Consider the following 286,511-nt stretch of genomic DNA (forward strand, 5'->3'; position numbering starts at 1 on the left):
AAGGACTGGAGCTGTCTACGTGTCCTCGGGGGTTCCCATTCCAACACTGCTTGTATTTTTGTGGGGTCCATGGCTAGCCCCTTGCCCGACACCCGGAAGCCCAGGTAGTCCATTTCTTTTTTATGGAATTCACACTTGGACAGCTTAGCGTAAAATTTATTTTGATACTGGGTGTCCAAGACCTCCCGGACTAGTTTCACGTGTGAGGCTAGGTCCTTGGAATAGATAATGATGTCATCCAGGTACACCACCACCCCCTGGTACAAATACTTTCTCAGCACATCGTTGATAAAATTCATGAACACCCCCGGGGCCCCCTGGAGACCGAATGGCATCACTAAGTATTCGAACTGCCCCATGGGAGTGTTGAAGGCAGTTTTCCACTCATCCCCCTCCTTGATGCTCACTCTGAAGTAGGCATCTCGCAGGTCGAGCTTGGTAAATATCGACCCCTTTGAGACCTCACTCAGCAAGTCTTTGATCAGGGGGAGGGGGTAGGCGTTTGACATAGAAATCCCATTGATCCCGCGAAAATCGGTACAAAGCCTCAGACTCCCGTCCTTTTTCTTTCGGAAGAGGACAGGGGCAGCGTGGGGCGCCGTGGCTGGGCGGATGAAGCCCCTGCGCAGGTTTTTGTCCAGGAACTTCCGTAATTCCTCCTTTTCCACCCACCCCATGGAATAAAGTTTTGCCTTGGGTAGCGACTGGCCCGGGATGAGCTCTATGGCACAGTCGGTGCTCCGATGAGGCGGTAGCTCATCGGCCTCGATCTCGCTGAATGCCCCCTTCAGATCCCGGTACTCTCGTGGGATGGTCTTTATTTCCTCTATGGTCACACAAATCTTTTTGTTCTTAGGGGGTGGTCTGGGGCCCCACAATTCTCGCCACAGGTGGGAGGTGTACCGTCTGTCGATGAAGTCTATGGTGTGCTCCCCCCACTCTATTTTCGATTGGTGCCTGGCCAGCCAACCCACCCCCAACACAATGTCGAACGAGCAGGAGGGGGCGATCACAAATACTTCCAAGTCCCAGTGATCGTCTATGCCCATGGGGCCTCTTGTGTCTGCTCGGTACATGGCTCCTCCCTCATCCTAGTCCCGTCCATCTATTCGAACTCAAGGGGTCTAGGTAGTAGTTCTTTAGTGAGTTCGGAGTCGGGGTGGTTACATTTCAAAAGACATGGTTTACTTCAAGGAACACAAGCTGACATTATGTTCTTATGTCTGGGGCAGTGATGCTCTGTATTCTGGGTGCTTGGGGGGGCACAGTGAGAGGGCTTCTAACCCCACTTGTTACCTTCTGATGACACTTGGTTTTGTTTTGTTTTTAGGCTGCACCTTGGGTTGTTTTTTTTCCTAGACCCACTTGTGAACCTCCTGATGGCACTTGGTTTTTTTTTTTGTGGCCACTGTGTGACACAGAGTGTTGGACTGGATGGGTCACTGGCCTGACTCAACATGGCTTCTCTTCTGTTCTTATGTGACACAGAGTGTTGGACTGGATGGGCCACTGGCCTGATCCAACAGGGCTTCTTTTATGTTCTTATGTGACACAGAGTGTTGGACTGGATGGGCCATTGGCCTGATCCAACAGGGCTTCTCTTATGTTCTTATGTGACACAGAGTGTTGGACTGGATGGGCCACTGGCCTGATCCAACAGGGCTTCTCTTATGTTCTTATGTGACACAGAGTGTTGGACTGGATGGGCCACTGGCCTGATCCAACAGGGCTTCTCTTATGTTCTTATGTGACACAAAGTGTTGGACTGGAGGGTCCACTGGCCTGATCCAACAGGGCTTCTCTTATGTTCTTATGTGACACAGAGTGTTGGACTGGATGGGCCACTGGCCTGATCCAACAATGACTTCTCTTATGTTTTTATGTGACACAGAGTGTTGGACTGGATGGGCCTGTGGAGAAACGCCATCTGAGAGTGTTGGTGCTTCATCCAAAAAGGCAGGGATCAGTAAATCCATTCAGCCGGCTTTGTAGCCTTCCCCTCACTCCCCCCCTCCCTTCCTGAGCCAAACCAACAACGCTAGGGGGAAAGTCTCCTAGAGAGGCAGGAAGGGCTGTTGTTCTTGCCATGTGCTAGGCAGGAAGAGTTTTCTCAGTTTGCAGCAGGCGCTCGGGAAGGGAGGCTGCTTGCCTGTGGGCTCCTGCCTGGGAGGCTCCAGGCAGTAAGACAAAGTAAGTCATTCTCTTAGGCAGATCAAGTATAGACCAGGGACAATACGATGCGTTTAAAAACCACCTTTATTTTGTTATGCTGTTTGCTGAGCTGTGTTGTGCTGTACTAGGCTGTGTTAACTTTTTAAAGGCAACTGTTTTTGGTTTGTTTTCCTTTTCCTATCTTTTTCTCTTTTTAAATAAATATATTTTTACTGTTTAAATGCTGGCAATCAATCTCTGTACCACCTAGATCCCCAGACCGCTTTAGACCACGCTGTTTTAAGGAGGGGGCCCCGGGGAAGGGGGAAGGCATGCAGTTGGATAAGGTGCCAATCCTCCAGGGGTGCCCCAAAGAAGCGCTGAGGTCTCTGTGAAACCCAAGTGCAGGGTGGCAGAGGACCTTGAGGCCTAGCCTCATAGCAGGAGAGGGGGATTGGGAGTCCTGTTCCTCTCAATCTGAACCCCGGGACTGAGCAGGTGGTGGCAGCGAGCCCAAGGGGCAGGAGGAGACATAGCTCCCTCCAGGAGTTGGCGACTCCATAGGGAGCTGACGGGACCGGGTCTGAAGGCAGAATCGGGCCGGTTTCGCCACACTTGGCGGCAGCGGTGGGATGAGAACAAACAGAGAACTTGATTGGCCAGGCATTTTTGCTTTTTGATACGTGCAAGCACCCAGAGGAAGCAACAGCGGTTTTGTTTTATTTTCGGGTCAACTGGAGTAGGGAAAGTTTAGTTAGTTAGGATGGAGCGTGCTAAGAGGCTGGAAATCCTGGAGATGACAAAGCCACAGCTCCAGGAAGAGTGTGCAAAGCTCGAGCTGGAGTGTGACAACCTGACTGTAGTAGATATGCAAGACCTCCTGTTGGAGTATCATCAGCATGCAGGGGCACTTGCAAAAATGTTCCCCACCCAGTCAGAAGAACTCTTGCGGCTACGGTTGGAATTGGCAAGAATCCGTACCAAGGCGTACCAAGAGCGCAGACGGGAGGAACGAGAGAGAGAGGAACGACAAGCAGAGAGGGATGCGATCCGCAGACAGGAAGAAGCAGAGACCCGCCGGCAGGAGGAAAAAGAGAGAGCTGATATCCGCAGACGGGAGCAAGAGGAGCAACGTCGCCATGAGCTTGAGGTGCTACGTCTGGAAGCTGAACTAAGCAAAGAGATCCAAGTCACCCCCAAAGACTTTGCAGTGTACAAGGAGGGAGAAGACCCCTCCACATACCTTTCCAACTTTGAGAGGGCAGCCAAACAGTGGGGGATTGCAGAGGAGGACTATATGTCTTACCTCTGTAGCAACCTGACTGGAGAGCTTTCAGCCATCTATTACAGCATGCCTGTGGAAGATGGGGGGATAACTTTTGCGGCCTATAAAGCCACTGTATTTAAAAGGTTTAAACTGGGGCCAGACCACTTCCGAAAGCAGTTCAGGGGTTTGGCTCCACAAGAAGGTAAATCCTATTCTGAATGTGGGGTAATGAAGGAACAAACAGTTCCAGTGTTATTGGGCCGGGATTTGTTGGTGGGCCAGTACTCTATCAATGCTGTAACCCACAGCCAAACCCTCAGGGGAAGGTGGGGGGAGGAAGGCAACTTTAAGGAAGCCACCTCACCACCAACCAGGGAGGGGGAAATAACCCAGGTTACTGAGGACGAAGAGAGGGCAGTCACCCGGGAGGGGGAGGACCAGCCTGTCTCAAGTCCTGGAGTAGGGTGTTCCCAAGGGGAAGAGGGGTGTAGCTTTCCCCAAGTGCAGCAAGAGGCTGTGGATGTTCCTAGCGAGGAAGGGAACCTGTCTAGCGTAAAGGATGTGCAAGCTGAAGAGACCGAGGTGGAGAGTGGAGATTTCACAGGAGGTTCTGAGAGCAGCAAGGCTAATGTGGGCTCAGAGGAGCACATAGCTGAAGGCTTGGGGGGACGGGAGCGGTTCCAGAAGGGGGTCCGGAGCGGCCTTAGGTTGGAACCGGTTCACCAAGTAGCTGTGGATCAGGAAGTGGGATCGTCCAAGACGCTCTCAAAACAGGTCGTCTTGAAGCAGGGCAGACAGGAATCCTGGGAAGCTGTGGGACCTTCCAGGCAGGAAAGGGGTCAGTTTGGTAGTGCTGAAAAACCAACCGAGGGGACTGAGAACCCAAGCCAAACCCTCAGGGGAAGGTGGGGGGAGGAAGGCAACTTTAGGGAAGCCACCTCACCACTAACCAGGGAGGGGGAGGACCAGTCTGTCTCAAACCCTGCAGGAGGGTGTGCCCAATGGGAAGTGGGGTGCCAATTTCCACAAGGGCAGCAGCATGCTGTGGACCCTTCCAGGCAGGAAGGAGCTCAGTTGGCTGACACTGAAAAACCAACTGAGGGGGCGGAGAACCCAGATCAAACTTTGGCTGAGTGTTCTGGAAACAGTGGGACTAGGGGTGGCTTGAAGGAACAGGTGACAGGAAGTCTGGGGGAGCCAGAAATGTTCCTGTCTGAGGTTCAAAGTGACCCTAGGCTGGATCCACTGTGTGAGGTGGCAAGGGACCAGAAAGTGGAGTTCTCAGAAGCTGAGACAGGGGATAGGGTGATGGATTTCCTGCCCCTTCATACTGGTGAATGGAAAGTGGAATGGGAGGGACCCCATGTGATTGTGGATGACCTAGACGATGCTACCTGTGTGGGGGCTATGGAGAAAATGGGAAAGGCAGTTCAAGTGGTGCAGGTGAATGTACCACAGCCAGTCTCTGCGAGGTCCATGGTGTTGCATAGAGGTAGGAAGGAAGGAGACAAAAAGAAGCTGGGACAGCAATTGTTTGGAGCCCCAGAGGTGGTTTTCTGGGAGGACAGAGTGGACAGAGGGAATATTCCACCAATGAGGGATAAAGAAGAAGCAACTGTGTGGGAACTGGGCAGTTTCCAACCCCATATGTGGGGCCAGGGATTTCCTCCTTTGATGGACCACTCACCCCAGCAACAGCAGCAACGGAGGGAGAGCACCAAACTCCAGAGGTGGTCCTGGGAGACGGAGGAGTACATCTTAAAGACTGGACATTCCTGCTGCATGCAGCCATGCAACGTTTTGTCCAGAAAGGACATGGGCACCTAGGGTGCGGGACTTTGTGTATTATTGGAGAAATACCTGAATGTTTGTGTAATATTTTGGGTTAATGGGTTTCTCCTTGTTTGTTTGGATTCTGCTACGGGGTCACCTCTGTAGGAGGCAACCCCTCCGGCTCAGAATTTAAGGAGGGGGACGTGTGGAGAAACGCCATCTGAGAGTGTTGGTGCTTCATCCAAAAAGGCAGGGATCAGTAAATCCATTCAGCCGGCTTTGTAGCCTTCCCCTCACTCCCCCCCTCCCTTCCTGAGCCAAACCAACAACGCTAGGGGGAAAGTCTCCTAGAGAGGCAGGAAGGGCTGTTGTTCTTGCCATGTGCTAGGCAGGAAGAGTTTTCTCAGTTTGCAGCAGGCGCTCGGGAAGGGAGGCTGCTTGCCTGTGGGCTCCTGCCTGGGAGGCTCCAGGCAGTAAGACAAAGTAAGTCATTCTCTTAGGCAGATCAAGTATAGACCAGGGACAATACGATGCGTTTAAAAACCACCTTTATTTTGTTATGCTGTTTGCTGAGCTGTGTTGTGCTGTACTAGGCTGTGTTAACTTTTTAAAGGCAACTGTTTTTGGTTTGTTTTCCTTTTCCTATCTTTTTCTCTTTTTAAATAAATATATTTTTACTGTTTAAATGCTGGCAATCAATCTCTGTACCACCTAGATCCCCAGACCGCTTTAGACCACGCTGTTTTAAGGAGGGGGCCCCGGGGAAGGGGGAAGGCATGCAGTTGGATAAGGTGCCAATCCTCCAGGGGTGCCCCAAAGAAGCACTGAGGTCTCTGTGAAACCCAAGTGCAGGGTGGCAGAGGACCTTGAGGCCTAGCCTCATAGCAGGAGAGGGGGATTGGGAGTCCTGTTCCTCTCAATCTGAACCCCGGGACTGAGCAGGTGGTGGCAGCGAGCCCAAGGGGCAGGAGGAGACATAGCTCCCTCCAGGAGTTGGCGACTCCATAGGGAGCTGACGGGACCGGGTCTGAAGGCAGAATCGGGCCGGTTCCGTCACAGGGCCATTGGCTTGATTCAACATGGCTTCTCTTATGTGACACGGAGTGTTGGACTGAGGGGACCATTGGCTTGATCCAACATGGCTTCTCTTATGTTCTTATGTGGCACGGAGTGTTCGACTGGATGGGCCATTGGCTTGATCCAGCATGGCTTTTCTTATGTCCTTATGTGACACAGAGTGTTGGACTGGAGCGGCCATTGGCCTGATCCAACATGGCTTCTCTTATGTTCTTATGTTAAATCCTGAAAGCTGAGCACAGAACTGAGTGTTTGCTATCACACCAGAAACTGGAACACAACCTGCTTGGTTGCCAAATTTCTGTCTCATATATTTTTTCTTTAGTAAATAATGAATTATTCTTTTAGTCATTGCTCAAAATTTCCTGATCATAGGAGCTCTGAAATGGAAAGTAAGTATTTAAGGACAGCCAGAAAATGTGACTGGCCAAAGAGTTTTTTGTAGAAAAAGCCCAGCAGGAACTCGTTTGCATATTTGGCCACACCCCCTGACATCACAATTGTTTTTCACAGGGCTTTTTAGTAGAAAAAAACCAGCAGGAACTTATTTGCATAATAGGCCACACCCCTGGTGCCAAGCCTGCTGGAACTGCGTTCCTGCTCAAAAAAAGCCCTGTGACTGGCTAAAGGGCATTCAAAGAGCTTCCATGCCTACTATACATTGGAACCCAGATCCACCAAGTCTTAACCCAACACTCAGCTCTCTAACTTAACCGGCATTGTGAATGGGGGCAAGATGGGTTGGGTTCATTCATGAAGATCAGTCATGGCTCAGGGTGCAAGTCTCAAGCATTTACAAGAGGACTTTTGTAGAACTTTATACACAGTTGAAAAAAGACATGCCACACACTAACCTTTGACAAATTTAATAAAGCGCAACATACAAACCTCCACGAAGCACTGAAAACACAAAGCCTGGTTTACCAGAAACAAATAATAATCAATTTAATAAGCTATGACCCTCACTTAGCTTAGTTTTGTTTCATAAATAAATACTTAATCTAGGGTTGCCAACTGCTTGTGGGGGGAAATGAGAGATTGTGGGATGTATTTGAGGGCTTCAAATATCGCTAAAGCTCTTTCCACCATCTTGAGGATTTTAAACATTTCTCCTAGCTTAGGGTAAAATTTCTGTGTACATTCACACTTTCGAAAATAACTCTTTTGACAGGCTAAGCCATTACATGATTTTTCTTTGTGTGGATTTTTAGATGCTGTCAAAGATGGCCATGGCAAATGAATCTCTTCCCACACTCTGAGTTTTCAAAAGGTTTCTCCCCTGTGTGGGTTCTCTGATGAAGTTGAAGATCACAACTCTGACCAAATCTCTTCCCACACTGTGAGCATTTAAATGATTTTCCTCCTGTGTGGGTTTTCTGGTGCAACTGAAAATCGCCACTCTGACTGAATGTCTTTCCACACTGTGAACATTCAAAAGGTTTCTCCCGTGTGGGTTCTCTGATGTCGTTGAAGATGGCCACTCTGACTGAATCTCTTCCCACACGCTGAACTTTCAAAAGGCCTCCCATTTGTGGGTTCTCTGATGTTGTTGAAGAGTGCCACTCCAACGGAATCTCTTCCCACAGTGAACATTAAAAAGGTTTCTGCCCTGTGTGGGTTCTCCGATGTCGTTGAAGAGTGTCACTTCGACTGAATCTCTTTCCGCACTGTGAGCATTCGAATCATTTCTCCCCTGTGTGGATTCTCCGATGTCGTTGAAGAGTGCCACTCCGACTGAATCTCTTTCCACACTCTGAACATTCAAAAGGTTTCTCCCCTGTGTGGGTTCTATGATGCTGTTGAAGACTGCTACTGTCACTGAACCTCTTTCCACATTCTAAACATTTGAAAGGTTTCTCCCCTGTGTGGGTTCTTTGATGCCGATGAAGATGGCCACTCCGACTGAATCTCTTTCCACACTCTGAGCATTCGAATGGTTTCTCCCCTGTGTGGGTTCTCTGATGTTGTTGAAGAGCGCCACTCTGACTGAATCTCTTTCCACACTCTGAGCATTCAAAAGGTTTTTCCCCTGTGTGGGTTCTATGATGTTGTTGAAGATAGCCACTCTCACTGAACTTCTTTCCACATTCTGAACATTCAAAACGTTTCTCCCCTGTGTGTGTTCTATGATGCTTTTGAAGATAGCCACTCTCACTGAACCTCTTTCCACATTCTGAACATTCAAAAGGTTTCTCCCCCGTGTGGATTCTTTGATGCTGTTTAAGATTGCTACTGTGATTGAATCTCTTTCCACACTGTGAACATTCAAAAGGTTTCTCCCCTGTGTGGGTTCTCTGATGTCGTTGAAGATGGCCACTCCGATTGAATCTCTTCCCACACTCTGAGCATTCAAATGGTTTCTCCCTTATGTGGGTTCTATGATGCTGTTGAAGACTGCTACTATGACTGAACCTCTTTCCACATTCTGAACATTCATAAGGTTTCTTCCCTGTATGGGTTCTCTGATGCCGCTGAAGATGGCCACTCCAACTGAATCTCTTCCCACATTCCAAACATTCAAATGGTTTCTCCCCTCTGTGGGTTCTTTGGTGCATTTGAAGAGTTCCACTCTGACTGAATCTCTTCCCACACTCTGAGCATTCAAATAGTTTATCCCCTGTGTGGATTCCCTGATGGTTTTGAAATTTGCCCTTCAACCTGAACTTTTCCCTACATTCTGAGCATTCTAAAGGTTTCTCCCTTGTGGGGGTTCTTTGATGCTTTTGAATATCACCCCTCAACCTAAATCTCTTTCCACACTTTGAGCATTCAAAAGGTTTCTCCTCTGTGTGGGCTCTTTGATGCTGTTGAAGGGTGCCACTCTTACTGAATCTCTTCCCACACACTGAACATTCAAAAGTTTTCTCCCCTTCATGGGTTCTCTGATGTTTTTGAAGACTGCCACTCAACCTGAATTTCCCCCCACATTCTGAACATTCAAAAGGTCTCTTTCCTGTGTGGGTTCTTTGGTGCAGCAGAAGAGTGCCACTCCAACTAAATCTCTTTCCACACACTTTGCATTCAAACAGTTTCTCCCCTCTGTGTATTTTTTGGTGCACAAGCAGCTGTGATCTAGTTGTGAAGTACTTTCCACACTGAATGGAAGTACCTGCCTTCAGTATCCTCTGCTTCAGAAAACATACATAATGCTGTCTTCCATCTCTCTTCTCAGCAATATGGCTGCCTTTCTTTCTCTTAGGCCTGCCTCGATTCCTGATGTTTTTTTTCACGTCTTGAACTCCCACTGGCAACTGCTGGTCAAGTTCTTCAGTGTCCTCATTTCTCTGATCACCCTCTGCTGGAATAAAGAGAGAGCTCCCATTAACACCTTGGAGGGCAGGTGAGGTCCAAAGGAGTCTATATGACTGCAGAAGGAGAGGACTGATGGCCCTTTGGTGTCCTTCAGCATGCCTGATCTTAACCTTAGCACCTTTCCCCAGAATATCCAGTATTTAAGGATACCTCATCCCCTCAAGAGCCACAGCTGAGCTTTTACTCATATGGAGTTCCTGACCCCCCAAATCTCAGTCGCCAGAAGGCCTCCCTTCCGCCTTACCCAGCAGGCTGTATGATTGTACCAAGCCAAATGTTGCTCAAAAGCAGACCTCAGATTCAGCAGGAACTCACAGGAGCACAGCTCCTGAACCTTTCAGAGAGTTCCCCCTCTTCCTCCCCACCTACCTTGTGCATTGAATAGCAGGTGCAGCTGCATAACAATCCCTGGATGAGGAGTGTGCAGCCAGCCAGCCAGCCAGCCACCAGGGGCTTTGCCACTCCCCCAGCAGCTCTCATTAACCCCTGGAGAAGCCCGCACCACCCTTTCTCATGTGGTTTTGGGTGGTGGGTGGCTTGCTGGCCTTTTGACTGGGGGAAGGGGCAGCCTTGGAGAGCACCAGGCGAGTGAGGCCTGCTTCAACTGGCTGGATCTCTAGCCAACCCAAGCAGGTCTTGCTTGCCCAGGGCTCTCCTTTCTTGCGTCAGGTTGCTTTTGACTGGGGGGGGGGAAGCGTATGCTAATGAGTTATGCTAATGAGCTCCACCACCTATTTTTCTACAAAACGACCCCTGCTCAGAAGTGAATCAGAAATCTCTCATGGCTGTTCCTTGCCTGTTCCCTGGACATAACTGTGCAGGATACTCACTCTCAGCCAGCCCATTTGGAAAGGAAACCTGTCGTTGGGATCCCCTTGAGAAACTCTCCAGCCTTTCTTCAGATGTGTCTTTCTCCACAAAAGTCTCTCTCATCCCTTCTTCTTTTTTGTGGGGGGGGGCGGAGAGAAAGGAAGAGAGAGAGAGAGATCATTCTTATATCGAGGAAGGAAAGAAATTCAAGAGTAAAAATTCTTCTGGAAGGATGGAACCATGGTCAGGATCATAGCCCACAATCCCAACAAATATAAGGGGGACAGATCTGTGAGGCAAAGCACCCTAGTTCCCCTCAAGGGTTAACCTGATTTTTAAGTGGCCTGGTCTGACCTGCAGGTGTTCATGATTTGACTCTCCCTGCAGGTAACGTCCCTTATCTTTTTCAGGGCCAGACTCAGAACTGTGGTAATTGGTTAATTGTGAGACCCTGAGCAAACAGGTTTCATTCCTGGTAAGGACACTATGGATAATATTGGCAAACTAATCAATACTTTAACTTATTGTTCTATTAAAAAAAAGTCCAGGATGTCTGCCTTCTAGCCCTTGACATAGAGAAGGCTTTTGATACAGTGGAACCCAAATATCTATCAGTACTTCTGCAAGCCATGCACTTTGGAGATAAATTTCAGCACACTATAGCAGCTGTTTATAAATCACCGATGGCGCTGTTGTGTATCAATGGCTGTCATTCTTCTACTTTTCCTTTATCAAGAGGAACACAACAGGGTTATCCTCTGTTCCCCCTTTTGTTCGCATTAGTGATTGAGCCTTTAGCAAATCTATTATGGGAGGATGTTATCAACCCAGGTATCACAGTGGGTATTCATAAAGTGAAGGTCAGCCTTTTTGCGGATGACTTGGTTCTTTTTATTTCAAAACCTTCGTCTTCTTTACCTGCTGTTTTTACACAGTTATCTGCTTTTGGCAGGGTGGCAGGTTTACAAATCAACTCATCCAAATCTACCTTGCACCCAGGTAATTTGCTTCCTCCGACCACCTCTTTTATTAAACAGCATTATTGCTTTTGCTAGGTACAAAATAAATGGCGGTATTTAGGAATTAATGTCTTGACATATCTTATAAACCTAATAAAATATAATTATATGGAAATATCTAAGATCCTTACCAATCACTTTTCGCATTGGACTTCTAAATTCTTGACTCTTCTAGAAAGAGTTCATCTTGCCAAAAGGATTTCGCTGCCAAAAATTTTATTCTGTTTTCATGCCCTCCCTGTTGATTTACCCTTCTCTTCTGCACACACGACAAACCAAAATTAATGCTTTCATTTGGCAGAATAAGAAGCCACGTATCCGTTTTTCTACAATTAAACAGCCACGTACTGGAGGAAGTTTAGCAGTCCCAGATATCAGACTGTATTATGACTCAATCATCCTTACTAATATGGTAAGTCAGTACAGGTACTCTTTTAGGACAGAATGGAAATTAACAGAGGAGCAATGGCTTTCTCCTTATACCTTTCGTGAATCGATCTGGCAGGCTAGGAAGCGACGGTTTAGGATGTCTACTAATCCTTTCTTGAAGGCTGAGTTTCGAGTCTGGATTCGAAATCATGCCTACCTTTCTCCTCCTACGTCCCCTCTTATGGAGTTCACACACTTGCCCTCTTTCATGCCGGGTAACTCGCCCTGTGCTTTTCTACATTGGAGAGCTTCTAATTTGACGCGATTTGTAGATGAATTATGCACAGGGTTGTTAAAAACCTGGAGCTGATCTGCACTTAGCACATTCTACTTGTTTACCATGGTTTGAATACCTTCAACTTCAAGATTTTTTGACACAACATAATCCCCCCCCCTTTAAGAGCCCAACTTACTACATATGAACGTTTTCTTTACTCAGATGACGTTCCTTTTAAAAGAAGGATTGCTAAGCTGTACACCCTGCTTTCACATTCTAATTCTTCATCTTTGCCATCTTATTGTACAGCTTGGCAGAATGACTCGAACATCTCATTGTCAGAGGATCAATGGCAGGATATCTGGTGTTCACCGGCCTTGAAATCTAAATCACTAAATATTAATTTGCAGGAATTTAAGTTTTTGGCCAGGTTGGAACCTATCCGCATAACTGGTGGACTTCTCCAGCTGTAAAAACTTTTTGGCAAACAGTTCTGCAGCACATTCAGCAGATTATGGGTATTAAAGTGCCTTGCACAAGTTCTTCTACTGAATCTATGGGAAAATCTACAGCTAACAAAGCCTCAAAAGGAGCTGCTCTCGATTACGTCTACATCAGCTAAACATTCTATTGCTATTAAATGGAAGACACCTGATTCACCTTTGATTAAAACGTGGCTATTTAAGCTCTGGGAATATTTCTCGCTAGACAAAATAACAGACAATAGACTTGTTTCTGACACCTCTTTTTTTTTTTAATGTTTATTTTGCAACATATATGGAAATACAAAAATAAAGAATGAACCAAATTATCTACATCTGTTTTCCACTTATACAGTTTAAATTCATATCAGAAGAGGTTGATTGTGGTTAACTCCAGTCTTATTAACATCTCCAACTTAAATAAAATCAATAATATAACAAAATATTTTCATAGATACACCAGTTATATCATTTTTTTTCCAACCAATTGTAGAATTTCTCCCATTTTTCCAAAGCTTCATTTTTTGGCATCCCTCTGACCAAATTAGTTAAAACATCCAGTTCAGCGACCTGTAATATTTTTGAAACCAATTCGTCTTGCTGAGGGCAAGCCTTTTGTTTCCAAAATTTGGCGTAGATAGTTCTAGCCACCGTCAGGATATAAACTGCTATATATTCGTCTTCTCGTGGGATCTCGTTTCTGACAAAGGAGAGCAACATTAGATCCGCTTTAAGTTGTATATTTAACTTTAGTACCTCAGATAGCATTTTATGCACACCTACCCAATATCTTTTCGCTATTTTACATGACCACCACAAGTGGTAAAACGAACCATTCATTATACCACACTTCCAATACTTCGAAGAAATGGTCGGGTTAATTTTGTTCAGTTGGACCGGTGTAATGGAAGACACCTGATTCACCTTTGATTAAAACGTGGCTATTTAAGCTCTGGGAATATTTCTCGCTAGACAAAATAACAGACAATAGACTTGTTTCTGACACCTCTTGACCCCATTCTTTTTTTTCTCCGCAAGTGGGAACTTTTCCTTTCATGAAATATGGGCTCTCCAGTTCAATGTGGTTTGATATCATCTTTTTCTACTACCACTGCACTGATCTCCTCTGTTATTGTCAAGCATGTATATTTCTGTGTGCCGTGATAGTCCACAAGACATAGAGCAGAACACCACCTTAGCCTGCAACCCCCCCTTCTTTACAACCGAAGGGTGCATAAGAAATCCATCTGGTCCAAGGATGTTTAGCCTTACTAGTAATGCTGTAATGTGCCTCTCCCCCAGATTCATACAGCCACGTCTTATCTGCTCTCAGAGAAAGTGTGAGAAAGGGAGATGTTTGTATTAGCTTGCATTCCTTAGCAATAAAAGAGATACTATGTAGTAGCCTTTGAACCCGTGACTCAAATTGCATCTGTATGTTATCCTTTGAAGCTATCCTATAAAGTAACTATGTGAGTCTGTATACGTCATTATTTCCAAGAATTCTGTCCTTGGCAAAGCTATGGTGTTTCTACAATAAAGTAAATTTTGATTCAATAACAAAAGACTGATTACTGAGAAATATCGATGCTTGACACTTATTTCATTCCTATTCCCCTCTCTCCTTAACCCCCTTCCCCCCTTTTCTTTTTCAGTTGTGTTTGTTTGTTTTGTTTTGTGGGTGTGAGTTTTTTTTAATAAGGGCAATAGCACTATTTATGTGGTCACCAAAATTGATAATAATCATTTTGTTTGAGATTTTGGAAATGTACTCTGTACTTTACTCTTCCATTTGCCAATGTTTGGTATACAAAGAAAAATATGTATATTTTGGTGTTGATTCTTTAAATAAAGCTGTATTGTATTTTAAGAAAAATAAAAAAAATTGTGAGACCCTGTATCCTGTTGTGTGACCAGGAGGAAGGGGAATTGAGAGGGTGCTGACAGCCTCCAGATAATTCCATCACGGAGAACATAAGAACATGTTGGATCAGGCCAGTGGCCCCTCCAGTCCAACACTCTGTGTCACATAAGAACATAAGAGAAGCCATGTTGGATCAGGCCAATGACCCCTCCAGTCCAACACTTTGTGTCACATAACATAAGAGAAGCCATGTTGGATCAGGCCAATGGCCCATCCAGTCCAACACTCTGTGTCACATAACATAAGAGAAGCCATGTTGGATCAGGCCAATGGCCCATCCAGTCCAACACTCTGTGTCACATAACATAAGAGAAGCCATGTTGGATCAGGCCAATGGCCCATCCAGTCCAACACTCTGTGTCACATAACATAAGAGAAGCCATGTTGGATCAGGCCAATGGCCCATCCAGTCCAACACTCCGTGTCACATAAGAACATAAGAGAAGCCATGTTGGATCAGGCCAGTGGCCCCTCCAGTCCAACACTCTGTGTCACATAAAAACATAAGAGAAGCCATGTTGGATCAGGCCAGTGGCCCCTCCAGTCCAACACTCTGTGTCACATAAGAACATAAGAGAAGCCATGATGGATCAGGCCAGTGGCCCCTCCAGTCCAAAACTCTGTGTCACATAAGAACATCAGAGAAGCCATGTTGGATCAGGCCAATGGCCCCTCCAGTCCAACACTCTGTGTCACATAAGAACATAAGAGAAGCCCTGTTGGATCAGGCCAATGGCTCATCCAGTCCAACACTCCGTGTCACATAAGAACATAAGAGAAGCCATGTTGGATCAGGCCAGTGGCCCCTCCAGTCCAACACTCTGTGTCACATAAAAACATAAGAGAAGCCATGTTGGATCAGGCCAGTGGCCCCTCCAGTCCAACACTCTGTGTCACATAAAAACATAAGAGAAGCCATGTTGGATCAGGCCAGTGGCCCCTCCAGTCCAACACTCTGTGTCACATAAGAACATAAGAGAAGCCATGTTGGATCAGGCCAGTGGCCCCTCCAGTCCAACACTCTGTGTCACATAAAAACATAAGAGAAGCCATGTTGGATCAGGCCAGTGGCCCCTCCAGTCCAACACTCTGTGTCACATAAGAACATAAGAGAAGCCATGATGGATCAGGCCAGTGGCCCCTCCAGTCCAAAACTCTGTGTCACATAAGAACATCAGAGAAGCCATGTTGGATCAGGCCAATGGCCCCTCCAGTCCAACACTCTGTGTCACATAAGAACATAAGAGAAGCCCTGTTGGATCAGGCCAATGGCTCATCCAGTCCAACACTCTGTGTCACATAAGAACATAGGAGAAGCCATGATGGATCAGGCCAGTGGCCCCTCCAGTCCAATACTCTGTGTCACATAAGAACATAGGAGAAGTCCTGTTGGATCAGGCCAATGGTCCATCCAGTCCAACACTCTGTGTCACATAAGAACAGAAGAGAAGCCATGTTGGATCAGGCCAGTGGCCCCTCCAGTCCAACACTCTGTGTCACATAAGAACATAGGAGAAGCCCTATTGGATCAGGCCAATGGCACATCCAGTCCAACACTCTGTGTCACACAGTGGCCAATATATGTGTGACACACACACACATATATACTGTGGCTAACAGCCACTGATGGGCCTCAGCTCCACATTCCTATCCAATCCCCTCTTAAAGCTGGCTATGCCTGTAGCCGCCACCACCTCCTGTGGCAGTGAATTCCACATGTTAATCACCCTTTCGGTGAAGAAGTACTTCCTTTTATCCATTTTAACCTGACTGCTCAGCAATTTCATTGAATGCCCACGAGTTCTTGTATTGTGAGAAAGGAAGAAAAGTACTTCTTTCTCTACTTTCTCCATCCCATGCATAATCTTGTAAACCTCTATCATGTCACCCCGCAGTCAACATTTCTCCAAGCTAAAGAGACCCAAGCGTTTTAACCTTTCTTCATAGGGAAAGTGTTCCAAAGCTTTAATAAGAAGAACATAAGAGAAGCCATGTTGGATCAGGCCAATGGCCCATCCAGTCCAACACTCTGTATCACACAGTGGCCAAATTTTTTTTATTTATATATACATATATAGATATATATCATTCTAGTTGCCCTTTTCTGCACTTTTTCCAATGCTATAATATCCTTTTTGAGGTGCGGTGACCAGAATTGTACACAGTATTCCAAATTGGAGGACCCTTGATTGGATCATTTGGACGACCTGACTCTAGAGGGGCAGAAAGTATAAAACTGGTACAGACCAGAGAGAAACCATGCAAACTTTATGGTCACGCCGTGCTAGTGTGCTTTAATATTTTCTTGCTTCATCGTGATGAATAGTTTTATGTGGAGTAACTTAGGCTACAGCTGGAATATGTATGCTGCAACAAGAGGTACCATCTAATACCAGGTCTTTCATGTATAACAGGGGTGGCCAATGGTAGCTCTCCAGGTGCTTTTTTGCCTACAACTTCCATCAGCCGCAGCCAGCATGGCCAATGGCTGGGGCTGATGGGAGTTGTAGGCAAAAAACATCTGGAGAGCTACCGTTGGCCACCCCTGATGTATAAGATACAACAGTTTGCTTTTCACGGGTTTCTGTTGCTGAGCTGTAGAAACCGCACCGTTTAGTAATGTCATGTTTTCACATCCTTCATCAATCTTTCTATATTTTAGAAGGGTCTGTTTTACTTGTGTGAACCCACTGAACTGGGTGCTCTTCAAATACAAAGACTAGTGACCCAGGCTTGGGTTCTTGATAAGATCATCTCCAGATCACAGTTAAAGGGGATGTTTGTAATCCCATCTAGAGGGAAGGGTGTGTTGTATATGTTAGTAAAAGAGAAATCCAGATCTAGCCCCTTCCAGAGCCTTTCTGGCTGGGTCCAGACTGGCACTTTCAGCTCAGAGACAGCTCACAGATGGATCAAAAAACCAAATCAAAACATGCACATCTGCCTCCCATCATGCTCCCATACACACCCTATCCTTAGGCGTCTCAGCTGCGGTTCAAAAAGCTACCACTTCCGAAGTGATAGCAAATTTTAGTGCTGCACACCGTCTGCCTTCCCTATGTATGAATGAAGGAGAGTGCAAGTGAGGCAGATTGGTGGAGTGAACCCACCAATCTGCTTTTGGCGCTCACAGGTATTCTTTTTTTTTAATAAAACTGCCCAGAGTGCATGAGGAGCATCTGATAGCGATTCGGCGGGTCCATTTTGAGCTGGCTCAATTTGAGACACCTCCCAGGTGCCCAAAGCTGTCGGTCTGGACCCTCCTATTGAGTCCTTCTTTGTCATGGGCCAGCCTGAGCTCAGCACGAAGTCCTCAGGGGAGGAGGACTCCTCAGGAGAAGGGGAGTCATGCATGGCTGGCTCTGAGTCAGCAGAAGCAGGAAAGAGGGTGATGAGTTGCAGGCTAACCAAGACTCACCACCCCCAGCTGATCCAGAGTCACCACCCAGCCCTGATGCAGCAGGTGAAATTCAAGTGATTAAGAGCAGTCCAGCAGGTTCACCTCCACCCCTTGAGTATCTGAGACCTCAGAAGGGAGCTGCAAGCAAGGAGGCAAATTGCATGTCTCCTGGCCCGTCACCAGGAGCAGCTGGCTACTAACAAGGACCTGTCACAATACAAGAACTCGTGGGCATTCGATGAAATTGCTGAGCAGCCAGGTTAGAACGGATAAAAGGAAGTACTTCTTCACCCAAAGGGTGATTAACATGTGGAATTCACTGCCACAGGAGGTGGTGGCGGCCACAAGCATAGCCACCTTCAAGAGGGGTTTAGATAAAAATATGGAGCAGAGGTCCATCAGTGGCTATTAGCCACAGTGTGTGTATATATATAAAATTTTTTGCCACTGTGTGACGCAGAGTGTTGGACTGGATGGGCCGTTGGCCTGATCCAACATGGCTTCTCTTATGTTCTTATGATGGAACCTGGTTTTCAGGCCACTGTGTGGCACAGAGTGTTGGACTGGATGGGCCATTGGCCTGATCCAACATGGCTTCTCTTATGTTCTTATGTTAGGAAGGGCCTATAAAACCCAGTTCTGGAACCTACATGCTGTGGAAGCAACGAGTCATCTTGTTAGACTCTGTGACCACAATGCCTGACCCTGCTTTTTTTGAGCGATCTTAGACTAGCTTTGGATTTTAACTTCAGCTTTGTGACTCTCTGGCTTGTGAATGACCCTTGGACCTCCAGACTACACTCCCTGGTTCACCCCATCTGGCTTGTGGACTTCTGCGATGGAACTCTGGACTTTGTGTGAGCATCTAAATGCATCAAGCTTGACATCCAATGCCTGCTACACAACAGTCTCTCATCCTTACCTTTGCCTCTGGCCAGGATGCCTTCTCTGGCTCAGGTGATGGCCACAACACTGGCCTCAGTTGCCCCAAGGCAAGTACCTAGAGAGGCCTCAAAATGATGCATTGCTGTGCAATAGTTTGATTCATGTACCATTCCATGGGGAGCAATTCACACCTCTGGCACTTGTGGAAGATCCTCCTTACCCAGAAAGTTTACACTCCAATAGTTCTCCCGCATGACTTCCCTGTAGAGAGTTTTCTGGTCCGGATCCAGCAGGTCCCATTCTGCTACAGTGAAACAGATAGACACCTCCTCAAATGAAAAGGGGCACTGAAAGAAAAAGCAGATTCCCTTGTCAAAGATTATGCCAAGCATAGATTGCACACAGGAAGAGAGTATTCTGGGATGCAACAGGATGTATGTCTTGACATAGGTCAAGGGAGTGGTATTCAGAGCTTCTCTCAACTGCACGACTGTAGAAACTGCAGGAACAAAAGCCCCCCCTGAGAAAGGAGTGGGGAACCCAGGTTGTTTCCCTCTCATTTCACGTACCTGGACTGGAGGTAAAACAGCTGTTTCCACACCTCTGGAATGATTCAACCGCATCTCTCCACTGCCTGTTAGTAAGAGAAAGGAGGAAGGGTATTTGTTCTGACTTCCTCTTCCACTTGCTTGTTTGTTCCTCACTTCACACACTCCCTTACCAGGAGTTGGAAACCTTGCCCTGTGTACACTCCACACATTCTTTCACACTTTTTACTAAACTCTGGGAGAGGCAGAACAGATGTTCCCATGAGCCTCGGGGTGATAAAAGCTGCCAACCAATTTCAGGCTTCTGTGAGACCTGAAATGTGCCCTGTGAACTCTGGAGTTCCAAAGGCCGCAGCATCCCTGCTGGATCACACCAAACGGCCAGGAATCCCCTTCTCCTGCCAGCTGGGCCCTTCAGTCTGGGCTGGGGGTGGAAATGATGTCACATGAAACGCCACCATCATGTTCAGCCCCAAACCCAGACTTCGCTCGAGCACTTCAGGAGAATCTAGGGTAATATCAGGCCACCCCCAAATCTCCTGGGGTTTGAAGCCACAGTCTGTCATCCCTCCTGCAGCACCCAATTTCCCACAGTGGCCTCCCAGGTGCCCCAATAAGAACAGACACAGAAGCTGAATTTTCCCATGGTTATTCACCCCCTACAAACTGGTTTTTGGTGCTCAGTGCTGCCCCAGAAGGCAGAGGCTCCCTGAATTCCCCCGGATGAATAGCTCTGCCCAGGTTTGTCTCACTTTCCTTTTCTTTTTTGAGCCACCCTGAATTCCTCTTATGGAAGGAAGGTGAGAAATGAATGTTCTAATTAACGGGAGTAACTGCCCTCTCTCAGTTGTCCAATCCCCTTCAAGAATGCCGCTATAATGTATTCAGCACTATATAATGGTTTTAATAATCTCGAATTGTAATACGTTTTTAAACTGAAAATGTAAATTATGGTTTTATATATTTTATTTGTTTAATTGTCTAGATACTGTGAGCCGCCCTGAGTCCGCTTGCGGAGAGGGCGGGATATAAATCAAATGTAATAAAAAAATAAATAAAATAAAATAAATAAATAAATAAGAAGAATCAGTTAGTGGATATTCTGTGCTGTGTGTTAAGGGAAGAACTGAATTCTTTTCCTGGCCTGAACTCTCCACCCACCACATTCATGGGGTGCCCCAATTGTAAACAGGCAAAATGAGTTCTTACCACAAGAGAGGGGATCTTGGGCACCCTCCTGGGCCTGCGCCCTCTGCCCTTCCTCCAAGGAACTTCGTTCTGCCTCAGGGAATGGAGCTTCTCTCTCCATGGATGGTCCCCACATCTGAAAGAGCAGCGAGTGAGAAGGGGAAGAGATGGAACGGAAAAGAGACCAAGCAATGGATCCTGCCCCACTCCCAGACTGCACTCTTCTATTAGCAGACCCGGTGAGATACCTGGAGAGAGAGAAGAAATTCTCTAGCAGAGGGGGCTGCTGAAGGAGGCTGTTAAATCTCCCATTTGGATGGTTAACACTTGGGCAAATATCTCTCAGGGAAACTTTAGAATTAGCTCCAATATCCTTGCTTGACTTGGACACAGCTGGAGGAAACCCCCTCACCTGCTCTGCCTGCCTCTTCTCCTCGGCCTGACTCAGGAGGAAGCCTTCGGCCAAGGCCACGGCCTGGGAACTGGTCTCCGGCCCACATTCCCTGACCCAGCGCTGCATTTCCTGGGGCAGGAGGGCTAGGAACCTCTCCAGGATCACCAGGTCCACCATCTGCTTCTTGGCGTTCCTCTCTGGCTTCAGCCAGTGGCTGCAGAGTCGATGGAGCCGGCTGCAAACCTCTCGGGGCCCTTCAGCCTCATGGTGCTGGAACTGCCGGAAGTGTTGGCCATGCACCTCTGAGATCTCCATGACCTGAGAAGGTGTCTCTGGCACGGGGCTTTCCCAGCCTTCACCACCACCCCCAGCTTGGGTGGGAGGGGGGCCTTTGCTTGCTGTCTTGCCAGCTGCAGCTCCTTCTGGGTCCTGCTCTTCCATCTCCCTCGCCTTCTCTTGGGTCACCTCCGACTGGATAGCCACTTGACTATGAAGATAAAGAGAGACAATAACGTATCACGAGGAAAGCAAATGAGAATTGTCCTGGTAGATCAGAACAAAAGTGCTCCTTGTGGTTTGTAGGGTAACTGGGGAAAAGCGCACAGGAAAAAAGCTCTCAGAAAACTCCCCACGGTCATAGTTATATGCTCACAGGGAAAAATGCCCACACGGAAATAAGCCCACACAGAAAGAAACCCACATGGAAAAATACCATGCAAAGCACCATAGATATGTATATTAGTGGATAACCATTCACCGCCATTTATAAGAATGAACAAGTATTACCTATATTTCATGTTATTATTTTAGGATTAAAATATGCCATAGTCACATGCAACAATTCGCGTTGTGATTTTATCAAGTATAATTAAATAATAATTTTGCTAAGTTATTTGTATATTTGATGGACTGCAGAGGGACCTGGCTTGCCCATCGCCAGTGTGTGGGAGTAGGTAAGGCAAAGCATTTATTATCACTAATTCATACCAGAGACGAATTACTAGCAAAGAAGTCATACAACCCATTTTTCCCTGTATAAAATAGCAACCACTATAGGGCTGTTATTTTGGCATCTCGGCCAACAGTCTTTATAGGCATCTGGTACCAGGTTTCACACAACAGTACAAAAGTTAACAACTCGTAGTAATCCACCACTTGTTTTTGTAAAACAAGCTTTTGAGAGCAACTACATGAACACTGACAATATAAAACTTTCTGAAACTCACACTTTTGGAGCAAACTAATCGCAGTGCGAAGCACAAACCAGCATTTCTACTGCACATCGGTCTGAGTGTTTAACTTTGCACAACCTAACTTAACTTTCCATCTGAAAACAAACATAAACCAACAACAAAAACCTCTATCAGAGGTGTTGAATTCATTTATTATGAGAAGCAGATCAGACACATATATATATGATAGAGGAGAAGATATTGGATTTATAACCTGCCCTCCACTCTGAATCTCAGAGCGGCTCACAATCTCCTTTCCCTTCCTCCCCCACAACAGACACCATGTAAGGTGAGTGGGGCTGAGAGAGCTCTCCCAGCAGCTGCCCTTTCAAGGACATCCTCTGTTAGAGCTATGACTGACCCAAGGCCATCCCACCAGCTGCAAGTGGAGGAGTGGGGAATCAAACCCAGTTCTCCCAGATAAGAGTCTGCACACTTAACCACTACTAGCTTTCCAAGATCGATCGATCTATCTATCTATCTATCTATCTATCTATCTATCTATCTATCTATCTATCTATCTATCTATCTATCTATCTATCTATCTATCTATCTATCTACCCACCCACCCACTCACCCATTGATAGATATAGATGGATAAGATGGATAGATATAGATACAGGGCTTTTTTTGTAGCCAAACACCAGCAGGAACTCATTTGCATATTAGGCCACACCCCCTGATATCACCATCGTTTAGCATAGGGCTCTTAAGTTAAAAAAGCCTAGAAGGAGCTCATTTGCATATTAGGCCACACCCCCTGACACCTGGAAAAGATTCTTGAGCGTTCCTTGGACTGCAAGAAGATCCAATCAGTCAGTCCTAAGGGAAATCAACCCCGACTGTTCCCTGGAAGGTCAGATGCTGAAGCTGAAGTTCAAATCATCTGGCCACCAATGAGAAGGGAGCCCTCACTGGAGAAGACTCGATAGTCCCTTGGACTGCAAGAAGATCCAGTCAGTTAGTCCTGAGGGAAATCAACCCAGACTGTTCCCTGGAAGGTCAGATGCTGAAGCTGAAGCTCAAATCCTTTGGCCGCCCAATGAGAAGGGAGCACCCCCTGGAGAAGACCCTGATGCTGGGAAAGACAGAAGGCAAAAGAAGAAGGGAACAGCAAAAGAGGAGATGGCTGGACAGTGTTACTGATGTAACCAACATGAATCTGAGCAGACTTCGGAGGATGGTGGAAGAGAGGAGGGCCTGGCGTGACTTTGTCCAGGGGGTTGCAAAGAGTTGGACTCAGCTGTGCGACTGAACAACAACAACCTGACACCGAGCCAGCCAGAACTGCGTTTCTGTGGATTCCTGCTGCAAAAAAGCCCTGGATAGATAGATATGATATAAAGGTGATTTCAGGTGCTGAATGATAATGGCAGATGAATGACAGCAGCAGACTCCATTAGATCAGGTGTGAAATGCAGAGAGGTGGCAGTATTCGTGTTTACAAGCTGCTGCTACTGCTGGGGAAATCTGCTTAAGAACTGTTTTGCAGGGAGCCAAAGGTAGGGTTGCCAACCTCCAGGTGATTTCTGGAGGTCTGGGATTACAACTGATCTCCAGGTGACAGAGATCAGATCCCTTTGAGAAAGCGGCCTCTTTGGGAAGCAGACTGTGCCCACGGAAGTCTCTCTCCTCCCCAAACCCCTTTCAGGCTCCATGCCCCCAAAACTCGGAAGTCACGCCCCACTCACCAACTTCAGAGTTAACGTGCCAGAGTAAGGCTGTTTAATATGTGAAAGAATAAAGCCCAAAAGCTCAGAAATTCCTTCACGCAGCGATCAGCCAGGAACCTTAATTCTGAACTGTAACACAAAGGAAAACCAAACACGGACAGCAGCTCAAAGCCAACTGAATGTTTTTACAAAAGAGTTTTTAGATGCTTGAAACAAAACTTTGATGGTCTTCATTTAAGGGTGCCAAAGGAGGGGGGGGGGGAGAGAGAGAACTGACAGTGGAAAGGGAAGTTGGTTGTTGTTTTTTAATCTCCACAGGAAATGAGTCTCCTCAAGTGTGCGGGGGAGGTGGGGGGGGGAGAGGCAGTCAGTGGAAAAAAAGAAGTTCTTTTATCTCTCCCAGCAGGACCGAGAGAGACAGGATGCAAATACAGCGGGCACCCCAAGGAAAGAACTGCTTCCACATACCTGCTGAAAGAAAACTTCACTGGTCTCTTTGCTCTGCTCTGGTAAGACTCACCTGGAGTCTTGTGTTCAGTTTTGGGCACCACAATTAAGAAGGATCTAGACAAGATGGAAGGGGTCCAGAGGAGGGTAATGAAGATGGTGAGGGGTCTGGAGCCCTATGAGGAAAGGTTGAAGGAGCTGGGCATGTTTAGCCTGCAGAGGAGGCAGCTGAGAGGTGATAGGATCACCATCTTCAAGGGCTGTCCTATAGAGGATGGGGTGGAATTGTTTTCTGTGGCCCGGGAGGTAGGACCAGAACCAATGGGTTGAAATTAAATCAAAAGAGTTTCCGGCTCACAATTAGGAAGAACTTCCTACCGTTAGAGCGATTCCTCAGTGGAACAGCCTTCCTCCTCGGGAGGTGGTGGGCTCTCCTTCCTTGGAGGTTTTATAACAGAGGCTAGATGGCCATCTGACAGCAATGAAGATCCTGTGAATTTAGGGGGAGGTGTTTGTGAGTTTCCTGCCTTGTGCAGCGGGATGGACTAGAGGTCCCTTCCAACTCTATGATTCTATGACATGCAGGGCCTTGGGGCCTCCACTGCTCAAATGTGCTGGAGGGTGACCGGGGGCTTTGAAGCTGCACCTTCTCCAGCAGGTGCTGCCTCTTTTTCCTTCCCCCTCCCTTTGGGAGAGGAGACAACCAACGGAGAGAAGGGAAGCTGTTTTACCCGCAGGACTGAGAGGAAAGGAAAGGCCCCCTGTGCAAGCACCAGTCGTTTCAGACTCTGGGGCGACGTTGCTTTCACAATGTTTTCACAGCAGACTTTTTACGGGGTGGTTTGCCATTGCCTTCCCCAGTCCTCTACACTGAGAGGAAAAGGAAAGGTCCCCTGTGCAAGCACCAGTCGTTTTGGACTCTGGGGCGAAGTTGCTTTCACGACGTTTTCACGGCAGACTTTTTACTGGGTGGTTTGCCATTGCCTTCCCCAGTCTTTTACACTTCCCCCCCAGCAAGCTGGGGACTCATTTGACCGACCTCGGAAGGATGGAAGGCTGAGTCGACCTTGGGCCGGCTACCTGAACCAGCTTTCGCTGGATAGAACTCAGGTCGTGAGCAGAGAGTTCAGATCACAGTACTGCAGTACTGCTGCTTTAACACTCTGCAAATAGCCGCCTCCCCAGACATAAAATGTCCTTAAAGGGGGCAAGGGGCGGGGACAGACAAGGGAGGGAAGGAAATATCCTTTCCGTCTCCAGGCTGCCAATGCAGCAGCCCCCCCACCCCAAGAGTGTAATTACGTGTGCACACAAAAATCTATACCTGACTGTGGAACAAAGCTTTGTCTCTGCTGTGGGATGACCGAGACTGTGTTTTTGCTCCCTCTCAAGTGTGCACTGTCTCTTTCCCTCCCTCTTTTTCGGGGGGGGGGGGGGTTGGAGGAGACGAAGGAAAGGGAAGCTGTACCCCAGAGAAGTGTGTGTATGCACAAAAGCTTACCTGGAAGAAAACTTGGTTGGCTCTTCGATGCCCAGACTGGGACGATGGAGACTTTGCTCTCTCTCAAATGTGGGTTCTCTGCTTCTTTCTGTCCCCTTCCCTTCCTTCACAAAAGAGGAAGGACACAGTCAGCAGCAGTGGCACCCGAAACGGAAGCTAGAGAGAGGCAGTTGCTGGGGGGGAGGGAGGGGGAGAACTGGAGCTCGCACAGGGTGGGGGGTGGGTGTGGGCGTGTCTTCTTTTACTATCAGGTTCACTGAGCTCATCTCACCTCCCTGAAAGCTGGCAGTTCTGTGGCACAGTGTCTGATTGCCCTGGGAGGAAAGCAGATCATGCCTGTAGCCAATAAGGCCCTGCATAGGGAGGAAGAAACCGCCATCCACCCCAACTCCTGGGGAACAAACAAGCCACAGAGGTCTTGCAGCTGAGGAGACAGTGGACGGGGTGGCCTGGTGGTGTGGGCTGTGCGTCATTTAATCAGAAGGCTTTTCTTGAACCGGAATGCTGGCTGAGCCAGCTGGAACGCTAGTGAAGGCAGCTGGAACTGCGTTTCGGTGGGTCCCGGTTCGAAAAAGCCGTGACAATAACCGTCCTCAGGCACCTGGGTCGAGCCCCCACTCCTTGGATGGATGGTAGTGGATTGAGGAGCGGGATTGTCATGAGCCCTGACGAGGAGGAGCTGGAAGGGTTAACAGACCTGGAAGAGTTGCCAGCCAGTTCCTCAGCTGAACAAACAGCAGCTGGCCCATCAATCACTCTCTAGGCACCAGTGCCAGCTGTTGGCGATCAATCTCCTCCAAGCTCTCCTCCTTCCATCTCAAGAGTTTGAAGCAGGCTCCGGAAAGAACTTTCAGAGCGAAGACATGAGGCACGCCGATACTTCAGGTCTCTCAGCCCTGAGTTCTAGCAGAGTCACCGCCACCCAGGGAGCAGGCTGATTGAGACTCCCATATAGCTTCCACCCAAGACCTGGTAACCTTGTGGAAGCAACAAGTCTGTTCTCTGGCTTGCATTCACGCTCCTTCCTGATCCCTGATCCTGACCTGCTTGATTTCCTTGGCACCCTGACCTTTTGGCTTTTGGACATTGACTTCTGATCCCGGTTGTGATTCTGCATTGGTGACTTGGCTCCTGCTTGGCTTCCTGGACTTTGACCTTGGACTGGCTTTGGACTCCTGCCTGCCTGCACCCTGAGAACTTGACATATATATTTCCCCTCTTGAAGCTGGCTATGCTTGTAGCCGCCACCACCTCCTGTGGCAGTATATTTCCTCATATACTTTTTACTATTCTATGATATAAATTCAAGGTATTCATCTTCAGTACATACAAACAAGAAAAGCAAAAAGAGAGGGAAGGAAACCAAACACAAGATATAACTAACCAGTTAACTTTAGCAATTATAAAGATAAGAACTATTAGTTAATTTGACAATGTTGAGAATAAACATGAGCAGAAAAGATGAATATAATTTCTTCTGCTGGCTGTAGCCCCTCTTACCCCTCGCTCAGCTCCCAGAAGAAGAAGGCTATCATACCTTAGTGGGGGGGGGGGGGGGTCTTATATGCTTTCTCCCACTGCCTCACCCCCTGGGTGTTGATTGGTCCCCCCTTCCCTCCAATTCCACCCTAGTCCAATCAGAGGGCTCAGAGGGGGCCTGGGAAATGTAGGCCTTTTGCAAACTTTACACCAGGCCTCAGAGGCCTCCTGGAGGGCTGCAGGCCACATTGATTCTTTCCCCTTAGTCCTATTCTTGGTGCTGGGGGGGGGGGGGCTTCAAGTGAAAGGGGTGGGGGATCCTGTGAATTTAGGGGGAGGCGTTTGCGAGTTTCCTGCATTGTGCAGAGGGTTGAACTAGAGAACCCTGGAGGTCCCTTCCAACTCTATGATTCTGTGATTCTAGTGTCCTGGCTCTACTAGTGGACCTCCTGATGTCATCAGGAGGTCCATCAGTGGGCCAGGACACTAGAAGCTCTCCCCCTCCCCAAGCACCAAGAGTACAGAGCATCACTGTCCCAGACGGAGAGTTCCATCAATACTTTGTGGCTAATAGCCACTGATGGACCTCTGCTCCAGATGCTTATCCAATCCCCTCTTGAAGCTGGCTATGCTTGTAGCCGCCACCACCTCCTGTGGCAGTGAATCCCACGTGTTCATTACCCTTTGGGTGAAGAAGTGCTCCCTTTTATCTGTTCTACCCCGACTGCTCAGCAATTTCATCGAATGCCCACAAGTTCTTGTATTGTGAGAAAGGGAGAAAAGGACTTCTTTCTCTACCTTCTCTATCCCGTGCATAATCTTGTAAACCTCTATCACGTCACCAGGCCTCGGATTCAGCAGGAGCTCACAGGAGCACAGCTCCTGAACCTTTCTGAGAGTTCCCCCTCCTCCTCCCCACCTACCTTGTCCATTGAATAGAAGATGCAGCTGCATAACAATCCCTAGATGAGCTCCACCACCTATTTTTCTACAAAATGACCCCTGCACGTCACCCCCTCAGTTGACGTTTTACCAAGCTACGTCGAATGAGGGGTGACATGATAAAGGTTTACAACATAGAGGTTTACATGACGGAGGTTTACAATTTGTTTGTATTGAATTTGTATACATGTATATTTCCATATATTTGGTACTATTTATGCTTCAGGTTTATTTACATCAGTAGAAGAAGAAGATATTGGATTTATATCCCGCTTTCCACTCTGAAGGGTCTCAGAGCAGCTCACAATCTCCTTTCCCTTCCTCCCCCACAACAGACACCCTGTGAGGTAGATGAAGATATTGGATTTATATCCCGCCCTCCACTCCGAAGAGTCTCAGAGCGGCTCACAATCTTCTTTCCCTTCCTCCCCCACAACAGACACCCTGTGAGGTAGATGAAGATATTGGATTTATATCCCGCCCTCCACTCCGAAGAGTCTCAGAGCGGCTCACAATCTTCTTTCCCTTCCTCCCCCAAAACAGACACTCTGTGAGGTAGATGAAGATACTGGATTTATATCCCGCCCTCCACTCTGAAGAATCTCAGAGCGGCTCACAATCTCCTTTCCCTTCCTCCCCAACAACAGACACCCTGTGAGGTGGGTGGGGCTGAGAGAGCTCTGACAGAAGCACCCCTTTCAAGGACAACCTCTGCCAGAGCAATGGCTGACCCAAGGCCATTCCAGCAGGTGCAAGTGGAGGAGGGGGGAATCAAACCCGGTTCTCCCAGATAAGAGAGCTCTGGCTGACCCAAGGCCATTCCAGCAGCTGCAAGTGGAGGAGGGGGGAATCAAACCCGGTTCTCCCAGATAAGAGAGCTCTGGCTGGCCCAAGGCCATTCCAGCAGGTGCAAGTAGAGGAGTGGGGAATCTAACCTGGTTCTCCCAGATAAGAGTCAGCGCACTTAACCACTACACCAACCTGGTTCTGCAGTATTGGGCCAATGTATTCAGATTCCCTTAACCTTTTGGTTTTTAATTTAATTCCATCCCCAAATCTCCAGGAACTCCCCATCCCAGAGTTGCCTTGCCTTTAATACTTGGTCCAATTAACCACTTTTCCTAAAAGCACTCTCTTGGAGGGAAACTGCATCCTTCAGTCGATCCCTTAAGACTCCCACCTCTTGGATGCGGCTCACATAGCAGGAATCCTTCCTAATAAAAGGGCATTGCAAATTAATCTCTCTGCTGGCCTCCCTCATTTCTCAGAGCACCATTTATCAGCTCAGTTTAGCAGTCGTTTGGCTGCTACCGACCGTGGCAGGAAGCCCACACCAAAGGCAAGCAGGACATCTGAGCCGGAATAACCGATTTGGAGGAGCGTGCGGTCGGGTGGGTGGCTGGCTGGCTAAGGTCAGGTTTCTCCTCCCCTTCGCCTGACACGTTATGATCAGAGCTGCGGAGATGCACTCAGAACAATGGGAAGGGCTCGTCAAGGAGCCAGCCAAGAAGGAAACAGCGAGGGGGCTGGTCCTGCTGACTCACAAGGTGCTCAGTGAGGCTCCTGCTTTCTGGCGGGATTTCAAGGACAAAGGGCGGAACTGAGCTTCCAAGAGCACAGCATCTCCTCCGTCCGTGGTGTGTGAGCCGTGGGTCACAACCGGCTAGGGTTGCCAGGTCCAATTCAAGAAATACCTGGGGACTTTGGGAGTGGAGCCAGGAGCAAGGGTGTGACGAGCAGGCCTTGAATTCAGCAGGAGCTCACAGGAGCGCAGCTCCTGAACCTTTCTGAGGGTTCCCCCTCCTCCTCCCCACCTACCCTGTCCATCGAACAGCAGGTGCAGCTGCGTAACAATCCCTGGATGAGCTCCACCATCTATTTCTCCACAAAGTGAAAAGCATAATTGAACTCCAAAGGGAGTTCTGGCCATCACATTGAAAGGGACAGCACACCTTTTAAGAAGAAGAAGACATTGGATTTATATCCCGCCCTCCACTCCAAAGAGTCTCAGAGCGGCTCACAATCTCCTTTCCCTTCCTCCCCCACAACGGACACCCTGTGAGGTAGATGAAGATATTGGATTTATATCCCGTCCTCCACGCCGAAGAGTCTCAGAGCGGCTCACAATCTCCTTTCCCTTCCTCCCCCACAACGGACACCCTGTGAGGTAGATGAAGACATTGGATTTATATCCCGCCCTCCACTCCAAAGAGTCTCAGAGCGGCTCACAATCTCCTTTCCCTTCCTCCCCCACAACGGACACCCTGTGAGGTAGATGAAGATATTGGATTTATATCCCGTCCTCCACGCCGAAGAGTCTCAGAGCGGCTCACAATCTCCTTTCCCTTCCTCCCCCACAACGGACACCCTGTGAGGTAGATGAAGATATTGGATTTATATTCCGTCCTCCACGCCGAAGAGTCTCAGAGAGGCTCACAATCTCCTTTCCCTTCCTCCACCACAACAGACACCTTGTGAGGTAGATGAAGATATTAGATTTATATTCCGCCCTCCACTCCGAAGAGTCTCGAGTGGCTCACAATCTCCTTTCCCTTCCTCCCCCACAACAGACACCCTGTGAGGTAGATGAAGATGTTGGATTTATATCCCGCCCTCCACTCCGAAGAGTCTCAGAGCGGCTCACAATCTCCTTTCCCTTCCTCCCCCACAACGGACACCCTGTGAGGTAGATGAAGATATTGGATTTATATTCCACCCTCCACTCCGAAGAGTCTTAGAGCTGCTCACAATCTCCTTTATCTTCCTCCCCCACAACAGACACCCTGTGAGGTGGGTGGGGCTGAGAGGGCTCTCACAGCAGCTGCCCTTTCAAGGACAACCTCTGCCAGAGCTATGGCTGACCCAAGGCCATGCCAGCAGGTGCAAGTGAAGGAGTGGGGAATCAAACCCAGTTCTCCCAGATAAGAGTCTGCACACTTAACCATTGCACCAAATGGCTCTCCAGTGCCTTCCCTCCATTGGAAATAATGAAGGACAGGGGCACCTTCTTTTGGGGCTCATAGAATTGGACCCCCTGGTCCAATCTTTTGCAATAGTTTTGAGGAGAGGTACCAGATGCTATGCTGAAAATTTGGTGCCTTTGAGGATCTCCTGGTTTGGAGGCCTTCCCCCCGCTTCAGGGTTATCAGAAAAAGTGTGTGTGGGGGGGTAGGGAAATATCTGCAGGGCACTCCATTATTCCCTGTGGAGACTGCTTCCCATAGGGTATAATGGAAAATTGATCCATGGATATCTGGAGCTCTGTGGGAGCTGTTTTTTGAGGTAGAGACACCAAAATTTCAGCATACCATCTAGTGCCACTTTCCAAAGTATTCTCCAAGTTACAAAAGGATTGGGCCAAGGGGTCCAATTCTAGGAACCCCCAAAGAAGGTGCCCCTGTCCTCCATTATTTCCAATGGCGGGAAGGCATTTAAAAGGTGTGCGGTCCTTTGAAATGTGATGGCCAGAACTCCCTTTGGAGTTCAATGATGCGTATCAGAACCTTGCTCCTGGCTCCACCCCCCCAGTGTCTCCCTGCTCCACCCCCAAAATGTCCTGGCTCCACCCCCAAACTCTCCTGGCTCCGCCCCCCAAAGCCCCCCAGATATTTCTTGAACTGGACCTGGCCACCCTAAAAGTGCTCCCAGAATCGAATCTTCTGCTGCACCTGGCACGGCCGCTCTCCGAAACGAGCAAGCAACAAAGCAAAACCTTCGATTTAGGAAGAGAGCAAAAGCCCAATAAGCACCTTCAAGACGAACACAATTGGTGGCTTCTGCTCCTCCCCTGCCACAAACTCTGGGCTCGTCTTCTCGAAGGTGCCTCTTTTCTACTGCAAAAGAGAGATCCCATTTTGCTCGAGCATGGCGGGCTTTGGGCAGCAGAGGGCGCCATTGCCTCTGTGTCGGCTGGGAGGCTGGCTCGGTCCTCCGCCGCCCGCGTTCTCCCAGGGGCGCCTTCTGCTCCCCCCCCAGCCCACCCTCTGCATTTCCAGAGTTCCAGGATAGGAAGAAGAGAGTTCCGCTCCACGGATGTTTCCCTGCTTGCAGTTTGGGCCAGATGAGGATGAGGGAGGAAAGGATGCCTCAGCAAGGGTTCAGTGGTAGATTGTCCGCTTTGCACAGAAAAGGTCCTGGGTTCCACTCCTGGTAGCATCCCCAGGGGAAAGGGCCTGGGAAAGGTGTTCCTCTTGCAGCTGCCAATCGAAGCGCAAGATGCCGAGTGAGGCAGTCCCGTGGCCGGAGTTTGCAGGATTCGTTCCCTTCCCTGCACTTCTTTTTGAAATGGAGGCATTGTTTCCACCTAGGGTTGCCAATCTCCAGGTGGTGGCTGGATCATATTCTTAGGTCACAATCCATCTCAGACATCACATCCCCTGGAGAAAATGGACTCTTTGCAGGGTTGCCAGCCTCTAGGTGGGACCTGGAGATCTCCCGCTTTTGCAACTGATCTCCTGCTGGCAGAGATCAGCTTCCCTGGAGAAAATGGCTGCTTGGAAGGGTGGGCTCTGTGGCATTGCGCCATGCGGAGGCCCCTCCCCTTCCCAAACCCCGCCCTTTCCTGGATCCACCCCCAAAGTCTCCAGGCATTTTCCAAGACAGACCTGGCAACCCTAACTCTTTGGAGGGTGGACTCTATGCCAGGGGTGGCCAACGGTAGCTCTCCAGATGTTTTTTGCCTACAACTTCCATCAGTCCCAGCCAGCATGGCCAATGGCTGGGGCTGATGGGAGCTGTAGGCCAAAAAACATCTGGAGAGCTACCCCTGGCCACCTCTGCCAACCGGGTTTGATTCCCCACTCCTCCACTTGCAGCTACTGGAATGGCCTTGGGTCAGCCATAGCTCTGGCAGAGGTTGTCCTTGAAAAGGCAGCTTCTGGGAGAGCTCTCTCAGCCCCACCCACCTTACAGGGTGTCTGTTGTGGGGGAGGAAGATAAAGGAGATTGTGAGCCGCTCTGAGACTCTTGAGTGGAGGGCGGGATATAAATCCAATGTCTTTTTCTTCAATTAGTAATTTTAACAACACCACCTTGCTCCGTAGTGGATTGAAATTCTAGTGGAAGTGCTGGAGGGACTATGCGTGCCTCATGAGCTGCGGGATTTTAAAGCTGCAGAAATTGTCAGTTATGCTTGGAGGTTTCACAGATGGGCATGATGATGCAGTAACAAATGAAATAAAATGTCAAGAGGCGATTTATGGCTTGAAGTCAGGGCATGAAAGTATCCTGAGAATCAGTTCTCATGCAGTAGCAAGAGCATTATATGCTCAAAATCGTGGAGTACCTACAGTGGCGGAGATGATGGCGCCGGCAGATATGGCCGAATTTACTTCTTTGATTAGGAAAAAGACACTTTTCAAATTTATTGTTCCCTGGAAACCCCTTTTAGACTCCTTGTGTGAAATGGAAAAAAGTGAGCTGAAGATTTGTGGGTTTGAAGATTAAGAGGTAAAAATATAAGCTTACAGGGGCAGGAAATCTACATTTATTGTAAGCTTAGTGTAATGGTGCAACATGTAAAACAAAGCGGGAGTCAAGTGGCTCCTTTAAGACCAACAAAGTTTTATTCAGAATGTAAGCTTTTGTGTGCTAGAAGCACACTTCATCAAACAATAGATGGAATGGCAAGCTGTCCTAAATATGGAGAAAGTGGGCAGTGAATTAGTATGCAAAATCATGGAAATGTGGGGGTTTTTTTTTTAGCAGAATCACATAGGAGCCCTGTGGCAGAGTGGTAAAGCTGCAGTACTGCAGTCGGAGCCCTCTGCTCAAGACCTGAGTTTGATCCCAGCGAAAGCTGGTTCAGGTAGCCGGCCCAAGGTTGACTCAGCCTTCCATCCTTCCAGAGGTCGGTAAAATGAGTCCCAGCTTGCTGGGGGGAAAATGTAGATGTCTGGGGAAGGCCATGGCAAACTATCCTGTAAAAAGTCTGCACGTTGTGAAAGCAACGTCACCCCAAAGTTGAAAACAGCTGGTGCTTGCACAGGGGACTACCTTTTACCCTTTTAAAGAATCACAAGTTGGCGTCTGGTGATTGTTAGTGTGCGTTGACTGGTGCAACACGTAAGTATACATCTTTCTGTCACAGAAAAAAAATTGGTAGTTATTCCCTTCTCATCTCTTTATCGTTGCCTTTAACTGTGTTCTTTTGCCGGCTTCCTTTTTATGCTTTGTTTAAAATCCTTAATAAAACTGATTTTGAAAAGGAGAATAAAGTTATCATGGAAATATACAATGCTCATTCATGCCAGCAGGGTTCATAACTAGATAACTTTCCATCCAGTCATTATGTTGTGCGTTTATACATTTTATATTATAAATATTTAATACACTCCTGTGTTTTAAATGCTGTTTTAATGTTGATTAAATCCTGATGCTTAGCACCTTGGGGACAATATGTGGGTGGCGTGGCAGAACCGAAATGTATAAAATAAATAAATTTAAAAGTATGGCAAATCCTTGCATAATACACGATGTATATTTCAAATCCAGTTATAGAGACTTCCGTGCGTGGCCAGTGTTCTGCTTGTTTGTTTTGCAAATGTGGGCCCCGGGTGCATTTTTTCTACCCAGAAGGCTGAAATTAGAAAGTAAACTGATAATGGATAGGGTTGTAGTTGCAATTTATCTGCTATAACCCACCTTTCTGCTCCGGCTGATTCGGGGCCGGATCTAGGGGGGGTGGGATAGATGGGGGTGCTTGCCCTGGGCGCCGACAGAAGGGTTTTTTTTGCCAAATTGGGTATGGAGTCCATTGTATTATATGAGACCATAAGATAGAATGGCCCATAAGAGGCCGTCATTTTTTAATTTGCCCCCCCCCCCCCCCCCAACCAAACAAACAAACATGTAGATTTGGTCCTGGGCTGATTGCAATGAGAGAGGCAACCAGTTCCTCTGGAGGGCCAACAACAGGGCAGAGAGGCCGAGGCCTTCCTTTGAGAAGAACATCAGAAGAGCCCTGCTGGATCAGAGCAGTGAGGGTCCATCTAGTCCAGCCTCCTGTCTCACACAGTGGCCAACCAGTTCCTCTGGAGGTCCAGCAGCAGGGCAGAGAGGTTGAGGCCTTCCTTTGAGAAGAACATCAGAAGAGCCCTGCTGGATCAGAGCAGTGAGGGTCCATCTAGTCCAGCCTCCTGTCTCACACAGTGGCCAACCAGTTCCTCTGGAGGTCCAGCAGCAGGGCAGAGAGGTTGAGGCCTTCCTTTGAGAAGAACATCAGAAGAGCCCTGCTGGATCAGAGCAGTGAGGGTCCATCTAGTCCAGCCTCCTGCCTCACACAGTGGCCAACCAGTTCCTCTGGAGGGCCAACAACAGGGCAGAGAGTCCAAGGCCTTCCCCTGAGAAGAACCTCAGAAGAGCCCTGCTGGATCAGACCAGGGAGGGGACATTTAGTGCAGCCTCCTGTCTCATAGAGTGGCCAGCCCAGTTCCTCTGGAGGGCCAACAACAGGGCAGAGAGGCTGAGACCTTCCCCTGAGAAGAGCATCAGAAGAGCCCTGCTGCGTCAGACCAGGGGAGGTCCATCCAGTCCATCCTCCTGTCCCACACAGTGGCCAAGCAGTTCGTCTAGGGGACCAACAACAGGGACAGAGAGGCCGAAGCCTTCATAAGAACATCAGAAGAGCCCTGCTGGGTCAGACCAGTGAGGGTCCATCCAGTCCAGCATCCTGGCTCACACAGCGGCCAACCAGTTCCTCTGGAGAGCCAACATAGAGGCCGAGGCCTTCCCTTGATGTTGCAGGAAGGTTTGCATCAGTGCTTAGTTCTTGTGGTCCTTTCTTACATGCCTAGGGAAATGGTGAATGCCACTTTGAGGTTGGTAGCAATTTTTTCTCCAGGCCAGTTTGGCCAGTGAATTTAGGGGAAAGTATTTGTGAGTTTCCTGCATTGTGCAGGGGGCTGGACTAGATGACCCTGGGGACCCTTCCAACTCTGTGATTCTAGGATCATGAAGGGTTTTTGCTATCTTCTGGGCATGGAGCAGAGATCCAGGAGGACTGGGAGAAATGAACAATGGCCTGTCAAGACCAAAACGGCTGAATGAGCTGACCTGGGAAACATCAGTGTCAAAATGAAAGTTCTCAGAAATTCAAAATATTCAACCCTCCCCCCCCCCCCCAAATTTTTGCGCATTCTGTTCTTTTGGAGTTCTGATATCCAGATGTGACTGGGAGAGGTGTTCTTGCAACCTTCCAGCGTGGGTCTTGTTCAGAGGTTTTCCTGGCAGTCCTCTGAAGGCCTTCCTTGCCAAAGTCAGCGTTTCAGACCAAGTGTTTTCTCAAAACCCACGATTTGAACAACATTTCCCAGCCGGGGAGAACTTGCTTGTACAATGTGCCTTCTTTCTTTCCCAATGAGCCTCATTTCACCTGCGTTAAGTTGTGCGTCAAGATGTGCTTTCTCCTCTGCTCATCCCAGCTGGCGAAATGGGACCCAAAGCAGCAGACTTTTGCTTTCAAGAAGCCGTCAGAAGAAATCCCTGCTAATCCCGGAGGGGAAACAGAGGAAATAGAACGGTAATTGTGCTGCCAGAACCAGCGATTCACTCCAAAGGGCACAGCTTCCATTCCTTTGCAAGGAGACCTGAGCAAGAAATCCCCACCGGATCGTGTCCTGTGTTCATCCAGGGTGGGGGAGAGGGGCGGCAGACAACTTCGGTGTTTCCAACGGCCTCCCGGGCCAGTTCTCAGTCTGGGGACAAGGGAAACCAAAGAGAGCCAGTGTGGTGGAATAGGACCCAGGTTCAAATCCTCACTTCTACCATGGAAGCTCACTGGGCCTATCGCAAGCTCTCAGCCAGCCTACCTCACAGGGTTGTTGTTGTGAGAGAATAGGAGAGCCATGCACGGAGTCCTCTGGAGTCCCAACCTGGGAAGGGAGGGGAGGATATAAATAAATGCAAAACCAATGCCAGTCTTTCCACGAGGCAGTATGGTGTTATGGTTAAGTGTGCGGACTCTTATGTGGGAGAACCGGGTTTGATTCCCCCACACCTCCACTTGCAGCTGCTGGAATGGCCTCGGGTCAGCCATAGCTTCTTATCTGGGAGAACCGGGTTTGATTCCCCACACCTCCACTTGCAGCTGCTGGAATGGCCTTGGGTCAGCCATAGCTCTCTTATCTGGGAGAACCGGGTTTGATTCCCCACTCCTCCACTTGCAGCTGCTGGAATGGCCTTGGGTCAGCCATAGCTCTGGCAGAATTGTCCTCGAAAGGGCAGGTTCTGTCAGTGCTCTCTCAGCCCCACCCACCTCACAGAGTGTCTTGTTGTGGGGGAAGAAATACAGGAGATTGTAAGCCGCTCTGAGTCTCTGATTCAGAGAGAAGGGCAGGGTATAAATTTGCAGTCTTCTTCTTTTTCTTATCTGGGAGAACCGGGTTTGATTCGCCACTCAGCTGCTGGAATGGCCTTGGGTCAGCTATAGCTCTGGCAGAGGTTGTCCTTGAAAGGGCAGCTGCTGGGAGAGCCCTCTCAGCCCCACCCACCTCACGGGGTGTCTGTTGTGGGGGAGGAAGATATAGGAGACTGTAATCCTCTCTGAGACTCTGATTCAGGGAGAAGGGCGGGGTATAAATCTGCAGTCTTCTTTGTCTTCTTGCCCTGCTGGGCCTTCCCAGCAGCTGCACCTCCTCCCCATGGGAGAAGGGGGAAATTGCAGCTCCCATCTATTAGGCTATAAAATGGGGGATTCTAATTCTGGCCCATGTCTGCTGAGAGACCCGCATCCTTCCGGGCCCTCTTCTCCGTTCAGCAGGTGAGGGTCCCCTGGCCTTGGATGAGGTTGCCAGCTCTGGGCTGGGGAATACCTGGGCATTTGGGGTGGTGGAGCTTTGGGGGGGGGCGGGTTGGGGGCGGAGGGGCCCCAGCAAGGGGACAAGGCCAGAGACACCGCCCTCTGTTTCAGGCCTGCACTTCCAGGGGGGCCTGACTTCCTGGCGGGTGCTCAAACACAGATGCCCACAACCTTTCCTCCCCCACAACAGACACCCTGTGAGGCGGGTGGGGTTGAGAGAGCTCTCCAGAAGCTGCCCTTTCAAGGACAGAGTCTCAGAGCGGCCTACAATCTCCTTTCCCTTCCTCCCCCACAAGAGACACCCTGTGAGGTGGGTGGGGCTGAGAGGGCTCTCACGGCAGCTGCCCTTTCAAGGACAGAGTCTCAGAGCGGCCTACAATCTCCTTTCTTTTCCTCCCCCACAACAGACACCCTGTGAGGTGGGTGGGGCAGAGAGAGAGCTCTCCCAGAAGCTGCCCTTTCAAGGACAGAATCTCAGAGTGGTCACAATCTCCTTTCCCTTCCTCCCCCACAACAGACACCCTGTGAGGTGGGTGGGGCTGAGAGGACTTTCACAGCAGCTGCCCTTTCAAGGACAACTCCTGCAAGAGCTGTGGCTGACCCAAGGCCATTCCAGCAGCTGCAAGTGGAGGAGTGGGGAATCAAACCCAGGAGTCTCTTGGCCATCTGGAAATCAGTCCCAATGGCAGGAGAGCTCCAACTACCACCGGGAGGATGGCAAGCCAGCCTTGGAGACTGGCCAGAGAGCCATATGCGAGGCTATTCATGCACGCTCTTTGAAAGATCTGCTTTTCCATGGGGCGGGAAGGGTGCTCTGCCCATGCTCGGAGGAGATGCCGGTGACTTCCTCTTCCTCCAAAGTCGCGGCCTGGGCCGGGAGGGGCGGAAAAGCGGCCGAGCACTTCTTCTTCTTCCTCTTCGATCCAAGCGGGCAGCCGTGTTGGTCTGAAGCGGTTGAACAAAGCAGGAGTCAAGTCCCACCTTTAAGACCAACCAATTTTTATTTAGAACGTCAGCTTTCGTGGGCTCTTAAGCGCACTTCCTCTGACGAGGAATCCAGTACAGGGAGCAAAGCCATACATAGCTGGTAGGCAGTGGCCCAGAATGCAACATGGTACAGATTTAAGAACCAATGACAGTAAAGTAAAATTATCTGGTAGGCAGTGGTTGAGAATGTGAAATGGTACAATGACAGAATAGTAAAATTAACAAATTGAGCAAACCTTTGATCTAAATAAAAACGGGTTGGTCTTAAAGGTGAAACTTGACTCCTGCTTTGTTGTTCTTCTTCTCGGTCTTAAAGGTGACACTTGACTCCTGCTTTGTTCTTCTTCTTCTCGGTCTTAAAAGTGACTCTTGACTCCTGCTTTGTTGTTCTTCTTCTCGGTCTTAAAGGTGAAACTTGACTCCTGCTTTGTTGTTCTTCTCGGTCTTAAAGGTGAAACTTGACTCCTGCTTTGTTCTTCTTCTTCTCGGTCTTAAAAGTGACACTTGACTCCTGCTTTGTTCTTCTTCTTCTCGGTCTTAAAGGTGAAACTTGACTCCTGCTTTGTTGTTCTTCTTCTCGGTCTTAAAGGTGACACTTGACTCCTGCTTTGTTCTTCTTCTTCTCGGTCTTAAAAGTGACTCTTGACTCCTGCTTTGTTCTTCTTCTCGGTCTTAAAGGTGAAACTTGACTCCTGCTTTGTTGTTCTTCTTGGTCTTAAAGGTGACACTTGACTCCTGCTTTGTTCTTCTTCTTCTCGGTCTTAAAAGTGACTCTTGACTCCTGCTTTGTTCTTCTTCTCGGTCTTAAAGGTGAACTTGACTCCTGCTTTGTTGTTCTTCTCGGTCTTAAAGGTGACACTTGACTCCTGCTTTGTTCTTCTTCTTCTCGGTCTTAAAAGTGACTCTTGACTCCTGCTTTGTTCTTCTTCTCGGACTTAAAGGTGAAACTTGACTCCTGCTTTGTTGTTCTTCTCGGTCTTAAAGGTGAAACTTGACTCCTGCTTGTTGTTCTCGGTCTTAAAAGTGCCACTTGACTCCTGCTTTGTTCTTCTTCTCGGTCTTAAAGGTGAAACTTGACTCCTGCTTTGTTGTTCTTCTCGGTCTTAAAGGTGAAACTTGACTCCTGCTTTGTTGTTCTCGGTCTTAAAATTGACACTTGACTCCTGCTTTGTTCTTCTTCTCGGCCGGGGCGCTCCGAGCACATCTGGCGCACCCGCCCCGCCCCCTCCGGTCGGCAGCTGGAGCGCCGCCCCCTGCCCCGCCCACACTGCGCCCCCCTCGCCGCCATAGGCGGGCCGGGCGGGCCCCACGCCCCCTCTTTTGCATACCGTGACGCCAGAGGCGGCCCTGGGCCAATGGGCGCGCGGCTGCCGAGAGCGGGGCAGCGGAGGGTCTCCTGGGGGCCGGAGGGGCCGTCGAGGCGCCGCAGCGGGGCTTGGGCAGTGGCGGTGGAGGTGGAGGCGCCCCCCGGACGGACGAGCCGGAGAAGGGCCGGCGGCGGCAGCAGCAGGTGAGCCGGCGGGCGAGAGGGAAGCTGGCCGGAGGACGAGCCGCGGACGGCAGGCAGGCAAGGGAGGAGCGGGCGCCTGGCTGAGCGCGCCTTGGGCGCAGAGCGCAGCGGAGCTTGGCGAGGCCGGCCCGGGGACAGGCGGAGTCCGCCTCGCTGCTGCTGGGAAGTTTCGCGGCCGCCGCTCTTTGCCGCGCGGGAGCTGCTCAGCCGCCTCCCCCGGGCCGTCCAGGAACGCGGGGGACGGCCCGGGCTCCTCTTCCGCACCTCTCTCGCCGCCTTCCCTTCCCTTCCCGGCCTCTCGCTGCCGCGAGGCGGAAGGAGCTGCCGGCTGGGACGGACCTGCCCGTCGGAAGAGGGAGCCCCCCCTCCAGCTCTTGCCTTGTCCGGACGGCCCTTTCCTTCCTCCCCCCCTCGACTGGGGGGGGGGACCCCGCGCGGCTTCCTTTGTCGGCTCATCCTCACAACAGCCCTGCCAGGTAGGCCAGGCGGAGAGAGGGGAGGGGCTGGTGGTGGCGCCGCGGAGCTTCTGCGCCCCCCCCCCCCGTGGAGATTTGAACCCGGAGCCCCGGCTGACTCGCTCTAATCGCCGGCCGCGCTGTCTGCTTGGGAGGGGAGAGGGAGCCCTCTCCTTCAGGAAGGCATTGGGGGATGGAGCGGAAGGCATGCAGCCCCCCCTAACCCGCCTCCCCTCCCTGGCCGCTGGCTTTTGAGGCACTTTGCCCCTGACCATGGAGGTTCTCTTCTGATCCCCTCTGCCTGTGAGCTTCTGCTTACAGCAGCCTGCCCTGGCTTGGTTGGGGAAAGCCTGTAGGATCAGCAGCTAACTGGGTACCTCTGCCAAGAGCTCCCACCCCCACACACGATCCCCAAACCCAGTTAGCAGTTTCCTCTGTGTTAAGGCACACCAATGCTTCCATTTGCCGATGATACTAAATTGGGAGGGGTTGCAAACACAGTAGAAGACAGAAAAAGGATACCGTAAGGGTGGCCAACGGTAGCTCTCCAGATGTTTTTTGCCTACAACTCCCATCAGCCCCAGTGAGCATGGCCAATGGCTGGGGCTGATGGGAGTTGTAGGCAAAAAACATCTGGAGAGCTATCGTTGGCAATCCCTGGGGTACAGGTTGACCTTGACAGGCTGGAAAACTGGGCTAAAACCAATAAAATGAATTTTAACAGGGAGAAATGTAAAGTTCTGCATTTTGGTAGGAAAAATCCAATGCACGGTTATAGGATGGGGGAGACTTAACTTAGCAGTAGTATTTGCGAAAAGGATCTAGGGGTCTTAGTGGATCCATACGCTGAACATGAGTCAACTGTGTGACGCAGCGGCTAAAAAGGCAAATGCAATTTGGGCTGTATCTACAGAAGTAGTGTGTCCAGATCACATGATGTGATGGTATCGCTTTGCTCTGCTCTGGTAAGACCTCACCTGGAGTATTGTGTCCAGTTTTGGGCACCACAGTTTAAGAAGGATATAGACAAGCTGGAATGGGTCCAGAGGGAGGGCAACGAAGATGGTGAGAGGTCTGGAGATCAAGACCTATGAGGAAAGGTTGAAGGAGCTGGGCATGTTTAGCCTGCAGAGGAGGCGGCTGAGAGGTGATAGGATCACCATCTTCAGGTACTTGAAAGGCTGTCCTATAGAGGAAGGTGTGGAATTGTTTTCTGTGGCCCCGGAAGGTAGGACCAGAACCGACGGGTTGAAATTAAATCAAAAGAGTTTCCGGCTCAACATTAGGAAGAACTTCCTGACTGTTAGAGCGATTCCTCAGTGGAAGAGGCTTCCTCGGGAGCTGGTGGGGTCTTCCTTGGAGGTTTTTAAACAGAGGCTAGATGGCCATCTGACAGCAATGAAGGTCCTGTGAATTTAGGTGGAGGTGTTTGTGAGTTTCCTGCATTGTGCAGGGGTTGGATTAGATGACCCTGGAGGTCCCTTCCGACTCGAGGATTCTCTGTGTGGCTACTGCCTCCTTAGATGGCCTTGAAGGGGCTTTCTGAGGCTTCCGGCCGGTGGGCATGGCCTGGTGTTGTCTGGTTGAATGGCATTCCATATTGTTGCGGTTGGATTCAAGTAGGAGTGAGAAAGTTGGGCTGCTGATGAAGTGAATAAATCAGTAAGTTCTGTGGCCCTCTTTGTGTTCCCTCGCTAGGGGTAGCAGAAGGAGGTCCAGGGGTCAGCATTTGCCCCATGGAGCAGCATCTCCTGGACCAGCTGGCGCCCTCTCGACTTGCATTCCTCCCCCCACCCCGCCACCTTCCTTTTCGTCCCTGGCCTTTCTTCAGCTCGACTTGCATTCCCCCCCCCCCCGACCTTCTTTTTCGTCCCTGGCCTTCCTTCAGCCCTTCAGATGGGACTTAAGAGTTGGAAGGAACCCCTGGGGTCATCTAGTCCAACCCCTTGCACAATTTATTTATTTATTTATTTATTTATTTATTTATTTATTTATTTATTTAATGATTTTTTATCCCGCCCTTCCCAACAAGTGGCTCAGGGCGGCTCACAGCACAGAGTTCCACATAAGTACAATTTAAGCATAAAAACAGTTAAAATAATTAATACATTTAAAATGTTAAGACATTTAAACCATTTAAAACATTAAGGACAGCAACCTCTATTATAACTACACCTGGTTTCTTGTACCAGCTAGTCATAAGCCAGCCGGAAGAGGGTTGTCTTACAGGCCCTGTGGAACTGGGCAAGGTCCCGCAGGGCCCTCACCTCTTCTGGCAGCTGGTTCCACCAGGAGGGGGCCATAACAGAAAAGGCCCGGTCCCTGGTAGATTTTAAGCGGGCTTTTTTTGGCCCGGGGATAACTAGGAGATTTCGAGTTCCCGATCTCAGTACTCTCTGGGGAACATGTGGGGAACAATGCAGGGAACTCACAACCAGTGTTCCCTCTAAGCTGAGTTAGCGTGAGCTAGCTCCCAGATTTTTAGCCTCCAGCTCACACATTTTTGTCTTAGGAAGGATGACCCCCAGAGCACAATAATTTGTGCAGCAGCTCACAACTTGAATGCCAGGAGCTCACGAAGTAGAATTTTGGCTCACAAGACTCTGCAGCTTAGAGGGAATGTTACTGCCCCCCCCATATACACTCCAGTGACCCCTGCTTCATGCCCAGAAGGTGGCAAAATAAAAATACCGCCCCCCCCCCGACTACTGGCCCTTTGATCCCACTTCTTGACGGCAGGCTCTTTGATGGTTTCTAAGGCTGTGGGGGTGTTTTGCGTCGTCTCGCTTCTAATGCCGTTTTTATTATTGGGATGTGTACATTACTCTGAGCACCTTTTGAGATGGGAAAAGGACTTGATGAATTTTGAAACAAACGTCTTTCAGCAATTGAGTTCAGAACGTTAAATGAGCCTTTCTGGGTCAGAGCAGTGATCCACCAAGTCCGGCATCCTGTCTTACAGAGTGCCCACCCAGTTCCTCTGGAGGGTCAAGAACGGGGCACAGCGACCAAGGCTTTTCTCTGATGCTTGGAACATCAGAAGAGCCCTGCTGGATCACACCAGGGAAGATCCACCTAGTCCAGCATCATGCCGAACACACTGACCAATCTGTTCCTCTGGAGGTCCAACAACAGGGCACGGAGACCTTTCCGCGATGTCGCCTCCTGGCATAGGGATTCAGAGTCTGATTGCCGATGAGCTTGGATGTTCCTCTTTGTCCCCATGGCTAGTAGCCTCTGGGGGACCTGTCCTTGTGGATCTGTCTAATCGCCTTGAGAAGCTGTCTGTGCCTTTGGCTATTGCTGTATTCTTCGGCAGTGGGAGAACTTGCAGTATCCAAAGGTGGCATCTTAAGGGGCAAAAGATAAGAAAGGAGGATGAGAGTGAAGGCGAGAGAGAAATTGGTTACCATGAAACTCAGCATTAAGTACAGCTTTCTCTGTTCCCGATGCTGGATTTGAGCTCTCCGTTTCTCTATTCAGAGGCCTCCTCTAAATGCGTCGTCTTTTCCTGTGTGCTCTCTGGCTGTCCTCTGGTATTTTCTCCTTGGCTAAATTGTCAGCCTTCAAGCAGGGCCTGTTTTATTTTTAATTTTTTGTACAGAGCCTGCCAGTTTTGGGTGCTTGTATAATGTGTAATAAATCAGGCGAGAATTATGCTGAGGCAGATCTTTCCAGGAAGAAACCCCGGTGTGACTGACGGTGTTTAGGGACGATAGTAACTTGATTATTATCACCAGTCTTTTCACTCCCATAAACTAGATTGCACATTTATTATAAAGTTTGGCATTTCTTTTTTTGCAAGCACTGTCCATCTTGCAACAAGATGTTGTGTGAGGAAAAGGGACTTGAGTTCCTGGGTTTGTGAATCTGGGTGGACTTCACATATGCCGAAGGCATCGTCTCCCCTGTGTTTCTACTCTCTTGGGGGGAGTGAAAATTTGCTCTACCTGCATTTATAGAAATATCTGGAGTAGAGGTCCATCAGTGGCTGTTAGCCGCAAGGTGCAGAGTGGTAAAGCTGCAGTACTGCAGTCCTAAGCTCTGCTCACGACCTGAGTTCAATCCCGGTGGAAGCTGGGTTCAGGTAGCTTGCTCAAGGTTGACTCAGCCTTCCATCCTTCCGAGGTCGATAAAATGGGTACCCAGTTTGCTGGGGGGAAATTGTAGATGACTGGGGAAGGCGATTTGCAAACCACCGCGTAAAAAGTCTGCTGTGAAAACGTCACCCCAGAGTTGGAAATGACTGGTGCTTGCACAGGGAACTACTTTTACCTTTTATAATGGAGCTGTGTCTGGGATGATGTCTCTCTGGATTCTTGCTGTTTGGAGGGCAAGAGTGGGAGGGCTTTTGGAGTTCTGACCCCACTGGCGGACCTCCTGATGGCCCCTGGGTTTTGGCCATCAGGAGGTCCACCAATAGATCCAACATGGCTTCTCTTGTGTTCTCAACAGCAAAGATCCATAAGTGGCTATTAGCCACGAAGTATAGAGGGAACACTCTGTTTGGGGCAGTGATGCTCTGTATTCTTGGTGCTCTGGGGGGGGCAAGAGTGGGAGGGTTTCTGAAGTTCTAATCCTGCTGGTGGACCACCTGATGGCACCTAGGTTTTGGCCACTGTGTGACACAGAGTGTTGGACTGAATGGACCAGATCCAACATGGCTTCTCTTATGTTCATTTGGGATGCGTGTCTGTTCTGTGTGTGACTAACTTTCCCATGTCGAGAGTCCAATGTGCTTTGGATGCATTCATGAGCAGTTAAGTACCACATCAGCACACAAAGTTGCTTCATAGAGAATTGGCCCCTTGGTCCGTTGAAGTCATTACTGTTTGCTGGTTGTTTCCTACGAATCAGTCTGACCCCAGTTTAAGCAGGCAATTCCGGAGCCTTAAGGGCACTTAGCTTTCACCCCGCCTCCTTCAACCCCCTGAAGTTTTGCTCCACGGAGCAAAGGGGAGGACTGCAGTAAAACGTAGGAATCAGCAAAAATCAGTGTCCCCCCCCCCCCTCTACATTTATACGTCACCTTTTCTTGAGGTTCAAAACGGTAGAAGGAAATACTTATCAGTGGTATTCAGGGGTCGTTTTGTAGAAAAATAGGTGGCGGAAATAGCATAACTCACTAGCACATGCCACCCCAACCCCCAGCCAAAAGCAACCCGATGCAAGAAAGGAGAGCCCCGGGCAAGCGATGCCTGCTTGGGCTGGCTAGAGTTCCAGCCAGCACAAGCAGGCCTCACTCACCTGAGGCTCTCCTGGGCTGCCCCTCCCCCAGTCAAAAGGCCAGCAAGCCACCCGCTGCCCAAAACCACATCAGAAGTGGACAAAGGGTGGCGCGGGCTTCTCCAGGGGTTAATGAGGGCTGCTGGGGATGTGGCAAAGCCCCTGGTGGCTGGCTGGCTGGCTGCACACTCCTAATCCAGGGATTGTTATGCAGCTGCACCTACTATTCAATGCACAAGGTAGGTGGGGAGGAAGAGGGGGAGCTCTCTGAAAGGTTCAGGAGCTGTGCTCCTGTGAGCTCCTGCTGAATGTGAAGCCTGCTTCTGAGCAACATTTGACTTGCTAGACTAGATGGACCACTGGTCTGATACAGCAGGACTCTTCTGATGTTCTTAAGTACAGGTTTTTTTGGTTGAATACAAATACTTAGTTTTGTAATTTTTACAACTGCTATAGCAGGCCAGAGTCTTGTGGTGCAGAGTGTTAAAGCTACAATACTGCAGTCCTAAGCTCTGCTCACAACCTGTAGAGAGCCAGTTTGGTGTAGTGGTTAAGTGTGTGGACTCTTATCTGGGAGAACTGGGTTTGATTCCCCACTCCTCCACTTGCACCTGCAGGAATGGCCTTGGGTCAGCCATAGCTCTGGCAGAGGTTGTCCTTGAAAGGGCAGCTGCTGTGAGAGCCCTCTCAGCCCCACCCACCTCACAGGGTGTCTGTTGTGGGGGAGGAAGGGAAAGGAGATTGTGAGCCGCTCTGAGACTCTTCGGAGTGGAGGGCGGGATATAAATCCAATATCGTCATCATCTTCTTCTTCTGAGTCGATCCCCGGTGGAAGCTGGATTTTCAGGTAGCCGGCTCCAGGTTGACTCAGCCTTCCATCCTTTCGAGGTCGGTCAAAGGAGTCCTCCAGCTTGCGGGGGGTGGGGGGTGGCGGAGGGAAGCGTAGAGGACTGGGGAAGGCCATGGCAAACCACCTCGTCAAAAGCCTGCCGTGAAAACGTTGTGAAAGCAGAGTCACCCCAGAGTCGGAAACGACTGGTGCTTGCACAGGGGACCTTTCCTTTCCTATAGCAGGCCAATGTTGTTGTCTCCATATTGCATGGGGTGTGCCCCCTCAATCCCTGCTTTTTTGGGTTTTATTAAAAACATTCTTATTTATATCAATATTACAGTGTTTTATCTGCTGCTTTTAATTGGCCGTTCTTGGCTGCTTTTTTCTCAGTGTGCTTTAGAAAATATTTTTTCAGAAATTTAATCTTTGATGTTTTAATTTTAAGTTGCCTTGGGCAATTTTTTTTTTTTTGGCTAAGTGCAGCCTGGGGAGAGTGGGTGGCCAAAGGGTGCTCAATGTGTGTGTGTAACTTAGAATCCTAGAGTTGGAAGGGACCTCCAGAGCCATCTAGTCCAACCCCCTGCACAATGTAGGAAACTCACAAACACCTCCCCCTAAATTCACAGGATCTTCATTGCTGTCAGATGGCCATCTAGCCTCTGCTTAAAAACCTCCAAGGAAGGAGAGCCCACCACCTCCCAAGGAAGCCTGTTCCACTGAGAAATAGCTTTAACAGTCGGGAAGTTCTTTCTAATGTTGAGCCAGAAACTCTTTTGATTTAATTTCCACCCATTGGTTCTGGTGCTACCTTCTGGGGCCACAGAAAACAATTCCACACCATCCTTTATATGACAGCCCTTCAGGTCCTTGAAGACGGTGGTCCTATCACCTCTCAGCTGCCTCCTCTACAGGCTAAACATCCCCAGCTCCTTCAACCTTTCCTCATAGGACTTGGTCTCCAGACCCCTCACCATCTTCGTCGCCCTCCTCTTGACCCGTTCCAGAGGAGTTGGAGATGAGAATTAAAGGAATTAGTCACAAGTGGGTTTGAAGAGTAGGGGTTTGAATTAAAAGAGAGGAATGGCTCTAAGGGGCAGGCACGAGGAGGAGAAATTCGATTCCCATAGCACCTTAGAGACCCAAAAATGTTTCTAGGGTATGAACTTTCATGAGTCAGTGCTTGCTTTGCCAGATATCTGACTGAGTTTTCTTTTACTCATGAAAGCTGCTATTCTGGAAACTCTTTTGGGACTCTCAGATGCTACTGGTCTCAGCTGTTGTTCTGGTACTCCAGGTTAACATGGATACCCGCCTGGGACAACGTACAGGGATTATGTTTATTCTTGGGAGTCTGTGGGTTGTCATGAAAGAGGGAAGGCATGGAATTTTATTTATTTATTTATTCTATAACTTATACCCCGCTCTTCCCATAAATGGCTCAGGGCAGCTCACAGCAAACGATAAAACAATAAAACAAAGTACAGAGTTATTACATTTAAAAAGTCGAAGCATTTAAAAACCTAAAAACCTTAAATTCTTAGCATTAAAACTATACAATATATTTCACAGAAGTCTAATAAGCTACATTTATCCAGTCAGGCATAGGCTAACCGGAAGAGGGTTGTCTTACAGGCCCTGCGGAACTGAGTAAGATCCCGCAGGGCCCTCACCTCTTCCAGTAGCTGGTTCCACCATGTAGGGGCCATTGTAGAAAAGGCCCTGTCTCTGGTTGACTTGAGACAGACTTCCTTAGGCCCGGGGATGGTGAGAAGGTTTTGAGTCCCAGACCTCAGTACTCTCTGGGGAACATGTGGGGAGAGACGGTCCCTCAGGTAGTCAGGTCCCAGGCCATATAGGGCTTTAAAGGTAATGACCAGCACCTTGTACCGGACTCGGTATGTTATTGGGAGCCAGTGCAAAGCCCGAATAACCAGAAAGCTCTTCCCATGGCTCAGAAACTGGTCAAACAGCAGGAAACTGAGAGTAGAGGACACAGTGACCACTTTTCAGTAATGATGGGAGATGAGCAGTGGGGTCCCACAAAGCTGGCTACTGGGTTTGGTGTGATTCATTTTCTTCACAGGTAAGCAATGGAGTGCCAAATTTTGCAGGGGGCAGCAGTTTTGTTTGGGATGGGGGAAAACGCAGGGTGTGTGGCAAAGGATTTCACCGAACTGAGGGAACAGGTAACAAAATGGCACAAGAGGTTCATCCTAAGTGGGATGGAGAGAACTGACAAAGGGACATTCTTCTCTCTCCCCCAAATCCTAGAACTTGAGGGCATTGATGGGCAGGAGGTTCCAGATAGGCAAAAGGAAATAGTACTTTACACAGAGAGTGATTAAAATGTGGGATTTTCTGCCGGAGGACGTGGTGGCCAGAGGAAGAAACAGCTTTAAAAGGGAATTTGATAGATTGATGGAGGATAAGTCTGCCAACGGCCACTAGCCATGGTGGCTGAGGGGAACCTCCACATTCAGAGGCAGCCAGCCTCTGAATCCCAGAGCCAGGAGTCAACCATACGGGAAAGGCCTCCATGCCTGTTGTTGGCCCTTCAGAGGAACTGGTTGGCCTCTGTGTGGGACAGGAGGCTGGACTAGGTGGACCCTCACTGGTCTGATCCAGCAGGGCTCTTCTGATGTTCTTATGAAGGCCTCAGCCTCTCTGCCCTGTTGTTGGCCCTCCAGAGGAACTGGTTGGCCTCTGTGTGAGACAGGAGGCTGGACTAGGTGGACCCTCCCTGGTCTGACCCAGCAGGGCTCTTCTGATGTTCTTCTCAGGGGAAGGTCTTGGCCTCTCTGCCCTGTTGTTGGCCCTCCAGAGGAACTGGTTGGCCTCTGTGTGAGACAGGAGGCTGGACTAGGCGGACCTTCACTGGTCTGACCAGGAGGCTCTTCTGATGTTCTTCTCAGGGGAAGGTCTTGGCCTCTCTGCCCTGTTGTTGGCCCTCCAGAGGAACTGGTTGGCCACTGTGTGAGACAGGAGGCTGGACTAGATGGACCCTCCCTGGTCTGATCCAGCAGGGCTCTTCTGAGGTTCTTATGAAGGCCTTGGGCTCTCTGCCCTGTTGTTGGCCCCTGTGTGAGACAGGATGCTGGACTAGATGGACCCTCACTGGTCTGATCCAGCAGGGCTCTTCTGAGGTTCTTATGAAGGCCTTGGGCTCTCTGCCCTGTTGTTGGCCCCTGTGTGAGACAGGATGCTGGACTAGATGGACCCTCACTGGTCTGATCCAGCAGGGCTCTTCTGAGGTTCTTATGAAGGCCTTGGCCTCTCTGCCCTGTTGTTGGCCCCTGTGTGAGACAGGATGCTGGACTAGATGGACCCTCACTGGTCTGATCCAGCAGGGCTCTTCTGAGGTTCTTATGAAGGCCTTGGGCTCTCTGCCCTGTTGTTGGCCCCTGAGTAAGACAGGATGCTGGACTAGATGGACCCTCACTGGTCTGATCCAGCAGGGCTCTTCTGAGGTTCTTATGAAGGCCTTGGCCTCTCTGCCCTGTGTGAGACAGGATGCTGGACTAGATGGACCCTCTCTGGGCTGATCCAGCAAGGCTCTTCTGAGGTTCTTCTCAGGGGAAGGCCTTGGCCTGTATGACTGTTGTTGGCCCTCCAGAGGAACTGGTTGGCCACTGTGAGACAAGATGCTGGACTAGATGGACCTTCGCTGGTCTGATCCAGCAAGACTCTTATGTTCTTAAGCAAGGTTGAAGCAAAACACTCTCCCAGTTTCGCACATATTCTAATTGGGGTTGAACTAGACTGATGGGTGGATATAGAATGTTTCTACGCAGATAATTAGGTTGCAGTATACAATGTGGTTCTCACAGCTGGGTAAATAATTGAGGCAGTGGTCTGTACTGTGGTGTGCATTTTATTGTACGTAGGTTTTTCTTAAGTAGTTTTTGTACTATTTAGTGCAAAATGTCTGAATGCATTCTGTGCTTCAGTTCTTTTGTGCGGTTCTAGGCTGCTACGCTTTTGAGGCATTTTGTTACTGAATGTCCCATTTTGTTGATTGTGCTGACTCTGGATGCTGCACCCGGAGTCCTTTTGAGAAAGGCAGACTAGAAACCATGTAAATGAAATAAAGGGAAAGATCTTGGCGTGGCAGTGAACTGTTTGCCGAAAACGTCTGCTCAATGGGCAGCAGTGATCGAAAGAGGGGTGAATTCCATGTGAAGGAACTGAGAATAAAACGGCCAGTATAATGATGCCTTTGTACAAACTTAATGTCATACAGAGGAGCGTGTCCTGTTCTAGCTGCCGCATCTGAAAAAAGCACAGAAATGGGTAACTGAAATTATCATAGGACTGGGCTCATTAATAATAGCTTCATTTGTAGTCTCTTTTTCTCACTGGAGCGCAGAGTGGTTGACAGATATGGTATCAGTGGCTTCGAACTGTGGTGACTAAAGGAAACATGCATGTTCAGAGGAAACCTCTGCAATCCAGTCCCAGGAAGCAACATTGGGGAAGGCCTTGGCCTCTATGGCCTGTTGTGTGAGGCAGGATGCTGGACTAGACAGACCCTCATTTGTCTGATCCAGCAGGGCTCTTCTGATGTTCTTATGAAGGCCTTGGCCTCTTTGCCCTGATGTTGGCCTTCCAGAGGAACTGGCTGGCCACTGTGTGAGACAGGAGGCTGGACTACATGGACCCTCACTGGTCTGATCCAGCAGGACTCTTCTGATGTTCTTCTCAGGGGAAGGCCTCGGCCTATCTGCCCTGATGTTGGTTCTCCAGAGGAACTGGCTGACCACTATGTGAGACTGAACTAGATGGACTATCACTGGTCTGATCCAGCAGGGCTCTTCTGATGTTCTTCTCAGGGGAAGGTCTCGGCCTATCTGCCCTGTTGTTGGTTCTCCAGAGGAACTGGCTGGCCCCTGTGTGAGACAGGAGACTGAACTAGATGGACTATCACTGGTCTGATCCAGCAGGGCTCTTCTGATGTTCTTCTCAGGGGAAGGCCTCGGCCTATCTGCCCTGATGTTGGTTCTCCAGAGGAACTGGCTGACCAGTATGTGAGACTGAACTAGATGGACTATCACTGGTCTGATCCAGCAGGGCTCTTCTGATGTTCTTCTCAGGGGAAGGCCTTGGTCTCTCTGCCCTGTTGCTGGCTCTCCAGAGGAACTGGCTGGCCACTGTGTTAGACAGGAGGCTGGACTAGATGGACTATCACTGGTCTGATCCAGCAGGGCTCTTCTGATGTTCTTCTCAGGGGAAGGTCTCGGCCTATCTGCCCTGATGTTGGTTCTCCAGAGGAACTGGCTGACCACTATGTGAGACTGAACTAGATGGACTATCACTGGTCTGATCCAGCAGGGCTCTTCTGATGTTCTTCTCAGGGGAAGGTCTCGGCCTATCTGCCCTGTTGTTGGTTCTCCAGAGGAACTGGCTGGCCCCTGTGTGAGACAGGAGACTGAACTAGATGGACTATCACTGGTCTGATCCAGCAGGGCTCTTCTGATGTTCTTCTCAGGGGAAGGCCTCGGCCTATCTGCCCTGATGTTGGTTCTCCAGAGGAACTGGCTGACCACTATGTGAGACTGAACTAGATGGACTATCACTGGTCTGATCCAGCAGGGCTCTTCTGATGTTCTTCTCAGGGGAAGGCCTTGGTCTCTCTGCCCTGTTGCTGGCTCTCCAGAGGAACTGGCTGGCCACTGTGTTAGACAGGAGGCTGGACTAGATGGACTATCACTGGTCTGATCCAGCAGGGCTCTTCTGATGTTCTTCTCAGGGGAAGGCCTCGGTCTCTCTGCCCTGTTGCTGGCTCTCCAGAGGAACTGGTTGGCCACTGTGTGAAGCAGGATGCTCGACTAGATGGACTTTCACTGGTCTTATCCAGCAGGGCTCTTTTTGCTTTTTTTTATTATCTGGCCAATCAGCAAGCAAAGTATGAAGCATAGATTCAGAAGTTTTGAACAGCAAGGATTCTTGGTAAAACAGAACAATGCGGTTGGGGGTGGATTACAGGGACAAGAAAGATTATTCAGTTGATAAATGAGCAGTGTGCAAAATATGATCAAGCAATTCAGGCGAATGTCAAAGATTCCATATCATACAGCAGGGCTGGGACTGAAGAACTGCGCGAGCAAACAAAAGGCTGTCAAAGCCAATCGATATAGGTACAATTTATCCTTATAAAATTCCCCTCTCGAGCCAATCCATTCCACAGCGACTTCGTCCCCTTTGCCTGAACGCCCTCCCGAACCATTCTGTTTTGCACTTTTCCACAGAACGAGAGGTGTGTGGGGATTTCTGTGTAGCCTCAGGCAGATTGTTTCCTAATGTGGACGGGCAGTTGCTGGTTTTACCTGCTTGTGGGGGGGGGGCGCCTTTGGGACACTTGCTGAACTGAGCTGTCATTGTGCATTGTAGCAGCAGAGGTTACCCTGCAGGTATCTGCATCTGGAACCTTTGAAGGTGTCACACAGGAGGGAGGGCCCAGAGCACTCAACCACCCCTTTCTTCCTTATTAGTAAATAACTCTGTGACCAAGGAGATGTGAGGACCCAAGCGGTATAACAACAAAAAGAAGTTTATCGTTAGTGCTCTGAAACAAAAAGTGGGTGATAAAGATGTAGTGCTGCAGTGAATATGAAAACAGTAAAGGTTGGTGCAAATAAACAGAAGCCCTGACGCAACTAACTAAACGTTCCCTGCTACCAGTACCAAAACTCACCAACTCCCTTGGGTGAGGGATCTCTTCCCTGCCTGCAGCCTCTCCAGGAAAGAACCCACCCTGTCTGTGCTTGGCCCTTTTATGCCTTCCTCCCAGGTCCCACCCCTCTCTGGGCTAGTTTCCCTCCAAAACCTTGCCACCCAATCAGAGGTACAGAAGAGATCCTGGGAAATGTAGGCTTTCTGTAATACTCCTAGGCAGGCTTCTCTGGAGCCTGTAGGCCTCATTAGCCCCAGGATCATGATAGAGGGCTTCATAGGTGACAGCTCACACCTTGAACGGAACCCGTGTCACCGATTGATCTGAGTGGGTAGTTGTGTTGGTCTGGGGTAGAAGAGCAAGGTTTGAGTCCCCCTCAGAGACCTTAAACAGCTTAAAGATCCAGACGTTTTCCAGGGTAGAAGCTTTTCGAGAGTCTGTGCTCCCTTCATCAAATACAAGTAGGAAACTGGTTGGTAACCAGTGGAGCATCTGTGGAAAGGGAATGAAGCAAGGCAATAGACCCTGGGGCTGTTGTGCTTTTAGAGAAAGTGTGTGTGTCTGTGTTTGGGGGTGGGGGGTGGGGAGTGAGAGGTCTACAGAACTATGCATAGCATAGAAGGCCAATCGGCTGTAGATTTGCGTTCAACAAAAAGAAGCACTTTACACACAATGGGAAGTTGACAGGTGGAACTCACTGCCACAAGATGGGCTCATTGTAGTCAGTGGCTTAGAAAGGTTGTAACATTGGGTTGGACCTATTCGGGGAATGTAAGCCGATCATTAGCTGTTGCTCTTGGCACCCGTGTTAGAAGGTCTATGACTGTGAGTTGCTTGAGTGGAAGGAAAATAGAGACAAGGAGGGCAAGCACTGATGATGTATCCTAGTTGTAGGGTTGAGAGCCAGTTTGGTGTAGTGGTTAAGTGCGTGGACTCTTATCTGGGAGAACCGGATTTGATTCCCTACTCCTCCACTTGCACCTGCTGGAATGGCCTTGGGTCAACCATAGCTCTCGTGGGAGTTGTCCTTGAAAGGGTAGCTGCTGTGAGAGCCCTCTCAGCCCCACCCACCTCACAGGGTGTCTGTTGTGGGGGGAGAAGATATAGGAGATTGTAAGCCGCTCTGAGTCTCTGATTCAGAGAGAAGGGTGGGGTATAAATCTGCAATTCTTCTCTTCATCCTCCACTTGCAGCTGCTGGAATGGTCTTGGGTCAGCTCTGGCAGAGTTGTCCTTGAAAGGGCAGCTTCTGTCAGAGCTCTCTCAGCTCCACCCACCTCACAGGGTGTCTGTTGTGGTAGGAGAAGCAAAGAAAAAACTTTCTGCCTTGGGGGGTTTGGTTGGGGCTGAGGATCGACTGAAGCGAGTATAGCCAGGGATTGAATGTATTTTATAAATAGGTTTTTTTTTTTAAAGCAAGCCGTTAAAGCACTCCACTATTTCAGACTCTCACAGGGAGCATAAATCCATGTTGACAACAAAAGCGGGTGCTTCAAGAAGTGTGTCATTGCTAAGCAATATCTGTTTCTCTGGAAGGGGGGCTCTGGCCTTTGATGGGGGCCCATCCATCGAGAGTACTTAAGACAGTAATGAGACAAGTTCTTGCTCTTGAACTGACAGTTTTGCAGGTGGAGGTTGTGGTGGATGCAACTTGGTTTTTAGAGCCCCTCCTGCCCTCTTATCTCTCTCTTTTGAAACTTATATTAGATTTCTTTTTCATTGCCACATAACGCGCAAGGAAATGAAGCTATCGGGTGTGGGGGAGAGGTGGGGAGAGGGAACAGTAGGACCAGTAACTTTCCCTTTTCTGTTGAATCCTGTTAGAGAGATCTGGCCCCATGAAGCTGCCGGCCTGTGTTTTTCTAGCCCGGGGTGTCAAACTCATTTGTTATGAGGGACGGATCTGAAGTAAATGAGACCTTGTCAGGCTGGGCAATATGTGTGTCATAAAATGTAATACCAGGTAGCGGAGACATTAACTTTATAAAGGACACAGACAAACATAATTAAAGATTTTTTAAAAAAACTTAAAACAGGGGTGGAGAACCTCCGTCCCGAGGGCCATATACAGCCCTCCATATCACTTGGTGTGGCCCTCGGGGATTGCTGGGCCGAACCGAGCCATGTGGCAGCCTCCCTGGGGCCTGGCTGGCCAGCAAGGATCGTGGGGCCCAGCCGCGCTGTGCAGCAGCCTCCCCAGGTCCAGGCAGGGATCGCAGGGCCCAGATGTACTGTGCGGCAGCCTCCCTGGGGCCTGGCCGGCCGGCCAGAATCACTGCAGGGCCTGGAAAAGTTACGGTCACAGTTCAGTTTGCACTTGATTACCCCCCCCTTCCAACTATATGACCCCTCCATTGGGGGGGCTCCAATCTGTTCCCTTCGCTCACTGCCACTATGTACATAAGAACATAAGAGAAGCCATGTTGGATCAGGCCAATGGCCGATCCAGTCCAACACTCTGAGTCACAAAAGAAGCCATGTTGGATCAGGCCAGTGGCCCATCCAGCCCACAAACACACACACATATATACACTGTGGCTAATAGTCACTGATGGACCTCTGCTCCATGTTTTTATCTAATTTAGATAATTTATTAATTTAGATAATTTTATGATGGACCTCTGCTCCATGTTTTTTATCTAATTTAGATAATTTATTAATTTAGATAATTTTATCTTATTTAGATAAAAATATGGAGCAGAGGTCCATCAGTGGCTATTAGCCACAGTGTGTGTGTGTGTGTGTGTGTGTGTGTGTGTGTATATATATATATATATATATATATTTGGCCGCTGTGTGACACAGAATGTTGGACTGGATGGGCCATTGGCCTGATCTAACATGGCTTCTCTTATGTTCTTAACCCCCTCTTGAAACCGTCTATGCTTGTAGCTGCCACCACCTCCTGTGGCAGTGAATGCCACATGTTAATCACCCTTTGGGTGAAGAAGTACCTCCTTTTATCCGTTTTAACCCAACTGCTCAGCAATTTCATTGAATGCCCACGAGTTCTTGTATTGTGAGAAAGGGAGAAAAGGACTTCTTTCTCTGCTTTCTCCATCCCATGCATAATCTTGTAAACCTCTGTCATGTCACCCCGCAGTCGACATTTCTCCAAGCTAAAGAGCCCCAAGCGTTTTAACCTTTCTTCACAGGGAAAGTGTTCCAACCCTTTAATCCTTCTAGTTGCCCTTTTCTGCACTTTTTCCAGTGCTATAATATCCTTTTTGAGGTGCGGTGACCAGAATTGCACACAGGATTCCAAATGAGACCGCACCATCGATTTATACAGGGGCATTATGATACTGGCTGATTTGTTTTCAATTCCCTTCCTAATAATTCCCATTATGGCGTTGGCCTTTTTTATTGCAATCGCACAAGCCGTAGCATTGCTGCAGGGCTTTTTGCTTTTTCCTTTCCCCTTCCCTAACACACCTTGGAGAGCAAGGGTGTGGGGGAAGAGTCAGGAGGGCTCTGTCTCTCTAAGAGAGGGGCACATAAGAAAGGGGTGGCGGGGGGAGCAGAGCTGCTGTGACTGCCCAGGCGAAGGGGGATTCGCTTGTGGAACTCAAGGGAGCTTACAGTGCCAAGAGCCCTGGGCTGCCAAACCGGGTGGCCCCCCCAAACAACAAATCCTGCTGTGGCCCCCCCCCCCCCCACGAAATCCTGGATACGGCACTGCTGCAAGATGTCATTTCACTTCAGGGTCTGGCTATTTGAAGGGTTAATTGCTTTTATTTTTGAGTGTGTTCTGGGTGATTCCTGGGTCACGGCGCTGTTTGTTTTCGCCACCATATATCTCAGGTGCCTGGAGAGTTTGGTCATTTTTAGGTTGCATCCGGGCGGAAGTGGTTTGCCGGGTCTGAATGCTGCGCGTTGGTTTTCCTTAGAGCTGGCTTTGTACAGCTGGCGTGACTCATCTAAGCCAAGCCCGGTCTTGTATGGGTGCCAGTCTCCGCAGCCTTCCTGTTCTTGCTTCCTTCCTGCCTGGGGCTTGGAGCACCTGGCTGGCCGCAGGAGTGGGCAGGTGGGCCGTCTTCAACGCCGTGGGTTGGACTTGCTTTAGACGGCTGCCGCCTCCGCCCACGGCCGGGGGTCTGCCCGTAGGTGCCATCTGTTCGGCTGGGCGAGCTGCCCCTCTGATTTGCTTGGCGGAGCGGTGGCCGGTTTTTATGGAAAGCGCGCTGCAGCGAAGCCCGAAGGATGACCTCGTGCTGCCATTGGATGGAGTGGGGACGCGCCCCCCTTCTGTGCGCTGGCTGGTCCGATCTGCCCTCGGCCCGCTGCGTTAGGGAGGAGCAGCAGCGAGGAGAGGCAGGCCGGGTGGCGAGCCCTAACTGGGCCCCTGAGCTGTGCTGTGAACCTGCATAGCCCAAGGTGTTTGGAACAACACGGGGGACTTAGCTGTGCTCAGGACAGAGTTCAGAGAAGAAGCCAGAGGTGGGGGAGAGAGGAAACTGAGTCAGGCGTAGGGTTGCCAAGTCCAATTCAAGAAATATCTGGGGACTTTGGGGGTGGGGCCAGGAGACATTGGGGTATAGCCATAAGCAAAGTTGGAACAAGTACAATTGAACTCCAAAGGGTGCTCTGGCCATCACATTTAAAGGGACTGCACACCTTTTCAATGCCTTCCCTCCATTAGAAATAATGAAGGACAGGGGCACCTTCTTTGGGGGCTCACAGAATTGGCCCCCCCGGTCCAGTCCTTTTGAAACTTGGAGGGTGTTTTGAGGAAAGGCATCCGATGCTATGCTGCAAATTTGGTGCCTCTACCTCAAAGAACACCGCCCCCCCCCTCTGAGCCCCAGATACCCGCGGATCAGTTCCCCATTATTTCCTATGGGAATCGTTCTCCATTGGGAATAATAGAGAGCCCAGTAGACATTCCCACCCCAAACTGGCCTCCAGACTGGGGAATCTCCTGCCCTCACCTGGGGATTGGCAACCCTCCCTCCCTTGCACACACACACACACACACACACACACACACACACTTACTGGGCCTGGTTACTTGCTCTGAAAAGGAAAGCAAAACAAACGGAAGCTGTTGCCGCCCCATGAAGGGCTTTCTGTTTACTGCTTCCTACTCAGCTTTAAAGGCACACAAACAACAGAAACACACACACACATTTTAAAATGGGACCTGTTTGCAGGTTTCTAAACCTGCCGGAGCTCTATGGATGTGGGGGTGGGGCTTCCCCCCCACTGGCCAGCTGGCTGGGGACGGGGGGAAGCCTGTAAAACCGGGGATCCCCCTCTGGGATTTGGGCATTGGGAAGCCTAGTCAGGCACCCCACCTGAGACCAGGAGCATTGGAGTCTTGAAATGCGTACGGTGCAGGGACGTCTACCTCTTGCCTACCTTTGTTTCGGTAATTCCCACGACAGCTCTATAAGGTAGGACAGTGTTATCCCCTACCTTGCAGTCAGAGGGGAACGGAAGGTCTGAGAAAGTCGCTTGGCCATTTAGTTTACGGTGTGGTTTGACATGGCTGTGATTTTGTGGTTTGTCGTTGATTTGTGGTTCATAATTCAGCTGTGGTGTAGCGGTTAAGAGTTGTAGAGTCTAATTTGGAGAACCGGGTTTGATTCCCCACTCTTGTACATGCAGCCAGCTGGGTGACCATGGGCCAGTCAGAGCTCTCTCAGCTCCAGCTACCTCACAGGATGTCTGTTGTGGGGAGAGGAAGTTTTTATTGTTCATTTTAAATGGGTGTTTTAACTTTGATACGTAGGTTTTTATTGCTATTTTTATATGTTGTGATCCGCTCTGAGCCCGTTTATGGGACAAAGCGGAATATAAGCCTATTCAATAAATAAATAAAATACGAAGGTGATTGTAATCGGTTCTGAGACTCCTTTGGGTAGCGAAGGACAGGGTATAAAACCAGCTCTCCTTCTCCTGCTTGTATGGTTATGTTGGGAAAGGAAATTAACAACATGGCAATTCTTTCTGGTGACTGAAATTCAGCACTTTTTACTGAAATATTTCAGGTTTTAGAGACCAGCAGCAGGTTTTCATGTAAGCCAGGTGCAATCAACTTGACACATGCTTTTATGTGTGTGGGAATCTCTGATCTTCCCCATCCCCATTTTTCCTTTGAACATATGAAGCTACCTTATACTGAGTCAGACCCTCGGTCCATCAAAGTCAGTCTTGTCTACGCAGACTGCCCTCCAGGGTCTCAAGCTGAGGTTTTTCATGCCTACTTGCCTGGACCCTTTTTTAGTTGGAGATGCCGGGGATTGAACCTGGGACCTTTTGCTTACCAAGCAGATGCTCGACCACTGAGCCACTGTCCCTCCCTGACGTCATTCTTGTCTACTCAGACTGGCAGTGGCTCTCCAAGGTCTCCAGCTGAGGTTTTTCACGCCTCTTTGCCTGGACCCTTTTTAGTTGGAGATGCCGGGGATTGAACCTGGGACCTTCTGCTTACCAAGCAGATGCTCTACCACCGTCCCTCCCCTAACTGGCAGCGGCTCTCCAGGGTCTCAAGCTGAGGTTTTTCACACCTATTTGCCTGGACCCTTTTTTGGAGATGCCAGGGATTGAACCTGGGACCTTCTGCTTACCAAGCAGATGCTCTACCACTGAGCCACCATCCCTCCCCATGAACATACGAATCATCAACCTCGGTCCATCAAAGTCAGTCTTGTCTACTCAGACTGGCAGCGGCTCTTTCTCCAGGGTCTGAAGCTGAGGTTTTCACACCTATTTGCCTGGACCCTTCTTGTTTGGAGATGCTGGGGATTGAACCTGGGTCCTTATGCTTACCAAGCAGATGCTCTACCACTGAGCCACTGTCCCTCCCCAAAATTCTTGAAGGGTTTTGGGGTTTTTTTTGCCTACTTTTGGGCATGGAGCAGGTGTCACACTGTGTGTGCGTGGGGGGAGGGGAAGGTATTTGTGAATTTCCTGCATGTTGCAGGGGGTTGAACTAGATGACCCTGGGCGTCCCTTCCAACTCTTTGATTCTAAGTTCAGTATTGTTCAGATTGACAGTGGATCTCCAGGGTTTCAGGTTGGGTGACCTTGGGCCGATCACATTCCTCTCAGAACTCTCTCAGGCCTGCCTGCTCGCAAGGTGCCCGTTGTGGGGAGGGGAGAAGAAGACGAGTGTAAGCTCCTTGGGGCAGAGAAAAGGAGGGTATAAAAACCTGTTCTTCTTTTTTCATTGGTTGTTGAGCATGAGCAAACAGACCTGTGCTTTACCGAGGTCTCCTTCTAACCACAGGAAATCCTAATGTTGGCTGAGGCCTCTTCGTTTGGAACTCTCTCCTTAGATCTTGACCCCTTCAGACCCCTTTCAGAACTTGCTTTTTGTCGGGGGGAGAAAAAGTAGGAATCGAAGGCTGCATGGTGAATTTCGCACCCTGTGCCAAATCTTGAACTTGCGGATAACTTTCTTTCAGACCACACCCAGCTTTAGTAGAGATGGTCTCTGGAGCTGGAACTCATCTTTGGAGGATCGGGGGCCATGGTGCTGTGAGGTGAGCTAGAACAGGGGTGTCAAACATGGGGCCCGGGGGCCAAATTAGGCCCCAGGTGGGCTCCACTCAGGCCCCTGAGCAACTGGCTGTTGTCTGCTTCTTTCTCCCTCTCCTTTGCTTCCTTCTGCATCACAGCTTGCTTTGCCAGGCTTGCTCAATCGCACAGGAGCTACAGAGCAAAGTCACTATTTTCTTCATTGGCTGAGGCTTCTCCCTGGGGGAGGGAGAGCTTGCTTTGACAGGCTTGCTCAATCGCACAGGAGCTACAGAGCAAAGTCACTATTTTCTTCATTGGCTGAGGCTTCTCCCTGAGGGAGGGAGAGCTTGCTTTGACAGGCTTGCTCAATCGCACAGGAGCTACAGAGCAAAGTCACTATTTTCTTCATTGGCTGAGGCTTCTCCCTGGGGGAGGGAGAGCTTGCTTTGCCAGGCTTGCTCAATCGCACAGGAACTACAGAGCAAAGTCACTATTTTCTTCATTGGCTGAGGCTTCTCCCTGGGGGAGGGAGAGCTTGCTTTGACAGGCTTGCTCAATCGCACAGGAGCTACAGAGCAAAGTCACTATTTTCTTCATTGGCTGAGGCTTCTCCCTGGGGGAGGGAGAGCTTGCTTTGACAGGCTTGCTCAATCGCACAGGAGCTACAGAGCAAAGTCACTGTTTTCTTCATTAGCTGAGGCTTCTCCCTGGGGAAGGGAGAGCTTGCTTTGCTAGGCTCTCTCAATCGCACAGCAGAGCTACTGAGCCAAGCCTCTCTTCTTTCTATTGGCTGAGGCTCCTCCCTCTCCTAGTCCCCTGGGGAAGGAAGGAAAGAGCCAGAACTTCCTTTGCCCGGTTCACTGGATCCCATGGGAGAGATACAAAGAAAGCACTTTTAAGACCAACGAGTGCTAACGCTTTAAGCATGTTTTATTTTAAGTTTTTAAAATCTTTAATTGTGTTTGTCTATGAACCCCGTGGTGCGGAGTGGTAAAGCTGCAGTCCTAAGCTCTGCTCACGACCTGAGTTCGATCCCGGTGGAAGCTGGGTTCAGGTAGCTGGCTTGAGTTTGACTCAGCCTTCCATTCTTCTGAGGTCAGTAAAATGAGTCCCCAGCTTGCTTGGGGGGAAAGCGTAGAGGACTGGGGAAGGCAATGGCAAACCACCCCGTCAAAAGTCTGCTGTGAAAACCTTGTGAAAGCAGCGCTACCCCAGAGTCGGAAACGACTGGTGCTTGCACAGGGGGCTACCTTTACCTGTTTATGTTCTTTATAAAGTTTATAACTCTGCTACCTGTTATTACATTTTATGACACACACGGCCCCAGCCCGACAAGATCTCATTTGTGTCAGATCCGGCCCTCATGAGTTCGACACCCCTGATCTAGAAGTATCATCCATTTCTCCCTTGATTTCCAGCTGGAATTGCCTTCCGAGAGGATCCTTCTATCTCAGGCCGGGCTCCGCTTTTCTGAAAGGGAAGAAATGAATCCCATCTGTGCTCCCGGCAGCGGCATTATTCTGTGCGATTGCCGCGTGACTCACGGAGGCCCGAGTTCTCGGGTTTGATTAAGGCCCTTGCCATGATATTTAATCTAGGCCTGGTCATTTACAAATCAAACAGAAATGGAGGTGAATCGTTTTCGCAGAATGCATTTGCCGGCAGGTTCCCCCGCGGCCAGGCTTCATAAAGTCTTGGAGCTCAGTCTTGCTGGTGGTGACTTGTCTGCGGAGAGGGAATCGAGTTTTATACGAACGCATCTGTATTCCGCCAGCAGTAAATTGTGTTCTGTGTCTCACGCCTGTTCCAGTGGTCGCTGCTTAGCTGGGAGCTGCGGCATTGCGATTGCTTTGAGCCCTGAACCTCATTCACAGAGGGCTTGTCTTCTGCCCTGTCATGCGTAACCTTTGCTTAGCTTGATGTGACAGAACCTTGTCTCTCTGGTCCGACTCCAGAGCAGAAAACTGAAAGTGCCAGAAGCAAGTGAAGAATTCAGGGGGCTTTGGGGCCATGTTCACGTTTCCCATGAGAGCTGTCGTAGTGTAGAGGACAGAGCGTCTGACTAGGATCCTAGGAGACCTGGGTTTGAATCCCTTCTTCCACCATGGAAGCTTGCTAGGTGACCTTGTACCTGGCACAAACTCTGAGCCTGGCCTACCTTGCAGGCTTGTTAAGAGGAGAATACAACCTTCGAAGCTATTTTGAGTCCCAGCTAGGGAGAAGAGCAGGACACTGGCGAGAACCAGTGTGGTCTAAGAAGAAGAAAAGGTTGGTTTTATACCCTGCCCTTATAACCTGTCTCGGTGGCTCACAATCTCCTTTCCCCTCCTCACCCCACAACAGACACCCTGTGAGGCAGGTGGGGCTGAGAGAGCTCAGACAGAAACTGCTCTTGAGGGGAACAGCTCTGCGAGAACTTGTGGCTGACTCGAGGTCACATCAGCAGCTGCATGTGGAGAAGGAGGGAATCAAACCCAGTTCTCCCAGATAAGAGTGCATGCAGTACACCAAACTGGCTTTCTTACAGTGGTTAAGAGTGTTGGACTGTTAAGAGACCCTGGTTTGAGTCCCCACTAGTGCCGTAGAAGCTTGCTGGTTGTCCTTGGGCTTGTTGCTATCTCTCTCGTCCTAACCTGCCTCACAGGGTTTTTGTGAGGATGAGAATGATGTATATAATCATAGAATCCTAGAGATGGAAGGGACCTCCAGGGTCATCTAGTCCAACCCCCTGCGCATTGCAGGGAACTCACAAACACCTCCCCCTTAATTCACAGGATCCTCATTGCTGTCAGATGGCCATCTAGCCTCTGTTTAAAAACCTCCAAGGAAGGAGAGCCCACCACCTCCTGAAGAATCATAGAATCCTAGAGATGGAAGGGACCTCCAGGGTCATCTAGTCCAACCCCCTGCGCATTGCAGGGAACTCACAAACACCTCCCCCTAAATTCACAGAATCAGCATTGCTGTCTGATGGCCATCTAGCCTCTGTTTAAAAACCTCCAAGGAAGGGGAGCCCACCACCTCCCAAGGAAGCCTGTTCCACTGAGGAACCGCTCTAACGGTCAGGAAGTTCTTCCTAACGTTGAGCCGGAAACTCTTCTGATTTAATTTCAACCCACTGGTTCTGGTCCTACCTTCCGGGGCCACAGAAAACAATTCCACCCCATCCTCTATAGGACAGCCCTTCAAGTACGTGAAGATGGTGATCCTATCACCTCTCAGCCGCCTCCTCTCCAGGCTAAACATCCCCAGTTTCTTCGACCCTTCCTCATAGGACTTGGTCTCCAGACCCCTCACCATCTTTGTCGCCCTCCTCTGGACCCGTTCCAGAGGAGTTGGAGATAAGAATTAAAGGAATTAGTCGCAAGTGGGTTTGAAGAGTAGGGGTTTGAATTAAAAGAGGAATGGCTCTAGGGGGGCAGGCATGGGGAGGAAGAATTTGATTCCCATAGCATTTTAGAGAAGGGTAAACATCTGTGAGCTCGCTCATGCTAATTCATAGAATCATAGAGTTGGAAGGGACATCCAGGGTCATCTAGTCCAACTCCCTGCACAATGCAGGAAACTCACAAATGCCTCCCCCTAAATTCACAGGATCTTCATTGCTGTCAGATGGCCATCTAGCTTTTAAAAACCTCCAAGGAAGGAGAGCCCACCACCTCCCAAGGAGGAAGCCTGTTCCACTGAGGAATCGCTCTAATGGTCAGGAAGTTCATAGAATCATAGAGTTGGAAGGGACCTCCAGGATCATCTAGTCCAACCCCCTGCACAATGCAGGAAACTCACAAACACCTCCCCCTAAATTCGCAGGATCCTCATTGCTGTCAGATGGTCATCTAGCCTCTGTTTAAAAACCTCCAAGGAAGGAGAGCCCAACATCTCCCAAGGAGGAAGCCTGTTCCACTGAGGAACTGCACTAACGGTCAAGAAGTTCTTCCTAATGTTGAGCTGGACACTCTTTTGATTTAATTTCTACTCATTGGTTCTGGTCCTAAGCCACTTTGTAAGTCTCTGTTGTGAGTCGCTTTGGGTCCCTGATGTGGGGAAAGGTGGGGTATAAATCAGTATAAATGCATGCAAAATGCAAATGGGTGCCGCGTTAAAGCTTGCGGAATGGGGAACCATCGGATCAAGCCCACAGGCTCAAGTGAGGAGACCGTGCTTCTGATATTATGACCTGTGGTGTGATATGATCTGATTCTTCTCATGCACTGTTTAAGCACATTGGACTGCAATCTGTCAAGTTTAGCAGCAAACCGTTATTTTTGCACCCCTCTTGGAGACACTGGGCACACATGCTCGCCAGCCGGAATGACTGATCAAAAGCCTTTGTTCTCATCGGTGGATGCTCCCACCTGCTTCGGCCCTGTGATGTTTTTGAGTCGGGCTCGCCTTGTCTCCTTGAGAAAAATTAGTGGCTTGTCCTAAGAGTGAAACGCTTTGGAGATTTCCCAGAATAAGCTCTGATGTATGGCTTGGAAAGTCAGCTCTGAAAGGGATGTGATTGCGGAAACATTTGTCCGTCCCCACGGCTGGAAGACGCGAGGAAGGAGATTCATCACTGGGAGCTTAATGAAGCATCGTTAATGAAATCATCGGAAGGAAATGTATATGTTGTTATTAAACTAGCAAAGGTTGGTGTATCGAAAGATTGAACTGATCCGGATTTCTCCTTGGTTAAGGGTATTTTTCTGTGCTCAACTCACTCATGCTCTGCGAACAGAATTTTTTCTTTGGTGAATTACTTCAGATGCTTCTAGTATTATCATAGATTTCAGGTTTTCACGGCTGGTAACATCATTAGGGTTTGTAGAATCTTTCGGGCTCAAGTGCCGTGTTCTACTGGAGTAAGTTTTCCTTCCAGACGTTTCGTTCTCAGCTGTGGAGAACATCCTCAGTGGCGTTGCAGCTGCAGCAGGCGCTCAGACCTTCTTGGCTGCTGTGCATTGAGTATACTGCTGTGCTTCTAGTATTGTTTGTATTCAGGGTTCTCCTGTGTCTTACACATCTGGGATTTTAGACAGAAGGTTGTGTGAATGGGGCAACATAAGAACGTAAGAGAAGCCATGTTGTATCAGGCCAGTGGCCCATCCCGTCCAACACTCTGTGTCACACAGTGGCCAAAAAACCCAAGTGCCATCAGGAGGTCCATCAGTGGGGCCAGGACACTAAAAGCCCTCCCACTGTTGCCCCCCTCCAAGCACCAAGAATACAGAGCATCACTGCCCCAGACAGAGTTCCAACGATAAGCTGTGGCTAATAGCCACTGATGGACCTCTGCTCCAGATGTTTATCCCATCACCTCTTGAAGCTGTATATGCTTGCAGCTGCCACCACCTCCTATGGCAGTGAATTCCATGTGTTAATCACCCTTTTGGTGAAGAAAGACTTCCTTTTACCCGTTCTAACCCAACTGCTCAGTGTCATGAGCCCTGAGGAGGAGGAGCTGGAAGGGTTAACAGACCTGGAAGAGTTGCCAGCCAGTTCCTCAGCTGAACAAACAGCAGCTGGCCCATTAATCACTCTCCAGGCACCAGTGTCAGCTGTTGACGATCAATCTCCTCCAGGCTCTCCTCCTCCCACCTCAAGAGTTCGAAGCAGGCTCCGGAAAGAACTTTCAGAGCGAAGACATGAGGCACGCCGATGCTTCAGGTCTCTCAGCCCTGAGTTCTAGCAGAGTCACTGCCACCCAGGGAGCAGGCCGATTGAGACTCGCATATAGCTCCCACCCAGGACCTGGTAACCTCGTGGAAGCAACAAGTCTATTCTCTGGCTTGCATCCACCCTCCTTCCTGATCCTGACCTGCTTGATTTCCTTGGCACCCTGACCTTTTGGCTTTTGGACATTGACTTCTAATTCTAGTTTGTGATTCTGCAGTGGTGACTTGGCTCCTGCTTGACTTCCCGGGCTTTGACCCTGGACTGGCTTTGGCCTGGCTGCACCCTGAGAACAAGACACTCAGCAATTTCATTGAATGTCCACGCGTTCTCGTATTGTGAGAAAGGGAGAAAAGGACCTCTTTCTCTACCTTCTCCATCCCATGCATAATCTTGTAAACCTCGATCATGTCACCCCGCAGTCGACGTTTCTAACCAGGTACTAACCAGGGTCAACCATGGTTAGTTTCTGAGATCCATCTGTAGTAGTTTGCCGTTGCTGGTCTCTTCGCTGCAACCCTGGACTCCCCGGGTGATCTCCCAGCCAAGTACTAACCAGGGCTGATCCTGTTTAGCTTCTGAGATCTGATGAAATTGGGCTAGCCATGGCCACCATTCCGCCTTTGTTCCTAAAGAACAGGTGGTGGTGGTGGTGGTGGGGTTGTTGGTGGTGAAGAGGCTTTGGCATTTAGCTTAGTCTCGGGAAACGGTGCTCGGTTATTTCAAAGCCTTTACATTCCAGCCTCAGAGCCTAAAGTGGCTAAAAGCACATCGTAGAAAGAACATAGCCAATTGAAATGCAACAAAGCCATCTCAAGAACAGAAATGGGACTGCCCACATGCATGCGTAAAAATCGACGAGCCATAAGTGTGTGACAGAAAAATTTTGTAAAGATGACATAGTTTTGACGGTTCATCTAGTTGCCTGCAGTGAAAGTGCCCCGTGACCAGTGTTCCCTCTAAGCTGAGTTAGTGTGAGCTAGCTCACAGATTTTTAGCCTCCAGCTCACACATTTTTGTCATAGCTCAGGAAGGAGGACCCCAGAGCACACTCATGGATGGAGGAGCTCACAACTTTAATGCCAGTCGCTCCCCAAGTAGGATTTTTGCTCACAAGACTCTGTGGCTTAGCGGGATCATTCCCCTTGAGTTATCATAGGTGGCTCATTTCTGCACACCCTCACTGAAGGCACTGTTTGGCAGTGGCCTGAGATAAGTGATACACTTGGCGTATGGACTTGTCATGTTCCTAGGCCTAGTGAGGCCTGCAGGCTCCAGGGATGCTTGTTTTTGAGAAGAAGAAGAATTGCAGATTTATACCCTGCCCATCTCTCTGAATCAGAGACTCAGAGCGGCTTACAATCTCCTATGTCTTCTTTCCCCACAACAGAAACCCTGTGAGGTGGGTGGGGCTGGAGAGGGCTCTCACAGCAACGGCCCTTTCAAGGACAACCTCTGCCGGAGTTCTGGCTGAACCAAGGCCATGCTAGCAGGTGCAAGTGGAGGAGTGGGGAATCAAACCCGGTTCTCCCAGATAAGAGTCCGCACACTTAACCACTACACCAAACTGGCTCTCTTAAGAGTAGGGATGGTGGCTCAGTGGTAGAGCACCTGCCTGCTAAGCAGAAGGTTCCAGGTTCAATCCCTGGCATCTCCAACTAAAAAGGGTCCAGAAAAAGAGGCGTGAAAAGCCTCAGCTTGAGACCCTGGAGAACCTCTGCCAGTCTGAGTAGACAAGACTGACTTTGATAGACCCAGTATAAGGCAGCTTCGTATGTTCATATGTACACAGCAGAGCTACTGAGCCAAGCCTCTCTTCCTTCTATTGGCTGAGGCTCCTCCCTTTTCTAGTCCCCTGGGGAAGGAGGGAAGGAAGGAAGGAAAGAGCCAGAGCTTCCTTTGCCCAGTTCCCTGGATCCCATGGGAGAGATACAAAGAAAGCACCTTTAAGACCAACGAGTGCTATAGTTTTAAGCATTTTTTTTTAAAAAAACCCCTTCAATTGTGTTTGTCTATATCAGGGGTGGCCAAACTGTGGCTCGGGAGCCACATTTGGCTCTTCCACACATATTGTGTGGCTCTTGAAGCCCCCACCGCCCTGTCGGCCAGCTTGGAGAATGCATTTAAAGTTAAAGTTTCTTGCTTTCCACCTCTCCCTCCCTCCTCTACGTATTTGCTTTCTTGCTGCCTTGCCTTCCTTCCTGTCTTGTGTCTCTCAAGCACCTGACATTCAGAAGAAGAAGATGAAGATATTGGATTTATATCCCGCCCTCCACTCCGAAGAGTCTCAGAGCGGCTCACAATCTCCTTTACCTTCCTCCCCCATAACAGACACCCTGTGAGGTGGGTGGGGCTGGAGAGGGCTCTCACAGCAGCTGCCCTTTCAAGGACAACCTCTGCCAGAGCTACGGCTAACCCAAGGCCATCCCAGCAGGTGCAAGTGGAGGAGTGGGGAATCAAACCCATTTCTCCCAGATAAGAGTCCACACACTTAACCACTACACCAAACTGGCTCTCTCTTCATATCTCGTGGCTGTCAAACATCTGACGTTTATTCTGTGTGGCTCTTACGTTAAGCAAGTTTGGCCACCCCTGGTCTGTGTCTTTTATAACGTTTATATCCCTGCTACCTAATCTTAGATAGGTAGGCACACGGCTCGACCCAACCCGACATGGCTTGACCCAACAAGGTCTCATGAGTTCGGCACCTCAGAGTTGTTGCACTCATCCTGCTGGTGAGGTTCCTAGAGGCACCTGATGCGGTGCTGAGCGAACCCAGCGTTGGATTTGATGGGCCCTTGGTCTGATCCAGCAACGCTCTTCTGTGTGGCGGGCGGGAGATGTTGAGACTCGAGAGAGAAAGGAGGAGAAGGAATGTGAAAGATGTGGGAAACAACAGAGTGTGAACAGGGCATTGGGAGAGGGTCAAGCTGCAGCACTGCAGTCCGAGCTCTCTGCTCACAAACCTGAGCTCGATCCCAGCAGAAGCTGGTTCAGGTCGCCGGCTCAGGCTTGACTCAGCCTTCCATCCTTCTGAGGTTGATAAAAAATGAGACCATTAGAGCGATTCCTCAGTGGAACAGGCTTCCTTGGGAGGTGGTGGGCTCTCCTTCCTTGGAGGTTTTTAAACAGAGGATAGATGACCATCTGACAACAAGGAAGATCCTGTGAATTTAGGGGGAGGTGTTTGTGAGTTTCCTGCATTGTGCAGGGGGTTGGACTAGATGGCCCTGGAGGTCCCTTCCAACTCTAGGATTCTATGAATGCTCAGGAGGCCCTAGGTTGGGGATCGCGGCTCCAGAGCCTTTGACGGCTGCCCCATTTCTCTTCAGCTCTCTCTGGAATGCACAAAATTGGCGGCTGTTAAGAGTTTTGCTCCACCGGCTGGCCCCGGTGCCAAGAGGCGTGTGACCCATGTGTCTGCAGAGGTCCTGATAAAACCCCAGGAAGACAGCTGCCCTGTTCAGAGCCTCCAATGACCCCCGGAAGAGCCATCTGACTGCGTGGCAGGCACTTGGAGCGTCCCGATGAATGGAGGCCAGATGGCTCGTGCGAAGTAATTTTCTCTCTTGTCCAGTGTTTTTTTCCCCCTTTTGCTGCTCCAGACACTAAAAGCAGAAAATGTTTCCTGAAGGGCTGAAGAGCCTTTTCTCAACATCCATTAGACGCTTGAGTGTTTTTTTTGAGGGGGGGGGTTTGCAGCTGTTTGCACCCCCCACATCAAGTTTGATGCTATTTTTTGTCCCTCCCCCGACACACAGTTCCTTCATTTTCACTGCATTGAGCAAGTCAAAAGGGAAATCCTTTTGACTTGGCCTATTTTGCCATGAAATTATAAGACATTTGCTCCTTGGGAGGACAGCTATGGCGAACCTGGGCAGTATAATAGAAAGTAGAGACATCAGCCTGCCAACAAGAGTCCGTATAGTCAAAGCGATGGTGTTCCCAGTAGTAATGTATGGCTGTGAGAGCTGGACCGTAAGGAAGGTCAAGCACAGAAGAATAGATGCTTTCAAGCTGTGGTGCTGGAGAAGAATCTTGAGTGTCCCTTGGACTGCAAGAAGATCCAGTCAGTCAGTCCTCAGGGAAATCAACCCATACTGTTCCCTGGAAGGTCAGATGCTGAAGCTGAAGCTCAAAGACTTTGGCCACCCAATGAGAAGGGAGCCCTCACTGGAGAAGACTCTTGAGAGTCCCTTGGACTGCAAGAAGATCCAATCAGTCAGTCCTAAGGGAAATCAACCCAGACTGTTCACTGGAATGTCAGATGCTGAAGCTGAAGCTGAAAGACTTTGGCCACCAAATGAGAAGGGAGCCCTCACCGGAGAAGACCCTGATGCTGGGAAAGACAGAAGGCCAAAGAAGAAGAGGACGGCAAAAGAGGAGATGTCTGGACAGCGTTACTGATGTAACAAACACGAATTTGAGCAGACTTCGAAGGATGGTGGAAGACAGGAGGACCTGGTGTGACTTTCTCCATGGGGTCGCAAAGAGTCGGAATCAACTGTGCCGCTGAACAACAACAAATTTTGCAGTGCAGGGTGCGAAGAGTGTGAGTTTGCAGAGGAGGGCAGGAAACTGGCTGGGGGGGGGGGGGTAGGTGTCCTGCTGATATAGGCACTGCAGAGGAGGGCTTGTTTGGTTGAGAGCCGCAATTTCCCTGCTGACACAACTCAGCAGAGTTTGTGATGTGCTGAACCCAATGCGGCCCCTCAACCCTGTATGGCACTCCTAACTTCTCTGCTACTGCCTATGGTGGTAGAGAGCAGGGCTTCTTTTGTAGAAAAAGCTCGGCAGGAACTCATTTGCATATTAGGCCACGCCCCTGGCATCATCATTGTTTCACACAGGGCTGCTTTTGTAGAAAAAGCTCAGCAGGAACTCATTTGCATATCAGGCCACACCCCTGGCATCATCACTGTTTTGCGCGGGGCTTCTTTTGCAGAAAAAGCCCAGCAGGAACTCATTTGCATATTAGGCCACACCCCCTATTCCCATCCAGCCAGAACTGCGTTCCTGTGTGTTTTTGCTCAAAAAAAGCCTTGGTATAGAGACGGTTTGGTGTAGTGGTTAAGTGCATGTAGCGGTTAAGTACCAGTTTGGTGTAGTGGTTAAGTGTGCGGACTCTTATCTGGGAGAATCGGGTTCGATTCCCGACTCCTCCACTTGCAGCTGCTGGAATGGCCTCGGGCCAGCCATAACTCTTGCAGGAGTTGTCCTTGAAAGGGCAGCTTCTGTCAGAGCTCTCTCAGCCCCACCCACCTCACAGGCGATCGTGAGCTGCTCTGAGATGCAGAGTGGAGGGTGGGGTATAAATCCAATATCATCATCATGATCATCTAGAAATTTGGGAGGGGGGGGACCAATGACAGGCCATTATAGTGCACGGAGGACTCATTTGACTTATTAAGCACTTTTCTTCCCATTGGGAACCCAAAGTAGTTTACAAAAGTATACTTTTTTTTTTTTGGATTGTTTTGGTACCACTAATAAACAATAGTTTTTCCATTAGCAAGTGGCAATAATAAGTCACAGTACAGAACACACCAAAACATAGAGGACCACAGAATATTCCAACTAGCTGTCAGATACTATTTTTACTGACTATTTATACCCTTCAGCTTCCTGTTCATGCTGTTTCTTACATCTTTCTGTGGCTCTTTGAATCACCTCGTTCCACAATCTGGCTGCCCTTTGAGCATCTTGGCATTTTTGTAATAAAGACAACTTCAGTGATTTAAGCATTTCATTTATTTTGTTTAACCATTCTCTTTTCGACTGGTCTACATCAGGGATGTCAAACATGCGGCCTGGGGGCCAAATCAGGCCCTCGTAGGGCTCCTATCAGGCTCCGCAGCAACTGGCTGTCATCTGCTTCCTTCTTGTAAACCTCTATCATGTCACCCCGCAGTCGACGTTTCTCCAAGCTAAAGAGTCCCAAGCGTTTCAACCTTTCGTCATAGGGAAAGTGCTCCAGCCCTTTAATCATTCTAGTTGCCCTTCTCTGGACTTTCTCCAATGCTATAATATCCTTTTTGAGGTGCGGCGACCAGAACTGCACACAGTACTCCAAATGAGACCGCACCATCGATTTATACAGGGGCATTATGATACTGGCTGATTTGTTTTCAGTTCCCTTCCTAATAATTCCCAGCATGGCATTGGCCTTTTTTATTGCAAATGCACACTGTCTTGACATTTTCAGTGAGTTATCTACCACGACCCCAAGATCTCTCTCTTGGTCAGTCTCTGCCAGTTCACACCCCATCAACTTGTATTTGTAGCTGGGATTCTTGGCCCCAATGTGCATTACTTTGCACTTGGCCACATTGAACCGCATCTGCCACGTTGACACCCACTCACCCAGCCTCAACAGATCCCTTTGGAGTTCCTCACAATCCTCTCTGGTTCTCACCACCCTGAACAATTTAGTGTCATCCGCAAACTTGGCCACTTCACTGCTCACTCCCAACTCTAAATCATTTATGAACAAGTTAAAGAGCATGGGACCCAGTACCGAGCCCTGCGGCACCCCACTGCTTACCGTCCTCCACTGCGAAGACTGCCCATTTATACTCACTCTCTGCTTCCTATTACTCAGCCAGTTTTTGATCCACAAGAGGACCTGTCCTTTTATTCCATGACTCTCAAGCTTTCTAAGGAGCCTTTGATGAGGAACTATCAAAAGCTTTCTGGAAGTCAAGGTAAACAACATCTATCGGGTCTCCTTTGTCCACATGTTTGTTCACCCCCTCAAAGACATGTAACAGGTTAGTGAGGCAAGATCTTCCCTTACAGAACCCATGCTGAGTCTTCCTCAATAACCCGTGTTCGTCAATGTGCCTACTCATTCTGTCCTTGATAATGGTTCCTACCAACTTTCCCAGTATTGAAGTCAGACTGACTGGCCTGTAATTTCCCGGATCTCCTCTGGAACCCCTTTTAAAGATGGGGTGACATTTGCTACCTTCCAGTCCTCAGGAACGGATGCAGATTTCAATGAAAGATTACAGATTTTTGTTAGAAGATCCACAAGTTCAACTTTGAGTTCTTTCAGAACTCTCGGATGTATGCCATCCGGACCCGGTGACTTATTAGTTTTTAATTTGTCTATCAGTTGTAGGACCTCCTCTTTTGTCACCTCAATCTGATTCAGGTCTTTCAACACCCCATCCAAAATTAGTGGTGCTGGGGCGGGCAAAAACTTCTCATCTTCCACAGTGAAGACGGAGGCAAAAAATTCATTCAGCTTCTCAGCCATTTCCCTATCCTTCTTCAGTAATCCTTTTACCCCATGGTCATCCAAGGGCCCCACTGCCTCCCTGGCTGGTTTCCTACTTCTAATATATTTGAAGAAATTTTTATTGTTGGTCTTTATGTTTTTTGCAATATGCTCCTCATAGTCCCTTTTTGCCTGCCTGATCACAGTCTTGCATTTGATTTGCCACAGCCCGTGTCCCTTTTTACTAATCTCACTTGGACTCGTTTTCCACCGCTTAAAGGAGTCCTTCTTAACTTTTACAGCTTCCATTACTTTGTTTGTTAACCATGCAGGCCTTTTCTTATGCCTGTTTGTGCCTTTCCTAACTTGTGGTATGTATTTTATCTGAGCTTCTAGGATTATAGTTTTAAATAGTCTCCAAGCTTCCCCAAGGGTTTTGACCGTATTTACCTTTCCTTTCAGTTTTCTCCTCACATGCCTCCTCATCTCAGTGTATTTACCCCTTTTAAAGTTAAACGTGGTTGTGGTGGTCTTTTTGGACAACTCCCTATTTATACAAACGGTGAAATCAATAACATTATGGTCACTGCTCCCAAGCGGCGCAATCACTTTTACATCTCTCACCAAGTCTTGGGCATTACTTAGGACCAAATCCAGGATCGCTCCACCCCTGGTAGGTTCTGAGACCATCTGCTCCATAGCACAGTCATATGGACATATGGACATATGAAGCTGCCTTATACTGAATCGGACCCTTGGTCCATCAAAGTCAGTATTGTCTGCTCAGACTGGCAGTGGCTCTCCAGGGTCTCAAGCTGAGGTTTTTCACACCTATTTGCCTGGACCCTTTTTTGGAGATGCCAGGGATTGAACCTGGGACCTTCTGCTTACCAAGCAGATGCTCTACCACTGAGCCACCATCCCTCCATTGAATGTGGATGTTCCCTTTACTCGCCATGGCTGGTGACCCGCTGATAGGTCTGTCCTCCATGAGTCTGTCTAATCCCCCTTTAAAGCCATCTATCTACAGAACTCTTCATTGAGTGTGAGAAAGAAAACAGTGAATCTGAGAGGTGACTTTTGAATAAGCCCATTTGGGATTGTGCTTTAGTTTCCAGGGCAGTGGCCAGCCTAGAGATTGAGGCTAATATTGATAGATAGAAGGTGAAGCTTCATTGTGTCGGCGTCTGCTGTTTGCAAACAGTTTGGGCTATGTGGGTGGTTCATCAGTCCGAGGTGCACAAAGCTGTTTTTAAAAGAGACCTGCATCGAGGCCTCGGGCTGGTTGCCAGGCTCTTGTTGCCAAGGGTGCTTTTTCACGTCGCTAGCTTCTGCTCGGCCGTGCCGGAGAAATAACTTCTGGTCTCATCAGGTCACTCGGAAGCAAAATTGGCAGCAAATGAAAAATAACATCAAGATAAACCAGTTTAAGGGACCAAAAGGATGTGCCAAATATCTGGGACACTGTTTGACCTCAAAGTGCCCAAATGATTTAACTGTGTGGCAGGGGCTCATTGTGTGGGGCACCCCCCCGCCCCCACCCCAAGTAAGAACATAAAGGAAGCCCTGTTGGATCAGTTCAGTGACCTATCCAGTCCAACACTCTGTGTCCCACAGTAGCCAAAAAACCCAGGCGCCATCAGGAGGTCCATCAGTGGGGCCAGGACCCTAGAAGCCCTTCCACTGTGCCTCCCCACAAGCACCAAGAATACAGAGCATCACTTCCCCATACAGAGAGTTTCAACAATATGCTGTGGCTAATAGCCACTGATAGATCTCTCTGCTCCATCCTACCAGCTGTGAGAGCCCTCTCAGCCCCACCCACCTCACATGGTGTCTGTTATGGGGGGAGAAGATATAGGAGATTGTAAGCTGCTCTGAATCTCTGATTCAGAGAGAAGGGTGGGGTATAAATCTGCAGTTTTCTTCCTCTTCTTCCTCCTCCTGAAGGGGGGTGTTGGGTCCTTGGGAAAGAGCCACCCACGAGAAGCCCTCTGGTGCTGTTGGCTTTTATCTATTGCCACAGCGCTATGGGGTGAAAGGAAGTGGGATATAGTGGTAAGAGTGGAAGACCAGGACCTGGGAGAGATCCAGATTGGAATCCCCTCTCAGCTCTGGAAGCTGCTGCTTGCGCCGATCACGCTCTTTCAGCCTGATCCACCTCACAGGGCTCTTTACAAGCTGGGCTTTTTTTAAATAGAAGGAACTCCTTTGCCTGTTAGGCCACACCCCCCTGATGTAGCCCATCCTCCTGGAGCTTACAGCCAGCCCTGTACTAAGAGCTCTGTCAGCTCCTGGAGGATTGGCTACATCAGGAGGGTGTGGCCTAATATGTAGAGGAGTTCCTGCTAAAAAAAAAAGACCTTGGTTACAAGGATAAAATGGAGGGGAGGAGAAGGGTATAAGCCACTTGAGGTTTCCATAGGGGAGGAAGAAGAAGAAGAAGAAGAAGAAGAGGAAGACACTGGATTTATATCCCGTCCTCCACTCAGAGTGGATCTGTAACTGGTTGACAGGTGGTGCCCAAAGAGTGCTTGTGAAGGGTTCCTCATCCTCTTGGAAAGGAGTGACAAGTGGAGTGCCTCAAGGATCTGTCCTGGGACCTGTTTTGTTCAACATCTTTATCAATGATTTGGATGAAGGAATAGAGGGAATGCTTATTAAATTTGCCGATGAAACTGAATTGGGAGGGGTTGCAAATACAGTGGAACAGGGGTGGCCAACGGTAGCTCTTCAGATGTTTTTTGCCTACAACTTCCATCAGCCCCAGCCAGCATGGCCAATGCCTGGTGCTGATGGGAGTTGTAGGCAAAAAACACCTGGAGAGCTACCGCTGGCCACCTCTGCCGTAGAAGACAGAAACAGAATACAGGTTGACCTTGACAAGCTGGAAAACTGGGCTAAAACCAATAAAATGAATTTTAACAGGGAGAAATGAAAAGTTCTGCATTTTAGGTAGGAAAAATCCAATGCATGGTTATAGGATGGGGGAGACTTGTCTTAGCAGTAGCATGTGCGAAAAGGATTTAGGGGTCTTAGTGGACCGTATGCTGAGTCAACAGTGTGAGGCGGTGGCTAATGCAATTTTGGGCTGTATCAACAGAAGTATAGTGTCCAGATCACGTGAAGGTATTTGTGAGTTTCCTGCATTGTGCAGGCGGTTGGACTAGATGACCCTGGAGGTCCCTTCCAACTCAATGATTCTATGTTCCTCCCTCCCTCCCTCTTGTGCAGCTAACTCTTTGACTCTTAGCCCCCTCTCTTTGTCCCCTTCCTTCTCCTCCTCCCACAGCACTGCAGCTGATGCTCGACGGGAGGAGGAGGAAGAGTGGGAATTCTTCCTGTACCCATTCACGCTCTGGTGTTTGTTGATAGAGATGGGCTGGGTTTGAAGCAGGGCTGCCCACTCCCAAGAAGGCATCTGTCAAGAGTGCCTTTGCCGAAAACGAACAGGAAGGAAAAAAAAAAAACCTCTCATGCTGTGAAGCTCCAAGGCGCAGAGCAGTCCTTGCCTGGAAAGGCCCTGAACTTAAACCGCCCCCTCTCCTGTCCCCCCGTGTTATATGAAGAACATCTCACCTGGCATTTGGCCAGAAGCGGAGGCAAGCAGGTCAGAGAGAGGCTGGCCGTCAAAGCAGCTTTGTGGTTTTCTGTGGAGGAAAACCCTACCTCCACAGAAAACCGCAAGAGGAGGGCAGTCTCCCTCAAGAAAGCCGCAGGGATCCTCAACCAAGGCTGTGAATGAGGGGGTGTTTCGGAGGACACACCGGCCCCTGAGTTTTGGCCACTGTGACACAGAGTGTTGGACTAGATGGGCCATTGGCCTGATCCAATAGGGCTTCTCTTATGTTCTTATGTGACACAGAGTGTTGGACTGGAGGGGCCATTGGCCTGATCCAACATGGCTTCTCTTATGTTCTTATGTGACACAGAGTGTTGGACTGGATGGGCCATTGGCCTGATCCAACAGGGCTTCTCTTATGTTCTTATGTGACACACAGTGTTGGACTGGAAGGGCCCCTGGCCTGATCCAACATGGCTTCTGTTATGTTCTTATGTGACACAGAGTGTTGGACTGGATGGGCCATTGGCCTGATCCAACATGGCTTCTTTTACACACATACCCAGAGAGAGGGACACACACACACTGTCTAGCTCTATATTGTCTAAGCTGACTGTGGCTCTGATCTATGGACTGTGTCCTATACTGTTCCTTGGGGACACCCAAGCCCCTGATGAGGAGAGCTGTGTTTCTCGAAGGCTTAGGCTACACTAAAATTTGTTTAACTTTAAAGGTGCTACTGAACTTTTTACTATTTTACAAACCGTACAGGCAGCTTTTCAAGCGGTGCAGAGGTTGCCAAAGATGGTGGTGTTCTGCAAGTAGGGCTTTGCTTGTAGTTTTGTTGGATCCTACCCGTGGGACATATTTTACAAGCACAGACAGCTTCAAGAGGGGGTCAAATGAACCTGTAGAGCAGAGGACCACCAGTGGCTATGAACCCCAAGTCTAGAGGGACCACTCTGTCTGGGGTAGTGATGTTCTGTATTCCTGGTGCTTAGAGTGGGGAAAGAGTGGGAAGGCTTCTGGAGTTCTGGTCCTGCTGGTGGACCTCCTGATGGCACCTGGGTTTTTTAGCCACTGAGTGACACAGAGAGTTGGGCTGGATGGGCCACTGGCCTGATCCAACATGGCTTCTCTTTTGTTTTTCTGCCTGTGGCAGAGATGCTGTGTATTCTTGGTGTTTGGGAGGCAAGAGTGGGAGGGCTTTTGGAGTTCTAGTCCTGCTAGTGGACTTCCTGATGTCCCCTGGATTTTGGCCACTGTGTGACACAGTGTTTTGGGCTGGATGGGCCATTGGCCTGATCCAGCACGGCTTCTCTTGTGTTCTTCTGTCTGTGGCAGAGATGCTCTGTATTCTTGATGTTTGGGAGGCAAGAGTGGGAGGACTTCTGGAGTTCTGGCCCCACTGGTGGACTTCAAGATGCCCCCTGGGTTTTGGCCACTGTGTGACACAGAGTGTTGGACTGGATGGGTCATTGGCCTGATCCAACATGGCTTCTCTTATGTTCTTATGTGACACAGAGTGTTGGACTGGATGGGCCACTGGCCTGATCCAACATGGCTTCTCTTATGTTCTTATGTGACTCAGAGTGTTGGACTGGATGGGCCATTGGCCTGATCCAACATGGCTTCTCTTATGTTCTTATGTGATTCAGAGTGTTGGACTGGAGGGGCCACTGGCCTGATCCAACATGGCTTCTCTTATGTTCTTATGTGACACAGAGTGTTGGACTGGATGGGCCATTGGCCTGATCCAACAGGGCTTCTCTTATGTTCTTATGTGACTCAGAGTGTTGGACTGGATGGGCCATTGGCCTGATCCAACATGGCTTCTCTTATGTTCTTATGTGACTCAGAGTGTTGGACTGGATGGGCCATTGGCCTGATCCAACATGGCTTCTCTTATGTTCTTATGTGACTCAGAGTGTTGGACTGGATGGGCCATTGGCCTGATCCAACATGGCTTCTCTTATGTTCTTATGTGACTCAGAGTGTTGGACTGGATGGGCCATTGGCCTGATCCAACATGGCTTTTCCTATGTTCTTATGTGACTCAGAGTGTTGGACTGGATGGGCCATTGGCCTGATACAACAGGGCTTCTCTTATGTTCTTCTGTGACACAGAGTGTTGGACTGGATGGGCCACTGGCCTGATCCAACATGGCTTCTCTTATGTTCTTATGTGACACAGAGTGTTGGACTGGATGGGCCACTGGCCTGATCCAACAGGGCTTCTCTTATGTTCTTATGTGACACAGAGTGTTGGACTGGATGGGCCATTGGCCTGATCCAACAGGGCTTCTCTTATGTTCTTATGTGGCACAGAGTGTTGTACTGGATGGGCCATTGGCCTGATCCAACATGGCTTCTCTTATGTTCTTATGTGACACAGAGTGTTGGACTGGATGGGCCATTGGCCTGATCCAGCATGGCTTCTCTTATGTTCTTATGTCTGGGGCAGTGATGCTCTGTATTCCTGGTGCTTGTCGGGCCACAGTGGAAGGGTTTCTGAAGTTCTGGCCCCACTGGTGGACTTCAAGATGCCCCCTGGGTTTTGGCTAATGTGTGGCACAGGGTGTTGGACTGGATGGGGCATTGGCCTGAAGCAGCATGGCTCCTCTTATGTTCTAATATTTGTTTTTATTTTTTTAATTCATTTGCACCCCTTCTTTCTCCCAAGTGGGGACTCAAGGTTGCTTTCTTGATTCTCTTCTCCACTTTATCATCACAACAACTCTGACAGGAAAGTTAGGCGGAGAGTATGCGACTGGGCCAAGGTCTCCTAGACTCTTCCATGGCATGAGTTTGGATTTGAATTTGGGTCTCCCAATTAAGAATCCGAGAGTCTTACCCATGACGTCAGTACACTGCTCAGCCCTCACGTGGTGTTCTCCAGTTCTCAGTTTGGGACTGGCGGGGTGACAGTCGAATTCTTGCCGATTTCCTTGGGTGAGGCGGAGACTCAGTGCACGTCACCTTCTTTGCTTACATAGGGTTCCCGGGTTCCATTCCTGCTCAGGTTTAAAGCCTTTTTTCTGCCGGAGTAGACTCTGCTGCTCTTGATAAACTGATAGCTCAGCTCAGTGGCTGACCCAGGCTGGAAGCAGCTCTCTGGGGTCTGAGGCAGAAAAAGGTCTTTCACATCACTCTTTGCCCTATCCCCCCGCAACTCCAGCGAAAAGGATCAGGGCAGAGGGTGATGTGAAAGACCTTTTTTTGCCTCAGACCCAGAGAGCTGCTTCCAGCCTGGGACAGCCACACTGGCTTCGATGGGCCAAGGATCTGCTCCAGAATCAGGCCGTTCCTCCTCTATGTTGTGGCTTCAGTATTCAGTTCCCTTCACATAGAAAACTAGCGATTTGAGGGTGTGACTGGCCAGCTTTTCTCTTGACTGGCAGCTTTTCCATGGTCTTTTACCCTGAAGGAACACTGTGTGTTTGAGCGGTCTGAAACACCATACAGTCCAGGTGCAGACTTCATGGCCAAACTAGATGTAAAGGGGAGAGGGGAAGGAGCGTCTGTGGGCCTTCAGAAGATGGGAGCTTTATTCCTTCTCCTCCTCCTCCATGTTGTGGCTTCAGTAACTTCTTCCTAGCATGGGGTAGTGGCTTTGTTTCTGAGGCAGCCGTATTGTCTATAGTAGAAAAGAGGAAGACCATAGATTTATACCCCGCCCTTCTCTCTGAATCAGAGTCTCAGAGCAGCTTACGATCTCCTTTATCTTCCTCCCCCACAACAGACACCCTGTGAGGCAGGTGGGGCTGAGAGAGCTCTCCCAGAAGCTGCCTTTTCAAGGACAGAGTCTCAGAGCAGCTCACAATCTCCTTTACCTCTCCCCCCCCCCCACAACAGACACCCTGTGAGGCAGGTGGGGCTGAGAGAGCTCTCACAGCAGCTGCCCTTTCAAGGACAGAGTCTCAGAGCAGCCTGCAATCTCCTTCCCCTTCCTCCCCCACAACAGACACCCTGCGAGGCAGATGGGGCTGACAGAGCTCTCTCAGAAGCTTAACTTTCAAGGACAGAGTCTCAGAGCAGCTCACAATCTCCTTTACCTCCCCCCCCCAACAGACACTCTGTGAGGCAGGTGGGGCTGAGAGAGCTCTCACAGAAGCTGCCCTTTCAAGGACAGAGTCTCAGAGCAGCCTGCAATCTCCTTCCCCTTCCTCCCCCACAACAGACACCCTGTGAGGCAGGTGGGGCTGAGAGAGCTCTCACAGCAGCTGCCCTTTCAAGGACAGAGTCTCAGAGCAGCCTGCAATCTCCTTTCCCTTCCTCCCCCACAACAGACACCCTGTGAGGCAGATGGGGTTGAGAGAGCTCTCTCAGAAGCTTAACTTTCAAGGACAGAGTCTCAGAGCAGCTCACCATCTCCTTTACCTCCCCCCCCCAACAGACATCCTGTGAGGCAGGTGGGGCTGAGAGGGCTCTCCCAGAAGCTGCCCTTTCTACCACAGAGTCTCAGAGTGGCTCACAATCTCCTTTACCTCCCCCCGCAACAGACACCCTGTGAGGTGAGTGGGGCTGAGAGGGCTCTCACATCAGGTGCCCTTTCAAGGACAACTCCTGCCAGAGCTATGGCTGACCCAAGGCCATTCCAGCAGGTGCGTGCGGAGGAGTGGGGAATCAAACCCGGTTCTCCCAGATAAGAGTCCACACACTTCACCACTACACCAATCTGGCTTGATTTGAGTCCTGTAGCATCCTAGAGACCAATGGGTTTTTCTGGGTATGAGCTTTTGAGATTCATAATTCCTTCATCAGGATCAGAGCAGGGCTGATTGCCCCCCTCCTCACACGCTCCTCTGCTGTGTTCACGGACGAACCCTCGTGGCTGCTTCAGTTCCTTCGCAGGAGGTCCCGTGAGGAGTTGGGGGCTCCGGTCTTTGACCCACTCCTTGGCTTTCAATTTGCCCGCAGAATCTCCATCCGAAAAGGGCCCTTTTGTGCTCGGCAGCCTCATCGGAAGGCAGAGCTCAGGGGACGGAGGAGGCCCTGGCCCGCTGATGGGGGCTACTTTCCGCTGCCCTAATTGTTTTTCTTCCTTAATGACCTGGCGGCTCTAGGGGAAAGCCAGGCTAATTGAAGCATCCAAGAAACGGCAGCGCTTGGTACGGCTTGAGCTCCATCGTCTGGGGGAAGCGTCCGTGAGGCAGGGAGGAGAGACCAAGTGGTGGCCTATTGTGCCTGCTTTAGTCCGCAGAGCCTTGCTCAGCAGGTTACCTCAGGCCTAGAGATCCTAGAATCATAGAGTTGGAAGGGACCTCCAGGGTCATCTAGTCCAACCCCCTGCACAGTGCAGGAAACTCACAAATACCTCCCCCTAAATTCACAGGATTCTTATTGCTGTCAGATGGCCATCTAGCCTCTGTTTGAAAACCTCCAAGGAAGGAGAGCCCACCACCTCCCAAGCAGGAAGCCTGTTCCACTGAGGAACTGCTCTAATTGTCAGGAAGTTCTTTCTAATGTTGAGCTGGAAATTCTTTTAATTTAATTTCAACCCATTGCTTCTGGTCCGACCTTCCGGGGCCACAGAAAACTACTCTGCACCATCCTCTAGATGACAGCCCTTCGAGTACTTGACGATGGTGATCGTATCACCTCTCAGCTGCCTCCTCTCCAGGCTAAATATGCCCAGCTCCTTCAACCTTTCCTCATAGGACTTGGTCTCCAGACCCCTCACCATCTTCGTCGCCCTCCTCTGGACCCATTCCAGCTTGTCTAGATCCTTCTTAAAATGTGGTGCCCAAAACTGAGCACAGTACTCCAGATGAGGTCTTCCCAGAGCAGAGTAAAGCGACACCATCACATCACGTGATCTGGACGCTACACTTCTGTTGATACAGCCCAAAATTGCATTGGCCTTTTTAGCCACCACACCATGGACCTGGGGGCCTTCTGCATGCTGTTCCCCAGTTGAGCGATGTCCTTCCCTTGCCCAGTGTCTGCAAAGCGCTGTCAGGTTGCTGCCAAAACCAGAGGGTTTCCAAAGCAAGAGACGAATAGAGGTGGTTTGGACTTCCTTGGTGGTCTCCCATCCAAGTATTAACCAGGGCCTGCTCTGCATGGCTTCCAGGATCCACTGATAGAATCATAGAATCATAGAGCTGGAAGGGACCTCCAGGGTCATCTAGTCCAACCCCCTGCGCAATGCAGGAAACTCACAGACACCTCCCCCTAAATTCACAGGATCCTCATTGCTGTCAGAGGGCCATCTAGTCTCTGCTTAAAAACCTCCAAGGAAGGAGAGCCCACCACCTCTCGAGGAGGTAGCCTCTTCCACTGAGGAACCGCTCTAACGGTCAGGAAGTTAACAGAATCCTAGAGTTGGAAGGGACCTCCAGGGTCATCTAGTCCAACCCCCTGCGCATTGCAGGAAACTCACAAACACCTCCCCCTAAATTCACAGGATCTCCATTGCTGTCAGGTGGCCATCTAGCCTCTGTTGAAAAACCTCCAAGGAAGGAGAGCCCACCACCTCCCGAGGAGGAAGCCTGTTCCACTGAGGAACCGCTCTAACAGTCAGGAATCATAGAGCTGGAAGGGACATCTAGGGTCATCTAGTCCAACCCCCTGCGCAATGCAGGAAACTCACAGACACCTCCCCCTAAATTCGCAGCATCCTCATTGCTGTCAGAGGGCCATCCAGCCTCTGTTGAAAAACCTCCAAGGAAGGTGGTCGATGGTGGTTTGCATTGCCTGCCTCTGTGGAGTAATGACCCTGGTCTTCCTTGTTGATTTCCCATCCAAGAACTTACCAGGGTTGATCCTGCTTGGCTTCAGCCAGTTTGGTGAAGTGGTGAAGTGTGCGGACTCTTATCTGGGAGAACTGGATTTGATTCCCCACTCCTCCACTTGCAGCTGCTGGAATGGCCTTGGGTCAACCAGAGCTCTGGCAGAGGTTGTCCTTGAAAGAGCAGCTGCTGTGAGAGCCCTCTCAGCCCCACCCACCTCACAGGGTGTCTGTTGTGGGGGAGGAAGAGAAAGGAGATTGTGAGCTGCTCTGAGATTCGGATTGAAGGGTGGGATATAAATCCAATATCATCATCTTCTGATGAGAGCAGGCTAGCTGGGGCCATCGAAAGGAGCTTGGCATGTTTAGCCTGGAGAGGAGGCGGCTGAGAGGTGATAGGATCACCTTCTTCAAGTCCTTGAAGGGCTGTCATATAGAGCAGGGGTGGCCAACGGTAGCTCTCCAGATGTTTTTTTGCCAACACCTCCCATCAGCCCAAGCCATTGGCCATGGCTGGCTGGGGCTGAAGGGAGTTGTAGGCAAAAAAACATCTGGAGAGCTACCGTTGGCCACCCCTGAATTATAGAGTATGGTGTGGAATTGTTTTCAGTGGCCCCAGAAGTCTGGACCAAAACCAGTGGGTTGAAGTTAAATCAAAAGATTTTCGGCTCAACATTAGGAAGAACTTCCTGACCGTTAGAGTGGTTCCTCAGTGGAACAGGCTTCCTCCTTGGGAGGTGGTGGGCTCTCCTTCCTTGGAGGTTTTTAAACAGAGGCTAGATGGCCATCTGACAGCAATGAGGATCCTGTGAATTTAGGGGGAGGTGTTTGTGAGTTTCCTGCATGGTGCAGGGGGTTGGACTGGATGACCCTAGTGGTCCCAAATCTAGGATTTTATGAACTCCCTGACCGTTAGAGCGATTCCTCAGTGGAACAGGTTTCCTCATTGGGAGGTGGTGGGCTCTCCTTCCTTGGAGGTTTTTCAACAGAGGCTAGATGGCCATCAGATCGCAAAGCATGGAGGCACACCATCCACCAGGCTGTCTCTTCCTTTGAGAACGCACGCATAGCTGGTCTTGAGGACAAAAGGAGATTGAGGAAGAATCGCACTGCTACAGCACCAACCCCAAATCAGACTTTTCCCTGCAGCCACTGTGGCCGGATCTGCCTGTCCCGCATTGGTCTTGTCAGCCACCAACGAGCCTGCAGCAGACGTGGACTACTGCACCCTTCTTAAATCTTCGTTCGCGAAGTCAAGCCGAGAGAGGGAGAGATGGCCATCTGACAGCAATGAAGGTCCTGTGAATTTAGGGGGAGGTGTTTGTGAGTTTCCTGCATTGTGCAGGGGGTTGGACTAGATGACCCTAGAGGTCCCTTCCAACTCCATGATTCTGTGATTTTATGAACGACATCCATAGGTGGTTTGCCATTGCCTGTGTCTGTGTAGCAACCCTAGATTTCCTTGGTGGTCTCTCATCCAGGTACTAGCCACGGGCTGACTAGTCTCTAGGATCCAACAGTGGTGCTTTGCTGTAGCCCGCCTCTGTGTAGCAACTCTTGACATCCTCAGTGGTTTCCCATCGAAGTGCTAACCAGGGTTTATCTTGCGTAGCTTCCGAGAGCTACTTAGATCCGGCTAGCCTGGGCACTCCCAAGTTTTTGGACAGGGAAAATCTTATTTTTAAAACAAATTTTATTCTTTGCAACGTATTGAGATATATTTAACCATATACTTTCAAATATTAACCGATACGTTACAAATTTGCTCCTCCCCCACCCTTCAATTTCTTGACTTCTGTCGGTGCTTAAGTACTTAAAACAGAAAGAAAGGTGAAATTCACAATTATAGAATCTTCATTTATACACCTAACACAGAATAAACCAAGACTATGCACTAACAATTATTGAAGTTAAACTTCTATTTTTCTCATAATCTAGTCACCCTTACAATTACATGTCATATCAGAAACCATATTATCTGCTTTATCTTCCCATTAAGAGTTCGGGTACTATTATCAAATTGTTTTTCAACATATTCTTGAAATTTCTTCCAATCATCTTTAAATTCTTCTGAACTTCAGTCTTTTAAGATTCTAGAAAGTTTATCCATTTCACTCCAGTGTAACACTTTTAAGATCCTGGATGGGGAAAATCTTAAAAGACCAACAAAAAAAATTGTTCCAGCATAAGGTCCTGGTGAGTCAGAGCTCTCTTTTATCAGGCACATCTAAGAAGAAATCCATTCGGCCCACAGAAATGGGTGTGTGAAAAGGGAGTGCATGAGTAAAACATGAAGGATCTTTCTACTATATGTGGTGGACTTGTGAAAGGGCGAAAAAGTATTGGCAGATTCAGCAAGAAATTACTAAGATTTTGGGATATGAATTTAAGAAAGTTGCAGAGACTTTTCTGCTGGGATTACAAATGGAAAAATTTCCAAAAGAAGATAGGACTGTAATTTGGTACTTGCTTTCAGCTGCTAGGACATTATATGCGCAGTTGTGGAAGCAAGAAAAAATACCAGAGGAATGGGATTGGATTATAAAAGTTATGACAGGGAGTGAAATGGACAAATGAACAAGAACATTAAGAGACTACGATTTAGAAGTTTTTAAGAAGGAATGGAAAAAGTTCAGAAGATATGTAGAAAAAGAGTGGAAAGTAAAAGGACATTGGACAATTTTTGATAATGATTAAGTTTTAGAAGCAGAAGAATATAAGTTTTTGTTTTAATAGTTAAGGGTACCTTTAAATATTAGCAATTTAACACCGGTGGGGGTCAAGTAACGGGGGGGAGGGATGGGTGGAAAGTAATATATGGGGTAGATAAAAGAAGTTATTAAGATTTAAGAAATAATTTGTTACCATATGTTACTAATAAAATTGTTTAAAACAAAAAAAGGGAGTGCATGAGAGAGATGTTAAAGAGAGAGGCCGGTTCAAAACATGGTTCAGTCTAAAGAGTAATCGGTTCATTCAGTGTGGGTGCGAAAAATGCCTCACTGTTGTTAGGTGGGGATAATATAAAACTCAGCACAAGATGAAACAAGATAAGCAGATACAATAGGGAGTTACAGAGGTTCTGTCGAAGCAATTAATATCTATAAAGAAGTAGTGCATGTAGCAAGAGATGTTAAATACTTCAGCTGCGCCCCTGACATTCTGTTGTATCTTCTTACCTTGTTCCTTCCAGAGCAAGATTTTAGGTTTTGCAGATATCTCCATGAATGGGAGTGTCTCACGCCTACGCTGAGTGAACCTGTTTGGATCTTGTTTTCAACGGGCCTCACTTTTTAACGCTCTCCTCCTCCCCCCCCCCTCTCAGCACACACCTTTCTCTTGCGGCTTTGTTTTGCAGAATGCATAAAACAGAAATGTTCCACAAGGTATTCTTCTAAACGGATTGGAATGAATTGAAACAGGATTCTGTAGAGGTGGCATAGAAATACTGCAAATAAATAGACAGAAGTGTAACGGAAAGGTGCAGAAAGGCAATAAGGGAATGCAGTTGTAGTCTTTTGCTGTGTTGTGTGTATCTCTTTCCCTCTTTAACGCATGCCATCTCAGGTGCATACCCTTGCTCATCCTCTGGTGTAGTTTCTGACATCATGTGTTAGCAGGGGCCTTCCACTCTCTACTATGGACAAACAGGCCAGTCTCTAGGACAAAGGATAAGTGGACATAAGGCTGACCTCGAAAACCACAGCATTTAAAAAAAAACAGTGGGGGAAATTTTTACCATCCAGGATGTTCGTTTGCTGATCTAAGAGTTGCAGTGCTTTTACGAAGGAATTTCAAAGGGAGATTAGGAAAAGAGACTGATGAATTGGCAATAAAGCTCAAGGCAGTGCACACCCCCCCGGACTAAATCCAGACCTAGGTTTCCTGTCTCATTAACATTGCTGGCTTCTCCATCACTTTGCATATCACACCTAACTCAATCTCTAGGTGCAGTCATTCACCTATTGACGTTTGCCTGCTACTGCCATCAAGCATAGGAAATCGCTCCAGTCTCCAAGATATTCGGACACATGGACTCCCATTCTAGCTGTATTTGAAGAAGTGAGCAGCGACTCACAGCAGCTCCTACCCTGCCACGAATTTTGATTGACCCTTTTCACATCACCATTCTAAACTGCTGGCCCAGTTTTGAGTGAAAAGATACAGGCTTTATACCGTGAATTTCCTTCCATTAATGAGCCGTCTCTGAAATGCTATAGGCATGTCAAACAGTGCCCCTTTCTCTCTATCCTTTTCTACCAGGTGATCTCCCTTGGGCTTTTTTAGAATGTTCTAATGTGAGTGCTATAGTGCTAAACCACTATAGCATTTCAGCGCTATAGCACCACTATTGAGATGTATTGACTCTTTAGTGCTATAGTACTAAATGTTCAAAATGAAGAAGGGAATTGAGGAAATGAGGAAGGGAATTGAAAACAAATCAGCCAGTATCATAATGCCCCTGTATAAATCGATGGTGCGGTCTCATTTGGAGTACTGTGTGCAGTTCTGGTCGCCGCACCTCAAAAAGGATATTATAGCATTGGAGAAAGTCCAGAGAAGGGCAACTAGAATGATTAAAGGGCTGGAGCACTTTCCCTATGACGAAAGGTTGAAACGCTTGGGACTCTTTAGCTTGGAGAAACGTCGACTGCGGGGTGACATGATAGAGGTTTACAAGATAATGCATGGGATGGAGAAAGTAGAGAAAGAAGTCCTTTTCTCCCTTTCTCACAATACAAGAACTTGTGGGCATTCGATGAAATTGCTGAGCAGACAAGTTAAAACGGATAAAAGGAAGTACTTCTTCACCCAAAGGGTGATTAACATGTGGAATTCACTGCCACAGGAGGTGGTGGCGGCCACAAGTATAGCCACCTTCAAGTAGGGTTTAGATAAAAATATGGAGCACAGGTCCATCAGTGGCTATTAGCCACAGTGTATGTGTGTATATAAAATTTTTTGGCCACTGTGCGACCCAGAGTGTTGGACTCGATGGGCCGTTGGCCTGATCCAACATGGCTTCTCTTATGTTCTTATGTTCTTAAGAAGATGATGATGATATTGGATTTATACCCTGCCCTTCACTCTGAATCTGAGAGTCTCAGAGCGGCTCACAGTTTCCTTTATCTCCCCCCCCCCCATAGCAAACACCCTGTGAGGTGTGTGGGGCTGAGAGGGTTCTCCCAGCAGCTGCCCTTTCAAGGACAATGTGAGGGCTATGGCTGACCCAAAGCCCTTCCAGCAGCTGCAAGCGGAGGAGTGGGGAATCAAACCCGGTTCTCCCAGATAAGAGTCCGCACACTTAATCACTACACCACTTAACCTCTGAAATAACACAGCCACACTTTGCTAACAGGATGCAAATGTGTTTGTATGAACAGGTGAATGAATTTCACTTGCAGCTGGTTACTAAAATGGGTCTGTTTGAAATGACAGGAAAAATCCATTAGCGGCCAGTTATCAAAACAGAATACAAAGACAGTTTGAAAAGGTGCTATTGGATTCTTGCTCTTCTTCACTGCAGTATTCTTGACCTTCTGTAATCCCCTTTCTTCGCAATGGTATGGCATGCCTTCGACTGGTTTTCATTTGCATTGTTTTCCCCATTATCTCACCCTAGTTCCACTGCATTGTTTATTGGATGACTTGCTGTCTGATTGAATTGCTTTTCATGTATTTTCCATCAGCCCTGAGTCTTTCCGATATGATGAGGTCATGCTCCAGAAAGTTTATGCTAGAGCAGACTCTGCTGGTCTTTAAGGTGTCCCCGAACTCCTGTAGCGTTCGTGGATGTGCCACTTGATGGCCATTCCTTTCTTCTCAACCGTTAAGGGCCTGATGTAGTACGAGGAGGGTTTCTCTTGCGGAGTGAGTTGGCAGGAGTCAGGTGGTCTGGAATCAGCACCGTCACTGTGGAGATAAACCTGAAAGCTTTGGGGGAACTCCAGACCACATGAAACTGGTGGGAGAATGTGCCTGGAGAAGCCTCTACACCAATGATCCTTCTAATCTCCCCCTCCCAAGCAGAGCAGTTCAAAGGGTGATTAACATGTGGAATTCACTGCCACAGGAGGTGGCGGCAGCTACAAGCATAGACAGCTTCAAGAGGGGATTGGATAAGCATATGGAGCAGAGATCCATCAGCGGCTATTAGCCACAGCATTTTATCGGAACTGTCTGGGGCAGTGATGCTTTGTATTCTTGGTGCTTGGGGGATGGCAAAGTGGAAGGGCTTCTAGCCCCACTTGTGAACCTCCTGATGGCACTTGGGGGTGTTTTTTTGGCCACTGTGTGACACAGAGTGTTGGACTGGATGGGCCACTGGCCTGATCCAACATGGCTTCTCTTATGTTCTAGTTATAGTACAACTACAACTGTGATATACATGTCCTTTTGTGATGTACCTAAATTTGCAGAAATACCATTTGGCAGGGAATTTTATTACCTTTTATGGCTATCCAGACCAAATGGCCAAGCCACACTGGTTTATGTGACCATGTGATCAGTTAGTTTGCCCTCTTAATCAACAAACTGCATGTATTCCAGCCCACAATACCTGTTCCCCTTGTCTGATGAAGTGTGCTTAGAGCACATGAAAGCTTATATTCTGAAGAAAAATTGGTTGATCTTAAAGGTGCCACTTGACTCCTGCTTTGTTCAGCTGCTTCAGACCAACACGGCTGCCCACACAACAAACTCTTGACAGGTGATGCCGCCGTGGCCCTGTTGTGGGCAGCTCTTCATCTGCTTTAAAAGGAGTGCTCTTGTGAGTACGGATCTCTTTTTACAGCTTGTAGCCCCTTTAACCAGCTTGGCCTGGGTCTCTCTCAGCTTTCGGGGAGGGGGTGTGGTTCAGCGGTAGGGCAGCTGCTGGGCATGCAGAAGGGCCTAGGGTCAATCTCTGGCATCTTTAGTTAAAGGGGATCAGGTAGCATTAGGTGTGTGATGTGCCATCAAATTGCTTCTGACTTGAAATCATAGAATAGAATCATAGAGTTGGAAGGGGCCATGGAGGCCATCTAGTCTAACCCCCTGCTTAATGAAGTGTACAATCAGTGTACAGCAGGGGTGTCAAACATTTGATCTGAGGGCCATATCAGGCCCCCGGAGGGCTCCTCTGAGGCCCCCGAGCAAGTGGATCTTGTCTGCTTCCTTCTTCCTCCCTCCCTCCCTCCCTCTCTATTTATTTATTTACATTATATTTGCTTCCTTCTGCATCTCAGCTTGCTTTGCCAGGCTTGCTCAGTCGCACAGGAGCTACAGAGCAAAGCCTCGATTTTCTCCATGGGCTGAGGCTCCTCCCTTGGAGAGGAAGGGGGGAGGGAGAGCTTGCTTTGCCAGGCTCTCTCAATCGCACAGCAGAGCTACTGAGCCAAGCCTCTCTTCCTTCTATTGGCTGAGGCTCCTCCCCCTCCTGGGGAAGGAAGGAAAGAGCCAGAGCTTCCTTTGCCCAGTTCCCTGGATCCCATGGGAGAGATACAAAGAAAGCACCTTTAAGACCAGCAAGTTCTAATGTGTTAAGCATGTTTTATTTTACATTTTTTAAACAAAAATCTTGAGTTGTGTTTGTCTTTATCCTTTTAAAAGTTTTATCTCTCTGCTGCCTAATCTCATTTATGTCAGATCCGGCCCTCATAACAAATGAGTTTGACAGCCCTGGCCTAAAGCATCCCTTGCCAGAGTTTGTCCAGCTGCTGCTTAAAGACTGCCAGGGAGGGGGAGCTCACCACCTCTCGACGTAGCCAATCCCACTGTTGAACAGCTCTTACCGGAAAAAAGGTTTCTTCTAATATCCATCTGGTACCTTCCTAAAAGACCCTGTGCCAGCACCAGTCGTTTCCAACTGGGGTGACGTCACATCACGACGTTTTCACGGCAGACTTTTTACGGGGTGGTTTGCCATCGCCTTCCTGCCCTTAATTTAAATTTAAGATTGCGAGTACTAATCGTTGCTGCCAACAGGGCCAGCTGGAACGGGCCCAGAGGAGGGCGACGAAGTTGATGAGGGGTCTGGAGACCAAGTCCTATGAGGAAAGGTTGAAGGAGCTGGGGATGTTTAGCCTGGAGAGGAGGCGGCTGAGAGGTGATAGGATCACCATCTCCAAGCACTTGAAGGGCTGTCCTATAGAGGATGGGGTGGAATTGTTTTCTGTGGCCCCAGAAGGTAGGACCAGAACCAATGGGTTGAAATTAAATCAGAAGAGTTTCCGACTCAACATTAGGAAGAACTTCCTGACCATTAGAGCAGTTCCTCAGTGGAACAGGCTTCCTTGGGAGGTGGTGGGCTCTCCTTCCTTGGAGGTTTTTCAACAGAGGCTAGATGGCCATCTGACAGCAATGAGGATCCTGTGAATTTAGGGGGAGGTGTTTGTGAGTTTCCTGTATTGTGCGGGGGGTTGGACTAGATGACCCTAGAGGTCCCTTCCAAATCTATGATTCTATGATCCTCTAAGACAGGGGTCCCCAACTCTTAGGGGCCATCCTCTAAGGCAGTAGTCCGTGGACTGGTACCAGTCCATGGCCTGTTAGCATCCGGGCCGTGAGTTGTATAATGATTTCATTATATATTACAATGTAGTAATAATAATAAGACGACATTGGATTTATATCCTACCCTCCACTCTAAATCTCAAGAGTGGCTCACAATCTCCTCCCCCACAACAGGCACCCTCTGAGGTGGGTGGGGCTGAGAGGGCTCTCCCAGAAGCTGCCCTTTCAAGGACAACCTCTGCCAGAGCTATGGCTGACCCAAGGCCATTCCAGCAGCTGCAAGTGGAGGAGTGGGGAATCAAACCCGGTTCTCCCAGATAAGAGACCTCTGGCTGACCCAAGGCCATTCCAGCAGCTGCAAGTGGAGAAGTGGGGAATCAAACCCAGTTCTCCCAGATAAGAGTCCGCACGCTTCACCACCACACCAAAATAAAGTGCACAATTGTATCATCCCAAAACCACACCCCCACCCTCACTGGTCCGTGGAAAAATTGTCTTCCACAAAACCGATCCCTGGTGCCAAAAAGGTTGGGAACCGCTACTCTAAGGGACAACCCTTCCAAGACTTTGAGAGAGCAATCGTATAGAGCAGGGTTGGCCAACGGTAGCTCTCCAGATGTTTTTTTGCCTACAGCTCCCATCAGCCCCAGCCAGCATGGCCAATGGGTGGGGCTGATGGGAGTTGTAGGCAAAAAGCACCTGGAGAGCTACCTTTGGCCACCCCTGCTATAGGGAGACTAGGGGGAGGTCCTATTAATTAATGACCTGCAAATGTCAGGGGCTGTGAAAGATTTCTAACTTAGGCCCTGCGGAGGTGTGCCCAGTGTGATATTGCTGGGCTAAAAGGTCTGACTCAGTCTAAGGCAGCTTCATGTGAGTGTGTGTGTACCCGTCTGCTTATTTGGGCGAAATTATATAATCTGCTTTAATCAAAGGTAGGGCTGTATGCAAGAGCTGATAAGATTTCCCTTTGGAAAGCTAATTGGCTCTACCTCTCTTTCCCAAACTGATTGCGGCCGGGCTCTGAACTCTGCAGTAATGCCCCCACAGTTGACGCTGGCCAGCTGTGTTCTCCTGCTCAATATGAAGCCATCTTCTACGCACAAAGATCTTTTGCTTTGCTCGTGGTCTGGATTCTGTGAGTTTGGGGACCTGCCTGACACCTTGTGCTGGGACAGGTTTTATGATTCTGGTGTCTTGAAGCCTCGGGGATCTGTGAAAGGGCAGCAAACAGATTTTGCCTTTGGCCCCCAGCATTTCTGAGGCTCTCAGCAGATCTACCCCTGGAAGAAGAAGAAGAAGAAGATATTAGATTTATATCCGCCCTCCACTCCGAAGAGTCCCAGAGCGGCTCACAATCTCCTTTCCCTTCCTCCCCCACAACAGACACCCTGTGAGGTAGATGAAGATATTGGATTTATATCCCGCCCTCCACTCCGAAGAGTCCCAGAGCGGCTCACAATCTCCTTTCCCTTCCTCCCCCACAACAGACACCCTGTGAGGTAGATGAAGATATTGGATTTATATCCCGCCCTCCACTCCGAAGAGTCTCAGAGCGGCTCACAATCTCCTTTACCTTCCTCCCCACCCCATGACAGACACCCTGTGAGGTAGATGAAGATATTGGATTTATATCCCGCCCTCCACTCCGAAGTGTCTCAGAACGGCTCACAATCTCCTTTACCTTCCCCCCCCCCACAACAGACACCCTGTGAGGTAGATGAAGATATTGGATTTATATCCCGCCCTCCACTCCAAAGAGTCTCAGAGTGGCTCACAATCTCCTTTCCCTTCCTCCCCCACAACAGACACCCTGTGAGAGGGCTCTCCTAAAAGCTGCCCTTTCAAGAACAGAGTCTTTGAGAGGCCTACAATCTCCTTTCTCTTCCTCCCCCTAGGAGACACCCTGTGAGGCAGGTGGGGCTGAGAGAGCTCTCCCAGAAGCTGCCCTTTCAAGGGTAGAGTCTCAGAGCTGCTCACAATCTCCTTTCCCTTCCTCCCCCACAACAGACACCCTGTGAGGTGGGTGGGGCTGGAGAGGGCTCTCACAGCAGCTGCCCTTTCAAGGACAATCTCTGACAAAGCTCTGGCTGACCCAAGGCCATACTAGCAGCTGCAAGTGGAGGAGGGGGGAATCAAACCCGGTTCTCCCAGATAAGAGTCCACGCACTTCACCACTATTTTTTTTTATTATTATTATTAAATTTTATTTATATCTCGCCCTCCCCGCCGAAGCAGGCTCAGGACGGCTATGGCTGAGCCTGTGGCTGACCCAAGGCCATTGCAGCAGCTGCAAGTGGAGGAGGGGGGAATCAAACCCAGTTTTGCCAGATAAGAGAGCTCTGGCTGACCCAAGGCCGTTCCAGGAGCTGCAGGTGGAGGAGTGGGGAATCAAACCTGGTTCTCCCAGATAAGAGAGCTCTGGCTGACCCAAGGCCATTCCAGCAGCTGCAAGTGGAGGAGTGGGGAATCCAACCCGGTTCTCCCAGATAAGAGAGCTCTGGCTGACCCAAGGCCATTCCAGCAGCTGCAAGTGGAGGAGGGGGGAATCAAACCCGGTTCTCCCAGATAAGAGAGCTCTGGCTGACCCAAGGCCATTCCAGCAGCTGCAAGTGGAGGAGGGGGGAATCCAACCCGGTTCTGCCAGATAAGAGAGCTATGGCTGACCCAAGGCCATTCCAGCAGCTGCAAGTGGAGGAGAGGGGAATCAAACCTGGTTCTCCCAGATAAGAGAGCTCTGGCTGACCCAAGGCCATTCCAGCAGCTGCAAGTGGAGGAGGGGGGAATCAAACCCGGTTCTCCCAGATAAGAGAGCTCTGGCTGACCCAAGGCCATTCCAGCAGCTGCAAGTGGAGGAGAGGGGAATCCAACCCAGTTCTCCCAGATAAGAGAGCTCTGGCTGACCCAAGGCCATTCCAGCAGCTGCAAGTGGAGGAGTGGGGAATCCAACCCAGTTCTCCCAGATAAGAGAGCTCTGGCTGACCCAAGGCCATTCCAGCAGCTGCAAGTGGAGGAGTGGGGAATCAAACCCGGTTCTCCCAGATAAGAGAGCTCTGGCTGACCCAAGGCCATTCCAGCAGCTGCAAGTGGAGGAGTGGGGAATCAAACCCAGTTCTCCCAGATAAGAGAGCTCTGGCTGACCCAAGGCCATTCCAGCAGCTGCAAGTGGAGGAGTGGGGAATCAAACCCGGTTCTCCCAGATAAGAGAGCTCTGGCTGACCCAAGGCCATTCCAGCAGCTGCAAGTGGAGGAGGGGGGAATCAAACCCAGTTCTCCCAGATAAGAGAGCTCTGGCTGACCCAAGGCCATTCCAGCAGCTGCAAGTGGAGGAGGGGGGAATCAAACCCGGTTCTCCCAGATAAGAGAGCTCTGGCTGACCCAAGGCCATTCCAGCAGCTGCAAGTGGAGGAGTGGGGAATCCAACCCGGTTCTGCCAGATAAGAGAGCTATGGCTGACCCAAGGCCATTCCAGCAGCTGCAAGTGGAGGAGAGGGGAATCAAACCTGGTTCTCCCAGATAAGAGAGCTCTGGCTGACCCAAGGCCGTTCCAGGAGCTGCAAGTGGAGGAAGGGGGAATCAAACCTGGTTCTCCCAGATAAGAGTCCGCACACTTAACCACTACACCAAACTGGCTCTCCTGTAAGCTTCTCTCCTTGCTGTTGCAGATTGCAAGCCACAGTGGTTGGACTTCTTCTGGGCCCTGCTGATACAGAGGAAGACCCGGATTCCAAAGCAACCAGAATAAGTCTTTTCTTTTTGCTTTTTTCCTCTTCACAGGATGAAGACCTGCTGCCTCCTACTGGTTGTTCTGGGCAGTGCTGGCTTTGGCAGCCCTTCTGGTGAGTGAGCCGGCCTGCTTGGTCTTGGGGGGTGGTGGTGGTGGCGGGGTGTTTGATGGAACGGTTAGGTCAGTGCTTTCTTGGTGCCTGTGAGGTAGTTTTGGGAAGTATGTGGGGCTTTTGCCCAGCAAGACTTCTGATTGGCCATTATCTATGTTGTAAGCCTCCTTGAGCGCTGTAAGGATGGAAGAAAGGCAGGTAACAAAGGTCTAAAATAAGTGAAACTTCTGCTGTTCAAAGACTTGGGATGTGTGTAGTGGTACTGATGTGCCTGGAGGAGCCCTGACAGTCAGATGTTTTTGTGGGGGGTGGGGTGCTCTTTGCCATGGGAGGGCAGATGTTGGCTGCTTTGAGATGGTGACAGAGAATGACTTTCCCAGGCTTGTTCAGGACACCTGGTGGCTGACCCAGAGTTTGACCCTGGATGTCCCTAGCTTGGCTCTCAACTGTGTTGCTCTCACAGCTTTTTAGCTACTCTTTGGGGAGGGACGGTGGCTCAGTGGTAGAGCATCTGCTTGGTCAGCAGAAGGTCCCAGGTTCAATCCCAGGCATCTCCAACTAAAAAGGGTCCAGGCAAATAGGCATGAAAAACCTCAGCTGGAGACTCTGGAGAGCCGCTGCCAGTCTGAGTAGACAAGACTGACTTAGGGAGGGACGGTGGCTCAGTGGTAGAGCATCTACTTGGTAAGCAGAAGGTCCCAGGTTCAATCCGCGGCATCTCCAACTAAAAAGGGTCCAGGCAAATAGGTGTGAAAAACCTCAGCTTGAGACCCTGGAGAGCCGCTGCCAGTCTGAGTAGACAAGACTGACTTTAGGGAGGGACATTGGCTCAGTGGTAGAGCATCTGCTTTGTAAGCAGAAGGTCCCAGGTTCAATCCCCGGCATCTCCAACTAAAAAGGGTCCAGGCAAATAGGTGTGAAAAACCTCAGCTTGAGACCCTGGAGAGCCGCTGCCAGTCTGAGTAGACAAGACTGACTTTGATGGACCCAGGGTCTGATTCAATGTAAGGCAGCTTCATAGGTTCATGACCAAGTCTAGCACAGATAACGATAGCTGGGAGGGACCAGTGTCCTGGCAGTGCTGATTGTGGAGCTGGGCAGAATGGAGCAGCTTAGAGGCACCCTGAGATGGCGTGGTACCTCTCGCCTCAAATCCCGCCTTTGAATATGTCAGAATGCCCCAAACAGCTGTTGAGAACCGTATATTCTCCCATTCCACCATGGTGGTAAACAAATGTATTTTTTCTTTCGTGGAGCGTCCAGATCTGCCTTGTGCTTAGTGTAGGGCTTGCTTGAAAAGAGAGATCAAGGGAAGCTGACATCCCGGCTCGCATCTACTCCTCTTTGGAGTGTGCATTGTTGTGGCTTCGCGACTGAGTCATCTTGCCCGCCCAGGAAAATCCAGTTGCAGATAATTGCAGGTTCAGGTGACACACAGATGGAGCTGAAGTTCACAGACGTGAACCTCCAAAAGCAAAGAACACCCAGGACTTCGTAGGAGGCTTCTGGCGCACTCCCCCCCCTCCAAATGGTGGTTCACGCCTCGGTCACCTCAAGAATTGATTACTGTAACGCTCTCTACATGGGGCTGCCCTTGACTCAGATTCGGAAGCTGCATCTGGTGCAGAATGCTTCAGCCAGGCTACTAATGGGGCTTCCCTATCAGAAGCACATTCAGCCTGTGCTGAGAGTGCTGCACCGGCTGCCTGTTGTGTACCGAATCCGTTTCAAGGTCCTGGTATTAACTGTCAAAGCCATATAGGGCTTAGGACCTACCGATCTGCGGGACCGCCTTGCCCCACATGTTTCCAGAGAGCCCTTCGATCAAGCTCTCAAACTTTTTTTGGCTGTCCCTGGGCTAAAAGAGTCTAGGCTTAATTCCACCCGAGCAAGAGCCTTCTCGGTTGTGGCCCCAGTACTCTGGAACACTTTCCCAGAAGCCATCAGGGCCCTGTGGGGCTTATCTTAGGGCCTGCAAGACTGAACTGTTTCAGATGGCATATGACATCTAATGAGAGGGGGCTGCCACCATATATGGATCTATCGCACTTTAGTACTAACTGCCTAGGAACTGTACGTGTTGAGAAAGGAAAATATTATATGATTTAATCTTAGCAGTAGTCCGTGCGAAAAGGACCTAGGGGTCTTAGTGGACCGTATGCTGAACATGAGTCAACAGTGTGATGCTGTGGCTAAAGAGGCAAATGCAGTTTTGGGCTGTATCGATAGAAGTATAGTGTCCAGATCACGTGATGTGATGGTATCGCTTTACTCTGCTTTGGCAAGACTTCACCTGGAGTCTTGTGTTCAGTTTTGGGCACCACATTTTAAGAAGGATATAGACAAGCTGGAATGGGTCCAGAAGAGGGCGACGAAGGAGGTGAGGGGTCTGGAGACCAAGTCCTATGAAGAGAGGTTGAAGGAGTTAGGGATGTTTATCCTGGAGAGGAGGTGGCTGAGAGGTGATAGGATCACCATCTTCAAGTCCTTGAAGGGCTGTGATCTAGAGGATGATGTGGAATTGTTTTCTGTGGCCCTGGAAGGTAGGACCAGAACCAATGGGTTGAAATTAAATCCAAAGAGTTTCCGGCTCAACACAAGGAAGAACTTCCTGACCATTAGAGTGATTCCTCAGTGGAACAGGCTTCCTCCTTGGGAGGTGGTGGGCTCTCCTTCCTTGGAGGTTTTTAAACAGAGGCTAGATGGCCACCTGATAGCGATGAAGATCCTGTGAATTTAGGGGGAGGTATTTGTGGGTTTCTTGCATTGTGCATGGGGTTGCACTAGATGACCCTGGGGGTACCTTCCAATGCTATGATTCTATGATTCTTAGACCTGGGAAATGCTGCTGGACCTGTGGCTGACTGGGAACATTTTGTGAGCATTTTGGCATCATTGGGGGTGGGGCATGGTTGGGAGAGCCAGTTTGGTGTAGTGGTTAAGTGGGCGGACTCTTATCTGGGAGAACTGGGTTTGATCCCCCACTCCTCCACTTGCAGCTGCTGGCATGGCCTTGGGTCAGTCATAGCTCTGGCAGAGGTTGTCCTTGAAAGGGCAGCTGCTGGGAGAGCTCTCTCAGCCCCATCCACCTCACAGAGTGTCTCTTGTGGGGGAGGAAGATAAAGGAGATTGTAGTCTGCCAGTGGGGCCAGGACACTAGAAGCCAGTTTGGTGTAGTGGTTAAGTGTGCGGACACTTATCTGGGAGAACCGGGTTTGATTCCCCACTCCTCTACTTGCACCTGCTAGCATGGCCTTGGGACAGCCGTAGCTCTGGCAGAGGTTGTCCTTGAAAGGGCAGCTGCTGTGAGAGCCCTCTCAGCTCCACCCACCTCACAGGGTGTCTGTTGTGGGGGAGGAAGGGAAAGGAGATTGTGAGCCGCTCTGAGACTCTTCGGAGTGGAGGGCGGGATATAAATCCAATATCTTCATCTACCTCACAGGGTGTCTGTTGTGGGGGGAGGGAGGAAGGGAAAGGAGATTGTGAGCCGCTCTGAGACTCTTTGGAGTGGAGGGCGGGATATAAATCCAGTATCTTCATCTACCTCACAGGGTGTCTGTTGTGGGGGGGGGGGGAGAAGGTAAAGGAGATTGTGAGCCGCTCTGAGACTCTTCGGAATGGAGGGTGGGATATAAATGCAATATCTTCATCTACCTCACAGGGTGTCTGTTGTGGGGGAGGAAGGGAAAGGAGATTGTGAGCCGCTCTGAGATTCTTCAGAGTGGAGGGCGGGATATAAATCCAATATCTTCATCTACCTCACAGGGTGTCTGTTGTGGGGGAGGAAGGGAAAGGAGATTGTGAGCCGCTCTGAGACTCTTCGGAGTGGAGGGCAGGATATAAATCCAATATCTTCATCTACCTCACAGGGTGTCTGTTGTGGGGGGTGAAGAAGGTAAAGGAGATTGTGAGCTGCTCTGAGACTCTTCGGAGTGGAGGGTGGGATATAAATCCAATATCTTCATCTACCTCACAGGGTGTCTGTTGTGGGGGAGGAAGGGAAAGGAGTTTGTGAGCCGCTCTGAGACTCTTCGGAGTGGAGGGCGGGATATAAATCCAATATCATCTTCTTCTTCTACTTTGGAGAAATGGATGCATGCAGTCCCCGCCCCCATACTCATCCTGTTTCCCCTCACGGCACACATGTCACTTTGAGGAACTGCAGTGGGAGGCTGACTTGATAAACCATTTTGGCCAGGATATGAGCCCCCCCTTCCCACACAGACGTTTCCTGCCCATGAAATGGTGGAAATTCTCCTTTTGCAAGTGCCTCTTTGCACAAGGACATGTGACACATTATTTTATTTGCTCCCAGTCTTAGAGATGTCGGCTGAATTCAGCTCGTGGAGTGTTAAAAGTCTCATTAGCCTGCATACAGCACCATAGATTCCAATTAGGCCGGCTACGAAAACTCTCTGACTTCTGTCTTGAGGCAGAATAAAATATTATCGGTCAGACATCAACATGTTTTGCCAGCAGGCTGGACAGAGAACGCCTTTAAAGGAATGGTTTTATTCACTCATTATTAGGTAAGGATTTAACCTTTCTTTTTTTTTAAAGGTGCGAATTAACTGTGAATCCAGAATAAATGCATGTTAGAAAAATCAGGTCTCCTAACATTTCGTATAACTTGAGCTAAATAAATAATGATTTCAGTTTCCTAAGACTGAGGTAGATTAGAAGAAGAAGGAAAACTGCAGATTTATACCCCGCCCTTCTTTCTGAATCAGAGACTCAGAACAGTTTATAATCTCCTTTACTTTCCTTCCCCCCCAACAGACACCCTGTGAGGTGGGTGGGCTGAGAGAGCTCTCACAGCAGCTGCCCTTTCAAGGACAGTTCTGTGAGAGCTATGCACGACCCAAGGCCATTCCAGGAGGTGCAAGTGGAGGAGTGGGGAATCAAACCCGGTTCTCCCAGATAAGAGTCCACACACTTAACCACTACACCAAACTGGCTTAAGATGATATGCAGAATGCTATGTAAAATAAGAAGTCCTGTACACAAATTATGTACATGGACATGGTCTCGTGTGTCTGGAAACCCCCAGTAGAGAACTGGATTAGACCCTTACCCGGTTCTTTGTATAGACAGTTAGGAACAAAACTCAGCACACAATTGACCTCTGAATAAAATAATATGGAACTTGAATCAGTTATGCAAAGGCGTCGTATTGGATGAAGAAGGGGGGTTGTTTTTATACCCCGCCCCTTCACTACCCGAAGGAGTTTTGGAGCGGCTTACAGTCTCCATTCCCTTCGTCTCCCCACAACAGACAGCCTGTGAAGCAGGTGGGGCTGAGAGAGTCGGAGACAACTGCGACGGGCCCAAGGTCACCCAGCCGGCTTCATGTGGAGGAGGAGGGAGAATCAGACTCTGTTCGGATTAGAGTCTGCCTCTCTGATCCACTACGCCAAGCTGGCTTTCAATTAGGATATGGCTTGGATTTGTCTTGATCGTTCTCCTTAAAACTCCCAAAGCTAGGTTGTGAGCCTAAAAATAGAACTGCTTGTGACTAAAGAACAGTAAATTATTTGCTGTTTCTTCGGCTTCTCTAACAAGTAGCCTTGTTGCAAGTCCATCCTCAGTTCGCGGGGCTTTTTTTGTAGCAGGAACTCCTTTGCATATTAGGCTGCGCACCCCTGACGTAGCCAATCCTCCAGGAGCTTACAAGATTCTTAAAACAGGGCCTACTGTAAGCTCCAGGAGGATTGGCTGCATCGGGGGTGTGTGGCCTAATATGCAAAGGAGTTCCTGCTACAAAAACGCCCCGCAGTTGAACCTTACATAGGTCATGAGCAGTGTTCCTTCTAAGCACAGTTAGTTTGAGCTAGCTCACAGATTTTTAGCCTACAGCTCACACGTTTCTGTCAGCTCAGGCAAAATGGCCCCAGAGCTAGCTAATTAATGCAGTCGCTTGCGACTTTAATGCCAGTAGCTCGCAAAGTAGAATTTTTGCTTACAAGACTCCATGGTTTAGAGACGGAGCGTTGGTCGTGAGAATACATAGATGAACATGCATAGAGATGAATATGCGATGGGTGGAATGTCTTGTGTGGGTCTCTGGAGCCCTTTGGCCAGCAGGAAAAAGGCTGTAGCTATGCCTATTTATCTGTTCAGCTCTCCCCCTTCCTCTGGCTTGGTATGCCCATGAAAGTGAAGATTGTAGCCATACTGGAGCACATGTGGGTGGGTGGCAGAGAAAGGCCGGGAGGTTGGGGTGGGGCTCCGGGCATTGGAGAGAGCGTTCAGTGCTGTAGTTGTTCAGTAGGCTGAATGGTGCCAGCCGGTGCGTTTTTTGTAGCAGGAACTCCTTTGCATATTAAGCCTAGGGTTGCCAACCTCCAGGGATAGAGCAGGGAACAAGGTTCCCACCTCTGTGAAAAACCAGCCTCCAAAAAATATAACAAATGTTCATAAATACAGCAACCAAACATATAAAGTGAAATTGATCATGAAATAGACAAAGGCCACGTGCTAGTCCTGAAGGTAGGTTGGTTGGTGAGTGGAAAGGAGAGAAGGAAGCAAGGAAAGGTGGGGTGGAGTTCTTGTCTGGAGGTGCATTGGACAAGGGGCATCAAATTGAAGCTCGTAGAAGCTTGTTAGTGAAACGGGATCAGGTACGGCCCTGTTGCGCTTCTCCTGCCCCGCTGCACCGGATTCTTTCATCTTTAACATTCGTGAAGACGTCCTGGAGTGTCGGACTCCCTAGAAGGACCTCCCTTTGCCACGGCCGGGACTACTCTTCTCACCTTCTTGGCGTTAATTCGCCGCTAAAGGGACTTGAGCGTGAACGTGGTCTTTTGTCTGTTTCATGATTAATTTCACTTTATCTGTTGGGTTCCTGTATTTATAAACGTTTGTATCATTTGTTACATTTTTGGGAGGCTGGTTTTTCGCGGAGGTGTATACCTTGTTCCCTGCTCCATTTTTCCGCGAGTCTCTGTGGGTTGCCTAATCCCCAGGTGGGGGCGGGGGATTCCCCAGTTTGGAGGCCCTCCCCCTGCTTCAGAGTCATCAGAAAGCGGGGGACGGGGAGGGAGAGGAAAATGTCTGCTGGGCACTCCATTATTCCCTATGGAGGCCAATTCCCATGGAAGAATGGAGAATTGATCTGCGGGTATCCGGAGCTATGGGAGGGGTCTTTTTTTTTTTTTTGTGGTAGAGGCACCAAATTTACAGGATAGCATCCAGCGGCTTTCCTCAAAACATTCCCCAAGTTTCAAAAAGATTGGACCAGGGGGTCCAATTCTATGAGCCCCAAAGTAGGCGCCCCTATGCTTCATGATTTCCTGTGAAGGGAAGGCATTTAAAAGGTGTGCAGTCCCTTTAAATGTGATGGCCAGCACTCCCTTTGGGGCTCATTCATGCTTGTCACAACCTTGCTGCTGGCTCCACCCCCCCCCCCCAATATCTCCTGGCTCCACCCCCAAAATCTCCTGGCTCCACCCTCAAAGTCCACAGATATTTCTTGAATTGGACCTGGCAACCTGATGTAGCCAGTTCTTCTGGAGCTCACAGTAGGCCCTGTAAAGTCCGGGAGGATTGGCTGCATCAGGGGTGTGTGGCCTAATAGGCAAAGGTGCTCCTGCTATACAAAAAACCCCTGATGCCAACGAACAGCTGCTTAGGATGGCTCCTTGTACCCGGCACAACGCCCGCCTGATAGTGGGTTGTTTTTCAGGCTTTTTTTGCCAGTGTAACTCAGCTGCATAACTCCTAGCAGCCTTTAAACCCCCATGCCCAGGGGGTGAACATGAACATATGAACATATGGAGCTGCCTTATACTGAATCAGACCCTTGGTCCATCAAAGTCAGTCTTGTCTTCTCAGACTGGCAGTGGCTCTCCAGGGTCTCGAGCTGAGGTTTTTCACACCTATTTGCCTGGACCCTTTTTTGGAGATGCCGGGGATTGAACCTGGGACCTTCTGCTTCCCAAGCAGATGCTCTGCCACTGAGCCACAGCCCCATTCATGGCTCTCCAGGGTCTCGAGCTGAGGTTTTTCACACCTATTTGCCTGGACCCTTTTTGGGAGATGCCGGGGATTGAACCTGGGACCTTCTGCTTCCAAAGCAGATGCTCTACCACTGAGCCACCATCCCTCCCTTGTGGTGTGTGTTCCTCCCTTGTGGTGGTTGTGTGTGTGTTCAGCTGCCTGGAATGCCTGTTCTGGGAAGTGTGGAATTGCTCCAGTTTTGGGCATCACAATAGACCTGTTTCTGCAGGATATGACCAGGGGGTTCAGCAGGCTTTTGGTCACAGCCTCCCTCTGGGGCTCTGGGTGGGAACCTGGACTGGTGTGGTGGCTGGGGGGGGGGGGAGAAGGGTTCGAATCCCCACTCTGCTGTTAGCCGTCCTGGCTGCTCACATACTCTCGGAGTAAGAGACCTTGCGGGGAGATGGTGAGGCTGCCGGGTAAGGTGTCCTGCCCAGAAGGCCGGGCTACAAAACCCTCTGGATTGTCATCTTTATTCCCTGGTGATAGCAGACTTGGAGGCAATAACTTGGCTACCCAGGGTAGCCAAGAAGGATTTAAGAAGGATCTAGACAAGCTGGAAGGAGTCCAGAGGAGGGCGACGAAGATGGTGAGGGGTCTGGAGACCGAGTCCTATGAGGAAAGGCTGAAGGCGCTGGGGATGTTTAGCCTGGAGAGGAGGCGGCTGAGAGGTGATAGGATCACCATCTTCAAGGACTTGAAGGGCTGTCCTATAGAGGATGGTGTGGAATTGTTTTCTGTGGCTCCAGAAGGTAGGACCAGAACCAATGGATTGAAATTAAATCGGAAGAGTTTCCAGCTCAACTTTAGGAAGAACTTCCTGACCGTTAGAGCAGTTCCTCAGTGGAACAGGCTTCCTCGGGAGGTGGTGGGCTCTCCTTCCTTGGAGGTGTTTCAGCAGAGGCTAGATGGCCATCTGACAGCAATGAAGATCCTGTGAATTTAAGGGGAATTCTTTGTGAATTTCCTGCATTGTGTAGGGGGTTGGACTAGATGACCCTGGAGGTCCCTTCTAACTCTATGATTCTATGATTCAGGGTGCAAGTGAAGGGGTCCCCTTTTCTCCTCCTTGAGGACTGGGCCCAGGAACTTGCAAGCGCTCAAGTGGCAGGTATCTGGTGTTAACATGAACGTTTTCCCCCAAGGCAGGTGTGGTGTGGAGAACAGCTAGGTCTGTCTGACTGGAGGGCCTGTGTAGTGAGCGACGCACAATCTCCCCCTACCCCACAATTGCTTTGCTTTTACTGTGTTGTTTGCACAGCATGGGCTGCGTATTGCTCGAAGAGTCTCATCTTCTTGCTGTGAGGTATTACACGGTGACTCAGAGCCTTAAGATGCTGCTGGGGAAATATTTTGCCTCCCAATGCTGGTTTAGGCAGGAGTTTTTGTGTTTTCAATTTCCTCCTTCCTTCTCCATTTAACTTTCCTAGGGGCTTTTTTGTTCTCTCAAATGCGATCTCAAGAATCAACTCCATCCTGTCTCTCTCCTGCTCTCTGTCGCTCTGCTCTTGCGGCGACTTTTTTGCCCCGTTCTGCGATAGTGTAGTGATCCATAAAAGAAGGCCAGAAATAACAGTGCTTCTTTGTCCAGTGCTTCTTTGTCCAGTGGAAGTCTTTGCTGCAAGAGGCAGTGGCAACTTACAATCATAGATCCTTCTCATGATCTGCTTAATTCACAGAATCAGTATTGCTGTCAGATGGCCATGTAGCCTCTGTTTAAAAACCTCCAAAGAAGGAGGTTTCTGGGGAAGTCTGTTCTTATAGCTTAGAGGTAAAGGTAGCCCCCTGTGCAAGCGCCAGTCGTTTCCGACTCTGGGGTGACGCTGCTTTCACAACATTTTCACGGCAGACTTTTTACGGCATGGTTTGCCATTGCCTTCCCCAGTCATCTACACTTTCCCCCCAGCAAGCTGGGGATTAATTTTACCGACTTCGGAAGGATGGAAGGCTGAGTCAACCTGGAGCCAGCTACCTGAAAACCTTGCTTCCGCCGGGGATCGAACTCAGTTTGTGAGCAGAACTTAGGACTGCAGTAGTGCAGCTTTAACACTCTGCGCCATGGGGCTCTTGAAAGGAAAGGTCCACTGTGCAAGCACCAGTCGTTTCCGACTCTGGGGTGACGTTGCTTTCACAACGTTTTCACGGCAGGCTTTTTACGGGGTGGTTTGCCATTGCCTTCCCCAGTCATCTACACTTTCCCCCCAGCAAGCTGGATACTCATTTTACTGACCTCGGAAGGATGGAAGGCTGAGTCAACCTGGTACCAGCTACCTGAACCAGCTTCCACTGGGATCGAACTCAGGTTGTGAAAGTACTGCAGCTTATAGCTTAGGAGGCTTTTAAAAGAGTTCATGATGTGGCCGGGGGGGGCGGGGGGCTGTCCTCTGGTGGTCTAGCTCTGCAGAGTCCCTTTTGAGATAGGGTGACCAGAAGAGAGAATACCAGAGAAATGGGACTGGATCCTAAAAGTTATAAAATGGAGTGAAATGGACAAATTGACAAGAATTTTAAAAGACTGTGATTTAGAAACCTTTAAGTTGGAGTGGAAGAAGTTTAGAAGTTATATAGAAAAAGAGTGGAAAATAAAAGGACATTGGACAATTTTTGATAATGATTAAGTCTTAAAAGAAAGAAAAATAGAAATTTTTGTTTTATTAGTGGTACCTTTAAATATTAGTATTTTAAGTATATAACACCGGTGGGGGTCAAGTAACGGGGTTAGTAATATATGGGATAGATAAAAAGAAGTAATTAATAATGCGAAGAATTGATTATTACCATATGTTACTGAAATAAAATTGTTTTAAAACCGAGATAGGGTGACCAGGACTGGAGACTGCTTTGCTTCACACGCCTTGTGAATTAAGGCAAATCTATTTTTGCTGGTGGGCAGTCATCCAGCTGAGTAGGATGGTTGTCTGGGTTTGTAGGGTTAGGGAAGAAATAAAAGAAGTATTGACACGATTATTCTTTAGCCTGTCCTTGATTTTATGCTACATTTAGATGTGTATCGTTCTAAATGGCATTTTCTTCTCTTTATTAATGCAAATCTGTTGAGAGTGGCCTGTAGCAACCTGCTTTTTGCACGGAATGTGTGCGGTCCATGCGGAATGCGTCAATTTTCAGCTATGCGTCCCTCTGTCCAGAATCCCCCCCCCCCCCCAAGGAGGTGTTAAACGTTTCAAGTCTTTCTCCATCTTTCTCGGAAACCAGATTCTGCTTCTAACTGCTGTCACTGCCGAAACCCACCGTGTGCCTGAGGAGGCGGCCGCCCCCTTAGCGCCTGGTCTAAAAAGCTCCCTGTCCTCACGGAGGGGGAAAGGAGAGGTTCCTCCCAGCTCTGCATTGGGCCAAGAGCCGTCCGTTTCGGCCAGCTGCGAGCTTATGCCTTTTGGAAGGACAAAGCCTGGAACGATCCACCTTGCTGCCAATTAGATCAGAATCTGATGCTGCCTGCGCTTTGCGGCACTAGCGGCAAATGAGCGGCTAACGAAGCCTAGCGGGGTGGGAGGAGGAGGGGGTGTCGCTGCCAAAGAAATACTTGGAAAGGCGTGCTGCTCACAGTTGCAAAGGGCCCAAGCCTCAGTTACCGGCAGCGTTTCGACTGGCAGCTGAAGGGCCATCCTGCGGACCTGTTATCCTCCTGAGAGCCAGTCTGGTGCATGGGGAGGGACGGTGGCTCAGTGGTAGAGCATCTGCTTGGTAAGCAGAAGGTCCCTGGTTCAGTCCCCGGCAGCTCCAACTCAAAAGGGTCCAGGCAAGTAGGCGTGAAAAACCTCAGCTTGAGACCCTGGAGAAAGAGCCGCTGCCAGTCTGAGTAGACAAGACTGACTTTAGGGAGGGATGGTGGCTCAGTGGTAGAGCATCTGCTTGGTAAGCAGAAGGTCCCAGGTTCAAACTCCGGCATCTCCAACTCAAAAGGGTCCAGGCAAGTAGGCGTGAAAAACCTCAGCTTGCGACCCTGGAGAGCCGCTGCCAGTCTGAGTAGACAAGACTGACTTTAGGGTGGGACTGTGGCTCAGTGGTAGAGCATCTGCTTGGTAAGCAGAATGTCCCAGGTTCAAACTCCGGCATCTCCAACTAAAAAGGGTCCAGGCAAGTAGGCGTGAAAAACCTCAGCTTGCGACCCTGGAGAGCCGCTGCCAGTCTGAGTAGACAAGACTGAGTTTAGGGAGGGATGGTGGCTCAGTGGTAGAGCATCTACTTGGTAATTAGAAGGTCCCAGGTTCAATCCCTGGCATCTCCAACTAGAAAGGGTCCTGGGAAATAGGTGTGAAAAACATCAGCTGGAGACCTTGGAGAAAGAGCCGCTGCCAGTCTGAGTAGACAAGACTGACTTTAGGGAGGGATGGTGGCTCAGTGGTAGAGCATCTGCTTGGTAAGCAGAAGGTCCCAGGTTCAAACTCCGGCATCTCCAACTCAAAAGGGTCCAGGCAAGTAGGCGTGAAAAACCTCAGCTTGCGACCCTGGAGAGCCGCTGCCAGTCTGAGTAGACAAGACTGAGTTTAGGGAGGGATGGTGGCTCAGTGGTAGAGCATCTACTTCGTAATTAGAAGGTCCCAGGTTCAATCCCTGGCATCTCTAACTAGAAAGGGTCCTGGGAAATAGGCATGAAAAACATCAGCTGGAGACCCTGGAGAGCTGCTGCCAGTATGAGTAGGCAAGACTGACTTTAGGGAGGGATGGTGGCTCAGTGGTAGAGCATCTGCTTGGGAAGCAGAAGGTCCCAGGTTCAATCCCCAGCATCTCCAACTCAAAAGGGTCCAGGCAAATAGGCAGCTGCTGGAATGGCCTTGGGTCAGCTCTCCTAGGAGTTGTCCTTGAAAGGGCAGCTGCTGTAAAAAGCTCTCTCAACCCCACCCACCTCACAGGGTGTTGTGTTGTGTGTGTGTGGGGGGAAAGTAGAGGAGATTGTGAGCCGCTCTGAGACTCTGAGATTCAGAGTACAGGGTGGGATATAAATCCAATCTCCTCTGCCTCCTTGTTTTTGTGTTTTCCTCTGGGTAAATCTGCTGCAACTTGTGTGCCTTCAGGAGAGAGGACTTGGGGGCGGAGCCTGGGGAGGGGAGGGCTTTTTGAGAGGGAGCTCAGCATGGTGTTGTAGTGCCCACCCTCCAAAGCAGCCACTTCCCCCAGGGGAACCAACACCCACCATTCTGGAGATCAGTCGTAATTCGAGGCCTCACCTGGAAGTTGGCAACCCTAGGTCAGCTCTTTGCCAAGCTTCCAAAAGGCACAAACTCCTTGTCTGCTGCACCCCCCCCCCCCTTTTTGCTTCTTCAGCTGCCCTGTAAAGGATGATCCCACCTGGGCAGCTGCAGTGTGGGTTCTGCAGAACCCCAGCAGTTTGCTGACCCGGTGGAGCTGCCTGCTGCAGAACACCCCATGGCGCTTTGCGGCCCACCCTAGACTGGCCTGCACGGGGGGGGGGGGGAGTCCAGAGGCCACAGTGGGCTAGGGTAGCCAATCTCAAGGTGGGGCAGGGAATCCCCCGTTTGGAGGCCCTCCCCCCTGCTTCAAGGCCATCAAAACCCGGGGGGGGGGGATGTCTGCTGGGGACTCCATTATTCCCTATGGAGACCGATTCCCATAGGGTATAATGGAGAATTGATCCCTGGGTGTCTGAGGCTCTGGGGTGGGGGCTGTTTTTTGTGCTAGAGGCACCAGATTTTCAGCATAGCCTCCGGTGCATCTCCTCAAAGCACTTCCCAAGTTTCAAAAAGATTGGAGCAGGGGGTCCAGCTCTGTGAGCCCCAGAAGAAGGTGCCCCTGTCCTTCATTATTTTCAAAAGGTGGGAAGGCATTTAAAAGGTGAGCAGTCCCTTTCAATGTGATGGCCAGAACTCCGTCTTGCCACACCCTTGCTCCTGGCTCCACCCCCAAAGTCTTCTGGCTCCACCCCCAAAGTCTCCTGACCCCATCCCCAAAGTCCCAGATATTTCTTGAGTCGGACTTGGCAACCCTACCAGTGGGCGAATCGGCAGCAGGGGTAAGAAGCACAGGGCCTCCGTGCTGGTTCCCTCCCTCTCCCCCTCAGTAGCTGAAGGGGAAGGCATTTAAAAGGCCTGCGGTCCCTTTAAATGTGATTGCCAGAACTCCCTTCGGGATTCGATCGTGCTTGTCACACCCTTGCTCCCCACTCCAGCCCCAAGGTCCTCCTGGCCCCACCCCCAAAGTCCCCCGCCCCCCAAAGTCTCCTGGCCTGCGCCAAAGTCTCCTGGCCCCACCCCCAAAGAATCCTGGCCTGCCCCCAAAGTCCCCTGGCCCCACCCCCAAAGAATCCTGGCCCCGTCCCCAAAGAATCCTGACCCGCCCCCAAAAGTCTCCTGGCCCCCCCCCCAAAGTCTCCTGGCCCCAGCCCCCAAGTCTCCTGGCCCCACCCCCAAAGTCCCCTGGCCCCACCCCCAAAGTATCCTGGCCCCACCCCAAAGTATCCTGGCCCCACCCCCAAAGTCTCCCTGGCCCCACTCCAAAGTCCCCTGGCCCCACCCCCAAAGTATCCTGGCCCCACCCCCAAAGTCTCCTGGCCCCACCCCCAAAGTCTCCTGGCCCCAGCCCCCAAGTCTCCTGGCCCCGCCCCCAAGTCTCCTGGCCCCACCCCCAAGTCCCCTGGCCCCACCACCAAAGTTTTCCTGGCCCCACCCCCAAAGTCTCCTGGCCCCACCCCCAAAGTCTCCTGGCCCCACCCCAAAGTCCCCTGGCCCCACCACCAAAGTATCCTGGCCCCACCCCCAAAGTATCCTGGCCCCACCCCCAAAGTATCCTGGCCCCACCCCCAAAGTTTCCTGGCCCCACCCCAAAGTCTCCTGGCCCCACCACCAAAGTCCCCTGGCCCCACCACCAAAGTATCCTGGCCCCACCCCCCAAAGTCTCCTGGCCCCAGCCCCCAAGTCTCCTGGCCCCACCCCAAAGTCCCCTGGCCCCACCACCAAAGTATCCTGGCCCCACCCCCAAAATCTCCTGGCCCCACCCCCCAAAGTCTCCTGGCCCACGCCCAAAGTCCCCTGGCCCCGCGCCCAAAGTCTCCTGGCCCCGTCCCCAAAGTCTCTTGGCCCAAGCCCCCAAAGTCTCCTGGCCCCGTCCCCAAAGTCTCTTGGCCCCACCCGCAAAGTCTCGTGGCCCCACCCCCAAAGTCTCGTGGCCCCATCCCCAAAGTCTCGTGGCCCCATCCCCAAAGTCTTGTGGCCCCATCCCCAAAGTCTCCTGGCTCCACCCCCAAAGTCCCCAGATATTTCTTGAGTCGGACTTGGCAACCCTACCAGTGGGCAAATCGGCAGCAGGGGTAAGAAGTGCAGGGCCTCTGTGCTGGTTCCCTCCCTCTCCCCCCCAGTAGCTGAAGGACCCTGTTAGACTACCGTGATGAAAACAGATGAGCCCGGAGCAGAGCGAGATGAGCCCCTGGCAGGCAATTAGCCTCGCAGCCTGACAGCCCCATTTGTCTTCTTCAGGGCTCGGATGCACCGAATCCAGGCCACCCCCCCCCACCCCCCACGTCAATCCAGCTTCTTTGCGATAAGCCCCAGAGCCTCTCTTCACCCTCCGCCCAAATCTACAACTCCCGCTCTGTTTGCGCTGAAGTGCAGCCCCTCTGAGTTGTGTGCCCCACCCCCCTCCCCCCCAGCCTTCTTAGAATGTATTGGAATTTCTTGCAGAACCATCCAGGTGGCTAAAAAGGCAAATGCAATTTTGGGCTGTATCAACAGAAGTCGAGTGTCCAGATCACGTGATGTGATGGTGTCGCTTTGCTCTGCTCTGGTAAGACCTCGCCTGGAGTCTTGTGTTCAGTTTTGGGCACCACATTTTAAGAAGGATATAGACAAGCTGGAAGGGGTCCAGAGGAGGGCGACGAAGATGGTGAGGGGTCTGGAGACCAAGTCCTATGAGGAAAGGTTGAAGGAGCTGGGCATGTTTAGCCTGGAGAGGAGGCGGCTAAGAGGTGATAGGATCACCATCTTCAAGTACTTGAAGGGCTGTCCTATAGAGGAGGGTGTGGAATTGTTTTGTGTGGCCCTGGAAGGCAGGACCAGAACCATCGGGTTGAAATTAAATCAAAAGCGTTTCCGGCTCAACATTAGGAAGAACTTCCTGACCGTTAGAGCGATTCCTCAGTGGAACAGGCTTCCTCCTTGGGAGATGGTGGGCTCTCCTTCCTTGGAGGTTTTTCAACAGAGGCTAGATGGCCATCTGACAGCGATGAAGATCCTGTGAATTTAGGGGGAGGTCTTTGTGAGTTTCTTGCATTGTGCAGAGGGTTGGACTAGATGACCCTGGAGGTCCCTTCCAAGTCTATGATTCTATGAACTTCCTGACCGTTAGAGCGATTCCTCAGTGGAAGAGGCTTCCTCCTTGGGAGATGGTGGGCTCTCCTTCCTTGGAGGTTTTTCAACAGAGGCTAGATGGCCATCTGACAGCGATGAAGATCCTGTGAATTTAGGGGGAGGTCTTTGTGAGTTTCCTGCATTGTGCAGGGGGTTGGACTAGATGACCCTGGAGGTCCCTTCCAACTCTAGGATTCTATGAAACCCAGATCCTAGTCTGACACTATAACCCTTACACCACACTGTCTCTGGCATCCTAGGTCAGCTCTATGAAGCTGTGAATGGTGGCCAGGAAGCTACTGGCCACGCTCTCACTTTCCCAGCTCCTGAAACTTCTTCACTAAGGTGCTCCAGCCTCCACCTGAGTAGCTCAGCTTCCTCTAACCATGGGCCGGTGCCCAGGGCCAGTGCATGGGAGTCGGTGAGGTAGGCGGCCGCTTGGGGTGCCTCTTCACTGGGGGGGTGGGCCCGGGTGCCCCCTCCCGCCCCCGGTCAAGCCGATCCCCGCGGTGCCTGCCCAGCTCCCTCTGAAGTAGACAGCCTCCAGTAGACTGGAGAGCCAGTTTGGTGTAGTGGTTAAGTGTGCGGACTCTTATCGGGGAGAACCGGGTTTGATTCCCCACCCCTCCCCTTGCACCTGCTGGCATGGCCTTGGGTCAGCCATAGCCCTGGCAGAGGTTGTCCTTGAAAGGGCAGCTGCTGTGAGAGCCCTCTCCAGCCCCACCCACCTCACAGGGTGTCTGTTGTGGGGAAGGAAGGTAAAGGAGATTGTGAGCCGCTCTGAGACTCTTCGGAGTGGAGGGCGGGATATAAATCCAATATCTTCATCTACCTCACAGGGTGTCTGTTGTGGGGGAGGAAGGGAAAGGAGATTGTGAGCCGCTCTGAGACTCTTCAGAGTAGAGGGCGGGATATAAATCCAATATCTTCTTCTTCTTCTTCTTCTTCCTGGCTCCCTTTGGAGCGGGAGAGGGGCAGGTCGAGCTTTTGTGTGAAGCGTGCGGGGCTTGATGACGCACGTCTGGTGATGTCATTGGGCTGCGCACGCAAAAAGTAGGGTCCTTGGGGGGGCGTGAGTGCAGGGCTCTGCCTGGGGCACCCGAACCCCTAACTCTGGGCCTGTAAGTGCCCTGTCCGTAAGCCACAAACCTTCCCCTTGACAGTGTCTTCCAGCAACCTCTTAATTGTTACCTGCATCGAAGAATTTACACCATTAACCTGTAGATGCTGTCGGACTTGAGAAGCTTTCTTCTGGGTAAATGCTTAGAAATTCAGACTATGAGACGGACAGATGTTTGGCACAGCAGTGTCTTCACCAGCTTCTGGGCTGTCTCTGTGCTTTCTCTTCTGCATCTGGCAAAAAAAAAGCATTGCTTGGGAATTAAGTATTTTTAGGCTGTCATATGTGCTATTTGCAGATAGCGTTCAAAATGATTTAAAAAATTTTTTTTTTAAAACGTGATTTTGTACAGCGTTTGTATTGTCGCTCGCCAGCTCAGGGGCTCGGGAGTCAAAAGGTGGGAAGGAAATGCGTGCAATGAAATGGTCTCTTTGTGGGTCTCCCATCTGTTTTGGTACGTTGCTGAGTCATGAAGAGAGAGAAGTTCCTTCTCTTCCTTTCTGGCTGGGCAGACAGCCACAGCGGCTGAACATCCTCCTTCTCTCTTCAGAAAAACTGTGCCGGATTTCTCCTCGGCCTTGTGCCATTTCCAATCTCGAGCCAGTGGGTTCTATTCAGCTTTTTCGCTTGTTATTAAAGAGAGTTTTTAGATCTGGCCAGTTTTATTATTTGTTATGCTCTTAGACCTTTTTTTTTTTTAAAGTAAAATGTTCAAACAGTTGGAACGATTATGGGATTGGAGAAATTTAGGAAGGGCTTGAGTGGCTCAAAATGTCAGTGACCAGCATTGCTGACTCTGTTGGCCTGGATGGATCGATCTCATTAGATCTCAGAAGCTAAGCAACATCAACCAGGGTTGGTATGTGAATGGGAGACCACCAAGGAAGTCCACAGGGTTGGTATGCCAGTTTGGTGTACTGGTGAAGTGTGTGGATTCTTACCTGGGAGAACCGGGTTTGATTCCCCACTCCTCCACTTGCACCTGATGGAATGGTCTTGGGTCAGCCAGAGTTCTCGCAGGAGTTTTACTTGAAAGGGCAGCTTCTGTGGGAGCTCTCTCAGCCCCACCCACCTCACAGGGTGTCTGTCTCCTGAGAGCCAGTTTGGTGTAGTGGTTAAGTGTGCGGACTCTTATCTGGGAGAACCAGGTTTGATTTCCTACTCCTCCACTTGCAGCTGCTGGAATGGCCTTGGGTCAGCCATAGCACTCATGGGAGTTGTCCTTGAAAGGGCAGCTTCTGGGAGAGCTCTTTCAGCCCCACCTACATGTCTGTTGTGGGGTGTCTGTTGTGGGGTGGGGAATGTCTGTTGTGGGGTGGGGAAGGTAAAAGGAGATTGTAAGCTACTCTGCGATTCACCTTTCTTCTTCTTCTCCTTCTCCTCCTCTTCCTTTTCCTCCTCCTCCTCCTCCTCTTTCTTTTCCTTTTCCTCCTCCTGCTGTAATGGCCTTGTGTGAACCATAGCTCTCATAGAAGTTGTCCTTGAAAGAGCAGCTGCTGTAAGAGCTCTCTCAGTCCCACCCACCTCACAGGGTGTCTGTTGTGGGGGAGGAGGGTAAAGGAGATTGTGAGCTGCTCTGTGGCTTTTGCTCTGACCTGGATGGCTCAGATTTCAGATTGTCAGATTTCAGAAACTAAGTAGGATCAGCTGTGACTTGAAGAAGAAAATATTGGATTTATATCCCACCCTATACTCTGAATCTCAAGAGTCTCACAGCGGTCACAATCTCATTTTTATGGAATGACCTTGAGTCAGCCATAGCTATTGCAGGAGTTGTCCTTGAAAAGGCAGCTTCTGGGGGAGCTCTCTCAGCCCCACCCACCTCACAGGGTGGGTGTTGAGGGGTGGGGGAAGGTAAAGGAGATTGTGACTGCTCTGAGATTCAGAGTATAGGGCGGGATATAAATCCAATATCATCATCATCTTCTTCAGGTGTTGTTCTTGTTTTAGGTGATTTCTGTAGTTATTTTAGGTCTTATGGTTATTCTTGGTTTGGGCTCTACTAACTGTTTAGCTCTGTTCTGGTTGGCCCCGGCTAGCCTGAGCTCATTAGATCTCGGAAGCTAAATATGGTTCACCCTGGTTAACACTCGGCTGGGAGGCCAACTCCAGGGCTGAACCCTGGGAATTTCAGGGTTGCAACTATCTCTGAAGTTGCTAAGCAGTTGGGTTAAAAAGGATACAAGGAAGTCCTTCCTCACTTAAAGGATGAGTAGCACATGGAATTCAATTCCACAGGAGGTGGTGGCGGCTACAAGCATAGCCACCTTCAAGAGGGGATTGGAGAAACATGTGGAGCAGAGGTCCATCAGTTGCTATTAGCCACAAAGTATTGTTGGAACTCTCTGTCTGGGGCAAGTGATGCTCTGTATTCTTGGTGCTTGGGGGAAGCACATTGGGAGGCCTTCTATTGTCCTGGCCCCACTGATGGACCTTCTGATGGCACCTGGGTTTTTTGAATACTGTGTGACACAGAGTGTTGGACTAGATGGGCCATTGGCCTGATCCAACGTGGCTTCTCTTATGTTCTTATTTGATACAGAAAGTTGGACTGGATGGGCCATTGGCTTGATCCAACATGGCTTCTCTTATGTTCTTATGTGACACAGAGTGTTGGACTGGATGGGCCATTGCTTCATCCAACATGGCTTCTCTTATGTTCTTCTGTGACTCAGAGTGTTGGACTGGATGGGCCATGGCCTGATCCAACAGGGCTTCTCTTATGTTCTTATGTGACACAGAGTGTTGGACTGGTTGGGCCATTGGCCTGATCCAGCAGGGCTTCTCTTATGTGACACAGAGTGTTGGACTGGATGGGCCATTGGCCTGATCCAACATGGCTTCTCTTACGTGACACAGAATGTTGGACTGGATGGGTCATTGACTTGATCCAACATGGCTGTTATTATGTTCTTAAGTCTCTTGCCTTGAAAACCGCTATGGCGTCACCTCAAGTTGTCTACAACTTGATGACAGTTTACACACACATAATTATTTAAGGCCTTTATTTTTCACATATGATGAATTGCCTTGGCCTGTGTCTCTGGTGAGCCAGCATGTAAATTAATATTTCTTCTGAACCGGTGAGCGCAGGATTGTTTCAGCTTCTCCATGTGGTAAAGCAGCCCAAGAAATCTGCAACAGGCACCAATTTGCCGCTCTGTTTTTTCCCCCCTCTAGAACGTTGTGATGATTGGGGAGTCGACACTATGAAACACAAGCCCGTCTACAATGGAGAACCAGCCAAAATCAGGTGCCCGCTTTTTGAGGCCTTCTTGAAGTATAACTATAGCACTGCCCACTCGGCCGGCCTGACTCTGATCTGGTACTGGATTGGGCAAGGCCGGGACCTGGAGGAGCCCATCAACTTCCGTCTCCCCGACAACCGCATCAGCAAGGAGAAGGACATCCTCTGGTTTCGGCCTGCGCTTCTCAACGACACAGGCAACTATACCTGCATGCTCAGGTAGCCCTTTCTTTGCTCTGTTGCTGTTGTTGTTCAGAATTTTTTTTTTTTATGCCATCTCTCTGGAAATCCTGCGCAAGGCGGTTGACCAAATAAAACATAAGAAGAACATGGAATGCCACCAAAGCTGAAAACAATGATTTGAGCCATTACAAACCCAGCTGGACCAGAGAACAGGATGAAATACTCGGTTTCAAACAATTTCATTAGTAACTTGTGGTAGCATATTCAATTTCTTACATCATTAATAACTACTTTTTTCCTCTATCCCATATATTACTTTCTACCCACCCCTCCCCGCGTTACTTGACCCCCGTCGGTGTACTTAAAATATTAATATTAAAGGTACCCTTAATTAATAAGAACCAAAATTCATATTCTCCTCCCTCTTATACTTAGTCATTGTCAAAAATTGTCCAATGTCCTTTTATTTTCCACTCTTTTTCTACGTATCTTCTCAACTTTTCCCACTCCCATCTTAAATACTTCTAAATCAGCATGAAATACTGAACTGGTTCAAAGAAATCTCATAAAACCATTTGCAGGTTCCAGATAGTTTTCAAAAGCACCCAATTTCTAAAAGACTGACCCAAAATTAAAAGCCTGGATACAAAGAAACATTTTTTTTTTTTTGGCCTGGAATCTAATAGCGTAGTGGAGATGAAAGGGCCTCCCATACTGATAGAAGCCTGAACAGAACGCGTCTCACAGGTGAGGAAAGGCACCGTCAAGTCTAAAAGAGGGCCTGCGTGGGTAACAACGCAAGTCAAGGAAGCTGTAAAAAGAGGTTTCTTTTTTAAAAAGCGGAAGGTCTGTCCCGATGAATGGAACAGGAGGTGCCACGGACCCTGGCAAAAGAAATGTAAGTTAGTTATTAGGCATGCCTCTGTGAGAGTGCAGAGTGTGTGTTAATTTGAGACAATTCTTGGGGAGGGACGGTGGCTCAGTGGTAGAGCATCTGCTTGGGAAGCAGAAGTTCCCAGGTTCAATCTCCGGCATCTCCAAAAAAGGGTCCAGGCAAATAGGTGTGAAAAACCTCAGCTTGAGACCCTGGAGAGCTGCTGCCAGTCTGAGAAGACAGTACTGACTTTGATGGACCAAAGGTCTGATTCAGTATAAGGCAGCTTCATATGTTCATATGAGTAGATTCATGGAGGGTAATGGTGACTCCACATTCAGCCTCCACATTGAGAGGCACTAAACCTCTGTGTCCCAGAGCCAGGAGGCAACATCAGGGGGAAGGCCTCGGCCTCTCTGTCCTGAAGCTGGTTCTCTAGAGCAGGGGTGGCCAACGGCAGCTCTCCAGATGTTTTTTGCCTACAACTCCCATCAGCCCCAGCCAGCATGGCCAATGGCTGGGGCTGATGGGAACTGTGGCCTCTAGTCGCTGTGGCCTCTAGCCATTGATAGACCTCTTCATTCTTGAGACGTGAACAGTGATGTGTGGCTCTTTCCTTTGTCCTTTTTTTCTGCGCTGAGAAGCAAACCAAAGTGCCTGTTGGATTTCAAAGTACTCAGCACTCAGTGCCTGAGCTGTGTGAACGTAGACCTCTGTGCAGAAAGGGGTCTGTCCCATTTTCATCATCGACAGGAGCATTCTCTGTGCGGGCTTTATTTCCCAGCGCTCCTTGGTCTGGGCGGATCACACATTTTGTTGTTAATTTGAAGTCAGTATTTTAAAAGCCAACTAGAGCTGTACAGGTTAAAAATTTGACTGGCTTTTTTTGGAACAGAATTGTGATTCTTGACCTCTGCAGCTGCAAGCCACATCTTCGTCCCCCTCCTCCCCGTGGTTTCCTTTTCCTCTTAAGGCTAGAGAACCAGTTTGGTGTAGTGGTTAAGTATGTGGATTCTTATCTGGGAGAACCGGGTTTGATTCCCCACTCCTCCACTTGCAGCTGCTGGAATGGCTTTGGGTCAGCCAGAGCTCTCTTATCTGGGAGAACCGGGTTTGATTTCCCACTCCTCCACTTGCAGCTGCTGGAATGGCCTTGGGTCAGCCAGAGCTCTCTTATCTGGGAGAACCAGGTTTGATTCCCTACTCCTCCACTTGCAGCTGCTGGAATGGCCTCGGGTCAGCCAGAGCTCTCTTATCTGGGAGAACCGGGTTTGATTCCCCACTCCTCCACTTGCAGCTGCTGGATGGCCTTGGGTCAGCCGTAGCTCTGGCAGAGGTTGTCCTTGAAAGGGCAGCTGCTGTGAGAGTCCTCTCAGCCCCACCCACTTTACAGGGTGTCTGTTGTGGGGGAGGAAGATAAAGGAGATTGTGAGCTGCTCTGAGTCTCTGAGAGCCAGTTTGGTGTAGTGGTGAAGTGTGCGGACTCTTATCTGGGAGAACCGGATTTGATTCCCCACTCCCCAACTTGCAGCTGCTGGATGGCCTTGGGTCAGCCGCAGCTCTTGCAGTGGTTGTCCTTGAAAGGGCACCTGCTGTGAGAGTCCTCTCAGCCCCACCCACTTTACAGAGTGTCTGTTGTGGGGAGGGGGGGTGGGAGGAAGATAAAGGAGATGGTGAGCCGCTCTGAGATTCGGAGTGGAGGGCGGGATATAAATCCAATATCAACTTCTTCAGAGTAGACATTCACTTGGAATTCTACAACTGGAACTCCTGCCATTTTTTTAAATTAAAAACTCAGTTCTGGAGTATGAGGGTTGAATTTTAAGAATCACCAGGAGATGTAGACCCAGAATTCACAGCACTTGTGTTGGTTTCTGTCAAAACATTTTGTGGCTCTGCGTTGCTTATGAAGAAGGTCTTTCTTTCCCTTGTCTCAAATCTGCTGATTCTTGATTTCTGTGAACAAAAGTCAAATTTATGCATCTTCCGAGTGAATAGCTTTTCCTATCCTTCATCAGTGGGTTCAAGGACACGAGATCTTTTTCTTTCCCACCCTCTCCCAGAAATGCTACCTACTGCAGTAAAGTCGCTTTCCCCCTGGAGGTGGTCAACAAAGACGCTGGGTCTTGCATCAGCCAAGTGGTCAAGCCGGACAATGTGATGTTGTACTTGGAACACACCAACGTCAACCTCATCTGCCCGGATGTGGATGGTTATTTTCCTGCTGGAGTCAAGCCGAAAGTCCGGTGGCTTCGGGTAAGAGGACGTGTGTTGGCCAGGGGGCTATTTTTGGGATGAGAGAGAGATGTCAGGTATTCCCTCTAAGACTGGGATCTCTAACCCCTGCTCCATGGACCGGTATCAGTCCGTGGCCTGTTAGCAACCGGGCCATGAGTTGTATAATTATTTCATTATATATTACAATGTAGTAGTAGTAATAATCATAATAAGACGACGACATTGGATTTATATCCTGCCCTGCGCTTCAAATCTCAGAGTCTCAGAGCAGCTCACAGTTTCCTTTCCCTTCCTCCCCCACAATAGACACCCTGTGAGGTGGGTGGGGCTGAGAGAGCTCTCTCAAAAGCTGCCCTTTCAAGGACAACTCTGCCAGAGCCATGGCTGACCCAAGGCCATTTCAGCAGGGGCAAGTGGGGGAGTGGGGAATCAAACCCGGTTCTCCCAGATAAGAGTCCGCACACTTAACCACCCCGCCAAACTAATAGAAATAAAATGCAAAATTGTATCATCCAGAAACCATCCTCTCCCCCCCACCACCTCCTCCGGTCGGTGGAAAAACTGTCTTCCACAAAACCGGTCCCTGGTGCCAAAAGAGTTGGGGACTGCTGCTCTAAGATGAGTGAGTGTGAGCAAGCTCACATTTTTTTTTTATCCTCCAGCTCACATGTTTTTGGTCTTAGCTCAAGAAGGCTGGCCGGAGAGCAAAACTGTGTGAGCTGGAGGTTAAAAACGTGAGCTGGCTCACACTAACTCAGCTAAGAGGGAACGCTGGTTCCGTGTTCCTTTGCCACAGGATTTCAGTTCTGTTTTTAACCACGGAGCATTCACAGTCCTTTTCGTACACCCCTCCCCTCCCCTCCTCCTGACCAGCCGCTGAGAAAGGGGAAGAGGGCACCTGCCCTCAGTCCTTGTAACTGTGCAGCCGTCGGAGGCTTGCAAGTCCCACTGCCACCCCATCCCTGGTGGGTGCAACCGTTCCTTAGTTCGCTGCCACCACTCACTGAATTTGTCACTGCCGTCTCAGAGGGACAGTGAGACCCCCGCTGGCTGAATCTCCTGGCTTGGAGGTGAAATCTCCAATCTTTGGGGTGGCCCTGGAGAGTTGGCAGCTCAAAAAACAGGCCTCTCCATTCCTTTCCCTTCCCAGGGTTCCCTTTCCTTTCTTGGTGATGAGCAGAGCAGGGGAGACTAAATGGTCAGAGCACAACTCCGGTAGTTAATTCCAAAAATATAAGGACTTATTCAAGCCATATACATTATAAACAGGGAACACGTATATTGATTGGGTAAGGCACACTACGAGGGAAAGCTTCTACTGGGGACCAACAGGGCACAAATAAAGCAGAAGAGAAACGCAGTCCTCTCTCTCTACACTCTTCCCTGACTACCTCTCTCCCTGGGAGGTCGCAGTGGAGGACAGGGTCTCTTCTCCACCAGGCCTCCAGCTGTCCTTCACCTCTTCCTCTGGAAACCTCCAGTCTACCGCAGACTGGTAGCAGCTGAATGCCCTGGGGTTCCAGCTCTGACTTGCAGGGTTCTCAGCCTGCACAGCCCTTCCACAGGGGTCTCTCTTACTCTCCAGCAGAGCAAAGTTTGGTGTAGTGGTTAAGTGTGCGGACTCTTATCTGGGAGAACAGGGTTTGATTCTCCACTCCTCCACTTGCAGCTGCTGGAATGGCCTTGGGTCAGCCAGAGCTCTCTTATCTGGGAGAACCGGGTTGGATTCCCCACTCCTCCACTTACAGCTGCTGGAATGGCCTTGGGTCAGCCAGAGCTCTGGCAGAGGTTGTCCTTGAAAGGGCAGCTGCTGTGAGAGCCCTCTCAGCCCCACCCACCTCACAGGATGTCTGTTGTGGGGGAGGAAGGGGAAGGAGATTGTAGGCTGCTCTGACACTCTGTCCTTGAAAGAGCAGCTTCTGGGAGAGCTCACTCAGCCCTACCCGCCTCACAGGGTGTCTGTTGTGGGGGAGGAAGGGAAAGGAGATTGTAAGCCGCTCTGAGACTCTGTCCTTGAAAGGGCAGCTGCTGTGAGAGCCCTCTCAGCCCCACCCACTTCACAGGATGTCTGTTGTGGGGGAGGAAGGGAAAGGAGATTGTAGGCCATTCTGAGACTCTGTCCTTGAAAGAGCAGCTTCTGGGAGAGCTGTCTCAGCCCCTCCTGCCTCACTGGGTGTTTGTTGTGGGGGAGGAAGGGAAAGGAGATTGTAGGCTGCTCTGAGACTCTGTCCTTGAAAGGGCAGCTGCTGTGAGAGCCCTCTCAGCCCCACCCCCCTCACAGGGTGTCTGTTGTGGGGGAGGAAGGGAAAGGAGATTGTGAGCCGCTCTGAGACTCTTCAGAGTGGAGGGCGGGATATAAATCCAATATCTTCATCTACCTCACAGGGTGTGTGTTGTGGGGGAGGAAGGGAAAGGAGATTGTGAGCCACTCTAGACTCTTTGGAGTGGAGGGCGGGATATAAATCCAATATCTTCATCTACCTCACTGGGTGTCTGTTGTGGGGGAGGAAGGGAAAGGAGATTGTAGGCCACTCTGAGACTCTGTCCTTGAAAGGGCAGCTTCTGGGAGAGCTGTCTCAGCCCCACCCGCCTCACAGGGTGTTTGTTGTGGGGGAGGAAGGGAAAGGAGATTGTGAGCCACTCTGAGACTCTTTGGAGTGGAGGGCGGGATATAAATCCAATATCTTCATTTACCTCACAGGGTGTGTGTTGTGGGGGAGGAAGGGAAAGGAGATTGTGAGCCGCTCTGAGACTCTTCGGAGTGGAGGGCGGGATATAAATCCAATATCTTCATCTACGTCACAGGGTGTCTGTTGTGGGGGAGGAAGGGAAAGGAGATTGTAGGCCACTCTGAGACTCTGTCCTTGAAAGGGCAGCTTCTGGGAGAGCTGTCTCAGCCCCACCCCCCTCACAGGGTGTTTGTGGTGGGGGAGGAAGGGAAAGGAGATTGTAAGCCGCTCTGAGACTCTGTCCTTGAAAGGGCAGCTGCTGTGAGAGCCCTCTCAGCCCCACCCACTTCACAGGATGTCTGTTGTGGGGGAGGAAGGGAAAGGAGATTGTAGGCCATTCTGAGACTCTGTCCTTGAAAGAGCAGCTTCTGGGAGAGCTGTCTCAGCCCCTCCTGCCTCACTGGGTGTTTGTTGTGGGGGAGGAAGGGAAAGGAGATTGTAGGCTGCTCTGAGACTCTGTCCTTGAAAGGGCAGCTGCTGTGAGAGCCCTCTCAGCCCCACCCCCCTCACAGGGTGTCTGTTGTGGGGGAGGAAGGGAAAGGAGATTATGAGCCACTCTGAGACTCTTCAGAGTGGAGAGCGGGATATAAATCCAATATCTTCATCTACCTCACAGGGTGTCTGTTGTGGGGGAGGAAGGGAAAGGAGATTGTGAGCCGCTCTGAGACTCTTCAGAGTGGAGGGCGGGATATAAATCCAATATCTTCATCTACCTCACAGGGTGTGTGTTGTGGGGGAGGAAGGGAAAGGAGATTGTGAGCCACTCTAGACTCTTTGGAGTGGAGGCCGGGATATAAATCCAATATCTTCATCTACCTCACTGGGTGTCTGTTGTGGGGGAGGAAGGGAAAGGAGATTGTAGGCCACTCTGAGACTCTGTCCTTGAAAGGGCAGCTTCTGGGAGAGCTGTCTCAGCCCCACCCGCCTCACAGGGTGTTTGTTGTGGGGGAGGAAGGGAAAGGAGATTGTGAGCCACTCTGAGACTCTTTGGAGTGGAGGGTGGGATATAAATCCAATATCTTCATTTACCTCACAGGGTGTGTGTTGTGGGGGAGGAAGGGAAAGGAGATTGTGAGCCGCTCTGAGACTCTTCGGAGTGGAGGGCGGGATATAAATCCAATATCTTCATCTACGTCACAGGGTGTCTGTTGTGGGGGAGGAAGGGAAAGGAGATTGTAGGCCACTCTGAGACTCTGTCCTTGAAAGGGCAGCTTCTGGGAGAGCTGTCTCAGCCCCACCCCCCTCACAGGGTGTTTGTGGTGGGGGAGGAAGGGAAAGGAGATTGTGAGCCGCTCTGAGACTTCGGAGTGGAGGGCGGGATATAAATCCAATATCTTCATCTACCTCACAGGGTGTGTGTTTTGGGGGAGGAAGGGAAAGGAGATTGTGAGCCACTCTGAGACTCTTTGGAGTGGAGGGCGGGATATAAATCCAATATCTTCATCTACCTCACAGGGTGTCTGTTGTGGGGGAGGAAGGGAAAGGAGATTGTGAGCCGCTCTGAGACTCTTCGGAGTGGAGGGCGGGATATAAATCCAATATCTTCTTCTTCTTCAAAGATTGCCCACTTCTTGCTCGGATCAGACTCTATATAGAGGTCGCCCCACCCCTTGAGTAAGTTCTCCTCCTGCCCCCCCCCCCCACTTTTTAGGCCCACGGGCTGCTGGGCCCTGTAGGTCAGAGGAGGAGGACATTTTGAACTACATATAGCAGCCATTTGAAAACCAGCCCACTGCCAGCACTTTTAACCATTTCGTTACAGGCCGTCCAGAGCAGATGTGGGTTTCATGCAGCTCCCCTCGTTGGGGCAAAACAGTTTTGGTTTTCTGTCTCATTGATCCATCTCTGTTCTTTGGGGCTAAGAGGAATGGCTTCCTTTGCCCGACCTCATCCGTTTACAGTCAAATCCCAGCCATCAATTAGCAAAATGAAACCAGCCCTCCCAGGACATCACTTTTTTTTGCAGATGGCAAATCGTCCACCCCGCTCATAAAACCCCATTAAAAATAGTAGATTGCCTTCATCCGAAGCAGCAAGTAAAGACAGGAGAAAGGCAAAATGCTCCCAATGGCCAGCGTTTGTGATGGGAGCAGTCGCCCCCCCCCCCGAGTCTTCCGAAACTGTCAAGCAGCCAGTTTGGTGTAGTGGTTTAAGTGTGCGGACACTTATCTGGGAGAATTGAGTTTGATTACCGACTCCTCCACCTTCACCTGCTGGCATGGCCTTGGGTCAGCCAGAGCTCTTGTAGGAGTTGTCCTTGAAAGGGCAGCTTCTGTCAGAGCTCTCTCAGCACCTGCATGAGGCAGGATGCTGGATTAGATGGACCACTGGTCTGATCCAGCAGGGCTCTTCTGATGTTCTTATGAAGGTCTTGACCTCCCTGCCCTGTTGTTGGCCCTCCAGAGGAACTGGCTGGCCCCTGTGTGACACAGGAGGCTGAGCTAAATGGACCACTGGTCTGATCCAGCAGGGGTTTTCTGATGTTTTTATGAAAGCCTCGGCCTCTCTGCCCTGTTGTTGGCCCTCCAGAGGAACTGGCTGGCCCCTGTGTGAGGCAGGATGCTGGAGTAGATGGACCCTCACTGGTCTGATCCAGCAGGGCTCTTCTGATGTTCTTATGAAGGCCTTGGCCTTTCTGCCCTGTTGTTGTCCCTCCAGCGGAATGGATTGGCCCCTGTGTGAGGCAGGATGCTGGACTAGATGGACCCTCCCTGGTCTGATCCAGCAGGGCTCTTCTGATGTTCTTATGAAGGCTTCGGCTTCTGTACCCTGTCATGGGCCTTACAGAGGAACTGGCTGACCACTGTGTGAAACAGGATACTGGTTTAGATGGACCATTGGTCTGATCCAGCAGGGCACTTCTTATCGTTTTATGTAGCCCTTGTGTTGAAATAATAAGAGCCAGAAGCAGGTTAAGCAGAGCCAGGAGAGTTCTTGGAGTTGGATTTTCTTCTCTCCAGAATTAGCAAAATATGCTGTGCATATGAATTGCTTATGCATTTCTTGTCCCTCACACAGTGTCTTTCTCTCCCTGTGTCTGCAGAACTGCAAGCTCATGGAAGACTTTTACGAGCGGTACCCCAACGGCCTCAACCTCACGTTCGGCATCGTACGGGAAGTGTTCATGGGGGACTATACATGCAGTGTGACCTACAAAGAAAATGGCCAGGACTTCAACCTGACTCGAACGCTGAGGATCAAGGTGGTAGGTAAGGAGGAGACAGGGAGAAGTATATCTTTTTTTGTGGGCGGGGGGCAAAGGGGGGGGGCTGTGAGGATGGGGTCTCTTGTCATGTGATCACTTTAGGGGTGAGGCCAGTGATAGCTAGGGCCTTTTTTTTAGCAGGAATTCATTTGCATATTAGGCCACACACAACCTTGATGTAGCCAATCCTCCAAGAGCTTACAGGACTCTTAGTACAGGGGCCTACCGTAAGCTCCAAGAGGATTGAACATAAGAGAAGCCATGTTGGATCAGGCCAACGCCCATCCAGTCCAACACTGTGTCATATAAGAACATAAGAGAAGCCATGTTGGATCAGGCCAGTGGCCCAACCAGTTCAACACTCTGTGTCACATAAGAACATAAGAGAAGCCCTGTTGGATCAGGCCAATGGCCCCTCCAGTCCAACACTCTGTGTCACATAAGAACATAAGAGAAGCCCTGTTGGATCAGGCCAGTGGCCCATCCAGTCCAACACTCTGTGTCACATAAGAACATAAGAGAAGCCCTGTTGGATCAGGCCAGTGGCCCATCCAGTTCAACACTCTGTGTCACATAAGAGAAGCCATGTTGGATCAGGCCAATGGCCCCTCCAGTCCAACACTCTGTGTCACATAAGAGAAGCCATGTTGGATCAGGCCAGTGGCCCAACCAGTTCAACACTCTGTGTCACATAAGAACATAAGAGAAGCCCTGTTGGATCAGGCCAATGGCCCCTCCAGTCCAACACTCTGTGTCACATAAGAACATAAGAGAAGCCCTGTTGGATCAGGCCAATGGCCCATCCAGTCCAACACTCTGTGTCACATAAGAACATAAGAGAAGCCCTGTTGGATCAGGCCAGTGGCCCATCCAGTTCAACACTCTGTGTCACATAAGAGAAGCCATGTTGGATCAGGCCAATGGCCCATCCAGTCCAACACTCTGTATCACACAGTGGCCAATAATTTATTTATATATATATATACACACACACACACACAAACACACACACACACACACACACTGTGGCTAATAGCCACTGATGAACCTCTGCTCCATATTTTTATCTAACCCCCTCCTGAAGCTGGCTTTGCCTGTAGCCGCCACCACCTCCTGTGGCAGTGAATTCCACGTGTTAATCACCCTTATAAGGATTGGCTACATAAATGGGGTGTGGCCTAATATGCAAAGGAGTTCCTGCTACAGAAAAAGGCCCTGGTGGTAGCTCATCTGTTTGCCATGCAGAAGAACACACGAAGCTGCCTTATTCTGATTTAGATCTGTGGTCCATCAAGGTCCATTTTGTCTACTCAGACTTGCAGTGGCTCTCCAGATGTCAGGCAGAAGTCTTTCACATCACCTACTGCCTGGTGCTTTTTACCTGAACATAACATAAGAGAAGACATGTTGGATCAGGCCAGTGGCCCCTCCAGTCCAACACTCTGTGTCATGTAAGAACATAAGCGAAGCCCTGTTGGATCAGGCCAATGGCCCATCCAGTCCAACACTCTGGGTCACATAAGAACATAAGCGAAGCCCTGTTGGATCAGGTCAATGGCCCATCCAGTCCAACACTCTGGGTCACATAAGAACATAAGAGAAGCCCTGTTGGATCAGGCCAGTGGCCCCTCCAGTCCAACACTCTGTGTCACATAAGAACATGAGAGAAGCCATGTTGGATCAGGCCAGTGGCCCCTCCAGTCCAACACTCTGTGTCACGCATAAGAACATTAGAGAAGCCATGTTGGATCAGGCCAATGGCCCCTCTAGTCCAACACTCTGTGTCACATAAGAACATGAGAAAAGCCATGTTGGATCAGGCCAGTGGCTCCTCCAGTCCAACACTCTGTGTCACGCATAAGAACATAAGAGAAGCCATGTTGGATCAGGCCAACGGCCCCTCCAGTCCAACACTCTGTGTCACATAAGAACATAAGAGAAGCCGTGTTCGATCAGGCCAGTGGCCCCTCCAGTCCAACACTCTGTGTCACATAAGAACATGAGAAGCCATGTTGGATCAGTCCAATGGCCCTTCCAGTCCAACACTCTTTGTCACATAAGAACATAAGAGAAGCCATGTTCGATCAGGCCAGTGGCCCCTCCAGTCCAACACTCTGTGTCACATAAGAACATGAGAAGCCATGTTGGATCAGGCCAGTGGCCCCTCCAGTCCAACACTCTGTGTCACATAAGAACATAAGAGAAGCCATGTTGGATCAGGCCAGTGGCCCATCCAGTTCAACACTCTGTGTCACATAAGAACATAAGAGAAGCCATGTTGGATCAGGCCAGTGGCCCATCCAGTTCAACACTCTGTGTCACATAAGAACATAAGAGAAGCCATGTTGGATCAGGCCAGTGGCCCCTCCAGTCCAACACTCTGTGTCACATAAGAACATAAGAGAAGCCATGTTGGATCAGGCCAGTGGCCCATCCAGTCCAACACTCTGTGTCACGCATAAGAACATAAGAGAAGCCATGTTGGATCAGGCCAATGGCCCCTCCAGTCCAACACTCTGTGTCACATAAGAACATGAGAGAAGCCATGTTGGATCAGGCCAGTGGCCCCTCCAGTCCAACACTCTGTGTCACATAAGAACATAAGAGAAGCCATGTTGGATCAGGCCAGTGGCCCATCCAGTCCAACACTCTGTGTCACATAAGAACATAAGAGAAGCCATGTTCGATCAGGCCAGTGGCCCCTCCAGTCCAACACTCTGTGTCACATAAGAACATGAGGAGCCATGTTGGATCAGTCCAATGGCCCTTCCAGTCCAACACTCTGTGTCACATAAGAACATAAGAGAAGCCATGTTCGATCAGGCCAGTGGCCCCTCCAGTCCAACACTCTGTGTCACATAAGAACATGAGAAGCCATGTTGGATCAGGCCAGTGGCCCCTCCAGTCCAACACTCTGTGTCACATAAGAACATAAGAGAAGCCATGTTCGATCAGGCCAGTGGCCCCTCCAGTCCAACACTCTGTGTCACATAAGAACATGAGAAGCTCTGTCGGATCAGTCCAATGGCCCCTCCAGTCCAACACTCTTTGCCACATAAGAACAGAAGAGAAGCCATGTTGGATCAGGCCAGTGGCCCATCCAGTCCAACACTCTGTGTCTCATAAGAACATAAGAGAAGCCCTGTTGGATCAGGTCAGTGGCCCATCCAGTCCAACACTCTGTGTCACATAAGAACATAAGAGAAGCCATGTTGGATCAGACCAATGGCCCATCCAGTCCAACACTCTGTCACATAAGAACATAAGAGAAGCCCTGTTTGATCAGGCCAATGGCCCATCCAGTCCAACACTCTGTGTCTCATAAGAACATAAGAGAAGCCATGTTGGATCAGGCCAATGGCCCCTCCAGTCCAACACTCTGTGTCACATAAGAACATAAGAGAAGCTATGTTGGATCAGGCCAGTGGCCCATCCAGTCCAACACTCTGTGTCACACAGTGGCCAAAAACCCCAAGTGCCACCAGGAGGTCCACCAGTGGGGCTTTTCTCAGTTACCTGAAGATGCCAGGGATTGAATTTGTGACATTCTGCATACCAAGCAGATGCTCTACCACTGATCATGGCCAGTACTCCCTCTAAGCTGTGGAGTCTTGTGAGCAAAAATTCTACTTTGTGAGCTACTGGTGTTAAAGTTGTGAGCTCCTGCATAAATTTAGTTGCTCTGTGGCCATTTTTCCTGAGCCGAGACAAAAATGTGTGAGCTGGATGTCAAAAACTGTGAGCTAGCTCACACTAACTCAGCTTAGAGGGAACCCTGGTCATGGCTCGTCCCCAGGGTCAATCCCCGGCACCTCCAGTTAAACGGACCAGGCAATGGGTGATGTGAAAGACTTCGGCCTGTGACCCTGCAGAGCCGCTGCCAGTCTGAGTAGTCAATACTGACTGTTACTGATTCAGCAGAAGGCAGCTTCATGCGTTGGGGAGGGGCGGTGGCTCAGTGCTAGAGCATTTGCTTGGAAAGCAGAAGGTCTCAGGTTCAATCCCCAGAATCTGCTACTCAAAAGGGTCCAGGCAAATAGGCGTGAAAAACCTCCGCTGGAGACCCTGGAGAAAGAGCCGCTGCCAGTCTGAGTAGACAAGACTGAGTTTAGGGAGGGAGGGGGTGGCTCAGTGGTAGAGCATCTCCTTGGTAAGCAGAAGGTCCCAGGTTCAATCCCCGGCATCTCCAACTAAAAAGGGTCCAGGCAATAGGTGTGAAAAACCTCAGCTTGAGACCCTGGAGAGCCGCTGCCAGTCTGAGTAGACAAGACTGACTTTTATGGACCCAGGGGGGTCTGATTCAGTAGAAGGCAGCTTCATATTTGGGGAGGAACAGTGGCTCAGTGGTAGAGCATCTGCTTGGGAAGCAGAAGATCCCAGGTTCAATCCCCGGCATCCAACAATAAAGGGTCCAGGCAAGTAGGCATGAAAAATCTCAGCTTGAGACCCTGGAGAGCCGTTGCCAGTCTGAGTAGACAGTACTGACTTTGATGGATAGAGGGTCTGATTCAGTAGAAGGCAGCTTCATATGTTCATATTAGGGGAGGGATGATGGCTCAGTGGTAGAGCATCTGCTTGGGAAGCAGAAGGACCCAGGTTCAACCCCCGGCATCTCCAACTCAAAAGGGTCCAGGCAAGTAGGCGTGAAAAACCTCAGCTTGAGACCTTGGAGAGCCACTGCCAGTTTGAGTAGACAAGACTGACTTTGATGGACCCAGGCGGGTCTGATTCAGTAGAAGCAACTTCATATTTGGGGAGGGACAGTGGCTCAGTGGCAGAGCATCTGCTTGGGAAGCAGAAGGTCCCAGGTTCAATCCCCACTGGCATCTCCAACTAAAAAGGATCCGGGCAAGCAGGCGTGAAAAACCTCAGCCTGAGACCCTAGAGAGACACTGCCAGTCTGAGTAGACAAGACTGACTTGGATGAACTAAACATCGGATTCAGTAGAAGGTGGCTTTGTGTATTCATGTGGTTTGTTTGTATGAACTGGAGACGTGAAGGTCTTAACCGGCTGTGGAATTCTCTTGGTGATGGAGTGGTGGTGGGGGGCACAGTGGTGTCTGGAATTATGAGTAGGAACAACCAAATAAATTGTGATTCTTGGTAAGTAAAGCGGAAGCAAAAGAGGAATACCCAACATAAGAAGATGATGAAGAAGAAGATATTGGATTTATATCCCGACCTATACTCTGAATCTCAGAGTCTGAGAGCGGTCACAATCTCCTTTACCCCCCTCCCCCAATAACAGACACCCTGTGAGGTTGGTGGGGCTGAGAGAGCTCTGACAGAAGTTGCCCTTTCAAGGACAACTCCTACAGAAGCTATGACTGACCGAAGGCCATTCCAGCAGGTGCAAGTGGAGGAGTGGGGAATCAAACCCTGTTCTCCCAGATAAGAGTCCGTGCACTTAACCACTTACAACAAACTGAAGCCACGGCCTTCCGTTTGCAAGACATGAGCGAGGCTGTTAATTAATAAAAGGATGTTTTGGAGAACATTCACTCGTAGCCTTGCACGCAAACTGCGAGCCAAACGTGCTCCCCCGCCCAGTTTAGAACACGGAGTCCTGTGAAAAATGGAAACTGAATAATTTATGAATTAATAAATTCGAGCGACTATGCAGAGGAGAAAGATCCTCAAAACTCCTACAGGTCTCTGAGGAATACAGGAAGTACAGGCCATTCTCTACCTCAAACGACATCACCCAAAATTATACAGAACAAACTTGATTGGTTAATCAAATATGAGTCCATACACTTGGAAACAGCCTGCTGGGCATTGTGCTGAACAGACCCTCGTGGCCTGAGATGGCTCAACTGGGATATAATTTTTAAATTTAACTTTGCTTGCAGATTCTAGATGGCACATTGCTTTGCCCTCGTCTCGCTTTTTGCTTACCTCTTGAAATATCCTGTTGCCAGGAAGTCTCTCTCTCCCTCCCTGTCTCTCCCTCCCCCCATCTCCCTCCCTCTCCCTCTCTCCCTCCCTCCCTGTCTCTCCCTCCCTCCCTCTATCTCTCTCTCCCTCCCTGTCTCCCTCCCTCCCTCCCTCCCTCCCTCCATCCATCCATCCATCCATCCATCCATCCATCCATCCATCCATCCATCCATCCATCTCTCTCTCTCTCTCTCTCTCTCTCTCTCTCTCTCTCCATCTCTCCCTCTCTCTCTCTCTCTCTCTCCATCTCTCCCTCTCTCTCTCTCTCTCCCTCTCTCCCTCCCTGTCTCTCCCTCTCCCCCTCTCCCTCCCTCTATCTATCCCTCTCTCTCTCCCCCTCTCTGTCTCTCCCTCTCCCCCTCCCTCCATCCGTCTATCCGTCTGTCTGTCTGTCTGTCTGTCATCTATCCATCTCCCTCCCTCCCTCCCTTCCTGTCTCTCCCTCTCCCTCCCTCTCTCTCTCTCTCCCTCCCTGTCTCTCCCTCTCCCCCCTCACTCCATCTATCTATCTATCTATCTATCTATCTATCTATCTATCTATCTATCTATCTATCTATCTATCTATCTATCTATCTATCTATCTATCTATCTATCTATCTGTCTGTCTGTCTGTCTGTCTGTCTGTCTGTCTGTCTGTCTGTCTGTCTGTCTGTCTGTCTGTCTGTCTGTCTGTCTGTCTGTCTGTCTGTCTGTCTGTCTGTCTGTCTGTCTGTCTGTCTGTCTGTCTGTCTGTCTGTCTGTCTGTCTTCCCTCCCTGTCTCTCCCTCCCTCTCCCTCCCTCTCCCTCCCTCTCTCCCCCTCTCTTCCTCTCTCTCTCCCCACCTCACTCTCCCTCCCTGTCTCTCCCTCCCCCCATCTCCCTCCTTCCCTCTATCTCCCTCCCTCCCTCCCTCCCTGTCTCCCCCTCTCCCCCTCCCTCTCTCCCTCTCTCTCCCCCTGTCTCTCCCTCTCCCCCTCACTCCCTCCTTCTATCTATCTCCCTCCCTCTCTCTCCCTCCCTGTCTCTCCCTCTCCCCTCCCTCCCCCTCCCTCTTCATCTCTCCCTCCCTCCCTCTATCTCCCCCTCCCTCTCCCATTATCTCCCCCTCCCTCCCTCTCCCTCCCTCCCTGTCTCCCCCTCTCCCCCTCCCTCTATCTCCCCCTTCCCTCTCTCCCTCCCTCCCTCCCTCTATCTCCCTCCCTCTCCCCCTCCCTCCCTCTCCCTCCCTCCATTTTGTGATAGGAAGCTCGTTTCAACAATCCAGCTGTAACTTCTCATGAAAATGCACTCTAATGCAGAAGTGCTGCATGCCTAATCAATATGTCTCCCATATTCTGATTTGATTCTGAGTGTAAAATATGATTTCTTGATGTGCCCCTGGGTTAACAGTGCAAGCTAAAACCTGCAAATAAGCGGCCATGTCAATCAATAGGGTCGGCATAAGTCAGTGGCAAGTTTGATGGCATGGAACACCCACGAGAGGAGAAGGCAGGCACAGGTCCCAAGGGGGCTCCGGAGAAGCCAGATTTATGCAGAACAACCTATGGATATCTGGAGTGGGCATCTTTTGTGAACGCTGAATAGATATTATTCATTGGAACAGTGTGGAAGCACCGTGGACACATACGATTGGACTTTTAATTTATTGGGAAGGGAAAGGAAAGGTCCCCAGCGCAAGCACCAGTCGTTTCCGACTCTGGGGTGACGTTGCTCTCACGTTTTCATGGCAGACTTTTTACGGGGTGGTTTGCCATTGCCTTCCCCAGTCATCTACGCTTCCCCCCCAGCAAGCTGGGGACTCATTTGACCGACCTCGGAAGGATGGAAGGCTGAGTCGACCTCGAGCCGGCTACCTGAAAACCCAGCTTCCGCCGGGGATTGAACTCAGGTCGTGAGCAGAGCTTAGGACTGCAGTACTGCAGCTTTAACACTCTGTGCCACGGGGCTCTTTCTTAATTTATTGGGGTGGGGTGTTAAAAGGACCTGCCCACCTTAGGGACCGTCTCTCCCCACGTGTTCCCCAGAGGGTACTTAGATCTGGAACACAAAATCTACTATCGATTCCCGGGCCGAGGGAGGCAAGACTGAAAACAACTAGGGACAGAGGCTTCTCAGTCACTGTCCCCCATTGGTGGAACCAACTGCTTGAGAAGGTCACAGCCTTGTGGGGCCTTGCCAGTTTCGCAATACCTGCAAGACAATATTATTTCAGTTAGCTTTCAACTGAAATTGTTGATATATTAGTTCTAGAAGATGCCTAAGAATACTGAACACCGTCTGTAACTACATGGTAATTAGCACCGAATTGTTTGTTATTGTTACTGTTTTAATTTAATGTTTAATTTAACTGTTTTTATTGTGACTTTACTGTGTATTGTGAGCCGCCCTGCGGCTACTTCAGCGAGGAGGACGGGATACAGATCAAATAAACTAAACTAGATTAAACTAAACGAAAAGGGAATTACGAGAGATGGATATACACTGGCTGAGGATTGTACTGGCGGGAAATTTGCTGCGTTTGAAATTTGTTAGTGAACTTTGTCTATGTATTGTATAAGAAGAAGAAGATGATGATATTGGATTTATATCCCACCCTTCACTCTGAATCTCAGAGTCTCAGAGCAGTCACAGTCTCCTTTATCTTCCTCCCCCACAACAGACACCCTGTGAGGTGGGTGGGGCTGAGAGGGCTCTCACAGCAGCTGCCCTTTCAAGGACAACTCTGTGAGAGCTATGGCTGACCCAAGGTCATTCCAGCAGCTGCAAGTGGAGGAGTGGGGAATCAAACCTGGTGCTCCCAGAGAAGAGCCTGCACACTTAACCACTACACCAGACTGCTCTCTTTGTGAAGTGAAGAAGCCCCAAACGCTTCAGATTGGCAGGCCCCTCCCTCCCTCTTCTGCTCCTGAACAGACCTGCGTTTGAAGTACTCCTGCTCACCATGATTTATTGCAAAGTCTGAGCTCAGGCACTTTGACCAGTTGGGGTTTGCTTCTTGCCAGGATTTTAAAGTAGAATTTCATGCTGCTCAAGAGTCCCGGTTTGCAGGCAAGAACCAGGCTTCGGTTTGTTGAATGTCCCAAATTTGCACAAACTTGTGACTCTGTGGAGGATTTGCCTAAAGCAGGAAGAGAGCCAGTTTGGCGTAGCGGTTAAGTGTGCAGACTCTTATCTGGGAGAACCGGGTTTGATTCCCCACTTCTCCACTTGCGGCTGCTGGGATGACCTTGGGTCAGCCATAGCTATCGCAGGAGTTGTCCCTAAAAGGGCAGCTGCTGTAAAAAGCTCTCTCAGCCCCACCTACCTCACAGGGTGTCAGGGTGTCTGTTGTGGGGAGGGAGGGAAGGTAGAGGAGATTGTGACCGCTCTCTTAGTTTCAGAGTATGGGGTGGGATATAAATCCAATTTCTTCTTCTTTGTGAAGAAGCCCCAAACCCTTCAGATTGGCAGGCCCCTGCCTCCCTTCTCCTCCTCTTCTTCTTCTTCCTCTTCTTCCTCTTCCCGGGGGGGGGGGGGTGAAGGCAGGAGGGAATTTCCAGGCTCACGGGATCAGAAGCAGGAGAAAATAAAAGGGCCGCACCAGTCACAGGAGATGGAAAATAGGGCCAGGACTGATGGTGGCAAGTCAGATAAAATATATTTTATTACCCAGTTAAATTTTCTTTAAAAAAACCCCCCAAACTTTCATTACACGTTTTGCCAACAGGCTTTGTCAGGGGAATCGATTCATCTTGTAGTAATCCTTCAAAAGGAATACACGTTCAGGAGCAAATTGTCACTGGAAGAAACCAAGGCAGTGGAATAAAATAAAATTTCTTCCAGTGACTCACAAAAGCGCCTATCCTGCTGCAAATTTTGTAAGTCTTTAAAGAAGAAGAAGAAGAAGAAGACTGCAGATGTATACCTTCTCTCTGAATCAGAGACTCAGAGCGGCTCACAATCTCCTATATCTTCTTCCCCACAACAGACACCCTAAGAACATAAGAACATAAGAGAAGCCATGTTAGATCAGGCCAATGGCCCATCCAGTCCAACACTCTGTGTCACACAGTGGCAAAAAAAAAATCATACACACACACACACACACACACATATACACACTGTGGCTAATAGCCACTGATGGACCTTTGCTCCATATTTTTATCTAACCCCCTCTTGAAGGAAGGTGGCTATGCTTGTGGCCGCCACCACCTCCTGTGGCAGTGAATTTCACATGTTAATCACCCTTTGGGTGAAGAAGGACTTCCTTTTATCCGTTTTAACCTGACTTCTCAGCAATTTCATCGAATGCCCACGAGTTCTTGTATTGTGAGAAAGGGAGAAAAGGACTTCTTTCTCTACTTTCTCCATCCCGTGCATTATCTTGTAAACCTCTATCATGTCACCCCACAGTCGACGTTTCTCCAAGCTAAAGAGCCCCAAGCGTTTCAACCTTTCTTCATAGGGAAAAAGTTCCAGCCCTTTAATCATTCTAGTTGCCCTTTTCTGGACTTTCTCCAATGCTATAATACCCTTTTTGAGGTGTGGCAACCAGAACTGCACACAGTACTCCAAATGAGACCGCACCATCGATTTATACAGGGGCATTATGATACTGGCTGATTTGTTTTCATTTCCCTTCCTAATAATTCCCAGCATGGCGTTGGCCTTTTTTATTGCAAACGCACACTGTCTTGACATTTTCAGTGAGTTATCTACCACGACCCCAAGATCTCTCTCTTGGTCAGTCTCTGCCAGTTCACACCCCATCAACTTGTATTTGTAGCTGAGATTCTTGGCCCCAATGTGCATTACTTTGCACTTGGCCACATTGAACCGCATCTGCCACGCTGACGCCCACTCACCCAGCCTCAACAGATCCCTTTGGAGTTCCTCAATATCCTCTCGGGTTCTCACCACCCTGAACAATTTAGTGTCATCCGCAAACTTGGCCACTTCACTGCTCACTCCCAACTCCAAATCATTTATGAACAAGTTAAAGAGCATGGGACCCAGTACTGAGCCCTGCGGCACCCCACTGCTTACCATCCTCCACTGCGAAGACTGCCCATTTACACTCACTCTCTGCTTCCTATTACTCAGCCAGTTTTTGATCCACAAGAGGACCTGTCCTTTTACTCCATGACTCTCGAGCTTTCTAAGAAGTCTTTGATGGAAGCTTTCTGGAAGTCAAAAGCTTTCTGGAAGTCAAGGTAAACAACAGCTATCGGGTCTCCTTTGTCCACATGTTTGTTCACCCCCTCAAAGAAATGTAACAGGTTAGTGAGGCAAGATCTTCCCTTACAGAACCCATGCTGAGTCTTCCTCAGTAACCCGTGTTCATCAATGTGCCTACTCATTCTGTCCTTGATAATGCTTTCTACCAACTTTCCCAGTATTGAAGTCAGACTGACTGGCCTGTAATTTCCCGGATCTCCTCTGGAACCCTTTTTAAAGATGGGGGTGACATTTGCTACCTTCCAGTCCTCAGGAACGGAGGCAGATTTCAATGAAAGATTACAGATTTTTGTTTGAAGATCCACAAGTTCAACTTTGAGTTCTTTCAGAACATAAGAGAAGCCCTGTTGGATCAGGCCAATGGCACATCCAGTCCAACACTCTGTGTCGCATAAGAACGTAAGAGAAGCCATGTTGGATCAGGCCAGTGGCCCATCCAGTCCAACACTCTGTGTCACATAAGAACATAAGAGAAGCCATGTTGGATCAGGCCAGTGGCCCATCCAGTCCAAAACTCTGTGTCACATAAGAACATAAGAGAAGCCATGTTGGATCAGGCCAATGGCCCATCCAGTCCAACACTCTGTGTCACATAAAAACATAAGAGAAGCCATGTGGGATCAGGCCAATGGCCCATCCAGTCCAACACTCTGTGTCACACAGTGGCCAGTATATATATATATATATACATACATATATATGCACACACACACACTCACTCTGTGGCTAATAGCCACTGATGGACCTCTGCTCCATATTTTTATCCAATCCCGTCTTGAAGCCGGCTATGCTTGTAGCCTCCGCCACCTTCAGTGGCAGTGAATTCCACATGTTAATCACCCTTTGGGTGAAGAAGGACTTCCTTTTATTCGTTCTAACCCGACTGCTCAGCAATTTCATTGAATGCCCACGAGTTCTTGTATTGTGAGAAAGGAGAAAAGAACTTCTTTCTCTACCTTCTCTATCCCGGGCATAATCTTGTAAACCTTGTTGTGGCTAATAGCCACTGATGGACCTCTGCTCCAGATGTTGATCCAGTCCCCTCTTGAGGCTGGCTATGCCTGCAGATGCCACCACCTCCTGTGGCAGTGAATTCCACATGTTAATCACCCTTTGGGTGAAGGACTTCCTTTTACCTTGGAAGACTTAAGGCAGACAGCCTCGCTTCACGGAGTTCTCTGTCCTTTATGAACCTCCTTGGTTATCAGATGCCTTTCGTTCAGGAAATACGGTGGGTTATTATGGAGGTGGATTGTTTTTCCTGGGCTTGCATGACAGCTGGCTGATCTCCTCTGACCTTGTCCTTCTCTTTTCAGGTTGTATCAGTTTTTATGATTGCACTGACCTCTGTGGTCTTGTAATAAAACACTGCATGCTTTGCACTGAAGCATGGTGGGTGTCTTGGAGATGGCAGCAGCCGGTCATTTCAGCCTCGGCCTCTCCTAAATGTGGAATAATTGTTTGGAAAAATGGTCAGAGGGCTGTGGCTTCGTTGGGTGGTGTTCAGGGCTGAGAAGAGGGAATGCAGCCAACTGCGAGTATTGCAGAAGAGGCAACAGTGTTTTGTCTCTGCCCCCATATTCTGGCGCAGTTTTCTAAATGACTGTTCCAGGTTTACAGCTCTGAGCTATCCAGCTCCCTGAAGCAATTCACTTCAAGGAAGGGAAGGGATGCAGTTCAGTGGTAGAACACCTGCATAGAATGCAGAAGGTCTCAGGTTCAATCCCTGGCATCCCCTGCGTCCCAGGGAACTTGGACCGGGCATTGCAGGCCGTGGCAACTTGGCTTAGGCTGAGTGGGCTGAAGCTGAATCCGACGAAGACAGAGGTCCTTTGCGTGGGTCGCGGTGCTCTGGGGGGGGGAAATACCACTCCCGGTTTTTGATGGCGCGCCGTTGAAAGCGGCGCGCCAGGTCAGGAGCCTGGGAGTTTTACTGGAGCCTTCACTATCGATGGAGGCCCAGGTAGCTGCCACTGCCAAGTCAGCATTTTTTCATCTGAAGCGGGCAAGGCAGTTGGCTCCTTTCCTAGAGCGCCGGGACCTAGCAAGAGTGATCCATGCGACGGTCACCTCAAGATTGGACTACTGTAATGCCCTCTACATGGGGCTGCCTTTGTATCGAACCCGGAAGCTGCAGTTAGTGCAGAACGCAGAGGCCAGGCTGTTACTAGGACTCCCGAAATGGGAGCATATACAGTCGGGGCTGCGTGAACTGCACTGGCTGCCGGTTGCATACCGGATTCGCTACAAAGTGCTGGTTATTACCTTTAAAGCCCTATATGGTCGAGGACCTGCCTACCTGAAGGACCGTCTCTCCCCATACGAGCCCCAAAGAGCACTGAGGTCAGCAGGGAAGAGCAAGCTGACTGTCCCTGGGCCAAGGGAGGCAAAATTACAGACCACACGGGCACGAGCTTTCTCTGTGGCAGCCCCCAGCCTGTGGAATCAACTCCCGGAGGAGGTGCGGGCCCTGCGGAGCTTAGACCAGTTCCGCAGGGCTTGCAAGACCATCCTCTTTAGGCAGGCTTTTTTAGAATGCTCATAGAGGATGACTGCACAGAGGACCCAATAAAGTGATTCTTTAAGGACTCTTGCCACTATTTAAATATGTAACAGCGCCCGGAACACCTCTGCTGCTATTAAAATATAGAATAGATATATTACAGAGTATAGATGCTGGATAGTGTTGATTAAAAAATTTTATGCTGTTTTATAATTTTAATATGTTTATATGTTTAATGTATTTAATGAAAATTAACTACTGTATTTATACCATGTTTTACTGAATGTTGTTAGCCGCCCTGAGCCTGCCTAGGCGGGGAGGGCGGGATATAAATAAAATTAATAATAATAATAATAATTTCTCGTTGAATGGACCAGGAAGAAGGTGGTGAGAAAGACCACTGCCTGAGACCCTGGAGAGCTGCTGCCAGTTTGAGAAGACAAGACTGACTTTCATAGAATCACAGAATTAGAGACCTGGAATGGAACTCCAGAGTCGTCTAGTCCAACCCCCTGCACAACGCAGGGGTTCACAGATACCTCCCCTGAAGTTCACAGAATCAGCATTGCTTTCAGATGGCCCTCTAGCCTCTGTTGAAAAACCTCCAAAGGAGTCCACCGCCTCCCGAGGAAGCCTGTTCCGCTGAGGAACTGCTCTAACTGTCAGGAAGTTCTTCCTAAAGTTTAGTCAAAAACTCTTGTGATTTAATTGCATCCTGTTGGTTCTAGTATGACCTTCTGGGGCAACAGAAAACAACTCTGCACCATCCTCTATATGACAGCCCTTCAAGTACTTGAAGATGGTGATCATAGTAGCAGATAGCAGATTCCCTTGTTTCCCTCTCCACTTTCTGGAAAATAAGAACCTAAGAGAAGCCCATGTTGGATCAGGCCAATGGCCCATCCAGTCAAACACTCTGTGTCACATAAGAACATAAGAGAAGCCATGTTGGATCAGGCCAGTGGCCCATCCAGTCCAACACTCTGTGTCACACAGTGGCCAAAAGAACCAGGTGCCATCAGGAGGTCCATCAGTGGAGCTAAAACACTAGAAGCCCTCCCACTGTTGCCCCTCCCCCAAGCACCAAGAATACAGAGCATCCCTGTCCCAGACATAAGAATATAAGAGAAGCCATGTTGGATCAGGTCAATGGCCCATCCAATCCAACAGTCTGTGTCACACAGTGGCCAAAAAACCCAGGTGCCATCAGGAGGTCCGTCAGTGGGGCCAGGACATTAGAAGCCCTCCCACTGTTCCCCCACCCCCCGAGCACCAAGAACATCACTGCCCCAGACAGAGAGTTCCATCAGTACTCCGTGGCTAATAGCAACTGATGGACCTCTGCTCCGTATATTTATCCAGTCCTCATGAAGTTGTCAGTAAGACAAGTCAGGAATTTATTTGACCTTTTTGTTTTTAGTACAGTTGGACTCCCAACAGATGTTTGGGTAATTGAAATCTTCCGTGAATACCGCATCTCTTCTCTTTGAGAACTTTGCAATCTGTTGTAGGAGTATCTCATCTAAGTGGTGTGGAAGATCTCTGCTAACTTTTGATAGACCACAGATCTCATTCAGTATCAGGCAGTTTTAGGCGTTCTTTCCAACCTGCTACTTCTGTTGGAACTCTTTCACACCTTGGCTGTTTGGCATAAGCCCTTTTGGGCTTTACACCAGCTAAAAGGATGCCTGGGGGCCAAGGTCCACAAAATGTGTCTGGGCTTAGTTGCCAACTGTTGTTGTTGTTACTGCCCACATATAGAACATTATTAGGTGTCCTGTTAAAGATTTTTCTATCCATTTTCAACCTGGCTTGTGCAAGTGGAGTGTTTCAGGGTTTTATAGGGTCCAGTCCCACCGCCCTGCATCCTGACCTGGGGTGGGGGAAAACTGGCATCGAGCACCCTGACCCCAAGAAAGAGGGGTAGAAGGTAGGATTAGAGTACTATTATACATGGGATAGAGAAGGCAAAGAAAAAACCACTTTTCTCCCATTTCTCACAATACAAGAAATACCTCCCATGAATACTCCATGAAATTGCTGAGCAGTCGGGTTAGAATGGATCAAAGGAAGTCCTTCTTCACCCAAAGGGTGATTAACACGTGGAATTCACTGCCGCAGGAGGTGGTGGCGGCTGCAAGCAGATGTTGGGAAAAAAGCGGCTTGATTCCTAAGTTCGTGCAAGAAATAAATAGGAGATTGAGAAGAATATCTCAAGCTTATACATTGTATAAATAACAGAATATCAACACTTAAGTTTTATACGGTTGGCATCCTGGATATAATTGATTGAAGAGCCTTAACCACCGTGGAAGAAAAAAATTGAAACGGAGTAAAAAAATACCTAGGACCTTCGTTTGGAACTGGGCTATAAGAACACTGTGTTGGACTCAATTATTTATTAATAATTATTATTATTAGAGTAATTTTTTCCCCATAAGTGTCGGGTTTTCTCACAAACTGTTCTAAACCGTCACTCCACTATTATTTGGTGTATCACACAGTGGCTAACCAGTTCCTCTGGAGGGCCAACAACAGGGCAGAGAGGCTGAGCCCTTCATAAGGACATCAGAAGAGCCCTGCTGGATCAGACCAGTGAGGGTCCATCTAATCCAGCCTCCTGTCTCACACAGTGGCCAACCAGTTCTTCTGGAGGGCCAACAACAGGGCAGAGAGGCTGAGGCCTTCATAAGAACATCAGAAGAGCCCTTCTGGATCAGACCAGTGAGGGTCCATATAGTCCAGCCTCCTGTCTCACACAAGCCTTCCTCTGAGGAGAACATCAGAAGAGCCCTGCTGGATCAGACCAGATGGTCCAGCCTCCTGTCTCACACAGTGGCCAGCCAGTTCCTCTGGAGGGCCAACAATAGGGCAGAGAGGCCGAGGCCTTCCCCTCTGTCTCCAAGATACGCACCACCAAGTGTCAGTGTTTTATTACAGGACCACAGAAGTCAGTGCAATCACAAAAACCGATGCAACCTGAAAAGAGAATGATGTTGCCTCTTGGCTCTGGGATTTAGAGGATTTGTGCCTCTGAATGTGGAGGTTTCCCTCAGCTAACATGCCCAGTAGCCACTGATAAACCTCTCTTCCCTGAATCTATCTAATCCCCTTTTAAAGCTGTTTATTCCTGGGGCCATCACTACATCCTATGGCAGCGAATTCCACATTTAAATCTCTCTGTGTGTATACTAGTGCTTCCTTTTTACCTATTGCTCATCAAATTCATGGTGTCCTCCCCCTGTCAGAACTTGTATCTATCCTGTATGCTGAGTTTAATAATGTTAGCCTAACTGACTCCATTTTGTAACTGTATACTAATCCCATGTCCTTGTAGCTAGGGCCACTAACTAAATGCTTTGCATTTCAAACAAACTGTAACCACTGAAGGGTGGCAGATAGCCTCTGGAAAACATCTGCAGGTGTCCTTTGAAGCTGACCGACCAGAGCATCACAGCAGGACTCCTTCCTCCCCTCAGAGATAAGGGACCCTGGGAACAGACAACTGTCTCCCAGAGTGTGAGAAATGGTTTTATTGTTTAGGTAACAACTGCATAAAAAATGTATCAATCGCTGAGCCTGTTATCAGAGTCAACTTGTGTCTCCACTGAACGCAGTTCTCAATAAACGCCTTATACTTTTGCAACAAAGTAATGGGCCTCGTTTGAAGTTCTTCAAGTTCTGACACACCCTTTAATAAAAAAGTCTCAGAGGGTAATGCTTACGATCCACTCTCTCCATCCCATTTGTAACTTTTCAGTAACATTTATTTGTAAATCTTTTGTAAATCTTTGCTGCTTTCTGTGGCTCCCCTTGGTAGTCTTTTCTCTAAACGAATAAACAATCATGCTCTTTTATCCCTTTCTCACAGGGGAAGTGCTCCAACCCCCTAATTATCTTGGCTCCCCTTTCCTGTTCCTTTTTCCGGCTCTGCGGTGTCTTTTTTTGAGACACAGTGACCAGAACGGCTCACATTATTCTTAATGAGGCCGCACCATGGCTGGAGACAAGGGTATTAAATACCTGGTAGGCTGGTCTGTCTTCAGTTCCTTTCCTAGTAACCCTAGTGTGGCCATTGAAATTCGCAAGCTTAAACATGCCCGAATCTGCGTGGGATCGGGCTGCAAACCTTACCTCTGTCTGCACCTGGGAGATTTGCGCGACAGGACACAACGGCTCCTCACTGCTACCCTGTAGGTGAATTGTGTTGGGACGGGAGGTGGGGTGTGCTTCCCAGATCCTTAACACTGTCGCTTCTCTCTTCCCTTCCTTTCTTATCTCCTCCTTCTTCCCTGGCTTAATTTTGATTGTAATCTCTTTGCGGCAGAAGCCTGTCCGTTGGGCACATCATTCCATAAAGCGCGCCGCGTCATCTGAGTAAGCGATAATAGCGAGCTTTTCTTTGCAGAAGTGTTATCTTGGACACAGTTGGCCACTGGAGGGTCAGGGCTGAATTCTGCTTTGGTGGGGGAAGGGGGGGTCTGCTCAGAATCCCCCCCCCCAGCTTAGCTTCTCTCTTTGGCTCCCAGAATCATCCACAGTTTTGTCCGAACCATGCTATTATGAGAGCTTTTTCTGGTCCGGCGTGAGAGGCGCTGACTTTTAAAAGAGCACTTCGCAATAATGGTAGCTTTCGGCGAGACCTGTGCGAGAGGCTTCGTGGCCGCAATAAAAGAGAAAGCTCCCTCCCCCTCCCCCCCGTCTTTCTGCAAGGTAACAAAAGTAGAAAACAGCCATATTCCGAGAAGTGCGGGGAAATATTATTGAAACTGACCCTTCAATAAATTCAAAAGTGAAAGGTTTGTAATGCCCTATATTAAGGGCAACCAAAAAGCCACCTTAATACTTTCCCCACCATCTACGCCTGAAGGAATACTTTTAGCATACGAAAGAACAGAGTAAGAAAGAACGGGCAGCGTCTTCTCAACATGCCATCACACAATTTACTAGAGAACAGTTACCACCCCTCCCACACGCCAGTGAACAATACTTACTACCAAATGCCATCAAAACAACACTATAAAAAAGCGCATAGAATCACAGAATCATAGAGTTGGAACGGTCCTCCAGGGCCGTCGTGTTCAGCCCCCTGCACAATGCAGGAAACTCACAGATACCTCCCTCCACAAATCCCCAGTGACCCCTGCTCCGTGCCCAGAAGTTAGCAAAAACCCTCCAGGATCCCTGGGCAAAAGTGGCTTGGAGAAAAATTACTGACTGACCCCAAAGTGGCAAGCAGCATTTCCCTGGGTGTGTTAGAAAGGGACCCCCGGTTCGTCATTTATTTATTTATTTATTACATTTGATTTATATCCCGCCCTCTCCGCAAGCGGACTCAGGGCGGCTCACAGTATCTAGACAATTAAACAAATAAGATATATAAAACCATAATTTACATTTTCAGTTTAAAAACTTATTACAATTCGAGATTATTAAAACCATTATATGGTGCTGAATACATTATAGCGGCATTAGAATTCCAAGCCGTGAACACCGGCGTTCTGTGTGATGTCCGGTGGCAGCCATCTTCATCAAGCCTCGAAGGCCTGCTTGAACAACTCGGTCTTACAGGCCCTGCGGAACGCAGACAGATCCCGCAGGGCCCGTATGGCTTCTGGAAGAGCATTCCAAAGCTCTGGTGCTGCCACCGAGAAAGCCCTAGATCTTGTCACGCATAGCCTGGCTTCTTTTGGTCCGGGGACTGAGAGTAGGGCCGATTTCGCACTAGAGCTTTAATCCTGATTTAACTTTGTCCCCAAACTGACTTTCTACACTAAAACCATAGAATCATAGAGTCATAAAGTTGGTTTCTCTGACTCTATGATTCTAGTGTAGAAAGTCAGTTTGGGGATAGAGTTAAACCAGGATTAAAGCTCTAGTGCGAAATCGGCCTAGGTTTTTTGCCCCTGTCACCGTCTCAGCCACAGCCTTGAAGCTGTCCGTCTGCTTCTGTTTGAAACATCCTGCACATCTTATTTTATTGTACACAACGGCATCCGATTGTTGGCGTTGTAAAAAGGAAAAGGGATATTATGCACAACTTTGGTGGGAGTGTTCTAAGCAATGTTCCCTCTAAGCCTTGAAGTCTTGTGAGCAAACATTCTACTTTGTGAGCGACTGGCATTAAAGTTGTGAAGTGCATAGATGAGTTTGCTCTGGGGCCATTTTTCTTGAGCGGAGTCAAAAAATGAGGCTAAAAAATTGTGAACTAGCTCACACTTACTCAGCTTAGAGGGAACACTGGTTCTAAGGTGACTAAATTCTGGCAAAAGATCTTGGAAAATGTAGCGGAATTATGTAAGGTTAAAGTGGAGTTATTGGGGAAAGCGTTATTTGTGGGAATTTTGGGGAACTATAACATAGACAAATCCTATCAGGATCTATTTAAAGCTATGATTTTAGCTGTCCAGGCGGTTATAGCGTTGGGCTGGAAAGATGCTACAAAATGGACTATAGACAGATGGAAAATGGTTATATATATGAATGGGTACAGTCGGACATATTAACAATATTAAAACAGAAAAAGCTAGATGAGGATGAGATTGTAGAAGTTAAGAAGAGGTGGTCTGAGTATATAAGATGGGTAAAAGTAGGGCAGTGGTAAAACTGCAGTCAAACTCTGCTCACAACCTGAGTTCGATCCCAGTGGAAGCTGGGTTCAGGTAGCCAGCTCGAGATTGACTCAGCCTTCCATCCTTCTGAGGGTGGTAAAATGAGTACCCAGCTTGCTGGGGGGAAAGTGTAGATGATTAGGGAAGGCAATGGCAAGTAAAGGAAAGGTCCCCTGTGCAAGCACCAGTCGTTTCTGACTCTGTGGTGACATGGTTTTCACGGCAGACTTTTTATGGGGTGGTTTGCCCTTGCCTTCCCCAGTTATCTACACTTTCCCCCCAGCAAGCTGGGTCCTCATTTTACCAACCTCGGAAGGATGGAAGTCTGAGTCAACCTCGAGCTGGCTACCTGAAAACCCATCTTCTGCTGGGAATCGAACTCACGTTGTGAGCAGAGCTTAGGACTGCAGTACTGCTGCTTTAACACTCTGCAAACCACTCCATAAAGAGTATGCCATGAAAACGTCATGATGCAACGTCACCCCAGGGTCGGAAACGACTGGTGCTTGCACAGGGGACTACCTTGACCTTTAAAAGTAGGCGGGGCCAATAATGATATATTGGTTAAACTCCAAAAGGCGTGCTTATGGTTACAGATATAAAATAAGGAATTATTACTAGTCGTTTCGAGGGGAGGGGGGAAAGGAAATAAAAAGGAAAAGGGGAAAAAGTAGTTGAAGTATTGAGGTATGTTATATATGCTATAAGAGCCCCGTGATGCAGAGTGTTAAAGCAGCAGTACTGCAGTCCTAAGCTCTGCTCACGACCTGAGTTCAATCCCCAGTGGAAGCTGGGTTTTCAGGTAGCCGGCTCGAGGTTGACTCCGCCTTCCATCCTTCCGAGGTTGATCAAATGAGTCCCCAGCTTGCTGGGGGGAAAGTGTAGATGACTGGGGAAGGCAATGGCGAACCACCCCGTAAAAAGTCTGCCGTGAAAACGTCGTGAGAGCAACATCACCCCAGAGTCGGAAACGGCTGGTGCTTGCACTGGAGACCTTTCCTTTCCTATAGATGCTATGTTACGTATTGTTTATATGGAAACAGGATCAAATACTTCAATAAACTATTTGTTTCATTAAAAAAAATATTTCACGAAATGTACAACCCTCTCTCTGCCTTCTCAAGGTGACTGGGGGAGGCTCCGTGGCCCTGATTCCGACAGATTTTGGCTTTGGGGGCTTCGGTCTTGGGGCGAGCAGAAGGGAGGGCCATGGCGACCTCCCCTTGGAATATCCAGGCTCTCTGACACACAAGTTTCCCTCAGACACTAACATCAAAGAAGGAAATATGATCTTTGTGATAGTAACAATATTGGAGACCAGGTTTTATTTGCTCGATTTGAGTTCAGCAGCAACAGGATTTTCAGGGCAGAAACTTGTGAGTCAAAGTTCTTTACCTCAGATACCACTGATGAATCTGAGCAGGGGAGCATTGACTTCCAAAAGGTTATCTTCTGAAAATCTTTTTGGATTTTGAGGCACTGCTGGACTTGCATCTTATGACTGGCCCCATTATTTATAGGGAGGGTACTACCTGGCCCGGCAACAAGCTATGTAGAATGAGGCCTCTGATTTGTATCTCAGCTTTAGGTCACAGATAATTATTATGAAACAATATCAGCTTGGTCTGAGAAATGACTGTATTATTGGCACGTCTGGAGCCATTCTGTAACAATGTGGTTTGGCCACTGAGGAAGGTCAGTGGGCCAAAACACGTCTGGTCAGGGTCAATAATGGTTGACTTTTGGGATAGATGTATGAATTTATTCCGAACGGAGGCTCTTACGAGAGCCTGTATTGGTTTTTATTGACTTTGTAATCAATACCTGTATATTTCCTTATATTTGGTAATATTTATGCTTCAAGTTTAGACGCAGAACTATTGGGTCCTTATATTCTGATTTCCTTAACCTTTTGGTCCTTTCTTAATTCAATTTATTTTGGGTTAAGCCCCCCACCCTTTGTCTCTTGTTGTCTTCTACTCCAGACCAACCTGTAGTATTTATTTGGTGGACTAAACAGTCCGTTTACCTGACCCGGATAAGAACATAAGAGAAGCCATGTTGGATCAGGCCAACGGCCCATCCAGTCCAACACTCTGTGTCACACAGTGGCAAAAATTTTTATATATACACACACACTGTGGCTAATAGCCACTGATGGACCTGTGTTCCATATTTTTATCTAAACCCCTCTTGAAGGTGGCTATGCTTGTGGCCGCCACCACCTCCTGTGGCAGTGAATTCCACATGTTAATCACCCTTTGGGTGAAGAAGTACCTCCTTTTATCCGTTCTAACCTGACTGCTCAGCAATTTCATCGAATGCCCACGAGTTCTTGTATTGTGAGAAAGGGAGAAAAGTACTTCTTTCTCTACTTTCTCCATCCCATGCATTATCTTGTAAACCTCTATCATGTCACCCCGCAGTCGACGTTTCTCCAAGCTAAAGAGCCCCAAGCACTTTCACATTTCTTCATAGGGAAAGTGTTCCAAACCTGTAATCATTCTAGTTGCCCTTTTATCCGTTTTAACCTGTCTGCTCAGCAATTTCATCGAATGTCCACGAGTTAACCCAGGCTGACCTGACCCTAATCCCAGAAGCGAAGCACTGTCAGCCCTGGTTTGTGTTTGGATGGGGGGACCACTAAGGAAGCCCAGGATCGTTATGCAGAGACAGGCAATGGGGAACCACCTCCGTTCATCTCTTGTCAACGGTGTTCCCTCTGAGCTGAGTTAGTGTGAGCCAGCTCACGGTTTTTTAACCTCCAGCTCACACATTTTTTGTTTTAGCTCGGGAAAGATGGCCCCAAAGCAAACTGATTTATGCAGTAGCCCAGTTGCTCGTGCACAACTTTAATGCCTGTAGCTCGTGAAGTGGAATTTTTGCTCACAAGACTCCACAGCTTAGAGGGAACATGAGCTGTGGGGTCACCATAAGTCGGCTGCAACTCCACAGCGTTTTTCACACACGCAAATAGTCTATGGAAGACAAAGAGGGTAACGTTTCCCCCCATGCCTTCCTCCTTCCCATGGGCAAACCCTTCTCTCTGGGCTTAATCCTGGTACTTTTAAAAACTGCCTTTCCTTATCAAGTGGATAACCAAACTCTGGTACCTTGGCTAGCCCTGGCCTAACCGGTTGGTTCCTTCCTCCAGAGCCCAACAGATGGGTGGTATTTTCCCAACCAGCACCTTGAGTTGAGTTTTTTTGGGGGGGGGAGGGAATGGTCGCTAACGTAGCTCTTTAAAGTGGGCAAGATAACATTCCCATCAGGCAGCCAATGATTCTTGCTGGAACTCTTGGAGAAGTCAATGAGTCCCTTAAAACGGCCCTTATGAGGAGGGTCTCTGTGTTATTTTTTTTTAAAATGAAATGGAAGTCATTTGTGGTGCCCAGAAGGGAGACTTTAATGGGCTCCAATGAAAACTGCTAACAGCCAGTGTTTCAATTGGGCACCTTTGGAATTCTAACACAAGGTGGTGCGGACAACCACAAGATGGCTGCCTCAGGAGGCGGGGCCACACACAGGAAGCTCAAGTGCAGGGGGGAAGAGGGATAATTTAAAAAAAAAACACACTGGAAAGAAGACTGGGAGAGAATGAAATCAACCCTGTGATGACAGCTGCCACTCCTAATTCATCAGCCAATTCCAACTCCAGGGGAGAGCCAGTTTGGTGTAGTGGTTAAGTGCGCGGACTCTTATCTGGGACAACCAGGTTTGATTCCCCACTCCTCCACTTGCACCTGATGGAATGGCCTTCGGTCAGCCAGAGCTCTCTTATCTGGGAGAACCGGGTTTGATTCCCCACTCCTTCACTTGCAGCTGCTGGAATGGCCTTGGGTCATCCAGAGCTCTCTTATGTGGGAGAACCAGGTTTGATTCCCCACTCCTCTACTTGCAGCTGCTGGAATGGCCTTGGATCAGCCAGAGCTCTCTTATCTGGGAGAACCAGGTTGGATTCCCCACTCCTCCACTTGCACCTGCTGGAATGGCCTTGGGGCAGCCAGAGCTCTCTTATCTGGGAGAGCCAGGTTGGATTCCCCACTCCTCCACTTGCAGCTGCTGGAATGGCCTTGGGGCAGCCATAGCTTTGGCAGAGTCGCCCCAGAGTTGTCACAGGGTGTCTGTTGTGGGGGAGAAAGATAAAGGAGATTGTGAGCTGCTCTGAGACTCTGAGATTTGGAGTGGAGGGTGGGATATAAATCCAATATCTTCTTCTCCGGTGGCCCAACAGAAGTGCTGTGGGCAAGAGCCTCACTCCCCCCCCCCACTCCACTTTCTCAAATCACTTGTTGGGTTCCAGGAAAGGTGTTGGCAAGCACCATTTAAACCTGGTTTGAATAAATACTGGGTTGGGTCCCTTGGATCTGTTCTGCTAACGAGGATGCCCTCCTGCAGTGAAAGACGTCTTCCCCCTGATCGAAGAGCCTCTTTCACTTTGCCTCTTGAATTATGGAGAGGCGCCTAATTTATTCACTCCTTTGAAATATTTATATCCCAACTTTATCTCCTTAGACTCAAGACAGCTAACGGTGCACGAAGCAGTTCTGCCTTGTGCAGGAGGGATAAAGACGCCTCTGCCAGAGGAACAGGTCCGCGGGGATCCAATCTAGTGGTGTGGGGAGGGAGAAATCTGAAGGCTTCCCGTCACAACTTAAGAACATAAGAGAAGCCCTGTTGGATCAGGCCAATGGCCCATCCAGTCCAACACTCTGTGTCACACAGTAGCCAAAAAACCCAGGTGCCATCAGGAGGTCCATCAGTGGAGCCTGGACACTAGAAGCCTCCCACTGTTTCCCCCCATCCCAAGCATCAAGAATACAGAGCATCACTGCCCCAGACAGAGTTCCAGCAATATTCTGTGGCTAATAGCCACTGATAGACCTCTGCTCCAGATGTTTATCCAATCCCTTCTTGAGACTGTCTTTGCTTATAGCTGCCATCACCTCCTGTGGCAGTGAATTTCATTCAATGGACCTCCTGATGGCACTTGGGTTTTTGGCCACTGTGTGACACAGAGTGTTGGACTGGATGGGCCATTGGCCTGATCCAACATGTCTTCTCTTATGTTCTTGTGTGAGAAAGGGAGAAAAGTACTTCTCTCTCTACTTTCTCTGTCCCATGCATAATCTTGTAAACCTCTATCATGTCACCCCTCAGCCAACGTTTCTCCAAGCTAAAGAGCCCCAAGTGTTTTAACCTTTCTTCATTTTTTTCTATTAATTAACTTCATTATTTCTATTAATTTCTTTCTCTCAGGGGCACCAGAGAAGGGGACACCCCCACAGATCCTCTATCCAAATGACATTGTCTACGAACTCCCAGCAGGTAAAATCCCCCAAGGTGGTGTCCATCTTCTGCATTCAAAAATCTTCTGAGCAAATCTCATTTCCTTAAAACCAAATGGCTGCTTCGTTTTTGGTAGTTGTCTGAACACGTCTGTGGTGGCAGCCGATAGCCTCCGGTTTCAGTGCAGCAGCGGGTAGAAGAGAACGGGTGACGCCGAAAGTCTGGCTTTGTGTCTGGCCTCCATAACTTCCGTTTGGCTCTTGCTATGTTTCTGAATCACCTAGGACTACGGCCAGCAGGCTGCTCCCCAGAGAATGTTTTCATTCACACCCTCCCGAGTTCTTGTCTAGGAAGCTGGCTTGTTTTCCTCTGCCACTGAGTGCCAGGTGCAAAGTCTGTCAGTGTCTAGGATGTAGCTTTGATGATGCTATTTTTTGACTTGTAGCCAGCAATTGGGGTATAAGATGCTTTGTTTTAGCGATCCATCTCTTATCAAGGTCTGGCTCAGTGCTGCTGTGTGTGTGTGTGTGTGTGAGAGAGACCCTGTGGCTGGGAGCTTAGCCTGCTATTTCTGTAAGCTTGATCACTGGTTATTAAAATCTCCTTGTATTCAAATCTGGGTCTTGCATGTTGTTTCCTTGGGAGTTCTGCAAACCTGGAGCTCTGGAGAGCCAGTTTGGTGTAGTGGTTAAGTGTGTGGACTCTTATCTGGGAGAACCGGGTTTGATTCCCCACTCTTCCATTTGCAGCTGCTGGAATGGCCTTGCGTCAGCCATAGCTCTGTCAGGGGTTGTCCTTGAAAGGGCAGCAGCTGTGAGAGTCCTCTCAGCCCCACCCACCTCACAGGGTGTCTGTTGTTGGGGAGGAAGATAAAAGGAGATTGTGAGCCACTCTGAGATTCAGAGTGGAGGGAGGGATATAAATCCAATATCCTCATCATCTTCTCTTGGCAAGAGCCCCAAACATTTTGGTGCCACAAGTTGAATGCACCTGGCCACCTGTGACCTCTGTCCTGGGGAAGGGGGGTTTTGCCGCCTCGTTCCGTCTCAGACAGACGTCTCTTCTGCAAGCTTCGAAGGTCACAAGTTGTGGGGCCTGCCATTCAGCCTTGCCAAATGCCATTTTGCAGATTTCTGTGTTCGCATTCCACTGGGCAGTCTGATCTGAGGTTCTCTCCCTAAATCATGAGCCACTGTAGTGGTGCAAGTACCTACAGCTTTCAAATCTCTGCTAAGCTGTTAAGCTTATATGGAGAGAATTCCGTCTCTCAGCCTAATCTACCTCACGGTGGATAAAATGTGAGAGAACAGAACCATTCACTTTATTAGTGTTTATTTCATAGAATCATAGAATCATGGAGTCGGAAGGGACCTCCGGGGTCATCTAATCCAACCCCCTGCACAATGCAGGAAACTCACAAAACGCCTCCCCCTAAATTCACAGGATCTTCATTGCTGTCAGATGGCCATCTAGCCTCTGTTTGAAAACCTCCAAGGAAGGAGAGCCCACCGCCTCCCGAGGAAGCCTGTTAGAATCATTGAAGAGTTGGAAGGGACCTCCAGGGTCATCTAGTCCAACCCCCTGCACAATGCAGGAAACTCACAAAAACCTCCCCCTAAATTCACAGCATCCTCATTGCTGTCAGATGGGCCTCTAACCTCTGTTTAAACAACTCCAAGGAAGGAGAGTCCACCACCTCCCGAAGAAGCCTGTTCCACTGCGGAACTGCTCTAACGCTCAGGAAGTTCTTCCTAATGTTGAGCTGGAAACTCTTTTGAATTAATTTCAACCCATTGGTTCTGGTCCTACCTTCTGTGGCCACAGAAAACAATTCCACACTATGACAGTCCTTCAAGTACTTGAAGATGATGATCGTATCACCTCTCAGCCACCTCCTCTCCTCCTCCTAAGTAATGTGAACTTGCAGGGTTTTTTACGGAAACTAAACCCTCGGGATGCATAAAACGTGGATTCCGAGGTCTCTACGCTAATGCACAGAGTATGGGAAACAAACAGGAGGAACTGGAAGTCCTAATAAAGGAAGGAGACTATGACATAATAGACCTTATTGAAACTTGGTGGGATGACACTCACAACTGGAATATTAGGATTCAGGGGTACAACTTATTTAAAAGGGACAGGCAAATGAGAAAGGGCGGAGGTGTAGCAATATATGTGATGGAAATATATACTTGTGAGGAAATATGTGAATCTAAGCATGACAGCTCAGTTGAGAGTCTCTGGGTAAAAATAAAACGAGTAAGAAAAAACAGTGATATTATTGTGGGGGTCTGCTATAGACCACCAAGCCAGGCAGAGGACTTGGATGAGATACTCCTGCAACAGATTGCAAAGTTTTCCAAGAGAAGGGATACAGTGATCATGGGAGATTTCAGTTACCCGGACGTCTGTTGGAAGTCCAACTCTGCTAAAGTTGAAAAGTCAAATAGATTCCTGACTTGTCTTGCTGACAGCTTCCTTTTCCAGAAAGTGAGGAAGGAAACAAGGGGATCTGCTACCTTGGATTTGATTCTCATCAACAAGGAAGAATTGATTGAAGAAGTGGAAATAGTGGGCACCCTGGGCAGTAGTGACCGTGTGATTTTGGAATTTACAGTCTTAGGGAAGGGAAAAGCTATACGTAGTCAGACTTATAGGTTGGACTTCTGAAAGGCAAACTTCGATAAACTTGAACTATGCTGTGTAAAATCCCATGATCAGGAATACTTAGGAACAGGGGTCATTTTGCAGAAAAATAAGTGGTAGAGCTCATCCAGGGATTGTTATGCAGCTGCAGATACTATTCAATGCACAAGGAGGTGGAACTCTCAGAAAGGTTCAGGAGCTGTGCTCCTGTGAGCTCCCACTGAATCTGAGACCTGCTTAGGAGGAAGGAGGTTCAGGAGGGGCGGGAGTTTCTTAAAAGCGAAATACTGAAAGCGCAATCACAGACGATTCCTATGAGAAGAAAAAATGGAAAAAGCCTAAAGAAGCCGAAGTGGCTCCATAAACAGCTCTCTAAAGACTTGAGAAATAAAAAAAGACTCTTTTAGGAATTGGAAGGAGGGCCTTATAACCAAGGATGAATATAAACCAATCACCAGTGCTTGTAGAGAAAAAGTCAGGAAAGCTAAAGCTCAGTATGAGCTTAGGCTGGTCAAAGATGCTAAAAACAACAAAGAAGGGTTCTTTTCTTATGTTCAGAGTAAGAAAAAGAGCAAGGACATGGTAGGCCCACTGCGATGGCAGGAAAGTGAAATTGTAACAGGTAATGAAGAGAGGGCGGAACTGCTCAATTCCTACTTTTCCTCAGTCTTCTCTTCTGAGGGAAACGGTGCTCAACATGGCAAAAACAGAACATATAAGGAGGGTATGAAGTTCCAACCTAGGATCAGCATGGGGTAGTACATAAGCACCTAGTTTCTTTAAATGAAACTAAGTCCTCAGGGCCAGATGTGCTGCATCCAAGGGTTCTAAAAGAGCTTGCGGATGTAATTTCTGAGCCTCTGGCTATTTTTGAGAATTCTTGGAGAACAGGAGAGGTGCCGGAAGATTGTAGGCAGGCGAATGTTGTCCCTATCTTCAAGAAGGGGAAAAAAGAGGATCCGGGTAACTACCGACCCGTCAGCTTGACGTCTATACCTGGAAAAGTTTTAGAACAAATCATCAAACAGTCGGTCCTAAGAACATAAGAGAAGCCATGTTGGATCAGGTCAATGGCCCATCCAGTCCAACACTCTGTATCACACAGTGACCATACATACACATACATACACACACACATACATACACACACACACACACACACACACAGTGGCTAATGTCCTGGAACATTTAAAAAGAATGGATGTGATTACTAAGAGCCAGCAAGGGTTTCTCAAGAACTAGTCATGTCAAACTAACCAGATCTCCTTTTTTGAGAAAGTGACTACCTTGTTGGATCAGGGGAATTCTGTAGATGTCGTTTATCTTGATTTCAGTAAGGCTTTTGATAAGGTTCCACATACTGTCCTTGTTGAGAAGTTGGTAAAATGTGGTTTGGATCCTGTTACTGTTAGGTGGCTCTGTAACTGGTTGAGAGATCGCACCCAAAGAGTACTTGTGAATGGTTCCTCATCCTCTTGGAGAGGAGTGACAAGTGGAGGGCCTCAAGGATCTGTCCTGGGACCTGTTTTGTTCAACATCTTTCAACATCTTTATCAACGATTTGGATGAAGGAATAGAGGGAACGCTTGTTAAATTTGCCAATAATACTAAATTGGGAGGGGTTGCAAATACAGTAGAAGACAGAAACAGGATCCAGGATGACCTTGACAGGCTGGAAAACTGGGCTAAAATCGATAAAATGAATATTAACAGGGATAAATGTAAAGTTCTGCAATTTGGTAGGAAAAATCCCATGCATGGTTATAGGCTGGGAGAGACTTGTCTTAGCAGTAGTATGTGTGAAAAGGATCTGGGGTCTTAGTGGATCATATGCTGAACTTGAGTCAACAATGTGATGTGGTGGCTAAAAGGGCAAATGAAATTTTGGGCTGTATCAACAGAAGTCTAGTGTCCAGATCACATGATGTGATGGTATCGTTTTACTCTGCTCTGGTAAGACCTCACCTGGGGTATTGTGTTCAGTTTTGGGCACCACATTTTAAGAAGGGCATAGACAAGCTGGAATGGGTGCAGAGGAGGGCGTCAAAGATGGTGAGGGGTCTGGAGACCAAGTCCTGGACAAGGAGGTGAACTCTCAGAAGGAGGAGGAGGAACTCTCAGAAAGGTTCAGGAGCTGTGCTCCTTTGAGCTCCCACTGAATCTGAGGCCTGATGCTAAAACCCAAAGGTAGCCAAACTTGGTTAATGTAAGAGCCACACAGAATAAACATCAGATGCTTGAGAGCCACGAGGCAGGAAGTCAAATGTTTGAGAGCCGGCAGGAAGGTAAGAAAGAAGACAGACAGGTGGGAGAGAAGGGAGGGAGTGGTGGAAAGAAAGCAACTTTAACTTCAGTGCACTGTCCAAGCCACCAGCTGCCTTGACTTGGATAAGTGATTTAAAGAAACAAATGCCTTCTTTTGGCCAGCTGATGTGGCAATGGAGGCTTTGGGAGCTACACGATATGTGTGAAAGAGTCACGTGGCTCCGGAGCCGCAGTTTGGCCACCCCTATGTAACCACTGCACATGGTGGCCAGGCAATAGATGACTACAGAAGTCACTTTGTTCTTGAGCAAGGGTAGGGGGTGTGGCTCAGAGGCAGAGCACCGGCTTGGCATGCAGAAAGTCCCAGGTTCAATTCCCAGTTTCTCCAGTTTAAAGGACTGCGCAGAAGGTGATGTGGAAGGCCTCAGCTGTTAGCCTGAGAGCAGCTGTTAGCCTGAGTAGACAGTGCTGACCATGATAGAAGAAGAAGATATTGGATTTATATCCCGCCCTCCACTCCGAAGAGTCTCAGAGCAACTCACAATCTCCTTTTCCTTCCTCCCCCACAACAGACACCCTGTGAGGTAGATGAAGATATTGGATTTATATCCCGCCCTCCACTCCAAAGAGTCTCAGAGCAACTCACAATCTCCTTTCCCTTCCTCCCCCACAACAGACACCCTGTGAGGTAGATGAAGATATTGGATTTATATCCCTCCCTCCACTCCAAAGAGTCTCAGAGCGGCTCACAATCTCCTTTTCCTTCCTCCCCCACAACAGACACCCTGTGAGGTAGATGAAGATATTGGATTTATATCCCTCCCTCCACTCCGAAGAGTCTCAGAGCGGCTCACAATCTCCTTTTCCTTCCTCCCACACAACAGACAGACACCCTGTGAGGTAGATGAAGATATTGGATTTAGATCCTACCCTCCACTCCAAGGAGTTTTAGAGCAGCTCACAATCTCCTTTTCCTTCCTCCCCCACAACAGACACCCTGTGAGGTAGATGAAGATATTGGATTTATATCCCACCCTCCACTCCAAAGAATCTTAGAGCAGCTCACAATCTCCTTTCCCTTCTTCCCCCACAACAGACACCCTATGAGGTAGATGAAGATATTGGATTTATATCCCGCCCTCCACTCCGAAGAGTCTCAGAGCGGCTCACAATCTCCTTTCCCTTCCTCCCCCCACAACAGATACCCTGTGAGGTAGATGAAGATATTGGATTTATATCCCGCCCTCCACTCCAAAGAGTCTCAGAGCAACTCACAATCTCTTTTCCCTTCCTCCCCCACAACAGACACCCTGTGAGGTAGATGAAGATATTGGATTTATATCCCGCCCTCCACTCCGGAGACTCTCAGAGCGGCTCACAATCTCCTTTCCCTTCCTCCCTCACAACAGACACCCTGTGAGGTAGATGAAGATATTGGATTTATATCCCGCCCTCCACTCCGGAGAGTCTCAGAGCGGCTCACAATCTCCTTTACCTTCCTCCCCCACAACAGACACCCTGTGAGATTAGTGGGGCTGAGAGAGATCTGCCAGAAGCTGCCCTTTCAAGGACAGAGCCTCAGAGCGGCCTACAATCTCCTTTCCCTTCCTGCTCCACAACAAACACCCTGTGAGGTGGGTGGGGCTGAGAGGGCTCTCCCAGAAGCTGCCCTTTCAAGGACAGTTGTGGGGGAAGAAGAGAAAGGAGATTGTGAGCCGCTCTGAGACTCTTTGGAGTGGAGGGCGGGATATAAATCCAATATCTTCAGAGTGCTGGTCTGGATGGGCCATTGGCCTGATCCAACAGGGCTTCTCTTATGTTCTTCTGTGACACAGAGTGTTGGACTGGATGCGCCATTGGCCTGATCCAACAGGGCTTCTCTTATGTTCTTCTGTGACACAGAGTGTTGGACTGGATGGGCCATTGGCCTGATCCAACAGGGCTTCTCTTATGTTCTTCTGTGACACAGAGTGTTGGACTGGATGGGCCATTGGCCTGATCCAACAGGGCTTCTCTTATGTTCTTATGTGACACAGAGTGTTGGACTGGATGGGCCACTGGCCTGATCCAACAGGGCTTCTCTTATGTTCTTCTGTGACACAGAGTGTTGGACTGGATGGGCCATTGGCCTGATCCAACAGGGCTTCTCTTATGTTCTTCTGTGACACAGAGTGTTGGACTGGATGGGCCATTGGCCTGATCCAACAGGACTTCTCTTATGTTCCTCTGTGACACAGAGTGTTGGACTGGATGGGCCATTGGCCTGATCCAACAGGGCTTCTCTTATGTTCTTCTGTGACACAGAGTGTTGGACTGGATGGGCCATTGGCTTCTTCCAACATGGCTTCTCTTATGTTCTTACGTGATCCAGAGTGTTGGACTGGATGGGCCATTGGCCTGATCCAACATGGCTTCTCTTATGTTCTTATAATAGCACCATAGTCTGTAAAGCATGATGGCACAACAAGGGAGGCCGACTGATGGAGTAGTTGGTGGCATAGGACGCCTGCTGCCTCAACCAAAGCCCCGACGGAATAGCTCTGTCTTATAGGCCCTACAAAATGGCAGTAGCTCAGGTAGGGCCTGGATCTCCATAGGGAGCTGATTCCACCAGGCGGGGGCCAGGGCTGAAAAAAGAATATCGGGTGTCCTTCGGGCCAGGAGGTGTTGTGGAGCAGATTCAGTGTAAGGCAGCTTCACGGTTTTCCCCTGATAAGCCTGTTGCAGTTTAATGGCTTGTCAGCCTCTGGCCAGTTTTAAAAACCAAGCTGCTCTTTTTCTCCCTGTCAGGAGCAGATCTTGTTCTTCCTTGTCGGGTCTACTTCCCGTACCTGAAGGGTCCTCCGCCTGAAGTCTCCTGGTTGATTGATGGACGAAATACAGACGACATCTCGGACCTCAGGATAAATATCTCCCAGTAGTAAGTGATTTCTCAGATGGGTATCATTCGCTTGGTGATCTGTAGCTGCAAAAACAGGAACAAGAAGAAGAATTGCATATTTATACCCCACCCTTCTCCCTGAATCAGAGACTCAGAGCGGCTTACAATATCTTTCCCCCCCACAACAGACACCCTGTGAGGTGGGGGCAGATTTATACCCCACCCTTCTCCCTGAATCAGAGACTCAGAGCGGCTTACAGTCTCCAATATCTTTTCCCCCCACAACAGACACCTTGTGAGGTGGGGGCAGATTCATACCCCGCCCTTGTCCCTGAATCAGAGACTCAGAGCGGCTCACAATCTCCTATATCTTCTCCCCCCACAACAGACACCCTGTGAGGTGGGGGCAGATTCATACCCCGCCCTTCTCCCTGAATCAGAGACTCAGAGCGGCTCACAATCTCCTATATCTTCTCCCCCCACAACAGACACCCTGTGAGGTGGGGGCAGATTTATACCCCGCCCTTCTCCCTGAATCAGAGACTCAGAGCGGCTCACAATCTCCTATATCTTCTCCCCCCACAACAGACACCCTGTGAGGTGGGGGCAGATTTATACCCAGCCCTTCTCCCTGAATCAGAGACTCAGAGCGGCTCACAATCTCCTCTATCTTCTCCCCCCACAACAGGCACCCTGTGAGGTGGGGGCAGATTTATACCCAGCCCTTCTCCCTGAGTCAGAGACTCAGAGCGGCTCACAATCTCCTATATCTTCTCCCCACACAACAGACACCCTGTGAGGCGGGTGGGGCTGGAGAGGGCTCTCACAGCAGCTGCCCTTTCAAGGACAACCTCTGCCAGAGCTATGGCTGACCCAAGGCCATGCTAGCAGGTGCAAGTGGAGGAGCGGGGAATCAAACCCGATTCTCCCAGATAAGAGTCTACACACTTAAGCACTACACCAAACTGGAGGGGGGGAGGCACCTTACAGACTAAGTCCAGCTATCTGAGCAGGGCAGCTCTGACTCACAGGGTCTTAGATTGGAACGAAGAGAGAGTTTGGGAAGGACTTGAATTGCCAGAGGGAGAGATGACGAACCAGCTCCGAACTCTCCGGGCTTGTGTTTTTCTGCTTGCTTTGCTCCTGAAGCGGGGGTGGTGGGGGGTGGGCTCCCTCTGGGAATCCTACCCCCCCAGGGAAAGTGCATGCGCAATACATAGCCTCTCCTCTCCCGGTGTAGTGAACGCCGCGTGGTCACTGTCTGGCTATGCCTGGCAGATGGTCACTGCAATGGCCTCTCCTGCATTTACTGCATCCGTAGCAACACCTTCTCGCTGGTCCCCCCCGTTTCCACAGAGTTTGCTACGTCATGGTGCAACCGAATTGTCCGGCGGTATAACCGGATGGGCAGGCTGGGCCCACCAACCTCGCCAGCCTAAGAGAAGGAAAACTCTAACATCAAACCCGGGCAGATAGAGCTCGTTAATGTAACACCTACCACCTGGAGGACTCACTGCCGGCATCCCGGCTTACTGGGCCATGGCAGATGACCCCCAGGTGAAAGGGTGGAGCCAGTACCGCGCACACTGCACTTCACCTAAAAAATTCCTCTGCGCAGGCCTGAAGGGCATATCCACACACACAACCCACAACGCATCAAGTCCTGCAGCGATAGGCAAGGGGCGAAACGGCAGGTGGAAGGTGCCACTGGAAGCCGCAGTCCCGATCCTGCATGTAGGCGGTTCAGGATATTGGTCGCCTGATGCTAACCCGGAGACGAAAGCATCTTTCGGCAGCACCCTGAACGACCAAGCAGCCTTATCTAGGGACAGCACTGCTTGCTCCACACGGAGAGGGGCCTAGAAAAGGTGGCCTAAACAAAGCTCGTCTCCCCCACCCCAGTTGGCTAGCCGCGGTCAACGGGCATCCTTACTTGCGGTCGAAAAATAACAACAAAGAAAAGGCATGCACCTGCCTCACAAAGTGTGCAAAGACTAAAGCTTGCGTGTTGGAACATCAGAACCATGCTTGACACAGTAGGCAGTGGTCGCCCTGAACGACGCTCTGCTCTAGTTGCCCACGAACTTCTCAGGTTGAATATCGACATAGCAGCTCTCAGTGAGGTCCGTTTCCCTGAGGAAGGTAGTCTTCAAGAACACGGTGCTGGCTATACCCTCTACTGGTCGGGTAAGTCAAAGGCTGAGAGCCGCCTTTCTGGCGTTGGCTTCATGGTCAGGAACTCCATTGCCTCCAAACTCGAAAACCTGCCAACAGGTCACTCAGATCGCATCATGTCCATGCGCCTCCCACTTCAAAACAAGCAGCATGCAACACTCTTCAGTGTGTATGCCCCAACCCTTCAAGCAGATCCTGCAGAAAAGAACAAGTTCTATGCTGATCTACGCAACCTCGTACGGAAGACCCCTACAGAGGACAAGGTGATCATCCTTGGCGACTTCAATGCCAGAGTAGGTAAAGACTCGGAAGCCTGGAAAGGAGTACTTGGCAAACACGGCATTGGCAACTGCAATGACAACGGGCGCCTCCTGCTAGAATTCTGCATGGAGCACCAGCTCACCATCACCAACACTATCTTCCAGCAGAAGAACAGTCTGAAGACAACCTGGATGCACCCACGGTCCAAGCATTGGCACCTTATCGACTACATTCTGGTGCGCCAAAGAGACCTTCGAGATGTCTTACACACCCGAGTAATGCCCAGCGCAGAATGTCATACGGATCATCGTCTTGTACGCTGCAATCTCCGTCTTCACTTTAAACCCACACCCAGGAGAGGAGGTATCCCTCGGAGGAAGTTTCAGGTTGGCAGCCTCCAGTCAGCCGAAGTTAAAGCTGCCTTCCAGGCAAAACTCCAGTCAAGAATTGAGGACCTCAGTTGCCCCACAGACCCTTCTCCAGAAGCACTCTGGGAACACCTAAAAACTACCGTCCTGCAGATCTCTGAAGAAGTCCTCGGGTTCTCCACAAGGAAGAACAAGGACTGGTTTGATGAGAACAATCAAGAGATCCAAGAATTACTGGCAAAAAAGAGATCTGCTTACCAAGCACATCTTGCTCAGCCCTCCTGTCCTGGGAAAAAAGCAACCTTTCGCGCTGCATGTAGCAACCTCCAGCGCAAGCTTCGAGACATTCAGAACGAGTGGTGGACCAAGCTTGCAGAGAGAACCCAGCTGTGTGCAGACACTGGTGATTTAAGAGGGTTCTACGAAGCCCTGAAGGCAGTATATGGTCCATCATATCAGGCTCAGAGTCCCTTGCATAGTGCAGACGGCCAAGTGCTCCTCACAGACAAGGCATCCATACTGAACCGGTGGTCGGAGTATTTTCAGGTTCTCTTCAGTGCCAACCGCGTAGTTCAAGATTCAGCAATCCACCTCACCCCACTTCAACCGGTGAAAACAGAGTTGGATGAGATCCCCACCCTAGAAGAGACTGTTAAAGCCATCAAGCAACTGAAAAGTGGCAAGGCAGCAGGAGTTGATGGAATTCCACCAGAGATCTGGAAGCATGGGGGCACAGTACTACATAGCTCACTTCACAAAGTACTTGTCACCTGCTGGGAACAAGGCAAATTACCACAGGACTTTCGCGATGCAATCATCATCACCCTATACAAGAACAAAGGGGAAAAGTCAGACTGCTCCAACTACCGGGGGATAACCCTGCTCTCCATCGCAGGCAAAATCCTTGCCAGAATACTCCTGAACAGACTGGTGCCCACCATTGCAGAAGAACTCCTCCCAGAGAGCCAGTGCGGCTTCAGAGCTAACAGGAGCACCACCGACATGGTATTTGTTCTCAGGCAGCTCCAAGAGAAATGCAGGGAACAGAACAAGGGTCTGTATGTGACTTTTGTCGACCTTACCAAAGCTTTCGATACCGTTAGCAGGAAAGGCCTGTGGCAAATCTTGGAACATTTAGGATGTCCCCCAAGGTTCCTCAGCATGATCATCCAGCTACACGAAGACCAGCGAGGCCAAGTCAGACACTGCAACGACCTCTCGGAGCCCTTCCCAATAGGCACAGGTGTAAAGCAAGGCTGCGTTCTCGCGCCAACTCTCTTTACGATCTTCTTTAGCATGATGCTTCAAAGAGCCGCAGTAGATCTAGATGAGGACGATGGTGTCTACATCCGCTATCGCACCGATGGCAGCCTGTTCAACCTGAGGCGACTAAAGGCACACTCCAAGACAATGGAAAAACTCATCCGAGAGCTACTGTTTGCTGATGATGCTGCACTCGTCTCCCACTCGGTATCAGCTCTGCAGCATATGACGTCCTGCTTTGCAGAGGCTGCCAAGCTATTCGGCCTAGAAGTTAGTCTGAAGAAGACAGAAGTTCTCCACCAGCCTGCACCCCAGGAAGATTATCACCCTCCCTGCATCACTGTGGGTGAATCAGTTCTGAAGACAGTCCAGCAGTTCAGCTACCTGGGGTGCATCATCTCCTCAGATGCCAAGATCGACAAGGAGATTGACAACAGGCTGGCAAAGGCAAACCGTGCATTTGGCCGACTGCACAAAAGAGTGTGGAGCAACAAGCATCTGAAAAAAGGCACAAAAATCAATGTTTACAAAGCGGTTGTGATGACAACCCTCATCTATGGCTCCGAATCGTGGGTTTTATACTGTCATCACCTGCGACTCCTCGAGCGCTTTCATCAGCGCTGCCTTCGCACCATCCTCAACATCCACTGGAGTGACTTTGTGACCAACACTGAAGTCCTCAAGCGGGCAGAGGTTACCAGCATCGAGGCACTGCTTTTGAAGACGCAGCTGCGCTGGGCAGGGCATATTTCTAGGATGGAAAACCACCGCCTTCCCAAGATTGCCCTGTATGGCGAACTCTCCACCGGCCATCGAAATAGAGGGGCACCAAAGAAGAGGTACAAGGACTCCTTGAAGAAATCCCTTGGCACCTGTCACATCAACCATCACCAGTGGTCTGACCTAGCCTCAGATCGCAAAGCATGGAGGCACACCATCCACCAGGCTGTCTCTTCCTTTGAGAACACACGCATAGCTGGTCTTGAGGACAAAAGGAGATTGAGGAAGAATCGCACTGCTACAGGACCAACCCTAAATCAGACTTTTCCCTGCAGCCGCTGTGGCCGGACCTGCCTGTCCCACATTGGTCTTGTCAGCCACCAGCGAGCCTGCAGCAAACGTGGACTACTGCACCTTTCTTAAATCTTCGTTCGCGAAGTCAAGCCGAGAGAGAGAGCTCCTGAAGCTACGTTGAACTGATTCACAGTATCTGACGGGCTGTCCCAGAGAGGATGGAGTTTTTTCTGTTGCCCCCGAAAGTCGGACCAGAACCGAGGGGCATTTTCACACCCACTAAAGAACAGGCTTCCAATCCACTTTCAGTGCATCTTGCACTGTGTGCAATGGCAAAATCCACTTGAAAACTGCCAGTGAAGTGGACTGAAATTGTATTATGGAGCATGTGTGAACGTGCCCAAGGAAATGAAATTAAATCAAAAGAGTTTTTGACTAGACATTAGGAAGACAGAGCAGTTCCTCAGTGGAACAGGCTTCCTTGGGAGGTGATTGGCTCTCCTTCTTTGGAGAGCCAGTTTGGTGTAGTGGTTAAGTGTGCGAACTCTTATTCGGGAGAACCAGGTTTGATTCCCCACTTCTCCACTTGCAGATGCTGGAATGGCCTTGAGTCAGCCATAGCTCTGGCAGAGGTTGTCCTTGAAAGGGCAACTGCTCAGCCAAACCCACCTCACAAGGTGTCTTTTGTGGGGGAGGAAGGGAAAGGAGATTGTGAGCCGCTCTGAGACTCTGTCCTTGAAAGGGCAGCTTCTGGGACAGCTCTCTCAGCCCCACCCTCCTCACAGGGTGTCTGCTGTGGGGGAGGAAGGGAAAGGGGATTGTGAGTCGCTCTGAGACGCTCCAGAGTGGAGGGCGGGATATAAATCCAATATCTTCATCTACCTCACAGGGTGTCTGTTGTGGGGGAGGAAGGGAAAGGAGATTGTGAGCCACTCTGAGACTCTTTGGAGTGGAGGGCGGGATATAAATCCAATATCTTCATCTACCTCACAGGGTGTCTGTTGTGGGGGAGGAAGGGAAAGGAGATTGTGAGCCACTCTGAGACTCTTCGGAGTGGAGGGCGGGATATAAATCCAATATCTTCATCTCCCTCACAAGGGTGTCTGTTGTGGGGGAGGAAGATAAAGGAGATTGTGAGCTACTCTGAGACTCTGTTCTTGAAAGGGCAGCTGCTGTGAGAGCTCTCAGCCCCACTCTCCTCACAGGGTGTCTGTTGTGGGGGAGGAAGGGAAAGGGGATTGTGAGCCGCTCTGAGACTCTTCGGAGTGGAGGGGGGGATATAAATCCAATATCTTCATCTACCTCACAGGTTGTCTGTTGTGGGGGAGGAAGGGAAAGGAGATTGTGAGCCGCTCTGAAACTCTTCGGAGTGGAGGGCGGGATATAAATCCAATATCTTCATCTACCTCACAGGGTGTGTGTTGTGGGGGAGGAAGGGAAAGGAGATTGTGATCCGCTCTGAGACTCTTCGGAGTGGAGGGCAGGATATAAATCCAATATCTTCATCTCCCTCACAGGGTGTCTGTTGTGGGGGAGGAAGGGAAAGGAGATTGTGAGCTGCTCTGAGACTCTTCGGAGTGGAGGGCAGAATATAAATCCAATATCTTCCTCTACCTCACAGGGTGTCTGTTGTGGGGGAGGAAGGGAAAGGAGATTGTGAACCGCTCTGAGACTCTTCGGAGTGGAAGGTGGGATATAAATCCAATATCTTCATCTACCTCACAGGGTGTCTGTTGTGGGGGAGGAAGGTGAAGGAGATTGTGAGCCACCCTGAGACTCTTCGGAGTGGAGGGCGGGATATAAATCCAATATCTTCATCTACCTCACAGGGTGTCTGTTGTGGGGGAGGAAGGGAAAGGAGATTGTGAGCCGCTCTGAGACTCTTCGGAGTGGAGGGCGGGATATAAATCCAATATCTTCATCTACCTCACAGGGTGTCTGTTGTGGGGGAGGAAGGGAAAGGAGATTGTGAGCCGCTCTGAGACTCTTCGGAGTGGAGGGCGGGATATAAATCCAATATCTTCTTCTTCTTTGGAGATTTCTAAGCAGAGGCTGGAAGTCTGTTAGGCAGCAGCTCTGATAAAGTGACCTTGGGCAGATAATAAGAGGGACAGCAGGAATAGATGAGCTCTTCCTTCTTATATACCCAGGGTCATGCCAATCACCTCTTTGAAGTCAAGAAGGAATTTCCCAGCAGGCTGGATTAGCCCAGAGATCCTGGAGATTTTTTTTTGCCTTCCTCTTGACATAGAGCAGGAGTCCCTCGGGGAGAGTGTTGGGGCCAGTATTTTGAAGGTAGAGAAAGAAGGTACATAAGAACATGAGAGAAGACCTGTTGGATCAGGCCAGTGGCCCAGCCAGTCCAACACTCTGTGTCACATAAGAACAGAAGAGAAGCCATGTTGGATCAGGCCAGTGGCCCATCCAGTCCAACATTCTGTGTCACATAAGAACAGAAGAGAAGCCATGTTGGATCAGGCCAGTGGCCCATCCAGTCCAACACTCTTGGTCACATAAGAGAAGCCAAACAGGCAGGGAGAAAACATGCCGCCCCCTCCACAGCCGGCGCTCGCCAAACGCTGGGTTTGCGGAGGAGGCGGGTGCTTCCTCTGTGCCTGTCTGCCTGGCTTCAGCTGCTGCTTATAGCAAGCGCTGGGATCGGAGGCCGGAGGGAGCGATCCAGGCGCTTGCTGTAAGCATTAGCTGAAGCCAGGCAGGCACGGGGAAGGCACGCCGCCCCCTCCACAAACCCAGCGCTTCGCTAGCTCCGGCTGTGGAGGGGGCGGCATGCTTTCTCCGTGCCTGCGTGCCTGGCTCAGAGACAAGCGGCGAGATCGCTCCCTCCGCCCCCATCGCAAACCCAGCACTTTGCAGGGAGCGATCTCGCCGCTTGTCCCCCAGCCAGGCACGCAGGCGCGGGGGAAGCACGCCACGCCTGCGTGCCTGGCTGGGAGACAAGCAGCGAGATCGCTCCCTGCAGAGTGCTGGGTTTGCGGTGGGGGCGGAGGGAGCGATCTCGCCGCTTGTCTCCCAGCCAGGCACCTGTGTCTAATGGTCCGGAGCGTCCAATGGATCGAAAAATACGGTAGTTAGAGAAATTAGATAGGATGTTTATCCTTTCCTGTTTTCTTAGACTTTCCAAATTACCCTTTCTTCACTAGATATGAAAATATTATTTTTAAAGTTGAATGTGTGTGTGCCTGGCTGCTTTATTCTTTTACCTTCTGCTTAACTCTGTTAAGAATCCCTAACAGTAGCCCTTGGGGGACCATTCCAGCTCTGTGTCTTTCTGTTATCCCCTCTGACTTGTAGTGGATCTGCCGGGTTTCAAGTGTGAAAATGTTCCCCAGTCTGCGAAATGGCATCAGTCAGTCAAAGCAACCAGTTGGTAGTATGATCTGGCAGGAGCCTGGAGAGGTGATAGGATCACCATCTTTAAGTACTTGAAGGGCTGTCCTATAGAGGATGGTGTGGAATTGTTTTCTGTGGCCCCAGAAGGCAGGACCAGAACCAGCGGGTTGAAATTAAATCAAAAGAGTTTCCGGCCCAACATTAGGAAGAACTTCCTGACAGAGCGATTCCTCAGTGGCTTCCTCGGGAGGTGGTGGGCTCTCCTTCCTTGGAGGTTTTTCAACAGAGGCTAGATGGCCCTCTGACAGCAATGAGGATCCTGTGAATTTAGGGGGAGGTGTTTGTGAGTCTCCTGCATTGTGCAGGGGGTTAGACTAGATGACCCTGGAGATCCCTTCCAGCTCTAGGATTCTATGATTCCTCAGTTGAACAGGCTTCCTCCTCGGGAGGGGGTGGGCTCTCCTTCCTTGGAGGTTTTTAAGCAGAGGCTAGATGGCCATCTGACAGCAATGAGGATCCTGTGAATTTAGGGGGAGGGGTTTGTGAATTCCCTGCATTGTGCAGGGGGTTGGACTAGATGACCCTGGAGATCCCTTCCAGCTCTAGGATTCTATGATTCCTCAGTGGAACAGGCTTCCTCCTCGGGAGGGGGTGGGCTCTCCTTCCTTGGAGGTTTTTAAGCAGAGGCTAGATGGCCATCTGACAGCAATGAGGATCCTGTGAATTCAGGGGGAGGTGCTTGTGAGTTTCCTGCATGTGCAGGGGGTTGGACTAGATGACCCTGTAGTCCCTTCCAGCTCTAGGATTCTAGGATGAAACTTCATTTCTAAGGCTAGGGCTGGAGCCCAGTGGTAGAGATCCTTGTTTCCATGTAGGTCCGATCCTTCTATCTCCAAATAAAATCGCTGCAGGTACTGGGTCTTTTACTGGGTTAAACGCAAGACCGCCTGCACGCAAAGCCAGTGCTCAAAACCTGAGTATTTTGTGGGCTAGAAACTTTTGCCATATCCCGGCCCAAATGAAATCAGAAATTTTCCTTTGCCATTTGTTAAATTGTTTTTGCATCTTTTACAATCGGGATGGTTTGAAACAAATACATTATCTGGAAGATGATACAACAAGAAATCTCCAAAATTTTGGGCTATGACTTTAAGAAAACTGCAGAGACGTTTTTACTTGGATTACAATTAGAAAAATTTCCAAAAGAAGACAAGACTCTAATTTGGTACCTGCTATCAGCTGCTAGGACATTATACGCGCAGCTTTGGAAGCAAGAAAAAGTACCGGAGAAATGGGACTGGACCATGAAAGTTTTATCGTGGTGTGAAATGGACAAACTAACTAGAACACTAAGAGACTATGATTTAGAGATATTCAAAAGGGAGTGGAGAAAATTTAAAGGATATATGGAGAAAACTTGGAAAGTAAAGAAACATTGGACAATTTTTTAGTAGTAAGAATATATACATTGAACTTTAGCAGTTAGAAGTGCCTTTAATATTGATTTTAAATTTATAACCTCGGGGAAGTCAACATTGGAGGGAGGGGGGATGGAAATGTCATATGGGTTAATGCGAGGGAAAAAAAAATTAAGAAATAGTTAAGTTTTGTAACCATATGCTACCAATAAATTGTTTAAACACAGAAACTTTTGCCATATCCCTGCTGTGAGGCCGGCTCTTTTTGGGCGTGAGCTTCATTGTCACAGTTTCCCTCCAAACAATCTTGGCATTTTGTGCTTGGGCCCCTCGCGGAGCTGCTGTTCCGCGGAAGAGGGGAAATAAAACAGGAACCCAGCAGAAGACCAATAAATTTTATTCCGACATAAACTTTTGTGAGTCAGAACTCATTTCAGCAGGTGCACGAGGAAGAGGGGAATGGCTGTTAAATCTGGGAGGGCTTATGGCAAAGAAGGAACGGCGTCTGCTTTGCATGCATGGCGAGTCATTAAAATGTGGGATTTGCTGCCTGGAGATGCGGTAATGGCCACAGGTATAGACAGCTTTAAAGGGGGCTCTGATAGATTCATGGAGGGTAAACTAAATTCAGAGAGAATCTGAATCACAGATCCAGGAGGTAATACCAGAGGAAGGCCTGTTGTTGACCCTCCAGAGGAACTGGTTGGCCAGTGTGTGAGACAGGAGGCTGGACTAGATGAACTCTCATGGGTCTAACCAACAGAACTCTTCTCATGTTCTTATGAAGACCTTGGCCATGCCCTGCTGTTTTCCCTTCAGAGGAACTGGTTGGCCTCTGTGTGAGACAGGATGCTAAACTGGTTAGACCCTCGCTGGTGTGACCCAGCAGGGTTCTTCTGATGTTCTTATGAAGGCCTCAGCCTCTCTGCCCTGTTGTTGGCCCTCCAGAGGAACTGGTTGGCCCTTGTGTGAGACAGGAGGCTGGACTAGATGGACTCTCCCTGGTCTGATCCAGCAGGGCTCTTCTGATGTTCTTCTCTGGGGAAGGCCTTGGCCTCTCTGCCCTGTGGTTGGCCCTCCAGAGGAACTAGTTGGCCCTTGTGTGAGACAGGATGCTGGACTAGATGGACCCTCAGTGGTCTGATCCAGCAGGGCTCTTCTGATGTTCTTCTCAGGGGAAGCCGTCAGCCTCTCTGCCCTGTTGTTGGCCCTCCAGAGGAACTGGTTGACCAGTGTGTGAGACAGGAGGCTGGACTAGATGGACCCTCACTGGTCTAGCCAACAGGGCTCTTCTCATGCTCTTATGAAGACCTTGGCCTCCATGACCTGTTGTTTGCCCTCCAGAGAAACTGGTTGGCCTCTGTGTGGGACAGGATGCTGGACTAGATGGACCCTCACTGGTCTGATCCAGCAGAGCTCTTCTGATGTTCTTATGAAGGCCTCAGCCTCTCTGCCCTGTTGTTGGCCCTCTAGAGGGACTGGCTGGCCACTGTGTGAGAAGAGGCTGGACTAGATGGAACCTCACTGGTCTGATCCAGCAGGGCTCTTCTGATGTTCTTTTCAGGGGAAGGCCTGGGCCTCTCTGCCCTGTCGTTGGCCTTCCAGAGGAACTGGTTGGCCACTTTGTGAGACAGGAGGCTGGACTTCTTCAGATACAGCTAGAATTTGAGCAGCTGCTTTCCAGCGCTGAAGGGCTTCTTGGTGGGCTGGGTCCATAGTATATGCAAAGCAGTTAGTCACTGATTTCTGGCACATGTAGGAAAATGCACGTCAGCATGATCATCAGTGGCAATGTTCTTTTCAAGCCTGTGGCTACGCAGAAAAGAAAATGTGGGAATGCAGAGTTTTGTTCAGATTAAAAGTTCTCTTTTGCCCTGTATTCTTTTTGTTTTCTTGACCTTATTCAGTGAGAAGAATGATTCTTTGCAAAACATGGATTTGGAGAAGACTCTGATTGTCCCACAAGCCACAGAAGAAGACCTGAAGCGTAACTACACCTGCTATGCACGCAACCCAAAGGGTGAAGAATACAGGCAAGCCATCGTGAAGTTGCAAGGTAGGGGGTATCCCAAGCAGTGTGTCACAGATACAGCCAGAAATATTGGGGAACGGTTGCTGGACTTGAACAGGAGGCCGGACTAGATGGACCCTCACTGGTCTGATCAAGCAGGGCTCTTTTGATGTTCTTAGGAAGGCCTCAGCCTCTCTGCCCTGTTGTTGGCCCTCCAGAGGAACTGGCTGGCCACTGTGTGAGACAGGAGAGTGAACTAGATGGACTATCACTGGTCTGACCCAGCAGGGCTCTTCTGATGTTCTTCTCAGGGGAAGGCCTCGGCCTCCCTGCCCTGTTGCTGGCCCTCTAGAGGAACTAGTTGGGCACTGTGCGAGACAAGAGACTGGACTAGATGGACCCTCCCTGGTCTGACCCAGCAGGGCTCTTCTGAGGTTCTTCTCAGGGGAAGACCTCGGCCTCTCTGCCCTGTGGTTGGCTCTCCAGAGGAACTGGTTGGCCACTGTGTAAGGCAGGATGCTGGACTAGATGGACCCTCCTTGATCTGACCCAGCAGGGCTTTTCTGATGTTCTTCTCAGGGGAAGGCTTCAGTTTTTCTGCCCTGTTGTTGGCCCTCCAGAGGAACTGTCTGGCCACTGTGTGAGACAGGAGGTTGAACAAGATGGACCCTCACTGGTTTGACCCAGCAGGGCTCTTCTTATGAAGGCCTCGGCCTCTCTGCCCTGTTGTTCGACCTCGAGAGGAACTGGTTGGCCCCTGTGTGGGACAGGATGCTGGACAAGATGGACCCTCCCTGGTCTGATCCAGCTCTTCTGATGTGATGACCAATAGCCTTTGTGTTTAGAGGCGGAATGCTCCTGATTGACAGATGGTGGGGAACAGTCAATAGAAGAGAACTGTCGCCATTGTCCTTTTTTCACATTTCTATTCTAAACCAGATGTTATTGTTGGCCCAGTTCCAAGCAAAGTGATACAGGGACGGGGGTTTTGTACAGTGAATATCCTTCCATTAATGACCTGTCTCTGAAGCGCTGTAGTCATTTCAAAGTGCAGTTCTGCCACACCCTTTTCCTGCCACACTATCTTGTTTTTGAGCATTCCAAGGTGAGCGCTATAGTGCTATAGCCCTATAGCCCTATAGTGCTATAGCGGTACAATTGAGAGGCATTGAGTCTATTGATTACCATGCTATATTGATACAGCGAGATTGAGCTGCTGTCACCTGATCCTTTTACCTGGGAATATCAAGGAGTGAGCCTGGTTTTAGTACTGGTTTTAGTACTGACTTTTAAAGCCTCGCACGGCCTGGGACCGACATATCTACAGGACCGCATCTCCCCATATATGTCCCGGAGATCTCTACGATCCGGCACACAACATGTGCTCACCGTCCCTGGCCTGAAGGACATCCATCTTGCCTCAATTAGAGCTAGGGCCTTTTCGGCCTTGGCCCCCAGCCTGGTGGAATCAGCTCTCATCGGAGATCCGGGCCGTCACTGAACTGTTACCTTTTCATAGGGCCTGTAAAACGGAGCTATTCCACCAGGCCTTTAGTTGAGGCCGAGGACGTCCAACTTTATTGGCCGTTCCTTCCATCGGCCGGCCCTATTCTGCCGTTCCATCCCTGCTGTGATATTAAACTTACCTCTGTACTGTGCCAGATTCTTAATCTATATCACAGGTGCCTGTCTGAGCCACCGCCTGTAACTGTTTATGATCAAATTGTATTGTTTTATTGATATGATATGTTTTAATTGTTATTTATACTGTTTTATAAAGTTGTTATCCACCCTGGGCCCTCTTTGGGATAGAACAGAATATAAATAGTCTAAAGAAATAAATAAACCTCCTGTGTGTCGTGCATAGGCCTTCCTAGCAAGCCGCATCCCCTCCCCTGCAGAAAGTGTCTGCAGTTGGGTGCTTACCACTTGCCGTGCTGCAGCTCTGTGGGTAGATTGTGGTTCAGGTTGCTCACCTGGATGGAAGAACGCTTAAGGCCAGTGATTGGAGGCTGGTGACTGGCCTCTGTTATTTTTCCTAGCTGTCCCTTCCACCAGCCTAACCAACGTCCGCATACCTTGAGCCAAGGACGTCTCGTCTGCAGGAGGAGGAGATTCTGCAGCTGCTGACCTGAGGCACCTCCTCCTCTTCCTCCTCCTCCTCCTCCAGCTAGCGTGTCCACCTGGCAGGGCGTCATGCTCTACTTGAAGAAGACGACTGCAGATTTATACCTCACCTTTCTCCCTGAATCAGAGACTCAGAGCAGTTTGCAATCTCCTCTATCTTCTCCTCCCACAACAGGCACCCTGTGAGGTGGGTGGGGCTGAGAGGGCTCTCCCGGCAGCTGCCCTTTCAAGGACAGCTCTGCGAGAGCTATGGCTGACCCAAGGCCATTCCAGCAGCTGCAAGTGGAGGAGTGCGGAATCAAACCCAGTTCTCCCAGATACGAGTCCACACACTTAACCACTACGCCAAACTGAAAGACTGATTAGCACACCGCAGTTGGTATTTGAAATGCCCTGTGCAACGGTTCCGTAAGGACAATGTGAGAAGCATTTTTTGTGACAATGAGAGAAGCAAAATGACTCGTTCCTAGAAGTATTGGGTGCAGTAAGTGGGAATGCTTATAATTCTCCCCCACCCCAAAAATGTTCAGCTTCTGTAGTGATGCATTTAACATTGCTAACTGGAATAACGGGAATGTAAAACATTTCCCCCCTGTATTTTAAGAGGACGGTTGGGTTGGTCTGGCTTAATTGCTTGAGGAGGGAGCAGTAACGCATAAAATGCATTACTGGCAAAATACAGTGTACCCACACATTGAACTCCCTAGAGCAAGTAACTTGGGATGCCAGCCTCCAGGTGAGACCTGGGAATCCTGCAGAATCACATCTCATCTCCAGACTACAGAGATCAGTTCCCCTGGAGAAAGTGGATGCTTTGGAGGATGGACTCTGTATGGCTTTGAGAGCCAGTTTGGTGTAGTGGTTAAGCGTGTGGACTCTATCTGGGAGAATCGGGTTTGATTCCTCACTCCTCCATTTGCAGCTGCTGGAATGACCTTGGGTCAGTCATAGCTCTTTCAGAGCTGTCTTTGAAAGGGTAACTTCTGTCAGAGCTTTCCCACCCTCATCTATCTCACAGGGGGTTTTTTTTGTGGGGGAGGAAGAGAAAGGAGATTGTGAGTTACTCTGAGATTCAGAGAGAAGGGCAGGGTATGAATCTAATATCCTCCTCTTCTTTTTCTTTTTCCTCGTCCTCTTCTTCCTCTTCTTCCCCTGTTCTCTCCAGGCTCCACCCCCAAATCTCCAGGAGTTTCCCAGCCTATAAGTTGGCAACCTTTTCTCTCTCCCCTCCTGCCCGTGTCCTTGGAGGAGCTGGCCAGCCTACATGGGAGTGATGTTTTGGGGACATGCAGTTGATCCCCCATTAAAGCAGCCATGGAGCCTAAGAGAGAAAAGAAATACACCCTTAACACCTTGCTAAATAACGGGCAAGAAACCGGGTGCTTCCTTGTAGGCTAACGGACTATGGTGAATAAATCCCTGCAAATTTTGCATGCATTTATTCTAAGAAATTCCTTCCCTCTCTGTATTTGCTAAAGGGTGGTAACATTTTCAGTCTATGCCCGCATGCAAAGAGATGGGGGTGGTGGTAAAAAAGCTGGAGGGGTTATAACTCAGCTGCAGAGGGGTTCCTTAGAAGCAAATAAGGCATTAGTTTTGTGGTTGCTCAGTCGCTGTCAAGTGCCAGTATTTCTCAATAATCAGTCTTTGGTTTTAAATCAAAGCTGTTTTATTGTTAGAAGCACAGAAGCTGTACCAAGGACACAAGCTTTGGGAGTAATGACGTTTACAGAGTTACACAGCTGCTATATAGGATATCTTCAAAGGTTACATTACAGATGCATACTGAAGAACATAAGAGAAGCCATGTTGGATCAGGCCAATGGCCCATCCAGTCCAACACTCTGTGTCACATAAGAACATAAGAGAAGCCATGTTGGATCAGGCCAATGGCCCATCCAGTCCAGCACTCTGTGTCACATAAGAACATAAGAGAAGCCATGTTGGATCAGGCTAATGGCCCATCCAGTCCAACACTCTGTGTCACATAAGAACATAAGAGAAGCCTTGTTGGATCAGGCCAATGGCCCCTCCAGTCCAACACTCTGAGTCACATAAGAATATAAGAGAAGCCATGCTGGATCAGGCCAGTGGCCCATCCAGTCCAACACTCTGTGTCACATAAGAGAAGCCCTGTTGGATCAGGCCAATGGCCCCTCCAGTCCAACACTCTGTGTCACATAAGAACATAAGAGAAGCCATGTTGGATCAGACTAATGGCCCATCCAGTCCAACACTCTGTGTCACACAGTGGCCAAAAAAAATTATACACACACACACACACATATATATATACACACTGTGGCTAATAGCCACTGATGGACCTCTGCTCCATATTTTTATCTAACCCCCTCCTGAAGTTGTCTATGCTTGTAGCTGCCACCACCTCCTGTGGCAGTGAATTCCACATGTTAATCACCCTTTGGATGAAGAAGTACTTCCTTTTATCTGTTCTAACACGACTGCTCAGCAATTTCATCGAATGCCCACGAGTTCTTGTATTGTGAGAAAGAGTGAAAAGGACTTCTTTCTCTACTTTCTCCATCCCATGCATTATCTTGTAAACCTCTTATCATGTCACCCCACACGGGTGAGTCACGGGTTCAAAGGATGCTAAACACTATCTCTTTTATTACTATGGAATTTGGGCTATTAAAAACATCTCCCATTCTCACACTTCTCCAGCAGAAGATAAGAGTTGTCTGTGTGAATCTGTGGGAGAGGCGACTTGAAAGTGGTACCAGCCAGGCTGTAGCATAAACATCCTTGGCCAGATGGATTTATTACTTGCCCAATGGTTGTAAATAAGGGGGGGAGCAGTAAAGAGCTGATGACCTGCTCTTTGTCTAAGGAACCATCGTGTTACAGAAATAAGTGCGCTGACAGTCGCACAGTCGAGTCCGACTCTTTGCGACCCCCTGGACCAAGTCACGCCAGGCCCTCCTGTCTTCCACCATCCTCTGAAGTCTGCTCAAATTTGTGTTTATTACATCAGTAACGCTGTCCAGCCACCTCCTCTTTTGCCATCCCCTTCTTCTTTGGCCTTCTGTCTTTCCCAGCATCAGGGTGTTCCCCAGTGAGGGCTCCCTTCTCATTTGGTGGCCAAAGTATTTGAGCTTCAGTTTCAGCATCTGACCTTCCAGGGAACAGTCTGGGTTGATTTCCCTTAGGACTGACTGATTGGATCTTCTTGCAGTCCAAGGGACTCTCAAGAGTCTTCTCCAGTGAGGGCTCCCTTCTCATTGGGTGGCCAAAGTCTTTGAGCTTCAGCTTCAGCATCTGACCTTCCAGGGAACAGTCTGGGTTGATTTCCCTTAGGACTGACTGATTGGATCTTCTTGCAGTCCAAGGGACTATCGAGTCTTCTCCAGCGAGTGCTCCCTTCTCATTGGGTGGCCAAAGTATTTGAGCTTCAGCTTCAGCATCTGACCTTTCAGGGAACAGTCGGGGTTGATTTCCCTTAGGACTGACTGATTTAATCTTTGCATGAGTAGTGGAGGACTATTGGGGGGGCGGGATGGGTGTACTGAACTAAGAGGAGTTTTATACTCACAGCCATGTCTGCGAAATTCCCAGCTTGGGTAACACCTGTTCCCACAGCCTCCTCATATGGTCAAAGAATTATGATTGCGAGTGAGTAGGAGGGAACACCCCCCCTCTCCCCCCCAAGCTTCCAAGACATCAAAGAACGATGCCTTGCTCTGCTTAATTCTGGACCGGCATCGCTGAGGTTTTCTGAGGTATCCCTGGGCTCCCAGGGACATCGAGCCCCTGCCAAAGAGGGCCACATTCTCTTATCATCACCCTGCAGCCCTGTCCTCTTCCAAAAAGAATGCCCACCTTTCCGCCAGAAAGCACTGCGAGAGCTGAGGACACACTTTTATAATCTTTAGTTTTATGTACTTTAATGAAAATGTATCTTGTGTTTACAACTCAGTATTATCCAGTTCACTTGCAAGTTGTGTGTGCGTGCATGCACACACGCACAGACGCATTCCAACCAGGTCTGATAACGAGGTGTTAGACCTCGTTAGCAGTAGATTTAAAAGTAAATTAGATGGACAAGAACATCACTAGGAGATACGTGTCCTTTTGTTTTACCTAGACTTGTAGCGAAAGCAATTAACAGGCAATTTTTTTTTACCTTTTATTGGTTTCCCACACAAATGCTATACAGACCAAATGGTCTTCCAATTTATTACACTATTTTGCCATTGATCCTAACGGTGAGCCAGTTTGGTGTAGTGGTTAAGTGTGTGGACTCTTATCTGGGAGAACCGGGTTTGATTCCCCACTCCTCCACTTGCACCTGCTGGAATGGCCTTGGGTCAGCCATAGCTCTGGCAGAGGTTGTCCTTGAAAGGGCAGCTGCTGTGAGAGCCCTCTCCAGCCCCACCCACCTCACAGGGTGTCTGTTGTGGGGGAGGAAGGGAAAGGAGATTGTAGGCCGCTCTGAGTCTCTTCGGAGTGGAGGGCGGGATATAAATCCAGTATCTTCATCACCTCACAGGGTGTCTGTTGTGGGGGAGGAAGGGAAAGGAGATTGTGAGCCGCTCTGAGTCTCTTCGGAGTGGAGGGCGGGATATAAATCCAATATCTTCTTTCTATCTTCTTCTTTACACTCTTAACCCACCAGCTAGAAGTATTTCAGCTCACTGTACCCCACTCCCTTGTCTGAAGAAGCATGCATGCGTACGAAAGCTTTCATTCTGAATAAAAGTTTGTTGGTCTTAGAGGTGCTACTTGACTCCTACTCTGCATCCATGCGGCAGGTGAGGTGCTCAGTGGAATCAGTGCATTTAAATGGTAGTGCTATAGAGCTGAAACGCTGTAGAAGGTTAGCGCTATAGCACTCAAATGTTTAACAAATGATTGCGCAGCAAAAAAAAAAAAGTTAAGAGTGACATTGTAGGAAGCACTATGGGCATTTTAAACAGTAAAAAAGGTCAAGGTAGTCCCCTGTGCAAGCACCAGTCGTTTCCGACTCTGCAGTAACGTTGCTTTCACAACGTTTTCACGGCAGGCTTTTGACGGGGTGGTTTGCCCTTGCCTTCCCCAGTCCTCTACGCTTTCCCCCCAGCAAGCTGGGCACTCATTTTAACGACCTCGGAAGGATGGACGGCTGAGTCAACCTCCAGCCGGCTACCTGAACCCAGCTTCTGCCGGGATTGAACAGGTCGTGAGCAGAGCTTGTACTGCAATTCTGCAGCTTTACCACTCTGTGCCACGGGACTCAGTTCCTCTAAGTGTAAAAGGTAAAGGCAGTCCCCTGTGGAAGCACCAGCCGTTTCCAACTCTGGGGAGATGCTGCATGACGTTTTTCACAGCAGACTTTTTACGGGGTGGTTTGCCATTGCCTTCCCCAGTCATCTACACTCCCCCCCCCCCCCAGCAAGCTGGGAACTCATTTGACCGACCTCAGAAGATGGAAGGCTGAGTCAACCTCCAGCCGGCTACCTGAACCCAGCTTCTGCTGGGATCGAACTCAGGTCGTGAGCAGAGCTTGGACTACAATTCTGCAGCTTACCTCTCTGCACCACAGGACTCAGTTTCTCTAGGTGATAGCCCTTCAAATACTTATAGAGAGTTATCCTGTCCCCCCCCCACCTCAACCTCCTCTTCTCCAGACTGAACATCCCCAAATGTTAAAGGTAAAGATAGTCCCTTGTGGAAGCACCAGTTGTTTCCGACTCTGGGGTGACGTTCCATCATGACGTTTTCACGGTAGACTTTTTACGGGGTGGTTCGCCATTGCCTTCCCCAGTCATCTACACTTTCCCTCCAGCAAGCTGGGGACTCATTTTACCGACCTCGGATTGATGGAAGGCAGAGTCACCCTGGAGCCGGCTACCTGAAAACCCAGCTTCCGCTGGGGGATCGAACTCAGGTCGTGAGCGGAGGGCTCCGGCTGCAGTACTGCAGCTTTACCATTCTGCGCCACGGGGCTCTTATTTTAAACAGTGCACTACAGCAATTAAGAAGGACAGAGAGGAAGTGAAAATGAAAGAAAGCAATTTCCATCAAGAACGACTCAACCAGATTTGCTAACCAGATGCAAATGGGTTTATGTGAACGAGTATATAATTTTTCTCTAGCAGCCAGTTACTAAAACGGGTCTGTCTGAAATGACGGGGGGGAAAAAAATCTGTTTGCAACTAGTTACTTAAATGGAATACCAAGGGAGTTTGAAAAGAGCCATTGCGGGAAGCAGGATTCTGGACAAGGCGGACCAGTTGTCCGATCTAGCGGAGCTACTCTGGGCAGAGACCAGATCACGATTCTGTTGCTTAGCACTAGTTCTGTAGCAGCACGAAGGAGCTGCAGTAGTATTTTCTTTTTCAGCGTCCCCTCCAGCATTTAACCCAGAAAGATTTGAGCTCTGTTATAATCTATGATGAACAGGGCTGGATTAACAATTAGGCCAAGTAGTCACAGGCCTACGGGCTCCCATGCCTTTAGGGGCCCCGGGCGAGCTCCTCCCCCCGTTTTCCCCCCTGCTTGCAGCCCTCCCAGCCTGCACCTTCAGCCAGCAACTGAGCCGCTCTTTGCCCGACTTGCCCAGCTGCTGCTGGCGTCGCCACATTTGCCTCTCTGCCTCTCCCCCAAAGCTTTGTCAAAGGTGCTTTTGAGAAGGGGCCTGCAGGCTGAAGTTGGGACTGTTGGCAGCTGGGTGGACACTCGGAGATAGTTTGCGAGGGGCCCCACAAGTTTTCGACTGCCTAGGGGCCTCCACAGGGTTTAATCCGGTCCTGATTATGAACGTCCCTGTCTTGATTTTTGTTCCCAGTTCCGGTCCCAAGGTATACCGTGGAGCTGGCTTGCGGCTTGGGCGCGACCGTCTTTCTCGTAGTCATCCTGACCGTGGTCTACCACGTCTACTGGCTGGAGATGGTTCTCTTCTACCGGGCTCACTTTGGGACGGATGAAACCATTCTAGGTAAGGGGGTCAGGCAGGGCCTCTTGCTTGCGAGAGCCGATTTAGTGCCGTGGTGAAGTGTGCAGACTCTTATCTGGGAGAACCGGGTTTGATTCCCCACTCGTAGAAGAGAATCATAGAATCATAGAGTTGGAAGGGACCTCTAGGGTCAACCAGTCCAACCCCCTGCACAATGCAGGAAACTCACAAGCACCTCCCCCTAAATCCACAGGATCTTCATTGCTGTCAGATGGCCATCCAACCTCTGTTTAAAAACCTCCAACGAAGGAGAGCCCATCACCTCCCGAGGAAGCCTGTTCCACTGAGGAACCGCTCTAACCGTCAGGAAGTTCTTCCTCATGTTGAGCTGGAAACTCTTTTGATTTAATTTCAACCCATTGGTTCTGGTCCTACCTTCTGGGGCCACAGAAAACAATTCCACACCATCTTCTATAGGACAGCCCCTCAAGGACTTGAAGATGGTGATCCTATCACCTCTCAGCCGCCTCCTCTCCAGGCTAAACATCCCCAGCTCCTTCAACCTTTCCTCATAGGACTTGGTCTCCAGACCCCTCACCATCTTCATCACCCTCCTCTGGACCCATTCCAGCTTGTCTATATCCTTCTTAAAATGTGGTGCCCAAAACTGAACACAAGACTCCTCCACTTGCAGCTGCTGGGATGGCCTTGGGTCAGCCATAGCTCTCATAGGAGTTGTCCTTGAAAGGGCAGCTGCTGTAAGAGCTCTCTCAGCCCCACCCACCTCAAAGGGTGTCTGTTGTGGGGGGAGAAGATATAGGAGATTGTGACCGCTCTGAGATTCGGAGTATAGGGCGGGATATAAATCCAATATCATCATCTTATTCTTTCCCGGCTATGCAACACTGGCCTGCATGGGCATTGCTTAAAAACTGCATCAAACTGTCCATCTCTTTGGCTGGTGGGGAAGGCAGGTGAAAGGAAAATGGCTTTCATATTCTCCTCCACAAGTATTGCTGACGGCTCTATTTTACTTATTTAGTTAAAACATTTATCAGCCACATTTCTAATAAATCATTTCTACCTTGTGGAACTCAAAGTTCATAGAGTCACAGAGTTGGAAGGGGCCTTAGAGGCCATCTAGTCTACCTCCTTGCTCAGTGCAGAATTATCTTAGACCATCCCTGAGCAGTGTTTGTCCAGCTGCTGCTTGAAAACTGCCAGGGAGGGGGTAGAAGAAGAAGATGATGATATTGGATTTATATCCTGCCCTCCACTTCGAAGAGTCTCAGAGGGGCTCACAATCTCCTTTCCCTTCCTCCCCCACAACAGACACCCTGTGAGGTAGATGAAGATATTGGATGTATATTCCGCCCTCCACTCCGAAGAGTCTCAGAGCAGCTCACAAACTCCTTTCCCTTCCTCCCTCACAACAGTCACCCTGTGAGGTAGATGAAGATATTGGATTTATATCCCGCCCTCCACTCCGAAGAGTCTCAGAGTAGCTCACAATCTCCTTTCCCTTCCTCCCCCACAACAGGCACCCTGTGAGGTAGATGAAGATATTGGATTTATATCCTGCCCTCCACTCTGAATAGTCTCAGAGGGGCTCACAATCTTCTTTCCCTTCCTTCCCCACAACAGACGCCCTGTGAGGTAGATGAAGATATTGGATTTATATCCCGCCCTCCACTCCGAAGAGTCTCAGAGCAGCTCACAAACTCCTTTCCCTTCCTCCCTCACAACAGTCACCCTGTGAGGTAGATGAAGATATTGGATTTATATCCCGCCCTCCACTCCGAAGAGTCTCAGAGTAGCTCACAATCTCCTTTCCCTTCCTCCCCCACAACAGGCACCCTGTGAGGTAGATGAAGATATTGGATTTATATCCCGCCCTCCACTCTGAATAGTCTCAGAGGGGCTCACAATCTTCTTTCCCTTCCTTCCCCACAACAGACGCCCTGTGAGGTAGATGAAGATATTGGATTTATATCCCGTCCTCCACTCCGAAGAGTCTCAGAGCGGCTCATAATCTCCTTTCCCTTCCTCCCCATAACAGACACCCTGTGAGGTAGATGAAGATATTGGATTTATATCCCGCCCTCCCCTCCGAAGAGTCTCAGAGTGGCTCACAATCTCCTTTCCCTTCCTCCCCCCACAACAGACACCTTGTGAGGTAGATGAAGATACTGGATTTTATCCCGCCCTCCACTCCGAAGAGTCTCAGAGGGGCTCACAATCTTCTTTCCCTTCGTCCCCCACAACAGACACCCTGTGAGGTAGATGAAGATATTGGATTTATATCCCGCCCTCCACTCTGAAGCGTCTCACAGCGGCTCATAATCTCCTTTCCCTTCCTCCCCCACAACAGACACCCTGTGAGGTAGATGAAGGTATTGGATTTATATCCCGCCCTCCACTCCGAAGAGTCTCAGAGTGGCTCACCATCTCCTTTCCCTTCCTCCCCCACAACAGGCACCCTGTGAGGTGGGTGGAGCTGTAGAGGGCTCTCACAGCAGCTGCCCTTTCAAGGACAACCTCTGCCAGAGTTATGGCTGACCCAAGGCCATGCTAGCAAGTGCAAGTGGAGGAGTGGGGAATCGATGGTGGATGGATGGATGGATGGATGGATGATAAGATAGATAGATAGATAGATAGATAGATAGATAGATAGATAGATAGATAGATAGATAGATAGATAGATAGGTAGATGATAGGTAGATCGATGATGGATGGATGGATGGATGGATAGATAGATAGATAGATAGATAGATAGATAGATAGATAGATAGATAGATAGATAGATAGATGGGAGAGGTAAAAAGAAAGCAGTTTTAACTTTAAATGTATTCTTCAAGCTGCTGTCTGAGAGAGCCGTGGAGTCTTCAAGAGCCACACAATATGTGGGCTCTCTGAGATAGCCTCTTTCTTGATATAGCTTCTGAAATGGCTTTTAACAGCCAAGTGCTGCTGTGTTCCTTTCTTTTAAAAAAATCGCCAATTTGGATTGTTGTACTTTTAATTGTGTCTATTCCTTATCCCCTTGTATTCCTCGGCAGGCCTACGATTTGTAGGTCCCTTTGCCCGAAGCCACCTGGATAAGCGCCTGGTATTAAACTCTGCCATCAAATTAACATCTGCCGTTGAAGAGATAGCTCCATAAAATGCAATACATTTGAGCACGTTAATAATAAATAATCTTGACCTTAACTGGAGCAGAAGAAGCAGAAGCTGACATAATCACTTGCCCTTCTGGCTCGGGATAATAATTGGAAAGTGCCGAGCGCGCAAACTTGGCCGCGCTCTCCCAGGTTCTATTTCTCTCCCACGCTGGTGGAACGCTTCCTTTGAGGCTGAGAGTTTTCAGTTTGAAGCCGTGGGGTTGCCCCAGCAACCAGACTTCCTTAGCCGGCCTTCCCTCTACGGTCACAGAAGCCTCTGTGCCTTTTTGAGAAGCACAAAGTTCCTCACTGAACCTATTAAGGAGGACAGAGCGCTTTTTGACGTTCCACGGACAGGGGACGCAGAACGCGTCTTTTGCTTAAGGCTCCGCGATAGAACCAGCAAGCGGGGGCAGCGGTGAGAGAACCAAATGTACTCGCTCAACTTCGCCGTGTTCTCTTTTTTTTAAAAAAATATTATTATTATTGTTGTTGTTGTTAATATTCTCTGTGGTTCTCTCCAACTGGGGCCATCAGACGGGAAGGAGTTTGACATTTACGTGTCCTACGCGAGGAACGCCGAGGAGGAAGAGTTTGTGCTGCTGACACTGCGCGGAGTCCTGGAGAACGAGTTTGGCTACAAGCTGTGCATTTTTGACAGAGACAGCCTCCCCGGCGGAAGTGAGTATCCCAGGCAGGTGGCGGCGGCAGAAACAGCAGCCTCCTGCTCTGTCTAATGCTCCTCCACATGCACTCGTGCACACACACCCACCTGTCTTGCCTCTGGGGGGAATGACTGGGGCTCCATTCATCGCAAGCCGCTGCAGTTTAATCAGGAAGCCATCCCCATTAATATTTATAGATCCTCCATTCGTTGTCTTTAGTTGGGGCTTTAGTGAGAGCCAGTTTGGTGTAGTGGTGAAGTGCGTGGACTCTTATCTGGGAGAACTGGGTTTGATTCCCCACTCCTCCACTTATAATAATAATAATAATAATAATAATAATAATAATAATAATAATAATAATAATAATAATAATAATAATAAGCTTTTATTTATATCCCGCCCTCCCCGCTGAGGCAGGCTCAGGGCGGCTTACAAAACATGATATGATATCATGATATAACAATACAGGTGAAATCAGTTCACAATATAAATACAAATATAAGTTAATGTTAAAAAGCTAAAAAACAATACGGTGGTGCTACAGTCTCTATTTATCCAGGCAGCGTAATATTCAGTCTGGTTACGTCTTGAAGGCTTCTTGGAAGAGGGCAGTTTTGCAGGCCCTGCGGAACTGGTTGAGGTCCCGCAGGGCCCGCACCTCCTCCGGCAGCTGACTCCACCATTGGGGCGCTTTTATAGAGAAGGCCAGCTCCCTGGTTGTTTTAAGTTTGGCCTCCTTAGGCCCAGGGATTTCCAAAAGATTTTGTGAACTGGAACGCAGTGCTCTCTGGGGAACATATGGAGAGAGGCGGTCCCTGAGGTAGGCAGGTCCTCGGCCATATAGGGCTGCACCTGCTGGAATGGCCTAGGGTCAGCCAGAGCTCTCTTATCTGGGAGAACCGGGTTTGATTCCCCACTCCTCCACTTGCAGCTGCTGGAATGGCCTTGGGTCAGCCAGAGCTCTCTTATCTGGGAGAACCGGGTTTGATTCCCCACTCCTCCACTTGCAGCTGCTGGAATGGCCTTGGGTCAGCCAGAGCTCTCTTATCTGGGAGAACCGGGTTTGATTCCCCATTCCTCCACTTGCAGCTGCTGGAATGGTTTTGGATCAGCCAGAGCTCTCTTATCTGAGAGAACTGGGTTTGATTCCCCACTCCTCCACTTGCAGCTGCTGGAATGGCCTTGGGTCAGCCAGAGCTCTCTTATCTGGGAGAACCGGGTTTGATTCCCCACTCCTCCACTTGCAGCTGCTGGAATGGCCTTGGGTCAGCCAGAGCTCTCTTATCTGGGAGAACAGAGTTTGATTCCCCACTCCTCCACTTGCACCTGCTGGAATGGCCTTGGGTTAGCCATAGCTCTCGTTGTCCTTGAAAGGGCAGCTTTTGTCGGAGCTCTCTCAGCCCCACCTACCTCACAGGATGTCTGTTGTGGAGGAGGAAGGGAAAGGTGATTGTAAGCTGCTCTGAGACTCTGTCCTTGGCAGCTTCTGTGAGAGCCCTCTCAGCCCCACCCACCTCACAGGGTGTCTGTTGTGGGGGAAGAAGATCAAGGAGATTGTAAGCTGCTCTGAGTCTCTGATTCAGAGAGAAGGGCAGAGTATAAATCTGCAATTATTCTTCTTTAGGTGAGGCTTTAGTTAGCTGAGCAAGTTTGAGCTTGCTCAAGTGGAGGATGTGGGATCATAGAGCTGGGAGGGACCTCCAGGGTCATCTAGTCCAACCCCCTGCACAATGCAGGAAATTCACAAGCACCTCCCCTCCAGCACACCCGCTGTGGCCCCTGCTGCAAACCCAGAAGATGGCGAAAAACCTCCGGAATCCCTGGCCAAATAGCTCCTAGCAAGCGGTGAATCCTGGAGTTATGGACACACACACATCTGTCTTGCTCACCTGATGAGCAGTTGCTTACTCTGTTGTCCTTAGTTTCAGAGGGCAGCCGTGTTGGTCTGTGGTAGAAGAGTTAGATTTGAATCCAGGACCAACTTAGAGACCAACCAGATTCCCAAGGTATATGTTTCTTTGAGTCACTTATGGGAGCATTGCCTCTCACACTCTTAGAGCTAGTGTGGTGTAGCAGGCGAAGGGGTTGGATTAAGACCTGGGAGACTTGAGTTCGAATCCCCACTCTGCCACAGGAAGCTAGCTGGGTGACGTTGGGTCAGTCACATATAAGGGCTCAGGGGTCTTCATTCTGACTTGTATCTGATGAAGGGAGAGTTGACTCTCAAATATTCATTTTCTGAAAATCTAGTTGGTCTCTAATGTGCTACGGGACTCTAGTCTAGCTGTTCTGGCCTTTTGGAAATACATGAAAGGGGTGTAAACTCCTTCCAAAAATCAATAAAATGAATTTTAACAGGGATAAATGTAAAGTTCTGCATTTAGGTAAGAAAAATCCCATGCATGGTTATAGAATGGGGGAGACTTGTCTTAGCAGTAGTATGTGCGAAAAGGATCTAGGGGTCTTAGTGGATCATACGCTGAACATGAGTCAGCAGTGTGATGTGGTGGCTAAAAAGGCAAATGCAATTTTGGGCTGTATCAATAGAAGTATAGTGTCCAGATCACATGATGTGATGGTATCATTTTACTCTGCTCTGGTAAGACCTCATCTGGAGTATTGTGTTCACTTTTGGGCGCCACATTTTATGAAGGATCTAGACAAGCTGGAATGGGTCCAGAGGAGGGTGATGAAGATGGTGAGGGGTCTGGAGACCGAGTCCAGTGAGGAAAGGTTGAAGGAGCTGGGCATGTTTAGCCTGGAGAGGAGGCGGCTGAGAGGTGATAGGATCACCATCTTCAAGGACTTGAAGGGCTGTTATCTAAAGGATGGTGTGGAATTGTTTTCTGTGGCCCCGGAAGGTAGGTCCAGAACCAATTGGTTGAAATTAAATCAAAAGAGTTTCCAGCTCAACATTAGGAAGAACCTCCTGACCGTTAGAGCGTCAGTGGAACAGGCTTCATCCTCGGGAGGTGGTGGGCTCTCCTTCCTTGGAGGTTTTTAAGCAGAGGCTAGATGGCCCTCTGACAGCAATGAAGATCCTGTGAATTTAGGGGGAGGTGTTCATGAGATTAGAGCGGTTCCTCAGTGGAACAGGCTTCCTCCTTGGGAAGTGGTGGGCTCTCCTTCCTTGGAGATTTTTAAACAGAGGCTAGATGGCCATGTGACAGCAATGAAGATCCTGTGAATTTAGGGGGAGGGGTTTGTGAGTTTCCTGCATTGTGCAGGCGGTTGCACTAGATGACCCAAGAGGTCCCTTCCAACTCTATGATTCCATGATTCCTTTTCTTCAAACCCTCTTTGCAGAGAAGGAGGCCTTGGAAGCAATGCTCCCCTTAAGCTGTGGAGTCTTATGAGCAGAAATTCTGCTTTGTGATCTACTGGCATTATAGTTGTGAGCTGCTGCATATAATTAGTGCGCTCGGGGGCCATTTTTCCTGAGCTAAGACAGAAATGTGTGAGCTGGAAATTAAAAAAACTGTGAGCTAGCTCGTGCTAACTCAACTCAGAGGGAACACCGCTTGGGAGGCTGTCTGTTTGTGTCCCACCCTTCTTCCAAGGAGCATTCATGTTCATGTTTTTCCCTCTCCTGTTTTTTCCTCACACCCCTCCTTGCAAGGTAGGCCAGTCTCAGAAAAAGGGTCCAAGTTCACCCAGCAAGCTTCATGGCCAAATCTTCCAGATCCTAGTTGGATCTGCAAGCAAGTCAGCCGCAGGGACTGCAGTCCTGTGCTTGCATTGGTCACTCACAAAGGGCAGAGGAAACCAGCATGCCTGATCCGGGTTGGGCTGCATGAAGGTTTGTCCGTGAAGGAGGGAAGCAGGAAGTCTGGTGCGTGCAGTGAAGTCTGAGAGGGAATGGCTGACAAGCAACAGCCTTGGTGCTGATTGGTGCCATCCAGGAAAAATAAGAGAGCCAGTTTGGTGTAGTGGTTAAGTGTGCAGACTCTTATCTGGGAGAACCGGGTTTGATTCCCCACTCCTCCACTTGCAGCTGCTGGAATGGCCTTGGGTCAGCCATAGCTCTGGCAGTTTGGTGTAGTGGTGAAGTGTGTGGACTCTTATCTGGGAGAACCAGGTTTGATTCCCCACCCCTCCACTTGTACCTGCTGGAATGGCCTTGGGTCAGCCAGAGCTCTTGCAGGAGTTGTCCTTGAAAGGGCAGCTGCTGTGAGAGCCCTCTTAGCCCCACCTACCTCACAGGGTATCTGTTGTGGTGGAGGAAGGGAAAGGAGATTGTAGGCCGCTCTGAGACTCTGTTCTTGAAAGGGCCGCTGCTGTGAGAAACCTCTCAGCCCCACCCACCTCCCAGGGTGTCTGTTGTGGGGGGAGGAAGGGAAAGGAGATTGTAGGCCACTCTGAGATTCTGTCCTTGAAAGGGCAGCTGCTGTGAGAGTCCTCTCAGCCCCACCTGCCTCACAGGGTGTCTGTTGCAGGGGAGGAAAGGAAAAGAGATTGTAGGCCGCTCTGAGACTCTGTCCTTGAAAGGACAGCTTCTGGGAGAGCTCTCTCAGCCCCACCCAGCTCACAGGGTGTCTGTTGTGGGGGAGGAAGGGAAAGGAGATTGTAGGCCTCTCTGAGCCTCTGTCCTTGAAAGGGCAGCTTCTGGGAGAGCCCTCTCAGCCCTACCCACCTCACAGGATGTCTGTTGTGGGGGAGGAAGCGGAAGGAGATTGTAGGCCAGTCTGAGACTCTGTCCTTGAAAGGGCAGCTGCTGAGAGCCCTCTCAGCCCCACCCACCTCACAGGGTATCTGTTGTGGGAGAGGAAGGGAAAGGAGATTGTGAGCCGCTCTGAGACTCTGTCCTAAAAGGGCAGCTGCTGTGCGAGCCCTCTTAGCCCCACCCACCTCACAGGGTGTCTGTTGTGGGGGAGGAAGGGAAAGGAGAATGTGAGCCGCTCTGAGACTCTGAGATTTGGGGTGGAGGGTGGGATATAAATCCGATATCTTCTTCTGAAACCATATTAAACTGTAAAACCTCCAGTTCCGCAAAGAAATGCTGGAAGCGAACTGAAGTAGGCATCTCCATTTCTCACTAATGAGCATGCATCTTTTATCTTGGACTGGTTACATTTCTCCAGCAAAGGTCTTCCTTTACCAAGGGTCAGAGAAGAGCCCTGGGGCAGGAAGGGTTTTTCCTGCATTCGAAAGGTTTGATGTACACTGTCTGTGCTGGACCAGCTTATGCAGTAGGGGCAGCCCCAGAAGAGGGAAGGGGCTGTGTTTATATAGGTCAGGGCTGTGGAGCTGGAAGCAAAGAGGAAGCTGCTGGTGGGACGAGTCCGCTTTGTCCGTGGGGCTGCAGGGGAGTTCAGCAAGCCTGCTCAGCATGGCAAATGCAGGGGACCTGAAGCGACTAGGCAGAGGTGTACCCCAAACGGGTCTCTTCCTCGCAGATCTCTCGATGGCACCTGGGTTTTTGGCCACTGCATGACAGTCTGTCGATCTAGATGGACCGCTGGCCTGATCCAACATGGCTTCTTATTTTGGTGTGGTGGTGAAGTGCGCGGACTCTTATCTGGGAGAACCGGGTTTGATTCCCCACTCCTCCCCTTGCAGCTGCTGGAATGGCCTTGGTTTAGCCATTAGCTCTGGCAGAGATGTCCTTGAAAGGGCAGTTTCTGTGAGAGTCCTCTCAGCCCCACCTACATCACAGGGTGTCTGTCGTGGGGGAGGGAGATAAAGGAGATTGTGAGCCACTCTGAGATAAATCCAAAATCATCGTCATCTTCTTCTTTTTTCTTTTTCTTCTTTTCCTTCTCCCTTTTCCCTCCCTTCCTTCTTCTTTCTATTTTCTTCTTTCTTCTTCTGTTCTTATGCTTGTTCTGGCTGGACTCTCCATGTGGCTTTATTGCTGCCAGGGCTGGCAGAAGTGTACCCTGGGGAGGGGTAGTTGGGGCTTCTGGGGAGGCCATTGCCATGGATGCCCCCCACCCACACGTCCCCCTGCCCCTTGTCCGTTTGCCAGTTTGAGTGCCAGGGCTATTCCGCCTGTGCTCCCAGCTTCCCAGAGCTGAAGAAGTAGGCCACGAGAGTGGCACTTCTAGCTACCAGGGCAGCAGCTGCAAACTTTGGCCAGGGGTGTCAAGAGAAAGGGCAGCTGTGAACGAAGGTGGCAGGAAGAGAGCACAGGTAGAGGGGTGGAATGGGGCGGGGCATGCAGGGGCGCTGCACTGTCTACACAGGGCTCCTCATTGCCTAGAACTGGCCCTGATCATCACAACGAGGTGGAGATGTTGCTTTTTCACCATGAAGGCAAATGCAGTTTTGGGTCGTATCAACAGAAGTATAGTGTCCAGATTTTGTGAAGTGATGGTGTCGCTTTACTCTGCTCTGGTTAGACCTCACCTGGTGTATTCTGTTCAGTTCTGGGCACTGCATTTTAAGAAAGATATGGACAAGCTGGAACGGGTCCAGAGGAGGGTGACGAAGATGGTGAGTGGTGTGGAGACCAAGTCCTCTGAGGAAAGGTAGAAAGAGCTGGGGATGTTTAGCCTGGAGAGGAGGCAGCTGAGAAGTGATAGGATCACCATCTTCAAGGACTGGAAGGGCTGTCATTTGGAGGATAGTGCGGAATTGTTTTCTGTGGCCCCAGAAGGCAGGACCAGAACCAGTGGGTTGAAATTAAATCAAAAGAGTTTCCGGCTCAATATTAAAAGGAACTTCCTGAAAGCATGAACTTAAACTTACGAACTTATGAAGCTGCCTTATACTGAATCAGACCCTCGATCCATCAAAGTCATTCTTGTCTACTCGGACTGACAGCGGCTCTCCAGGGTCTCAAGCTGAGGTTTCTCACACCTATTTGCCTGGACCCTTTTTAGTTGGAGATTCCGGGGATTGAACCTGGGACCTCCTGCTTCCCAAGCAGATGCTCTACCACTGAGCCACAGCCCCATTCATGGCTCTCCAGGGTCTCAAGCAGAGGTTTTTCACGCCTATTTGCCTGGACCCTTTTTAGTTGGAGATGCCAGTGGGGATTGAACCTGGAACCTTCTGCTTACCAAGCAGATGCTCTAGCACTGAGCCACCATCCCTCCCCAGGTTCCTCAGTGGAACAGACTTCCTCGGGAGATGGTGGGCTCTCCTTCCCTGGAGGTTTTTAAAACAGAGGCTAGATGGCCATCTGACAGATCCTGTGAATTTAGGGGGAGGTATTTTTGAGTTTCTTGCATTGTGCAGGGGGTTGGACTAGATGACCCTCGGGGGTCCCTTCCAACTCTGTGATTCTAGGGTTCTAAGATAGATGCAGGTGGAGTAGCCATGTTGGCCTAAAGCAATAGAACAAAGTTTGAGTCTGCGGGGCACCTGCTGTCATGAGCCCTGACGAGGAGGAGCTGGAAGGGTTAACAGACCTGGAAGAGTTGCCAGCCAGTTCCTCAGCAGAACAAACAACAGCTGGCCCATCAATCACTCTCCAGGCACCAGTGTCGGCTGTTGATGATCAATCTCCTCCAAGCTCTCCTCCTGCCATCTCAAGAGTTCGAAGCAGGCTCCGGAAAGAACTTTCAGAGCGAAGACATGAGGCACGCCGATGCTTAAGATCTCTCAGCCCTGAGTTCTAGCAGAGTCACTGCCACCCAGGGAGCAGGCTGTTTGAGACTCCCATATAGCTCCCACCCAGGACCTGGTAACCTCGTGGAAGCAACAAGTCTATTCTCTGGCTTGCATCCACCCTCCTTCCTGATCCTGACCTGCTTGATTTCCTTGGCACCCTGACCGTTTGGCTTTTGGACACTAACTTCTGATTCCACTTTGTGATTCTGCATTGGTGACTTGGCTCCTGCTTGACTTGCTGGACTTTGGCCACTGTGTGACACAGAGTGTTGGACTGGATGGGCCATTGGCCTGATTCAACATGGCTTCTCTTCTGTTCTTATGTCTGGGGCAGTGATAGGAAGAAGAAGAAGATATTGGATTTATATCCCGCTCTCCACTCCGAATTTCAGAGTCTCAAATTGGCTCACCATCTCCTTTCCCTTCCTCCCCCACAACAGACACCCTGTAAGGTGGGTGGGGCTGAGAGGGCTCTCACAGCAGCTGCCCTTTCAAGGACAACCTCTGCCAGAGCTATGGCTGACCCAAGGCCACGCTAGGAGGTGCAAGTGGAGGAGGGGGGAATCAAATCCCGTTCTCCCAGATAAGAGAGCTCTGGCTGACCCAAGGCCATTCCAGCAGGTGCAAGTGGAGGAGTGGAGAATCAAACCCGGTTCTCCCAGATAAGAGACCTCTGGCTGACCCAAGGCCATTCCAGCAGGTGCAAGTGGAGGAGTGGGGAATCAAACCCGGTTCTCCCAGATAAGAGAGCTCTGGCTGACCCAAGGCCATTCCAGCAGGTGCAAGTGGAGGAGTGGGGAATCCAACCCGGTTCTCCCAGATAAGAGTCTGCACACTTAACTACTACACCAAACTGGCTTTGTCGAGTAGTCGAGCCCTGTGAGTCCCACAATGAAAACCTCACCTGGCCCTTAGGCTTCCGTCTGCTGTTGTGTGCACAATGTGCGGCAGTGATTCTGCTTTGTTGCGGTTGCATCTTTGCTTTGACTGAGACGTGCCGTCAGTCTCTGAGGTCAGCTTCTGGGAACAGGGAAATGTCTGTGCAGAGAAAGGTGGGGGCTTCTGACAAACCCCTTCTGTGTTCTCATGACCCCCGACTCAGCCAGGAAAGGGGTGCTTGTGCTCCCCGCCACGCTGGACTGGAGATGGGTGGCAGCCCAGCCATGGCTGGTTTTCAGCCGAATGTGCCTCCCTCGTTTTCTGGGTTTAGTCACAGATGATCTGTTAACAGACGGGAACCACCTCCCTGTGCTTTCGCTCCTCTCCTTCTGTTCCACTGCTATTTTAGACAAGCCAAGAAGACGGACAGGCTCTGCTGTATCCTTGCGTGCCTCCGACAGATCTCTAGCAGTGACTTCCCTCCTTCTGTCCTAACTTGGAGGCGCTTCCTGAACTCTTGGGGGCTGTGGAACGCTCCCTGCCCCTTTCTGCATATGGCCACAGAAGACAGAGGGAGGGGACAATTTACAAGGGCTCTCTGCCCTCCTGGCCTTTTTTTTGGCAGAAAAAGCTCAGCAGGGACTCATTTGCATATTAAGCCACACCCCCGATGCCACCATTGTTTCACACAGGGCTTCTTTTGTAGGGAAAGTTGCATATTAGGCCACACCCCAACACCAAGCCAGCCGGAACTGTGTTCCTGCGTATTCCTGCTCAAAAATGTCTCCCTCCCCCTCAGTTAGGAAGTCCTTATGCACAAATAGATCTTTGCACCAAGTTTGTTGTGGATTTTTCTCCTGCAACGTGAGCCCCAGCCCTTGACAGTATTTTTGACTGAAGTGTTTAGCAGATATCTGCATACTGATTCTGTGACAGGTGAACTGTCTGACTTTTCTGGAACATTTTAAATTTTTTTTTTAAAAAAAATGCTACCTGAACTTACTGCTGTGTGTTAATGTTTTATTTGTTCCGTTGTTAAAAGAAATCAACAAAGAAAACTTATATTTTTTTGGGGGGGGGGAAGAATTGCAAAAGGGGAGGTGAGATGGAGGCGGGTTAGTGACGGTATGGGCACCATCCAGCCAGTGCTGAGCGTAGTCAGCTTCTGCTTCAAACGGAGACTCAGTTTTGCCTAGTCTGGAGCCCGGAGGGGAGATTGCTCACCTGGATGCAATGAAGTGGGTTCACTTCGCTCTATGAGTAATTCAAACATGAAATTGCATGCCATTGGATGTGGGGGCAGCTACAAGCATAGTCAGCTTCAAGAGGGGGCTGGACAAAGACATAGAGCAGAGGTCCATCAGTAGCTATTAGCCAAAAGTATAGATGGAACAATCTGTCCAGGTAGTGATGCTCTGTTTTCTTAGTCCTGGGGGGGGGGGCAACTGTGAGGAGGGCTTCTGGAGTTCTGGCTCTGCTTATGAGAAATCTCCTGATGGCACCTGGGTTTTGGCCGCTTTGTTGGACTGGATAATCAATTAGCCTGATCCAACATGGTTTCTCTTATTTTCTTATGATTGCTCAAATCATGAAGATAGATTCAGGTGGGTAGCTGTGTTGGTCTGAAGCAATAGAACAAAAGTTTGAGACTAGTGACACCTTTACGATTACGCACATTTCTTCTGCGTACATCTTTGAGACCAACAAAGTTTAATTCTGGGTATAAGCTTAATTCTGAGCATAATTCTGGGTATAAGTTTATACTCAGGCTTAGACTTCGTTGGTCATAAAGATGCATCCAGAAGAAGTGGGCATAGTTTTACAAGATTATGCACGGGATAGAGAAGGTAGGGAAAGAAGTACTTTTCTCCCTTTCTCACAGTATGAGAACTCGTGAACATTTAATGAAATTACTAAGACGTCCGGTTGGAACTGATAAAAGGAAGTCCTTCTTCATCCAAAGAGTGATTAACACGTGGAATTCACTGCCACAGGAGGTGGTGGCAGCTGCAAGCACAGGCAGCTTCAAGAGGGGACTGGATAAACATATAGAGCAGAGCCCATCAATGGCTATTAGCTACAGCGTCTGTCTGGAGCAGTGATGTTCTGTATTATTGGTGCTTGCGGGGAGGGCACAGTGGGAGGGCTTCTAGTGCCCTGGCCCCACTGGTGGACCTCCTGATGGCACCTGGGTTTTTTGGCCACTGTGTGACACAGAGTGTTGGACCAGATGGGCCATTAGCCTGATCCAACATGGCTTCTCATATGTTCTTATGTCTGGGGCAGTGATGCCCTGTGTTCTTGGTGGTTGGGGGGTGCAACAGTGGGAGGGCTTCTGGTGTCTTGGCCCCACAGATAGACCTGATGGCACCTGCGTTTTTTTGGCCATTGTGTGGGCCATTGACCTGACCCAACATGGCTGCTCTTCTGTTCTTACGTCTGAGGCAGTGATGCCCTGTGTTCTTGGTGGTTTGGGGGGGGGGCAACAGTGGGAGGGCTTCTGGTGTCCTGGCCCCACTGGTGGACCTCCTGATGGCACCTGGGTTTTTTGCCCACTGTGTAACACACAGTGTTGGACCAGATGGACCATTGGCCTGATCCAACATGGCTTCTCTTATGTTCACATGAAAACGTATACCCAGAATTAAACTTTGTTGGTCTTAAAGGTGCCACTGGACTCAAACCTGGCTGCAATCATGGTTACCTGCAGGCCTTTAACCCCTCCCCTCCAGCCTCCTTCCCCTTCTGCCCTCTGCAGAACAGGACAGCCGGACTCTGAGACTCCTCTTGGGTGAGCTGCAGCTGGAAGGAGCTCCGCCCTCCCTGCAATCTGGTGCTTTCCCGGCAGCCCTGGAATCCCAGACAGGCTTCTCTCCCCCACAACCTGGAAGGGCAGCCCCACTGGGGCTTGCAAGAATTCCTGTTCCTGGGTTGTCAACTCTACTTTGGGCAATCCCTGGAGATTTAGAGGTGGACCCTGGGAAAGGAACAATCCTTAGCAGGGTACGGTGCCTTAAAGTCCACCCTCCCAAGCAGCCTGTTTTCACCCGGGGGAGAGAACCTCTGTAGTCATAAGAACATAAGAGGAACCCTGTTGGATCAGACCACTGGCCCATCCAGTCCAACACTCTGTGTCACATAAGAACAAAAGAGAAGCCATGTTGGATCAGGCCAGCGGCCCATCCAGTCCAACACTCTATGTCACATAAGAACAGAGGAGAAGCCATGTTGGATCAGGCCAGTGGCCCATCCAGTCCAACACTTTGTGTCACATAAGAACAGAAGAGAAGCCATGTTGGATCAGGCCAATGGTCCCTCCAGTCCAACACTCTGTGTCACATAAGAACATAAGAGAAGCCATGTTGGATCAGGCCAGTGGCCCCTCCAGTCCAACACTCTGGGCGTTTTCGCACTCACCTTCAGCCGGCGCGACCCCCCTCTTCACCGCACAGGATCTGCACGGATTTCGCACTAAATGCCGCAGAGCAGCCAGAAGAGCCGGAAACTCCCGTCACAAAAGCCGCGCAAACGGAAACTGCTTTTTGGCGGTTTACGTTTGAGTGGCTTTTGCGCCGGGAGCTTCCGACTCTTCCGGCTGCTCTGTGGCATTTAGTGCGAAATCCGCGCAGATCCTGCGCGGTGAAGAGGGGGGTCGCGCCGGCTGAAGGTGAGTGCAAAAACGCCCATTGTGTCACATAAGAACATAAGAGAAGCCATGTTGGATCAGGCCAGTGGCCCATCCAGTCCAACACTCTGTGTCACATCAGAACATAAGAGAAGCCCTGTTGGATCAGGCCAATGGCCCATCCAGTCCAACACTCTGTGTCACATAAGAACATAAGAGAAGCCATGTTGGATCAGGCCAATGGCCCATCCAGTCCAACACTCTGTGTCACACAGTGGCCAAAAAATTTTCTGGCTATGCTTGTATCTGCCGCCATCTCCTGTGGCAGTGAATTCCACATGTTAATCACCCTTTGGGTGAAGAAGGACTTCCTTTTATCCGTTCCAACCCAACTGCTCAGCAATTTCATTGAAGGCCCACGAGTTCTTGTATTGTGAGAAAGGGAGAAAAGTACTTCTCTCTGTGCTTCCTCCATCCCAGGCATTATCTTGTCAACCTCTTGGGATTAGTTGCATTTCTGGGAGATCTCCAGGGCCCAGCTGGAGGTTGGTCACTTTTCTTGGGAGCAGCCTCAGCTTTTTAAATTGCATTTCATAAAACCCCTGAATGCACCTTTGCTAGGGTTGCCAATCCCCAGGTGGGGGCAGGGGATCCCCCGGTTTGGAGGCCCTCCCATAGGATATAATGGAGAATTGATCTATGACAGGGGTGGCCAACGGTAGCTCTCCAGATCTTTTTTTGCCTACAACTCCCATCAGCCTCAGCCAGCATGGCCAATGGCTAGGGTTGATGGGAGTTGTAGGCAAAAAAAAAATCTGGAGAGCTACCGTTGGCCACCCCTGATCTATGAGTATCTGGAGCCCTGTGGGGGGGGGGGGCTGTTTTCTGAGGTAGAGGCTGGTGCCTCTCCTCAAAACACCCCCGAGTTTCCATAAGATTGGACCCAGGGGGTCCCATACTGTGAGCCCCAAAACAAGGTGCCGCTATCTTTCATTATTCCAAACGGAGAGGAGGCATTGAAAAGGTGTGCGGTCCCTTTAAATGTGATGGCCAGCACTCCCTTTGGAGTTCAATGATGCTTGTCGCAACCTTTCTCCTGGCTCCACCCCCAAAGTCTCCCATCTCCACCCCCAACGTCTCCCTGCTCTACCCCCAACATCCCCAGCTATTTCTTGAGTCAGACTTAGCAACCCTAACCTTTGCTCCTGAGTCTTTCCCAGGCCCTGCCCGCCAATGCCTATTGCAGGAGGTTGGGCTCCCCCGTCGCTGGACTTCCCGGTTCTCCCTCCCGCTGCCCATCCAAGCACAACCTCCAGCCCTCCGGCAGTCGAGTGGTTTCTTTCCGAGTGGGCTGTGCTGCTCCGTCCTCCCATTTGCAAGCTCAAGCGGGCTAATCAGCTTCCGAGGGAAGCGTGGCAAGCCGTGAAATTGCTGTCAGCGCCTGTCTGCTTTCATGAAGAGCGTCAGGTCTCTCTGCTGGGGAGAGGGGAAAGCTGCCCTCAGAAAGCAAGGGGCGGGGGGAGCATCTCGCCTTGCTGCTGGCAAGGCTGCAGCCGGGGAGGCCCGCAAAGCCAGTCTACCTCCCCGTTCCCCTTCCTGGAGAGCCGCTGCCAGTCTGAGAAGACAATACTGACTTTGATGGACCAAGGGTCTGATTCGGTATAAGGCAGCTTCATATGTTCATATGTTCCTTCCGTCGGAGAAAAGCATTTTCCCACTTGGAGCAACTGTGGATTCTCTTATCTGGGAGAACTGGGTTTTATTCCCCACTCCTCCACTTGCACCTGCTGGAATGGCCTTGGGTCAGCCATAGCTCACGTAGGAGTTGTCCTTGAAAGAGCCACTGATAGACCTCTGCTCCATATGTTGATCCAATCTCCTCTTGAAGCTGTCTATGCTTGTAGCCACCACCTCCTCCTGTGGCAGTGAATTCCACGTGTTAATCACCCTTTGGGTGAAGAAGGACTTCCTTTTATCCGTTTTAACCTAACTGCACAGCAATTTCATTGAATGCCCACGAGTTCTCGTATTGTGAGAAAGGGAGAAAAGTACTTCTTTCTCTACTTTCTCCATCCCGTGCATAATCTTGTCAACCTCTATCATGTCACCTCTCAGTCGACGTTTCTCCAAGCTAAAGAGCCCCAAGTGTATGGGAGAATCAGAGTGGAAATGGGGGCATGATCTACTACCATGGTGAAGCTGTCTATGTTGGCAGCCACCACCGCCTCCTGTGGCCGTGAATTCTATGTATTAATCACCCTTTGGGTGAAGGAGGACTTCCTTTTTTCCGTTCTAACCCGACTGCTCAGCAATTTCATTGAATGCCCACGAGTTCTTGTATTGTGAGAAAGGGAGAAAAGTACTTCTTTCTCTACGTTCTCAACCTCCAGGGTCATCTAGTCCAATTCCCCACACAGTTAGGAATTTCACAAATACCTCTCCCTCAAACACCGCCAGTGACCCTTACTCCACACCCAAAAAACCCCCCAACCCTCCAGGATCGCTTGCCAAATTGGCCTGGAGAAGAATTACTACCTGACTCCAAAAGTGGGCAATCAGCATTTCCCTGGGCATGTAAGAAAGGGTCACCCTTCCTGCCCTCCTTCTCATGATCTGCCTAAATCCACAAGATCAGCATAATAATAATAATAAAAATATTAATAATAATTTTTAATTTATATCCCGCCCTCCCCGCCGAAGCAGGCTCAGGGCGGCTTACCTGACGTAAATATATCATTACAGTAATACAACAATAAAATTCATAGCAATTAAAAGTACAATTACATTTAAAACAGCATTTAAACTAATAATTCAAAACCACAGTATGATATGGTGCTACAATCTTGGTATATGCATATCAACATAGTTTTCATGGCGATGATACAATGGTTCCACCTTAAAAGGCCAGCTGGAAGAGGACGGTCTTGCAGGCCCAGCTGAACTGATTAAGGTTTTGCAGGGCTCGCACCTCTTCTGGTAGCTGGTCCCACCAGTTGGGTGCTGTAATCGAGAAGGCCCGCTCCCTTGTCGCTTTTAGTTTGGCCTCCTTTGGCCCAGGGATTTTCAGCAGATTTTGTGAGCTAAATCTCAGTACTCTCTGGGGAACATATGGGGAGAGACGGTCCCTAAGGTAGGCAGGTCCTCGGCCATATAGGGCTTTAAAGGTAATAACCAGCACCTTGTAACGAAGTCGTTACATTGCTGTCTGATGGCCATCTCGCTTCTAAAAACTTCCAAAGGAGAAACCACCACCTTCTGAGGTGGAAGCCTGTCCCACTGTTATTTCTAAATGTATTGTTTAAAAGCATTTCTGGGCATAAATGCATGGTAACGTGGCGAAGATCCTTGTGATGGCAACTGTTCCCAAGGTGACATTTTATAAAACCCGGTTCAGCCAATCAGAAGCCCCCCTTGGCAAAGGTCCCATCTGGCTTTGCTCACTTTCCGAAAACCACTTGAGTGGGTGTCAGGAAAGGTGTCATGGAGGCTCCCTGTTGGGCCACCTGCCTTAAACCAGCTTGTGGTGCCTCATTCCAAAGGCAACGCAGCTTCTGCAGACAATTTTCGTGATCAAAATAAAACACAACTTCTTGTTGTGTAGCTATTTCTGTTTTCTGAATCTGTATTTTTCCTTCATTTCTTGGCCAGGGATGGACAAGAAACAAGGATATAGACTCCTACAGTTGGAAGGGTCCTCCAGGGTCATCTAGTCCAACCCCCAGTCTGCACAATGCAGGAAACTCACAAACACCTCCCCCTAAATTCACAGGATCTTCATTGCTGTCAGATGGCCATTTAACCTCTGTTGAGAAACCTCCAAGGAAGGAGAGCCCACCCTCTCCCGAGGAAGCCTGTTCCACTGAGGAATCATAGAATCCTAGAGTTGGAAGGGATCTCCAGGGTCATGTAGTCCAATCCCCTGCACAATGCAGGAAACTCACAAACACCTCCCCCTAAATTCATAGGATCTTCATTGTTGTCAGATGGCCATCTAGCCTCTGTTTAAAAACCTCCAAAGAAGGAGAGCCCACCCCCTCCCGAGGAGGAAGCCTGTTCCACTGAGAAACCGCTCTAATGGTCAGGAAGTTCTTCCTAATGTTGAGCCAGAAACTCTTCTGATTTAATTTCAACCCATTTGTTCTGGTCCTACCTTCCGGGGCCACAGAAAACAATTCCACCCCATCGTCTAAATGACAGCACTTCAAGTACTTGAAGATGGTGATCCTATCACCTCTCAGCAGCCTCCTCTCCAGGCTAAACATCCCCAGCTCATAGAATCATAGACTCATAGAGTTGGAAGGGACCTCTAGGGCCATCTAGTCCAACCCCCTGCACAATGCAGGAAACTCACAAACACCTCCCCCTAAATTCACAGGATCTTCATTGCTGTCAGATGGCTATCTAGCCTCTGTTTAAAACCTCCAAGGAAGGAGAGCCCACCACCTTCTGAAGAATCCTAGAATCTTCGAGTTGGAAGGGACCTCCAGAATAATCAACCCCCTGCACAATGCAGGAAACTCACAAACACCTTCCCCTAAATTCACAGGATCTTCATTGCTGTCAGATGGCTATCTAGCCTCTGTTTAAAACCTCCAAGGAAGGAGAGCCCACCACCTTCTGAAGAATCCTAGAATCTTCGAGTTGGAAGGGACCTCCAGAATAATCAACCCCCTGCACAATGCAGGAAACTCACAAACACCTCCCCCTAAATTCACAGGATCCTCATTGCTGTCAGATGGCCACTCAGCCTCTGTTTAAAAACCTCCAAGGAAGGAGAGCCCACCACCTCCTGAGGAAGCCTGTTCCACTGTGGAACCGCTCTAACGGTCAGGAAGTTCTACCTAATGTTGAGCCAGAAACTCTTTTGATTTAATTTCAACCCACTGGTTCTGGTCCTACCTTCCAGGGCCACAGAAAACAATTCCACCCCATCCTCTATAGGACAGCCCTTCAAGGACTTGAACGTGGTGATCCTATCACCTCTCAGCCGCCTCCTCTCCAGGCTAAACATCCCCAGCTCCTTCAACCTTTCTTCATAGGGCTCGGTCTCCAGACCCCTCACCATCTTCGTCGCCCTCCTCTGCACCCGTTGGGGTAGTTTCTTTTCCATTTGTCCAGAGGAGTTAGCCGTGTTAGCCTGTTGTTGCACAATAGTAAAGAGTCCAGTAGCACATTTAAGACTTAAATTTTATTGCAGCATAAGTTTTCGGGCAACGCAGCTCTCTTCGTCAGATGCGTTTGTGCATCCCCCAAGTGCGTCATTTATTTATTTGCTCGATTAAATGTATCCTTTTTTTTGTGGAGCCAGGTGGTTTAGAGTTTGCCCATTTAAACGGTAGCCCAGCAAGTCAAAACAACTGTTAAGACAGTGTGCCCGCGGCTCTCCGCTTCGTCCTTGCAACACTCTCGCAGAGCTTCCTAAAACTCTCCAAAAGGGGTGTGCGCGCCCATGCCTTTAGGGGACGCATTCCACCAGGTGGGCGCTGCTGCCCAAAGGGACAGCCTCTGGTTGGTCGGCTGGCAGGCGTACAGGCCAGGGTGCGGGCGAATGGGAAGATGACAGCCAGAAGAAAGTAGTTGGCACCTATGGGGTGAGACTGTCCTTCAGATGCTGTTAGTCATCTTTCCAAATTTACCCAAGGCAGCTCTCCAAAAACTGAGCGCAAACCCACTCAGTTTGGCAAGAACGGTCCCCAAATACAAGCCACCTCCTGCGTGCCTCGCTCGGTGCGGTACAGCAGCACCTGCCGATGTCTTTGCAGACCTGATGGGATGAATTGCTTCATGCACAGCTTTTTTTTTTCAGCAGGAACTTCTTTGCATATTAGGCCACACACCCCTGATGTAGCCAATCCTCCAAGGAGAAGAAGGTGATATTGGATTTATATCCCGCCCTATCCTCTGAATCTCAGAGCAGTCACAATCTCCTTTACCTTCCCCACCCCACCATCCCCAACCCCCCGCCAACAACAGACACCCTGTGAGATGGGCGGGGCTGAGAGAACTCTCCCAGAAGCTGCCCTTTCAAGGACAACTCTTGTGAGATCTATGGCTGACTCAAGATCATTCCAGCAGCTGCTAGGGGAGGAGTGGGGAAGATGCTAGGGGAGTGACGAAGATGGTAAGGGGTCTGGAGTCCAAGACCTATGAGGAAAGGTTGAAGGAGCTGGGCATGTTTAGCCTGGAGAGGAGGCGGCTGAGAGGTGAGATGATCACCATCTTCAGGTACTTGAAGGGCTGTCCTATAGAAGATGGCATGGAATTGTTTTCTGTGACCCCAGAAGGTAGGACCAGAACCAGCAGGTTGAAATTAAATCAAAAGAGTTTCTGGCTCAACATGAGGAAGAACTTCCTGACCGTTAGAGTGATTCCTCAGTGGAACAGGCTTCCTCGGGAGGTGATGGGCTCTCCTTCCTAGGAGGTTTTTAAGCAGAGGCTAGATGGCCATCTGACAGCAATGAAGATCCTGTGAATTCAGGGGGAGGTGCTTGTGAGTTTCCTGCATGTGCAGGGGGTTGGACTATATGACCGTGGAGTCCCTTCCAGCTCTAGGATTCTAGGATGAAACTTCATTTCTAAGGCTAGGGCTGAAGCCAGTGGTAGAGATCCTTGTTTCCATGTAGGTCCGATCCTTCTATCTCCAAATAAAATCGCTGCAGGTACTGGGTCTTTTACTGGGTTGAACGCAAGACCGCCTGCACGCAAAGCTAGCGCTCAAAACCTGAGTATTTGGTGGGCTAGAAACGTTTGCCATATCCCTGCTGTGCGGCCGGCTCTTTTTGGGCGTGAGCTTCATTGTCACAGTTTCCCTCCAACCAGTCTTGGCATTCATAGTGTGGCGAAGGAGCTGAGAATTTTGTGCTTGGGCCCCTCGTGAAACTGCTGTTCCGCGGAAGAGGGGAAATAAAACAGGAACCCAGCAGAAGACCAATAAATTTTATTCCGGCATAAACTTTTGTGAGTCAGAACTCATTTCAGCAGGTGCACGAGGAAGAGGGGAATGGCTGTTAAATCTGGGAGGGCTTATGGCAAAGAAGGAGCGGAGTCTGCTTTGCATGCACGGGGAGTCATTAAAATGTGGGATTTGCTGCCTGGGGATGCAATAATGGCCACAGGCGTTGACAGCTTTAAAGGGGGATCTGATAGAGTCCTATTAAATTAAATCAAAATTAGTTGGAATTAAATCAGAAGAGTTTCCAGCTCAACATTAGGAAGAACTTCCTGACTGTTAGAGCGGTTCCTCAGTGGAACAGGCTTCCTCCTTGGGAGGTGGTGGGCTCTCCTTCCTTGGAGGTTTTTAAACAGAGGCTAGATGACCATCTGACAGCAGTGAAGATCCTGTGAATTTAGGGGGAGGTGTTTGTGAGTTTAGACTGGTTTCTTAGTGGAACAGGCTTCCTCAGGAGGTGGTGGGCTCTCCTTCCTTGGAGGTTTTTCAACACAGGCTAGATGCTCATCTGACAGCAATGAAGATCCTGTGTATTTAGGAGGAGGTGTTTGTGAGTTTCCTGCATTTTGCAGGGGGTTGGACTAGATGACCCTGGATGTCCCTTCCAACTCTAGGATTCTATGAAGTTCCTGACTGTTAGAGTGGTTCCTCAGTGGAACAGGCTTCCTCCTGGGGAGGTGGTGGGCTCTCCTTCCTTGGAGGTTTTTCAACAGAGGCTAGATGGCCATCTGACAGCATTGACGTTCCTGTGAAGTTAGGGGGAGGTGTTTGTGAGTTTCCTGCATGTGCAGGGGGTTGGACTAGATGACCCTGGAGGTCCCTTCCAACTCTATGATTCTATGAAACCCGGTAATCCCAGATAAGAGTCTGCACAGTTAACCACTACACCAGACTGGCTCCCTGTAAACTCTTGGAGGATTGGCTACATCAGAGGTGTGTGGCCTCCTATGCAAAGCATTTCCTGTGCCAAAAAATCCCCTGGCTTGATGTGAATTTGGGAGGGGTCATGCATTTATAAGACTAATTTCCAGCAATGGCGGCAAGGAGGGCACAGAAGCCACTCTTTTCAAATAAGCATGACCCTGAAAATAAACCAAGGGACATCTGTGCATTTCCGCATCCAAAAAAATTTCAGGATGCGCTGATGATCTTCAGAACCGGAGATGAAAAAGGGCCCTGTAAGTCACCGAGGTACAGAAAGCAGAGTCTCATATTATTTGCTAGCAAACGAGAAGTTTTCTTGGGATTGAAGAATAAGAAATAGGCATAGCTGTTCCAGGATCAATTTTATGAAGAGGATTAGTCCTGGCCTTTGATAAAGACTTCGTTTCGTTTGTCGAAACGGCTGTCGGGCAGAGGAGACCTTGGAGAATATCATACAAGCCCTTTTCAGTTAGTTGCTGTCTGGTGAAATTGACGGATCCTTAAACATACTTTTGCACGCCTAAGAACTCCTTTTGGAAGGAGTTCTCCTTTTATAGTCTCATTGTATAGGTTTCGAAAAAAGGTCAAGGTAGTCCCCTGTGCAAGCTCCAGTCATTTCCAACTCCGGGTTGATATCACATTATGACGTTTTACAGCAGGCTTTTTACAGGGTGGTTTGCCATTGCCTTCCCCAGTCATCTCTACTTTCCCCCCAGCAAGCTGGGGACTCTGTTTACCAACCTGGGAAGGATGGAAGGCTGAGTCAACCTCGAGCCAGCTACCTGAACCCAGCTTCCTCTGGGATCAAACTCAGGTCGTGAGCAGAGCTTGGACTGCAGTACTGCAGATTACCACTCTGTGCCACAGGGCTCCTTATAGGTTTAGAGAGAGTGCCTTCTTATAGATCATATTGTATATGTGACAGCAATGAAGATCCTGTGAATTTAGGGGGAGGTGTTTGTGAGCTTCCTGCATTGTGCAGGGGGTTGGACTAGATGACCCCTAGAGGTCCCTTCCAACTCTATGATTCTATGACTGTCTGAGTGGTTCCTGAGTGGAACAGGCTTCCTCCTCGGGAGGTGGTGGGCTCTCCTTCCTTGGAGGTTTTTAAACAGAGGCTAGATGGCCATCTGGCAGCAATGAGGATCCTGTGAATTTAGGGGGAGATGTTTGTGAGTTTCCTGCATTGTGCAGGGGGTAGGACTAGATGACCCTAAAGGTCCCATCCAACTCTATGATTCTATGTTTCCTATAGTTTTGTGAATGAATGTCATGTACCTTTAATCAAGCTGTTATATTCATACTCTATTTGTTCCCAGCGAGTTGATATTCAGAAGGCATCTGAAGACAGATCTATTTAAGGCTGCCGTCGACTGATTTAGTTTTTGTTTATTGGCAATTCCTGCTTGGAGGATTTCGATTAAGACCTTTGATGTGCTTTTTTAAATCATTGTCATTTTATTTATATTTTATTGTGGGTTTTTTAGATTGTTTAAATATCGTAAGCCATCGTGAGTTCTTCAGGGAAGAAAGGCATCTTGTAAATGTTTTGAATAAATAACATTAAAATGTAATTTTCTAAAGAGGCTGGCAGCAGCTGAATCCTCAGTTGCCCTCAAGATAGTTGGGCGCTTTCACACCTGCTGAATTTAGAATCCTAGAATCCTAGAGTTGGAAGGGACCTCCAGGATCATCTAGTCCAACCCCCTGCACAATGCAAGAAACTCACAAACACCTCCCCCTAAATTCACAGGATCCTCATTACTGTCAGATGGCCATCTAGCCTCTGTTTCAAAACCTCCAAGGAAGGAGAGCCCACCACCTCCCAAGGAGGAAGCCTGTTCCACTGAGGAACTGTTCTAACAGTCAGGAATCATAGAGTAATAGAATCCTAGAGTTGGAAGGGACCTCCAGGATCATCTAGTCCAACCCCCTGCACAATGCAAGAAACTCACAAACACCTCCCCCTAAATTCACAGGATCCTCATTGCTGTCAGATGGCCATCTAGCCTCTGTTTCAAAACCTCCAAGGAAGGAGAGCCCACCACCTCCCAAGGAGGAAGCCTGTTCCACTGAGGAACTGTTCTAACGGTCAGGAATCATAGAGTAATAGAATCCTAGAGTTGGAAAGGACCTCCAGGGTCATCTAGTCTAACCCCCTGCACAATGCAGGAAACTCACAAATACCTCCCCCTAAATTCACAGGATCTTCATTGCTGTCAGAAGGCCATTTAGCCTCTGTTTAAAAACCTCCAAGGAAGGAGAGCCCACCACCTCCAAAGGATGCCTGTTCCACTGAGGAATCGCTATAACCGCCAGGAAATTCTTCCTAATGTTGAGACAGAAACTCTTTTGATTTAATTTAAACCCATTGGTTCTGGTCATAAGAACATAAGAACATAAGAGAAGCCATGTTAGATCAGGCCAATGGCCCATCCAGTCCAACATTCTGTGTCACACAGCGGCCAAATATATATATATATATATATATATATATATATATATACACACACACACACACACACACTGTGGCTAATAGCCACTGATGGACCTCTGCTCCATATTTTTATCTAACCCCTTCTTGAAGGTGGCTATGCTTGTGGACGCCACCACCTCCTGTGGCAGTGAATTCCACATGTTAATCACCCTTTGGGTGAAGAAGTACTTCCTTTTATCCGTTTTAACCTGTCTGCTCAGCAATTTCATCGAATGCCCACGAGTTCTTGTATTGTGAGAAAGGGAGAAAAGTACTTCTTTCTCTACTTTCTCCATCCCATGCATTATCTTGTAAACTTCTATCATGTCACCCCTCAGTCGACGTTTCTCCAAGCTAAAGAGCCCTAAGCGTTTCAACCTTTCTTCATAGGAAAGGTGTTCCAGCCCTTTAATCATTTTAGTTGCCCTTTTCTGAACTTTCTCCAATGCTATAATATCCTTTTTGAGGTGCGGCGACCAGAACTGCACACAGTACTCCAAATGAGACCGCACCATCGATTTATACAGAGGCATTATGATACTGGCTGATTTGTTTTCAATTCCCTTCCTAATAATTCCCAGCATGGCGTTGGCCTTTTTTATTGCAAACGCACACTGTCTTGACATTTTCAGTGAATTATCTACCATGACCCCAAGATCTCTCTCTTGGTCTGTCTCTGCCAGTTCACACCCCATCAACTTGTATTTGTAGCTGGGATTCTTGGCCCCAATGTGCATTACTTTGCACTTGGCCACATTGAACCGCATCTGCCACGTTGACGCCCACTCACCCAGCCTCAACAGATCCCTTTGGAGTTCCTCACAATCCTCTCTGGTTCTCACCACCCTGAACAATTTAGTGTCATCCGCAAATTTGGCCACTTCACTGCTCACTCCCAACTCTAAATCATTTATGAACAAGTTAAAGAGCATGGGACCCAGTACCGAGCCCTGCGGCACCCCACTGCTTACCGTCCTCCACTGCGAAGACTGCCCATTTATACTCACTCTCTGCTTCCTATTACTCAGCCAGTTTTTGATCCACAAGAGGACCTGTCCTTTTACTCCATGACTCTCAAGCTTTCTAAGGAGCCTTTGATGAGGAACTTTATCAAAAGCTTTCTGGAAGTCAAGGTAAACAACATCTATAGGGTCTCCTTTGTCCACATGTTTGTTCACCCCCTCAAAGAAATGTAACAGGTTAGTGAGGCAAGATCTTCCCTTGCAGAACCCATGCTGAGTCTTCCTCAATAACCCGTGTTCATCAATGTGCCTACTCATTCTGTCCTTGATAATGGTTTCTACCAACTTTCCCGGTATTGAAGTCAGACTGACTGGCCTGTAATTTCCCGGATCTCCTCTGGAACCCTTTTTAAAGATGGGGGTGACATTTGCTACCTTCCAGTCCTCAGGAACGGAGGCAGATTTCAATGAAAGATTACAGATTTTTGTTAGAAGATCCACAAGTTCAACTTTGAGTTCTTTCAGAACTCTCGGATGTATGCCATCCGGACCCGGTGACTTATTAGTTTTTAATTTGTCTATCAGTTGTAGGACCTCCTCTTTTGTCACCTCAATCTGACTCAGGTCTTTCAACACCCCTTCCAATATTAGTGGTTCTGGGGCGGGCAAACACTTCTCATCTTCCACGGTGAAGACGGAGGCAAAAAATGCATTCAGCTTCTCAGCCATTTCCCCATCCTCCTTCAGTAATCCTTTTACCCCATGGTCATCCAAGGGCCCCACTGCTTCCCTGGCTGGTTTCCTACTTCTAATATATTTGAAGAAATTTTTATTGTTGGTCTTTATGTTTTTTGCAATATGCTCCTCATAGTCCCTTTTTGCCTGCCTGATCACAGTCTTGCATTTGATTTGCCACTGCCTGTGTTCCCTTTTATTAATCTCACTTGGACTGGTTTTCCACCGCTTAAAGGAGTCCTTCTTACCTTTTACAGCTTCCATTACTTTGTTTGTTAACCATGCTGGCCTCTTCTTATACCTGTTTGTGCCTTTCCTAACTTGTGGTATGTATTTTATCTGAGCTTCTAGGATTATAGTTTTAAATAGTCTCCAAGCTTCCCCAAGGGTTTTGACCGTATTTACCTTTCCTTTCAGTTTCCTCCTCACATGCCTCCTCATCTCAGAGAATTTACCCCTTTTAAAGTTAAATGTGGTTGTGGCGGTCTTTTTGGGCAACTCCCTATTTATACAAATGGTGAAATCAATAAAATTATGGTCACTGTTCCCAAGCGGCGCAATCACTTTTACGTCTCTCACCAAGTCTTGGGCATTACTTAGGACCAGATCCAGGATCGCCCCACCCCTGGTAGGTTCTGAGACCATCTGCTCCATAGCACAGTCATTGAGAGCATCAAGAAACTCAATCTCTTTCTCTCGACCAGAACACATATTGACCCAATCAATCTGCGGGTAGTTAAAATCACCTATTACGACACAGTTTTTACGTTTAGCCGCTATCTTTAATCCCTCCATCATATTATAATCGTCCTCTCTCTTTTGATTTGGTGGGCGATAACAAACTCCCATAGTTAAATTTCCTTTTGGGCCCTCTATTTCAACCCAAAGCATTTCTAAAAGGGAATCTAATTCTCTGACCTCAGTCTTACTGGACCGTATATCCTCTCTGACATACAGAGCCACCCCACCTCCAACCCTTCCCTCCCTATCCTTCCGATATAACTTATATCCAGGAATCACCGTGTCCCACTGATTCTCCTCATTCCACCAAGTTTCTGAAATTCCCACAATGTCTATGTTTTCTCCCAACACTAAACATTCCAATTCACCAATTTTACTTCGGACACTTCTAGCATTTGCATACAAACATTTATAATTTCCCAAGCAAGCTAGGCCCGCCACCTCTCTCCTGCCGCCTCGAGACTCTAGCAGACAGTCCATACTGTTTGTCACCATCACAGTGGACAACTCTGATCCGTTACTCGGTAGAAAAATAGAAGCCAACCCTTCATCTCTTTGAGACGAGTCCTCCCGAACCAGAGACATTCCATCTCCTGTCGGCTTTCCCCCAAGATTTAGTTTAAAAACTGCTCTGCCACCTTTTTGATTTTAAGCGCCAGCAGCCTGGTTCCATCCGGAGACAAGTGGAGACCGTCTCTTTTGTACAGCTCCGGCTTGTTCCAGAAAGCATCCCAGTGCCTAACAAACTTAAACCCTTCCTCCTTACACCATCGTCTCATCCACACATTGAGACTTCTAATTTGCGCCTGTCTCTCCTGCCCTGCACGTGGAACAGGTAGCACTTCCGAGAAGGCCACCTTGGAGGTCCTGGCCTTAAGTCTCCCACCTAGCAGCCTAAATTTCTCTTCCAGGACCTCACGACTGCATTTCCCCACATCGTTGGTGCCAACATGCACCATGACCACAGGCTCCTCCCCAGCACTGTCTATCAGCCTATCTACTACACGCGTAATGTCCGCTACCTTCGCACCAGGCAGGCAAGTCACCATACGGTCAATACGCGGTTTCGCCACCCAGCTGTCTACTTGCCTAAGGATTGAATCACCAACTACCAAGACCCCCCCTCTCCCCCTGCCCAGGGATGGTTCCTTGGCGCGAAAGGATACCCGCTCACCAACCGAAGAAGAGGTCCCTTCTGAGGGCGCATTCCCCTTATCCTCAGCAAGGTGCCCTGTTCCCTCTAGACCCTCACGCTCTCTGGCAGCAACGGGGCTGCCACATTCAGAGTGGGGCTCATCTAATACGCCCCCAAGAGTCTTCCCCAATTGCCTAACTGACCGTCTCTGCTTCTCCAGGGCAGTCACCTCGGCCTCAAGGGCACGAACTCGTTCCCTGAGGACCAGGAGCTCCTTGCATCGAGCACACACCCAAGACTTCTGTCCTGTGGGCAGATAGTCATACATGTGACACTCAGTGCAAAACACTGGAAAGCCCCCACCCCCCTGCTGGCATTCTACCTTCATGATATATATATTAAATATACAGTCCTCTTTAAATGCTGTTGTTTACGTGGCTCCCCTTCTGGAAGGTCAACTTACCTTATTGGGAGAACAAGGTCCAACCTTCCGGGGCCACAGAAAACAATTCCACCCCATCCTCTATATGACAGCCCTTCAAGGACTTGAAGATGGTGATCCTATCACCTTTCAGCCGCCTCCTCTCCAGGCTAAACATCCCCAGCTCCTTCAACCTTTTCTCATAGGACTTGGTCTCCAGACCCCTCACCATCTTCGTTGCCCTCCTCTGGATCTGTTCCAGCTTGTCTATATCCTTTTTAAAATGTGGTGCCCCAAACTGAACACAGTTCCCCAGGTGATATCTTACCAGAGCAGAGTAAAGCGATACCATCACTTCACATGATCTGGACACTACTCTTGATACAGCCTAAAATTGCATTTACCTTTTTGCATTTCAGTCCACTTCAGGGACCGTTTGCAAGTGGATTGAAAGTGTGTTATTTAGAGTGTGTGAAAGCACCCCTGTGAGAATGGGTGAATGAGCATTCACGAACTTCCTGACCGTTAAAGCGATTCCTCAGTGGAACAGGCTTCCTCGGGAGGTGGTGGGCTCTCCTTCCTTGGAGGTTTTTAAACAGAGGCTAGATGGCCATCTGACAGCAATGAAGGCCCTGTGAATTTAGGGGGAGGTGTTTGTGAGTTTCCTGAATTGTGCAGGGGGTTGGACTAGATGACCCTGGAGGTCCCTTCCAACTCTACGATTCTATGACTGAACATTGACAAAGGGGACCAATGCCCAATGGGTGAAGCTTTTGCAAGTGTGTGCCCCAACGGAATAAAGGATGGAGATTACGGAGGCGTCGTGCTGGAAATATCTGTAATCTGTATCCAAAAGCAAATAGAATCATAGAGTTGGAAGGGACCTCCAGGGTCATCTAGTCCAACCTTCTGCACAATGCCGGAACTTCTCAAATACCTCCCCCACACAGACACAAACATCCCCAGTAACCCCAGCTCCATGCCCAGAAGATGGCAAAAACTTCCCGGATCTCTGGCTGAACTGGCCTGGATAAAAATCCCTAACTGCCCCCAAAGGGGCTATCCGCATTTCCCTGGGCATGTAAAAAAAGGGCCATGTGAACTAAGCACTGATGCAGTTCTTTGAGCCCTCCTTCTCATGACCTGTGTAAGTTCACAAAATCCTCATTGCTGTCAGATGGCCATCTAGACTCTGCTTAAAAACCCCACCACCTCCTGAGGAAGCCTGCTCCACTGAGGAACCGCTCTAACGGTCAGGAAGTTCTTCTTAAAGATACAATACTGGCAGGCGATTTCAATGTAAGGGCAGGTAGGTTAAGGTTAGATGATTTTAGTCCGTTTGAGGGAGAAGATTCAGATTATTGTGAAGATTGAGGTCACGTCGACAGAAAAGCGAACGATCTTAAATTTAACTCCACAGGGAGGCAATTGTTGAAATTACGTTTATTCAATAAGTGAATAATTGGAAGTGGGCATCGTATGATTGATGACTGGTGCAGCTATGTCTGTGTGAATTCCAGAAGGGCTAGCTAGTATAATGGATTGTTTTCTGACCCATTTCAGTCCGTCAAAAACAGTATATGGGTTGTGTGGGGTACAGTTGAGGGGGAGGGCAGAAATAGCCTCAAGGAGAAGGACCCACTCCCAGCCTGTACGGTTCCCAGCAATCTTATGGGACAGGAACTTGAAATTTATTTATTTATTTGTATCGATTTGATTTGATCTTTAGCCCGCCCTTCCCGTAGAACAGGCTCAGGGAGGGTTGCATCATAAAAACAATCAACAGTAAAAAACAATCAAAGGCCAATTTGAAATATATAAAATCTAAAACTACAGGGTGACAAGAGAGACTAAAGTGGCCGGTTCTGCCTCACAGCCGTGGCCTATAGTCCAGGTCCAGCAGGTCTTATAGCACCGGAACACAATGAAGAGGGGGAGGCCAGTAACAAGGGACGCCCACTGTCTCAGCTGAAAGCCTGGCGAAACAGCTCTGTTTTACAGGCCCTGCGGAACTGGAGCAGATCTTGCAGGGCCCAGATTTCCAGGGGGACCTCATTCCACCAGGCAGGGGCCAGCGCTGAAAAGGCCCTGTCCCTTGTTGAGGCTAGATGGACGTCTCTGGGGTTGGGTATTACCAAAAGTTGTTTGGCCACTGATCATAAAGACCTACGGGGATGTGAGAATCGCAAATAACAAGTTCTGTGTCAGCCTCTCAGGTCTTCTTGGAGACCTGAGAGGAGGCCTCACAAGGGGAGAGGAAGGGAAGGTGATGGTAGGCTGCTTTGAGACTCTTTGTAACTGGTTGAGAGATTGCACCCAAAGAGTGCTTGTGAAGGGTTCCTCATCCTCTTGGAGAGGAGTGACAAGTGGAGGGCCTCAAGGATCTGTCCTGGGACCTGTTTTGTTCAACATCTTTATCAATGATTTGGATGAAGGAACAGAGGGAACGCTTATTAAATTTGCAGATGATACTAAATTGGGAGGGGTTGCAAACACAGAAGACAGAAACAGGATACAGGATGACCTTGACAGGCTGGAAAACTGGGCTAAAACCAATAAAATGAATTTTAACAGGGATAACTGTAAAGTTCTGCATTTAGGTAGGAAAAATCCAATGCATGGTTATAGGATGGGGGAGACTTGTCTTAGCAGTAGTATGTGTAAAAAGGATCTAGGGGTCTTAGTGGATCATACACTGAACATGAGTCAACAGTGTGATGCGGTGGCTAAAAAGGCAAATGCAATTTTGGGCTGTATCAACAGAAGTGTAGTGTCCAGATCACGTGATGTGATGGTATCGCTTTACTCTGCTCTGGTAAGACCTCACCTGGAGTATTGTGTTCAGTTTTGGGCACCATATTTTAAGAAGGATATAGACAAGCTGGAACGGGTCCAGAGGAGGGCGATGAAGATGGTGAGGCGGCTGAGAGGTGATCTGATCACCATGTTCAAGTACTTGAAGGGCTGTCCTATAGAGGATGGTAAGGAATTGTTTTCTGTGACCTCAGAAGGTAGGGCCAGAACCAATAAGTTGAAATTAAATCAAAAGAGTTTCCGACTCAACATTAGGAAGATCTTCCTGACTGTTAGAGCGGTTCCTCAGTGGAACAGGCTTCCTCGGGAGGTGGTGGGCTCTCCTTCCTTGGAGGTTTTGAAACTATAGATGGCCATCTGACAGCGGTGAAGATCCTGTTAATTTAGGGGGAGGTGTTTGTGAGTTTCCTGCATTGTGCAGTGGGTTGGACTAGATGACCCTGGAGGTCCCTTCCAACTCTTCTATGATTCTAATAGGCTTCCCCCTCTGGAAGTGGTGGGCTCTCCTTCCTTGGAGGTTTTTAAGCAGAGTCTAGATGGCCATCTGACTGCAAGTACAAATACAACAGAGCATAGTAACAGTAAAATATCAGTAATTATCAAATCAAATATCACAGTAAATAGAAAAGCAAAAGCTTTGATCATGAAGCACTATTGAATAACAACGGCCAGCAGTACAAGTGAATGAAGACAGTTCTCCAGAATTATATGATTTCCAATGATGTAATAAAGTGTACAACATCTACACGTATTCTGGAGGTCAGACGTTTTTCAGAACAATGTTTTCCTTCATCAGGGATAACGCCACTCAATTTCACGTGACTCAGTTTCACTCAGAGTAAACCATCTATGCTAATGAGACTTCATTTCATAATACGTCTGGCGTCAGCTCTTCCATGGTCACGGAGTGAATTTTATCTGTTCCCTCAGAGTATGAAATGTTCCTTGGGGGGGCTTCAGTTCAAAGTGCAACAGGCAACATCTCTTCAATGAACACAGACTAAATCTAGCCTCTGCCTCATGCTTACTGGGCTAACAATATATAAAACTTTATATGGAATTCAGATCATTCGGGAGGTCTATCTTCATTCAGTTGTACTGATAGTTGTGGTTATTTAATAGTGCTTCATGATCACAGGTTTTGCATTGATATTGTCCTCCTGATAAAAGCTCCTTTCTTGAAGGTTTTTAAACAGAGGCTGGATAGCTGACAGCAATGAAGATCCTGTGAATTTAGGGGGAGGCGTTTGTGAGTTTCCTGCATTGTGCATGGGGTTGGACTAGATGACCCTGGAGGTCTCTTCCAATTCTGCGATTCTATGACTGTTAAGAGTGTTTCCTCAGTGGAACAGGCTTCCTCCTCTGGAGGTGGTGGGCTCTCCTTCCTTGGAGGTTTTTAAGCAGGGGCTAGAAGGCCACCTGACAGCAATGAGGATCCTGTGAATTTAGGGGGAGGTGTTGTGAGTTTCCTGCATTGTGCAGTGGGTTGGACTAGATGACCCTGGAGGTCTCTTCCATCTCTATGATTCTTCAGGGTAGAGAACATTGGGGGTATCAGAACCCAGCTCTTCTTCCCTGGCTGTTTGAGGGCCACGTCTTGATCTCCCCTAACCTGCTCGGTCTGTTTTCTCTCCCAGTTGTGACGGACGAGACCCTCAGCTTCATCCAGCGCAGCCGCCGCCTCTTGGTGGTGCTGAGCCCCAACTATGTCCTTCAGGGGACCCAAGCCCTGCTGGAGCTCAAGGCAGGCCTGGAGAACATGGTCTCCCAGGGCACCATCAGGGTCATCCTGGTCCAGTACAAAGCCATCAAGAAGAGCAAGGTGAAGGAGCTCCGGCGCGCCAAGGCGGCTCTCAGCGTCATTAAGTGGAAGGGGGAGAAGTCCAGGTACCCCCAGGGAAGGTTCTGGAAGGAGCTGCTGGTGGAGATGCCTGTGAAGAGCAGGCCCAAGGACTCCTGGGATGCACAAGACCTCTCCTACTCCTCCCTGGAGAAAATCTGAAGGGAGTGGGGAGGGCTGAGAATCCAGGGAGGGAAGAGAGAGGAGGCTGTGGAGGATCCTAATCAGGGGTTTTGAGCAGCAGAAGAAGACGACTGCAGATTTACACCCCGCCCTTCTCTCTGAATCAGAGACTCAAAGTGGCTTACAATCTCCTATATCTTCTCCCTTCACCCTGTGAGGTAGGGGCAGATTTACACCCCGCCCTTCTCTCTGAATCAGAGACTCAGAGTGGCTTCCAATCTCCTATATCTTCTCCCTCCACAACAGACACCCTGTGAGGTGGGTGGGGCTGAGAGAGCTCTGACAGAAGCTGCCCTTTCAAGGACAACTCCTGCGAGAGCTATGGTTAACCCGAGGCCATTCCAGCAGGTGCAAGTGGAGGAGTGGGGAATCAAACCCGGTTCTCCCAGATATGAGTCCACACACTTAACCGCTACACCACACTGGCTCTCATGTGGGGAAGGAGTTGCCCTGTCTCCAGTGCTCAGTCTGAGCACAAATTTCCAGGACATTTTTTTTTTTTTTAAAACATAGCCTGTGTGTGCCTAGAGGACCTCTTCCTTGGGGACTGACCCACAAAGCGAGTGTGTTTTCCATCCAGCGAGGAAGCAGGTTCCTTTCAGCCCAGAGGGATCAGGGCCCGTGAGGCGTGGGATTGTTGTGGGGTTCTTAGCCTCCTGGAGGGCAGAGGTCACCACCGCCCCGCCTTCCTCGAGTCTTTGGGCCTGGAGTATCACCAGACCGTTTCTTTTTGTTCGGACAGGCCAAGTCCTGCCCAAGGCACTGCTGGGAGCCGGCTTTTCCATTCTTCCGGCACCGTTTTTTTTAAATGGGGATTGTCTGACATTGCTGTTTCCACCCCCAAAGTTAATGGAGATAGATGACTTGTCTGCAGGGACTGGTGGTGTTCACATGCAGATGTGGTGCAGGGGACTGAATCTGGGATCTGTCTGTTGCATAGGCGGGACACCACAGCCCTGGGTGCAACTTGAGGGAGATTTCTACAACCGGGCTGTTCCCAAGTCCTTCATAAGAACATAAGAGAAGCCCTGTTGGATCAGGCCAGTGGCCCATCCCATCCAACACTCTGTGTCACAGAAGAACATAAGAGAAGCCCTGTTGGATCAGGCCAGTGGCCCCTCCAGTCCAACACTCTGTGTCACATAAGAGAAGCCCTGTTGGATCAGGCCAATGGCCCCTCCAGTCCAACACTCTGTGTCACAGAAGAACATAAGAGAAGCCCTGTTGGATCAGGCCAGTGGCCCCTCCAGTCCAACACTCTGTGTCACAGAAGAACATGAGAGAAGCCATGCTGGATCAGGCCAGTGGCCCATCCAGTCCAACACTCTGTGTCACAAAAGAACATAAGAGAAGCCATGTTGGATCAGGCCACTGGCCGATCCAGTCCAACACTCTGTGTCACATAAGAACAGAAGAGAAGCCCTGTTGGATCAGGCCAGTGGCCCCTCCAGTCCAACACTCTGTGTCACTCAGGGGCCAAAAAAGAAAGGAGGTTCACAAGTGGGCCTAGCCCTCCCACTGTGCCCCCCCCCCAAGCACCAAGAATACAGAGCATCACTGCCCCAGACAGTTCCAGTAATATTTGTCTTTGTTGTGTCCTCTGAGGTGGGCGGGGCTGGAAGAGATTAGCCCTGGAGCAGCAGCTTCGGATTGGCTGGCCGCGAGTTCAGGTGGAGAATGAGAGGCTAAAAGGATTTGAGAAGGGAACAGAGCCTGGTACTGCTGAACCCCCTTCCCATCAGGATTCACAGCAGTGTCCTCGACAGTAACGGAGGAGGCTGAAGATCACAGTTCTTGCTAGAGAAATAGGACAATCTGATTCAGCAGAAGGCAGCTTCATCCATTGGGAAGGACGGTGGCTCAGTGGTAGAGCATCTGCTTGGTAAGCAGGAGGTCCCAGATTCAATCCCCAGCACCTCCAACTTAAAAAGGGTCCAGGCAAGTAGGCGTGAAAAACCTCAGCTTGAGACCCTGGAGAGCCGCTGCCAGTCTGAGTAGACAAGACTGACTTTAAGGAGGGACAGTGGCTCAGTGGTCGAGCATCTGCTTGGTAAGCAGAAGGTCCCAGGTTCAATCCCCAGCATCTCAAACTAAAAAGGGTCCATGCAAATAGGCGTGAAAAACTTCTGCTGGAGACACTGGAGAGCCATGAATGGGACTGTGGCTCAGTGGTAGAGCATCTGCTTGGTAAGCAGAAGGTCCCAGTTTCAATCCCCGGCATCTCCAACTAAAAAAGGGTCCAGGCAAGTAGGCGTGAAAAACCTCAGCTTGAGACCCTGGAGAGCTACTGCCAGTCTGAGTAGACAAGACTGACTTTAGGGAGGGATGGTGGCTCAGTGGTAGAGCATCTGCTTGGTAAGCAGGAGGTCCCCGGTTCAATCCCCAGCATTTCAAACTAAAAAAGGGTCCAGACAAGTAGGCGTGAAAAACCTCCACTTGCGACCCTGGAGAGCCGCTGCCAGTCTGAGTAGACAAGACTGACTTTAGGGAGGGATGGTGGCTCAGTGGTAGAGCATCTGCTTGGTAAGCAGAAGGTCCCAGGTTCAATCCCCGGCACCTCCAACTATAAAAAGGGTCCAGGCAAGTAGGCGTGAAAAACCTCAGCTTGAGACCCTGGAGGGAGAGCTGCTGCCAGCCTGAGTAGACAAGACTGACTTATGTGGACTGAGGGGGGGGGGGGTCTGATCCAGTAGAAGGCACCTTCATATGTTTTTCATACGTTCAGTTTAAAGCTGTTAACACCTTAGAGATCCTCAAGATTTGGGGGAGGGAGGGATAAACCTTCAGCGTGTTGGACTACCTGGTTGCAGCTCCCCTACTCAGGTATGGAAGTTCGCTGGGAGACCCTGGGCCGATCAGTCTCAGCATGGCCTAACCCGCAGGGGGTCCATGAAAAAGAAACGATGATGATTGATTATATTGGATTTATATCCCGCCCTTCACTCTGAATCTCAGAGTGTCAGAGCAGCTCACAATCTCCTTTACCTTCCTCACCCACAAAAGACACTCTGTGAAGTAGGTGGGGCTGAGAGGGCTCCCAGAGCAGCTGCCCTTTCATGGACAACTCCTGCGAGAGCTCTGGCTGACACAAGGCCATTCCAGCAGGTGCAAGTGGAGGAGCTGGGAATCAAACCCGTTTTTCCCAGACAAGAGTCCACATACATAATCACTACACCAAACTGGCTCTGGAGGCTGGGGGAACCTTTTGAGCTCTTAGGAAGAAAGAGCACCAAAGTCTTAAGCACGGAGCCCAATCCAGAGCAGTTCCCTTCCCCCAATTGATGTGTTCTGGTGTACGTGACTGCACAGAGGTGCACACAAGGGTGCATGTGCCGGCAGTGTGCAAATCTGCTCCTCAGAGGCTGGGCTCAACTTGTGCCCATTTTGGCCACCCAGCCTTGGATTTTGGAGCTCCTGTTAGCCCCGAAGACTCAGTGGCCAAATCTCCCATGGGAAGGGGATAAAAGCATAGAAGCCAAATCCGAGCGAGGGTCTTCTCAAGGTGACCATTTTCGTTTGCTTGTTTCATTGGTCCATTTTTGTCTTTTCCCTTCCATTCTGAATTTTGTTATATCATTTGCATTAAAAATGCAACTTTGGGTGTGTGTGTGTTTTGTTTTGTATTTCAATAAAATGCTTATTTTGGTATTTTCTGTTGTGATTTAGTTCCTTCTCCATTTTTTTCATGTGTGTGTTTATTTTAATTCCATTTTGCTGTTTCCTCTGGCTGTGGACACCCACAGCCCCACTTCGCTTCCCTGATGACAACTCTTCATGCTGTGGCACAACAAAATCTCAGCTTCGTGGTGTACGGTACGGTTCCCCAACATGGTGCCTGCCTATACTTCCCTTGGCATCCACCAGACTTTTCAGAAAGTGGGTGAGGAATATAATACATTAAGAAGAGCCCTGCTGGATCAGACCAGTGAGGGTCCATCCAGTCCAGCCTCCTGTCTCACACAGGGGCCAGCCAGTTCCTCTGGAGGGCCAATAACTGGGCAGAGAGGCCGAGGCCTTTCCTTGAGAAGAGCATCAGAAGAGCCCTGCTGGGTCAGACCAGGGAGGGTCCATCTAGTCCAGCATCCTGTCTCACAGAGGGGCCAACCAGTTCCTCTGGAGGGCCAACAACAGGGCAGGAAGAACATAACATAAGAGAAGCCGTGTTAGATCAGGCCAATGGCCCATCCAGTCCAACACTGTGTCACACAGTGGCCCCCCTCAAAATTATATATATATATATATATATATATATATATATATATATATATATATATGCACACACACACACACTGTGGCTAATAGCCACTGATGGACCTCTGCTCCATATTTTTATCTAACCCCCGAGGCCAAGGCCTTCCCCTGAGAAGAACCTCAGAAGAGCCCTGCTGGGTCAGATCAGGGAGGGTCCATCTAGTCCAGCCTCCTGTCTCTCACAGTGGCCAACCAGTTCCTCTGGAGGGCCAACAACAGGGCAGAGAGGCCAAGGCCATCCCTTGAGAAGAGCATCAGAAGAGCGCTGCTGGGTCAGACCAGTGAGGGTCCATCTAGTCCAGCCTCCTGTCTCACACAGTGGCCAACCAGTTCCTCTGAAGGGACAACAACAGGGCAGAGAGGCTGAGGCCATCCCCTGAGAAGAACCTTAGAAGAACCCTGCTGGATCAGACCAGGGAGGGTCCATCTAGTCCAGCCTCCTGTCTCACACAATGGCCAACCAGTTCCTCTGGAGGGACAACAACAGGGCAGAGAGGCTGAGGCCTTCCCCTGAGAAGAACCTCAAAAGAGCCCTGCTGGGTCAGACCAGGAAGAGTCCCAGCCTTTCCTCATAGCAGAGGTCTCCAAACTATCTTGGTTGTCCTCTTCTGTACTTTTTGTAGCTCTGCAATATCCTTTTTGTGGTACGGTGACCAGAACCATACACGGTATTCCAAATTCCATGTATAGTATTCCAAACACACCATGGCTCTATCCAGGGGCATTTCAGTTTTTGGCCATTTTATTCTCAATCCCCTTTCCTAATAATCCCTAACAATCCCTAATAATTTCCTAACAATCCCTAATAATCCCTGCCTTTGTCTCTGGTGCAGCCCACAGGTGACACCTTCACTAAGCTCCCCACTATGACCCCAAGATCCGTTTCCCTCTTGGTCTCTCCAAAGTCAGACCTCCTTGAAGCTGGAGATTTTTTTGTCCCAGTGTGCATCACCTCCCCCCACCCCACCCACGATAACAGTTCATTGAGAAATAACTGAGTTACAGAATCATGGGAAACAGAATCTCAGTATTCACATACACACAATAGGCCGTCTTAACAAAGCACGGATTATGACAATGCGTTATTCAAGGAAAGGAAAGGTCCCCTGTGCAAGCACCAATTGTTTCCGACTCTGGGGTGACGTTGCTTTCACAACGTTTTCACGGCAGGCTTTTTACGGGGTGGTTTGCCGTTGCCTTCCCTAGTCTTACACTTTCCCCCCCAGCAAGTTAAGGACTCATTTGACCGACCTCGGAAGGATGGAAGGCTGAGTCAACCTTGGGCCAGCTACCTGAATCCAGCTTCCACCAGAATCGAACTCAGGTCATGAGCACAGAGTTCAGATTCAGGCTGCTTGGTAAAAAAAAAAAAAAAAAATTCAAAAAAGCAAACAGCCAGTTTGGTGTAGTGGTTAAATGCGTGGACTCTTGTCTGGGAGAACCGGGTTTGATTTCCCCACTCCTCCACTTGCACCTGCTGGAATGATCTTAGGTTAGCCATAGCTCTGGCAGAGGTTGTCCTTGAAAGGGCAGCTGCTGTGAGAGCCCTCTCAGCCCCACCCACCTCACAGGGTGTTTGTTGTGGGGGGAAAAGATAAAAGATTGTAAGCCGCTCTGAGTCTCTTGATTCAGAGAGAAGGGCGGGATATAAATCTGCTTCTTCTTCAATGAAAAACCATATTGTAGAGGTATGCTGTCAAATACAATACAAATTGTACTCATCTAATATTTAGCTATTTAACACAAAACTAAGCATGAGAGGAAGAATTGCAGATTTATATCCCACCCTTCTCTCTGAATCAGTCTCAGAGTGGCTTACAATCTCCTATATCTTCCTGCGATAAATATGGCTGACCCAAGGCCATTCCAGCAGGTGCAAGTGGAGGAGTGAGGAATCCAACCTGGTTCTCCCAGATAAGAGTCCGCGCACTTAACCACTACACCAAACTGGCTCTCCAGTTTGAGATGTCATCTTCGTTAATGTAGATGAAACGAAGTTAATGTAGATGAAACACAGGTGGGCCCGAATTTCCAATTTAAGAAGGGTTCCCATTTACGTAATATTCTTTTCCTGCCACCAAGATGCAATGTAGAGCCATGGGAGATCACCTTACACTTACATCATAAGAACATCACCTTACACGTACCAACATTGGACTTCATATGCCACATTGTCACCCATTCACCCAGCCCTTCATAATCTGCCTTGGTTTTCATCATCCTGAGTAATTTTTGTGTCGTGTGCGGATTTTACTACCGCACTGCTCAGCTCTAGTTCCAGATCAGTTGGGGAGGGACGGTGGCTCAGCGGTAGAGCATCTGCTTGGTAAGCAGAAGGTCCCAGGTTCAATCCCGGCATCTCCAATTAAAAAGGGTCCAGGCAAGTAGGCGTGAAAAACCTCAGCTGGAGCCCCTGGAGAGCCGCTGCCAGTCTGAGTAGACAATGCTGACTTTGATGGACCGAGGGTCTGATTCAGTATAAGGCAGCTTCATATGTTCATATATGTTCATCATTTGGGACCTGGCTGCTAGTCAGGTCTCAGATTCAGCAGCAGCTCACAGGAGCACAGCTCCTGAACCTTTCTGATGCCCCCCCTCCTCCCTTCCTACCTTGTCCATTGAATAGTAGGTGCAGCTGCATAACAATCCCTGGATTAGGAGTGTGCAGCCAGCCAGCCAGTCACCAGGGGCTTTGCCACATTGCAGCAGCCCTCATTAACCCCTGGAGAAGCCTGCATCACCCTTTCTCCACTTCTTACGTGATTTTGGGTGGCTTGCTGAGCTTTTGACGGGGGGAAGGGGGCAGCCCCGGAGAGCCCCAGGTGAGCGAGACTGCTTGGGCTGGCTGGCTTTCTAGCCAGCCCGGGGCTCTCCTTTCTTGCGTCAGGTTGTTAGGGATGGGCACGAATTGGCTCCCAAATGAACATTTATGACACATTTTTGGTTGGTTGACGTTTTTAAACCGATTTTAGTGGCAGGTCAACAGACACAAACTTTCCGGGAGCTTTCAAGCAGTTTGTAGCGGTTTGTGAATGGCTGCATTACCAGTCAGAAATGTCCCCACTGAAATGAAATGTTTACCAAACGTCAGAATTCTCAAGCCTTGGAAATGACTATTTTAAAAAGATTTCAGACTGAAATTGATGCAATGCGGAATCAGAACAGGAAATCTTGGGGTGGGACTTGGCAACATATAACTGGGGGGTGGGAAGGAGAATGGGCAGCATTGAGTTGGTAAAAGCGTCCTTCTCCCAGAATCAGAGACTCAGAGCGGCTCACAATCTCCTATATCTTCCTCCCCCACAACAGACACCCTGTGAGGTGGGGGCAGATTTGTACCCCGCCCTTCTCTCTGAATCGGAGACTCAGAACAGCTCACAATCTCCTATATCTTCTCCCCCCACAACAGACACCCTGTGAGGTGGGGGCAGATTTATACCCCACCCTTCTCCCTGAGACTCAGAGCGGCTCACAATCTCCTATATTTCTCCCCCCACAACAGACACCCTGTGAGGTGGGGGCAGAGACTCAGAGCGGCTTCCAATCTCCTTTATCTTCCTCCCCCACAACAGACGCCCTGTGAGGTGGGTGGGGCTGAGAGGGTTCTCACAGCAGCTGCCCTTTCAAGGACAACCTCTGCCAGAGCTCTGGCTAACCCAAGGCCATGCCAGCAGGTACAAGTGGAGGAGAGGGGAATCAAACCAGTTCTCCCAGATAAGAGTCTGGAGACTGGCAAACTTCTCCCAGCCCCAACTGGTGCCTGGTGTGTGGGGGGACAACTAGGGTTGCCAAGTCTCCTGTGTTCTCCAGCGGGAGACTTTTGCTGCTCTAGGCATTTCTGGAGAAACACTATGGTTTTCCTGGGCGCTCTAGCCATTTGGCAGGGGAAAATTCTATGGTACCTATTGTACCACAGAGTTTTCCCTCCCAAATGGCTAGAGCGTCTGGGAAAACCATAGAGTTTTCTCGTAAATGCCCAGAGTGGCCGCACATGACGTTGCTGGCATGATGACATCACTTCTAGTTGACATCATCGTGCCGGCGACATAGGGGGAGGTTCCCCTCGCCGACCCAATGTGGGCTGGTGGGTTGGGAACCTCCCGGGCGGGGGAACCCCCACCCAGACTGGGGGCTTGGCAGCCCCACGTGACAATCCTATATGGGATCCAGCCCCCAACTGGAGTTGACAACCCTTGATAGGCCAGTCAGGGCCTGGTGACCTCCCAGAAATCCAACTGAACTCCAGACTACAGAGATCAGTTCCCTTGGAGAAAATGGCTGCTCAAGATGGCTGACTCTGTGGTATTCAGGCCTCATTTGGGGCAGGAGCTCACAGCAGTGAAGCTCCAGAACTTCTAAATTTTATTGTGCTCTTTCTTATCCCTCCCCCCCCAAAAAAAAATACTTGTTTCCTAGCTCCATTGTTCAAACCCCCTGTGAGAATTTTGCTAAACTCTTAAGATTTGACCAACTTTTTAATATTTTCTCCCACAATACACAGACACACATACTGTACACACACACACACACACACACACACACACACACACACACCCTCAAATCTCCAGAATTTCCCAATGGAGAGCTGGCAATGCTTGGTACAGAAAACCGCAGCGTGGCCTCCTTGGTGTGAGCCCCTCCATTCAGTGGCCTGACTCTTATCCCTGTCCTCTCCTTTCCCTGCTAGATATCACCGAATCCATTTTCGACTTCATCCAGCGGAGCCGGAAGATGATTGTGGTGTTGAGTCCCGACTACTTGCTGGAGAAGAGCATCAGCATGCTGGAGTTCAAACTGGGCCTCCTCTGCCAGAACCACATCGCCACCAAGCTCATCGTGATCGAGTACCGGCCCCTCCAGCGAGCCCCTCCCAGCATCCAGCAGCTGAAAGAGTCCGTGGCCTTCGTGACGTGGAAGGGGGAGAAGTCCAAGAGGCCCGGCTCCCGCTTCTGGAAGGCTTTGCGCCTGGCCTTGCCCTTGCGGAGCCTGAACGCCGCCAGCTCCGCTTGGAACGAGAGCTGCTCTTCCCACTCCGACGTGAGCCTGGACCATGCCCAGAAGAAGAAGGGCCGCTTGAAAGGGCCGGCTGAAGAGCCCGCCACCCGGCCGGGCATCCCCGTCCAAAGAGGGCTGCCCCCCTTGCCCCGAGTCAAAGCCAAAGGCCAACCCAAGCCCTTTCTGGCTTGCCGGTGCTGCGTGGTGTCCTGCAATGGGAACCACAGGCTCAGGACACAGAGCCGTAGGGGGGCCAGACACAAGTGGGAGGTGCCAAAGAGACCCCAGCCCCAGAGCAGCGCCAAGCCTCCCCCCGCGGCCTCCCCAGTGCCGGCTCTCGGGCCCCACCAATACGCAGACTTGTCCAACAACAATGACTTCTATGTGCTCTAGCCAATGGCTCACCAGCCCCTGGACCGCAGAGCTCAGGACACGTCCCAAAGGAAGGTCGACATAGCTTCAGATATCAGCAGGATACGACCCTGATTCATATGCAGACCTATGCAGGAGACACGGTGTGCGTGTGTGTGTGTGTGTGTGTGAAGAGCTTGGTGTGACCCCGTCAATTCAGTCAATTAGCTTGGAGAAACGTCGACCGAGGGGTGACGTGGTAGAGGTTGACCAGATTAGGCACGGGATAGAGAAGGCGGAGAAAGAAGTCCTTTTCTCCCTTTCGCGCTATACAAGAGCTCGTTGATGTTCAATGAAATTGCTGAGCAGTCATGTTAGAACGGATAAAAGGAAGTCCTTCTTCACCCAAAGGGGGATTAACACGTGGAATTCACTGCCACGGGAGGTGGCGGCGGCTACAAGCATAGTCAGCTTCAAGAGGGGACGGATAAGCATATGTAGCAGAGGTCCATCAGTGGCTTTTAGCCACGACTTATTGTTGGGACTCTCTGTCTGGGGCAGTGATACTCTGTATTCTGGGTGCTTAGGGCGGCACAGTGGGAGGGCTTCTAGTGTCCTGGCCTCACTGGTGGACCTCCTGATGGCACTTGGGCTTTTTGGCCACTGTGTGACACAGAGCGTTGGACTGGATGGGCCACTGGCCTGATCCAACATGACTTCTCTTATGTTCTTATGTCTGGGGCAGGGATGCTCTGTATTCTGGGTGCTTGGGGAGGGCACAGTGGGAGGGCTTCTAGTGTCCTGGCCCCACTGGTGGACCTCCTGATGGCACTTGGGCTTTTTGGCCACTGTGGACACTGAGTGTTAGACTGGATGGGCCATTGGCCTGATCCAACATGGCTTCTCTTATGTTCTTATGTGACACAGAGTGTTGGACTGGAGGGGCCACTGGCCTGATCCAACATGGCTTCTCTTATGTTCTTATGTGACACAGGGTGTTGGATTGGATGGGCCATTGGCCTGATCCAACAGGGCTTCTCTTATGTTCTTATGTGACACAGAGTGTTAGACTGGAGGGGCCATTGGCCTGATCCAACAGGGCTTCTCTTATGTTCTTATGTGACACAGAGTGTTGGACTGGATGGGCCATTGGCCTGATTCAACAGGGCTTCTCTTATGTTCTTATGTGACACAGAGTGTTGGACTGGAGGGGCCATTGGCCTGATCCAACAGGGCTTCTCTTATGTTCTTCTGTGACACAGAGTGTTGGACTGGATGGGCCACTGGCCTGATCCAACAGGGCTTCTCTTATGTTCTTCTGTGACACAGAGTGTTGGACTGGATGGGCCATTGGCGTGATCCAACAGGGCTTCTCTTATGTTCTTATGTGACACAGAGTGTTAGACTGGAGGGGCCATTGGCCTGATCCAACATGGCTTCTCTTATGTTCTTCTGTGACACAGAGTGTTGGACTGGATGGGCCACTGGCCTGATCCAACAGGGCTTCTCTTCTGTTCTTCTGTGACACAGAGTGTTGGACTGGATGGGCCATTGGCCTGATCCAACAGGGCTTCTCTTCTGTTCTTATGTGACACAGAGTGTTGGACTGGATGGGCCATTGGCCTGATCCAACATGGCTTCTCTTATGTTCTTCTGTGACACAGAGTGTTGGACTGGATGGGCCACTGGCCTGATCCAACAGGGCTTCTCTTATGTTCTTATGTGACACAGCGTGTTGGACGGGAGGGGCCATTGGCCTGATCTAGCTTGGCTTCTCTTATGTTCTTAAGAGAGATGGGGCCTCATGTGTCAGTCTGTTCCGCAGGTCTATTATTAGATGAGGTGGCCCACTAGCAGGTAGAGGTTTTGGGGGCCTCAGGCACATTTTCATAGGCAGCTCCTGGAAATACAAGATTGGCTGAGGTAATGGAAGGGTTTATGTGTTACTTTCAGGTGGTTCTTCAAGGGTCAGAAGAAGAGGAATAAAACACATGATGGGAATCAAGAATTTTGCTGAGGGAAGAAACAACTTCAGATGATGAAGGGGTTGCAGCAGCTTCTCCATGAGGAGTCTGCCGAGTTGACTAAGTGGGGACCTGATAATAAAGCTTTATACAGTTATGCACAGGGTGGACAAAGATACATTTTTCTCCCTCTCCCCAAATACTGGAACTTCAGGGTATCCAATGTGACCGATGGGCAGGAGGTTCAGGACAGAAAGAAGGAAATAGTTCTTTACACAGAGAGTAATTAAAATGTGGAATTTGCTGCCAGAGGATGCGGTGATGGCCACAGGCTTAGAAAGCTTGAAAAGGCGGTGATATAGATTCATGGAGGAGAGGCCCACTGAGGGCTACTAGTCAAAGTGACTAAAGGGAATATCCATGTGCAGAGGCAGTCAGTCTCCGAATCCCAGAGCCAGGAGGCAACACTGGAGAAGGCTTCAGCCTCGTTGCATCTGTTATTAGATGTCTAGTGGAGCTGTCTGGCCACTCCATGAGAAAGGATGCTGGTCTAGATGGACCATCACTGGTCAGATCCAGCAGGGCCCTCTTTATTGTGGGAAGGCCTCAGTCTCTGTGCTCTGTTGTTGGCCCTCCAGAGGAGTTGATTGTCCAATGTTTGAGTCAGGATGCTGGATGAGAGGGAGTGGTCAGATCCAGCAGGGCTCTTCTGATGTTCTTAGGCAGGCCTTGGCCTCTCTGCCCTGTTGTTGGACATCCAGAGTGAGGCAGGATGGCCACTGTGTGAGGCAGGATGGTGGACTAGGTGGATTCTCACTGGTCTGCCCAGCAGGGTTCTTCTTGGGGTCTTCTCAAGGGAAGGGCTCAGCCTCCATGCCCTGTTTGTTCGCCCTCCAGAAGAACTGGTTGGCCACTGTGTGAGACAGGAGGCTGGACTAGATGGACCCTCACTGGCCTGACCCAGCAGGGCTCTTCTGATGTTCTTATGAAGGCCTCAGCCTCTATGCCCTGTTTCAGGCCCTCCAAAGGAACTGGGTGGCCCCTGTGTGAGACAGGATGCTGGACTAGAGGGACCCTCACTGGTCTGATCCAGCAGGGCTCTTCTTATGTTCTCATCAGGGGAAGGCCTTGGCCTCTCTACCCTGTTGTTGGCCCTCCAGAGGAACCAGCTGGCCACTGTGTTTGACAGGAGGCTGGACTAGATGGACCCTCCCTGGTCTGATCCAGCAGGGCTCTTCTGATGTTGTCTCAGGGGAAGGCCTCGGCCTCTCTGCCCTGCTGTTGGCCCTCCAGAGGAACTAGTTGGCCATTGTGTGAGACAGGATGCTGGACTAGATGGACCCTCGTTGGTCTGATCCAGCAGGGCTCTTGTGATGTTCTTATGAGTGAGACATGGATGGAAATGAGGGGGGGGGGGTGGCAGCCTGAGCACAGAGTTGAGGGTGGGAGGCTAGTGAGCCCCCTCTGTCATTTTTGGGGAGCACGACAAGGCCAGAATGCAGGTCACATGGCTTTAAAATGTGGGCTTTGGGGGCAGCTGTCTCAGGTTTATTAAGGGCTGCATCCGGAGAAGAAAGAAAAGGATTATTTGGGTGGAAAGGGAATCTAAAAATTCCTCTTTTTTGGCTTGAGGAGTTTTTTTTTTTACATTGAAGATACAGATTCTGATTTGATTTGATTTTTGGCGGTGGCCCGTTTGGAACGATTTCGAATTTTCACTTTGCTGCCGTCGCCACGTTATGGCCACTTTGATAATCCATCATTTAAAAGCCCCCTCTTTTTAAAGACGCAAATGGATTTTTTTGAAGAACTTCAGGACCTTTGAAATAAAAGTGTTTGAAATTAAAATTTCATTTCTGCGCGTGATTTATCGGTAACTCCATATCCTGGTTTCTCCAGCGCGTTCCTCTCCAGGGGTTGTTGAGCAGGCCTTGCCTCCCAGGCGTGGGGGAGCCGATTTTCTGAAATGCTATGCAAACTGATTTTCTGACGGAACCATGTCTGGAAAATTAACTGACGTTCAGCCCGAAGCGGATAAAGTGTGCATATGCAGGTGTGAGCGTGTACATGCGGATGAGAGAGAAGATTCGTTCTGCCCACCCTTGTGCAGAAAGCTTTGGTGGATTGGTAAACTGCGCCATGTCACCGTCTTGGTTCTGCAGAGGTAAGATTGATTACAGAGCCTCTCCAGAGAGCCGCCCCGAAGCAACTGACCACCAGCTAGTTTTGCTGGAGCTGAAGATCTCCCAGAATTACACTGATCTCCTTATGGGTTAAATCCGTGGTCCTCAACCTTTTTGGTACCAGGAACTGGTTTTGTGGAAGACAATTTTTTTTCACAGACCGGGGGGGTGAGTGTGTTTCGGGATGATGCAATTGTGCACTTTATTTCTAAAGTGTTTGTTGTGGTGGTTAAGTGTGCGGACTCCTATCTGGGAGAACCGGGTTTGATTCCCCACTCCTCCACCCGCAGTTGCTGGAATGGCCTTGGGTCAGTCAGAGCTCTGGCAGAGGTTGTCCTTGGAAGGGCAGCTGCTGTGAGAGCCCTCTCCAGCCCCACTCACCTCACAAGGTGTCTGTTGTGGGGGAGGAAGGGAAAGGAGATTGTGAGCCGCTCTGAGACTCTTCGGAGTGGAGGGCGGGATATAAATCGAATGTCTTATTTTTACTACTACATTGTAATATATAATGAAATATAAAACTCACGGCCCGGTTGCTAACAGGCCATGGACTGGTACTGGTCCGTGGATCGGGGTTATTTAACCCTGGGTTAAATAATGTTTTCCTGAAGTCTCCAGGAAGAAGAAGAAGAAGATGATATTGGATTTATATCCCGTCCTCCACTCTGAATTTCAGAGTCTCAGAGCGGCCTACAATCTCCTTTCCCTTCTTCCCCCACAACAGACACCCTGTGAGGTGGGTGGGGCTGAGAGGGCTCTCACAGCAGCTGCCCTTTCAAAGACAGGGTCTCACAGAGGCCTACAATCTCCTTCATCTCCCTCCCCCACAACAGACACCCTGTGAGGTGGGTGGGGCTAAGAGGGCTCTCACAGCAGCAGCCAGGGCCAGCTCACCCACTAGGCAGTTGCCTAGGATGCCGGGAAGGTGGGGGCGAAAAATTGGGCTCCCCCCCCCTCACGGTTCCCCAGGCAAGCGCCTAGTTTGCCTGCCTACCTCCACTCGCTGGCTGCCACCACCGCCCCCTCCTTTCCCTTCACCTCCCCCCCACCACCGCTGCCCCTTCTTTCCCTTCCCCCTAGAGTTTTCCCTCCCAAATTGCTAGAGCGTCCAGGAAAATAACAGAGTTTTCCCGGAAACACCTAGGGCGGCCGGCAGGTGATATCGCCGGCATAATGATGTCACTCGTGGGTGACATGATCGTGGTGGTGATGTTGGGGGAGGTTCCCCCTGCTGGCGGGTTGGGAACGTCCTGGGCCGGAGAGCCCCCGCCTGGACCAGGGGCTTAGCAATCCTAGGCCTCGTCGGGGTTTTTTCCACAGGCCTCTTGACTCGAGTTCTGCAGAGAAGAAGAAGAAGATTTTGGATTTATATCCCGCCCTCCACTCCAAATCTCAGCGTCTCAGAGCAGCTCACAATCTCCTTTATCTTCCTCCCCACCACAGACACCCTGTGAGGTGGGTGGGGCTGAGAGAGCTCTGACAGAAGTTGCCCTTCCAAGGACAACTCCTACGAGAGCTCTGGCTGACCCAAGGCCATTCCAGTAGGTGCAAGTGGAGGAGTGGGGAATCAAACCCGGTACTCCCAGATAAGAGTACGCACACTTAACCACTATACCAAACTGGCTCTCAAACCACTACACCAAAGAACTTGGCACACCGAAGCCTCTGAGTCTCTTCCAGGTTTCAGATTCTAGCCAACTGACCATTTCACTGTCTCTGGCTAGGATGTCCATTAGCCTTTCCAAAGCTTTGATGGTTGGCCATTGAGTGATATTTTGAAAGCAATTGACTCCTCCCTCCCTTCTTGCCAGACTTCCACCAGGAGAGAGGAAATAAAACTTTTTGGGGGGGAGGTGGGGGGCTGTGTCTAGCCCAACTGGAAATAACATGCATTTCTTCCCACCTTCTGAAGGCAAGGCCCAAGCGTGAGAGAAACAACATGTCCATCATAGGGGAGACACGAGCTAGAATTGTCCTAAATGTAAAAAGATACTCTTTACCAGGCCCAGAGGGATAAGGAGGAATCTAGCCTAGTCTATAATTAGCTGCAATTATATTATTGCAGACTTTTTCCCTCATACAGTTCCACATACTATCCTTGTTGACAAGTTGGTAAAATGTGGTTTGGATCCTGTTACCGTTAGGTGGATCTGTAATTTGTTGACAGATCGCACCCAAAGAGGTTCCTCATCCTCTTGGAGAGGAGTGACAAGTGGAGTGCCTCAGGGATCTGTCCTGGGACCTCTTTTGTTCAACATCTTTATCAATGATTTGGATGAAGGAATAGAGGGAATGCGTATATAATTTGCCGATGATGCTAAATTGGGAGGGGTTGCAAACACAGAAGAAGACCGAAACAGGATACTGGATGACCTTGACAGGCTGGAAAAATGGGCTAAAATCAATAAAGTGAATTTTAACATGGATAAATGTAAAGTTCTGCATTTCAGTAGCAAAAATCCAATACATGGTTATAAGATGGGGGAGACTTGTCTTAGCAGTAGTATGTGCGAAAAGGATCTAGGGGTCTTAGTGGATCATATGCTGAAGATGAGTCAACAGCGTGATGCGGTGGCTAAAAAGGCAAATGCAATTTTGGGCTGTATCAACAGAAGTCTAGTGTCCAGATCACGTGATGTGATGGTATCGCTTTACTCTGCTCTGGTAAGACCTCATCTGGAGTCTTGTGTTCAGTTTTGAGTACCATATTTTAAGAAGGATATAGACAAGCTGGAACGAGTCCAGAGGAGAGCGATGAAGATGGTGATGCGTCTGGAGACCAAGTCCTATGAGGAAAGGTTGAAGGAGCTGGGCATGTTTAGCCTGGAGAGAAGGCGGCTGAGAGGTGATAGGATCACCATCTTCAAGTCCTTGAAGGGCTGTCCTATAGAGGATGGTGTGGAATTGTTTTCTGTGGCCCCGGAAGGTAGGATCAGAACCAATGTGTTGAAATTAAATCAAAGGAGTTTCTGGCTCAACATTAGGAAGAACTTCCTGACAGAGTGTTTCCTCAGTGGAACAGGCTTCCTCGGGAGGTGGTGGGCTCTCCTTCCTTGGAGGTTTTTAAACAGAGGCTAGATGGCCATCTGACAGCAATGAGGATCCTGTGAATTTAGGGGGAGGTGTTTGTGAGTTTCCTGCATTGGGCAGGGGTTGGACTAGATGACCCTGGAGGACTTTTCCAACTCTATGATTCTATGAGACTGTATTCATTTTTGAATTAGGGATGCCATGAACTTTGCAGCTAACATGTTCAAGCGTAAAATATAGCCAAATGAGCTTCACTTCCCATCCATTTGTCTGTCTACCATGTGCCTGAAACAGCTGCTAAAGAGCTTTGGGTCAGGTAATTAAATGATACGGGGGTCATACTAAAGAAACATTGTGCTGGAAGGGACCCCAAGGGTCATCTAGTCCAACTCCGTGCACAATGCAGGAAATCCACAGCTGCCTCTCTCCCCTCCCTCCCAGTGACCCTTGCTATATGTCCTCTATGCCCCCATAAAAAGGTATAGTCCCCTGTGCAAGCACCAGTCGTTTCCAACTCTGGGGTGATGTCACATCACAATGTTTTCACGGCAGACTTTTTATGGAGTGGTTTGCCATTGCCTTCCCCAGTCATTTGCACTTTCCCCCCAACAAACTGAGGACTCATCTGACCAACCTCAGAAGGATGGAAGGCTGAGTCAACCTTGAGCCAGCTACCTGAACCCAGCTTCCACCGGGATCGAACTCAGGTCGTGAGCAGATAGCTCGGACTGAAGAAGTGCAGCTTTACCGCTCTGTGCCGTGGGGCGGCTTCGAGGCTGTGCAAAGATGTGCACATGAGAAATAACCTCAAGAATGGGGACTTAAGGAAAGCATGGGTAACTCTTTTTGTAACAGTGTTAAATCATTAGTTGAGCGAGTTGCTAATTTTTTCTTGAAATGACTGGGCGCCGACTGTCAAGCCGAAGCAAGAACTCCGGAAGAGGTAGAAATTAGAAACCTCACTGGGCCGTGTGAGAATGTTCGTGCCCAAAACGCTGCCAATTGCTCTGTGCTGTACTGTTTGAGCACGGCTAAAACTATTTGCGAACAGCCGAACAGATGGACGGAAAATTGTCTCCTTGCTTACGACTGTCAAACAGAATGTGAGCCTGACTGTCGGTTGTTTGAACATCCTTGGTGCGAACGCAGGGCCAAGAACACCCGTGAAATGATATTGGGGTGGGGAACAACTAGTTTAGAGTCCAGGGGCAGCTTAGAAACAGACAAGATTTTCTGGGTATGAACTTTTGAGAGTCAAAATCACCTTCATCGGATACAAGCTGGAACTGCGATCGCTGGGACAGAAGGGGTGTGTCCACAATACACTAAATAAATGCATTTTGCAGCTGGGTTTTTACTGTGTAAAAATAGCAAAAATCCAGTTGCGAAACACATTATTTCATGTCGTGTGAATGCGCCCAAGGACTCTGAGATCTCAGACCCTCGAAATTGCGTTGGTCTCTAAGGCAATACTCGACTCAAATCCATCTGTAGAACAAGAGGGCTACCCTCTGAAACCACCTCGGGCTGGGAATGATGCATGATCCCTGCCTGAAATATTCCTTTAGTCCTATGAGATATGCACGGGATATAGAGAAAGAAGTGTGTGTTTTGCCATTATGAAAAGCAACAACGATGCATACAAAAGAGGAGAGCAATGTTCTGAGAAACCAATTTGTGGAGCAGAGAAAACACCTCAGGATAGAATTTTACAAAGTTTGGGAGCTGCTAGAGTGGCGAGGGGGAGGGCTTATCTATTAGTGTCCAAATCCAAATCCAAATACCTTTGAACATATGAAAATATGAAGCTGCTTTATACTGAATTAGACTCTGGGTCCATCAAAGTCAGTATTGTCTACTCAGACTGGCAGCAGCTCTTTCTCCAGGGTCTCCAGCTGAGGTTTTTCACGCCTACTTGCCTGGACCCTTTTGAGCTGGAGATGCCGGGGATTGAAACTGGGACCTTTTGCTTACCATGCAAATACTCTACCACTGAGCCACCATCCCTCCCCAACATTAGGGACCTTTATTGGCATAGAAGTAAAAAGTGCAGCCTGGCAAAGTTGCACAGAGTTTCAGTTATCTCTCTCTCGGCTTGGCTTCGCGAACGAAGATTTAAGAAGGGTGCAGTAGTCCACGTCTGCTGCAGGCTCGCTGGTGGCTGACAAGACCAATGCGGGACAGGCAGGTCCGGCCACAGTGGCTGCAGGGAAAAGTTTTGACCGCAAGTAAGGATGCCCGTTGACCGCGGCTAGCCAACTGGGGTGGGGGAGACGAGCTTTGTTTAGGCCACCTTTTCTAGGCCCCTCTCCGTGTGGAGCAAGCAGTGCTGTCCCTAGATAAGGCTGCTTGGTCGTTCAGGGTGCTGCCGAAAAATGCTCTTGTCTCCGGGTTAGCATCAGGCGACCAATACCCTGAACCGCCTACATGCAGGATCGGGACTGCGGCTTCCAGTGGCACCTTCCACCTGCCGTTTCGCCCCTTGCCCATCGCTGCAGGACTTGATGCGTTGTGGGTTGTGTGTGTGGATATGCCCTTCAGGATGGGCAGGCTGGGCCCACCAACCTCGCCAGCCTAAGAGAAGGAGTTTCAGTTATAAAAACTAGTCAAGCATCAAGAAGTCTTTTGCTCCCTGATTGTTATGGCAGCCAAAAGGTACTTTGCAACTAGGCTAGGGGCGTGGGAACATCGGTCAGATAGCAGAAAGAAAACCGACTTTGCCTCAGGTAGTCCATAAAGGTTAGACAGGATAGGTTTGATTATACAGTCCCGCACTTCCCCATAGAAATCACAGTGAAGTAAGGCATGGGTGACCATTTCGAGGTGCCTTCCATTACATGGGCAGAATCTTTCCTGATAAGGGATATTGGCAAAGCTCCCAGACAGTACAGCTGAGAGTAAAACATTAAGTCTTCCTAACATAAAAGAGCAGCGTAACTGAGGTGACATAAGCTGGGAAAGGTAGGCAGCAGGCAGCCCATAATTTGGAAAGATACCAAATGCTAAAGGGGAACACGTTTTATGTTCAGAGGAACAAAGGGACTGTTTTAGAGAAAGAAGTCCTTTTCTCCCTTTCTCACAATACAAGAACTCGTAGGCATTCAATGAAATTGCTGAGCAGTCGGGTTAGAACGGATAAAAGGAAGTCCTTCACCCAAAGGGTGATGAAAATGTGGAATTCACTGCCACAGGAGGTGATGGCGGCTACAAGCATAGTCAGCTCAAAGAGGGGTTTGGAGCAGAGGTCCATCAGTGGCTATTAGCTGCAGTGTATTGTTGGAACTCTGTCTGGGGCAGTGATGCTCTGTATTCTTGGTGCTTGGGAGGGGCAACAGTGGGAGGGCTTCTAGTGTCCTGGCCCCACTGGTGGACCTCCTGATGGCACTTGAGTTTTCTCACCCCTGTGTGACACAGAGTGTTGGACTGGATGAGCCATTGGCCTGATCCAACATGGCTTCTCTTAATGTTCTTATGAGATCAGCTCTGGCCCCAGATAGCAAGTTCTGTACCAAGTTCTCCGCCTGGCTATGTGAACCATTCTGGAGAAATGAACTGGTTGCCTTTTCCTCCATTTGCGTAATTTAAAAGGAACTTTTGAAAAGCCAGATGGTCTGTGAACCCCAGCAAAAAGGATACTCGGAATATTTAATATTTCTACGAACAGGCGCCACACCGCTTGTTATGGCTTGAGGGATTTTCTTCTCTCTTTTTTTTAATAATCACAGACTAGACAAAAATGATTAATAAGAAAGTCCATCAGTGCGGGGTATTACTGAAGCGTAAAATTAAAACTATTTGAGAGGACCAGAAATAGCTGAAAAGTGGGAGGGGAGGGGGGGAATATCAATAAGATCGAAATTACTTAAAAATGGAGTGGGGTGTGTGTGTAAGAGGATGAGATATTTCTGGTAGAATAGCACTGGGTAAAACAGTTGTGGACTTGTGGTTTCGTTGCTTTTCAGCTTGACCTTTACTTCTCTGACTCTCTCTGACCCCCCCCCCCCCCTTCTTAGGGAGACAAAATTCAGTTCCTCTGTTTTCCCTGCTTAGAGCATGATTAATTATTTCCTGCATGGCTGGTGAGGGAAACGGCTTCCCAGTGAATTGACAAAGGATTCCAGAATGTCCCCTGGAGATGTATTTTGGGACAAGAACGCGGGGAGTCTATTTTTCGCACCATTCCTTCCCCATGACTTTCTCTCACAAACAGTACGCGCACAGTCCCGACACACGAGTAAGCTAGAAATAGGCCTTGCCTATGCCCCCGGGAAACAGATTTCATACATTGCATCCATTAAGAGCATCTTCCAGAAATAAAAGAAAGCCAAAAGGCTTTCAGAGAAGCAGATGTTCCTTCCCACCCCCCCATCACCCACCCCCTCCCAGTATTCCACCCACAACTTCTGGGCAGAGGATATGAACAGCACACATCCGTGAAGGCCAATATGGGAGCCAAAACTCTTGACAGGAAAGATCTGTGAACTCCTTTAAAGAAGAACCGGTTCCAACCATGCAGAGAGAGAACATGGAGGAACTTCCACAAAAATGACCCACATTTTTTCCTTGGAATTTTACTGAAGCACCCGTTTGCATACAGACAGCGCCTGGTTCAAATCCCGGTCTTCCCAGTCCAAAGATCTCCGATGTCCAGAAAGAGCAGTTCTCGGAGAGCTCTCTCACCTCACCTTCCTCACTGGCAATGTTCCCCCTAAGCTGCAGAGTCTTGTGAGCAAAAATTCTACTTTGTGAGCTCCTGGCATTAAAGTTGTGAGCTGCTGCATAAATTAGCGTGCTCTGGGGTCATCCTTCCTGAGCTAAGACTAAAATGTGTGAGCTGGAGGCTAAAAATCTGCGAGCTAGCTCACACTAACTCAGCTTAGAGCAGAGGTCCCCAACCCCCAGTCTGTGGACCAGTACCGGCCCATGGCCTGTTAGCAACCGGGCTGTGAGTTGTATAATTATTTCATTATAGATTACAATGTAGTAATAATAATAAGAATCTATTGGATTTATATCCCACCCTCTGCTCCGAATCTCAGAGCGGTTCACAGTCTCCTTTATCTTCCTCCCCCACAACAGACACCCTGAGAGGTGGGTGGGGCAGAGGGAACTCTCCCCAGAAGCTGCCCTTTCAAGGACAACTCTGCGAGAGCTACGACTGGCCCAAGGCCATTCCAGCAACTGCAAGTGGAGGAGTGGGGAATCAAACCTGGTTCTCCCAGATAAGAGTCCGCACACTTCACCACCACACCAAACACTTTGGAAACAAAATGCACAATTGCATCATCTCGAAACCATTCACCCCCCCAACCCCCGGTCCGTGGAAAAATTGTCTTCCACAAAACCGGTCCCTGGTGCCAAAAAGGTTAAGGACCACTGGCTTAGTGAGAACACTGCTCACAGGGTGTCTGTTGTGGGGAGGGGAAGGAAGAGAAGATTGGAAGCCGCTCTGAGACTCTGAGTGGAGGGTGGGGGATAAAGCCAACCTCCTCTTCCTCCTTCTCCTCTTCCATGTATTTCATAGCTGCATTACAAATGGCATGTCACTCACAGCATGGAACCGTTCTGTCTGTTGCAGCCACTCCTCACGAAGCATAGCATAGCTCAGTATTAGCATCGTGTAAAGATGATGATCTTAAGTAACCAATAGCACTCAATCATAGTTCTGTTCCCATAGTAAGGAGGGCAAATAGTTAAAAGATATCTTTAGGGACCAACATTGCGTAACTTCTCAGTGTTGTAGCTGCTCTAGGATTGTATCAACAGAAGAAGACGACGACGGCATTGGATTTATATTCCACCCTCCACTCAGAGCGGTTCACAATCTCCTTTATCTTCCTCCCCCACAACAGACACCCTGTGAGGTAGAGGAAGATATTGGATTTATATCCCGCCCTCCACTCCAAAGAGTCTCAGAGCGGCTCACAATCTCCTTTATCTTCCTCCCCCACAACAGACACCCTGTGAGGTAGAGGAAGATATTGGATTTATATCCCGCCCTCCACTCCGAAGAGTCTCAGAGCGGCTCACAATCTCCTTTACCTCCCTCCCCCACAACAGACACCCTCTGAGGTAGATGAAGATATTGGATTTATATTCCGCCCTCCACTCAAGAGTCTCAGAGCAGCTCACAATCTCCTTTATCTTCCTCCTCCACAACAGACACCCTGTGAGGTGGGTGGGGCTAAGAGAGCTCTCCCAAAAGCTGCCCTTTCAAGGACAGAGTCTCAGAGCAGCTCACAATTCCCTTTACCTTCCTCCCCCACAACAGACACCCTGTGAGGTAGGAGGGGCTGAGAGAGCTCTCCCCAGAAGCTGCTCTTTCAAGGACGACCTCTGCCAGAGCTATGGCTGACCCAAGGCCATTCCAGCAGCTGCAAGTGGAGGAGTGGGGAATCAAACCCGGTTCTCCCAGAGAAGAGTCCGCACACTTGCCCACTGCACCAAACAGTGTGTCCAGATCATGCAAACTGAGGGTATTGCTTTACTCTTCTCCAGTTAGACCTCACTTAGAGGGGGCCCCTTCCAACTCTATTTATTTATTTATTACTTTCCATTTATATCCCGCCCTTTCCGCAAGCGGAGTCAGGGCAGCTTACAATATTATAAAAACAATCAGTCCAATAAAACCATAATTTACATATCAACTTTAAAACTCTATGATTCCGTGGGAGATCTCCAGGTCCCGCCTGGAGGTTGGCAACCCTAATGAAAAGGGGATAAAAACCCAAATAATAAAAAGGCAATTGGGAAAGCGGAATGCCAGGAGAGGGCTATGCAGTGTATTGCACCAAGTGTAACATCCTCTCAGTGTATTTTTCTGTGTTGGGTTATGATCTAGAAATTCTGGATGTGATTAAAAGAGGAAATCTGTATTAGAGCTGATGTACTAATAAAACCCCGTACAATTTATGAACGTGGTGTCCAAGTTCTTTCTTTTACTGGAAGTCTCATTCCCAGAGTTAGATTCTCAGAAATTCTGCCTCTTCCATGTTCAGGGCCAGCCGGACAGGCACAAATCAGGCGTCTCAGTGCGTGGATGAGATGCTGGTGCAGGAAGGAAGGGTTCGAGTGTGTTAAGCCCTGGGATGCTTTTGGGAACCAGCAGGGTCTGTACAAAAGAGACGGCCTCCGCTTGTCCTGAGAGGAAACCAGGCTGCTGACTGGGGTTGCCATGTCCAGTTCAAGAAATATCTGGGGACTTTGGGGGTGGAGCCAGGAGACAATGGGATGGAGCCAGGAGCAAGGGTGTGACGAGCACACTTAAACTCCAAAGGGAGTTCTGGTCATCACATTTAAAGGGACTGCACACCTTTTTAAATGCCTTCCCTCCACTGGATATAATGAAGGGTAGGGGCACCTTCTTTGGGGGCTCATAGAATTGGACCCCATAGGGTATTGAAAGGGATGTCCCTTGAGATACCATCCTTTGATAGGGGATATGACTGTGGGGCAGGTACTGTAGACACCCTGTACTGCACGACTTTTGAATGCAATCATTTTTCTGAGCCTAGAAATCTTTGGATTCTTCCCTTGCTCCAAAATATAGATCACATGAAGACATTGCCTCTTTTATTTGATGATAATAGCAGACCTATCACACTTTTAGCTGTGAAATTTTATGCATCAGTGACGGATTTTCACAGCCGTTCAAATGGGGTCTGGCTTTTTCTATATTTTAGTAATCTGCTTAAAACGAATAAGTCAAGAAGCGGTAGGGGGTAGTAGAGCCTGAGTCATCCAAAGCGACTCATAAAGTCCCCCTCTCCTTCCTGTTATCCTCAAAACAACCTGGGGAGGAAGGTTAGGCTGACAGCGTGTGACTGGCTTAAGCAACCTACCATGGCAGAATGGGAATTTGAACCCAGGACTCCCTGATCCTACTGAGACACTCTAACCCAGGGGTGTCAAACGTGTGGCCCAAGGGCTGTATCAGGCCCCCAGAGGGCTCTAATTTGGCCCTCAAGCAACTCACTGTCATCTGCTTCCTTCTCTCTCTTCCTTCTCTGAGCCTGCCTCGGCGGGGAGGGCGGGGTATAAATAAAAATTTACTTACTTACTCTCTCTTGCTTCCTTCTGCATCACAGCTTGCTTTGCCAGGCTTGCTCAATCGCACAGGAGCTACGGAGCAAAGCCTCTATTTTCTCCATTGGCTGACCAGCACATGAAACAGCTTATGTACAAAAGCTCGCAATGCCCAGCCGTTTCATGTCTTCCTCTGGGTCTTAGGCTCAAAGCATTAACCATGAGATTTCTACAATAAATGTCAATAAATCAAAAGCAGGTTTGCAACTTACAAATACACACCTGAGCAGCATACCCGAGATTGCGACAACACAGGCATTGCCTACAGATTTTGATGCAGTAATTTAGACCAAGAGGTGTCAGTGATCAGAGACCGTTAATTAAACAAAACATTGCAGATGTGTTAACCTTTTAAGCATGTTTTATTTTAGGTTTTGTTTTTTAAAAAAATCTTTGTGTTTGCATTCTTTTAAAAGTTTCTATCTCCACAACCTGACATGACATTTTATGACAAACATGGCTTGGCCCAACAAGTCCTCATTTATGTCAAATCTGGCCCTCATTACAAATGAGTTCGACACCCCTGTTCTACCTACTATACTATACGCCCAAGGATGTGCCTTGGGCTCATTGCGATTGCACACTGTTGTGTTGAAATGTGTCTGCATGCCAGGCAGCTGCTGGGCCCAAGCAGCAGTCCAGTTTACATGAAACAGTTGCCAGTCTAAAGGTGCACACAGGTATGCCAGACAGATGTTGGAAATGTAAAAAACATGAAGGTTCTTTCTACCTAGGCTCCCCAATCCCCAGGTCCCAGAGGGGGATCCCCCGGTTTTATAGGCTTCCCCCCTCCCCCATAGCCATCATGCACCTCCATGAACGATTCCCATAGGGAATGATGGGGAATTGAGCCGTGGGTATCGGGGGCTCTGGGGGGGCTGTTTTTTGAGATAGAGGCACCAAATTTTCAGTATAGCATCTAGTGCCTCTCCCCAAAATACCTCCAAAGTTTCAAAAAGATTGGACCAGGGGCTCCAATTCTATGAGCCCCAAAAGAAGGTGCCCCTATCCTTCATTATTTCCTAAGGAAGGAAGGCATTTAAAAAGGTGTGCGGTCCCTTTAAATGTGATGGCCAGAACTCCCTTTGGAGTTCAATTATGCTTGTCACAGCCTTGATCTTGGCTCTACCCCTTATGTCTCCTGGCTCCACCCCCAAAGTCCCCAGATATTTCTTAAATTGGACTTGGCAACCCTATTTCTACCATATGTGGTGGACTTGTGAAAGAGCAAAAAAGTATTGGCAGATTCAACAAGACATTTCTAGGATCTTGGGATATGAATTTAAGAAAGTTGCAGAGACTTTTCTGTCGGGATTACAAATGCAAACATTTCCAAAAGAAGACAGAACTATAATTTGGTATTTGCTTTCAGCCGCTAGGACATTGTATGCGCAGTTGTGGAAGCAAGAAAAAATACCAGTGAAATGGGATTGGATTGTAAAAGTTATGACATGGAGTAAAATGGACAAATTAACAAGAATTTTAAGAGACTATGATTTAGAAGCTTTTAAGATGGAGTGGGAAAAGTTCAGAAGATATGTAGAAAAAGAGTGGAAAATAAAAGGACATTGGACAATTTTTGATAATGATTAAGTCTTAGAAAAAAAGAATATTAAATTTTGTTTTCATTAGCTAAGGGTACCTTTAAACATTAGTACTTGAAGTAAATAACACCGGCGGGGGTCAAGTACCAGGGGGAGGGGTGGGTAGAAAGTTATATATGGGGTAGATAAAAGAAGTTATTAATGATGCAAGAAATATAATTTGTTTCCATGTTACCAAATAAAATTGTTTTAACAAAAAAAAATAAAGGTGCACACAGGTGAGGGCTTTTCCTCCCCAGACTGGCACTGAAGCTGAGACGTCACACTCAATCCTGGAAGAGATTCTCCTGGCACAGTGGCTGACATGGAGGAAGGGCTATGGGGCATTTCAAAGAGAAAAGAAGAAACCCGTAATTTTTGCATTGGGTTTTCTTCTGCGGTGGCCACAAGAGGGCAGAAGGGCCCCTGTCAATCATGGCTTGTAGGAAAAACCAGCTCGCTTCGTTCCGCTCAAGGCCAGGAGACGGCGATCCTGCAGCGGGAAGGATGCCCCCTACTGGCCAACTCCCACTCCCTTCTCTTCATTTCTGGGCGGAGGGGAAACCTGCCTTCTGCAGCAATGCAAAGTGCCCCCCCCCCCCGCGCTTTAGACCTATTTGTACTTTTTACAAATGTACCTGCTGTGGAAATCCTAGGTGAAATCTCGCTGTTTTAGTGGGAAAGCCCTATGAAGTAATGGAGAATTTGTGAGAGGGTTTTACAGAAAAGAGAGCCACCTCTGCATTCTGAATAACCTTCTCCCTGGAGGAAGCAAGACTTGAGTCCAGCTCTCTGCTTCTTCTGGAAACCGGTAATTGTGCTACAAAAAGACCAGACCTCAGATTCCGTGGGAGCTCACAGAGGCGCAGCTCCTGGACCTTTCTGAGAGTTCCACCTCCTCCTTCTGAGAGTTCCACCTGCCTTGTCCATTAAATAGTATGTGCAGCTGCATAACAGTCCCTGGGTGAGCTCCGCCACCTATTTTCCTACAAAATGAGCAGTGCAAAAGACCATTTGTCCAAGATGGTACATGTGCAGCCAACCGTGGTTCTTGGGCCAGGCTACTAACTGAAGGCAAGAAACATACAACACCCAGTGTCTTTCTGCAATGTGGTGGTAGTTTCCAGCTCTGTTGGTAGAGGCTGAGCAAGCCCTGATAGAGAGTCAGAGTTCCACTGTGGCCCCCCCCCCCCCGGCTTCCCTTTGCTACATAGAAGGCATCCGTTGGGGACTCCGGCCATTTTATTGTGCTGCCGTCATTTGCTCTGCTCAGCACATTGGGGATTTCCCCTCCCAATGCAGAGAGGCTTGTGATGTTCCCATCTGGAAGGTGCCAGCACTGGGAGAAAACCTAGAGAGATTTCTCATCCCCCACACATGAGAAATGTGGCAATCTATTACATGATGGGCCAAAGATGGTATGTATCTATTTATTATGCATTTTATGGTAAGAAGAAGAAGAATTTAAATCCTGCTGTATATTCTGAGTCTCAGAGCGGTCACAATCTCCTTTACCTCCCCCAGACACCCTGTGAGGTGGGTGGGGTTGAGAGAGCACTCCCAGAAGCTGCCCTCTAGTGGCCACTGCAGAAGAAAACCCAATGCAAAAATTACGGTTTTCTTCTTTTCTCTTTGAAATGCCCCGTAGCCCCTCCTCCATGTAGGCCACTGTGCCAGGATAATCTCTTCCAGGATTGAGTATGACGTCTCAGCTTCAGTGCCAGTCTGGGGAGGAAAAGCCCTCACCTGTGTGCACCTTTTATTTTTTTGTTGTTAAAACAATTTTATTTGGTAACATATGGTAACAAATTATATTTCTTGCATCATTAATAACTTCTTTTATATATCCCATATATTACTTTCTACCCACCCCTCTCCTCGTTACTGGACCCCCGCCGTTGTTATTTACTTAAAGTACTAATGTTTAAAGGTACCCTTAGCTAATAAAAACAAAAATTAATATTCTTCTTTTTTCTAAGACTTAATCATTATCAAACATTGTCCAATGTCCTTTTATTTTCCACTCTTTTTCTGCATATCTTCTAGCCGCCCTGAGCCATTCGTGGGAAGGGCGGGATATAAATCCCAAATAAATAAATAAATAAATAAACTTTTCCCACTCCATCTTAAAAAATTTTCCATTTGTAATCCCAACAGAAAAGTCTCTGCAACTTTCTTCAATTCATATCCCAAGATCCTAGAAATTTCTTGTTGAATCATCTGCCAATACTTTTTTGCTCTTTCACAAGTCCACCGCATATGGTAGAAAGAACCTTCATGTTTTTTACCTTTCCAACCCTCTGCAACCTGACTCCTGATACAGCAGAAGAACAAGAACTCTCCAATTTCTGCTCTCATGAATCCTCCAGTATCTGCCCTTATGCATCCCATACTCATGTTCACACTTCAGGAGGGCTAGAGGGGGAATTTCATTCATCCACGGAGTAATATTTTGCTCATTCATGTAATCCCTGCCCATTTGGAGCCTGCTTGCAAAGACGTCTTTGTCTACTACGGGAGGGATGGTGGCATAGTGGTAGAGCATCTGCTTGGGAAGCAAAAGGTCCCAGGTTCAATCCCCGGCATCTCCAAAAAAGGGTCCAGGCAAATAGGTGTGAAAAACCTCAGCTTGAGACCCTGGAGAGCCGCTGCCAGTCTGAGAAGACAATACTGACGTTGATGGACCAAGGGTCTGATTCAGTATAAGGCAGCTTCATATGTTCTTCATATGTTCATATGTACTACTATGAAAAGCCAGCGTCTACTACCAGCAGTGGACATCTCTTGGACACTTCAGCTGTGACAAGTATGTCTTAATTTATGTGTCCACAGCATCCATGCTACCTTAAATTAATTCTGAGCCAGTTTGGTGTAGTGGTTAAGTGTGCAGACTCTTATCTGGGAGAACCGGGTTTGATTCCCCACTCCTCCACTTGCAGCTGCTGGAATGGCCTTGGGTCAGCCAGAGCTCTCTTATCTGGGAGAACCGGGTTTGATTCCCCACTCCTCCACTTGCAGCTGCTGGAATGGCCTTGGGTCAGCCATAGCTCTGGCAGAGGTTGTCCTTGAAAGGGCAGCTGCTGTGAGAGCCCTCTCAGCCCCACCCACCTCACAGGGTGTCTGTTGTGGGGGAGGAAGGGAAAGGAGATTGTGAGCCGCTCTGAGACTTTTCGGAGTGGAGGGCGGGATATAAATCCAATATCTTCATCTACCTCACCGGGTGTCTGTTGTGGGGGAGGAAGGGAAAGGAGATTGTGAGCCGCTCTGAGACTCTTCGGAGTGGAGGGCGGGATATAAATCCAATTTCTTCTTCTTCTAATGGCTTAACTGTTTTAATTTCTTAATCTGTTTTAACTGTTCGACTGCTCTATGGTTTGCCTGTTTGATTGTTGGTTTTTAATTGTTTTTACCGTGTTGGAATCCACCCTGAGCCCACTATGGGAAAGGGAGGGCTATAAATGTACAGCAATAAATAAATCAAATAAATCCTTTCATTGGGGTTTACGTTTGAGCTTCGCAGAGGGGGCCACGTTTCCCTTCTCATCGCTCGGGACTGGCAGTGCCCACATACCCGTCTCCCTCTTTTCTGCCCAACCTGGATATGCATTAAGAGCTGCCAAGTCACTCACTTTTGAAATAAGGACCTGCAAAACATCCTATCGTCGCTCAGGTCTTGCAAGCGGAGTCCATCCATCTCCTGTTGGGTCTTCCTCTTTCCCTGCTGCCTTCAGCTTTTCATAGAATCCCAGAGATGGAAGGGCCCTAGAGACCATCTAGTCCAACTTCCTGCTCAATGCAGGATCAGCCTAGAACACCCCTGACTAGTTTTCCTCCAGCCACTGCTTATGGACTGCCAGTGAAGGGAAGCTCACACTTCCCTAGGCAGTCGATTACACTGTTGAACTATTTTTTCCTGTAAATTTCCTCTCCCCACCCCCATATCCAGTGGATACCTTCCTGCCCTTAATTGAAACCCACTATTGCGAGTTCTCTCCTCTACCGCCAACAGGAACGGCTCCTTGACCTCCTATCTTGATGGCCTTTTCCAGTGAGTTGGGTCTTCTTTTTGCAGACTCACAGCTGATTATGTCTTCATTTATTTTATTATATTTGTATCCTGCCCTCCCCTGACATCTTGCCCCATAGCGCAGAGTGTTAAAGCTGCAGTAGGGCAGTCCTAAGCTCTGCTCACGACCTAAGCTTGATCTCTGACGGAAGCTGGGTTTTCAGGTAGCTGGCTCGAGGTTGACTCAGCCTTCCATCCTTCTGAGGTCAGTCAAATGAGTCCCCAGTGGCCAAGTTTGCGGATGACACTAAATTGTTCAGGTAAGAACCAGAGAGGATTGTGAGGCACTCCAAAGGGGTCTGTTGAGGCTGGGTGAGTGGGCGTCAATGTGGCAGATGAGGTTCAGTGTGGCCAAGTGCAAAGTAATGCACATTGGGGCCAAGAATCCCAGCTGCAAATACAAGTTGATGGGGTGTGAACTGGCAGAGACTGACCAAGGGAGAGATCTTGGGGTCGTCGTAGATAACTCACTGAAAATGTCAAGACAGTGTGCAATTGCAATAAAAAAGGCCAACACCATGCTGGGAATTATTAGGAAGGGAATTGAAAACAAATCAGCCAGTATCATATTGCCCCTGTATAAATCGATGGTGCGGTCTCATTTGGAATACTGTGTGCAATTTTGATCACCGCACCTCAAAAAGGATATTATAGCATTGGAAAAAGCTCAGAAAAGGGCAACTAGAATGATTAAAGGTTTGGAACGCTTTCCCTATGAAGAAAGGTTAAAACGCTTGGGGCTCTTTAGCTTGGAGAAACGTCGACTGCGGGGTGAAATGAGAGAGGTTTACAAGATAATGCATGGGATGGAGAAGGTAGAGAAAGAAGTACTTTTCTCCCTTTCTCACAATACAAGAACTCGTGGGCATTCAATGAAATTGCTGAGCAGTCGGGTTAGAACAGATAAAAGGAGGTACTTCTTCACCCACAGGGTGATTAACATGTGGAATTCACTGCCGCAGGAGGTGGTGGCGTCTACAGGCATAGCCAGCTTCAAGAGGGGGTTAGATAAAAATATGGAGCAGAGGTCCATCAGTGGCTATTAGCCAGTGTGTGTGTGTGTGTGTGTGTGTGTATATAAATTATTGGCCACTGTGTGACACAGAGTGTTGGACAGAATGGGCTGTTGGCCTGATCCAACATGGCTTCTCTTATGTTCTTATGTAGATGACTGGGGAAGGCAATGGCAAACCACCCCATAAAAAGTCTGCCATGAAAACGTTGTAAACGCAGAGTCACCCCAGAGTCGGAAACGACTGGTGCTTCCACAGGGGACTTTTCCTTTTCCTTTCCTCCCCTGACGGGCTCAAGGTGAGTAACAACGATTAAAGCAGCATAAAATTAAATAGTTACAACAAAATCACAATAAATTATTAAAACATCTCAGACATATACAGTTTTAATCCCTAGATGGCGTTATTATTATATATAAAGATAGCAATCTTAAAACTATTTACTCAGAATCCTTTCCCACAGCATACCAGGAATCTGCCTTAGACTGAATCAGACCTCCAAGGTCAGTATTGTCTACTCAGACTGGCAGCAGCTCTCCAGGGTCTCAGGCTGAGGTCTTTCCCATCACTTTCTGCCTGGTCCTTTTCAACTGGAGATGCCGGGGATTGAACCTAGGACCTTTTGTATGCCAAACAGAAGCTCTTCCACTGAGCCATGGCTTCTCCTCCTGGCTCTCCAGGGTCTCAGGCTGAGGTCTTTCCCATCACCTCCTGTCTGGTCCTTTCAAGTGGAGATGCCAGGGATTGAACCTGAAACCTTCTGTATGCCAAGCAGAGGCTCTGCCACTGAGCTATGGCCCTTCTCTATAGCTCTCCAGGGTCTCAGGCTGAGGTCTTTCCCATCACCTCCTGCTTGCTCCTTTTAACTGGAAATGCCGGGGATTGAACTGGGACCTTCTGCATGCAAAGCAGAGGCTCTGCCATGGAGCCATGGCTTCTTCTCCTGGCTCTCCAGGGTTTCAGGCTGAGGTCTTTCCCATCACCTCCTGCCTGGTCCTTTTAACCGGAGATGCCGGGGATTGAACCTGGGACCTTCTGCATGCAAAGCAGAGGCTCTGTCACTGAGCCATGGCCCTTTCCTAAACACACATGAAACTGTCTTAAACCGAACCAGACCACTGGTCAATCCAAGTCAGTATTGTCTACTCAGTCTGGTAGTTGCTCTTCACGGTCCCAGGAAGAGGTCTTTCACATCACCCACTGCCTGGTCCTTTTTAACTGCAGATGCCGGGGATTGAACCTGGGACCTTCCGCATGAAAAACAGAGGCTCTGCCACTGAGCCACAGGGAGCTTACTGCTCCTAAGACAATGTTCTTAAGATAGCAGTGCAAGTATTCTGGTACTTTCAGATGGAAGGAACTGATCTTGTAAAGCTGTTCTGGAAATTTCCTCTCACTTTGGTTATTGAGGAAAGGAGAACGCTAACGCTTGTGCTATCTAGTTAGAACGGATAAAAGGAAGTACTTCTTCACCCAAAGAGTGATTAACACATGGAATTCACTGCCACAGGAGGTGGCAGTGGCTACAAGCATTGACAGCTTCAAGAGGGGATTGGATCAACATCTGGAGCAGAGGTCCATCAGTGGCTATTAGCCCCAGAGTACTATTGCAACTTTCTGTCTGGGGCAGGGATGCTCTGTATTCTTGGTGCTTGGGGGGAGACAGTGGGAGGGCTTCTAGTGTCATGGCCCCACTGATGGACCTCCTGATAGCACCTGGGTTTTTTGGCCACAGTGTGACACAGAGTGTTGGTCTGGATGGGCCATTCGCCTGATCCAACATGGCTTCTCTTATGTTCTTATGTCTGGGGCGGTGATAGTCTGTTTTATTGATGCTTGCAGAGCCACAGTGGGAGGACTTCTGGAGTTTTAGCCCCACTGGTGGACCTCCTGATCGCATCTGGGTTTTGCCATTGTGTGAAACAGAGTGTTGGACTGGATGGGCCACTGGCCCAATCCAACATGGCTTCTCTTATGTACTTATATGAAGCAGAGGTCCATCAGTGGCTATTAGCTGGAACTCTGTCTGTGGCAGTGATGCTCTGTAGTCTTAGTGCTTGGGGGGGGGCACAGTGGGAGGGCTTCTAGTGTCCTGGCTCCACTGATGGACCTCCTGATGGCCACTGAGTTTTGGCCACTGTATGACACAGAGTGTTGGAATGGAGGGGCCATTGGCCTGATCCAACATGGCTTCTCTTATGTTCTTATGTGACACAGAGTGTTGGAATGGAGGGGCCATTGGCCTGATCCAACATGGCTTCTCCTATGTTCTTATGTGACACAGAGTGTTGGACTGGAGGGGCCACTGGCCTGATCCAACATGGCTTCTCTTATGTTCTTATGTGACACAGAGTGTTGGACTGGAGGGGCCACTGGCCTGATCCAACATGGCTTCTCTTATGTTCTTATGTGACACAGAGTGTTGGACTGGAGGGGCCATTGGCCTGATCCAACATGGCTTCTCTTATGTTCTTATGTGACACAGAGTGTTGGACTGGAGGGGCCATTGGCCTGATCCAACATGGCTTCTCTTATGTTCTTATGTGACACAGAGTGTTGGACTGGATGGGCCATTGGCCTGATCCAACAGGGCTTCTCTTATGTTCTTATGTGACACAGAGTGTTGGACTGGAGGGGCCATTGGCCTGATCCAACATGGCTTCTCTTATGTTCTTATGTGACACAGAGTGTTGGACTGGATGGGCCATTGGCCTGATCCAACAGGGCTTCTCTTATGTTCTTATGTGACACAGAGTGTTGGACTGGATGGGCCATTGGCCTGATCCAACATGGCTTCTCTTATGTTCTTATGTTCTTGTGACTCAGCAAACTTCAGGGCACCAGAGGAGAGGGGAGTTTGTAGGGAAGGGAGTTGCCTCACCTGACCTTGTAGGGGACGAACCCCAGTCCCCATGACTTGCCTGACTTAAAGCAAATTTCGTTGAGAAGGCTGTGCCCCTACGCCCCCTCAAACCTGTCCACCGACCTTTCCATGTGAGGTGAAGAACAAATAATCAGCTAATCTGGAGGCTCATGTAACATCTTTGTGCTGCAAGGAGTTCCTTTTTTTAGATACATTCAAAGATAAATGTTTAAACAGCTGCAATTATAAGGTTCGGGGAAGGGAAAACAGGAGGTATTGTGCAGGGTTGGAGTCACAAACCTGGCGCCGGCCCAAAAGGGAGGAACTGGGGGTGACTGGAGCAGGTTGTCCGTCATTTTCCAGAATCCCCCACATGGCATAACTTTCGCTGTGGGAGATTTGGCTCCAGCCGCTGAATGAAAAGGGAGAAATGTGGACAAACCAGCTTGCGTGATTGATCACTTTGCGGCCTCTCCTCGGATATTGTTCTGGGCGGACGAGAGCCAAACCTTTCCTAGTTGCAGTTGCTGGATGACTACAACGATACGCATCTCTATTCTCCGCTTTATCGGGGACCTTTCAGAAGCATGAATTGGAGTGTCAAAATCTTATCACCTGTCCAAATTTGCCTCTAAAAATAAACGAGCTGCCCTCCGGTCAAGTGGAACGAAGAGGCAGAGTTGGCCGCTCTGCTGGGTCAGCAAGGAAGGCCTCTTCCTCTCACTCTGAGGCAAAACAGGAGGCCTTGGGCAACGTTGGAATCTTGTTATTTTTATAAATCCAAGTGGGCAGCCGTGTTGGTCTGAAGGAGTTGAACAAAGCAGGAGTCAAGTGGCACCTTTAAGACCAACCAAGTTTTATTTAGAAACTTGAGTGAGTGGTCGTCAACGTGAGTGGGCGAGTGGGCGTCAACGTGGCAGATGAGGTTCAATGTGGCCAAGTGCAAAGTAATGCACATTGGGGCCAAGAATGCCAGCTGCAAATACAAGTTGATGGGGTGTGAACTGGCAGAGACTGACCAAGAGAGAGATCTTGGGGTCATGGTAGATAACTCACTGAAAATGTCAAGACAGTGTGCGATTGCAATAAAAAAGGCCAACGCCATGCTGGGAATTATTAGGAAGGGAATTGAAAACAAATCAGCCAGTATCATAATGCCCCTGTATAAATTGATGGTGCGGTCTCATTTGGAATACTGTGTACAATTCTGGTCACCGCGCCTCAAAAAGTACATTATAGCATTGGAAAAAGTGCAGAAAAGGGCAACTGGAATGATTAAAGGTTTGGAACGCTTTCCCTATGAAGAAAGGTTAAAGCGCTTGGGGCTCTTTAGCTTGGAGAAACGTCGACTGCGGGGTGACATGATAGAGGTTTACAAGATTATGCATGGGATGGAGAAAGTAGAGAAAGACAGACTTTTCTCCCTTTCTCACAATACAATACAAGAACTTGTGGGCATTCTAAGAAATTGCTAAGCAGTCAGGTTAAAACAGATAAAAGGTACTACTTCTTCACCCCCCCCCTCTCTCTCGGCTTGGCTTCGCGAACGAAGATTTAAAAAGGGTGCAATAGTCCACGTCTGCTGCAGGCTCGCTGTTGGCTGACAAGACCAATGCGGGACAGGCAGGTCCGGCCACAGTGGCTGCAGGGAAAAGTCTGATTTAGGGTTGGTGCTGTAGCAGTGCGATTCTTCCTCAATCTCCTTTTGTCCTCAAGACCAACTATGCGTGCGTTCTCAAAAGAAGAGACAGCCTGGTGGATGGTGTGCCTCCATGCTTTGCGATCTGAGGCTAGGTCAGACCAATGGTGATGGTTGATGCGACAGGTGCCAAGGGATTTCTTCAAGGAGTCCTTGTACCTCTTCTTTGGTGCCCCTCTATTTCGATGGCCGGTGGAGAGTTCGCCATACAGGGCAATCTTGGGAAGGCGGTGGTTTTCCATCCTAGAAATATGTCCTGCCCAGTGCAGCTGCGTCTTCAACAGCAGTGCCTCGATGCTGGTAACCTCCGCCCACTTGAGAACTTCAGTGTTGGTCACAAAGTCACTCCAGTGGATGTTGAGGATGGTGCGAAGGCAGCGCTGATGAAAGCGCTCGAGGAGTCGCAGGTGATGATGGTATAAAACCCACGATTCGGAGCCATAGATGAGGGTTGTCATCACAACCGCTTTGTAAACATTGATCTTTGTGCCTTTTTTCAGATGCTTGTTGCTCCACACTCTTTTGTGCAGTCGGCCAAATGCACGGTTTGCCTTTGCCAGCCTGTTGTCAATCTCCTTGTCAATCTTAGCATCTGAGGAGATGATGCACCCCAGGTAGCTGGACTGTCTTCAGTACTGATTCACCCACAGTGATGCAGGGAGGGTGATAATCTTCCTGGGGTGCAGGCTGGTGGAGAACTTCTGTCTTCTTCAGACTAACTTCTAGGCCGAATAGCTTGGCAGCCTCTGCAAAGCAGGACGTCATATGCTGCAGAGCTGATACCGAGTGGGAGACGAGTGCAGCATCATCAGCAAACAGTAGCTCTCGGATGAGTTTTTCCATTGTCTTGGAGTGGGCCTTCAGTCGCCTCAGGTTGAACAGGCTGCCATCGGTGCGATAGCGGATGTAGACACCATCATCATCATCTAGATCTACTGCGGCTCTTTGAAGCATCATGCTAAAGAAGATCGTAAAGAGAGTTGGCGCGAGAACGCAGCCTTGCTTTACACCTGTGCCTATTGGGAAGGGCTCCGAGAGGTCGTTGCAGTGTCTGACTTGGCCTCGCTGGTCTTCGTGTAGCTGGATGATCATGCTGAGGAACCTTGGGGGACATCCTAAACGTTCCAAGATTTGCCACAGGCCTTTCCTGCTAATGGTATCGAAAGCTTTGGTAAGGTCGACAAAAGTCACATACAGAGCCTTGTTCTGTTCCCTGCATTTCTCTTGGAGCTGCCTGAGAACAAATACCATGTCGGTGGTGCTCCTGTTAGCTCTGAAGCCGCACTGGCTCTCTGGGAGGAGTTCTTCTGCAATGGTGGGCACCAGTCTGTTCAGGAGTATTCTGGCAAGGATTTTGCCTGCGATGGAGAGCAGGGTTATCCCCCGGTAGTTGGAGCAGTCTGACTTTTCCCCTTTGTTCTTGTATAGGGTGATGATGATTGCATCGCGAAAGTCATGTGGTAATTTGCCTTGTTCCCAGCAGGTGACAAGTACTTTGTGAAGTGAGCTATGTAGTACTGTGCTTCCAGATCTCTGGTGGAATTCCATCAACTCCTGCTGCCTTGCCACTTTTCAGTTGCTTGATGGCTTTAACAGTCTCTTCTAGAGTGGGGATCTCATCCAACTCTGTTTTCACTGGTTGAAGTGGGGTGAGGTGGATTGCTGAATCTTGAACTACGCGGTTGGCACTGAAGAGGACCTGAAAATACTCCGACCACCGGTTCAATATGGATGCCTTGTCTGTGAGGAGCACTTGGCCGTCTGCACTACGCAAGGGACTCTGAGCCTGATATGATGGACCATATACTGCCTTCAGGGCTTTGTAGAACCCTCTTAAATCACCAGTGTCTGCACACAGCTGGGTTCTCTCTGCAAGCTTGGTCCACCACTCGTTCTGAATGTCTCGAAGCTTGCACTGGAGGTTGCTACATACAGCGCGAAAGGTTGCTTTTTTCCCAGGACAGGAGGGCTGAGCAAGATGTGCTTGGTAGGCAGATCTCTTTTTCGCCAGTAAATCTTGGATCTCTTGATTGTTCTCATCAAACCACTCCTTGTTCTTCCTTGTGGAGAACCCGAGGACAACTTCTTCACCCAAAGGGTGATTAACATGTGGAATTCACTGCCACAGGAAGTGGTGGCGGCCACAAGCATAGCCACCTTCAAGAGGGGATTGGATAAAAATGTGGAGCAGAGGTCCATCGGTGCCTATTAGCCACATTGTATATATGGTGGAGAACAGGTGGAGAACAGGTGGGAACAGGTGGAGACTTTCATTGGGGTGAGGAAGGAAAAGTTACACGCATGACAAAACGTGATGCAGCATTTCTCCAAAAGACCATACATATACACACACATATATATATGTGTGTGTGTGTATGTGTGTATATGTATGTATGTGTGTGTGTGTATACACACACACACATAAATATTGGCCACTGTGTGACACAGAGTGTTGGACTGGAGGGGCCACTGGCCTGATCCAACATGGCTTCTCTTATGTTCTTATGTTTGACAGAGTGCTGGACTGGAGGGGTCACTGGCCTGAACCAACATGGCTTCTCTTATGTGACACAAAGTGTTGGACTGGAGGGGCCACTGGCCTGATCCAACATGGCTTCTCTTATGTGACACAGAGTGTTGGACTGGATGGGCCACTGGCCTGATCCAACAGGGCTTCTCTTATGTTCTTATGTGACACAGAGTGTTGGACTGGATGGGCCATTGGCCTGATCCAACATGGCTTCTCTTATGTTCTTATGTGACACAGAGTGTTGGACTGGATGGGCCATTGGCCTGATCCAACATGGCTTCTCTTATGTTCTTATGTGACACAGAGTGTTGGACTGGATGGGCCATTGGCCTGATCCAACATGGCTTCTCTTATGTGACACAGAGTGTTGGACTGGATGGGCCACTGGCCTGATCCAACATGGCTTCTCTTATGTTCTTATGTGACACAGAGTGTTGGACTGGATGGGCCACTGGCCTGATCCAACATGGCTTCTCTTATGTTCTTATGTGACACAGAGTGTTGGACTGGATGGGCCACTGGCCTGATCCAACATGGCTTCTCTTATGTTCTTATGTGACACAGAGTGTTGGACTGGATGGGCCATTGGCCTGATCCAACATGGCTTCTCTTATGTTCTTATGTGACACAGAGTGTTGGACTGGAGGGGCCACTGGCCTGATCCAACAGGGCTTCTCTTCTGTTCTTATGTGGAACGGAAGCTTTCGTATGCTCCCTAAGCAGACTTCATCAGACGGGTGATCAGGTATTGTGCGCTGAAATACAAGCCGTTTGTTGATTAAGTATGCAGACTGATCACACGGTAAACCAGTGTGGCTTGGCCATTTGGTCTGGATAGCCATAAAAAGTAATAAAGTCCTCCGCCAATTGGTGTTTCTGTAAATCACAAAAGGATGTGTGTTTCCTAGTTGTAGTCCACCTAATTAGTGGAAATACACGCCCTTTTGTGATTCACCTAGATTTACTGAAACACCAATTGGCAGAGGACTTTTATTACCTTTTATGGCTATCCAGACCAAATGGCCAAGCCACAGTGTTTTATGTGACCAGTTAGTTTGCCCTCTTAATCAACAAACTGCATGTATCCCAGCCACCATATCTGATCCCCGCGTCTGATGAAGTGTGCTTAGAGAGCACACGAAAGCTTACGTTCTCAATAAAACTTGGTTGGTCTTAAAGGTGCACCTTGACTCCTGCTTTGTTATTTTTATGTATTTCGCTTATACCTAGAGTTGCCAGGTCTCGGTTGGGAAAGACCTGGAGATGTGGGCAGCGGAGCTCGGGGAGTGTGGGCGTTGGGGAGGGGAGGAACATCAACAGGGAATAATGAAGGGTTGCCAAGTCCAATTCAAGAAATATTTTTTTGGGGGGTGGAGCCAGGAGCAAGGATATGACATGCACAATTGAACTCCAAAGGGAGTTCTGGCCATCCCATTTAAAGGGACCGCACACCTTTTAAATGCCTTCCCTCCGCTGGAAATAATAAAGGATAGGGGCACCCTCTTTCGGGGCTCATAGAACTGGACCCTGTAGTCCAATCCTTTTGAAACTTGGTTGGTGTTTTGAGGAGAGGCATCGGATGCTATGCTGTAAATTTGGTGTCTCTACCACAAAAAACAGCCCCCTTAGAGCCCCAGATATCAGTGGATCAATTCTCCATTATACCCTATGAGAATCAGTCTCCATAGGGGATAATGAAGTGCCCAGCAGATATTTCTCTTCCCCTGTCCCGGTTTCAGATTACCCTGAAGTGGGGGGGGAGGGCCTCCAAACCACGGGATCCCCTGCCCCCACCTGGGGATTGGCAACCCTAGAATAATGGCATACAGTCCAACTTCCAAAGCTGCCGTTTTCTCCAGGGGAACTGATGATGATGATGATGATATGATGATATTGGATTTATATCCCGCCCTGCACTCCGAAGAGTCTCAGAGCGGCTCACAATCTCCTTTACCTTCCTCCCCCACAATAGACACCCTGTGAGGTGGGTGGGGCTGGAGAGGGCTCTCACAGCAGCTGCCCTTTCAAGGACAACCTCTGCCAGAGCTATGGCTGACCCAAGGCCATGCTAGCAGGTGCAAGTGGAGGAGTGGGGAATCAAACCCGGTTCTCCCAGATAAGAGTCCGCACACTTAACCACTACACCAAACTGGCTATCCAAACTCTCCAAACTGGCTCTGCTGTAGAACCAACTAAAAGTCTAAAAAGAGAACTGAAGCAAGGCATGTATTAACATGACACATTAAAGGATGCCAAAAGTTGCACAATGGGATCCTAGTTTCAGCAAGTTGCAGACAGTAGTATAGACCACAGTCCATAATAATGTATCCAAGTAACTTTTTTTTCTCATAGAATCATAGAGCTGGAAGAGTTCCTTCAGGTCATCTAGTTTAGCTACGAGCACAAAAAGCTTCAAGAGGGGATTGGATAAACATATGGAGCAGAGGTCCATCAGTGGCTATTAGCCACAGTGTATTGTTGAAACTCTGTCTGGGGCAGTGATGTTCTGTCTTCTTGGTGCTTGGGGAGGCACAGTGGGAGGGCTTCTAGCCCCACTTGTGGACCTCCTGATGGCACCTGGGTTTTTTTGGCCCCTGTGTGACACAGAGTGTTGGACTGGATGGGCCATTGGTCTGATCCAACATGACTTCTCTTATGTTCTTATGTCTGGGCAGTGGTGCTCTGTATTCTTGGTGCTTGTGAGGGGCAACAGTGGGAGGGCTTCTAGTGTCCTGGCCCCACTGGTGGACCTCCTGATGGCACCTGGTTTTTTTGGCAACTGTGTGTCACAGAGTGTTGGACTGGATGGGCCATTGGTCTGATCCAACATAGCTTCTCTTATGTTCTTAACATGATCATAAAAAAATAAATAATGTTTAGCAACAATGCAGTTTTGTAGGACCAGCCAGAATTAGATCCTTATTGTGATTATCGTGATTAGATCCTTATTATATCAAGCTACCAGAGATTGATTCTGAATAACTGTTCAATCCAACTAGACTGCTGGGATTCACCATGGCACTGGTATCATACTGGCATCATACTGGGAATCATAGAATCATAGAGTTGGAAGGGGCCTCCAGGGTCATCTAGTCCAACCCCCTGCACAATGCAGGAAACTTCTTCACCCAAAGGGTGATTAACATGTGGAATTCGCTGCCACAGGAGGTGGTGGCGGCCACAAGTATAGCCACCTTCAAGAGGGGTTTAGATAAAAATATGGAGCACAGGGGAGGTGTGCAGAACCTCAAGTCATGGGCTAAGTGTTCTTTGCCACGACACCTGCAGAGCAGAAAGCACCAGCTCTGGGTGGTGTGGCCGTTGAATTGAGCCCAAACATACTTTATTTGCCAGGCCAAGGGTGACAAATTAAACAAGAGGATGGGGAAAAGGGGCAGGGAGAGAAGGAACAGGTGGAGACTTTCATTGGGGGGAGGAAGGAAAAGTTGCACGCATGACAAAACGTGATGCAGCATTTCTCCAAAAGACCATCCAGAGATGGTAGTGGGTGGATGTATGAGCTTAGGGGACATTTCCCTCTCCCTAGCAAATCATTTTAGACAGAGAGGGACGGAAGCGGGTTGGGTGAATCAGAGGATGGAATCCCTGGAATCCAAGTGCATTAGAAGAGGAGAAGGGAGAAGAATATATATATATTTACCTATGGGATATAAATCTCAAAAGCCAGTTACAATTAGGAGGCAACATCAGGGGAAGGCCTCGACCTCCATGCCCTGTTGTTGGCCCTCCAGAGGAACTGGTTGGCCACTGTGTGAGACAGGAGGCTGGACTAGATGGACCCTCACTGGTCTGATCCAGCAGGGCTCTTCTGATGTTCTTCTCAGGGGAAGGCCTCAGCCTCTCTGCCCTGTTGTTGCCCCTCCAGAGGAACTGTTTGGCCTCTGTGTGAGACAAGAGGCTGGACTAGATGGACCCTCACTGGTCTGATCCAGCAGGGCTCTTCTGATGTTCTTCTCAGGGGAAGGCCTCGGCCTCTCTGCCCTGTTGTTGGTCCTCCAGAGGAACTGGTTGGCCCCTGTGTTAGACAGGAGGCTGGACTAGAGAGACCCTCAATGGTCTGATCCAGCAGGGCTCTTCTGATGTTCTTCTCAGGGGAAGGCCTCGGCCTCTCTGCCCTGTTGTTGGCTCTGCAGAGGAACTGGTTGGCCACTGTGTTAGACAGGAGGCTGGACTAGAGGGACCCTCACTGGTCTGATCCAGCAGGGCTCTTCTGATGTTCTTTTCAGGGGAAGGCCTCAGCCTCTCTGCCCTGTTTTTTGCCCTCCAGAGGAACTGGTTGGCCACTGTGTGAGACAGGAGGGTGGACTAGATGGACTCTCCCTGGTCTGATCCAGCAGGGCTTTTTTGATGTTCTTCTGAAGGCCTCAGTCTCTCTGCCCTGTTGCTGGTCCTCCAGTGGAACTGACTGGCCACTGTGTGAGACAGGAGGCTGGACTGGATGGACCCCTGGTCTGATCCAGTGGAGTTCATCTGACATGCTCTTAAAATGAGCTCTTTATTATATTTCCTTGATGGGTTTTGTTGAGGTTCATCACAAACAGCTTTGAATCTGCAGAGTAGCCACTTAATTCTGTAGGGCCTGATTATTGTACCTTCAATCCCAAGTCAAGGTTGAGGCACTGAAGTGGTCTATTTATATTGTACAGTAGCACACAGCTAGCAGTTCATGCACATTTCACTTGCCCAGTTGGGGGGCAATTATTCAAGAAGTGATTGCAAGAAATGACTGCAAGTTTAGCTGGGTTCATGGGCAGATATGGAGTGCACACAGGCACAAAAATATTAAGTCTCAGTTTAAAAATACAAAATGAAGCAGCAGCGTTGAGTTGGAAGAGCCAGTGCAGTAGGTGAGGCATGGTGATCTACCCAAATTAGAGCTAATCTCCAGACTACAGAGGTCAGCTGCTCCCGGAGGAAACACATGCTTTGGAGGGGGTGACCTTGAACATCTTGTTGGTCTTTATAGCAAACGTGGACTGAAATAAAAAGCTATTGCAAGTATCACGGACGTGATTTTGACAAAGCCTTTCAACTGTACTGAACATCAGGGCACCGTGTTTGAATCCTGCTCCTTAGCATCTGTCCAGACGTGGAGGATTGTTGCCCGAATGAACAGTGTAGCAAATGTAGACCTGCTATGTCAGACTGGAAATGCAGCTGGCATATTAAATATCAGTCTTGAACGTGGATTCTGTGATCGCGCAGTAAATAGGCGTCTGGGAAAAAGCTGGCTGGTGGGTGTGGGCAACAAGTTAATTCCACTGAGTCCATGCTGCAGACTGAAATCACCTGCATCCCTTTCCTAATCCATAATAACCCCATCTGTCCTGGCAGGGCCAACATTCCTCTGAGGAAATTAGGGGAGTGACTTCAAAGCAACAACTAAACTTACCTTGTCCAGGTGTGTGGATGGGTGGAGGATGAGGTCCATGCAGCTGAGGATCTCCCACTCACTCCCAGCCTCTCTCTCTCTGTGTCTCTCTCCCCCCTCTCTGTGTCTCTCTCTTGTCTCTGTCTCTCTCTCTACCCCCTCTCTGTCTCTCTCTTTCTCTCTGTCTCTGTCTCTCTCCCCCCATCTCTCTCGTCTCTCTCTCTTTCTCTCTCTGTGTCTCTCTCCCCCCTCTCTCTCTCTCTCTCTCTCTCTCGTCTCTCTCTCTTTCTCTCTCTGTGTCTCTCTCCCGCCTGTCTCTCTCTTGCCTCTCTCTCTGTGTCTCTCTCCCCTCCTCTCTTTGTCTCTCTCTCTCTCTGTCTCGCTCTCTTTCTCTCTCTGTGTCTCTCTCTCTTTCTCTCTCTGTGTCTCTCTCCCCCCTCTGTCTCTCTCTCTCTCTCTCTCGCCTCTCTCTCTCTCTTTCTCTCTGTCTCTGTGTCTCTCTCCCCTCCTCTCTTTGTCTCTCTCTCTGTCTCTGTCTCACTCTCTTTCTCTCTCTGTCTCTGTGTCTCTCTCCCCTTCTCTCTTTGTCTCTCTCTCTGTCTCTCTCTTTCTCTCTATCTCTCTCTGTCTCTCTCTCTCTCACCCCCCCTCTGTCTCTCTCTTGTCTCTGTCTCTCTCTCTCTGCCACTTCCTATCAGTTGTCAAATGAAGGGGGGAGCCCAGCTCAAGAGAGAGGTCTTCGGCACTTGGCAGGGTTCCCACACACCTGATTAGTACGATTACAATTTTGTAATTGGGTGTGCTAGAACTCTGGCAAGAGCCAAAGAGCTCTCTCTCCAGCTGGGAGCTCAGATAACCATCGTGTTCTGAAGACAGATGGGATCAGGGAGACAAAGGCCCTCAAACACCTTCCTTGCACGGTTATTCTTTAGGATTAACTCACCCATCACTCCTCGGAGTGCTTTTGAATGGCCCGCAAAGAACACCTCGAAGAGAACAGCATTCTTTGGTAATATTCACCCCCCCCCCCGATTTTGGAAATCGATTTTTGTACTTGGTCCTTATATTTACCAACATCTGGTACACGATGAAAGTTACGTATATTTTGGTATTTACACTTTTAATAAAGTTTGATTGAATTTATAAGAAAAGAGAAAAGAGAAAGAAAGCATCTGGTGCAGGAGGGTGTCAAATCCAGCCTCCACCGCAGGCCTTTGTGAGGGATCCAGAGTTGGAACTCTATCTTCATGGAAGCCACCTGAATATAAGGGAGAAGGAGCCATCTGCACATTTGACTGCTGGGTATGCAAAGTGCGGGTACAGAAATGCGGGGGGTAGCATGCTGAAGCTCATTAAATCAGTTTCGCAGGGCTTGCAAAATCAGTCCTAAATCAGTTTCGCAGGGCTTGCAAAACTGCCCTCTTTCAGCTTGCATTAAGATGAAACCTGGGAAACGACATCTAGCCATCCTATACACAGTTGAATTGTAGCACTGAAATTTATACTTTACAACGATCTAATTGTCTATCTAATTTTAACTTAATTTATGAAAGTAATTTTATCTGTTTTAATTGTTTAATTGTTTGTAGTATTTATTGTAATCATGGTGCATACCATGTCGTGTTAGCCGCCCTGAGCCTGCCTTTGGCGGGAGAGGGCGGGATATAAAAATAAATTTATTATTATTATTATTATTATTATTATTATTATTATTATTATTATTATTATTATTATTATTATTATTATTATTATTATTATTATTATTATTATTATTATTATTATTATTATTATTATGTTCTGCATACAGAAAGCCCCCAGCCAAGTCATAGAATCCTAGAATCACAGAGTTGGAAGGGATCTCTAGGGTCATCTAGACCAGCCCCCTATACAATGCAGGAAACTCACAAACACCTCCCTCTAAATTCACAGGAACCTCATTGCTGTCAGAAGGCCATCTAGCCTCTGTTGAAAAATCTCCAAGGAAGGAGAGCCCACCACCTCCCAAGAAAGCCTGTTCCACTGAGGAATCGTTATAATGGTCAGGAAGTTCTTCCTAATGTTGAGCTGGAAACTCTTTTGATTTAATTTCAACCCACTGGTTTTGGTCCTACCTTCTGGGGCCACAGAAAACAATTCCACACCATCCTCTAGATGACACCCCTTCAAGGACTTGAAGATGGTGATCCTATCACCTCTCAGCCGCCTCCTCTCCAGGCTAAACATGCCCAGCTCCTTCAACCTTTCCTCATAGGACTTGAATAGAATCATAGAGTTGGAAGGGACCTCCAGGGTCATCTAGTCCAACCCCCTGCACAATGCAGGAAACTCACAAACACCTCCCCCTAAATTCACAGGATCTTCATTGCTGTCAGATGGCCATCTAGCCTCTGTTGAAAAACCTCCAAGGAAGGAGAGCCCCCCACCTCCTGAGGAAGCCTGTTCCACTGAGGAATCGCTTTAACGGTCAGGAAGTTCTTCTTAATGTTGAGCCAGAAACACTTTTGATTTAATTTCAACCCATTGGTTCTGGTCCTACCTTCCGGGGCCACAGAAAACAATTCCACATCATCCTCTATAGGACAGCCCTTAAAGTACTTGATGGTGATCCTATCACCTCTTAGCCGCCTCCTCTGCAGGCTAAACATCCCCAGCTCCTTCAACCTTTCTTCATAGGACTTGGTCTCCAGACCCCTCACCATCTTTGTTGCCCTCCTCTGGACCTGTTCCAGCTTGTCTATATCCTTCTTAAAATATGGTGCCCAAAACTGGACACAAGACTCCAGGTGAGGTCTTACCAGGGCAGAGTAAAGCGATACCATCACATCACGTGATCTGGACACTATACTTCCGTTGATACAGCCCAAAATTGCATTTGCCTTTTTAGCCACCGCATCACACTGTTGACTCATGTCCAGCGTATGACAATAGGGTTGCCAGCCTCCAAGAATACAGTGCATCACTGCCCCCAGTCATAAGAACATAAGAGAAGCCTTCTTGAACTAGGCCAATGGCTTATTCCATCCAGCATTCTGTGTCACACAGTGGTCAAAACCCAGGTGGATCTCCATCATGAGATCCACCAGTGGGGCCAGAACTTCAGGAGTGTTCCATCTTCTTGACCTGGTAGCTAGACACACATGGACCTCTGCTCCAGATGTTGATCCAATCCCCACTTGAAGCTGTCCACGCTTTTAATTGCCACCGTTTCCTGAAGCAGTGAATTACATGTGTGAATTTCTCTTTGGGTGAAGAAGGACCTCCTTTTCTCTGTTCTAGCCTACTGCTCACTAATTACATTGAGTGCCCACAAGTTCTTGTGCTGTGAGAAAGGGAGAAAAGCAGGCCTCATTCAGCAGGAGCTCACAGGAGCACAACTCCTGAACCTTTCTGAGGGTTCCCCCCTCTTCCTCCCCACCTACCTTATCCATTGAACAGTAGATGCAGCTGCATAACAATCCCTGGATTAGAAGAAGAAGAAGAAGACATTGGATTTATATTCCGCCCTCCACTCAAGAGTCTCAGAGTGGCTCACAATCTCCTTTCCCTTCCTCCCCCACAACAGACACCCTGTGAGGTGGGTGGGGCTGAGAGGACTCTCACAACAGCTGCCCTTTCAAGGACAACCTCTGCCAGAGCTCTGGCTGACCCAAGGCCATTCCAGCAGGTGCAAGTGGAGGAGTGGGGAATCAAACCCGGTTCTCCCAGATAAGAGTCTGCACACTTAACCACTACACCAAACTGGATTAGGAGAGCAGGCAGCTAGCCACCCACCCCCAGCAGTCCTCATTAACCCCTGGAGAAGCCCATGCCACCCTTTCTCCACTTCTTATGTGATTTTGGGTGGCGGGTGGCTTGCTGGTCTTTGGACTGGGGTTTGTGGAGCTGCTTGGGCTGGCTGGATCTCTAGCCAGCCCTAGCAGGCGTCGCTCACCCGAGGCTCTCCTTTCTTGCACTGGGTTGCTTTTGGCTGGGGGTTGGGGTTAGCAGCAAATGCTAATGAGTTACGCTAATGCGCTCCACCACCTATTTTTCTACAAAACGACTCCTAGAGAAAAGTATTTTTCTACCTTCTCTATCCCATGCATTATTTTGTAAACCTCTGTCATGTCACCCCGCAGTTCCTCTCCTTCAAAACTTTCCTCACCCGCACACATTTATTTATTTTTCATGTTTATATCCCGCCCTCCCCGCCAAGGCAGGCTCAGGGCGGCTAACAACATTTCAGCATCAACAATAAAATAGTCTAATAGTCAAACAGTTACAATAATCGGTTATCAATTAAGAAGTTAAAACAGTTTAAAACAGTCCGAGATTATTAATATGATTTTAAGACAACAGGTTTGGTGCTAAAATTAGTGCAATAGATTCCCTGGTATTGGGCATCTATGTACTTTGGCTGAAGGCCATTCAAAATAAAGTCGTTTTACAGGCCTTGCGGAACTGAGCAAGGTCCCGCAAGGCTCTAACATCTTCTGGGAGTTGGTTCCAGCAGTGGGGAGCCGCAATTGAGAAGGCTCTTTCTCTGGTAGCCTTCAATCTTGCCTCCCTTGGACCGCGGATTGATAATAGGTTTTGTGATCCGGATCTAAGTACTCTCTGGGGAATATGTGGAGAGAGACGGTCCCTAAGGTAGGCAGGACCTCGGCCATATAGGGCTTTAAAGGTAATAACCAGCACCAGGAGAGACAGTTTGGTGTAATGGTTAAGTGTGCGGACTCTTATCTGGGAGAACCGGGTCTGATTCCCCATTCCTCCACTTGCACCTGCTGGAATGGCCTTGGGTGAGCCATAGCTCTGGCAGAGGTTGTCCTTGAAAGGGAAGCTGCTGTGAGAGTCTTCTCAGCCCCACCCACCTCACAGGGTGTCTGTTATGGGGGAGGAAGGGAAAGGAGCTTGTGAGCTGCTCTGAGTCTCTGAGAGCCAGTTTGGTGTAGTGGTTAAGTGTGCGGACTCTTATCTGGGAGAACTAGGTTTGATTCCCCACTCCTCCACTTGCAGCTGCTGGAATGGCCTTGGGTCAGCCAGAGCTCTGGCAGAGGTTGTCCTTGAAAGGGCAGCTGCTGGGAGAGCCCTCTCCAGCCCCACCCACCTCACAGGGTGTCTGTTGTCAGGGAGGGAGATAAAGGAGATTGTGAGCCGCTCTGAAACTCTTGAGTGGAGGGCAGAATATAAATCCAATGTCTTCTTCTTCTTCACCTTGTAGTGGATCAAAAATACTATTGGTAGCCAGTGCAGTCTCCGTAGCCCCGGCTGTATGTGGTCCCGCATGGGGAGACCCAATAACAGCCTGGCTGCCGCATTCTGCACCAACTGATGTTTCCGGATTCGGAACATGGGCAGCCCCATGTAGAGGGCATTACAGTAGTCTAGTCTCGAGGTGGCCGTTGCATGAATCACAGTTGCTAAGTCGCTGTGCTCTAGGAAAGGGACCAACTGTCGTGCCCGCCTAAGGTGGAAAAAGGTGGATCTCGCAGTGGCTGCTATCTGGGCCTCCATAGCCAATGTGGCCTCCAGTAGCACCCACAAGCTTCTGACTTTGGGCGCCGACATCAGTGGCGCCCCGTCAAAAGCTGGTAGAGGGATTTCCATGGTTCCATACCCATGGAAATGTGGGGCAAGCTTTCCTGCCTGCTGCTGGTTGCGGAAACGTCTTGGGGAACCAGAAGATTGATCAGCTCAAATAAACGGGCAAGGCAGGGCTGCCCGTCTCTCTCCTTTCTTTCCTCCTTCTCTCTTTGTTCACACCAAACTCCCAAGGAGTGCCGAGCCCCATAGCTGCAGCGGTGTGAATATGCCACGGAATGGTAAATTAACAGCCAGTGGGCATTTCTGTAAGCTGAGCTTACCCTGGGGAAGCGGGCAAATAAAAGGGAGAATTAAATCGAACGTAAATAGTTCCAAGCCCACTCCTGTTTGCGTTTCGGTTCAATTGTGCAAGTATTTTTGTGGTAAGGACTTTTTTTTTTAAAGAAAAGATGGAATCGATGAGGCTTTGCCAGGCTGGTTTCCACCAACCTGTGGCACTCGTGGAATGATTACGCAGCAAGAAAAAGACAAATCCACAAGGACACGTGACGTTGCTTTATGCCGAATCAGATAATAGGTCTATCAAGATCACTGTTAGCCACTTAGACTGGTCCTTGGTGTCGTGGTTAAGTGCGCAGACTCTTATCTGGGAGAACCGGATTTGATTCCCCCCCTCCTCCGCTTGCAGCGGCTGGGATGGCCTTGGGTCAGCCATAGTGGCTAAGTGTGCGGACTCTTATCTGGGAGAACCGGGTTGGATTCCCCACTCCTCCACTTGCACCTGCTGGAATAGGTCAGCCATAGCTCTCGTAGGAGTTGTCTTTGAAAGGGCAGCTTCTGGGAGAGATCTCTCAGCCCCACCCACCTCACAGGGTGTCTGTTGTGGGGGAAGGAGATAAAGGAGATTGTAAGTGGAAACTCTGATTCAGAGAGAAGGGCGGGGTATAAATCTGTAGTATTTTCCTTCTTCTTATTCTTAAGGACTGAGAACCTGGGACCTTCTGCATGCCAAGCAGAGGCTCATTCACTGAGTCATGGCCCCTCACGGTTGAATTAAAGTGACAGGACCACTTCTGTGTGGACAAAGAGATGGTCCGCTGCCCCCTCTCCTTACTTATCCTCAACAAGGGTGACCGGATTTTTCTTAATGTGGATACAGAGATCAGCACTCAAAATAAAAAGACATTTATAAGAAGATATAAAGCACACACAGGTCTCCAAACACATCTGACCAGGGCTTTTTTTGAGCAGGAATGCACAGGAATGCAGTTCCGGCTGGCTGGGTGTCAGGGGGTGTGGCCAAATATGCAAATGAGTTCCTGCTGGGCTTTTTCTACAGAAAAGCCCTATATGAAACAATGGTGACATCAGGGGGTGTGGCCTAATATGCAAAGAGAGCCAGTTTGGTGTAGTGGTTAAGTGTGCGGACTCTTATCTGGGAGATCCAGGTTTGATTCCCCACTCCTCCACTTGCACCTGCTGGAATGGCCTTGGGTCAGCCAGAGCTCTGGCAGAGCTGTCCTTGAAAGGGCAGCTGCTGTGAGAGCCCTCTCAGCCCCTCCCACCTCCCAGGGTGTCTGTTGGGAGGGGAGAAGATATAGGAGATTGTAAGCCATTCTGAGTCTCTGATTCAGAGAGAAGGGTAGGGTATAAATCTGCAATTCTTCTTCTTCCAGTTTGGAGTAGTGGTTAAGTGTGTGGACTCTTATCTGGGAGAACTGGGTTTGATTCCCCACTCCTCCACTTGCACCTGCTGGAATGGCCTTGGGTCAGCCACTTCTCTGGCAGAGCTGTCCTTGAAAGGGCAGCTGCTGTGAGAGCCCTCTCAGCCCCATCCACCTCACAGGGTGTCTGTTGTGGGCGAGGAAGATAAAGGAGATTGTGAGCTGCTCTGAGACTCCGAAATTCGGAGTGGAGGGCGGGATATAAATCCAATATCATCATTATCTTCTTCTTCAAATCTGTATGTATTATATTTATGAGATATCTTAAATTCATTGTGTTTAATTTGATATGAAGTCCTTTCTACGGCCTCACATTATCATACCCGCCTGGACAGAGAAGCTATTGAGATTTACAAACACCAGCACAACTTTAACAGAAAGGAAGAAGGCATTTCCATCCACCAATCTTGGTATCCAGCTCTGCAAAACACCCTACAAACTGTAAATTGCAGAAATTCACAGAACAACCAGTACATTCCACAGAACAATCAGCACAGTCAACAACCATCTTTCTTTTCTTCACACCCTTTCCAACCTTCCCAGCAATTAACACAGAACAATGGTCACATTCAACAGCCAGTTTCCTTATCACTACCCTTCCAGGAAGCCCCACCAAACAATGGGCACATCCACAAACCTATTGCCCTTTCACCACACCCCCTCCAGCCTAGAAATAGCAGCTCTCCAGCAGCCCTGGCCTCACTCAATGCACAGCAGCCAAGAAGGTCAGAGCGCCTGCTCCGGCTGCAACGCCACTGAGGATGTTCTCCGCAGCTGAGAACGAAACGTCTGGAAGAAAAACTTTCTCCAGTAGAACACGGCACTTGAGCCCGAAGGATTCTACAAACCCTAATATAGTTACATTTCATTTTTCACCTTTTGATTCTATCTGGATCTTTTTGAATCAACATATTCAATTAAATCAAAATTCGTTGGAATTAAATCAACAGAGTTTCCAGCTCAACATTAGGAAGAACTTCCTGACCGTTACAGCGATTCCTCAGTGGATTCTATATTATAAATGGCAGAATCAGTGGATTCTATATTATAATTGGCAGAATCATAGAGTTGGAAGGGACCTCTAGGGTCATCTAGTCCAATGCCCTGCACAATGCAGGAAACTCACAAACACCTCCCCCTAAATTCACAGCATCTTCATTGCTGTCAGATGGCCATCTAGCCTCTGTTTCAAAACCTCCAAGGAAGGAGAGCCCACCACCTCCCGAGGAAGCCTGTTCCACTGAGGAATCGCTCTAACGGTCAGGAAGTTCTTCCTAATGTTGAGCCGGAAACTCTTTTGATTTAATTTCAACCCATTGCTTCTGGTGCTACCTTCTGGGGCCACAGAAAACAATTCCACACCATCCTCTATATGACAGCCCTTCAAGGACTTGAAGATGGTGATCCTATCACCTCTCAGCCACCTCCTCTCCCGGCTGAACCTGGATGAACCTCTAATGATTGTTTTAATGTTTTCTGGTTTCTATTCGCTGTGTGCATGAGGAATCCACCTCGAAAGGTATCCTGCAAAGACAGAACATGAAATGTGATCTCCGCGAAAGCCCGGAAGCCTGAATTTTATGTGCTACCTAAGGACCAGATATAAAATTCAAAGCAGCAATTTAATGGGGGCAAAGTCCTAAAAAGTGTAAGATAACTGAAATGGTGAGTTAATATATTAAATAATTAATGCACAAGGATGAATAAGAATAGCGTGAGGGACCATGAGGAATAATGTTAGGTAATGAATATACGAACGACGTATAATAATGAACAGTGGCATAAAATGAGTGAAAATAATATATATAACGATGAATATATGAATGCACAATCATCGAGCAGAGGTGAAGAATAATTGATATGTTAAAAGGTAAAGGTTAGTCCCCTGTGCAAGCACCAGTCATTTCTGACTCTGGGGTGACGTTGCATCATGATGTTGTCACGGCAGACTTTTTACAGGGTGGTTTGCCATTGCCTTCCCCAGTCATCTACGCTCCCCCCCCCCCCAGCAAGCTGGGTACTCATTTTACCGACCTCGGAAGAATGGAAGGCTGAGTCAACCTGGAGCCGGCTACCTGAACCCAGCTTTTGCCAGGATCGAACTCAGGTCGTGAGCAGAGCTCGGACTGCAGTACTGCAGCTTTACAGCTATGCGCCATGGGGCTTTGCATGCAAATTAAACACAAAGTTTATGGATGAAACAGTCAAGTCACCAGAATCTCACGTTTTTTTCTTGTGCTCCGGTCTTCCTCACAGATGCAAGCAGCATTCTGTTCTTTAAACAGGGGCTAGGGGTAGGGGCGAGAGATTTGTGGGCAGAGCCTGGGGTTTGCTAAGGGGAGGGAGAGACCTCAGTGGGATAGAATGATGAAGCGTTCCTCACCCCCACCCTGCCCAACAGCCATTTCCTCCGGGGGAACTGATCTCTGTAGTCTGGAAATCAGTTGTAGTACCGAGCAGTTTCCAGACCTCGCCTGGAGGTTGGGTAACCAACAGAGAATCGCGGAAAAATGGAGTAGGAGATAGGTAAAGAAGAAGCAATGAAGATCCTGTGAATCCTGTGAATTCAGGGGGAGTTCTTTGTGAGTTTCCTGCATTGTGCAGGGGGTTGGACTAGATGACCCTGAAGGTCCCTTCCAACTCTATGATTCTATGATTCTATTCAAGGGGCGTTATCTGGGTGTTTGCACGCTTCACACCTTCTGTGCATTCCTGGGCAGATTTTGGCCAATACCCAATTCCTCTTTTTTAGCTTTTAGTCAAACAAGGCAGGACAATCAAATGAGCAGTAATTCCAAGGAGAGGAAACCAAAGGGGAGGAGAAGCCACTGCAAAGTCAAGGGTGGGTCTAAGAATGGAGAGGGGGAAAAGGCAAGGTTAGCCTCAAACGACTTGCATGAAGGATATTAGACTCAAGAAGAAGAAGAAGAAGAAGAAGAGGAGGAGGAGGAGGAGGAGGAGGGTTTGTGATGGAGGTGACATTTGAACCCAGGACTGCCAAGATCTCTGATCATTCGGGCTAAGCTCACTCTAAGCTGTGAGCTATAAAGCTCTAACTCTCTAGAACTCCAAATAGGCAGCCGTGTTGGTCTGAAGTAGTAGAACAAAATAGGAGTCAATCGCACCTTTAAGACCAACTTAGTTTTATTCAGAAGGTAAGCTTTCATGTGCATGCACACTTCTTCAGATGAGGAATGAGGTACAGTAAGCAGAACCACATATAGCTGGTGGGGTTTGGAATGCCAAGTAGTACAAAGTTAAAAACCCATAGCAGAATACTAAAATTAACACATTCAGAAAACCTTTGATCTGGGTTGAATTAGTGTGGGAAACCATCAAAGAGTAACATGTCAGAATGTGAGAATGCCTGTTAATTATTCTATTGCTAATAAACCTGGGTAAAAAAGAAGGCATTTCTTTCCCAGAAGTTTTTCCTGTCCAACTAATTTACCTTTTATGCTACATGTTATTTTGACCCAGGTTTCTTAGCAATAGAATAATTAACAGGCATTCTCACATTCTGACATGTTACTCTTTGATGGTTTTCCACGCTTATTCAACCCAGATCAAAGGTTTTCTGAATGTGTTAATTTTACTATTCTGCTATGGGTTTTTAACTTTGTACTACTTGGCATTCCAAACTCCACCAGCTATATGTGGTTCTGCTTACTGTACCTCATTCCTCGTCTGAAGAAGTGTGCATGCACACGAAAGCTGACGTTCTGAATAAAACTAGGTTGGTCTTAAAGGTGCAATCGACTCCTCTCTAGAACTCAACATTCCTAAAGAGACCAGCACTTGTTTATGACTGTTCCTTCCGGAAAACCTCAAAGCTCATGAATTCGAGGCTGTGCTACGTATTAATAGGATTGTGTTCAATTTCACATTTGGCCAGGAGATGGCGCTAAAGAAGAAGTTTGCCAAAGTTTGCCTAAAACCAACTCTCGGAGCCCAGGTGGACCCTGCAGCCGTGTTGTGTTGGTCTGAAGCGCTAGGGCAAATTTTGAGTCCCGGGGCACGTTTAAGACCAACAACGGTATGAGCACATGCCTGTGCACGAAAACTCATACTTTGAATAAACTTGTGTTAGTCTTAAAGGTGCCAGTGTTCTAAGAGTCCAGAAAGCCCATCTTTGGGTGTCCCCCACGTGACTTGCAGAGGCCTTCCTGCTCTCGCGCTGGCTTTCCCGCACTCCTGCCACCTTCCTCGCTCTCCTGCCGCCTTCCCCGTTTCCATCTCTCCTCCCTTGCTGTGCGGGCGGTGGGGTGCGGTGCCAGGGTTGGGGGTCTGTGCTGAGGAGGAGGGTGGTGGGGGAGGAGGGGAACGGGCAACGGGTCTGCCGAGCGTGTCACACAGAGCATGGCACAAAAATCAAGATACAGAGCCAACTGGGTTTGTTCAGAATTTACAAAGACATATGGCATTTTTTGTGGTGGTTGTTCCCACAGGCTCAGCTCCTGCTCCGGATCAGAACTGTGGTGCCCCCACACAAGGAGCTTCATCCCCCCCCCCCCCCCCCCACGACCAGATATGATCAAGGGGGAGCTGTTTGGCCCACAGCAGAGAGTGGTCTGGCACCACGTCTTTCCCTTCCCAGATTTAATTCTGAAACGGAACAAAACCCCTTCCTCAAAGCTTCCCACTTGAGAGCCAGTTTGGTGTCCTGGTTAAGTGTCCAGACTCTTATCTGGGAGAACCGGGTTTGATTCCTCACTCCTCCACTTGCACCTGCTGGAATGGCCTTGGGACAGCCATTCACAACTCTTGCAAAGTTGTCCTTGAAAGGGCAGCTTCTGTCAGAGCTCTCTCAGCTCCACCTTCCTCATAGGGTGTCTGTTGTGGGGGAGAAGATATAGGTGTAAGCCACTCTGAGACGCTGATTCAGAGAGAAGGGCAGGGTATAAATCTGCAGTCTTCTTCTTCTTCTTCCCTTCCACCCTGACTCTTGAAATCAGACTGAGCTATGCAGAACATATCCAAAGAAGAAGAAGACATTGGATTTATATTCCGCCCTCCATTGGATTTATATTCCGCCCTCCAGCTCACAATCTCCTTTATCTTCCTCCCCCACAACAAACACATTGTAAGCTGGGTGGGGCTGAGAGAGCTCTCACAGCAGCTGCCCTTTCAAGGACAACCTCTGCCAGAGCTATGGGTGACCCAAAGCCATTCCAGCAGCTGCAAGTGCTAGAATGATTAAAGGGCTGGAGCACTTTCCCTATGAAGAAAGGTTGAAACGCTTGGGACTCTTTAGCTTGGAGAAACGTCGACTGCGGGGTGACATGATAGAGGTTTACAAGATAATGCATGGAATGGAGAAAGTAGAGAAAGAAGTACTTTTCTCCCTTTCTCACAATACAAGAACTCGTGGGCATTCGATGAAATTGCTGAGCAGACAGGTTAAGACGGATAAAAGGAAGTACTTCTTCACCCAAAGGGTGATTAACATGTGGAATTCACTGCCACAGGAGGTGGTGGCGGCCACAAGTATAGCCACCTTCAAGAGGGGTTTAGATAAAAATATGGAGCACAGGTCCATCAGTGGCTATTAGCCACAGTGTATGGAGCACAGGTCCATCAGTGGCTATTAGCCACAGTGTATGGAGCACAGGTCCATCAGTGGCTATTAGCCACAGTGTATGTGTGTATATAACATTTTTTGCCACTGTGTGACACAGAGTGTTGGACTTGATGGGCCGTTGGCCTGATCCAACATGGCTTCTCTTATGTTCTTATGTTCTTATGAGTGGGGAATCAAACCTGGTTATCCCAGATAAAAGTCCACACACTTAACCACTATGGCTGACCCAAGGCCATTCCAGCAGCTGCAAGTGGAGGAGTGGGGAATCAAACCCTGTTCTCCCAGATAAGAGTCCACACACTTAACCACTATGGCTGACCCATTCCAGCAGGTGCAAGGGGAGGAGTGGGGAATCAAACCCGGTTCTCCCAGATAAGAGAGCTCTGGCTGACCCAAGGCTATTCCAGGAGCTGCAAGTGGAGGAGTGGGGAATCAAACCCGGTTCTCCCAGATAAGAGAGCTCTGGCTGACCCTAGGCCATTCCAGCAGCTGCAAGTGGAGGAGTGGGGAATCAAACCCAGTTCTCCCAGATAAGAGTCCGCGCACTTAACCGCTACACCACATGGTCACACTTTGCATCATTCCTTCTTTGTGGCCTTGCCATAACATGGGGGAAGGGCTATGGCTCAGGGGAAGAGCCTCTGCTCGGCATGCAGAAGGTCCCAGGTTCGATCCCCGGCATCTCTCCTCTAAAGGATCAAGCTGCAAGTGATGGGAAAGACCTCATCCTGAGACCCTGGAGAGGCGCTGCCGGTCTGAATAGACCATCCTCACTCTGATGGTCTGATTCAGCAGAAGGCAGCATCACGTGTGCAGAATCTGAAGGAGAGGATGCAGATAAACCTGGGGACACTTCACACAGCAACCACCCCCTTTCTTTTTGTCCATCGGCTCATGTGAGTCCTGGGATAAGTCACGTGGTTCCAAAAGGGCCGGACAGAGAGATGCCACTCCAGCAACCTCTGTCACTTGTGGGCGCTCTGTGAAACTGCTGAGCAGTCGGGTTAGAACGGATAAAAGGAAGTCCTTCTTCACCCAAAGGGTGATTAATGCATGGAATTCACTGCCACAGAAGGTGGAGGCGGCTGCAAGCATAGCCAGCTTCAAGGGGGGATTGGATAAAAATATGGAGCAGAGGTCCATCAGTGGCTATTAGCCACAGCTTATTGTTTGGACTCTCTGTCTGGGGCAGTGATGCTCTGTATTCTTGGTGCTTGCGGGGGGGGGGGGGGGGCAGAGTGGGAGGGCTTCTAGTGTCCTGGCCCCACTGATGGTCCTTCTGATGGCATCTGGGGTTTTTGGCCCCTGTGTGACACAGAGTGTTGGACTGGATGGGCCATTGGCCTGATCCAACATGGCTTCTCTTATGTGACACAGAGTGTTGGACTGGATGGGCCATTGGCCTGATCCAACATGGCTTCTCTTATGTTCTTATGTGACTCAGAGTGTTGGACTGGATGAGCCATTGGCCTGATCCAACATGGCTTCTCTTATGTTCTTATGTGACACAGAGTGTTGGACTGGAGGGGCCACTGGACTGATCCAACGGGGCTTCTCTTATGTTCTTATGTGACACAGCGTGTTGGACTGGATGGGCCATTGGCCTGATCCCACATGGCTTCTCTTATGTTCTTATATGGAGCAGAGGTCCATCAGTGGCTGTTAGCTGGAACTCTCTGTCTGAGGCAGTGATGTTCTGTATTCTTGGTGCTTGGGGGGGCACAATGGGAGGGCTTCTGGTGTCCTCCTGGCCCCTCTGATGGACCTCCTGATGGCGTCTGGGTTTTTTGGCCCCTGTGTGGCACAGAGTGTTGGACTGGATGGGCCACTGGCCTGATCCAACAGGGCTTCTCCTATGTTCTTAATTTGAAGGAGAGGGTGGAGGGAAACCTGGAGACACTTCACACAGCGACCACCCCCTTCCCTTTTGTCCGTCAGTTCATGTGAATTCTGGGCAGGGGTCCTTTTGTAGAAAAACAGGTGGTGGAGCTCATCCAAGGATTGTTATGCAGCTGCACCTGCTATTCAATGGACAAGGTAGGTAGGTGGGGAGGAGGAGGGGGAACCCTCAGAAAGGTTCAGGAGCTCAATTCAAGGCCTGGTCCTCAGATAAGTCACACGGCTTCAAAAGGGCCGGACAGCGAGATGCCACTCCAGTCTGCAACTTTTGTCAGGGATGAGAAGAGCATGGAGTGTCTCTCTCTCTCTCTCTCTCTGGTGTGGCTTGAAGAAGCTACCTGCTGCCAAAGTCAACACAGAAGCTGCTCATCAGAGTCTGTCGCCCGTAAATGGTCACATCGGAGAGGGTGCAATTAAGGTGCAAGACCACGGGTGCCCCCTGCCCCCTTCTCCTACTTGGCAGTCTTTGGCTGTACATTAACTGAGATGGAGGGCTGACGGGGGCCGGGTGCAGCTGGGTGAGCGGCCGATGAGCCGAAGGAGGTTTTGTTCTAGCAGGCTCCACCACCCCAAATCTCCAGGTATATCGCAACCCGGAGCTGGCAAGCCTTGATTTCACTCTGCCCTTCTCCAAGGAGCTCAACTGTATGGTTGCCAGGTTCCAGGTGGGGCCTGGAGGCCTCCAAACTCATCTCCAAACTACACAGATCAGTTCCCCTGGAGAAAATGGCTGATTTTGGAGAACCATTTGTGCAAACTGAAGAGACGTAACGTGTCATGTGAGCTTTTGCCTTAAGCACGGGTTCCAGAATATAAGAAAAGCGGCCAGTAGAAGGGTAAATGAAACACGGACTGAACCGAGGACCCGTTGGATTTCGGACCCTCTTGGATTTCTGACTGCTACCTAAGCAAGAAGTAGCACATGCTGCACCTGTTGGATTTTGGTCTGCTACCCAAGCAAGAGTAGCACATTTATTGGTACTACACTCGTCTATCAACAAAAGGATACAGACAGTGGACTTTGGTACCATTACAGCAATGGGAAATTAATTTGTGTGCTGTATTCATGGACATTTGTAAGAATTTTAGTGAAGAATACATGAGTAGCATCATAGAATCATAGAGTGGGAAGGGACCTCCAGGGTCATCTACTCCAACCCCCTGCACAATGCAGGAAACTCACAAACACCTCCCTCTAAATTCACAGGATCCTCATTGCTGTCAGAAGGCCATCTAGCCTCTGTGTAAAAACCTCCAAGGAAGGAGAGCCCACCACCTCGCAAGGAGGAAGCCTGTTCCACTGAGGAATCGCTCTAATGGTCAGGAAGTTCTTCCGAATGTTCAGCTGGAAACTCTTTTGATTTAATTTCAACCTGTTGGTTCTGGTCCTACCTTCCGGGGCCACAGAAAACAATTCCACCCCATCCTCTATAGGACAGCCCTTCAAGGACTTGAAGATGGTGATCCTATCACCTCTCAGCCGCCTCCTCTCCAGGCTAAACATGCTTAGCTCCTTCAACCTTTCCTCATAGGACTCAGTCTCCAGACCCGTCACCATTTTCGACGCCCTCCTCTGTACCCCTTCCAGCTTGTCTAGATCCTTCTTAAAATGTGGTGCCCAAAACTGAACACAATAGAGCAGGATATAAGAAATATCTGTGGAGCAATTATTTGCAATATATAAGTAACACAGTGTTTTATTTCAGTTGTTACCCACCTGTGGATTGGCAGCCCTACCTCGCATGCCCAGGTGGCTCTTCATTGACTTGCCTGCCTGTGGCTCTTTCCTCTCAAGGAGACCTGAGGAAAGAAGAATGGGACATCCACTCAATGATGATGAATCGCAGCCTTCGGTTGGCAGGCCCTGTCCGCCTCCTTTCCCTCCCTAGGTGACAGTGCCTGGGCCTGGCCTGGCTCCAGTTTGGCACGTGGCTGACATTCCTTCTCTTCTCTTCATGGCGTGAAGGAAACCTGACTCCCTGGTGCCCCGTCTCAAGCAGGGCAGGCCGTGCTCGTCTCCAGAGGGGTGTTGCGACCCCCTAGGCCGGCTCCTTTGTCCTGCCATTACAGTGTGCTGAGGGCCAACAACAGGGAAGAGAGTCTGAGGCCTTCCCCTGAAGAGAACATCAGAAGAGCCCTGCTGGATCAGACCAGTGAGAACATCAGAAGAGCCCTTGGTACCTGGAGGGCCAGTCCACCTAGAGAGTCGTTTCTGAAAGGCAGCAAAATGTCCACGTGAGAGAAAGCGGCTGCTTTCCAGGACGCTGAAGAGTTCACCTTTGTTGGTCGTCGAGGTGCCTCACTGGCCTCTATCACTTCAGACCAACACGGCGACCCACCTGACACAATTTATTCCAGTTTAAAAATCAGATGCCTGAAGTGCCCATTCATTAGACAGATCCATTTAATTCGTAAAGTTGCAAACAGCAGAAAGGTGAGGGGGATGTTGCAAAGAGGCTGGTTTAAAACAAGATGAAATCCAAAGAGTAATCCATCCATTTAGAGAGGCTGCGGCCTTCACGAGGACATCAGAAGAGCCCTGCTGGGTCAGACCAGTGAGGGTGCATCTAGTCCAGCATCCTGTCTCACACAGTGGCCAACCAGTTCCTCTGGAGGGCCAACAACAGGGCAGAGAGGCCCTCATAAGAACATCAGAGGAGCCCTGCTGGATCAGACCAGGGAGGGTCCATCTAGTCCAGCCTCCTGTCTCACACAGAGGCCAGCCAGTTCCTCTGGAAAGCCAACAACAGGGAAGAGAGGCTGAGGCCTTCCCCTGAGAAGAACATCAAAAGAGCCCTGCTGGATCAGATCAGTGAGGATCCATCTAGTCCAGCCTCCTGTCTCACACAGTGGCCAGCCAGTTCCTCTGGAGGGCCAACAACAAGGCAGAAAGGCCGAGGCCTTCCCCTGAGAAGAACATCAGAAGAGCCCTGTTGGATCAGACCAGTGAGGGCCCATCTAGTCCAGCCTCCTGTCTCACACAGTGGCCAGCCACTTCCTCTGGAGAGCCAATGACAGGGCAGAGAGGCCCAGGCCTTCCCCTGAGAAGAACCTCAGAAGAGCCCTGCTGGATCAGACCCGTGAGGGCCCATCCAGTCCAGCCTCCTGTCTCACACAGTGGCCAACCAGTTCCTCTGGAGGGCCAACAGCAGGGTAGAGAGGCCAAGGCCTTCCCCTGAGAAGAACCTCAGAAGATCCCTGCTGGATCAGACCAGTGAGGATCCCTCTAGTCCAGCCTCCTGTCTCATACAGTGGCTAGCCAGTTCCTCTGGAGGGCCAACAACAGGGCAGAGAGGCCGAGGCCTTCCCCTGAGAAGAACTTCAGAAGAGCTCTGCTGGATCAGACCAGTGAGGGTCCATCTAGTCCAGCCTCCTGTCTCACACAGTGGCCAGCCAGTTCCTCTGGAGGGCCAACAACAGGGCAGAGAGGGCAAGGCCTTCCCCTGAGAAGAACATCAGAAGAGACCTGCTGGATCAGACCAGTCCCTCTAGTCCAGCCTCCTGTCTCACACAGTAGCCACCCAGTTGCTCTGGAGGGCCAACAACAAGGCAGAGAGGCTGAGGCCTTCCCCTGAGAAGAACATCAGAAGAGCCCTGTTGGATCAGATGAGTGAGCAGGCCTCAAATTCAACAGGAGCTCACAGGAACACAGCTCCTGAACCTTTCTGACAGTTCCCCCTCTTCCTCCACTTGTCCATTGAATAATAGGTGCAGCTACGTAACAATCCCTGCATTAGAACTAGCAGGCAGCCAGCCAGCCACCAGAAGCTTTGCCACATCCCCAGCAGCCCTCATTAACCTCTGGAGAAGCCTATGCCACCCTTTCTAGACTTATGTGATTTTGGGTGGCGGGTGGCTTACTGGCCTTTTGACTGGAGGGGAGGTGCAGCCCAGGAGAGCCCCAGGTGAGCAAGGCCTGCTTGGCTGGCTGGATCTCTAGACAGCCCAAGCAGGCCTCGCTCGCCTGGGGCTCTCCTTTCCTGCACCAGGTTGCTTTTGGCTGGGGGGGGGGGCACAGGGGTTTTTTTTTTTTTTAGCAGGATCTCCTTTGCTATTGTACCATAGAGTTTTCTCTCCCAAATGGCTAGGGCACCTGGGAAAACCATAGAGTTTTCCCGGAAACTCCTAGAGTGGCTGCCACGCAACGTCTCCGGTGCAATGACGTCACTTCCAGTCTTCTTCTTCGTCATGTGTGATAGCTGTCAAGTTATCAGACAGTATCTGTTTTGACTGCAAGCGAAGACTGCTAGTCGAAAGCATCCAAATAAACAGTTTGAAGGTGGTGGTGGGGGGGAGAGCAATAGCGCAGCAGGGACACAAAAATATTTTATTCAATTATACGACTCCTACGTACTGCAAATAAGCTTCTTCAAGGGGAATCCAGAAAACGGTAGAGCTCAAACGATTCCCACAGCCATGGCGCTTTCGTCTGAGCCAAACTGCTTTGATGCTCCCGGTGGGCCTTCTGAGTGGGGCTGTCTCTCCTAAATGCCAGTTGAGAGGCGGCTTTCAGTGCCTCCTTTGGCAGATCAATTTGGAGCAGAGGAGAAGTCAGAGTCTACCTAGGGTGGCCAGTTCTGACTCAAGAAAGAAGAAGAAGAACGCAGATTTATACCCCGCCCTTCTCTCTGAATCAGAGTCTCACAATCTCCTTTATCTTCCTCCCCACAACAGACACCTGTGAGGTGGGTGGGGCTGAGAGGGCTCTCACAGCAGCTGCCCTTTCAAGGACAACCTCTGCCAGAGCTCTGGCTGACCCAAGGCCATTCCAGCAGCTGCAAGTGGAGGAGTGGGGAATCAAACCTGGTTCTCCCAGATAAGAGTCTGCACACTTTACCACCACACCGAACTGGCTCTCAAGGAATATCTGGGGACTTTGGGGGTGGAGCCAGGAGCAAGGGTGTGACAAGCACAATTGAATGCCAAAGGGAATTCTGGTTGTCACTTTGAAAGGGACAGCACACCTTTTAAATGCCTCTGCCCCTGGCCAAAGGTATGCTGACCAAGCTGGTTGAGGGGACAGACAAGTGGGACTTGTGGGAGGAGCTAAGCTGCTGTATGGGCCCACACCAGGGGAGGAGACCCTCAGATAGGAGGGTCCCAGAAGCGCTTTAAAGAAGGGGAGCATAAAGTCATGCTGAGCATAGTAAGACCTCCTGGTATGCTGTAGGCAAGAGCTGGAAGGTAGAACAGAAGAGTCCCCTGCATTCTCCGGCGAGGGGCTTTCGCACACAGTCGCGCTAGGCATTTCTTTAAAACTCTATGGATTTTCTGGATGCTCTAGCAATTTGGGAGGGAAAACTCTATGGTACCTATTGTATCATAGAGTTGTTCCTCCCAGATTGCTAGAGCATCCAGGAAAAACCATATTTATTTTTATTTATTTATTTATTTGGTGACTTCTATCCCGCCCTTCCCACAAGTGGCTCAGGGCGGCTTACAACGACAATAAAACAATAAAACAGTAAAATCAGAGCAAGTTATTACATTTAAAATCAGACAATTAAAACCTAAAAACCTTAAAATTATAACATTAAAACTATACAGTATAATCACAGAAATCTGGTAGCTACATTATCTAATCAGGCATAGGCTAACCGGAAGAGGGTTGTCTTACAGGCCCTGTGGAACTGAGCAAGATCCCCCAGGGCCCTCACCTCTTCCGGTAGCTGGTTCCACCACATAGGGGCCATTGTGGAAAAGGCCCTGTCTCTAGTTGCCTTGAGACGCACTTCCTTGGGGCCGGGGATGGTGAGCAGAGTTTTCTCAGAAACGCCTAGAGCGGCCATGCGTGACGTCACCAGTGGCGTCATAATGCTGGGATGCCATAATGCCAGCGACGTTGGGGGAGGTTCTCCCTACTGGCCCAATGTGGGCTGACAGGTTGGGCAGGGGAAGCCCCACCCGGCCCGGGGACTTGGCAGCCCTAGTGCCCATGGGCACCACCATGCCCTCCATTCATTCCTTTGGTGCCCCCGAGCTGTTCAGAAAGGGGGCAGGGCGGTGCTTGTTAGCAGCTGCCCTCATTTCAATGAACGGGTGTCTGCTGGAGGATGAGGAGGAATAGGAAGCATCTGGGCTTTCTGTGGACAGTTTGTGGTTCCATTTCCCCTTCAGGACTTCCTTCTTCCCAGAAATGGCTCCTCGGGAAGCCATTTTGGAGCGGGGTCCACTACCCCCTCTTAAAATCCAAAGTGTTCCTGCAGGCTCAAAAAGTACGGCTGCCAAGTCCCCTGCGTTCCCCAGCGACGTCATTGCGCCGGTGATGTTGCATGTGGCCGCTCTAGGCGTTTCCAGGAAACGGCTATGGTTTTCCCAGACACTCTAGCCATTTGGGAGGGGAAAACTCTCTGGTACCTATTGTACCGTAGAGTTTTCCCTCCCAAATGGCTAGAGCAACCTGGGAAAACCATAGAGTTTCACGCGCTGTCATGATGATGTCACTTCCAGGTGGGTGGACAGATTGGGCTGACGGGTTGGGAACCTCATGGGCAGCCCTATCAAAAAGGCTCGAAACCCCCTCCAGTAGGAAACGCCAGGTGAAAGGATCAAGGCCCCCCCTCCCCCTAAACAGAAATATGTAAGAACATCTTAAGCCAGAGGTTTCTACCGCTATCTCTCTGCCCGTTAGCCTCCCTCTCTCCCTGCTTGCTGCTGCTTTCATCTCTGTTTAAGCTTTTTTCTTTTCCCCAGGGGGGCCTTGATTTCACAGTCGCTGGGCAGATCATGCCGCACGCCCAGGGAGGTCAGACGCCTCATGGAAACGAAGGCAAACAGATCAAAAAAGGCAAATTCCTCACTGAGCGACTCTAATGAGAGATTCCTCTGCGTTTAATGTTTAATGCCAATGGCTGTAATGGGTTACCTCTTCCCGTGGATCAGGAGCGAAAAAGATGGATGCTCACGGCTCATGATAGGCCTCATGATCTCCCAAGAGTGACATGGTGTGTTGTGGGGGGTGGGGGGGAGAGGAAGGCCTCTGCTTTGGCTTGAAGGATGTGGAAGGGCTGCAGAAGAGGAAAAGACAGGTCTGCACCAGGCCTCGGATACAGCAGGAGCTCACAGGAGCACAGCTCCTGGACCTTTCCAACGGTTCCCCCTCCTCCTCCCCACCTACCTTGTCCATTGAATAGGAGGTGCAGCTGCATAACAATCCCTGCATTAGGAGAGCAGGCAGCCAGCCAGCCAGCCACCAGGGGCTTTGGCATATCCCAGCAGCCCTCTTTCACCCCTGGAGAAGCCCATTCCACCCTTTCTCCACCTCTTACGTGATTTTGGGTAGCTGGTGGCTTGTTGGCCTTTTGACTGGGGGCGGGGCAGCCCAGGAGAGCCCCAGGAATGCGAGGCCTGCTTGGGCTGGCTGGATCTCTAACCAGCCCAAGCAGGCCTCTCTCGCACAGGGCTTTCATTTCTTGCATCGGGGGAGGGGGGGTTGCTAATGAGTGACCACCTATTTTTCTACAAAACGACCCCTGATCTGCACTCCGGATCCCTGTCTGAAGAACATAGATTCAGGTGGGTTGAAGCGATAGAACAAAGTTGGAGTCCAGGGGCACCTTCAAAACCAACCAAGGGAGAGCCAGTTTGGTGTAGTGGTTAAGTATGCGGACTCTTATCTGGGAGAACCGGGTTTGATTCCCCACTCCTCCACTTGCAGCTGCTGGAATGGCCTTAGGTCAGCCAGAGCTCTGGCAGAGGTTGTCCTTGAAAGGGCAGCTGCTGGGAGAGCCCTCTCAGCCCCACCCACCTGACAGGGTGTCTGTGGTGGGGGAGGAAGGGAAAGGAGATTGTGAGCCGCTCTGAGACTCTTTGGAGTGGAGGGCGGGATATAAATCCAATATCTTCATCTACCTCACAGGGTGTCTGTTGTGGGGGAGGAAGGGAAAGGAGATTGTGAGCCACTCTGAGACTCTTCGCAGTGGAGGGCGGGATATAAATCCAATATCTTCATCTACCTCACAGGGTGTCTGTTGTGGGGGAGGAAGGTAATGGAGATTGTGAGCCGCTCTGAGACTTTTCAGAGTGGAGGGTGGGATATAAATCCAACATCTACCTCACAGGGTGTCTGTTGTGGGGGAGGAAGGGAAAGGAGATTGTGAGCCACTCCGAGACTCTTTGGAGTGGAGGGCGGGATATAAATCCAATATCTTCATCTACCTCACAGGGTGTCTGTTGCGGAGGAGGAAGGGAAAGGAGATTGTGAGCCGCTCTGAGACTCTTCGGAGTGGAGGGCGGGATATAAATACAATGTCTTCATCTACCTCACAGGGTGTCTATTTTGGGGGAGGAAGGGAAAGGAGATTGTGACCCGCTGTGAGACTCTTCGGAGTGGAGGGCGGGATATAAATCCAATATCTTCATCTACCTCACAGGGTGTCTGTTGTGGGGGAGGAAGGTAAAGGAGATTGTGAGCTGCTCTGAGACTCTTCGGAGTGGAGGGCGGGATATAAATCCAATATCTTCATCTTCTTCTTCTTTTATTCTGGGCGTCAGCTTTTGTGGCCACACCCCTCCACTCTCCCTTTCTGTGAAGACGGGAACCGCTGCTGCCCACCCCAGAGCCCCGTTGTAGATTTATTAAGAAACATACTCAACTTGCACAAGTACAAAAGCGTATTGTTTTTAGAATACAAAGTCGGCAAAGTATTCTTCTAATGCAAGTTGAGAGTAAAAAAGTATAAGAATAAACATCGAGCAACTAAACAAAACAGAAACTAGTCTGCCAAGCATAAAATAGACCTACATTTTGATTTACTTAACAATACTAATTAGTAGGACGCAAAATTTAAGTATTTTCTTGGAATAGATCCGGGGGGGCAGCTGTGTTGGTCTGAAGCAGTTGAACAAAGCAGGAGTCAAGTTTCACCTTTAAGACCAACCAAGTTTTAGTCAGAACATAAGCTTTTGTGTGCTAAAAGCACACTTCTTCAGATGAGAAGAAGTGTATTCTATTGTTACTGTATTCTTGGAAGTTTGCATAGAGAAGATGGGTGTGCTTGAACACAGTCGAAGGAATGAAACCATTCTTCTACAAAATCATTGGAATCGACATTAGAATTTGTTTGTTGCAGCTGGGAAGAAGAAGAAGATATTGGATTTATATCCCGCGCTCCACTCCGAAGAGTCTTAGAGCGGCTCACAATCTCCTTTATCTTCCTCCCCCACAACAGACACCCTGTGAGGCGGGTGGGGCTAAGAGAGTTCTCCAAGAAGCTGCCCTTTCAAGGACAACTCCTACGAGAGCTCTGGCTGAGCCAAGGCCATTCCAGCAGCTGCAACTGGAGGAGTGGGGAATCAAACGCAGTTCTCCCAGATAAGAGTCCGCGCACTTCACCACTTCACCAAACTGGCAATTTTGACCGTAGTGATCATATCCTATATTTTCAAAAACCACTGTCTTATTGAGGGAATAGAGTCAGTTTTCCAATACTGAGCAATTAACATTTTTGTAGCCAATAAAAGCATTGTGGTTAATTCAGCTTTTAAGCTGAAGGAAGGGGGGGCGGCTTTGCCAAGCTCCTGCAATTAGCACAAAGCAGAGGGTCACTGGGGGAGGGGGGTGAGTGGCGAGTTTCCTGCGTTGTGCAGGGGGTTGGACTAGATGACCCTCCGGATCCCTTCCAGGGCTCTGTTTCTATGCTCCTCGTTTCCCTCTCCAGAGACTCCCTGTTGCCTTGGACAAACAAGGTTTGCCGATCCGGCCAGCCGGCCTCCAGGCCTCCGGCTTTGTCTGTTGTGGCTGGCACCAAGAAGACACACCGTGTGCCAGGCATAGATTTCCCTAATCCCACCCTCAGTTGCTCTGAATTCATGGCCACTCATACAATGCCCTTTTCTGTGCGCCTTGCCAGGGCCTGCCTTGTTCCCTGCGCCACGCCGGGCCGCCCGTGATTTCTCGACAAAAGCTGGCAAGCCCAACGCAACCGGTGGAGCAAAACAGCCCAATGTGTCGCGTATGGTTGAGCGCACACGGTCTGGAACCGGCATCGGGTTCCGAGAGGAGCACAAAGAACAAATAAATCAGGGCTGCTGCAGCGGGGTTGCCAATCTCCAGGTGGGGCCCGGAGTGCTCCCAGATTGGTGTTGGGGTTAAGTGGTTAGAAACCTCCTTGGAGGTTTTTCAGCAGAGGCTGGATGGCCATCTGACAGCAATACGGATCCTGTGAATTTAGGGGGAGGCGTTTGTGAGTTTCCCACATTGTGCAAGGGGTTGGACTAGATGACCCAGGAGGTCCCTTCCAACTCTCGGATTCTATGAAGTTCCTGACCATTAGAGCGGTTCCTCAGTGGAACAGGCTTCCTCCTTGGGAGGTGGTGGGCTCTCCTTCCTTGGAGGTTTCTAAGCAGAGGCTAGATGGCCATCTGACAGCTATGAAGATCCTGTAAATTTAGGGGGAGGTGTTTGTGAGTTTCCTGCATTGTGCCGGGGGTTGGACTAGATGACCCTAGAGGTCCCTTCCAACTCTAGGATTCTATGATTCCTCAGTGGAACAGGCTTTCTCCTTGGGAGGTGGTGGGCTCTCCTTCCTTGGAGGTTTCTAAGCAGAGGCTAGATGGCCATCTGACAGCTATGAAGATCCTGTAAATTTAGGGGGAGGGGTTTGTGAGTTTCCTGCATTTTGCAAGGGGTTGGACTAGATGACCCTGGAGGTCCTTTCCAAGTCTATGATTCTATGATTCTAAATGTGTGGACTCTTATCTGGGAGAACCGGGTTTAATTCCCCACTCCTCCACTTGCAGCTGCTGGAATGGTCTTGGGTCAGCCATAGTTCTCACAGAGCTGTCCTTGAAAAGGCAGCTTCTGGGAGAGATCTCTCAACCGCATCCACCTCACAGGGTGACTGTTGTGGGGGAGGAAGGGAAAGGAGATTGTGGGCCACTGTGAGACTCTGTCCTTGAAAGGGCAGCTTCTGGGAGAACTCTCTCAGCCCCACTCACCTCACAGGGTGTCTGTTGTGGGGGAGGAAGGGAAAGGAGATTGTAGGCTGCTCTGAGATGCTGTCCTTGAAAGGGCAGCTTCTGGGAGAGCTCTCTCAGCCCCACTCACGTCACAGGACACTAGAAGCCCTCCCACTTTGCCCCCCCCCCAAGCACCAAGAATGCAGAGCATCCCTGCCCCAGACATAAGAATATAAGAGAAGCCATGTTGGATCAGGCCAATGGCCCATCCTGTCCAACCCTCTGTGTCACACAGTGGCCAAAAAATATCAGGTGCCCCCAGGAGGTCCACCAGTGGGGCCAGGACACTAGAAGCCCTCCCACTGTGCCCCCCCAGCACCAAGAATGCAGATCATCACTTCCTCAGACAGAGAGTTCCATCTATACCTTGTAGCTAATAGCCACTGATGGACCTCTGCACCATATGCTTATCTGCCCTCTCTTGAAGCTGGCTATGCTTGTAGACCCCACCATCTCCTGTGGCGATTAGGGTCCTGCAGGATCGTTCTCAATTCCACAGGGCCTGCAAGACTGTGCTCTTCCTGCAAGCTATGATTGGCGACAGCAACGCTTAAGGAAGTGTCCTGAAGTCCTGAACCACTGTGAAGCACAGGCCTGACCCTAGGATTTTCATGGAACATCTGGATGTAACAGCTGAAGATGCAAAACAGATACTGAATGGACATGCAGCTATCCGCCCTCATTAAATATACCATAGTTTTAGAAGAAGAAGAAGATATTGGATTTATGTCCTGCCCTCCACTCTGAAGAGTCTCAGAGCAGCTCACAATCTCCTTTCCCTCCCCCCCCCCCCACAACAGACACCCTGTGAGGTGGGTGCGGCTGAGAGGGTTCTCACAGCAGCTGCTCTTTCAAGGACAGAGACTCAGAGTGGCCTACAATCTCCTTTATCTTCCTGCCCCACAACAAACACCCTGTGAGGTGGATGGGGCTGAGAGGACTCTTTCAAGAACAACCTCTGCCAGAGCTCTGGCTGACCCAAGGCCATTCTAGCAGCTGCAAGTGGAGGAGTGGGGAATCAAACCTGGT

General features: G+C 49.3%; 2 protein-coding genes and 4 non-coding genes across 6 annotated transcripts in view; 4 read left to right on the plus strand and 2 right to left on the minus strand.

Moving 5' to 3' along the window:
• The window catches only part of LOC132574430 (zinc finger protein 709-like), a 39,712-nt gene extending 38,636 nt beyond the window's left edge, over positions 1-1,076 (minus strand). The window contains exons 1-2 of the mRNA XM_060242785.1: positions 542-1,076; positions 134-475 (exon numbers count right to left, since the gene is read on the minus strand). Coding sequence (XP_060098768.1) covers positions 134-475; positions 542-1,076 — 877 coding nt within the window. The remainder of the gene's footprint in view (positions 1-133; positions 476-541) is intronic.
• A 67,258-nt stretch (positions 1,077-68,334) lies between these two features.
• TRNAS-GCU (transfer RNA serine (anticodon GCU)) lies at positions 68,335-68,407 on the plus strand. Its single transcript has one exon. It is a non-coding gene; the product is annotated as a tRNA-Ser (tRNA).
• A 25,391-nt stretch (positions 68,408-93,798) lies between these two features.
• On the plus strand, positions 93,799-225,430 carry IL1RAP (interleukin 1 receptor accessory protein). The gene is made up of 11 exons (XM_060242786.1): positions 93,799-93,887; positions 96,538-96,599; positions 117,216-117,501; positions 120,403-120,595; positions 126,350-126,515; positions 152,020-152,088; positions 159,751-159,880; positions 171,599-171,747; positions 180,617-180,766; positions 184,423-184,566; positions 224,730-225,430. Exons 1-11 carry the CDS (start codon positions 93,799-93,801, stop codon positions 225,428-225,430), a joined length of 2,139 nt encoding a protein of 712 aa, XP_060098769.1.
• TRNAT-UGU (transfer RNA threonine (anticodon UGU)) lies at positions 97,419-97,489 on the plus strand. The gene has a single exon. It is a non-coding gene; the product is annotated as a tRNA-Thr (tRNA).
• On the minus strand, positions 104,631-104,707 carry TRNAP-UGG (transfer RNA proline (anticodon UGG)). The gene has a single exon. It is a non-coding gene; the product is annotated as a tRNA-Pro (tRNA).
• Positions 109,109-109,181, plus strand: TRNAT-CGU (transfer RNA threonine (anticodon CGU)). The gene has a single exon. It is a non-coding gene; the product is annotated as a tRNA-Thr (tRNA).
• Positions 225,431-286,511: the final 61,081 nt, after the last annotated feature.

The sequence above is a fragment of the Heteronotia binoei genome, chromosome 6 (assembly GCF_032191835.1).
Source record: "Heteronotia binoei isolate CCM8104 ecotype False Entrance Well chromosome 6, APGP_CSIRO_Hbin_v1, whole genome shotgun sequence".
In the NCBI taxonomy this organism is placed as follows: domain Eukaryota; kingdom Metazoa; phylum Chordata; class Lepidosauria; order Squamata; family Gekkonidae; genus Heteronotia; species Heteronotia binoei.

Bases quoted from the DNA above. Each gene is read 5' to 3' on its own strand.
- IL1RAP (XM_060242786.1), top strand. From the start codon at position 93,799: ATGCCCCCACAGTTGACGCTGGCCAGCTGTGTTCTCCTGCTCAATATG. The intron at 93,888-96,537 runs GTCTGGATTCTG...TCCTCTTCACAG, and splicing joins GATCTTTTGCTTTGCTCGTG to GATGAAGACCTGCTGCCTCC. The intron at 184,567-224,729 runs GTGAGTATCCCA...TTTCCCTGCTAG, and splicing joins AGACAGCCTCCCCGGCGGAA to ATATCACCGAATCCATTTTC.